This window comes from Eschrichtius robustus, chromosome 13 (genome assembly GCF_028021215.1).
Source record: "Eschrichtius robustus isolate mEscRob2 chromosome 13, mEscRob2.pri, whole genome shotgun sequence".
Taxonomy (NCBI): domain Eukaryota; kingdom Metazoa; phylum Chordata; class Mammalia; order Artiodactyla; family Eschrichtiidae; genus Eschrichtius; species Eschrichtius robustus.
Genome location: NC_090836.1, coordinates 96,906,246 through 97,126,326, shown reverse-complemented (window position 1 = coordinate 97,126,326; position 220,081 = coordinate 96,906,246). Strand labels below are relative to the sequence as shown.

Sequence of the window (220,081 nt, the reverse complement as noted above, 5' to 3'; positions counted from 1 at the left end):
TAGGCCGTGGCATTTCCAGGGGAGGGATGAGACGGGGTGGCGGGGGGGGGGAACGCCTGGGGAAGGCACCCTCGGGGGAGGGGGCAGGAGCACGTGCAGAACAGCGGGGGCCTGAGGACGCTGGTGAGATGGATGTTGGGGGCAGTGGAGGATTTGGGCTTGGAGCTCCCCAGAGGGCGGAGGGAGGAGGAGCGGCTAAAGGTGAGGGGCTTCTGGGCTTGAGGGCGAGGAAGCTTCCAGCTGCTGAGCGTCCCCCCCTGGCAGGCACTGGGCTCCCTCCCTTCTGCCCGCGGTGTCCTGCATCCTCCACAGACCTCCGAGGTGGCAATCACTGTCCCCATTTACCAATGAAGAAACTGAGGCTGGGCGGGCGGGGTATCTTGCCCAGGTCCAGTTAGGAAGTGACTTCAGCCGGGACCTAGACCCCGGCCTGCCGCCCTCAGCGGCCCTGCTCGTCAGGGCACGAGCTGTGTTCACAGGCCTGCTGTTCACCTCCCGCCCAGTGGAGAGCGGGGGTCCCCACGGCCAGTCCGCGCCTCCGTCCGTCGGGCTCCCCGCGGCTTCCTTGCGCCGGCAGCAGGCCTCCACCTCCCCTCTGCTCGGCCTGCCGCAGCCCCGGACGTTCACTTGATGGTGGCAGCGACCACAGCCCTGCAGCCGCCGCCAGCCCCGGCCCCTCCGGTGCCGTCTGTGTGTGGGCAGCGGTGACTCGCCCACCGGCACCTCAGTCCCCTCTGCCGGGCCCAGCCAGAGTCGGCGTAGGGGAGACCGCAGCCTTCTCTGGACACGTCTGGAGGCCGAGTCACAGGGCCCGGCCCTCCGCCTGGGAGAGCAGTGCGTGCCGGCCAGGGGGAATGAAACGCTGGTCCCCCCACCGGGGCCCCACAGACGCCAGAACCGCAGGCCTCACCAGCGGGGGGTCGTGGGAGGGGAGCAGGGGCACCAAGGCAGTCAGTGGGAGAAGACGAAGAGCAAGGACTTGGTAACGGGGCCCGTGGCAACCAAGGCGGCACGCATGCTGCCAAGGGGACAGGCTGCCTTTGAAGCTCGCGGTGGGCCTGTGGAGGAATCTTCTGGTGAATATTTAATGTTGTCTTGGAAGTGGTGCAGAGAAGCTCCAGGATCCCGCTTAGCCTACTTCCTGCTCCTCTGGCGAACAGAGCCTACGGGCAGGGAGGGGGTGTCCCCTTGGCTTGTGGGGTCCCAGGCCAGCGTCTCCCCCTCCCCGCAGCAGGACTGACAGAGCTGTGAAGCAAGGCTTAGCTCCTCGAGAACAGGGAGCAGGAACGTCGGATGGTGTCCTTCAGGCCCCTCCCCCAGGTCTGCGAGGGGAATTGTTCAATTTTAGCCATAAGCCACCACCCTGTTCTATTTTCCTTTTGTTCTCCTCATCTCATATTTAAAGCAACCACCTCCCACTGCCAGCTGCTGTCTTCAATCCTTAGAAAGATGGGGCGGGGGGGTGGGGTAGAAAGAGAGCAAGCTTAGGAGGCAGAAGACCTGAATTAGTATTCATAATATTGCCAAACTATTGGGTGCCCCGAGTGTGCCAGGCCCTGCACTAAGCATTTTCCAAACTCTATCTCATTTAAGTCGTACATCCCCCCTGTGAGGAGGTACTCTCAGTATCCCCCTTTTACAGAGGAGGCATCCCAGAGAGGTCAAGCTCCGGGTCACACAGCCAGGATTCACCGTAGGCCTACAGGACACCAGAGCCCAGCTCTTAAACCTCTCCGGGAGTCTGCCCGCCAGCTGGGACAGCCACTCTGCTTCTCAGATCTCAGCTTTCTCACCTGCAAAATAGGGTTCCCAGCTTCTGCCCTGCCTCCTTCCCAGGGTTACTGTAGGGCACCAAGGAGATGGTGGCCATGGAGGTGGAATTGCTTTAAGGTTAGAAGTGCCAACTGGGGATTGGGGTCAGGGCCAGTCTGGGGAGCCATCTGCTGCCCGTGGGCCCCCACTTCCACTGGGAGACTTGGGAGTCTGCAAGGTTGGGCTCAGCAGGGCAGGTAGGCAATTGCCTCCAAGGCCCTGTCGGCACCGGTGCCCTGCAGGGTCAGAGCGTGAGAGGCAGGGTGACCACACACACACACATCCAGTGGCCAAGGATCCCAAACAGCCGGGACCAGACCTTCTGCCCTGAGCCGGAAAAGACAGTCCCAATAGCAGGCTGTGTCTGTCCTTCCAGCCTCAAAATGGCCCATTGAAGTGAGCCGGGTAAATTCCGTGAGGATCCCCTGCCCTAACAGTAGGGAAATGGCTTCATAGAGAACTTGGGATGTGCCAGAAGCGGAGGCTGGCCTGGGGCAGAGGTTTCCCCTCCACATACCAATAGCCTCAGAGACGTGGTAAGAGTGGTGCCAGCTCCTCTAGGACTCTCCCCCCTGTGGTCCCTGGACACTCCATCTAGAGGGTCACTTTGTGTCCCCACTGTGCCTCATCTTCTGTCCTGGTATCTACACTTGCTACATTTTATTGACTTGATGGTGGAGACTATGGCTTATCTCTCTATCACAGGGCCTGATATGTATCAAAGATGCATTGTGACTAGTGAGCAAGTGAATAAAGATGGTTGGAGGGAGGGAGGGAGGGAGGGTTGGATGGATGGATGGATGGATGGATGGATGGATGGATGGATGGATAGATGGGTGCTAAATGAGAGGAAAAGTCTTCCCCGGGAAGCTCAGAGCAACAGGGCACACGAGGCAGGCACATCAGTGACAGCTGGGTCAGGGGCGTCCCTTGATTCCTGATGCTCTCGGCCAAATTTCCTGGCCCCTCACAGGAGGCCTCAGGTTTATTTGGGACTGAGAAAGTCACTCCCCTTTGATCTGGTTCTTAAGAAAAGATGAAGACTCAGAAGCAGCATGAGTGGGTTCCCAAGGCTGGAAGATCTTGCTAAGCAGCAGCAAGAAGAGCATCCGGGCTGTGATCAGACCTGAGTTCCAACACCAGCTCCACCACTTGCTGGCCGTGTAGCCTTGAGTGAGTCCCTTTTCCTGAGCCCCATTCTCTTCCACGTGTAGAATGGGGTGAAGTCCTTGTCCTCCTATCCCAGAGGTCACTGGGAGGATTAAGCTTATGGAGCAGCCATTGAAAGCGGGTCAGGGGTGAGCTCCTGCTATTAAAGCCTCTGCCAGAGCGTCGTCATTGGCAGGTGAGCCTTCAACTCGGACCCCGCACCCCGAGTTGGCCTGTGACGACCGCCTTTTGCCTGCTGTCCTGGTACTCTTCCCAGCCATCACTCAGCAATGATTTAATGAGCTCCGGAGGTGCCAGGCCCTGTGCAGAGGAAATAGGCACCCACTGCGGTCCCTTGCCGTGGGGGACACAGTCTAGGGCGGACGAGCTCTAAAGAGGCTTCCTGGAGAACGCTGTGCAGCCCGAGCGGAGATAAGCTGCTGGGTGTTCAGCAGACGCGTGTTCCAGGCAGAGTCCCCTGCGGAAGCCCCCGATCGCCCTGGCAGGCTCAGAAGCTCTCCCTTGAACACTGTCTAGTCTGGAGCTCTTTCGGGAGCCTGGAGCAGAGGAGCTTCGCATTATATAACCCCCTACAGGGCTTTGTACACAGCTGGTGCTCAATAAATGTTAAGTGAGTGCCCTTATCATTTGCAAAACCTTTCAGCACATTCTTTGTGCTGCTTCTGCTGGGGTCAGGGACACGGGACAGTGGGACAAGCTTGCCGACCTGGAGGAGCTTGCAGTTATGCAGACGTGGAGCTAGCAGGACAGCTCCATGTGCAAAGTGCCATCGTGGGGCATGGGTGCACCCAGGAGGGGCGCCGAGACCAGAGGAGGGACAGTGAACTGAAATGGACCTGAGTTCAATGCGAGGGGAAGGAATTGAGGCAGAACTTGGGATGTGTACACAAGCCCTGAAGACAGAGAGCGTGACATTTTCAGAAAACAAGGCCATTTGGTGGGGCGGGGGCGGGGGAGATGAGCAGGTTGGGGGGACAGTTGAGAGATGCCTCTGGAGAGTCAGGCAGGGGCCAGGCCTCCGTGGGCCTTACTCGCTGCGGTAAGGATGGAAGTGGGGGCAATGAAAGAGGTGACAGAATCCGTGTGGCAGGGTCCAGCTGTCACACAGAGGGCAGGCTGGGGGTTCAGGGGGAGGCCTGCACCGGGATGGAGAGGGTGCTGAATCAGGGGAAGCAACAGTGTGCAGGGACCCACTGAGTGTTGGGAACGCAGGGTTGGATGGAGGGCCTCGAGGAGGCGTGGGGAGGGGTCGCTCAGTCCTTCCTTGGGCTGGGTGGCCCTTGCATTTCTCCCGCCCCCAGCTTAGAGCCGCTGTGGACCTGGGAGGGGCAGTGCCACCCTGGAGATGGACCAGCATCTTTGGAGGTGTGTCCAGGGCCAGGAGTGGGGCAGGGCAAGCATTCTGTTATTGAGGAGCCCGGAGCCCAGCCCTGCCTTCCCCTTGGCCCCTTGACCTGCGGCCCCTTCTCTTATCAGTGCTCGTAACCCCACCCCACCCTAGCTGGCTAGGGCTCCCTCCCTTGCCCCGCCTCCACTGCATCCCCAGGGCCTTGCGTACTCCCTGGACTCCATCTCTGGGCACCCCTCCGGGAGATGGCCCTCCCCCCTTGGCTGGCTCCAACAGATGCCACCTCACTCTGTCCTCGCAGTATCCGTGCCCCCTTTGAGGCTGCCTGTGTGACCCAGCTCCCTGGGCTTCCAGCTGTTTGCATAGCGGCCATGGTACCACCTCCAGATCCTGGGACTCAGCTCGGTGGCCCTGCTGCTACACTTGGCTTCCCCCTCCTCTTGGGCCCCTTTAGGTGGCCTTGTCACAGCCAGGGCATCCCACGCCTGACCCGCCCCCCAGTTCGGGAGCCCCTGGAGGCACTTAGCCTGAAGCCATGGGGGCTTCAGGAGCCGCAGGACTTCAAGGGTGGCAAGGGCTCTGTGGAGAGAGGGGCTGCCCAGCAGAGCCTGGGGCCGCAGTCCTGCAGGAGGGCCAGGGTGAACGGGGTGAGCTCTCTGCCCACCCCGTCTACACAGCCATGTCACGCTGGGGGAGAAGGACAAGCTCTTCCACGTCACCCAAGGAGAAGTTCGCTGACCAACAGCGAGAGTGCCGAATGGACATTCACGGACTCGAGGGTGGGGCTCAGCTGGTCTCTCCCTCGCCTCCGGGCCCCTCTGTCCCAGACTCCCTCTGTCCTCTCTCCCTGCATCCCTCTCGCTAGATGCTGTGCATGCCACTGGGCCAGTCCCTACATTCAGCAGTGGCTCTACCCCCCCGGGCCTTGGCCGAGAACCCTGCTAACACGGTGAGCTCTGAGCTCCCACAGGATGTGGTGCCAGGGAGAGGCCTTGCTGCCCAGACCGGCCAAGAGGGCCTCTCAGAGGAAATAACATTTGAGCTGGGCCTGGAAGGGGTTTCTGCAGGCCCCAGGGAGGTGAGGAGGGGTCAGGGCGTTGCAGCTAAAGTTGCTGTGGGTGGAAGTGGACAGAGCTGAAACCGAGGCTGGGTGAGGCATACACCTGTCAAACAACCGGCAGCAGGGAGCCAAGGAGGGCTTCTTGACGGATCATGATGCCAGAGAGCCAGGAAAAAAGGTCTCCTGGCCTCTTCTCCCAGCTCGGAGGGCTGACAGGAGACAGCCAGTGGGCCAGTCACCTGCCCTGCTAGTCAGGATGAGCTGGGCTGTGAGTTATGCTGTAGGCCCAGGAAACCACGGCCTCCTAACCCAGCTCCCTACCCACATCTCACTCACCCATTGGTGACAGAAGGACCACGCTGCTCCCTGGTTTAACCCCCACCCAGTAGATTCCCCACTGCCCCAGGATAAAACCCAGCTCCTCACCCAGCCCGCAAGGCCCAGCATGGCCTGGCCTCACCGCTTCTCAGCAGGGCCCAGCTGCCTAGGCATCCAGCGCCAGCCCTGCCCCTTGGGTGTGGGGTTCCAGGGTCAGCGAGGGCCAAGCCAAGTTGACAGAGCCTCCCAGCCAGACCCCCTGGGGCACCTACCTCACCTGGTGATGCTCCCACATCAAGGGGGAGGAGCTGTACCCCCAGCATGACCAGCTGGGCCCATCCTGATGGAAGAGGGGCTACCAAGAGGGTCGTGGCCTTGGGTACAGCCAAGTGCACCCCGTGGCCCCACCCCATGCTCCCCATCCACCAGCCCTGCCCTCCCCGACCCCATCTCCACCTTGCAGTCCAGAAGTCTAGGGAAACCCAGACAAAGCAGCCCCAGCAGCAGGCCCTCTTCAGATCCAGGGGATGAGGGCCTGGGAGGGGACCTCTAGGCTCTGCCGTGGACTAGCTGTGGCTCCCTAGGACCAGCCACCCCCCTCTGGGCTCATTTCCTCCTCTGTGCCGCTTTTGCAGTGCCCTTCGGCCAACGCTTCCATGGTACAATTCTCCAACGCTGCTCGGGCCGCATCCTGCTTCCTCCAAGGTGAGTTCCTTCCTCCACCACTAGGGGTCCTCTGGGAGGCGGGTCTCACTGCTGCTGGCGGTGCGGGGCGACCTCTCGTGGACACATGTGGGCATAACATGGCTCGTCCCTGACTGCCCCGGCCGGGACCGCAGGAGGGCGCTGGGAGGGCCGGCCCGGCTCTGCCCACACCCTGCTCTCCTCCCAGGCCCAGGGGGCCACAGGCCACCTCCTCGGGTTCATTGGGCCCAAGTGGGGAAATGGCGTGGTGGCTTTGAATCAGTCGGACCTGACTTCCTTCTGCTCTTCACTGGCAAACATTTACTGAGCACCTGCTGTGTGCCTTGCCTGTGTGGGTACTGAGACAGCCACCTAAGAGCAGGCAGGTCCCCACTCTTACTGAAGTTGTGGTCCAGCCAGGCCCCAGTACCTCCACTTCACACTCTGAGCCCCACGTCCCTCCTGTAACTTTGCCTGCTCGACAGCCCCACCTCGCGGGGCTGCCATGACAACAGAGGCACCAGTGCTCGGGCCCTGGCCCAGGGCAGACACCCAGGACCCGGTGACTCCCTCGGTAGGTCACCAACCCCTCCTCCCCCACCCCCTCCCACCTCCACACTCGGCAGCCCCTTTTCCCAGAGGGTTGTTCCAAGGGCTTCCAGCGGGACCCCCCCAAATCCCAATGCCTGAGCACCTCCGCCCACGCTGGGCCGCCTCCTCTGGGAGATCATTTCGGTGCTACCCCCGTCCACCCAAGGAAGGGGTCAAGTTAATGGAATTTGACTGGGAAGCTCTTTATAAAATAAAGACCCTTTCATAGACTGAGGGAGCGCTCTAAACTTTGCCTTTCAGGCCCCTTTGGATTTTCTGCTCAGTGGGTTTGCTTAAAGCGGGGCAGTTCTGAGCCCCTCCCCCCTCCAATGGCCAACCCAGGCCAGAGCATCTGGGCTCAAGTACTGTCATCCCAGGCCCTAGAGAAAAACACAGGCTGGGCCAGTCCCTCTCAGCCCCCAGGGAGTCCTCCCAGAAAGCAAGAAGGCAGACCCTTGGTACTTCATTCTGTGGCTGGGAGTGTCACGTCCAAAGCAGGGCCCCCAACCCCAAGCCTACAGTCACCCTGGAGAGGGACTCTTGCCATGCTCCACACTCCTCCCCAAAAAAGAAAAGAAAAAAAAAAAACTAACCCAGGGACATTCCTCCACAGCCACTCACACATCTGTGACTTACCTGGTGAGGCAGGGTGAGTACACTGAAGCACAGAGAGGTTTAGTATCCTGCCCAGGGTCACACAGCCATGGGAACTTCGCAGAGAAGGGATTCCAGAGCAGACTACAAGTGCGGTGTTCTGCAGAGACCCCAGGCCCATTTTCCTGGACCATCTGGCTCACCTGCAGAAAGGCCTGCCTGTGGACCAGTTTGGGAAGGAAGCCAGGGAGCCGGCAGGTAAGTGCGAGGCTCCCTGCTGGTTCTCATTTCAGCCTCACCACGGTCTCTCAAGGTAGATGACACTATTCCACTTTTGACAGATGAGGAAACCAAGACCCAGGGAGGCAAAGCCACATCCACGGTCACACAGCTCTCCCACAGGTGCCGGATTCTGTCCCTGACGCTGCGGGCAGGTTGCTGAGATGCCCCCTCCACCAGGACAGCAGGTGTCTGGCCTCGAGTGTGGCTTCCGACCGCTGGGCTCTGGGGTGGAGGGCCAGGTAGGGAGTGGGCAGGGGGCCTTTCCATCTAATGTCAGGCTGACCCAGGACCAGGAGACCCCTGCCAGCTTCTACTTCTCTGACTTCGAGCAACACAATTCAGAAATGGCGGCTTTTCTCCTGGCTGGTGCGCCTCCCCCGGCCAGGTTCCTGGCAGCTCTGGGCCTGCGCCTCGGGAGCACAGACAGATCGGCAGACCTCCTCAAGCTCAACCCGGCCCTGGGGTTCCCTGCCCCCACCCCGAGTCTCCAGGGACAGATTCTTCCCCTGATGCTTGGCCCAGAGCCTGGGGACCACCTGGGGGTTGGCATCCATTGTGTGTCAGACCCACTGGCCTCATCATTCACCGGATGCTTTCCTTGGACAAGCCCCTTAATTTCTCCAAGCCCGGCTTCCGGTAAAGGTGATGATCACCTTACATCTCACTTTTCAGAGATATTAGTGAACTAATAGGTGGTAGGAAAGTTGCCTAGCCCCTGATTAACAGGCACTAAATAAAAGCGGGTTTCTTTCCCTTCCCTTTCTTCTGGGGCAGAATCCTGGATTTCTGGAGGTCCCCGTGGCCGTGGGCCGAAGGGTGAATATTATCAAGGAGATTTGAGACGTCACTACTAGCAAGAGAGCTCTGCAAAACCTTCTTCACGTCCCCAGGTGAGTGGGCCCACCTCTCCAGAGTCCCCGGCCTGGGGAGACAGGTGAATCGAGAGCCCTCCTCATGCTGAGCCATCCCCTGAGGCCTCCCCCTGCCCACTCTGTCCCTCACACCAGCCACACCCCAGTGCTTCTCCCTGGGCACCCCGCGGCCAGGGTAGACGCCGATGTGGTCCTCTGGACTCCGCCTACTGTCTGTGAGCTTCTCCTTGCCAGCCTCAGAGATGGAGCCTCAGACACTGGCCTGTCTCTGGCAGGGGACAGGGGGACAGTGCTAATGACAAAGGCAGCAGAGGTTACAGGGTACTGTGAAGGGACACATAGCCCACCCTGGGGTCCAGAGGGACTTCCTGGAGGAGACGCCATTGTCACTAGGGTTTGAAAGATTTAAGAGCGTCGGGGTGTGTGTGTGTGTGTGTGTGTGTCAGCGTGCGTGTGCGTTAGATGAGAGTTAGCCAAGAGAGCAAAGGTGAGACAGGCTGCCAGGTAGAGGTCACAGCACCAACAGAAGCATGGAGCCTGGGAACAGCATGACGGGTGAGGGAAGCATAGGCAAGTCGCTGAGGCTGTTATTGGAATTTGAGGAGAGAAAGGAACAGACGGGGGACTGAGGTTCGGAGAAGTGGAGTGACTGACCGAGCAACACGGCTAGTGAATCAGCCTGGCTGCCGGGCCTGCGCTCTCTCTACTCTCCCAGGCCGGCTACAGAGCGGGCATGGTTGTCAGGATCTGGGCACAGGTGTTGCTGGGATCTGGGCTAAGTGGCAGAAAGCACATCAACCAGAGGTGGGTGCAGAGTCAGAGCCCAAGGGAGTCACCTCTTCCTGGCAGAAGGTGGGGCAGGGGTCCTTCTTTTCCCCACCCCCCCGACCTCATGCCCAGCATCGGGGCCGGGGCCTTGCATGGGCTAAGCCTGGGGAGCCTGGGGAAACTGCTGAGGGCCGGGAGCCAGACAGGCCTGCCCAGGACCTGGCCCACTTGGCACCGCCCACGGCCTTCGTCCTCCCTCAGCAGAAAACCATGTATGCGCCTCCTACCATGCAACGGAGCCCGCGCTGTGCGGCAGCCCCACGTGTCGCAGGGCTCTGGGGTCCCCTTTCTGCCCAAAGCCAGCCTGCCCAAATGCCACAGCTGGTGCAGCCCCTCCAGATGCTCCCACAGCAAGAGCAAGGAGGCCAAGAGAGTCAGGGCAGACCTCTCATCTAGAACAGCTCTGGTCAAGCCACGGGCCTCCTTCTCATTGCCCACAATTGTCCCCCCGCTTCTCCTCTAAGGTCTAGGGCAGTCACTGGTCAAAGGGAAAGAGGAACATGCTTCGGAGTCAGAAGGCCCTGGCTTTGTTAGTAACTGGCTGTATGACCTTAAACAAATCACATCTCTGAGCCTTAGTTTTGTCATCTGTAAAATGGAGACAACAATGCCTACCAGGGATGTTATTCATTCATTCAACAGGTATTTATTGAGCTCTTACTATGTGCCTGGCCCTATGTTAGGCACTGAGGGTATGGCAGTGAACAAAACAGGTCAAATCCCTGCCCTCAGAGAGCTTACTTTCAAGAGGAGAAGTACCGACAATAAATAACAACCACAAATAAGTACAATGTAGGGTGTGTTTGGTGGTGATCTATGGAGAAAAGGAAGCAGGGAAGGTGGAATGGAGGGAGGGGTAGGTGGGACTGTTCTTAACAGGGCGGTTTGAGAAGAACATGGCCTCATCGGGAAGATGGAGAATGAGCCACGTGGCCGTCGCAGGGACGGGCCCCAGGCAGGCGAGCAGCAGAGCAAAGGTTGAGGTAGGGCTGAAGATCACGTGTCTGCAGCGCCTGGTGTGGTCCAGGCGCTGCCTCTTCTCCCCACCAGAGGTCAGGCCCCTCGAGGGCAGGCATCGTGGTCCTGCTCACTGGGAACCCCTGGGCCTGGCGTGTGTTAGATGAGTTAATCAGTGGCCACATCCTTTATTAGAGAAAACCGAGCCCCAGAGAGGAATAGTGCCTGAGCCGAGCTCCTTCCCCAAGTTAAGGGCACAAGTGGGATTGGGGCCCCATCTGCCGACAACCCCCGGGCCCTTTTCACGGCACCCTGAGCCTGTCGGCCATTGCCCTCCTCCCTGGGCCCAGCCTGACCTGGCCATCTCCCCATCACTGGGGTGGCCGTGGGCTGCCCGGCGCTGCTGAGCCAAGCTGCGCCCCCCTTTTCCGGCCTCCCTCTCAGGTGGGAGGTGAACCTGGGCTGCTGTGCCAGGTCCAAGGGACTCCCACCTGCTCCCGTCATCAGCGTGACCGTCCTGGGCTTCCTCCTGGGTGAGAAGCGGGCGCTGGGAAGCCGGCCAGGCCAGTTGTCCTTTTTGTTTGCTTGTTTTGTTTCTGGCAGCAGAATTCTTTTTACAAACAACTTTGTCCAGGGAACCCCAGTGTGGGGAACAGAGAGTACAGACCAGCTCTAGCTGAGGGGATGGGGGAAGCCCGGCCTCCAGGAGGCCCCTGAGCCCCCTCAGATCTGAGGGAACACTGGGCGAGCTGCTCTCTCGGCCACATGGCCATCCTCTCTGTGGGCCGGTGGGGCTCAGAGGGCCGAGCTCTCTGCAGCTGGTCAGCCTGGCTGGTAACCAGGCCCACTGCTGCCAGGCCCGTCCTCCAGTGCTGGCTGCGACCTAGCTCCTGACTCCCTTCTCGGTGGGTGGGCGCTGCAGGCTGCAGCCTCCCCACACCTGAGACCCCACCGGCCTCCCTGTGGTCCCCTATGGCTCCCCTCACCCGGCTTTAGGGGGCCTTCCCGACCTGAGCATTTCTAGAGCGACAGTAGCTATAAGTCTTTGATGGGCAACCCCCTCGCTATTACCCCAGTGTCCCCGCAGGCCCTTCCTACCTTTACCTGGGAACGCCCCCAGGGGAGAGCCCTCGCTAGATCCTGTCTCTCCTCCCTGCCTTATCCCCACCCCAGGGAACCTGCACCGTTACTGTTATGAGAGGTGCCAAAAGTGCGGCAGTGACAACTTCCTGCTACACCTGGACAACAGTTGGAGGTTAGGCCAGGACCAGCAGGGGCCGCTTGGGAGTGTGTGTGTGTGTGTGTGTGTGTGTGTGTGTGTGTGTCTTGGTACGTCTCTGTGTATCTCAGTGTGTCTCTGATGTATGTGTGTCTGTATGTGTCTGTTGTGTTGTCTCTATGTTTTTTTTTTTAAATAATGTACTTCTTTTTTTTTTTTAATATTTATTTACTTGGCTGCTCCGAGTCTTAGTTGCAGCATGCGGACTCTTCATTGCAGCATGCGGGATCCAGTTCCCTGACCAGGGATCGATCCTGGGCCCCCTGCATTGGGAGCGCAGAGTCTTACCCGCTGGACCGCCAGGAAAGTCCCTCTCTATGTGTTTCTATGTGTTCGTGTGTGTGTGTGTGTGTGTGTGTGTGTGTGTGTCTCGGTGTGTGTTTGGAGGTGACCACAAATTTCCCTCTGTCTCTCCAAGTGCTAAGGGAGCAGGGGAGGGCCACCCCGGGGGTGTTTTGCCCGCTGTCGCTCTGAAGACATCCATGAACCACCACAGGTGAGGTTCAGACACAGACACTGAGGTTCAGGTCTGGGGAGACCCAGAGGATACACAGCGCCACCCCTTCTTTATCCTAAAATGTGCAGCACAGATTCATTAATTCAGTCATAATATTTCAAATGAGTTTTTTAAAAAATTCATTTGAAATAAAGGTCATTTCATGTAACCCTCACAATAACCCCAGGGAGCATTATGGTCCCCAGAGAGGCAGCTTCGAGGGCTCCACGGCCGCTGCTACACGAGCACTAACAGCTGCTCCCTGGCTTATTGCGAAGTTGCATCAGTGGCCTCGCCCATCCCACCCCGACCCTGTTTGAGGCCATGGCTGAGTGGGCTACAGGGACAGTCCCCTTCTAGTCCCTCCAGGGCAGGGGGCCCCTGGGCCTGAGGCCAGGGTAGCTCCATTCAGAGAGCCTTGTGGCGCTTGGTGATGTGGCCTCCCTCCTGATGGTCAAGACAGCAGTGACCACCCCAGGATGGGCCCCGGAACCCCAAGGACTAAGGAGGGGGAGCATTTCTAACAGCCAAAGCCCGGGTTGTTTTTCTGTCCTTCTCGAGTTCTTTCCCTGCTGCCCAGCCCGGTGTCTTTGCCAGCTGCTCCAGACCATGGTAGGAGAGGGCGTCCCCAGCCCCTGTCCAGCCACGAGTATTGTTACCAAGACATGAATCAAGTCAGGTGTCCTGCCAACTGTCACCAGCCCGACCCTCGGTCTCACCGCACTTCACAGACAAGAGGGCCCCCCAAAAAGCTACGTGCAAAAATCAGTCTTTCATTTATAACGCACACAAGAGGTTTGTCAGTGACAAAGAATTCGAGAAGAGAAGGGATCCTCCTTCACCTCCCCTGGTCAAGTCAAGAAGCTTTTGAGAAAGGAATAACCACCTCCTAACTACTTAGGGATCCTCGTATCAGCCAGCAGAGGCGCGGGCACACTTGTGCCCACAGCACAGGGTCACAAATGCCACGGCAGAGGGCAGGGGGAGCTCGGAGGAGGGGGCCTGTGTCCTGGTCTTGCAGGGGCAGATTGGCCCGCCAGGTGAGGGGCTGAGGTCAGCTCACGAAGCAGGAGCAGGAGGAGCAAAGGCACGGGGGCGCGAACATCCCTGGAGTTTTTGGTTTTTTAAGTAAATAGCTCTTATGTATTTTTTTTAGATTAATTAATTAATTAATTTTTGGCTGCGTTGGGTCTTCATTGCTGCGCACGGGCTTTCTCTGGTTGCAGCGAGCAGGGGCTACTCTTTGTCATGGTGCACGGGCTTCTCATTGCGGTGGCTTCTCTTGTTGCAGAGCATGGGCTCTAGGCGCGCGGGCTTCTGTAGTTGTGGCACGCGGGCTTAGTTGCTCCGCGGCATGTGGGATCTTCCCGGACCAGGGATCGAACCCGTGTCCCCTGCATTGGCAGGGGGATTCTTAACCTCTGCGCCACCAGGGAAGTCCCCTTCACGGAGTATCTGAGGAAGGGTCAGTGTGCTGGGGCGCCCCAGAACACCCCAGGTTCCATGATTCTCTAGGAGGACTCACAGGGCCTGGCCGAGTCGTGGTCATGGCTATTTTCGCAAAAGGATACGGAGCTTGATTAGCAAAGGGAAAGGGCATGAGGGCCACATCTGGAGGAAACCAGGCTCAGGCCTCCGAGGGTCCCTCCCAGTGGAATCGCACGCGCTTAACGTCTTCAGCAACCAGTTGTGACAACACGTGTGAAGTGTTGTCAACCAGGGAAGCTCGTTAGAGACCCAACGCGCAAAAGTTTTTACCGGGGGCTTGTCATGGAGGCATCCTCTGCCTGGCATGTACCCAAATCCAGACTCCCAGAAGGAAAGCAGGGGTTCAGCGTAAACCACACTGTCTGTACAAACAGTTTAGGCCCAGTGGCCACGCTTATCAGGGAGTGGTGGGAACCTTCCTGAAATCCAAGTTTCCAGATGCCAGCCAAGGTCCAGCCTTGCAAGCAGAACTTTGTCTCAGGCCTGATGTGTTCATTCTTCTCTGCATCATTAGAATGAAGGGGAGGAGGGAGGCTGTGGGCCGGGGGCCGGGGGACAAGTGGAGGCCATGTCAAGGAGGGCCTTCTAGGGCTGGACTTGATGGTGGGGGTGATGGAGCCACGGACAGGGGATAAGCTGGAGACAGGTGACAAGGTCCAGCCTCTGCTTAAGGAAGATCCTTCTGGAAACTTTATGGTGTCTGGAGGGGAGGGGGGACAGCTAGGGGAAGCTGCAGAAATCACCCAGAGTCCAGTTCTGGAACTGGGGTTCACTGGAGAGGACAACAGCATGAGAGGCCTCAGGGGGGCAGAGGGACTGTTGGGCGGGAAGGGGGAGGTGGCACGGCACTGAGGGGTCCCGGGGGGCGGAGTGGCAGAAGGTGGTGCAGGATCCAAGGAGCCTGTGCTGGGAACGGGGCTGGTGGTGAGGGGTGAGGGTGGGGTGGGGCGTGAGACGGGGGCAGGGACCCAGCTCTGGAGGATCTGCGGTGGGCGCTGGGCGCTAGGGAGAGGCCGGAAGAGAAAGGCAGAGAAATTGCCTGAATTACGAATAGCCTCAGCCTCCTCGGCCCCTAGAGCAAAGCTGCTGAGAATTAAACACAGGAGGATGGAGTAACTGAGAGGTAGGGGGTAGTACAGGGAGATGCAGGCGAAAACAGGAGCATTTGAAGCACTTCAGACAATAAGCAGAACAGATATCAGCTCAGCTCCCACCCCTCCCAACACTCCCCACCCCTCCCAACACCCACAACACCTCCCAACACCCCCCACACCTCCCAACACCCTCCACCCCTCCCAACACCCCCCACACCTCCCAACACCCCCCACACCTCCCAACACCCACCACACCTCCCAACACCCCCCACACCTCCCAACACCCACAACACCTCCCAACACCCCCCACACCTCCCAACACCCTCCACCCCTCCCAACACCCACCACACCTCCCAACACCCCCCACACCTCCCAACACCCCCCCCACCTCCCAACACCCACAACACCTCCCAACATCCCCCACCCCTCCCAACACCCCCCACACCTCCCAACACCCCCCACCCCTCCCAACACCCCCCACACCACCCAACACCCACAACACCTCCCAACACCCCCCACACCTCCCAACACCTCCCACACCTCCCAACAACCCCCACCCCTCGCAACACCCCCAACACCTCCCAACACCCCCCACACCTCCCAACACCCCCCACACCTCCCAACACACTCCACCCCTCCCAACACCCCCCACACCTCCCAACACCCACAACACCTCCCAACATCCCCCACCCCTCCCAACACCCCCCACACCTCCCAACGCCCCCCACACCACCCAACACCCACAACACCTCCCAACACCCCCCACACCTCCCAACACCTCCCACACCTCCCAACAACCCCCACCCCTCGCAACACCCCCCACCCCTCCCAACACCCCCACACCTCCCAATACCCACAACACCTCCCAACACCCCCCACACCTCCCAACACCCCCAACACCTCCCAACACCCCCCACACCTCCCAACACCCCCCACACCTCCCAATACCCACAACACCTCCCAACACCCCCAACACCGCCCAACACCCCCCACCCCTCCCAACACCCCCCACACCTCCCAACACCCACAACACCTCCCAACACCCGCCACACCTCCCAACACCCACCACACCTCCCAACACCCCCCACACCTCCCAACAACCCCCACACCTCCCAATACCCACAACACCTCCCAACACCCCCCACACCTCCCAACACCCCCCACACCTCCCAATACCCACAACACCTCCCAACACCCCCAACACCTCACAACTGAGCTGTCCATGTGCCGCAGGCACTGTGCTGGGCATGGAGTCACGAAACTCACTCCCAGGCACGTCCTGGGGGCTGGAAAGTTTCGTGGAGGGTGATTGGAGCAAAGACGGGGGCAGCTACAGCCAGTTGGGAGGGCTGAGCCCGGGGTGGGCTCTGGAAGGGACCCCAGAGGCAGTTCATTCAGCCCCTGGGTGGGCAGGCTGAGGCTTGCCCCAGGTCACATCACTCCCAAGTAGCAGCCCCAGTCTACCATCCATGTTTTCCACACCCTCAGCTGTGTGCACGTGTGCATGTGCACACACACACACACACCCCAGCAGCTAAAGGCAAGTCCCGTCTTGGACCAGTGGGGTGAAGGGGCAGCCTCTGGCCATCCCCCCCTGGACCCGCCCTCCCCTCCCAGCCTTCGGCATCAAGGAGTCAACATTCCTGAGTCCACAGCTCTGGACCACCAGGCCCGACAGCCCGAGCAATGGCCTGGTGGAGTCTCTGAGCACCTGGAGGCCCTGGGCCGGTGGCTGCAGGCCATGCCGGTTATGATGCCCAGGGGCACAGACTGGGGGCCCTGGGAGGTGTTAGTGGAGGCCAGCCCATAGGCCTGAGCCAGGCAGGGGACCACATTTAATCTCTGCAGCCCTGCCTCACTCCACCTGTGTGCCACCAAAGCCAGCCACCCAGATTCCCCTACACCTGGAGGGCTTTGGCTCTCGGGAGGTAGAGACCTCCAGGAAACGGGCGGTGGGGGCCATGCTGGGCACAGAGGGTGGACTGAATGAACTGGGGTCCCCAGACTGAAATGCCCTCAGCCATGACCCAGGGCCCGCCAGCCCTGCACCCTCTCTGGGGACCACACTGAGTGCCTCATGATGGGACATGCCTCCCCGGGCAGGCTGCAGTGCTGATGGCTGGGTGCTGAGTGCCCCTCTGAGGTCTGTCCTGCCTGGGTGAGGCATGCCGGCCACACCAACAATAACACTGTGGCAAAGACTGGCCGCCTCGTGAGGACTCATGCAGCCCCTTCTCCCCAGGCCTTGGAGAACAGGGAAGGGCGGCAATGGCCCCCACGCCCCACCCCACCCCGTCGTGCAGGTGGGAAAGCTAAGACTGGGCCGGGGAGGAGGGAGCTGGGCGAATGATGGAGGTTTAATTGGGATTGGGGAGGGGCTGGGGTTGTGCTGGGGCGTCTCAGGTTAGCCTGGGGGACAAGAGTGAAGGATCCAGTGACAGGGCTGGGATGGGGCAGAGGCTGTCCCCATGCAGTGGGCCTAATCTATCTGGCGACGTCCCCAAGAGCTGAGTGCTCTCCCAGCTGTCCCCTCTGTCCCCAGGCTACTCCTCCCACCCTTCAGGTCACCATCTTTGGCAGCCTCTGTGACTCCCTGGATCTGGGTGAGGAGTCACAGCCAGACCTTACACGCAGCAGGCACGATGTCAGGGCCCACCACGCTTACAGGGCCCATGGAGATGTTTTAATTATTTTTATCAATCAGAAGGGGGGAAGGTGGATATAATACAGCCTGGATTATGTTCTTCTTTATAGCAGCACAATCACAAAATATAATTTTTAATCCTTTTTTGTAAGAAGGGGCCCATAGAAGTCATGCTGAGGCCCTGGTCACGGGGCATCCTTAGCGGCCTGTGTGCCTCCCGGGGCCTTGCTGTGTGGTGATGATCTGCTCACTTGACGGCCTCCAGCAGGGCCACGTCTTACTGTCAGAGCAGGCACACGGTAGGCAATGGGTGAATAAATACATGCTTGTAAATTAAAAAGTGGTTTACATTGACTGAGCACTTGCCCTGTGCCAGGCACTGTGCTCAGCTCCTGAGAAACAGACATGCCCATTTTACAGATAAGGACATGGAGGCTGAGAAAGGCTAAATGACTGGCACGAGTTGTTCACCAGGAAAGCCCAGGTGTCAAGCCCGCACCACTGGCCAGCAACGTCCCCACAAGAGCAGCTGGTGGATGTGTCATTTCCAGGAGGGACAACCTCACATAGACATCAGGCAAGTCCCCCGATGTCAGCCTCTGAGTTCTGACGCATGGGCCAGTGCCCTTGAAGGCCCCAGTGCCGCCCTGACCTTCCTCCAGGCCACAGCCCGTGCGGGCTGTTCCTCCATGCGGCCAGGCGCTGTGCTGGGGGCGAGATGAGTGATAATTGTAGCCCACACTCACTGTGTACCAGGCACCAGCCTGTCTAACCCTCATGGTACCCCTGGGGGCTGTAGGTGACTATTATTCCCGTTCCAGAACACCGCCTGAGAAGTGGGCGGAGAGAGGGATGCGGGAGCCATTCCTTCCACCTTGGGAACTTGGAGGCAGGGAAGCAAGCCTTCATGAGACAAGAGACCTTTGAGCGCATCCATGAACGATTAGGAATTCATCAGGTAGAGAAACAGGGCAAGGGCATTCCAGGCCAGGGCACAGCCTGAGCAAAGGTGTGGGAGTGGGAGGGGCCCCGGGGTGCCGTTGAGGAGGGATCTGCTCGGACTGCAAGTGAGGCCGCAGGGAGTATCGGACTGCTGGCTTTCCGAGGCTGTAGGAGGGAGTGGGATGTTTGAAGACTGGGGAGTTGCAGTCAGGCGGGCACTTGGTGCACGTTTATCGAGCATTTATGAGGAGCCAGGCATTGTAATAGGCATGGGGGAACAGAGATGACGAAGGCACAGTCACCCACGAGAACCTGCCTGGGAGAGTCCATCTCGGCTGGGATCCACACCTGTCCCTGGCGCCTCGGCTGGCCCAGGCGTCTTTCCCTCCTCGACTGGACTTCTTCTTCCATAAAACAGGCTTAACTGCACTTGCCACCCGGTGACGGAGCTCTTTGAGCTCCCTGGATAAAAGATTCTGTAAATACAGAGCCCTGTCGCCAGACTGGGCGGGGTGCAGTAGGGAGCCCGCATCAGATTCCCAGGAGGCAGAGAAACAGCCCCTGGGGGGCCGAGGGAGCACCAAGATCCTCTGAGGTTACCGCCTCTCGGTGGCTGTCAAACGTGTTCCTGCAGCCAGGAAGTCTGACATTAAAGTCCCCCCCACCCCCGCCCCCACCAAGGCTACTCTGCCTGTGATGGTTAAATGACAGACGCCAACAGGCTGGCGGGTGAGGACGGCAGGGAGGAAGAGATGGAGGGGCCTTGGCTGCAGGGAGGTGCCTGGAGGCGTTACCCTCACCCGTGTGCGCATCTGACACAAGCGTATTGAGCACCTACTAGGATCAGTCCTGGTGCAAGTGTCGGGAGTCCTGGGGGGGGGCAGACAGGGACACGGCTCATTCCGCCACTCCGTGGGGGTGGGGGGGAACGGGGAAGCCCGGTCTCTGGAAGCACGGAGAAGCTACCTGACTTGACTGAGTCTGGGACAAAGCCGTCTGCCTTCGTCTCTCAAAGACCGCGGCGGCAAAAGCCCTTCGTGCTGAGGCAGCGCCGCTCCTCACCTGACCTCACAGCCGAGGAAACAGAGGCCAGGGAGCCTCGCTGGCTTGTCCCAGGTCACACAGCCAGTTGTGTAACAGACAGCACAGTTATTATTTGCATTTTACGAACAAGAGGTGAAGTGGCTCACAGAGCAGGACACAGAGCAAGCAAGCGGTGCACCCAGCCTAGACCCAGGGCTGCAGATCGCGGGTCCCCCTTGCTTTTCGGCTGATGCGGGACTTGCTGCTCCTCTGGGCTGGAGCGGAAGAGGGTTCCAGGGTCCCAGAGCCCTGAGGTTGGCCTCTGGCAGGCAGGGGCCGGGGCGGGAGCCAGTCTGGGCTCCTCTCACTGAGCTGTTCCTCGGCATCTCCAGCACAGAGCCAACCTCTCCATTAAGCAGAGCAGGAAAAAAAAAAAAAAAAAGCAGAGCAGGTTCAGCGCCCAGGACGCAGGATGCTTCGGGGGTCCACGGAAATGTTTTCATTTCATTTCTTTTAAAACCGGAAGAAAAATTAAGCATAATAATAATGAATACTTACTCACGAATCAAGCCTAGATTAGTCATCTTTCTACCCACGTGGTCGTAAAATATAATTTAAAAAAAATTTTTTTTATGAAGGAAGGGGCCACCGAGACAAAAGTGCCTGGCAACGGAGAAAGCCATCATGTGGCCCCACGGCAGTGGCTGCACCGTCAGCCACCCAGAGCCTGTTCCAGCTGGGGCAAAGCTGGCCACCTCTGCCCTGCCACTGTTTATGAAACGATGATGGAAGAAAGGAGGAGCAGGAACAGAGCAGTGAAAAGAGAGGTGGGGCGCTGGGAGAAGACTGACAAATGAATGGTGGCCGGACAGAGAGGAGTCTGAAAGGGCAGAGCGTGGCTGAGGGAGAAGATGGCAGAAAGGCCGGGGTCAGCGGAGATGGGGAGACAGAGCTGTGTGTGATCGCACAAGTCTGACGGGTCCCGTCAGTGAGGACGGTCAGGACAGAGGGAGGGGCCTCACACAGTCCTGGGAGCCTTGAACAAGACCAGGAATTTCCCAGGGGCCCTAATTACGTTCCCGTGGCTGCCGTAACAAATTACCACAAATTTGGTGACTTAAAACAACAGAGATTTATTCTCTCATAGTTGAGAAGACCAGACGTCCAAAACCAAAATCACTGGACGAAAGTCAAGGTGTCGGCAGGGCCTTGCTCCCTCTGGAGACTCTAGGAGACACTCCGTCCCTGGCTTCTCCCAGCTTCTGGTGGCCGCCAGCATTCCTTGTCTCGTGGCCGCACACTCCAATTTCTGCCTCTGTGGCCACATTGCCCCCTCCTCTTCTCCTCTGCCTCTCTCTTAAAAGGACACTGGTGATTACATTTAGAGCCCACTCTGATAATCCAGGATAATCTCCCCATCTCAAAATCCTTCCTTTAATCGCATCTGCAAAGACTTTCCACGTACGGTAACATTCACAGGTTCCAAGAATTAGGACCTAATATCTTTGGGGCCCATTATTTACCTACTACAGGCCCACAGAGGCAACACAGTTTAGTAGAGGGCTGCCTCTAGCCAGCCTGTGGCCATGGCCCTTGCCTGAGACCAGTGGAAGGCACATGGCCTCTTGCTTTACAAACCAGCACATCCTGGGAAGGGGGTCCTTCTGCCAGGATCCTTGGAAAGGAGTGAAGCAGGCTCTGCAACAGAGGTGGCGGGATATGGAGACTCCACTGGAATTGGCTAGGACAGAACTGAGGCATTAAGCACCTTGGGGTGGAGAAGTTGTCAACAGAAGGCCCCTCCCCTACCTGGAGGCTGACTCTAAATCTGATTTCAATTCTCACTTCACTCATCCCACGTTCAGCAGATACTCAGACATGAGCCAGCCCTTGTCTTCAGGGAGCTCGAAGCCTAACCCCAGAAGCAAGCACTGTTGTCTTCAATAGACTGTAACTGCAGGTGAGGCCCCTCTTTTCCGGGTGGGGCAGTGGAGACCCAGGGATCGGGGGATCATCTTTGTATGGAGTTGACTTAGCACAAGGGCTTCACATTTCCTCAATCCCCTACCCCCAGCGTCTTCCTGTCCTGATTTCGCCATTTCTAGTCTCTTCCTCTTGGCACTTTAAAAGTGAAATAACAACAGTTTCATCTTCCCTTAGAAGAGCTTGCCAGGAAGTGACTCCTCCCAAGCTGGGCACTTTCTGCATCTGTAGAGTTGGCCAGTGGGGAGCCAGGGCACAGGACCCTTGAAGTCAGGCAGCATGTTATTCATTCAGTATCTACCAAGTACTCTTTCCACACTCAGATTTGAGTAAGGCAGGGGAATAGGTAACCAGCCCTGCCTTCTCAGCACCAACTGGGGCAAGCGTCCTCCTTAAAATGAAGAAAAGCTTCTGCCATGAAATTTGGGGGCCTCTGAGGGCAGATTGAGACGTGGCAGAGCTTCCTGCCAAGTCTGGAATCCCAAAATCAATCCCAAAATGGAAAAAAAAAAAGGGGGGGGGCTTGGATATGGAGAGAAGCTTCTAATCTCAGTTTTGCCTCTTTCAAGCTGTGTGACTAAGCAAATCACTTAAAAACTCTATGAACCTGTTTCCTGATCTGTAAAAAAAAAAAAGTATAGAAATGCCTAAGAGAACAATTACGCAAGAGATTCCAACAATCGTTTGGGGGAGGTCCTCTAAGGGCTAACTACACGCTACCCCTCCAGGTGGGTCTTAGGTCAGGGGTCGTCAATCTCCCCTGCTCCCCACTTCCTCGTGCCATCTTCAATACCTTTAAGGTCCTGGCACCCCGGCCCTGTCGAGTCAGCTTGCCGAGAGCTGGGACCCAGAAGGCCGCGGGTGGGGTGAGGCGCACGAGGCAGTACCAGGACAGGGCTCAGGTGTTTTGAGCAACCAGACCGGGAGTCAAGTGCCAAGTCAGGCCAGGTCGAGCCCCCGCTTGCCGGCTCCACCCGAGTCCTCCAGCGCCCAGGGGTTGCACACTCACCCGCGCCTCCCACGCGCGGATTCTTGTCTGGACTTGCCCCGCCCGCTTGGCCCACGCGGCGGGCGGGGCGAGCCGGGGCCTTTGTGTTCAAACCGCCCAATGGGCAGTGGCAGTGGGCGGTGACGCGGGCGGGGTCTGACCAATGGGCTGCGGTCTGTCAGCGTTGACTGACAGGCGCACACATACACACTCGGCCACGCGCGCGCCGTCCGGCCCCACTTGGCGCAGCGCGGTTCTGCGCGGGCCGCATTGTCTGCCAGTCTGCCGTCGGTAGTTCCCCGCGCATCCCGGGTGCCCGCGCCGACCGCACCGCCCCGGATTCCGACGCGGTAAGGGGGTGCGCCCGGGCTGCGCAGCTGGCCTCGAACGTCCCCGGCCCCGCACGGAGCAGCGGCGGCAGCAGGTAACAGCCGGCCTTGGGCCTCTGGCGGGCGGACGCGCGGGGCGAGGGTGGTGGGCCGGCCTCGCTCCCCTCCCCGCAGGTCCCGGGGCCGGCCTGACCCCGGGGTCATCGTCGGGCTGCACCGGCCAGAGCCGAGCTGCCCAGGCCTGGCCCTTCCACTCCGGGCCAAGCTCGGCCAGGCTCCAGCCCCGCCCGGCGCACGCCCCTGGACCGGTCGAGAAGGGCCAGCGCTGTGCCAAGGCCGCCGTGACTCATCTCCGCCGCCCGGCCCCCGCCCCCGGGACTGGCCGCTCCACTGGTCAGTCCGGAGGGCGGATGTCTCCGGGCGGGACTTCCCCGGGCCGAACCTCCCCGGTAGGCGGAGAGCGGAGACCCGGCTGTCCCAAAGCGGCCCAGGCCAGTGCCCGCGTTTTCGTGCCAGTCAGGCAGTTTCCAGGGACAGGTAGTTCTCTGCTTCTGCCGCCGCCTGTCATAACTCTGGGAATAGGAGGGAGGCCCATTTTGTTCAGTTCTAAAAAAAAAAAAAAAAAAAAAAAAAAAGAAACCAAATAGGAGGCGGGAGTGTGACTTAGAGCAGAGAGGCAGGGAAGGCGCATGGTTGGTAAAAACAAAAACAAAAACTCCCGCAGGTTTAGCCAGTAGGGAATGAAGGGAGCAAAGAGTTAGCACCTGGAGCGTTTTGCAGGTCCCACGAGAGAATGTAGTATGAAAACGTACCGCGGAGGATGCCCAAGATCTAGGTTAAGTCTGACGACTGGATGGATACTGCCATATAAGTTTGTGATGGGGGTGGGGAAGGGTGCAGCTGAGAAAGGATGTGGTTCAGCTCAGAAACGGGAAGGGATGTTTTATTTGAGGGTGTCTTAACCGGAGGGGGGGGGAGGCGGGGGGTGTTTATTCTGATATGCAAAAGATTGGAGCTCTGAGAGGCTCACCTCTTGTTTTGTTTTGGAGGACGGGGCCTTGACCTTTTTCATCTTGTGAAACCCAGATTCAATGATAAACTGTTTTGTGATAGCAGAACCCTATGAGAAAGACTAAAAGGCACCCCTGGGAGGGTGCTGACTGCTGATGATTTTCAGCAGCCCCCCCCCCCTCCCCCCCACCAAACACACACACACACACACACGCACACACACACCTCCGTCTAAATATTTATTTATATTCTTGCCAGCAGTAGCTTGAGTTCTGTATAAACACATTGCTTTGTTCCTGCCCCCGGGCGAAAGCTTCATCAGCTCCTGCAGGGCAGGGTTAAGAGGAGGAGCCTGTGTGAACATCTGTAGCTTTCAGGTGGGGAGGGCAGTAGTGGGGGTGGAATTACCTTATAAGGCATGGAATATAGAAAAGGATCCAGGCCAACTTCCTGCTGTGGCTACTACCAATCGGTCCTTTTACCACCATCGGCTAAAACCAGGGAAAGATGCCAGGGGGACACCCTACCTGTGAAGACACCAGTAAGACCCAAGACATGAGGCTGCTTGTTTTTCAGAAGAGGACTTTGTCGAATTCTTCAACTGTACTAACCAGACCTCCTGTTTTCTGTAGTCTGAGCTGGGATGTGTTAGAGCCTATGTCCACCACACAGCCCAGAGAACTAGTAATTTAAGTATCAACCAGGAATATTGGAAGTGATAAGTCACAAGTACTAGGACCGAAGTATAACAGTGACTTTGTAATACAGGCCGGCAAAGGCACCACGTTCAGAGTGCTCACACTGGTCATCTGAGGTTTTGAATTTGGGTTTCTAGAACTGAAAGGTTTATGAATCCTCCTTGTGTTGTAGAATGCCGCCTTTTGCCACGTCTTTTCTCCTTGGCCTCCTCTGAGTCCTCCCTATCAATTCCAGAGCCTTGGTTTTCCGCCGCACGTAGTGACTGGTCTGGCTGGTAGGGACTGAGGGTAATCCCACACTGCCGCTCCACCTGCCTGTTTTGCTAGTTTGTTAACAAATGTTAACAGCTCTGTCTGCAGCCTGTTCTGAACATACTGGAGACTGTAAAAGACTCTAGTTGGGGACACAACAACATATTCCTGAAACAACTTGAAAACTTCCTGGTAGAGTGGAAGGACCCAGGCCTTGCAGCCTGTCAGAGCTGAGCTCAAACTCTGCCACTGTCACTTACAGGCTGGGTGGCTGTGGGCAGGTTACTCATCATTTCAGTGTCCCAGGTTCCCCCCTGTACAATGGGGGTAACGATGCCTTCCTGGATTATAATGGGTGTGTAAGGAGCCGGGTACCTAGGAGGCATTTAACAAAGTATTTTATTGTATCAAGATGCACTGATGTTGTAGCCCAATAATTGCTAATGGGATACGGCATCCGGGCACCATCAGGATGTAGGCAGGGTTACCGTGGAAAAGTTTTCTGGAGTCACAGTTTGATTGCGGCTCTGAATCAGTGAATACAGCTATGAAGAAAGGAAAGCACGTCCCATCTAAGGGAAACAAGCTAGAACAAGAATAGGCCCAGCTCTAGGGACAGGGCAGCACGGTAAGATGGCTGGGCTGGAGAGCGGGTGCAGGGCAGCAGTGATGAAAGGCATTCATTTAGCACCTGTGGCCTACCTATCAGGTGCCACAGGCTCTGTCTCATGTCAAAGGTTGCAGAAGGCCCAATTCTAGCTCTCACGGACCTCAGCATCCAGTAAACTGAGAATTAGGAAATCCTGTGGAAGGTGCCATGAAAGAGGCTGCCCAAGGCAGAGGGCAGCAGGGTGGGCGGGGCCGGGATAATTAATAAATGCCCCATGTCACCCACATCTCAGGCTGTTTCAGTTGAATCCCGGCGGGGGGCAGGGGGGGATTGGCTGGGAGGCAGTGACTTGTTTCTCCTCCCCTGGAGAGGGGCTGAGAACAGCCCCACGCTTCACATGGCGTCCTTTCTCTCCCAAGACTCTTCAGGGGAAGGGTCCCCTGCCCACCTCATCATGTCTCGAAGAAGCCAGCGCCTAACACGCTACTCCCAGGGTGACGATGACGGCAGCAGCAGCAGCGGAGGGAGCTCGGTGATGGGGAGTCAGAGCGCCCTGTTTAAAGACAGCCCTCTCAGGTAGGGGATCGCCACTCCCAGCCCCACCCCCCTCCGTGGGATCGCACTGACCTGCAGAGCAGATGTCTTGGGCAGTTCACTGCGCAGCCTCTTCGTCTTGTGACTTTTGTGGGCAGAGGTCAGATACCCATGTCTGGTCAAAGGGGACATTCGCACCTCTGGGGGTGCCAGGGCCCAGCGCTGTTTCTTCTCTCCATACCGTAAGCTGGGCTGCCGCCCTCATGTTCAGAGAACAGGAAGTGGGGAGAGGCAGCTTCAAGAATAAGCCAGGCCGGAAACCCCAAAACCGAGAGCTGGGCTCACAGGAACCCATTGTGCTGTGGATGGCTCTGCCAGTCTGACCATCCTCCCCAGACCCACACCCACACCCACATGTGCCACTGTCTGTAGGGCCTCCTCAGGGCCAGCGAAGCAGCTGAGGAGACGAACAAGTCCGAGGGGCACCAGGACGTGAGCTAAGGCAGGCGCCTGCCTCATCCTGCCCCCTTGCAGATGTGAGGCCCAGATGACAGCCCCTGAGGCTTTGACTAGCTCTAGAAGGCCAGGTTGGGTTTGTCTGGGTTTTCAGTGGGTTGTAGAAATTACTAATCCATGAGGAAGCATGAAAAAACACTTTGGCTTTGAAGTTAGAGACCTGGATTTGAATCCTGACTCCATCACTTACTGATGATCTCGCCTAACCGCTTGTGAGATTTAGAGATAATGGGAGCACAGAAAGTACCTGCTTCGCGCGGTAGACAGTCAGCAGTTGGGAGTTGTTAGTTGCCTAGCAACAAGGCCATATGTGTGTGTGTGCGCGTGTGTGTGTGCGTGCGCGCGTGTGTGTGCGCGCACGGCCCCCCCCCCCCCCCCACCTTAGGAGGGCAGAGCGCTGCTTAGAGCGCCGCTTTCGCTTTCCTGGCTGGGCTCACCTGCCAGCTCCCGCCTCTCTCCTCCTGCTGACCTCCCACAGGACCCTGAAGAGGAAATCCAGCAACATGAAGCGCATCTCCCCAGCGCCGCAGCTGGGCCCCTCCTCCGACAGGCACACCTCCTACTACAGCGAGTCTGTGGTCAGGGAGTCCTACTTTGGCAGCCCCCGGGCCGCCTCCATCGCTGCCTCTCTCACCAGGAACTCCATCCTCGACGACCAGCCGCATGGTGACCCCTTCTGGAGTGAGTGTCCACAGCCTTTCTCCTGGGCCTCTGCTGCCTCTGGAGATTTATGGTCCAAAATCCCCCCCGGGGGTTTCCTAACTGCTGCTGGGCCAGAAGAGGGGCTCCCCACCTTCGGAAACCCTTGGGAGAGCAGCCGAGTGTCTGAACTTCCAGGCCCTTTTAGACGATGGAGTAGCCATGTAGCTGCTCCAGGCCTAGGAGACGGAGGGGCCGGTCCTAGTTCACCCTCCCTTGACCCAGGGGAGCTCGGGAGGGGCTGAGAGTAGATTCGATCTGCCCATCAGAGCTGCTCCTCAGGGTGTCCCCGCGAGTCCCCCTGGAACGCCCTCCTCGGCGCATCTCTGCCCCAGGAGAACCCCGCGTTCTTCCCTCCTCAGGTGAGGACCTGCGGGTGAGGAGGAGGAGAGGCACAGGTGGCACTGAGAGCAGCAAAGTCAACGGGCTCCCGGAGAACAAGCTCTCCGAGGACTTCCTCGGGTCGTCCTCGGGCTACTCTTCCGAGGATGACTACGTAGGTAGGCGACGTCCTCCCTCCCCAGCCTCGGGGAGGTGCTCCTCTGGGTTCCCGGGCTGCTGGGGAGGTGACGGGAAGTAGGGGGAGGCGCCCTGACAGCTCGAGAGAGCATGGTGTCCAGCTGAGTGTGGCTGCTGTGCCACCACGGTACCCTGAACCCAGGCCTGGGTGGCCCTCGTTAACGCTGGGATGCGATCGCCCGGCCCCACGAGGCCCTGAGCAGCCTGTGGCCAAGTCCCTCATTTGACTCATTTCCAGCAAGTGTTTAACATGGAGATTCACACGCAGGAGGTGCTTGATCCCTTAGTCTAGTTCTGAGGCATTTGAGGGATTGCCGGTGAGGAGAAGGAAGCAGACAAGGAGTCCAAGGGAAATAAAATGTCAGAAATCTAGCACTTTGCTTCGTCAGCGTTTACTGGCCTGCTAGCTGCCAGCCTCTGTCACTTGGGGATGTGAAGGAGAATGACACACGGTCTCAGCTCACAGTCTAGAGGAGCAGACAACTGACAGTCTCCATGTCCCAAGGCTCTTAAGAGTGAGGACAGCGGCGGTCCAGTGGTTAGGACTCCGGGGGCACGGGTTCGATCCCTGGTCGAGGAACTAAGGTCCCGCAGGCCCTGCGGTGCACGGCACCTCCACACGAGAAAAAAAGAGTGAGGACAACTGGGCGTCTCCTCTCCTCCCCTGCAGGCTACTCGGAGACAGACCAGCAGGGTTCAGGGGCGCGGCTACGGAACGCCGTCTCTCGGGCGGGCTCTCTTTTCTGGATGGTGGTCACTTCTCCAGGTGGGTGCCGGCTGCTCTGTACATGATTGTTTCCATTCTCTCTGGCAGTCACTTTCACCCATCTCTCTGCGGTTGGGTATCCAGCCCGTTAGAAAGAGACTGTAGGGCCACCGGGGATAGCTCGTTCCGGAATAGTTACTGGGCGCCAGGAGCCACGGGAGCACCCTTGCTTGAAAGCTGGACGGAGGCGGTTGGCAGCGCAGGCGGGTGGGATCACAGGACCTGGGTAGCGTGGGACAGGACGGAGGTGCACTGGCAATCAGGGTTGGGGTCGGGGCAGGGAGGACCGCTGGTGGAGACACACAGGCCAGTGGTTCAGGGTGGCACTTAGGCTTGACGGGCCCTCTTCCAGGCCGGCTCTTCGGACTCCTCTACTGGTGGATTGGCACCACCTGGTACCGCCTGACGACAGCTGCCTCCCTCCTCGACGTCTTCGTTTTAACCAGGTGAGCAAGACTGACAAGGAATCAGAAGGCCCCAGGCAGAAGGGGCCAGTAAAGCATCTAAACCTGTAACGTGATGGTTTCTCTGAAGGTTTTTGTTTCCCAGTTTACTTGCAGCTTTTATTAGTGAGTGTGGAGTGGACACCCAGAGCCCCTTTTTCTGCCTGACAGTGGACAGGACTTAGAGTCACGTGCAGGGAGTGTTCTGGAACGCAGGTTCTTGTTTCTTCTTGGGCATTTCCTTCCAAACACCAGCCTAGCCACTTCTGAGTCTCAGACAAGCCCAGCCTTACTCCTGCTGGCCACGCCTTAGGCTCTAGCCAGCAAGTGGTGTTTCCCAGAACATTCAGCATCCCTCTTGGCCCCCTTGTGATCTGGACCCCCAGTGTTTTCCAAAAGAAAATACTGTCTGACTAAGGAATTACTTTTTTTTTCTTCTGTATTTGCTTGCCTAGAAGACATCTGTCTGTGAAAGTTGTAGGTTATTCAGAGACCCCAGTATTTACTTATTTATTTATTTATTTTATAAATTTATTTTTATTTATTATTTTTGGCTGTGTTGGGTCTTCGTTGCTGCGCGTGGGTTTTCTCTAGTTGAGGCGAGCGGGGGCTGCTCTTCCTTGCGGCGTGCGGGTTTCTCATTGCCGTGGCTTCTTTTGTTGCGGAGCACGGGCTCTAGAGCACAGGCTCAGTAGTTGTGGCGCACGGGCTTAGTTGCTCCGCGGCATGTGGGATCTTCCCGGACCAGAGCTCGAACCCGTGTGCCCTGCACTGGCAGGCGGATTCTTAACCACTGCGCCACCAGGGAAGCCCCCCACCCCAGTATTTATTTTTAATAACATCAATACAATTCAGAGTCAGAATGGTCCCCGTCACTCCAAGCTTTGCAGGTAAAGCATCCAGTCTGGCCCTGGCAAGATGAGAGGCTTGAGGGTGTCCTCTCTAACTCTAGCTCAGCACTCAGGAAAAATCTCTAGGGACTCCCTGGGGGCATATAGAGGCCCTGGAGCCCTCCTGACACCTCCGCCTGCCCTCTCTCCCCTCCTGTGGTCCAGGCGCTTCTCATCACTGAAGACGTTCCTGTGGTTCCTCTTGCTGCTGCTGTTTCTAACCGGCCTGACGTATGGTGAGCTCACCCACTGTCACAGGGAGGGGTGGAACGAGAGCTTGTGGAGATGGGGCTGGCGAGCCAGAGGGGCGGGCAGAGTGTGGGCCGAGGCTGGTGCTGAGCAGAAACGAGAAAACTAGAGGGACAGTGATCAACTACAAAACAGGGAAGGAGGCAGGACGAGGGGGGCGGATGGAGCCTGCGCAGCACCCTGTCTGGCTCTCCTGGGTCCTCAGGTGACCCGTGGCTGAAAGGGGAAGTGCTCGGATCCACTGATCTTGTCCTTGGTTTAGGTTGCTACGCGGGACTGCCTAGCATGTCTAGAGCATCCTTGCAGCCCCAGGGGCTGGAACATGCCCTCAGTACAGGAGTACTGGGGTAAAAAGCGGGGACTCTGACACTGTTGTTAGCAGTCATTTTCCCTCCATTCCAAATCAGGAGGTTGTCTGGGTGAGTGAATTATCGTTACATCAAGTTCAGTCTTCAGCTGTCTTTAGGATCAAAACAATGAAGTCGTAAAGAGAAGTAAGAGCACCTTTTTGCACCAAGATACTGAAATACGTGTCATCTGTAAGATGCTCCACGTTGTCCCCGTCTCCATCGCTGAACTTTCACATTTTTTACATAGTTGTAATCATTATGTTTATATATTTTGTGTTCAACTTTTGATTTGACAGTTTCACAACTTCCTATGAGTTGCCCCTGTGGCCCCCAGGCTCAGTTTTACCAATTTATAATTAAAGACCATGCTTTATCATTATTATATTTTTAGAGGTGGTTTTATAGGTTTAGCATCTAGTCAAGTTGTACTTCTTTAATTTCTACGAAGGTAGAACATCTTTCCAAGTGTTGATTCCCTTGTTTCCTGTTACAAGAACAGCTTGTTCCTATCCAGTGGCAACTGGGCATTGCCCTTAAAATAATAATGACCTTTTATAATCTTACAGTATTTTGTTCAGGAAGCACATTCCCTCGTGTTATCTCAGTTTGTTTCACCATCCCCATGTGGGGTTGGTGGAGCTGAGGTTCTCATGGCGTCATGAGATGCATACGGAAAGTCTGAAAGGCGGAGGGGTGGAGTGACCAGCTCCAGGAGGGCAGTAAGTGAAGGCCTGTCCGGAGGGTCTGACTTAAAGTCTGGTGGTCACGTGCTTCCCGTTGCACCTGCTCGAGGCCAACAATTGAGTGGCAAGTGTGGCATCTTACCAGGGTGGAGACCCCACAGCCAATATGGCTTTTTCAGGCGCTGTCACCCCACGCATACATGTACACGCACGCACATGGCACGTGCATAGCTCAGGAGTAAACACAAACAGGTAGCCCCTAAAGCAAGATGCGCATGTCTCTGTGTGGCGGCAGCCTTGTGCTCTGTTCTGGGGCAGCAGGCAGCCTCTCTTAGCAGGTGGATTCTCTTTCAGTGATTCTCAACCATGGCAGCCCATTAGAGTCACCCGGGGAGCTTTTATTTATTTATTTATTTATTTATTTACTGGGGTCATGCTGCACGGTTTGTGGGATTTTACTTCCCCAACCAGGGACTGAACCCACACCTTCGGCATTGAGAGCTCGGAGTCCTAACCACTGGACCGCCAGGGAATTCCCACCTGGGGAGCTTTTCAAACTCCTTATGGAGGGATCCCCCAGGCCCACGAACTCACTCTGGAGGGCGGGGCCAGACACTGACTGCTTCAAAAGCTCCATGGGTGAGTCTGATGTACGGTCTGGACTGAGGACCCCCGTCAGGGCCTCTGGGTTCTACCATTGGATCACCCCCAACTTATGATAGCCGTTTCCTCCAAGCTTTGCCACCTATGGAAAGATGAGGATTCCTGAGGGGATGTGAGGATGCGTACACGCTGGGATTGTTGGGGGGAGGCTGCCGCCTCAGAGAGTGGCGGGAACCGCCACCCCTCGTACCGCCTTTGGCCGGGGCAAGGCTCCCGCGAGTGAGACGGGCTGCGGGTGAGCGCTGCTCACGAGGCTGCCGTCCGCGCTGTGGCCCCGGCCCAGGTAACTGCCCTCTCCTCTGTGTGCAGGCGCATGGTATTGCTACCCCTTCGGGCTGCAGACGTTGCACCCCGCCGTGGCTTCCTGGTGGGCCTCGAAGGGCAGCGGCGGGCAGCGTGCGGTGTGGGGTTCCAGAGACTCGTCCCCACATTTCCAGGTGAGCATCTGAGGGTCGCAGGCACCCGCCTCGGCCTGAATTTGCCATTGAAGTCCCTGCCCTTCTTCCTCACACACACAGCTGAAGAGGTGCTGCCAGGATACCTTTCTCTGCTGTTTGTGGTGCAGGTGTTGGGGGGATGTTTTGCCTGTGCTTAAATATGACTCAAAACTGCCCAAAAGTTAGTTGCCATCCTAAGAAGCACGGAACACAGAAGGAAAAGGAATAACACAAATTGTCTTGCCTACTTTGTTCCTTTTCAGTACAATTTCACGAATCTTTACTGAGTACCTTCTGTGAGTCAGGTAATATCCTGTTCTGTTACCTATTACCATAGATAAACCATCCCCAAAATCAGTGCCTTAAAAGTACCAGCACTGGGGAATTCCCTGGTGGTCCAGTGGTTAGGACTCGGCACTCTCACTGCCATGGCCAGGGTCAACCCCTGGTCGGGGAACTAAGGTCCTGCAAGCTGTGCGGTGTAGCAAAAAAAAAAAACGTACAGCATTGGATTAGCTCATGAGCCTGCAGGTCCTCTGGGTGGCTTTTCTGGTCTGAGCAAGGACAGCTGATCTTGGCTGGGCCCCCTCGCGTGTCTGCAGGTGGGTCAGCAGGGGCGGGCTGGTCTAGGCCTGGGCTGGGCAGGTTGTACCTTTGCTGTCCAGCAGGTAGCCTCGGCTTGTTCTCATAGCGGCCGGGCAGGGTTCCAGGAGAGTGGAATCATGCCAGACCTTGAGGACTAGATTCAGAACTAGCATACTGTCACTTCTGCCACATTCTGTTGGCTGAAGCAAATCTCAGAGCCAGGCCAGATTCAAGGAGGGGGAGATAGACCCCACCTCTCCATGGAAGCACCTGTGAAGCCACATTGCAGAGGGCGCGCAGATGCTGGGAGGAGGGCAGGACAGTGGCCATTTTTGCAACCTGCCAGAGGCTAAAGATGGATCCGGCCCAGGCCCTGCCCTCAAGAGGCCTGCAGTCCAGTGGGGGGCGATGAGCGCACAAACAACCGGAGTGTGTATGTGCAGGTCCTGGGGTCTACGATGAAAATGTAAAACTCTTTGTCCTCTAATTATAGTTACTTGAACTTTGCTTGCATCCTGCTGAATTTAATTTGCTATCACATTTTTAACCATTTATTTTGGTAGATATTACTTTCCTGACCCTGATTTTATTATTTCACAAAATAATGATGTCTTCTGGCATCTTTAACTTTTTTTTTAATCACTAGTATCAATTTCAGGACCACCTTTTCTGTAAAACGGGGGAAGTAAAGAATGACATATCTTTGTATTTACTTTCATCTGCATAAAGACACTAATAAAAATAGTTGCCTGGTTTGGGAAGGGTTGGTGGTGAGGGCTCTGGGTGGATGGGGCAGAGGTTAGGAGCATGAGTTTTTGCTGTTTGTTTGCTTGCTTTTTGAGTCATGCAAATACTGCCTAGTTTAAAAATGGAATTTTTGAAAGTCAGAAGCGTAACCTCTGTACTCAGTAGGCTCGTGCCTTTTAATTGACAATCGACAGACTGTGTTTTATAAATTCATTTGGGTGTGTCTGGGATTCTCTTCTGTTCCTCTTTAGGAAGCACTGTTGTCATAAGTCCCTAACCTCTGTGGCTTTTCCCTCCCCATCCTGCCAGGCTGAGCAGCGCATTCTGTCCCGGGTACACTCTCTGGAGCGGCGCCTGGAAGCTCTTGCTGCCGAATTTTCCTCCAGCTGGCAGAAGGAGGCCATGCGGCTGGAACGCTTGGAGCTGCGGCAGGGGGCTGGAGGGCAGGGGGGCAGCGGCAGCCTGAGCCACGAGGACACCCTGGCGCTCCTGGAGGGGCTGGTGAGCCGCCGCGAGGCTGCCCTGAAGGAGGACTTCCGCAGGGACACCACTGCTCAGATCCAGGTCGGGGAGGGGAGCTGAGGGGCCCGTGTGGGTGACCCCCTGGGTGTGTGGGGTGGAGGGGGCGAGGCCCTGCATCCTGACATGAGGGAGACAGCAGTGAGTCATTCAGGGTCAGACGGCTCTACCACTTGGCAATTACCTTCTCTAAGACTTAGTGTCCTCCTCTTTAAAACGGAGACTCTCCTGTCTGCCCCGCCCCTGCTTGTGAGAACATGAGATTGTAGTGCGCCTGGCACGATGCCCATGTAGGTGTGGCACACCATGCAGGTGTGCAGTAAAGACCAAGAGGAGTCTTGCGTGTTTCCAAGAAGCACTGTAGCAGAAAGGCCAGGAGCTGAAGTTTGCAATCAAACAGGCCTGGCTCGAATTCCGGTTACACCACTTACTGGTTGTAAGCGGCCTCTGAGCACGACTCAGTAAAATCCTTAGCCTCTCTCCTATGCCTGATAGGAAGAACTGGTCACCCTGAGAGCAGAGCATCAGCAGGACTCGGAAGACCTCTTCAAGAAGATTGTCCAGGCCTCACAGGTTGATGGGCTTGGGGGCACTTGGAGCCTACGGTGGGGCGCTGATAGAATTCATCATCTGTTCTTGGGCTCAGAGAGACACCTTGGCCCCTAAGGGTCTGCTTAGATGCAGAATGGGGAGAAGGGTGTGTAGTCTCCTGACTTCTGCTTGAACTGAATCCACCTGGGCTGGAACACTCTGCAGAGACGCCCTGGGATCAGGCCTGAGGACAGGAAGGGCTACTTTCAAGTGGCCTGTTGTGCTGGGTATACATGCTGAATGAACGAGTGAATGGGTGAACGCCTAAGCACGATAGATATGGGGCGAGACTCCCATAAGGACCTCAACCAGGAGGCCAGTTTGACATCTGCTAGATCAGTCAGGAGGCCCTGGGGTGGGGATGTGGTTAAGCAAAGACCCCAAAGGGAACAGATCCTGCTCTGGGAGACTGACTGCTGTGAGCCTGACATTTCTTGTATTGGTCCCTTCTTTCTGCTTATAGGAGTCCGAGGCTCGACTCCAGGAGCTGAAGTCTGAGTGGCAAAGGTAACGCGCACTGCCATCTGTCCTAGGCCTGCTCAGCCCCAGCCTCCCCATTCCCAGCCCCAGCTAGGACTGGGGAGCAGAGCCCCGGAGCAGAATTCTGATTCTGTCCCAAGCGGAGAGGGAGATGGCTGAAACCTAGCTCAGGATCACCTGCTCAGAGCCTGTCCTTGAGGTGCAGTGGAGGTCCGGCAGGGGTTGCAGGCCTTGCAAGAGAATTGGGATTCATGGGTTCATTTATAGACTTACCATCTTTTCTGTACAACCTCATGCCGGCTGCCTTCCCATGCCCCAGATATCTGTACTTGTGGAGGATGTGAGAGCTGAGGCAGAGTGAATTATGGATCTGGGCTTAGAAGGGAAACAGGATACTGTAATATTAGCTCCTTGGGATATGCAAGCCAAGTCATAGGCACCGGAGCTATGTTCTACAGCCAGAAGCTCCAAGAGTGAGCCTTGCACTCACCAGTGAGTGGTGGGCACACACTTATATCAGGTGCCAGCTAGGGGATCCTCTTGTTCTCCTCAGTATAGCCTTACCCCTCACCAGAGATCCAAGGCTTACTCTTCTCTCTCTGGGAGTAGGATGACCCAGGAGTCCTTTCGGGAGAGTTCCATGAAGGAGCTGGGGCGGCTGGGGGTCCAGCTGGAAGGCCTGCGGCAGGAACTGGCAGCCCTGACCCTGAAGCAGAGCTCGGTGGAGGACCAAGTGGGCCTGCTGCCCCAGCAGCTCCAGGCTGTGCGGGACGACGTGAGTTGGAACCATCCACGTCCCTTGCTGAATACCCCCCCTCTGAGACGGTCCTAGCAGTCTGCAAGGCAAAGAGCCTCTTGCCCCCTGCTCTGGACTCGGCACAGATGCTGGTTTTGACAGAAGTTCTTCCCGTTTTCTCGTTGATAACATGAAGGGTTGTTCATAACTCTTTCCTCCTTGTGGCCTGAGCAGGCACGTGCTGGCCCTCCCCTCGCAGGCCTGTCCTCGCTCCCTGTCCCCTCTACCCAAGCCAGGTGCCACCCCACCCTGGCCAGGGCTCTGCTGTGGCAGCTTCCGCTGTGAGCCTCCCAGAGTGAGACCTTTTTTTGGTCCCTAGGTGGAGTCTCAGTTCCCCGCCTGGGTCAGTCAGTTCCTTCTTCGAGGTGGGGGAACCCGCACTGGGCTCCTCCAGCGAGAGGAGATGCAAGCTCAGCTGCAGGAGCTGGAGAGCAAGATCCTTGCACACGTGGCCGAGATGCAGGGAAAGTCAGCGAGGGAGGCCGTGGCCAGCCTGGGGCTGACGCTGCAGGAGGAGGGCGTGATTGGGGTGACAGAGGAGGTGAGGACTGCATGCCCCTGGACACCCCCACCCCCCGCAATGGCTAATCCACCCAACACACACGCACTGCTTTCCTCCCTGGGAGCCACAGAGCTGCAAAGTCCCACATTGCCAGCGCCCTGGCCTGTTCTATGACCTAAGTGACATCCAGGAGGCTCCGATGTTTGCTTTGGGGCCGGTGTGGAAGCGGGGAGGTGTATGCCTGAGCAAGCGGCACGTGTGTCTGGACAGTAGCATGGTGCAGGCACGGGAGGGATGAGTCCAGGGGTTCCTGGCCCCTAACAGTGGGGCCACGGAGGTGGACGAGTCTGCTTCCCATCACAGCTGCTCGGGGCGCCTGTGTTTTAGCAGGTGCACCGTATCATAAAGCAGGCTCTGAAGCGCTACAGCGAGGACCGCATCGGGATGGTGGACTATGCTCTGGAGTCGGGCGGTGCGTACACCTCTCCTCCCTTTGCTGGGCCCCGTTCCCTACCCTCGCGGGCCCCCTGGCATCTGCTAGGGTAGCTGTGGTGTTAGGCAAGCAGGGCTTGAGGTCAGCAGAACTCACCCAACCCAGAACTCACAACAAAGGCGAGTGACTGCGTGGGAGAAGCCGGGATGTGCTGAGCACCGTCCTTGGCCGGGAAGAGGCGGGCGATGCTTACAGCTGCTCTGGGGTCTGGGTTAGGTGTGAAGACTGGTCCTCAGAGAGGGGACGGGCAATAATAGTCCCTGCTGGGGTTCCCTTGGCTGGCGAGCTAAGCTGGTTGTGTGGGTCTCCCTCCCCTGCTGGAGTCCGGCCCCAGGCGCCCACCCTGCCTTTCTTTCCTGCCTCAGGGGCCAGCGTTATCAGTACCCGATGTTCCGAGACCTACGAGACCAAGACGGCCCTCCTCAGCCTCTTCGGCATCCCCCTGTGGTACCAATCCCAGTCTCCCCGCGTCATTCTCCAGGTGGGGGCCCTGAGCACAGCGAGTCGCCTGCGTAGCTGGGTGACTGTCCCCTCCCGGGTCACTGAGAGCTGCGCTCAGGGCGGGCTGTCTTCGTCACCTGCCATGCGCTGACCCGACGTTCTTCCCCTCCAGCCAGACGTGCACCCAGGCAACTGCTGGGCCTTCCAGGGGCCCCAGGGCTTTGCTGTGGTTCGCCTTTCTGCCCGCATCCGCCCCACTGCTGTTACCTTAGAGCATGTGCCCAAATCCTTGTCACCCAACAGCACCATCTCCAGTGCCCCCAAGGACTTTGCCATCTTTGTGAGTATCCCACCTGGGGGCTAGAGGGGCTGTAAGAGGGCCCTGTGGGTCTCTATTGAGGATAGAGTTGGGATCGTTCTTTGGTTGAGGGGAAGGGAATAGATATGGAAGAGACGGCGCCAAGGTAGGAAACGGCACTTTGGTCTCAGTTACCTCAGGCTGCGGAGGAAGAAACGGCGGCCTAAGGAGTTAAGTGACTTGTCACAGATCACACAGCGGCCCTGTGTCCAGAGCTCAGGCCCCCTGCAGTCCCTGAGGAGGCTGGTGCCTGCCCCACCGGGTGGGAGGGGACCAGTGGGGAAACGGGAGGGAAGGCCTTCCTCCCTGGGGGCCCGTGTGTAAGAGCAGGATCTTCCTTCCATCCTTTGCTCTTTTTTCAGGGTTTCGATGAAGACCTGCAGCAGGAGGGGACGCTCCTTGGCCAGTTCACCTACGACCAGGATGGGGACCCCATTCAGACGTTTTATTTTCAGGTATGGGATTCTGTTCTGCTGGCAGAGGAGGCATATATATGTACTTACCCATCCATTCAGCAGATGTTTTCTGAGTACTTGCCCTGTGCCAGGCACTGGGGGTTCCAAGTGAGAAGTCACAGCCCAGCCCACCCACAGCTCTAGGTAGGGAACAGAGACCACTGTCCACGTGGCGTGGGAGAGGCGCCAAGTGCACGTCAGCGCAGGGGAGGGGCCCTCCCGGATGGGGAGTGCTGGGGAAGCTGCCTGCAGAGGGCAGGTATCTGAGTGAATGTGGCCCAGCTGGGCCTCACACAGCGCAGCGTGGCTGGGCCACTGCTGGGGGCCTCCTGCCTCAACTTGAGTGGGCATCGGTCTCCTAGGCCCTTGGTAGAAATAGATCCCCAGTCTCCAGCCCAGGTGAGTCTCTGGTAGGTGGCCTGAGAGCCACACCAGGGGAGTCCTAGTGTGAGGAAGTGGGTGAGGTGGAGAAGGGACAGAGGAGGGGAAGAGAGGCAGGCGTGGCTACCAGGCCAGAGAATTTCAGCCCTCAGCTGAAAATGAGCATACAACACAGAGGACTGATGGGAACTTGAGAAAGAAATTTTGCTTAATTCACAGTGAAGGAATTCTTTTTCAACAGCGACATACATCAAACTCTCCATAAAGGTAGTTCTGTTCATGGTCAAAAAGAGCTCCTGTGAGTTTTTCCCAGTTTGAGATGAATCATGCTGGGGCTCGGTTACAAGGCTATTTTTACGTGGCCATGGGCTGGGCCTGGCGCAGCCTTACATGCGTTGGCAGCCCCTGTGGGACCTCTGAAGCCTGTGGGGCTCCTTGGCCCACCAGCTGGCCACTCTGTGTTCCAGGGTCTGAAGACAGGAGCTTTGAAGTCCGGTGCTCTACAGAGGGCCCGGGGAGGGGGCGTCTGGCCCTAGGTGTGGCCGTCTCCCCTCCGGTCTGAGGACTCTCACCCCTGCCTTCTCTCCCCAGGGCCCTAAAATGGCCACGTACCAGGTGGTGGAGCTGCGGATCTTGACTAACTGGGGCCACCCCGAGTACACCTGCATCTACCGCTTCAGGGTGCATGGGGAACCCGCCCCCTAGGCCTTCTCTGTGCTGCCGCCGCCGCCAGCGGGGAGGCCAGCTCCTCTCAGCACGTGCCCCCTGCTCTGGGGGTAGCTGCGCAGCACCCCCCCCTCTTCCCCAGCACGCTTGAAGCGCACTGACTTCCAGGAGCAAGAAAGAAGAGCCCCTGGCCCAGTGGAGACGAGAAGGAACACGCAGGCTCTTCCTGAGCGGCGGGTGGCTCGAGCGGTCAGCAGGCTCCGGCGTCTCTTTTCCTTCTTTGTTGTTCTCTGCGTGCCAGGCACCGGGCGTCTTTTTCTCCCTCCTGTGAGGGTGTATATATGTAGCATGTTGTGGGAAATCAAGGCAGGGAGAGACGGGATGAGTGCTCATGTTCCGGCAAAGGTGGACGAGACCTGCCTGCCCCTTGCCCATGTGCGGGGGCTGGCACCCAGGGCGCTGCATAAATGAAGCAGGTGCCAAAGCCGTGGGTGAAAGAAACAGGCTAGGGCCTGGGGCAGCTGAGCTGTGCCCCCTCCCTAGGCAAGAGAAGTGAGGTCCTCTGGGAGGAGGGTGCAGGCTGCGACTGGTCCCCAGGCAGGAAGCTCCTGGGAGAAGGCAGCTGGGCTCCTCCAGAAAGCTAGTGCCGTCAGCCTAGGCCCACAGCATTCCTGAAGGGCTTCTATACACTGTATTTGTCCTGGGTCAGGGTGGGCCATGGGGCTTCTTGTACTCTGGAGGGTCTGGCTCCTGGGAGCCTGAGGGTTACTGCTTCTGTGGCCCTGTAGGAGTCCCCTCTGCTGGGGACAGTAGTTGCTTTCTCTCCCCTGATGCTGGGAGTGGGGCCCACTCTGCTCCCCACTCCTGCTAGGGCCTACCTGTGCCCCAGCACAAGCTTGCTGCATTCCCCCAGGGTGCCCAGACCTGTCCTTCGAGGCCATAAACATCTGGGGTCAACTAGAAGTGTTCAGGGGACTCCCTGGGCTCTTGTGGTGGCCCAGCGATACAATGACAGTGACACTCAGGGTGCCACGGTGGGAGGAGGTCTGTCCGCACTGTTGGCCCTACCCCACCCCTATCAGGCCGCTGATGTAAGAGGCCCCCTAACCCTAAGCCACTCCCGGGGGCTCTCTCAGCTCTTGCTCAATTCTGTTTCTATTCTGACTCATTTTCTATGGGGGACAGTCAGGGGTGGGGGGCTGGGTTGGGGGGGGGGGGCCGAGGTGGGAGCTTTTGGACCCAGCAGGCCCTGCTCTATTATGTATGTATTTTTCAAGGTCTGTTTTTTAACTGAAAAGCTAAGGGCTTGATTCCTAGCCCCGTTCTGTGGGGCCTCGGGTGAGTTCAGGTCCTTGTAACCTGGCTGCCAAGAAGGGCTTGGGGCACTGGTTCCAACTCTGTGGTTCGTTCCGGCCCGTGGGGAGGTGGCAGGAAAGGCTGCTGTGCAGGTGGGCGCCCTGAATGGAGAACGGAGCTGGAACGAAGGCGAGGCCCCGGCCATCCTGTGATCGGTCCTCTGGCACTGGCCCTGCCTCCAGACAACCAGGTTTTGTTTTGCGCTCTCCTGTCACAAATGCTGCACTATTGGTTCTTAATTTTGTATCTCCAGATTCTAATTTATGCCTATGCAAAAAATAAATTATGCCCAGGATTAGTGGAGTGTGTGGTTTTTATCTGGCCATTGCACTGGACCCTGCTCTTGGGAAAAAGAGAATGAATTCTTAGCCAAAACAGTGCCCCAAAGGCTTCCTCCTAAGCTTTAGAAACTCAGGCTTCTTGGCTAAAACTCAGCTGTGATGGGAGATGGGACCTGAGGCAGGCCCTGTGCCTGTGACTCTGGGCTCAAGGGCTGGCGGGAGAAAGTGAGTGGCTTTATTAGCCATCACTGATGTCCCACTGTGAAGCAGGAGGCTTGTCCTGCGTCTCTCAGTGCCACTGGAGCAGAGGGTAGAAATTACCCACTTTACTACTGAGCTTGTCCGCAGTCAGTGCCGCAGTCCCCCTCCGTGGGAATTAAACCCTTGTCCCTTGTACCTGTGTTGGGATGGCACGAGGTGGGTCCCCTGAAGAGCCAGAATCTTGCCAGTTCCAGGGAGCAGGTCCTGGCCCTTCCCTGCAAATATCTCCCCAGATTCAGTGCCTCCAACGAGCAGCTCCAAGGGCCAGGGGTGGTTGCCCAGCTGGACTCAACACACGCCTCTCCTCCTGACCACGGCACCTGGCCCAGGGATGCGCCCCATCACAGCTGAGAAAATAAAGGCAGGAACAGGTCAGTAGGCAGGAGTTGGGGGATAAGCCGCTACAGGAGACGGTGCTGGGTGGAATGCAAAGCCAGGCCCAAGGCTTTGGGCCAGTTACTCAAGCCCTCAGCTCGCTCTCTGCACGAGGAAAAAGCTAGTCCTATGGCTCGCCCCTCAGCAACTGCTCGCTTCATCACCTCCTATTTCATTCACACTTGCACTGCATTTAGCACCATTTTTCAACAAAGGTGACATCCCTGAGCGGCATTAGTAAACGCATCCCTGGAACCTACCACATACCGTCAGGGCTCAGGGCCTCTGTTCGTGCCCTCTGGGGCCTGTCTGCACACGTCCAAATCTTAAGAGGCCCTCATGGCACAGCCCTCACACCGTCTTTTCTATGGTCCGTCCCGTGACCTCAATCAAACCTGCGCTTCCCCTGCACCATGGCACGTTCCTGTGACCTTATTCTGTGCTGGGGAGGCCAATAAGCCAGAACAGTGGGCCTGGCTGAATTAAAGATGCCACACACGTTAGCTGCGTTACAAAAGGGTCAGGATTTGCCATTTGAGGTGACTGGATTAACAACTTTATTCTTCATCAACAACAAAAGGGCTGGTGTTTTGTTCCAAATAGATAGTTGGTAGGGCTGAGGCCCATATGGGACCTTTGTAGTCCCAGCTAACGACAATAAAATGCTGTAGTCAGCCCCCTGGCTAGCAGGTGTGGGCCTGGTGACCACAGAGATCAGACTGACCTGAGTGTTTGAAGGCAGAGGCCAGGGTGAAGGCCACAGCTTCAAAATGTAAAGGAAGTGGTTATGCTCACAGCGGCAGGAGAGTTCCAACAAAATGTGGTTCCGCCTGTTCCAAGGTCCCCCATGGCCAAGTCCTGTGGAAACACCAATTCCACAGCACCCACCATGGGGACGGAGAGCACAGGGTGCTGCTCAACGCTGGAACTCCTATTACAAAGGCACCACTGGGCAACGGCCCCCGTAAGCAGAACCAGAGTCAAAACGCAAGAGGGAAACAGCCAGCAGACAATGGAACTAGGCCAGGCTGAAGGACACGCTGGAGTGGGTGACCGGAGTGACTGGGGGCTGGGGGCACTGCTCCCCTGAGCTCCAGTGTCCTTAACCAGAAAAACGTAACTACCACCACCTCCCTCATAGGTGGTAGCTGCGAACATCAAAGAACATGAAGCGAGGGAAATGCCTGGCACAGTCCCAGCTACACAGCAGAGACGTGTCCATGCCCCCTTTCTCCTTTTGAGCCCGGTGCCCAGCTTGCGGCCTCTGCTATGGACGTGGGAGCCGGCGTGGGTGGTAAGCAGTGTGATGACCATTATTCACCGGGTACCGCCCACGTGCTGGGCACACCAGGGCCTCACACACATTCTCTCGCTGAATCCTCGCAACAACCCGACGTAGGCATTTACCTCTTGCTGTAGATGAGGAAACTGAGGTTCAGAGGATGGCAACTTGTCCTGCGTCACAGCTGGCGGAGGAGTCTGGGTTTTGAAGCCATGCCTGCCTGACAGGAGAAGCTGGGCCCCTCCCGGCCCGGCCCGCAGCCGGGGGCTCTAGGGCAGGCAGAGCAACGGAGCTCCCCGTGGCCGCACCTCCACCTGGAGGGGCTGGGCAGGGAACAGGACACCGTCAACTTGGAACAAACTTTTATTTTGTGTGCTGGTCTGGTCGGTCCATGGCCACAGGTCAGTGGTAACTAGAAACAGGAGGGGAGGAGCGGGGAGCAGCGGCGAAGGGTCGGGGATGGAAGGGAGGCGAGGCTGAGGAGGGACCCAGCCAGATGGGCGTCCCAGGCTAGAGAAAGAACATATCTCTGCCCATCAGTCCACCCTAAAGCGAGGGCTTCAGTCCACAGCTCTGAGCAGGCTGGTTCAGGGCCCGTGCTGCCATCTCTGGCCTGGGCAACACCACCCCCACCCCTGGCAATGATTCTTCCAAAGGGCTTAATGCTCTGAGCTGGATCTGGAAGAATCTTTTTTACTACCTCCTACCTGCTCTCCCCGTACCCCAGTTGGAGCTTCCAAATCTGGGGCTCAGGCCCTTCACTGCTGGGCTCCTGTAGCAGCCATGCTGGGGTGACGTGGTGGGGAAGGAGGGGTTCCAGTCCCGGCCTGGTTCAGAGGAACACCTGGCACCCCCGCCAACAGGAGGTGCTGTTGACCGTGACCCTGAGCAGGCGGACCCCAGGCCCAATCATCAGGGCCCTGAGGCCCAACAAGAATCAGAGTCCAAGTCCAAGCAGGAGGCGGCCCCAGGGTGAGGTGAGAGCCCCAGCTCGGCAGGCTCCGCAGAAGAAGAGTCACCCCAGCCAGCCAGGCAAACAAAGGATTGTCTCCAAGGGGAAAGAAGAGCCACAGCTGTCTTCAGGTCAGTGGCAAGGGTCAGAGAGGAAAGGAGGGTCCTACGACTCAGTCACCAACACCCTCCACACGTCTACAGTTACAGCCTAAGAGCTTTTGGCATTACCTGTTTGGGGTTTGAGGGAAACAAGAGGGAGAAAGAGAAAAGGGGAACCACCGCTCTCCACTCTGCTAAGATCCCCAGGTCGCAGAAGGACGGCCCCCTGCTCTGGCAGCAGCAGATACTTGCCCTGGACGCCCCTCAGCCCGGAGGCGGCTCCGTGGCGGGGCTCCAGGCGCACTGGAGAGCGAGCACAGGGAAGGAGGGCGCGCTTCAGCTCCTGACAGCCCTGAAAGGTTCTCACCGAGACACACGAACGGACAGACAGACAGGCAGCCAGCCAGCTCCTGGAGGCTGGTGGCCAGCCACGGAGGAGAAAGGAGGAAGACTGCCAGGCCCTGAGCGGCCGTACTCCTGCACCTCACACGCCCACACACACCCCCACACGCACACTAGATAGATAGATAGACAGATAATAAAAAGAATAAAAACTAAGGGCCCAGATGTACAAAAAAGGTGTGAGTGAGGAAGAAGGCGGGGAAGAGGGTCGGAGATGGTCAGTCCTCCAGAAGTCTGGCCACCTTCCTCAGCTTATAAATTACAACCCCCCTGGAAAACGGGGGCGGGGGGAATGACGAGGTTCCGGGTGCGGCCTGGGGGAGGGCGAGCGGTGGTCAGAGTTGCTCTGGCCCATCTGGTGGAGCGGTGGCCAGAGAACGAGGATCCCTTGGGTGGTGGAGGTGGGCTGGGGGAGATTCAGCAGCCGCTGGCGGGAGGCATGCAGGCCCCCTGGGACTTCACCTTGTGACGCTGGCCCCCCCGTCGCCGGCCCCCGCTGCTGGGCTTGGGCTGAAAGAGAGAAGAAGGAGCTTGAGAAGCAGTGGCCCAGCGGGAGCAGGGCAGGACAGGACAGCAGAGGGGCAGCGGGAAGCGGGGGCAGGAGAGGAGCGAGCAGCCATCTGCTACGTCCTCCGCCGACGGAGCCGGCGCCCACCCTGCCTTCCTCGCAGGTGGTGGGTCACAGGTGATCACGGTGTGAGAGGAGCCGTTCAGAGAAGCACAGAGAGAGCAGGAACTAACATGTGCCACTGCTGACAGGTGGGAGGAAAAAAGAAATGAAGGAGTCAGAGGAAAGACTCGATGGGGAGGGAGAGCAGAAAGGACAGGCCCAGGCAGAAGCTTCCTCCTCCAAAGAGGAGTCGGACGAAGAGACGCCGGAAAGGGGCGACGTGAGGGCCACCAGGAGAGGACTCCAGGGGACAGTGCTGGCAGGAGGTGCCGAGTGAGAGCCACACTGACAGGGCCCAAGACCACCTACCCCTCAGGAAGTGTCACGTCGGCGAAGGGGCCAGGAGGACCCTCTAAGGCAGCGTCTTTCAGACGTTTGGGCTGCAGTACGCACATACATCACTTGCAGTCTCACACACACACGCTCACTCTTACTATGACAGGGAAACGCTGACATTTTTCTATTCTCTTTCATTACAACTAAATGCTGGTCAGGACCCATTAAGTTCATTTCATGTACGCCACATCTCAGTTTGAAAAACACTGCCTTGAGAGACAAAAAGCTCACACTTAGATAGCACTTAGGGACCTGGAGTTGTGGGAAACACCCATGTAGGAACTCAAAGACGTGGCAGACTGGTGAAGGCTGCCGGCGCTCTCCTATGAGTCACCTCCACGGCCACGCCGCCGCCCCCACCCCGCCCGCGGCCGTCAGGGGCCCAGGACCAGCCTGGGAAGCGCACTCACCTGTGGCTGGAGACCGCCGGATGCAGCTGGCTGCACAGCCGCTAGAGAGCAAGCTTCATCTCCAGTTGGGGGTGCCCCTACTGCCGGCCCTCCAGAGGGACCCCCCTCTTCTCGTTTGGGCAGGGGACCCTTTTTCGTCGATTGCATTTTAATCTGCTGGGGCTTGGAGTTCATTGGGGAATTGTTGGTGGTCTGGAGGAGCTGCAGGAGCCAAGGGGGTGGGGGATGAGACAGAGCTGCAGGCAGAGACCTGGGCTCAGCCGCCCCAGCCCCACCCCTGAGGTCTCAGGGACCTCTCACTCCGTGGCCTGGCTGGGCCTGGGCGAGGTGGGTGGCAGGAGGGCGATGACAGGGCAGTGGGGTGGAGAGATGTCCTCTCCACTCAGCGTACCAGGGCTGCCCCAGCCAGGGCTGATGTCTCACCTGCCTCAGACCAGCCCAGAAGGGTTCCAGCCTGTTCCCTGCCCCAGCTGCTCTTCCCACAGACAATCTGTGAACCTCAGCCATCTCCTACTCAGCCCAGCTCCCAGGCTGGGGTCCAGCCTGCCCAGAGCATCAACTCTATCTCCTGCTGCCCCTGTAACAAGAGCCTGGGGTAAGTTTTAATTTTGGGCCTCTCAGAGAGATCAAGTGAGTGTCTCAGGAGCTGGAAACATTTGGAGTGTGGCCATCAAAAATCTTAAGAGCTACCACCCAGGAAGGACTGACTCAGAGCCTTCCCTTATGGCCCAAGTTCAATCTCAAACAAAGCAGCGAATAGGCCCAGCTGCATCCCCAAGGGCATTACAGCACGTGCGGGCAGCTTCTGCCAAACCCTCAGCCAGTCCTAAGCAAGGGGGCCTTCAAGGATGATCCTCCCCACTCCCCAACACACTCTGCAGTCTTAGGGTGACGTGGATGGGCCTAAGGAAGGCCATTCTGGAGGAAAAGCAAGCCTGAGGCTGATTCCAAGATCTCAGACAGGATGTATGGAGCAGGGGTCAAACCACTCCATCAAGTGCCGCTACTCAAGGCCATGGATGAAGTCTGCAGAGGGCATAAGGTGGGCTCCAGGACACAAAGAGCTCAAGCCCATGCCCCACTGCTAGCCAGCACTCACTCCAACTGGACCCACTGCTCTAAGGGCACGGCCCCAGCCAGACCATCGGAGCCTGTGCCCAGCATCAAAGAGGCCAACACTGGCTAGGCCCAGACACTCTCCCACCACGGACTGCCATGCCTCAACTCCACCTTCTCTCCTCCATGGTCACTACCAAAGCTCAGAAAGACAGGAGGTCTAGGGAAACCTCTCAGGAGAGCAGAGAAGATGGCACTAAGGCTATACCTCGGCGCTGTTCCAGTTCTCCCAAGGTAGGGCCTGGTGCCTCTGCCCCTGGCAGTCAGTAAGATTTCACAGGGCTCCTTGAGGAGAGCGTGCTGTGCTCACAGTCTAGACTGGAGCAGCCCCTGGTACTTCTTGCAGGCAGGCAAGGTGGTCTGCCCGGCCGTACCTTAGTGATGGTGCCTACAGCCTTGGTGCGGCCCTCCCGGAACACCAGCCGCTGGTCTATGTGCAGGTACTCGGGGGTCTTGATGAAGCGGAAGTGCACGGTGGCCTTGTCCCCGGTGCGCAGGCAGTCCTTGTCCATGCTCAGGATGGTTGCTGTCTGCCTGATGCTCCCACAGTGCACTGCCAAGGGGGCCAGCAAGTCAGGAGAGGCCTGAGCCACGCAGGGGCCTCAGGGCAGGGGGGGCAGTGGGTGAGAGCACGACACAAGCTCGAGCTGCGGCAGGCTGAAGACCTCAAAGGGCAGAGTGAGGCTAAGCGACTGGAGGCCCGTTCTTGGACTGAGCCTGCCTCACGTTCTCCCACTTTTCCCTCCAGTTAGACCCCGCTTGTCCCCGGACCCACTTGTCCCTAGTTCCTGAACACAGGGCACTCTGTTTGCAGGCGTGCCTTCTCTGGACTGTGGGCTTCTTGATGGCAGGGCCCTTGCCCATCTTGTCTTTGTCCCCAGCACCTTGGCAACACCGCCTGGCACACTGCAGCACTTGGTAGATGTCTGCTGAAGGACTGAGTGTGAGGTCCTTGAGGGCAGGTCTGGGTCTCCAGAGCCCAGCACCGAGCTGGTGCTTGGTTAGTGTTTGCAAGAATGAATAAACCACAAGCCGCAGCTCGTGGGTGGAACGGAGGGGACGGCATCACTGAACAGGGCAGCGACCTGACTCTTGGCTGCAGCCGAAACTTTGGGGTTTGGGTTGCTGGAGCACACTGTAGGGGGAGCTAGAGCAGGGGGCTTCAGGCTGGCAGTGCCTTTAGACACCTACCCATGGCCTGGTACCGCGGGCTGATTGTGGTGGGGTGGTGAAGGACGAGGATCTCGGCCTCGAACTCCCAGGATGCTTGGGGATTCAAGCGTGGAGAAACCATCACCATGCCCTTCCGGATGGACGAGCGCTTGATCTGAATGAGAGAGAATCCCAGACCTCAGGGACAACAATGCCTTCTGGCCTCACCCCCTGGTCACAGAGGACCAGGACTCCTTCTGGGAACTGCTACCACCCCAACTTGGCCTTGACCTCTCACTGCACTGGACCACAGGCCTTCTTTAGTGCTACATGGGAAGCCTCAACACTGCTATTGGGGGGTCAGGAAAGACTTCATACAGAAAGTGGCATTTTAGCCAGGACTTGCAAGACGGGTCAGAATTAAGTGGGTGGCGAGAGGGCAAAGGCAGGCAAGCACTCAAGTAGGAGAAATAGGGCGAGCATGATCTGGCTGTTGGGAAGTATATAGAAAACCCGGCTTTGCTGGTTAATTTGGCTGGTGCAAATGACCCAGGAGCTAGCACTGACCCCGATCCCCAGGGGACTGAAAGCTGAATGGCAAGAGGATCTGGCATGGACTCAACAGCCCCGTGTAGAAGGACCCCAGCAAGAAGGAAGAGCAGGAAGGCTCCCAGCTGACCTCACCGAGCTCAGGGTACCAGGTGGAGGAACAGAGCTCAGGAGGCCGGCAGGCCTAGGTTCAAGTCCCGGTGTTCTCCCCGAATGCTGGGCAAGTCACTCAGGCTCTCCTGAGCCTCAGTTTCCTCACCTGTAAAAGTGAGGTCAGTAACCCCTGCCTTGCAGAGTGGCTGTGAGGACTGGAGATGACCCAGAGCCTAGCATAACACGGAGCCCGAGGGGAGTTCTTGGTTTTATCAACACTCACCTTCTTCAGTGCGAAGGAGGCCGTCTGGCCCCCCCGCACCTCCTTGACAGGCATGCGCTTGCGATGGATCGATTTGACAGCAATGGACAGGAAGTTACCCAAAGGATCTGGGCCCAGCAGCAGCGTGTCATTCAGCTTGATCAGGCCCCTCAGCGTTGTCCCCGACACCACTGTTCCCACACCCTGCAGACAAGACCCCGGCCCAGTAAGTCCACTGGCACTACAGACTCGCCCCGGCTCCCCCGCGGGAAGCGCCACTCAGCCTCCCACCTTGCTCAGTCCACCAGAACCCACTCACCGGGACAGAGTAGGTGTCGTCAATCTGAAACTCAGCGGGCTCCTCCTCCCGGTAACTGGTGCGAGGCGACAGCAGGTTGAGGAACATCTTCAGCAGATCTAGGTTCTCGCCTGTAACGTTGGAGATCTGGAATATCGGGCACATCCTAAGGTGGGGGGGGGGTGGTGGAGAGAGAGGAAGAAAGGTGCTCAGGTGGCGAACTCCCGCCTGATAGGGGATGAGCAGCAGGAGGGCTCCTGGAACGGCTGCTGCTGCTAAGGGTCGCACCACCCCTTCACTGGCCTCCCAGGCCCTCTGCCCAGCCCACCTACTTTTGTCCAGACCTGCTCTGAGGCCTCCTCCTCCTATTTAGTTTTGTCTCTGAAACCTGTCCCCTCCTCTCTGTCTCGGTACCACTACCCTATTTCGAGCGATCACGACTGCCTCTTCTTCCTAAAGCACACACATCCTTAAAACCTTAACCAACTTTCCACTGCAGAAAAGACAGCCAGAATCCCCCCTCCCAACATCTCTGCCAGTTTATTTCTCTCAAATTCCTATATTCCAGCCAGACCACAGAACACTCCCTCCCTTCTCCTAAGACCTCAGTACTTTTTTGTTCCCATGTACTTGTTCACTCTGATCCTCCCGCCTGAATTCCTTCCCTCTTATCCAACTACCAAGTCCTCTCATCCTTCAGAGCCCATTTCCAGCGCCGCCTCTTCCAGGGAATCCTTCCCAGATGGGCACTCTTCATTCCCTCTGAGTTTTCAAAGAACTTTTTTTTTTTTTGTAAATTTTATTGAAGTATAGTTGATTTACAATGTTGTGTTAATTTCTGCTATACAGCAAAGTGACTCAGTTATACACATATATATATTCTTTTTCATATTCTTTTCCATTATGGTTTGTCACAGGATTTTTTTTTTTTTTTTTTTTTTTGGCTGCATTGGGTCTTCATTGCTGTGCGTGGCCTTTCTCTAGTTGCGGAGAGCGGGGGCTACTCTTCGTTGCGGTGCGTGGGCTTCTCATTGCGGTGGCTTCTCGTTGCAGAGCATGCTCTAGAGCGCAGGCTCAGTAGTTGTGGCACATGGGCTCAGTAGTTGTGGCTCACGAGCTCTACAGCACAGCCTCAGTAGTTGTGGCACACGGGCTTAGCTGCTCCGCAGCATGTGGGATCTTCCCGGAGCAGGGCTCGAACCCGTGTCCCCTGCATTGGCAGGCGGATTCTTTTTTTTTTTTTTTTTTAAACGAACTTTTTGGCCAACCCAATATCTAGCGAGGAGCCTCAAGTCATCAGCTTTCGTTTTTTTTTTTTAAACTTTTGGGTTTATTTATTTATTTATTTATGGCTGTGTTCGGTCTTCGTTTCTGTGCGAGGGCTTTCTCTAGTTGTGGCAAGTGCGGGTCACTCTTCAACACGGTGCGCGGGCCTCTCACTGTCGTGGCCTCTCTTGTTGCGAAGCACAGGCTCCAGACGTGCAGGCTCAGTAAACTGTGGCTCACGGGCCTCGTTGCTCCGCGGCATGTGGGATCTTCCCAGACCAAGGCTCGAACGGGTGTCCCCTGCATTGGCAGGCAGATTCTCAACCACTGCGCCACCAGGGAAGCCCGGCAGGTGTATTCTTAACCACTGTGCCACCAGGGAAGCCCTGTCACAAGATATTGAATATAGTGCCCTATGCTATACAATAGGACCTTGCTGTTTATCCATCCTATATATAGTAATTTGTCTCTGCTAATCCCAAACTCCCACTCCTTCCCTCCCCTACTCCCCCTCAGCAACCACAGTCTGTTCTCTATGTCTGTTGAGTCTGTTTATGCTTCATAGATATGTTGATTTGTACTGTATTTTAAATTTCACATATAAGTGATATCATATGGTATTTGTCTTTCTTTCCGACTTACTTCACTTAGTATGATAATCTCTAGGTCCATCCATGTTCTTGCAAATGGCATTATTTCGTTCTTTTTTATGGCTGAGTAATATTCCATTGTATATATATACCATATCTTATTTATCCATTCATCTGTTGATGGACATTTAGGTTGTCTCCATGTCTTGGCTACTGTAAATAGTGCTATGAATATAGGGGTGCATGTATCTTTTAGAATTATAGTTTTGTCTGGGTATATGCCCGGGAGTGGGATTACTGGATCATATGGCAACTCTATTTTTAGTTTGTTTGTTTTTTTAAATTAATTTTTTGGCTGCACCGGGTCTTCGTTGCTGTGCACAGGCTTTCTCTAGTTGCGGTGAGCAGGGGCTACTCATTGTTGCGGTGCACGGGCTTCTCATTGAGGTGGCTTCTCTTTGTTGTGGAGCATGGGCTCTAGGTGTGCAGCCTTCCGTAGTTGTGGCACGTGGGCTCAGTAGTTGTGGCACACGGGCTCAGTAGTTGTGGCTCACAGGCTCTAGAGCGCAGGTTCAGTAGTTGTGGTGCACGGGCTTAGCTGCTCCGCAGCATGTGGGATCTTCCAGGACCAGGGCTCGAACCCGTGTCCCCTGCACTGGCAGGCAGATTCTTAACCACTGCACCACCAGAGAAGTCCCTATTTTCAGTTTTTTGAGGAACTGTTTTCCATAGTGGCTGCACCAATTTACATTCCCACAAACAGTGTAAGAGGGTTCCTTTTTCTCCACACCCTCTCCAGCATTTATTCGTAGACTTTTTAATGATGGCCATTCTGACTGGTGTGAGGTGGCACCTCATGTACTTTGGATTTGCATTTCTCTAATAACTAACGATGTTGAGCAACACTGCATATTGGCTATCTGTATGTCTTGGGAGAACTTTTTGTGTCTCTGTTACACGTGACTACATCTGATTTTCTGTCTGTTATCTGAATGGCCTCTATATCTCCTATTCACGATTAATCAAACTCCTCAAGATTAGGAATTATATATTTCCCACAGCTCCTAGAATAGGGACTGCACAGAATAGGCACTCAACAAAATGAATGAATTGAAATGGGGTCGACTGAAACGTACCCCCTCTGCTGGCCAACTGCTGGTACTGAAGACAGCGTCAGGGCAGAGACACAGGCCACAATGTCAGGCTGCTCCGGGTCCTGTACTTAAGCAGCCCCAAGACTCTGGGAGAAGGAGCAGTGTTAACAAAATTTACTATTATCAAGAGATTATCTCTGACCAAGGAGTTGACCACCTTGAGAACAAGGACTATGCGCAAGTCAACTCTGACTCCTCAATGCCTAGATGAAAAGCCCAGCACGGAACAAACATCCAATAAATATTTATGGAATCAGGGAATTCCCTGGCGGTCCAGTGGTTAGGACTCGGCGCTTTCACTGCTGAGGGCCCAGGTTCGATCCCCGGTCAGGGAACTAGCATCCTACAAGCTGCGCGGCACGGCCAAAAAGAAAAAATTTATGGAATCAAAGGACACGCTAATGAGTAAATGCCAAAACTGATCTGTGATTAGAGAGCTTTTGAGAAACAACCGTGTAAAAAAATTAATAATAGGACTTCCCTGGTGGCGCAGCGGTTAAGAATCCGCCTGCCAACGCAGGGGACACGGGTTTGAGCCCTGGTCTGGGAAGATCCCACATGCCGCGGAGCAACTAAGCCCGTGCGCCACAACTACTGAGCCTGCGCTCTACAGCCCATGTGCCACAACTACTGAAGCTCGTGCGCCTAGAGCCTCTGCTCCACAAGAGAAGCCACCGCAATGAGAAGCCTGCGCACCACAACGAAGAGTAGCCCCCGCTCGCCACAACTAGAGAAAGCCCGCGTGCAGCAACGAAGACCCAACACAGCCAAAAATTAAAAAAAAAAAAAAAAAATTAATAATAACCATTCTAAAAATGGCTGTGTACCTATCACACAGCAGCCAGGCACAGTGCTAAGTGCTTTACGTACATCATTCCCAACACTTACAAGAGCCCTATGAAGAAGGTAATATTATTCCCATTTCACAGATAAGGACACTGAAATCTCAGCTGGGATTCCAACCTCAGGGAGACCAGCACCTCAGAATCTGGGTCACCTGATACAGCCCCCGAGCAACACTGCTGAGAGCAGAATCTTCTATTTCAACCAATCTCTGTGCCTCTGCAGAACTGAATGCTCCCAGGACTTCCCTGGTGGTCCAGTGGCTAAGACTTCATGCACCCAACACAGGAGGGCCGGGTTCGATCCCTGGTCAGGGAACTAGATCCCACATGCTGCAACTGAAGAGTTCGCATGCCACCACTAAAAGATCCCGCATGCCACAATGAAGATCCCACGTGCCACAACTAAGACCCGGCGCAGCCAAATAAATAAATAAATATTTAAAAATACATAAATAAATAAAAGGAGGAAGTGAATGCTCCGTACCCATTACCTCTCAGAGCTGAAGTTGGAGGCTGTAACGATCACATCATCCTTGCTCTGCACCAACACAGGGATCTTGCGGCAGCCGGGCGACTTCAGCAGGCGCTGTAACAGCTTCAGGGTTTCTTAAAGGGTAAAATGGAACAAAATTAGGGGAACATAGCCTTCTCTTTGGCCAGGCTTCTGGGGCAAGACAGGTCCACTCATTACTGATGCAAGCAGGAGACAAACAGATGGACAGTGTTAAATGCTATAATGCCTGGAGAAGCAAAAGGAGCATCAAAACTTTGGGTGGGTAAGTGCTTGCTAGAGCAGAAGGAGAGTACAGATGGGGACTGTCCGCTAAGGTTATAAGTCTGAAACCTGTCAGGTTTCTCCAGAGTCTCTAGAAGACCCGCCTCCTATAAGCAAGTGATTTGGGAGTCCACCAGAAGGACAATGTTGTTCCTAGAATGCCCTGCTTCCTGGAAAAAAAGTTCATCTGACAAAAGGATCTCTAGGACATTTAGACACCTGTAGAAGCCCTTATGAGGCCCTCCAAAAGGATACGTCTTCACTTCTCTTCCACCATCTTTAGCAACGGGGGAGAAATGCATGAAAGCCTAGTCTTGCAACACTGTTTTGAAACCTTTGGTGGTAAAAGGTAATCAGACTCTCTGCCCAAATGTCTCCATGTATGTCCAGCTTAGATGGTTAAAACCCAACCCCTTCTGCCTGGAACCATCTGAAAAGAGATGCCAAATTAGGGATTTCAAGGACCCTGAATTTGTAACCAGAAGGAACAATGAGCAGGAGATAACTCTAAGCTGTGCTCAGACCAAGAGGCAAACAGGGAGAAAGCAAAAGATTCTGGGTTGATGGACATTCAGGCCAAGGTCTAAGCACAATACAAAGAAACAGAAAATTCCGGGTAGCAGATCCCCAAGGAGCCACAGTGCGTGACTGCCCCAAACGGAGAGACTGCTACTGGCTGTTGGCTTCACTTACCTTGCAGGATGTTGGCAGGACACATGTCAATCTTGGTGACCACCACAAAGACAGGCACATTGAGTGCCAATGCCAAGCCCAGGTGCTCCTTTGTCATCCCCACGATGCCAGCATTGCTGCCCACCTGCCCCGACACAGAAAGAACCGTCAGGACACGGGAGACAGAGATTGCTGCCGGGTGGGCACAGGGGCTCAAAGAAGGCTGAGGTAAGAGAGAACTCCCATCTCTGAGGCCACCATCAGGACAGGACACAGGCGGCACAAGTCTTAGGCCAGAAACAAAATGGCTGTAGATGAAAGCTGGGCTGGGCACAGATTGCTTTAACCTCCAACTTAACAGTGTGGGCTATCAAAATCTGAGGAGACTTCGAAACAATAAAAAAGACAAACTCAGTCTGGGAAAACAAAGTCATCGAAGTGGATTCAGTTTAACATCCCTGGCCCCCAGTTACCCAATCTATAAAATGGGGGATAATAATATTCACTTTAGAGGGTCACTTAGGTTTAAATGACCAAACATATGTCAAAGGTCCAGCACACAACTAGCACGAATTAGGTATTCAAGCAATGGCAGGGACTTCCCTGGTGGCGCAGTGGTTGGGAATCTGCCTGACAATGCAGGGGACACGGGTTCGAGCCCTGGTCCAGAAAGATCCCACATGCCGCGGAGCGGCTAGGCCCCGGTGCCACAACTACTGAGCCTGTGCTCTGGAGCCCGCGAGCCACAACTACTGAGGCCTGCGCACCTAGAGCTCGTGCTCCGCAACAAGAGAGGCCACCGCAATGAGAAGCCCATGCACCGTGACAAAGAGTACTGCCCATGTGCAGCAGTAAAGACCCAGTGCAGCCAAATAAATAAATATAAATAAATTTATTAAAAAAAAAAAAAAGCAATGGCAGCTGTTACTACTGTTACCATTTCCTTCCTGTAACAATAAATGTTTTAAAATATTATCATAAAGGCTGGTTAAATAAATTAGAGCACATGCACAAGTGTGCGATACAAAAGAAAGAGAAAACTCTTAACTGATGTGGGGTAATCTCTAAGATATGTTTTAATGGGAAAAAGCAAGGTGGTATACAGCATGCTACCACAGGGAGTGGTGATTGGATCACCGTTTGAAAAAAGCAGCTGGAAGACATTTGGGGGAACATCTGAGATAACATAAATACTTTTAGACTAGATATTGTACGATATTAGGGAACTCTTGTTCGTCTTCTTGGTTGCAATAACAGTAGGAGACTGTGTGCTAAAGTATTTTAGGAGCTGTGTGCTGAAGTATTTGGGGGTGAAGAGTCACAATGTCTATAATACAATCTACCTTCAAATGATACAGCCAAAAAACCAACCAACCACAAAAACAAAAACAAACAAAAAGAAAACAAAAACCATACACACACACACAGAAAAACTCCACATACGCATCTATCACATGTACAGATAAATATGGCAAAATGTTAATGATTGTTGACTCTGAGTGGTGGGTTTATGGTATTCGTTGTACTATTCTTTCAACTTTTCTGAATGTCTGAAATTGGAGGGAGAGAATATACACATATATGCTGGTGTGATTACAAAATATCTCTAGAGGATACATAAGAAACTGGAAGTACTGGTTGCCTGTGGAGGAAACAACACAGGCGGAAGAGAGGCTTTAAGTCCTTTGGTACCTTTTAATTTTTGTACCATATGAATGTATTACTTACTAAAACAAAATAAAATTAAAATTAAAATCGCCATGACATATTTATACAGGGCTTTATACATTCCACAGGGACTTCCCTGGTGGTCCGGTGGTAAAGTCCCCTTCCAAGGTAGGGGACGCAGGTTCGATCCCTGGTTGGGAAACTAAGATCCCACATGCCGCGGGGTAACTAAGCCCGTGTGCCACAACTACTGAGCCCGTGCGCCTCAACCAGACAGCCCACGTGCTGCAAACTACAGAGCCCACGCACTCTGGAACCCACGTGCCACAACTAGAGAGAGAAAACGTGCACGCTACAACTAGAGAGAAGCCTGCATGCTGCAACGAAGTGCCAGCGCGCCGCAACGAAAGATCCCGCGTGCTGCAACTAAGACCCACCACAGCCAAAAATAATAAATAAATAAAATAAATATACATTCCAGTGTTTTCAAGCGATGCTCTCATCTGATCATTACGATTCCCAGGTGAGCTACCACCCCACCAGCACAGATGTCCCACGCATGTTCCCTTTGCCTACACCGAGACACCTCCACCATTTCCCTCCTAATTCTTCCCATTCCCTCCAACCACCTTTCCTAACCAACCCAGACCTGCTTTTGTTCTTCCCAAGCGGGATAAGAGAATGCTCTCTCTCTCTCTGTTGTCTCTATATTTTCAAGGTTTTTTTGTTTTTGTCTTTCTGGAAATTGACTGCCATGGAACAATAATGAAATATTTCATTGTTTTCCACAGAAATTTTTAGTATTTAGCTCATGGCCCAGAAGTCAGATAATACATAACATTTCATCTGGGGTGAAGATATGTCCATTAATTGACCTTGATCACTGTAGCTCAGTTAGAAAAACGCTCATGTTAAACTGATTTCTATACCCTTCTTAATCTCAACCCAACAACAGCCCCAAATACACCCTATGGCGCTTCCTTCGAAACCCCTTTTTGTAGAGCGGCTTTCCTTAGCCAGTCAAGGTCGGTAAGGGCCCCTTGCAACGTTCAAAGATATGGGAGATAAAACCACACTGAGATCGCAAGAACCTTGGGCAGAGAGCTGACAAGAGTGTTCACTGCCTCTCTTTACTCTCCGGTCTGGGGAGATTTTGCCTGAAAACCTGTGTTTGTGGGGCAACTTGATCAAGTTTGCTCTGAACAGATGTTGGCATTTACTACACTTATTAATACAGGCAGCTGGAGGAACTGGGAAGTGGGGAAGGGTTTTGAGAAGGATTTTTGCCAAAGGAAAACTCGCTCGCTTGCACTCTCTGTGAAAGCTGTGAAGTTGTGACCAAGGCTGTGGGCCTCACAGACCCCTACTCTCTGGCCAGGCAGATCAAAGGGGCCCAAATGCGAGCTTCGAAGCATGATCCAGCCGAGAAGCCTCTGCTCCCTTCCCTTTTCAGTTCACCTACATGATGAGCTGCTGAAAAATCTATTGCCACTAGACTGTAAGCTCTGTGGGGGCTCAGGACAGCCTGTTCACTGCTCTGTCTTCAGGCCTGGCACAGTAATAGGCATGCAGAAGCTTCTCAGCAAATAGCTGTGGGACTGGTTGACACTGGTTCCAGGCTTCAGAAGAGGCCACCTCTCAGGCCCCTCAATGGCTGTCTGCGCTCTCCTCCATTTCCTTCCCAGGCCGCCCCATCTCTGAGGGTGCTGCCTGGTGTCATCTCAAAGTAGCCCAACTCCAGGAGGAAATACTTCTGAAGGTAATAAGAAATGCCCCAGGAGAAACCCTCCCCACCCCTCTCCGAAAAATAAGAGAGGTCTGCAAATGGCACCTTGGTTTCTGCTTAGAGGATCTCCTCCTGGCCTAACCCAGGAGAAAGATCAAGGTACACTCCTTGAGAAGGCTGGGCACCCCTGCAAAACTTGTCGTTCTTATCCAATTTCAAAGCCCTAAACCAAAAGGCCCCGGTCTCAGAACAATTTCAAACACTTGCATATCACCACACCCCAGGAGCCCAGCTGAAGCCCCCCGTCCTCAGCAGCGCCTCACTTACCATGAGCATGCAGAAGTCAGGCAAATGGCCGGTCATGCCAAAGACAGTGGTCTTCAGGTACTTCTCATGGCCAGCCAAGTCGATGAAAGTAATCACCTTAGTGGATTTCTCACAGATCTTTGTCCACTCCAGGCTGCCACCATGGCTGTCTGGCTTGTTTACCACATTGCCTTCACTGTCAAAGCCCAGAATGTCATTGCCCACACTGCTGGTGCGACCAGATTCAATCTCATGTTTGTGGCGGAAGAGTTTCTGGCGGGCGAAGCCTCGGCCATTGTCCAGCTCCCCGTGGGTCAGGACCCCCAGAAGCGTGCTTTTGCCGGCATCCACGTTGCCCACTACCGCTACCCTGTGTGAACACAAACGCACACATTTGTGTGAGAGTTGGTGAGCGAGTGAAGCGAACCTCAGCAGCCGGATCCATAAGGACAGGCTCACGCCCAAGCCTCTCCAGCTCTCTGCTCCTTCTATTCATGGATGAGCACATTAGGAATGCTCCTGGAGCTGTATCCAGGGAGTAGAAAGTTATTCCAGAGGAACTGAGTTCCCACCACAATGACTTTCTCCCTTAACTTCCACTAGCTTTCCCAAAGCTGCCAGACAGAAGCCCTAAAGCCAAGAGAGGTACAAAATGCTCTCCTCCATTACCCTGGTTTCAAGCCTCCCGGCCTGATGGGAAAGCAAATGCAGCCCACAAAATGGCCACAGAACATATGGTTGGCCTCTCTCCCACTCTTTCCAAAGGGAAATATTTAGGGATGAGGAAGTGCAGAAACAGAGAATGGAGCTATGGTGTCTCTGGACACTCTTTCCATGCCTCAGGAAGCGAAAGGGTGTAGCCGACACGCCAGGTGTCAAAGGCTCAATCACCATTCTCTGTGAAGCCCTAGACCCCAAGGTCATGCTTCAGGGGACCTGGAACTGAAGGTTCTGAAGCCTCCTCACCTGACTTCCAGGAAGTCATTGTCTCCTACTCGTTTCCGGACCAGGTAATCGCGCACACGGCCCCCAGCTTCTTGGCGTTCCCGGAGGAGGATGACATCAGCCTCTATTTGTTCTGCCATGCTCTTCACTGTGGCGTAGGAGGCCTCCATGTCAGCTTCACTCAGCCCGTACTCAGTCCCATCTGGTGACAAGAGCCCTGACGTCAGCCTGCCATCAAGTCTGCCAGTCGGCCACCCCTAGCCAAGGTCCCACCCTGGGCACTGAAGAACATGGCTCTCTCTACCAGATACTTCAAAAACTTGGGCACAAGTAAAGTTAATAAATAACAGGCTTCCCCATTAAGCAGGGCATTCATTAATTCATTCAACAGTAATCACTGAGACTCTCCTAGGTTTTATGCCAAGTCTCATGCTGGGTACTGGGAATACAGGTGCCCTTAGCAAGCTCACAGCCCAGCGGGAGAGACAGGAAATTAATTAACTGCAATACAGCTTGAGTGCTTTACTACAGAACTGTACAAAGAAAATGTAAAGCATGAGCAACTAGCATTGCCTGGGGAAGCTGAGGACAGCTTTGCAGGGTGCTGACTCCAAGCTGCGTCTCCAAACATGAAAAATGGGCCTGCGGAGAAAGGAGGAAAGACATCCTAGGCAGCAGAGCAAAGCATGGAGCACGGCAGATCACGGCACGTCCAGGGACCAGTAAGCAGCTCGGCACGTTGGGGAGCAGGATGTCAAGTGGCGGGAGACCACATGAGAGGCAGAAACAGTTAGGCAGACGAACATCACACAGCAGCAAAACACATATGTACCAGGGTGGGAAGCCTTGGGGTTACACAGGGGAGTAACAAGATCAGATCGCTGTGGGACAGAAAGATCTCTTGAGCAGCAGTGTAAAGTGAGCGCTGGCAAGCGAGAGACCAGAAACAGGGAGCCCAGTTAGGAAGTAATTCTAATAATCCAGGCAAGAGATAATGACAGGAGTCAAAGGAAAATGGAGAGAGAATTTAAGAATGAGTTTAGGGACAGATTTTAACAGAGGTGGCTCAGGTGAAATGTCCAGCAAGTAGCTGGAAAAAATGAGTCTGAGCTTTGGATGAGGAAGGATGGACCAATCAACCACTAATTTACTGAATGCCTACTGTATGACAGTCCCGGTCAGGTACTGTCCACGTGGTGTCACATTTCATTCCCGCAGTAGCTCCTCAGCTTCTCCTCCAGCTGTCTCCTGGGAGCGCTCCTCTCCTTCCCTGGGCTCACGTGCCCAACCTCTTTTCTGCCTCCAAAGACCCTGCAGCACCGTCTCTCACCCCGTTCCACTTCTTCCCCATACAAACAAGCTCAAGGCTTTCCTAAACTAAAGGAGACCCAACCCCTCTTCCCTTGCCCCAGCTTATCTACTGAGCTACCATCTCCTCCAAGCATCTCCAGAGTAATGGACACTTGTTGACTTTATTTCCTCACCACCTTCTCACTGATCTGATGACTCTGGAAAAAACTGGTTTTCAAGTCATCAGTGGCGTTCTGCCCACTCATCCAATGCCCTTTCCTTGACCCCTTCACAGTCAACACTGCTGGCAACTGTCCCTTTGTTTACTGAAGCACTTCATTCCCACCCTGCTTGTCTATAACCCAAACTCTACTGATTCACCTCCCGGCCCTCTGGGTCTTCCTTCTGTCTCCTCTGCTGGCTATTCCTGCTGCTGTCCCCAAATGCCAGTCTTTTTCAGTAGTCAGTCAGTGGCCTTCTTCTCTATCCTTGAAACATTCCCCTTGGCCTTCTCATTCAACTGTCACTTTGAAAACTATGAAAACATTCATATCTAGTCACTCTTCCCAGAGCTCCATCCACACCCTTTTTAAACAACAGCACAAAAACTAACACCATTAATAAAGCATTTTAGTCCTCCCTGCAACCCCATGAGTTAGGCATTACTGTTCCCATTTAACAGTGGGGAAACAGAACCCAGAGGTCTCTGAGCTGGGAGGGAGCAGAGGGGCCGTGTGAGCTTGGGTCTTCTGATCCCAAACCTAGAGGCTTTTCCTCGGCAAGGGCTCCTCTTAGTGCCAGACCAGTTCCTCCTCTTGCCTTACCTATTTCTGATGACACCACTATCCTTCCAGTCACCCCAGCTTAACACTCATCACTCCAGTCCTGCCCCTTTCCTTGTCCCTGCTCTCCTCTTTTTGCCAATCCAATGCCACCAGCCTGATTCAGGCCGTTATTCTACCTGAATGGCCACAAGAGATCCCTAGCTGGTCTTAGCAAATCCAGTCTCTGTTTCCTCCAACCCATCCTGCATAGACATACAAGCTCACGGGCCTAAACAATGCATAGCTCTGACGTTGTCACTTCCGAGTCAAAGCCTTGGAAGGGCTCCCCAGGCCCAGCAGCGCTCAGTTCCAATTCCTTAGAGGCTTCCATCCCCCTCCCCCATCCTCGCCTTCTAAGCTTTGTTCCAGTGCAGGTGGCCCCGTCACCATCCCTCCATGCCTCTGCACTTCTCTAGCTCTGTACCTTTGCTCACGTATTTCCTGCCCTAGAAAGCCAATCAGCACATCTCCACTTGTCCAAATCCTACCCATCCTGCTCCCTTATGAAGTTTACCATGGAACAGTGCTCTGGATGCGTGTCTTCCCCTGCTGTACACAAGCATCTCGAGGACAAGGACCATATCTCAAACATTCCTGGACGCTCCATGAGGGGTGTCTTTCCTACACCAACTCCTCAAACGTTTGTAAAATGCAAAACAAATGAACAAAGAGGATGCAGTTGAGCCAAGGAGTTTCTTTTTCTTTTTTTGGCTGCGCCGCATGGCATGCAGGATCTTAATTCCCCAACCAGGGATCGGACCCATGCCCCCTGCAGTGGAAGCACGGAGTCTTAACCACTGGACCGCCAGGGAAGTCCTGCAAGGAGTTTCTAAGTGCATGGCCAGCTGAGCTCTGGAAATATTCTGGGTGAGAGAAGGACTCGGAAGCATCCCTAAGAGAAGGCCAGCTAGCCCTGCCATTCTTGCCAGACCCCCAAATTCTATCCAAACTTTCCTGCTTCTGGTACAATGAGAAGCAAAGCTTTCAGATCCTACCCCACACCAGCAGGCAATCACCAGTGTCACCTCATCCATCCAGGACTTCCAGAAATGCACCCGGTCACATTACCCTTCTCCAGCACGCTGTGTACTCCTCACTCTGTAGGAGTGGAAACAAAGGCCAAGGAGAAAAGCCGCAGAGGTCCAATTACTAAAGGCCACATATTCAGCCATGCAGGAACCTAATCAGATCTCGGTCCTGCCACTGACTTACCTTTCCTATATGTACTCTCCTGCTCAACATGCTGCAAAGGCTCCCCAGACTTTCAGGATAAAAGTCTAAACGCTCTGGTATGGCATTCAAAGACCCTCAGATCTGGGCCCTGAGTACCTGTCCAGTCTCCCCTCCTGACACTCCCACCCTCACATTCTACATTTCCTACTTTACTGAATCACTCCTGGTCCACCAAATACTCCACACTCACCAATGCCTCCATGCCTCTGTGCCTGTGGCTTTCTCTGCTCACTCACTATTGCCTCCACTCACCTAGAAAACTCCTACTCATCCTTTAGAATTCACTGAAGGGGCACCTCCTCCTTTGGAAAGACTTTTAAGTCTTTTCTGACCCTCCCACAAAGATGTAACACTCCTCCCATGCTCCCTGAACTTTTAATGCAGTACCTGGGTCTTAGAAAGTCATGATTTAATATTTGAGGAATGAACAAGGTTCTTTTTGAAAGAAATCTCATGGTAAATCAACTATAACCTGGAACCCTTAGAAAATTACTACTGCAACTATTAATACTAGCTAACATTTATATAATGCTTACTATATGCCAAGTGTTAATCTTTACCATGCCACCATGGACTAGATTCTATTATTATCCCCATTTTAAGACAAGGAAAAGGACTTCCCTGGTGGCGCAGTGGTTGGGAATCCGCCTGCCAGCGCAGGGGATACGGGTTCAAGCCCTGGTCCGGGAAGATCCCACATGCCACGGAGCAAGTAAGCCCGTGTGCCAAAACTACTGAGCCTGCGCTCTAGAGCCTGTGAGACACAACTACTCAGCCCGCGCACCTAGAGCCTGTGCTCCGCGACAGGAGTAGCCACCGCAATGAGAAGCCCTTGCACCACAAAGAAGAGTAGCCTTCGCACCACAAAGAAGAGTAGCCCCCACTCGCCGCAACTAGAGAAAGCCCGTGTGCAGCAGCGAAGACCAACGCAGCCAAAAATAAATAAATAAAATTAAAAAAAAAAAAAAAAAAAAGACAAGGAAAAGAACCAGTAGGCAAACTTAGACCCACCAGGTTCCAGACCCTGAGCTAACTACTAGGTCACACTGCCTCCTTTTAAAATATCAACCTTAACTTAAGAATGTATGCTTAGGGACTTCCCTGGTGGTCCAGTGGTTAAGACTCTGTGCTTCCAACGCAAGGGGTACGGGTTCAATCTCTGGTCGGGGAGCTAAGATTCTACATGCTGCGCGGCGTGGCCAAAAAAAGAAAAAAAAAAAAAGAAAAAAAGAATGTATACTTAAAGAGCACATTCCTCCACCCTGCTTCGAATTTTTTTAAAGTCTAATTTATCCCTACAAAACTTGCCTCAGGTTGTGGGGGCAGTGGTGGTACCATCTGCCCGATTTCATAGACGAAGGAAGCGTCAAACAGAGGGCAAGCACCAAGCACACACAGAAAGTCAGGGATGAAGCTGACCCTGGGGGCCTCGCATCTCTCTTAGTCTTCTGCTTGATCTGCAACTTGTTTAACTAATTACAATCTCTTTCTGCCCCTAAAGAATTCCAGCAGGAAGCAGTCACTATGAATCTAATAGCATCCAATTGGTAGATGCAAAGATAATGCTTGGGTCTGTAAAATACGTGCTAATGAATGTCTGACATCTTCTTATGCTGTGCCACGGGAGGGTTAATGAACTGTGAGCCACCAAGGTACGGTAAAGTTCACTAAGAGTCCACGTTAAAGAATAAGCAAAGAGTGGGGGCTTTAAGAATCTAGGTCTTCAAAGAACAGTCCCAACACTTGTCAGAACTGATCTAGATGTGGTTTCTTCAGTTCTATAAGCTTGAGGTGACCTTTGAGTGGTTCATCCTATTACAGCAGGCCAGATGTGCACCTGACACAAAAGCTTTCAAAAGGCTACCAATGATCCCCTTAGTCACCAAATGGAATGGCTTTTTCTGAACCTGACTCTCCCTGCTGTCTCTGTAACACTTGACAATGCTGGCCAACTCCCTCTCTTTCTTGACAGAACCTCTTGGTTTGCCTATCTCTCTGACCATGCCTTCTTTAAGGTGGTAACACCTAAAACTGAGGAGGTGGCAGTAAATACAGAAAGGAAAGGATAGATATGAGAAACATTTCAAAGGAAAGCAGAGCAGTATTTGGAGATCAAACCCTTCTTCCTTGTGTCATTCTTGCAGCATTTCCAAATATTGTTTTCTACTGAGGTTAACTATGTATATGCCATCTCTCCTTCTTGGGACAGAGACCAGATTTTAAGTATCTAAAAGTGCTTTGCAACAGTATCAAGACCTTCTAAGATACTTCATAGATATCTGTCAAATAGTTTAAGACTGATTTTGAGATTTCCTCCATCTTAGACTCAAAGTACAAAAGAATTATTACGTGCCTTTACAAAACCTACATTCAGCAAAGAGAACTAGTCCCTTAATGATGCATCGAGGCCTACTTAGGCTTCTTGTAAAGATGACAGAGACAAGATCTGGTACAGGCTAAATTCATAATTATTAAACAAGTCCAGCTGCCATTTCAGCAAAGATAATGTCTTAATGAAGATGAGAGTAAGCGGGCTTTGTATTGAGGATATAACTAGGAATGACCAAGGGGAAAAAAGCCCAGGATATAATCTGGGATTCTGCCATGGGGGCTGCCTTCCTCTAAAACAATGGGCCCCATTACAATGGAATAAGGGGCTTGGAGGACAATAACAAGTCCCTTCCAGAATGGCAACAAGCCTACATGTCCGATGGGATCTCACAGGGAGAAAAGAGGACCTCTGTTATCACAGCTATCCCCACCGAATGGTCAGTATGGTCCAGGGCAAGGCAGCCTTGCTGAAGAGAGGAATTCTGGATGTCCTTTCCTTGCTGACATCAAGAAGTATCACAGGGTTCTCTGCTAAGCAGGCAATAAGTAGCAATGGGATCTGTAAATCGGGCTTGGAGGGGAAGACCTAGAGCTGCCTAAGAAAGGCTTAATTCTAGAACTAACTGTGACTTACTCTATTACCTCGGACAAGAAGTTTCCTTGCTTTGTGCTTCATCTCCTCTTATGCAAATGTAGAGTACTGGCGGTAGAAAAGCAGCATCTGTAAAACCGCTTGGAAAGTGAATTTTTAAAATAGTAAAGTGAAAGGAAAACTATGCTCACCTGATCCCTGCCCAATGACATATATGGTCTCTCCGCATCCCTCGTCCATCCTCTCCCACATTTGCCGAAGTAGGCTGTCATACTGCTCTGATGTAGGGCTCACTAGAACCAGCTAGAAGAGAAACCAACAGCCTTAGGACCACACTTACTAGAAGAACACCACAGCCAAAGCAGATCAAGAGCCTGACCAAAGACCCTGACTGAACCCCACAGCACCCTGACCTAAAATAGCTGTGCAGCCCTCTCATGCCCTCTCTGCCTCTCCTTAAATAGCCTTTGAGCCCAAGGCCTTATGAGAGTTGAGTTATGTGAAGTACTGAAATGAGTATGTCTGAACCACAACCCACAGAAAAGAGGGTGTGAGCAGCCTGCCTCCTGCTGCTTAACGGGAGAGGCAGGACCCACAATGACCGAGAATCTGGCATTGTAGGTAGAAATTAATGAGTAGTGCTTTACACCTACATGCCAAAGTCTTCTACCTGCAGCTTGCAACTCACAGGACAGCGATCTCATATACTGCCATGCCCTCCATCCAAGGCCAATGGTTCCCATAATAACATAAGAAGTCTGTTCCAACTTGCCTTGGCTATCTCGATTATTTAGGAATCGGCAGTAAAAACTGCTGCAAGACTCATCTTTATCAACAAAACACATTACCCCTAAGATGGGTATTAGCACCGTCATTTTGCGAATTTCTGCCAATAACGCTAAAATATCAACCACTTATCTGAGGAGGCCATTTACCAACAGGCATGTCAGATCCCATTCTCTAACCACTCATGTGTGACCTTGGACAAAGAACTTAACCTCTGAGTCTCAGTTTTTTAATCTACAAAATGGAGATACTACTACCTACATCCTAAGGCCACTGTAAAGACCAAATAAGATAACATGTAAAGCATCCAGTCCACAGCTCAATAAGTGGTAATTACAATTTTTTTCACCCAATCATCCTAGAAAAATCTTCCTGGATGAAACTAGCCACCACAGTTCACTAACTGTTTCTCCTTTTGGAAGCTCTCAGAGCCTTATGTCCATCCCCACATTTAACCGTAGCAAGTATATAAACTTATAGCTTCTAATCTTTTCCTCAGGAATCAATCTGTTCAACCCATCTATTCTCTCCCTTCACATCAGTTTTTCTTTTCAGTATTATCAGTATTAATCTACATATAGCTTCTCAACTTTAAAATACTGAGAAGGACTTCCCCAGCTACGTGATGAAGCAACACTTCCCTATCCTGGAACATTAAATAAGTTGGTCAGGAAATAAAGGTGCTACTCTCTGCAACTCTGCCCTGCAATTTCCCACTGTTTCCAGGTTTCTTCAGCACCTTGGCCATGAATTGACATCTAGCTCATCTGCTTGAGTCAAGTGTATCTCTTACAATTTCCTGAGTTGACTCATCAGAGCTTATACTTTGAACCTGGGTGCTGGGTCCTGTGCATCGTGTCCCATTACCTCACACATTTCCCCTGACCATCCTCTCTCTGAACTTGGCCAGCCTCGTTATGGCATTAGAGGCACCAGACAGGACCACTGTGACAAGGTGCAGTACCAGCTTCTAAGTGCTCAGCAGAGACTAGAGGGAGAGATCAGTTAGCTGCAAGGTAAAGTTCTCTCCTGTTTGGATCAAGTTTCATGCAATTTTGCCACCACAGACTAGAAAGTCACAAATGTTTTCAAAAGTCGTTAAGCTTCTCTACTGTAAGTATTCAACAACAGGTAGGAGGTGGTATCGGTGTTCTATCTTGCATCAGCTGCTATTTAATCTGCACAGGGAATTATCACTTTATTCAGTTCACTTCAAACATTTACTGAATAGTATGTAACCGGCCGTATAGTAGGTTTCTTACATACAGTTCTCATTTTTACAATGCATCTGTACTAAAAAGATGATGGTGCTGGAGAACTGAGAGGTTAAGAAACTTTCCCAAGGTCACAGAGCCTTTTTAACTGGCAGGGCAGGAAAGGGAACCCAGCCCTGTCTGACTCCCAAGTTGGCATTCTTTCTTTTAGCAATGTTAGGCACCTTCGAAACACCAGTCCCAAATTATACCTAATTTTTTATTCCTCCCACCCCCAACGCCAAGCAGAAGATGAGCCCTTAAATCCTGCCCACCTTCTCAAGAGCTCAGAAGACACGATTTAAATCGTCCTTCGTTATTCCAGTCAAACAACATAAGGTTCCACTCCCAGAATGGCGAAATGATGGGTCACTGCCCATCTTTCACTTCTGTTTTGGGTGGGTTTGTAAAGTAGACATTCTTCAGACGTCCTTCTCCCGGACTGAGCGACTACTTAATGTTTCCTCTCCCGACACCAGGAAGAGCCGCAGCTGCCTCCCTGCTCCCCCTTCGGACTACATGATCCTCCCGCGCGCCCTGCCCAAGCCACCTCCGACCCTAGGCTGCCGTGGACAGTCCACGGGGAGAGCCACTCTCGATCTCGGGGGAGGCGGCACCGCGTGAGGACGACCACTGCACGAGTAGCTGCCGGCATCCGGCGCCCTCGTTCCACGTGGCGGAGCCGAGGGGTTGTGATCTCGGCGGGAGCCGGACGGCGGGAGGCCGGGTGGGCGCCGCCGCGGAAGGACAGCGGTGCGGCGGGCCGCCGGAGCCGCCCCTCGCCGGGGAGCCCGCCGCGCGTCCCGCACTTACAGGTGGGTGGGCTCGGCCCCTCCCGCCCCCGCCGTCGCCCCGGAGACTGCTCGGCCCCACCGCCCGGTCCCCCTCGGCGCCCGGTCCCCTCGGCGCCGGCGCCGGCGCCCGGGCCTACCTTGCTGGTGAGGTCCAGCTCCGGTTCGCCGTTGAGCGCCTCGCCGTCCTCGCTGCAGTCCGAGTCGAAGCCGCCGTGGAGCCGGGCGGCAGCCGCCGCAGCCCTGGCCGCCCCCGGAGAGCTGGGCTCGGGGGCGAACATAGAGGCAGGGACCGGCGAGTCCATCGGGAAGCGACTCCGCTCAGCCGCCATCTTTAATAACTTAGGCTAATTCGTAGCCGGCCTCCCCTCCCTCCTCATCTCATTTGCCTAATCTATGCGCAACCCCGCCCCAAACCTCATCAGAATAATTTATGCGAAATTTCTCCAGCCGCGTAGAGGATGACACGTATCTCTAGCTAAGAAACAATCGACCAGGCCTCTCAGCCACCAATCGCTGCAGCTCTTCAAGCACCTAATGAATAATTAATGAGATCCAAAGCCCAACAACAAATGTCTGAGACGTCACGCGCCTTGATCGTAACTTGGGAGGGACAGCACCATCTCCACGCTACCTGCCAGGAGCCTTCCCGCCAATGGGAGCAGAGCAGGGCACGACTGACACAGCAGCCATACAATGAGAGAAATACACACAACGCTTACCTTCACCGCCCATCACTCTCCTCGTTTTCAGAGGCAGTGCTCAGCTTCCCAATCCTGCTGCTAGGCAGTTGGGGGCGGAGAGCCTTCCGATGATAGACAGGTGAAAGGCCCAATCCAGTCTTCGGATAAGTCCCGCGCCTCGGGCCACCGCCCACGGAGATAGTAAACTGCGCAAGGCGCCTCCCACTCAACTCAGTGACTCCGGGAAGTCACCGAAGGCTGATTTTCGACCTGCTGGCAGCCTCCAAGCAATTTTAACACTAGGATCGATGCCTGGAATACTACGGCAGCCAGAGCGCGGCAATTAACTGAACGCTGACCTTAGGGAGAATTCTCCATTCATTGCCTCTGCGGAGAGTGCAATTACACGACCAAAACGAGGCAACCAGCTCAATAGAAGCCAAAAGTACCTCAACACATTTGTGAACTGTAAGGCCGAGATCTAGAGTCTGTTAAGGTAGTTTCCTATGGATGATTCTTTCTGTGTCATCAGCTGTGTAAAACCCAACCCAAAACACTATCAACAGAAGTTTTACTGTCTTGAATTCCTCTTCCAAAAGACTGAAGAGCTTTATGAAATTAGGGATTAGTCAAACTCTAATAATGCTGGCCATGGCCACTCGTCCCAGGCAGCAAGCAAGAAAGAGCAGCCGGGGGCTTCCCCGGTGGCGCAGTGGTTGAGAGTCTGCCTGCCAATGCAGGGGACACGGGTTCGAGCCCTGGTCTGGGAAGATCCCACATGCCGCGGAGCAACTAGGCCCTTGAGCCACAATTGCTGAGCCTGCGCGTCTGGAGCCTGTGCTCCGCAACAAGAGAGGCCGCGATAGTGAGAGGCCCGCGCACCGCGATGAAGAGTGGCCCCCACTTGCCGCAACTAGAGAAAGCCCTCGCACAGAGACGAAGACCCAACACAGCCATGAATAAATAAATAAATAAACCCAAAGTTTAAAAAAAAAAAAAGAGCAGCCATTTGAGAAGATAACATACCCAGATTTAGGGGTTTGGAACACAAGATTTTGTGAGCAAGAGGCAGGGGTCCAAAGAGGCTTCAGTTTCAGGGATCTACTTGAGAGTTAAGAGGCAACTTCTTGTTCCTGTCTGCAACTACGATCAAATCTTTTTTTTTTTTTTTTTTAAATATTTGGCTGCACCAGGTCTTAGTTGCGTGGCACGCGGGATCTTAGTTGCGGCATGCGGGATCTAGTTCCCCGACCAGGGATTGAACCCAGGCCCCCTGCATTGGGAGCGTGGAGTCTTAACCACTGGGCCACTAGGGAAGTCCCCAATCAAATTTTATCTGTACAAACACAGCTGGGAATCTGGGATGAGAAGTCATCCAACTCCAAAGGTCTTGATAATAGTTCTTCAATTTTTTTTTTCTGGCGAAATTGCTCACCACTATCCTACATATGCCTCTATGAGGTAGATAAAAAAAATATTGAAATCTCAATTTAGCAGAAGAGCCAAATATTATGGCATTATACTCTAGAATAATATTGATATCTAGAATCTTACCAACAGGCTCTTCCAGAAAAAGTTCAAGTTCAGAATGTGCTGACACCTGATGGTAAGCTAAAAAACATGCCCTTCTCATTACAGGGCTTTACCCAGAAAAAAAAATATTCTCAGAGAAGGTGCTTCTTGAATAGAGAAATCTGAAGTCACATTTTAGAGAGGGAATTCCTTACCATCTTTACATCCTCTTTCGGAAGACAGGTTAGAACCTAGGTTCAAATCCTAGGTCCACTATTTACTAGCTATGTGACCTCAAGCAAGTTAATTAACCTCTCTGTGCTTCAGTTGTCATCTCAAAAAAAAAAAGTACCTACCTAACAGGTTAGCAGTAAATGAGTTAATGTAAGTAAAGCACTTAGAAGAACAATGTTTGCAAGCCTCAATTACGAATCATACACAAATATAACTGTAATCCTTAGGTGGCTTACAAATTATAAAAATTTAAGATAATTCAAAAGTTGTCTGGACGAGGGCAGAGGACTCCCAACCACATGGTAGGCACACAAGCAAATGTGTTAAGTGATAATTCTGTGTTTAGTGTAATGGTGTTGTTAAAAAGAAACAAGCCCAAAATGGAGTCACTTGTGTTGAGCCCCACCAAGATTTAACACCTAACCTAACTGCAGTTTCAACCTCTATCAGGAGTAGAATCTTAAACCAATCACTCTGGAATTTCCTGAACAACACTAGTGAGGTAATCTGCCTGATAAGACCCCTTGCTTCCTATAAGAGAATGTGACCTTCCCTAATACAATCCACTCTTTCTTCTGCCTATTAAAAACTTTCCATTTTGCACAACTCCTAGGAGCGCCTTTCTATTTACTAGGTGGGATGCTGCCCGATTCATGAATTGTTCAGTAGAGCCAAGCAGATTTTCAGATTTACTCAGTTGATGTTTAAGTGTTGAGCTGTGTTGAAGCAGGATTAAAGAAATGACTGAATGCAGTGTGATCTTTTCTTTTATTGTTTTTCCAACTTCCTGAACAAAAATCCAAAAGGATAGCAACACTAAAGTGGATGATGAATATTTGCTGAATCCTTCCACATGTCTTTGGGTAAAAAAAAAAAAAAAAAAGGAAAAACAATCCATGTGGGACTGAGTTCATCTTCCTGACACACACAATGCACTTACGCCTTGAGAAAACTCAGAGGAAAGCTCTATGGCCGCCACTGTGAGACCAGACGGGAACCCGAAGGCAAAAGGGCAGTGGTCTATGAGCAGCAAGCCGAAATACGACACCAAGGAACTGAAATAGGACTATTCCACTTGAAACGTGACTCCCGGGCGAGGCACTTAACCTCACAGCTCCTGGAAAGTGAGGGCGGTCGGGCCCACTAAACAAGAGAATTTGCGCCCGACCGCGTCAGTAAGGTTCTTTGAAATCACCTGGCGAACGGCATGCTAGACAAACATAACACGGCCAGCGCAGGTGAAACTAGTCCGGGTTCGCGAAGCACTCTGCCCAAAAAGCCTGATCAGAAGGACGGGAGGGCTGGGGAGAATCGCTAAGTGTAGCCGCAGGATGGGTCGCCGCCCCGGAACTGAGCCGACGCCCGGGGGAGGAGAGGGGCGGGACAGGCATCGGGGCGGGACTCCCGCCGGCCGCCCGGCCTGCCCAGCCCCGGAGGGAGAGAGCAGAGAGAGGGTCCGGGCACCAGTCGAGGAGCCGGGCACTAGCTCTACCTGCGGCGAAACGCCGCTGCAGCCGCCGCCGGGCTACCCACCCTACACCGCCAGGGGGCCCAACGCAGCCTGCACCCGTGAAACAGACGCACGGCGGCCGCGGCCCCAAAGCCGGCGCCGCTGACGTCAGGCCGACGTCAGAGGGGACGCCGCGGCGGGGCGGGAGTTGGGACGGCGAAGGAGGGCGTTATCGGAGCACGCGCCGGGCTGGGGCCGCTGACGTCGGGCTCAGGTGCGCGCGCTCGCTCGCCCGCCCGAGCGCGGCCCAGGTGGCGGCCCGCAGCTCCAGGTGGCGGCCTGCAGCGGTGAGGGGGCGACCGGCGGCGCGTCCGCAAGCTGTCCCGGCGGCGCGGGGGACCGGGCGGGGGCAGGGTTAGGGGAACGGCGGGAGGGCTTGCACTCACGTGACGGGTGGGGAGGTTGGGGTGGGGGCGGCGAGCTGGGTGGGCCCGGGCCCCCGAGGGCGAGACGAATTGTCCGGCCCCACCCCTCGCGGGCCTGCCCGTCGCAGTGCAGGACCTTCCTTGGGGCTGGGGCCGGACCCGCCGCGCAGCTTCCCTGGGCAGCCTGGTCCTCTGCGGCGGCCCGCCCGACCGCCGGAGCTGACAGGAGTTGTCTCCCCCGTAGGGCCGCGGCGAGAGGGTGAGAGTCCGCGCTTTCCGCGGGAGCTGCGCCGGCTTCGGCCCCGCGGGGTCCCACCGTACCCGAGAGGATGGAGAGACTCCCCCGACGCCCCAGCAGGGCCCGCGATCCCACGCTGGCCGGCCCTCGCTAGCTGCTCGAAATTTGCGTTTTATCCACCACCTAGGCCTTGTCTCCTGAGTCAGTGGCGTTGTGGTTCCAAAGAAATGGAAGAAAAGGAGCGATGTGACCGACTGCGTTCGGTCCTCCTGCCTTGAGGCCTGGTTGGCATTTGCAGAAAGGAAAATACAGCAAGAAAATCGTGTTTTTTTGGAAGGGGTAGAAGAGGAGGGTGGGAGAAGGAAAACAAGGTCTTAGATTTTATATGATTTTTTAAAACTTCTGCACTTCGACAGTGGTGGCAAAATACACTAAATCCAAAAGTTATCTTTCTTTTGAGAAGAGGGGGATTATTTTTCCTTTTGATTACAACCTTTTCTCCCCGTGACAAAGCATAAATCATGGACACCAGAAAATAAGGTAGACCTCAGGAATCCTGAAAAGACTGAGAAGCTTACATTCCTCCTCAGGAGGGAAGAGTGGGGTGGTTTTAGCCCTCTCTGGAACCTAAAACGAAAAACATGAGTTGCGTGCCATGGAAAGGAGACAAGGCCAAATCCGAATCATTGGAGCTGCCCCAGGCTGCACCCCTACAAATCTACCATGAGAAACAGCGCAGGGAGCTTTGTGCTCTGCACGCCCTCAATAACGTCTTCCAGGACAGCAATGCCTTCACCCGGGAAACGCTGCAAGAGATTTTCCAGAGGTAGGGGCCTCCTTCTTGGTGTCTCTATACTTTTGTGGTCTTTTTGAATTTCTGTGCGTGGGGCAACGTCTCTGCTGCATAAACCTTCAAACCAACAGGGATTGTTAGCTGAATGCTGTTAGCAGGTATAAGGGACACAGGAATGGGAAAGAGAATAATCAGGACCACTTACTGAGCACTTACAGTGGCCTGGGCACCGTGCTAAGAGCCTCAGTGGTGTTATCTCAAGTGATCCCCTCTACAGTCCACTGGAATCTGTTGTCATTTCCATTTTATGGATAAAGACAGGGCTCAGAGAAGTTCAGTAATTTGCCCAAGGTACCATAACAAGAGATGAAGCCAGGCTTGAATCCAGGTTTGTTGTTGCTGTGCTGTTGACCACTATGCAGTTAATGCCTCTCAAGTCCTGCCCCCAAGGAGTTTAGAGTCTAGAAGGGGGACAAGATATGTACACACTCAGTCACCTGTCATCAGAGTTGGAGTGTAGTGGGTTCCATAAGAAGGGTATATACACAGTGCTCAGCTTTTCTGCGAGGCCATGTGCTGGCCTTGGTGCTCTTCATATGGTGTTTTGTGTAGCTCTCCTAACAGTAGATTTACTGTCTCTATTTTACTGATAAAGAAACAGAAAGAAAGGTCAGGTAATTTGTCCAAATAGCTTCTAGGTAGCAAAGCTGTGATTTGAAGCTGACTCTAGGTCCCCTCCCCTTTCTACTTCATTCTAGAGGGCCTTTCTTATCCACTTTCCAAATGCTACCGGACAGGTTGATAGAAGTTCAGCTTTCTTCTGTCAGCTTTGATGTTCTAAAATTCTTCTCTCAAAGGGTATGAGAAATGGTTCTGCAGTGGCTGGTTCAGCACGTGTGCTGTCCATAGCAACTTTGACAGTGAGCCTGTCTCACTACTCCAGCTTATAAAGAGTTATCCTGCTCAATTCTCAGTGCAGAGAAAGCCCAAGAATTCTTCAAGCAATGTATATTGGCAGTTCCAGAAGACCCTTCTCTGACTCCATTCAGAGATGAAATGATTGCCCCAGAGGGCCTGAATTACAGCTGGGAACAACCTATTTGGGGTGATTTATGAAGCATAGGTATGGACCACTTACCCTGAAAGAACCATAGGCCCTCTCTTAAAAGAGTGTTAATCCCAGTGTGCTGACAAAATTGTAATGAGAGTAATTATTTTCCAGTGCCAGTAATAACCATAGTAACGCCTTAGCAGGGCAGATGTGTCCTTTGCATCATGGCCATCATCTGGCAAGTAGAATTAACTCTTCTCAGGAAATAGGGCCCTAGGAGGTGAGATAATTTGTCTCAGATTGCTAGGTCATGTAACTGAAAGTAGAAAGGAGGCCAGTCCACTAGACTGCTTCCTTTTGGCCAGCCATTAATATATCTTCTACTCCGAATTGGATATTTGCAGATTATTTCCTAATCGAAGTCTAGGGAGAAGAAAAAGACTGACAGTGAATCCTTGAATGTGCTTGGTACTTGGTACTCTGTAACAGTCCTGCAACAACCTTATCAGTAGTGATCCTAGGAAACTAGGGTTCCATTTAAGCAATTTGCCCAGTTTCACTCACTAGTAAATGTCAATTCCAAGATTCGGTGTGTCCATTCAGAAGTTTTACACTTCTCTAAATTTGGCCTGGATCTGACATGATGATGATCACTAACACAGATGAACACTCAGCTCTGTGCAAAGCACTGTTCTGAGTGCTTTCCTTGTGTTAATTCACTCCTGACACCAATCTTAAGGGTAGATCCTGGGACTTCCTTGGCGGTCCAGTGGTTAAGACTCTGCACTTCCACTGCAGGGGTCACCGGTTGGATCCCTGGTCAGGGGGATAACATCCCACATGCTGTGCGGCCAAAAAAAAAAAAAAAAAGGTAGATCCTGTTATCTTTCATCTTTCCAGATGAGGGAACAGAGTTCACAGAGCTGTTAGTTGTAGGATTTGGTCCCAAGCTTTGTGAATGGAGGGCCTGCTTTCCTATCTGCTCTGCTACTTCCTGAGTATTGGGAAGGTGTCTAGAGCAATTGCATCATCAGTAGCTGTTCACCCTGCTGGAAAGTTGGGCCTGGGTTTGAAGATGTGGGCTATGAGCTGTTTGTGGATAATAGCAGGACTCTTTCAGCTGTGTTTTCCCTGAATGAAAGAATGCTAAATATTTGCTAAACACTCACATGGAACCAAAGTTCTATTCTTGGCTTTTGAAGCTTTAGCAAGTTGTACTACATTCCCCCAGGTACCTATCAGCACAATGTAAAGATCCACCTCAGAGTAACAGCAGACCAGTACATATGAGAATATATGTACCCTGCCACTCCAGAGGTGGAAGTCCGTATGGAGTATTTAATATGGGAAGATTCTGTGTGGATAAATAGAAACAAAGAAGTGTGAAAGGGATGAGAGGAAAAAACAAAGGGAGGAGAGGTGAGGGAGAGGAGATAGAATTTTTTAAACAAACATTTACTAGCTGCCTTCAGTATGCCAGGCACCACTACACACTGTAAAGAAAACAAGCTGAACAAGACTCAGCTGCTGAGAAGTACATCTTAGAACTGTCCACTGACCTGGCCTTGAGAAAAGACTTAAGTGAATTTAGAACCATGGAATTCAGAGCAGTCTAAAGGGAAAAAGATAATCTATTTGGATTTTAACAGAAAAGAAGAGTAATGTTGGCAGTAATGTTAACTAGATAATTTTTAATTCCCACATCTTAAGTTCTATGCTTTTTTGAAGATGTGGCTGATGAATGGTAGAAATGGGACAAAATTTTTGATTAATGTCATTTGTTGAGAGGAGGTTCATCCTAGAAGTTGAATTTTAGCCAGACAGAAGAAATACACAAGCAGGGTGGAGTTTCAATGCAGTTGTGGGTATGAGATGACTCATGGTTGGAATAGAAATGAATAGGAATGTAGACAGGACTAAGCTAATGACTCGGCAGCAACACAGGAACAGGGAAGAGAGGAGTCAGGTGTGACAGGCTCAGTCCAGGATTTGAAGATAGTGGTCACGATTGCAGTGATAGCAAAGAGATCATTGGTTTGAAAAGGATGAACAACTGAAATTGGAGAAAAGGTCAGACTATAAGAGACTACAGATACTGGTGAACATCCTCTACCACAGAGAAGCCCTCCTGCCTCCCCATTAAAAAGTCCCTGAGCACACATTTAAAGGAAGGAGCCACATTTAAAGATATGGTGGTTGTAAATTGAGAAAAGGTGTTGTTGAGTGTTAACCTCTAGAGATTTAAATTTTCTCATCCAGGGGCCAGGCAGAGTCCTCCTCGTCGTCGTCATCGCCAACACCTACAGAGTACTTTTGTGCCTGGCGCTGTGATCTGTGCTTTATGTATTTAATCTGTGCTTTATGTATTTAATAATTTAAAAACACATTAGGAAGTTCTGAGCCATATTTTCTAAGGTCACACCTCAGAACTTATAAAAAGGAAAAAATTAAGGGAAAAAAGGAATCTTGATGAAATGTTTCCACATCTCCTTTTCATTCAAACCTGAAACATCACCTTAGCCAGACACAGTGGTAACTACAAGAGAGGACCAGAGACTTAACTGAGGGCACAGACATCAGTGGAGAGACCTGGACGAGAACCCATCTTCTCAGTTGTAGATCACTTCAAATCTTGTGGCTCTAACCTCTGCCTATGGTGACAAAAATGAGAGGCTAGCGTATAGTCCAGAATTTCCGTGGAAATAATTAAGACAGTCCTGAATAGGAGTTTGCCGAGGAGTCCCAAGAAGACATTCCATTGGGACAGAGTAGAATTCCCATGGAATTCAGTGGGATCAGTGTGTTGAAATATCCAGGAGACTGTTCACTGTAGCTTTAGGTTTAGAGGTGGAATCCTACCTCTGCCACTCAGTAGCTGTATATGACTGTACAAGTCACCATAACCTCTTTGTACCTCAGCTTCCTTACTTACACTATGGAGTTAATTTCTATCTCAAGTTTGTTGGAAGGATTAAGCGATAAATCTCATAAAAATAGCTAACACAGTGGGCACTTGATTATTGTCAAAGTAAAAACAAGCACTGGTATAATGGGCACACTGGATGGATCCCACTTATTCAAATGGCCGCTCTTCTAGGAGTGAGATGGAAACCATTCTTAGCATTTCCTATATTGATTGGTTTGACAAACACATGGTTATGCAGTTGCCAGTGCCCAGCTGTGAGAGATAGAGAGGAGATGAGTCATCCCCTTGGCTTTGGGAATTTACTATTTTGTTGGACATGTATAAAATAAATGAATTCTTCAATGGTCCTATAAGATAGGAATCATTCCCATTTTTACAGAGAAGCTCACAGGCATGGAGATTAAATCTCAGAATTGATATTGATGCTGCTTGGATGTGAACTCAGATGTGTGTGGTCCTCCTGATCTCCCTCCTTTTTCTACCGCACTGGAGCCAGGAAGGATTCCATGGAAGAGGTAGGATGTCAGGTTGAGCTTGAAGAAGCTTTAGGATTTAGCTTGAAACAGGAACTAGGATAAAAGAAGAGAGGCCACGTGGTCATGGTGCCTGAAGTACGCTAAGCCCAATGAAAGGGAAACAGCAGGTCAAGTGGGGCTGGGAGGGTTGGAGTTGGCCAACCAGGCAACTGGCTCCACTGACAGTTCTTATGTAAGTGAGTGAAATGATACCTTGGTGAAGGTGGCAGGAACATAAAGGCTGAATAGGTGGAAGGAGCATTTGGAAGCAAGGAGGTCAATTTAGGAACCTGTTTCAAAAAATCCAGGTGTGGGACTTCTCTGGCGGTCCAGTGGTTAAGACTCCACACTTCCAATACAGGGGACGAGGGTTCGATGCCTGGTCGGGGAACTAAGATCCCACATGTCACATGGTGCAGCCAAAAGATTTAAAAAATTTTTTAAAAATCCAGGTGTGAGGTGAGGGGCCTCCAGTTAGGGGAGAGATAGTAGGAATAGACAGGCAAGGATTTGAATCTGAGATTGAATATGTAGGACAAGGAGAAGAGACACTTGGAACACTAGTCCTAGAAGGTGCACCGCAGAAAAAAATGTGTGGTCAAACCAGTTTGGGAACTGAAACCTTTTGTACACCCTCTCCCCAAGACTCAAGGTAAATATTAGCATATTAGGGGCTTCAAGAAAACCTGTAGGAGACCTGTTTACTTGATTCATTCAGCTATTGTATTAAATGCCTCTGTGATCCTCTGAGGAGCGCACTGGGGGGAAACGCAGCACTAAGGTTTGAGCCTGGTAGGGAGTTAGATGGTGAAAGAGGTGGAAGACTCAGCAGTCTGTTTGCTGGAACCTTCATGCCTCTACTGGCTGGAGACTTCTCTGAAGGTATTGAGAAGCTACTGAAAAGTTGGTGAAGGGAGAGGAACTTGATATATCTTCAGATAGACTTTCATATGCTTTCTCATTTAATCCAAGTGCCCAAGAACCCACTGAGAGCCTTTGTCGTATTAAGCTACATTTTAGGCCCAGGCCAAGGGACTCAGCTGGCCTTTCCTCTTATCAGCCCAGTGCCACCAGCCACTCTGATTCATGAGTCCTTGCCGTAAGACAGCAAGCAGAACTTTGGATTCAAACAAACCCGAGTTTGAATCCTAGTTCTGTCCTTTATAAGGGAAGTGATCACGGGCTAGTCATTTTAAATCACCAAACTTCAGTTTCTAAACCCATAAAATGGTAATAATTCATAGCTTCTTATAGGTTTATTGTGAGGATTAAATGAGATACATATATGAAAGCATCTGTCATCAGGCATGGCAGAGAAGTTTTCACTAAACGGTATTTATTTTCACAGGTAGAACAAAGTTTGGTTGCAGAGTGGAGTTTAGTGTCCTCAGATCCCCTTCTTTGCTAACTCTGGAGGCTAGCATATAAGCCCTTATTATTTTAAGGGTCCGCTAATATTTACAGGGCAAGAGAGAGGGAAAACAAAATAAACATGGAAAACGTTTCAACAAACGTCCCTTGAGCACCTATCACGTGCCAGGTATTCTTTGAGGTCTGGTGATGGGTAGAGAAGGCCCCTGCTGTCATTCTAGTGTGGAAAAACACACAAGTCAGAAAACACGCCCAGTAGTAACACGAGCTGTAATTAAATTAAAGCAGGTGGATGTAAGAGGAAATGACTGGGAGAAACGTAAGGTTGGGGGGTCAGAAAAGGTCTCTAGGGCAATAACACTTGAGACCCAACAAATGAGGAGCAGACCAAGTGGAGATCTAGGGGAAGAGGATTCCAGACAGCGGAAACAGTGAGTGCAAAGGCCCTCAAGTGAGAAAGAGCTTTGTGTGTTCAGATAGCAGAGAGAAGGTGTTTGTGCTAAGAGGTAGGGATGAGGTCAGCAGAATCCTAAGGGCCTTGCAGGCCAGAGGAAGTAGTTTAGATCATATTTAAGTGCTTTGGGAGCCTTGGAGGGTTTAAGTAGTGGCAAGAGTATGTTTTATGTTGGAAAAATATCAGTATGGTTGCTGTGTATAGAGTATAAGATTTCTTAAGTTTTTAGAGTTGACCTAAAGATCTGATTCTCTTCTGGAGATGGCATTCAGCAACCTCCTAGACATCCGCTCTCCACTTTTATTCCTGAGGAACTCACGACATTTCCCTTCCTCCCCTTCACACAGAGGTGAAAGGCATGCTGCCCCTTCCTTCAAGATGGCCTTTCCTCAGGTCCTGGCCTGCGCAGCCTATGAAAGCAAATTAATAGGATTGGGAATGCCTTCAGAACTGACCTTGTCATGAGATGGAGGAGTGGCTAAAGAGGCCTGGGCAAAGATGGCTTAAAGCCAGTGAGCAAACCAGACTGCAGTTGAGTTTTGTTTATCTGGTACAAAAATTTTTTCCAATTTGTGTTTGTTTTTTTTTTTTAATTCAGGTATTTTACACACGTGTATATTCAGAATACCTTTAGGTAGTTCATGAATTTCAGTTTAATACGGGCCTTACTACTTTTTATTGCCTTATGTGGCCCCAGTTCATACATTTATCTTACCTGTCTGAGCCCCTGTAGGCCTTTGAGTATTTAATGATTGATGATTACCAAGTATGCAAGCCTTAAATAGAAAGCATTTAAAGTGTAAGAAATAAGAGTAAGAAATGCTACCCATGCAATCAAAATATCAAATACTATTTTTAATGTTAAAAAAAAGGCTGTATCAAGGCAGGAAGATCAGCAAGGAAGAAGACAGCAGAAATGGGAAGACCGGGGATTTCATAGATGAGACTCCTTCATGGAACATTCTCTGTATCCATTGAATTCACTGGAGACACACTTTCTAAATGGCAGGCAGATAGGCCCCACCGCTACTGAATTATTGTTTTTCATAAACGGAAAGGTAATCCCTAGGGCAGCAGGAGCCCAGACTTCAAAATACTTTGGTAAAAACTCGTTACATTTATTTGAATGGGAGGAAACAAGCTTCCAGGGGCAGTGGTGTAAAGTGCTCTTTTGTCCCTGCCAGTGCAGGGCCAGGAGGGGTTAGGTTGACCAGCAAGTCTCAGCTTTCCTCCTTTCACATTTGCAGGTTGTCTCCAAACACCATGGTGACCCCCCACAAGAAGAGCATGCTGGGAAATGGGAACTACGATGTGAACGTCATTATGGCAGCACTTCAAACCAAAGGCTATGAAGCTGTTTGGTGGGACAAGCGCAGGTAACTGAACCAGGCTTGACTTGATGAGAACTGGCACTCAGCTGGGGAGGTGGCCAGTGGTGGCGTTACAGCTGGGGAATCCTGGGGAGTTGGCTGCTGCAGAGCCTGACACCGTTTCTGTTCTGCAGGGATGTCGGCGCCATTGCTCTCACTAACGTTATGGGCTTCATCATGAATCTGCCCTCCAGCCTGTGTTGGGGTCCACTGAAGTTGCCACTCAAAAGGCAGCATTGGATCTGTGTTCGAGAGGTGGGAGGTGCCTACTACAACCTCGACTCCAAACTGAAGATGCCCGAATGGATTGGAGGCGAGGGCGAGCTCAGGTACCTGTGTGGCTGACGTAGTGGCAAGTTGAGCTTATCTTTGGACAAAGGAAATGAAATTCCTAGCTCCTTGGATCCTCTCCTTATTGTTACTTAGAATCATAGGGTTTCAGACTTCAAAGACCTGAATCTTTGATGGCCCAGGAAGACATTAAATCCTGTTGGTAGAGAAGTCCCATTACCTGGGATGCTGGCTTTCTAGTCTGGCGGGACTGGCATTGTAACGTTCTCCAACTTGACAGTATAGCTGCCAGTTCAGTGAAGGGAAGGGCCAGAGGGGGGTAAATTTCCCTGGAACCAAAGAGGAAACTCTTTATTCTTCTTCTTCTTTTTTTTTTTTTTTTTTTTTTTTTACAATTAGAAGTCCTTTAGAGTACTTTGGGCTCTGTTCCTCACAGAACTGGCTACTGTTGGCAGTAACACATGAGGATGAGCAAAAATTCAGATTGGAAATTTAACTGGACAGATTGAGGGGTAACCAAATGTGGACTCCTCCAAGAACAGATCACTACTAGAGTGTTTAGGGCAGCCAAGGGTATAAATAACAAGGGTCCTGTCTGGCGAACACGTGGCCCCAAGACTGGAGTTTGCAATTTTACTAGTATTTTCATTTTCTCTTTCATCTACCCTTTTTTCCTGTAGGAAATTTCTAAAACATCATTTGCGAGGAAAGAACTGTGAACTCCTGCTGGTGGTACCAGAAGAGGTGGAGGCCCATCAGAGTTGGAGGGCTGATGTGTAACACAGTTCTGCCCAGCCTTCCCTCACCTCAACCCCCGAAATCCTCTGTGATGTGCTGTGGCCTCTATAGTGGGTCTGCCCTTGCCATGTCCCCAAACGTCTCATCGGGTTTTTCCCCTCAGATTTGACAGTGCAATAGGACAGACGTGTGGACTGTTACAGAACCAACCAGCGTTACTTGTTCTGGGAAAGGAAAGTAGGCGCTCTGTGTGCTTAGGGCAAGCTATGGAAGACTTTTGTTTTATTTAAGAGAGGAGAAAGAAAGGTGGGTCTTAGCTTATTTCCCCGTTTCTCTGAGGACTTGCCAGAGGCTCTGCTGGAGTTCACTGCTGCTCTGACTCACCTGGAGATGCTGCCTCCACTTCCCCTTTCCTGGCAATCAGTGGGTCTGAAGACACAGTACAGGCAAAGCCCATGTGACAGGTTTGAAGGACTTAGAGCAAAAAGGCCTCTCAGGAAACCATCTCCAAAACTGCAGCAGCAGTACAGCATGCTGTCTCCAACCCTTAATGCCGCCCTTACCCCGTTTTTAAGAGTGGTTTATGGCCATCCTTGGAGTTTTATAATGAAAAGTTCTCTAATATTCCATGCCGGGTGGTTGAATCCTGCGATATTCTAGTGTGACAGGGTGAGCTAGATACCTAAGAGGATGTGGCCAGAACCAGGCTGGGGCAGGCATGGGCAGCCTGTCCGCCTCACTCCAGCATCGTCCCTCCCACTTCACTGCATGGCATTGGTTTAGGAGGCTTTGGGGCACAAGATAGGTAAAAGGGCAGTTTTCCCAGCTGACCCACTCTGGCAAAAATCAGGAAAAAAATAAGACTGCCTTTGACATCAAATTCTAGTTTGAGACAGAGTTGGGCAAGGAAAGTATTGGGAAGATAAGCCTTCAGAGACTTGGAGCAGCTAGAATGGGTAGAGAAGTCCTAGGCTTGGAGTCACTACAGTGACAAGAAGCAGAGCCCTCACGTTGGGTGGATATGTGCGTTACGCTTTGTCATCTCTCTGTAGCTTCCTTTACAGATCAACTGAGAATGGACCCGCCCCCTACCTCTTTAAATAGTTGTAGGCCACTTTTCTCCCCGTAACTTGGGAAAACAAAAGGAGAAGCAAGGGTCATACTACACCGCCTGTCACCACAGTGGCTGTGGTTGTCTCAGGGCAGGCGGGCAGGCAAGGATGGCCTGTCCAGCCCTCACAGGTCGGTGGTTTCGGCAGGTCTGAGGTCTGCCCCACTGGCCAGACCTCTCCAATAGCAGAGCCAGCCTGGGGCTTGCATGTCCAGCCTGAGCAAGCTTAACGGGACGAAGCTGAGGCTTTCTCCCCACTGTGACTGGAGTGCATGTTTACACCAGCACTTTTTCTGCACATGTATCTTCAATCCAACAAGGCCATTTTTTATGCTGAGTAACAGAGGCCACCAAGCGGCTACTGCATTACACCCTCTCAGCAAGTGGCCGCATTCTCTTCTGCACCATTTTCTACACCAGACCTGCTTGGCACCACAGGGAGCTCTTCGCCCCTGCACAATGACATTCCAACCACCACCAGCCAGAAGTTACAGCCAACCTTGCTGATTGTCACAAGCAGGACCTTGGGTCCACTGGCACTGTCAGTGACGTAAGCCATTTCCTGGGAGGAGGAGGAAACTCCTCGCCACCAATCTGCTTGGGCCTGTGCAAATGGCACTTCAAAGGAGTCCCCATGCACTTGGAGTCCATGAGCCAGTGGGATATATGCAAAGACGCTTAAACATTTCAGGGCTGGTTTCTCTGTTCATATCCAATTCTGGTGCTTAGGAACAGGGACCTATGCTGATGCCCAAGGGCAAAAAGCCCCACTTCCTTTAAGAAAGGGGGCAGGCCTGACCCAGATGCCCAGTAAGGGGCAACCCTAGGCTTTTTGTTTTTCTTGCTTTTATTCCTTTTTGTTGGCCTTGTGCTGGGTTTGTTTACAAAAGATGTATTTTGTTTAACCAAATATTAAAAATGGAAAACTCCATACATAAATTTCATCTGTCTGAATTCTGTAATTATGTACATTAAAAAAAGTGAAGTTTAGTATGATGCTGCTTTGGAAGGAATTCACTACCACCATAAGTCATCTTTTAGAGACATACTGTGCTTTTGGCCAGGCCTCTCACTTCAAAAATCCAGACAAAATACTCACCAAGTAGGACTTGATTCAAAAAGAGCCCGAGACACTTTTCGATTTAATTTGTAAAAACTAGACTCCACAGTATGAAGAACCCTAACCCTAATCTTAAGTACAAGTTTTCTTTACTGACAAGTGACTATTCTTCCCTGGTTAACAGGTGGAAGATTATGTATTTATACAGAGGACCTGGGAGGCCCCAGCACCAAGTACATAGCAGGATTCTGAGCCAGACTGCCTAGATTTGAATTCAGATCAGGGATTTTCTATTCAGCCTGGAACAGATCACTTAACCTTTCTGGGACTGTTTTCCTCTTCTGTAAAATGAGAATACTACCACCTCCTAAATTGTATAGTATAGTTCCAGCAACCCACATAAAAGACTTAGTACTGTTACTAGCACAATGCCTATAAAAATGTGTGTGAAATGGAAAAATTACAAAGTTCAAAGATAGGGCTACAGTTGGATTCACTGTCAACAGCTCATCAGCAATTACAGTTGATCCTCAAACAGCACAGGTTTGAACTCTGGGGGTCCTTACACGTGAACTTTGTTCAAGAAATACTACAGTGCCACATGAACTGTGATTGGTTGGACAGCAGACACGTCGAGGGCCAATGAAAAGAGAGATGCATAGGCTTTTGACTGCAAGGAGGGTTAGTTCCCCTAACCCCGTGTTGTTGAAGGGTCAACTGTATTTTCAAAAAGAACAAACCCAAGATGTTCTATTTGCAACCTTCCTATCCCCAGACTAGATAGCAATACTATGTCATTCCTTACAAGTCCTTTATAATTATTGTGGTTTTTCTTTTTTTTCCCTTTGGCCGAGCTTCACAGCATGTGGGATCTTAGTTCCCCAAACAGGGATCGAACCCGTGTTGCCTGCAGCGGAAGCACAGAGTCCTAACTACTGGACCACCAGGGAATTCCCCCTTTATAACTGTATAATGTCATTGTAGACTGTGCAAGTACGTGGACCCAATCCTTTGCTGGTGGATCTGAAACTGATTGCTTGAACTCAGAGAGGTTCTTGGTCAGAAAGACGAATTTTTTTTTACCTTTGGGAATTTAACTAATTTGGGCCTAAGGGGTCAGTCAGTATTAAACGGTGGTGCTGGCTGAGGTGAGAGAAAATGTGAGGGGCAGTTTTCTTTGCCCTTCTAAAATGGTCTAAATAATTTCAAGGTATGTATGACAAGCACTTGGAAGGCATTTTTGGTTGGAATCATTTTTTAATATTTAAATAGAAAAAGTGAGCACTGACTTTTTTTTCTCTTTTAGACACACACACGTCTAACAGCCAAACTATGCAGAGGCAATGAGCTCCTGCTCTGTCCTCCACAGTCCCCATCTTGTGGTTGAAGCTGTTGCCAGCCCTCCCTCCATCCTTTCCAACATACACAGAAATTCACAGCACAGCTGTAATGCATTTTCTCTCGTGTGCACGTCCCTCTCCAACATCCCCATTCTTGAAAAGCAAACAGTCGTTAATGGTCAGGGGCACATCCTTCCCGATGGCATCAGTTCCTACCCCACACTGGGATAGTGAGGAGATCTTCCGTCAGAAGTAATTGAATGAAAGGGGTGGGATGGCCGGAGCTGGAGTAACCGTCTGTACTGCTGCACTCTGGTATCAGAGTGGGGACGGAAGAAATAAGTCAGGAGAGCATGGAGGGCACAGCTGCAGGCGAGGAGTCTCTCCATGAGACGATGTGGGGAGAATTCCACCCACCAGGTTTAGATCGATCGATGTGCCAAAGTTAAAAAAAAAAAAAAAAATGAAATAAAATCAAAAAAAATTCCAATAATCAGCAGTTCAAACACCAGTGAATTTTCAAACTTCTCCCACCAAGACAGGCCAAACATAGCAGTTAACAATCTAGATCTTTCCGGGAAGTGAAGGTAGAGCCCCGGGCATTCCTCCTGACAGCCCCGTATTAGGCCCTAGAAGTATCTGGGAAAGAAAAGGAAGGGTGTAAGGCACGGTACAGACCTAGGGCTCTCATCTTCACCACACCTGTCCAGGCAGACAAGGTCTGCGAGAACAACGCTGAGGGCGCAGTCAGGCACCGAAAAGAGTGCGGGTCGTATCCCAGTCCCCACCAGCGCGTTACCCGCCCTACCTATAGGTGCTGGAGGAATAAACGCCCTGCGTCTCCACTACTGGCCAAAAGCCCAGGGTCCGGGCTCACCTGCCGCTGCTGCAGCTGCTGCTGCTGCTCCATCTGCAGCTTCTCGGTCTCAAAAACGACCGGAAGCACCAGGATCATGAAGGAAGTGGTTCCAACCCACAAGGCTGCCCTGGAAAACCTGCGGCGGGAGCGGGAGCATGATGGCAAGACAAAAACACGCAGCTGCACCGGGAACGCACCAGTCACCAAATCGCTCACCCTGCACGCTCCAATGTTTTTGGTAAGCGTGTTCTGCCCAACTCCTGCTCTGTACTCCCACCGGAAACAGGAGGAGCAGTTCCAGGGACGGTGCATCTAGTGAGAGCACTCTGAACATTCTCCTGAGTTCTCACGGTGCTACTTATACACATCACTTACATCGCATAATCTGAGATGATCCTCACAACGACCCTGCCCAATAAGAATCCTCACTTTACAGACGAGGAAATAAAGACCAAGAAAGGTTGAAGTAGCGTCAGTCCAAGGTCACTCAGTGATCTAGCTGGCGGGCTGCCCTCCAACCCAGGTCTGCTGCTCCCAAAGCCCGTGTTCATTCAGGGCACCTCAGTCACCCCAGGCACACGCCAATGTCTTTGCCCTCGTCCCTTACCTGTACATTTTTTGAGCCACGAAGAGGGAGAGATCAAAAGTGGCTCCAGCCGCGGACCGGACTCTCTCCGGGAACATCTCCGTCAGACCCCACAGTCTCTCCGACAGAGTCTCATCTAACTGTGGTGGAGGAGGCGCGGATATGGGCCAAAGCAGCGGTAACCACCCCCCGACGCCGGGACATGCCGGTCCCCTGGAGCTAGGGCACCCCGGCCCCAGCGGGGCCTCACCCCGCCTCCCGGAGACACCTCTGCTCGGACCTCTCCAGGCTCCGCGACGCGCCTTCGTCCCGCTCCTGCAGTACGCGGAGCCCTCACCCCCGCTCCCCGCCCGCACCCTCCCAGCCCGCCCCGCGGCGCCCAGTACCTCCTCGTCGTCTTCCTCCTCCAGCTCCTCCTCAGGCTTCTCGGCATCGCCTTTCGGAAGCAATTCGTCCGGGGACAGCGGCACCCCAGGGCCGGCGGCGGCGGCGGCGGCGGCGGCGGCAGCCATGGCTGTGGGGGTGGGGGTGGTGGTGGGGGACACCGGAAGCGGAAGAGGAGAGGCGAGTGCAGCGCCGACGGCGGACAGAGCCGCCCTTCCGGGAGCCGGAGGCTGGAGGGCTGGGGAAGAGCGCCGCCCTCTGGTAGGCGGGCTTCACCGGCCTTCAGCAAAGGGCAGCTGGGAGGTTGGATAACGTGAGACACGTGGGAAACTTATTAAAGCCCTGAATCGGGGTGCGTCAGCGGTAATTCTGTTCTGTGGGCTTAGGGTGAGCCCGAAAATCTGCATTTTAACAAGCCTCCCAGAGATCACACGTAGACAAACACGAATCCAGTTTCATTTCCCTGAGGGCTGTGTTTGGTAGGAGTAAATTAGAGATTTGGAGATTTATTGGTCTTCTGGGAAAACGTCAAGTAAACAGTCCCAATGTACTAAAACAAAGGCGAGTGTGTACCAGGCACTGTTTGTGCGTGCGAAGGGCGGGGGTGGGAGGGGGCCCTCATTTAATCTTTACATCAACCCACTGAGGTGCTACTATCCCCATTTTTTTTTTTTTTTTTTTTTGGCCGGGCCATGCCGCATGCAAGAACTTAGTTCCCCAACCAGGGATGGAACCAGCGCCCCCTGCATTGGAAGCCGAAAGTCTTAACCACTGGACTACCAGGGAAGTCCCTATTGTCCCCATTTTAGAAATGAGGAGATTGAGGCACAGTACAGGGTTGCTGCAAGTATTTCTGGAGGATGGATTTCAAGACGTGGGTTTGCTGGCCAAAAAGTATGAACATTTAAAAATTTGGTAGGTATTAGCTAATTGCCCTCGGAATTATTATATCACATACTTTCACAATAGTAAATGGAAGTGTCCTTTTCTCCACACCCTCCCCAGCATTAGGTATTATCCATATTTTCATATGATGGATGAAAATGCTTCTTTTTATAATGTGTCCCACAAGTTATTAATACAAGGGTAATTAGATATACCTCTTTAGACAACTGACCATGGAACCGAAGAATCTCAGGATTGGACAGTCCCGATCCTTATCTGATACTTGAGAGACTTGTCCTGTGCTTACATATTCCGGGGAGGGCAGGCGGGGGGTTGCACTTTCTCCAGGTAGAGTCCTCAGTCCTCTTTATCTTTGGATAGGGCAGCTCTAACTACAAAAAGTCTTCATGTCACAAAAGGGTGCCTACTGTCTGATTCCATTAGATAAAAAAAGACAGGCAAAACCAATCTATGGTGAGAAAGGTAGTGATTCCCTTTGAGGAGGAAGAGGAGGTAATATTTGGGAAGGCAGGAGAGTTTCTGGGGTGCTAGTAAAGTTCTATTTCTTGACGTGTGTGGTGTTTACATGGGTATGCCCATTTTGGATAATTCATCGGGCTGTACATTTATGAATTATACTTTTTGCATGTATTTAAATTTTTTTTAAAAGTAGGCTTGAAACCAAGCAGGACCCTGTGGGTCCCTCCCGGGTACAAATCCTTTCCCTGTCCCTGTTTCTTGTTTGTAGGAAACAGGCTTCTTTCAGCTTCCCTGACCTTCCCTGAGTTCCAAAGGGCAGGTTCAAACAGTTGCTAATCAGGGAAGGGAGGGAATGCAGAAACAAAGGAGGAGCAGTCAAGAAACAGTGCAGCGATCCTGGTTCCTCCTCAAGAGATATACATAACCTTTGGGTTCTGCTGCAGGAACTAAGGTCCCCACGCAGGTGGAGGATGGTAAACTCAGGCTGAGAGCAAGATTCCTGCAGCACCGCCCTGTTACCTCACCACCAACCAATCAGAAGAAAGTCTGCACACAGTGGAAGACAAGGAAGACTCTGACCCTCTCCCCAAATGATTCTCCCAGAATCTTTGGAGTTGGTTTTTGGACATGAGTCCGCCTTCTCCCCAGGTTGCTGACCTCCTGAATAAAGCAACCTTTCTTTTCCAACCAACACTTGTCTGAGTATTGGCTTTCGAGCAGTGAGCAGCTGAACCTGAGTTCAGTAACAGGCTAGCTCTACATAAATGCAAGGGCAATCAAATGCCAATGGCTTTTGATTCTCTTATGGGCTCTTTTAAGAAATGCTGGAAGACCAACACTCTTGAAGGGTAGAGAAGGCAGTCTTATGTGGAAACTACAGACATCATTGACTCTGATGAAATAAAATTCATATTTTATGGCAAGACAAGAAAAACTTAAACATAAAATCTTTCTTTGCCTGTTTGGGCCTCCTCCCTCCCCTTTAGTGTGTATTGTGCACCTGCATTAACCAGACCTCTTTAGGAGATAACCTTCCTTCTTGTGAAAGGCCATGATGACCCATGACCCACTACTCCCTGTGTACACATAGATCTGGATTGTGTAAACTGTCAATAATACGTCATTTAACATATAGCACTCTGTCTCAAAAACTTATATAACTGTGCTTTGACCTCTAACAGATGGAAAAATTCTCAGAGCTTTCTGAGAGGCTTTCTCCAGGTTATAATCCTCAATTTGGCTCAAATAAAAGCCCCCATTTCTTAGATCGACTGATTAATCTTTTTTTTTTTTCCATCGACAACTCCAAGTGGAAAGTCACAATGCTAATATGAAGAAGTTTTTGGAAAACTTTGACCAATTAATTTTGTTTATATTCACAAACAGTACATGATTTTTTAAAAAATCTATGTTTAAGGCTGAAAGAGCTCTTTCAATATTTATGAAATTGTCAAAGGATTAGAAAAAATATTGGGAATCATGCCATGCAGAGCATTCAAACCTTAGGAATAGATGTGATGATCTAGAAAAGGCAAAGTGAGAAAGACAGAGCCCTGTGGAATCAGACAGGTCAGGGGGTACTTAGTCAAAATCATAGACAGAGAGTAGAATGGTGGTCGCCAGGGGCTGGCAGGGAGGAGATGGGGAGTTAGTTTTTGATGGGTATACAACAGCTTCAGTTTTACAAGATGAACAGTTATGGAGATGGGTGGTGGTGATGGCTGTACAACAGAATGAATGTACTAATATTACTTAACTGTATGCTTTAAAATAGTTAAGATGGTAAATTTTATGTTATGCGTTTTGCCACATAAAACAATTTAATTAAAAGCAAAAAAAAATCAGAGTAATAACAACAAGAAAAACAGAACAACTATCCCCCAAAAAAGGTCAGGGGTGGGGAGGGGCACCTTCTTCCCCCAATCCAAGAGATTCGAGGAGGAGCTGCTGGAGATGAAGGAGGGAAACCTTCACTGAAGGTTTCAAGGGGAAATGCTCAGTGGCAGCAAAGAAGACATATGGTAAGACTGATGCCAGCCCAGGGGCCTCAATCGAGGCACAACTGAGGGTGCCATCAAGTAAATGGTAATGTCCCATGCTGGGCACAAAGCTGACTCTGCCAGCTGGATGGTGACGAGGTGTTCTGGAAACCCACCCCCTAGCTCCTCTCATTCCCTATCCCTCAAGTCCATGGTCTCCACCTTTCCTGTTCCTGTCTTGTCAGAACGTGAAACTGGTAGTATAGTAGTTCCTAATTCAGTTCGCTTCCGTGTGGGGCGTAGATCCCTTTGAGAATTTTACAAAAGCTATAAGTACTCCCCCCCAATAAAACATACACATTAGCCCATATCTGTACAATTGTGCATATGGATCCCCTTGTTAAGCCTCAAACTGTAAGATTTCCTCTGATTTTTTTGCACTCCCTCCCTCACACCCGCAGAACTTTCCATCTCAGCTCTTCAGTAACAGTTCTTCCCTAATCTGACACTCAGCTCAGAAATTTACAAAACCGTTGTAGTGATTACAAATGATAATGTCAAGTAGACAGCACTATTTACTTGGGTGCCCCCAGAAGTAGTAGATTAGGTCAATAAAGGCTTTGAGGAGGAAGTATTTTAGCCAGAACCTAATAGATGTATCGGACAAAGAGGTAAATCTTTAAAGCATGTAGCATTTGTTTTTTCTTTTTTTTTGGCCACACTGCCCAGCTTTCAGGATCTTAGCTCCCTGACCAGGGATTGAACCTGGGTCCTCAGCAGTGAAAGCGCAGAGTCCTAACCACTGGACCGCCAGGGAATTCCTGAAAGTACGTAGCATTTCAATGGGGGGAAAAAAACCAACAAGGGTTAGGGTGGTGACATATAGCTGATTCTTTTTCCCATTTCTTACAGATTTTCATTAATAGGATTATCCTTGACTCAGCTCACACACCACATCCATCAGCAAACTTACAATTTGATGGTGGGCTCCACCTTCAATTCCTGCCTAGAATTTGACCACTTCACCTCCTCTACTGCCACTTCCCTGGTCCCAGCCTTGCGCTCTTCAGTCTGTTCTGACCACACAGAAGCCAGAGGGATCTTTTTTTTTTTTTTAAAGTCAATCATAGCATTCCTCTGCTGAAACTCATCAATGGCTTGCTTCCCTCATCACCCCAAATACAAGTCCTTCTTCACTGCAGAGCCATCCCACATGGCTGCAGCCCCCTCAGGTGCCAGTGGTGGTGCGGAGGGGACCAGGACCCACGTCACTATGACAACCAAACGTGCCCCTCCTGACTCCAAAGGTTTCAGTCCTAGCTCCTTCCCTCCCAGCTGTATCACCTTGCTGGGCTTGTTTCTTCATCTAAAAGCAGGGGATGACGATAAGAAACTTGAAAAATTCTCATGAGAATTAGAAATATAGCCCTTCTTTGGTTTATGTCCCAATAAACCCATCATAAGTTGAGAACATAAGTCGAAAATGCATGTAATACCCCTAACCTACCAGACATCTTAGCTTAGCCAACTTACATGTGCTCAGAACACTTACATTAGCCTACAGGTGGGCAAAATCATCTAACACAAAGCCTATTTTACAAAAAGTGTTGAATATCTCATGTAATTTTTCGGATACTGTACTGAAATGAAAAACAGAGTGGTTGTCTGGGTCCAGACTGGTTTTAAGCGTGTTGATTGTTCATCCTCGTGACTGCGTGCTGATGGGGAGCTGCAGCTCACTGCCACTGCCTCGTATCATGAGCATCGTATTGCATTTCGCTAGCCCGGAAAACTATCAAAATTCAAAATTCAAAGTACAGTTTATACTAAATGCGTATCACTTTTGTACCACCGTAAAGTCGAAAAATTGTAAGTTGAACCATCATAAGTCAGGGGGACTGTCTACAGATGTCTGGTATCCAGGGTGCAGGGTAACTGGTTGCTAATGGTACCGGTCTAGGAATAGGCAAACTCTCAATTGCGCCTATTATCTGCACCTGAAGATTTACACCCTCATATAACATCCTTTTCCAATGTCTTCCGAATTAGTCTCGCCTGTTATCGGGAAGGAAGGTTATGGGCTGGGGCTACAGCTCGTGCTTCTCTATCCATCCGCCACGGAGCTGGCCCTGAGGATGGCCTACGCACAGCAGCCTCCATTTGAGGCAGCCCCCCCACCCAGCTCCCCTCTTTCACTGGGGGCTGGGAATCAGCAGGCTCCCACACTTCCGCTGTCTGATCCTAGACCAGTTTCTGAACCTCCTGGGGTTTGGTTCCTTATCTGCCAGTAGGCATGCTGACTGACAGGCCCTGCTCCAGAGGGCTGAGCTGAGGAGGAAATGAGAGTGTGAGCACCATCCCGAGCCCCATCCAGGTGGGTGACAGGTGTTCTGACCTTAGTAGCCATCCCTGGTCTAGAGCCTGGGGCTCTGTGTCCCCACCCTCAGTGCCTCCCCCCTTGACTTTGGAAGCTCGACTCCCTCTTACTGCCTTTGGCTGGCTCCCTCCCCCAGCCAGAGAAGCCCAGCTCACTGCAAGACACGGATTCCCACTCCGGGAGAGCAGCCCCCCATCCCAACCACTCGGTCCCTGCCCGGTCCAGGCTAGTTCCAACACCCCCAAAGAGGAAGGCAGGGGAATCTGAGCAGAGAGACCGCTCTGTTCCAGATCAGCCTCCGCCAACGCCCAGGAAGCTGGAATGCTTCTCCTGCAGCGGTGACCTTCCCCCACAACCTAAAAGTTCTGTCTTTGGATGGAGTATCGGAAGCTTAGAACCCAGCCTCCATTATTTACTTCTTCAAGAACTGAGGTTTCTTTTTTCAGTCACTTCGGCCAGAGAGAGATTACAGAACATCATTTAATTTAAAAAAGTACGGTGAACAGAAAAGTAGCACAAAAATACAGTGTTGCCGTGGGAGGTCGGTGCTTGCTGCTGAGAAGCTGAAGCCAGAGGAGGCTGTGGATTTGGGGAACGCGTGTTCTTTGAAGGAGGGAGAGAGTGGCCTGAAGGGCAGAGAACCGGGAGAGCTCCTTATCTGAGACCCCTAACAACAAGGCTCTGTACACCTGATGCCGCACCGCACACAACAGTGTGAGGGGATGATACGACGAACTCCGTCCGATGAGGGTGAGCCTGGGCTGCGGGCATTTGTGTGTTCAGTGACTGGAGAACACCCAAAGGCCTCCGTCACCCCAGACCTCCCTGAGGAGGCCTCCTTATGCTGTGAAGCACAGGACTGGCCTGGAATCCACTACGCTGTCACCTTCCTACTGTCGACCTAAGGGGGCCAGTGTCTTTGGCCCCATTATATGCTACTCTCCCAGGACCTAATCCACTAGTTTGGTTAAAAATTCCCTCAGCCACATCCTCCTCTTCTGATGAACGGGTTTCCCCCTGTGCTCCTAACGGGTGTCTTTGGGGTCTTCATTTTCTCCGCCGGCTGACACTCTTCAGTTCATCCAGCTCCTTCTCCATTAAGTGGGATTCGGCGGTGGTCTCAGAGAGCTGGAAGTAGAGCAGCAAACCGTTATAAAGGAGGACGTTTCTGGGCTACGTTTCAGGTTGGCAAGGCCAGCCCTGCGCGCTGGGAGAAGCCCCACGGCATTTCCCTTAACGCTGCCGGCAGCCTCCACGACGGGAACCCCTTGGTAACTGGGCAGAAAGTAACCTCCTGATGACTCAGGGCCTCAAGCACTTGAAGAACATTCACCGTCCATTCTATCAACATTTTTGATCACCTAGGATTGCGTGGCACTCACTGCGCGAAGGACACCAGGTTTCAGGGGATGAAAAAGGCAAATATTGGTGATTTTAAGGTTAAAGGACTAAGGTCTAAGTTGCTTTTGAGTCGTGGCTCACATAAAAATGTTTAAAAAAGCATGCCACTTCCCGCATCAGAATCCTTCAGTGGCCTTTAGAGGAGAGGGTGGAAGACACTCCAGGCAGGGATGGAGAGATACAAACTCCAGAGGTCCGCTTACTGTGAAACAGAAGAGCTGCACTTCCTGAGCAAGACACTATTCCAAGAGCTTTGCTTATATTATTAACTCACTAATGAGGCAGATCCTACTATCGTGCCCATTTTATTGCTGAAGATACTAGGTTTCTTACAGATACAGAGCAGTTAAGTAACTTGCCTGAAGTCACATAGCCAGTGGTGGAGCTGGGCCAGGGACCTGGGCAGTTTAGCTCTAGACACATGCTCTTAACCACTGCAGTGTGTGCTCTCCTGCCTCTCAACCAACCGTCACACACACCCCTAGGCTCAACAGGTTGTTGGGTTTTTAAAAGCCACAGGAAACCGATGCCAACGCAGAGAGTGCCCCTCGGCAGGTCTGCGCGGGGCACTGACTAATGGCTGCGTGGTGCAGGACCTTGTCCAGCCAGGAGCAGGCTGTCCTTCTTCCTGAATGCCTTCATCCCAGCCTCCATTCCCACCTTTATCTTTCCACATTCAGCTCAAATATCCCTTCCCCTGCAACATCCTCCTGACTGGACAGAAGGAATCTCTCTCTCCCATGTGTGGATGCCAGGCCCCGGAAAGACTCTGATCACTGCCCTTACCATGAGGCACTGTCACTATGTTTACTGTCTATCTCCCCACTAGACTGGGAGCCCTGGAGGGTGGGGACTGCGTCTGATTTGGTTTTGCATCTTTGGATTCACAGCAATGTACCTGAGCAAACTGGCACTCGAGAGGTGTGGGCTGGCTGAAAGGACTCGCAGTGGACCTGCCCAAGGAGAGCCAAGGCTTCCCTCCCCACCACCCTCCTCACCATGTCCAGCAGGATGTCCACCTTCAGCCGCAAGAGATTGTTCTCCTCCTCCAGCTGCTGGTTCCGCCTCCGGAGGCGCTGGGCCTCCCTCCGGTCCACACCTCCACTAATCCCTGTCTCTGGTGGAAGGACACAAGCAGCAGTCACAAGGGCGGTTTCCTTCCACCATCTTGCTGGGCAAAATTGTAGGGAATGCAGCCCACCTGCTATCCACTGGCCGTTTTCAAACTTCAGGCTCTGCCCGGCCAGGTTCATGGTGGGCGTTCCATAGTCAAGGCCCAGCTCCACCTCCCGGGTCGACCGATCCAACTGTGGGGGAGACGCGCATGCTGGCTTCAGGAGGCCGGAGCACAGGGGCTGTAGGCCCAGCACCTCTCCTGCTAACGGTACGATCCCAACAACTCATTTCTTCTCTATAATCCTTACCCAGCACATTTAGTAATTTTTTTTAAGTCAGAAAATTAAATAAGGTGTCCCCAAAACTTTTAAACTATAAGAGAGAAGAAACGTACAGCTTTATACCATAGATATTTTCTGGAAAAGCTATATATGCTGAAATTTGCAAACTGAATTATTTCGTATCTACACGGCACTTACCAGTTTAAGAAATCCTACTGTAAATTTTTAATAAAGTGAAAAGTTCTTTTTAAATGTAATAAGCCCGAGCTATCATTTGTTTCTTATGGAGCTACGTATGTCCTGGAAAAGGCATAAAATGCTAAGGCCCAATGAGTAGTAGTAGCTGTTCTTTAATGTGTTTTTCAGTGTTTCTACAGCTCACTGAGCGCCCACTCTGCACCAGGACTGGTACTGGATATACAGAAATGAATGCAACCCCTCTGCCCTCAAGGAGCTCAGAAACTGTCTTTGGAGCTGTGATATATCCTTTTTTTTTTTTTTTTTTAAATTTTATTTATTTATTTATTTATTTATGGCTGTGTTGGGTCTTCGTTTCTGTGCGAGGGCTTTCTCTGGTTGCGGCAAGCGGGGGCCACTCTTCATCGCGGTGCGCGGGCCTCTCACCATCGCGGCCTCTCTTGTTGCGGAGCACAGGCTCCAGATGCGCAAGCTCAGCAATTGTGGCTCACGGGCCCAGTCGCTCCACGGCATGTGGGATCTTCCCAGACCAGGGCTCGAACCCGTGTCCCCTGCATTGGCAGGCAGATTCTCAACCACTGCGCCACCAGGGAAGCCCCGATATATCCTTTTGAATGCTCTTAATGATAGCAAAACATCATCCTTTGAGAATAAATTTGATTCTTAGACAGGACTAAAACTGATTCCTGGACAAGTCTTGGGAGTAAAGTGAAGTCAAATTGGAAAACATCATTTGGTCCCCAAATCATAATGAGGACGACTATCTTTTAAGGTTCTTCAACAAGCTCTGACAATAATTCCCAAAAAGGAGTTAAAAAATGTTTTCAGCAATAGCAATAATATGAATTAAAAGGATGCCCTCCCACGAGGATACCTCTGGAGGACCACACTTTCCATAAGAAACCAGGCTTGACGTTCCAGTCACGCTGCACACCAGGTTGAGCCCCGTGCTGACACTCACATTATGCAGGTTGGAGAGAGACGCAGACTTCCGAGGGGGCGTCTTCTTCGGACTGAATGTACTCCCAAAGAGAGGCATCTTTGGCCTGATGAAGGAAAGGTCAATGCTCCCTTCTCCTAGGGTCAGAAAAAGTCAGGGATACAAAGAGTTGGGTCAGTGACCTTGCGCCCCTGTCCTGGAATCATGAAAACACACATCTTATCATGCGGCCATTAACAATCCTGGGTAACAATCCTCAGCTTCCATGTGCTGAGTGCTCACTGTATGCTAGGCATAGTGCCAAAACCTTGGCAGTATCTCAGGCCTCACAACCACTCTCTGTTTAGTACCTCTTCCTATACCTATTTGACAGATGATGTTTAGAAAGACTAAGGTCCTAAGTGTGAGCGAGTATTAGAACGCAGGTCTGTGTGTCTCTGCAGTTCACGTTAACCACAGGCAAGTGCCTAACTGGCCTGTCTTAAGTTTTGTCACAAATTGGCATCATCAGATTTACACTCTGGGGCAAGGCATGTGATCCTACTTATTCATGAACACTGGTAAGACTCACAGCTAGGGTAACAGCTTCTACATATACTCCATTTTCAAGAAATGAAGGCTTTTCTGGGACTTGCCTTTTTGCTTTTTTATTGGTTTCTTTTTAAGTTTTCTTCGTTTTCCTTAAAATTTTATTTATTTATTTTTGGCTGCATTGGGTCTTCGTTGCTGCGCGCGGGCTTTCTCTAGTTGCAGGGAGCGGGGGCTACTCTTTGTTGTGGTGCACGGGCTTCTCATTGCAGTGGCTTCTCTTGTTGCGGAGCGCGGGATCTAGGCGCATGGGTTTCAGTAGCTGTGGCACGAGGGCTCAGCAGCTGTGGCTCACAGGCTCTAGAAAGCAGGCTAAGTAGTTGTGGCACACGGGCTTAGTTGCTCTGCGGCATGTAGGATCTTCCCGGACCAGGGCTCGAACCTGTGTCCCCTGCATTAGCAGGTGGATTCTTAACCACTGCACCACCAGGGAAGTCCTATTGGTTCCTTTTTGATTAAAGAAGTTCTTAATTTTAATGGGATCTAACTTACCAAAAAATTTTTTTAATGATTAGTGTTTTTGTGTCCTATTTAAGAAATTTTTGCCTACTGTAAGGTCATGATATTTTCATATATTAACTTTTGGAAAGTTTCTCTTTCGGCTTTCACATTTAGGACTATGACTCATCTGCAATTAACTTTTGTATGTGGTGTGGGGCAGGGTCACAGTTCATTTCTTCCCATGTATTACACAATTTTAATGTGTAATACACAAACAGCTTAAAAGGATTCCCTCTAAGAAACTGTAGACTGATGATAACAATAATGAAAGCACAGGTGAGCAAAAAGAAAGTACCACAGCTCTCCCTTTTCCTACTCCCATGTATAAAAATCTTCCTTCACCACATTATGAGATAGAAATAGTAATGAGTTTATCATATCTGATAGGAAGTTGGCCAAAAAAACAGGGAATTTCTCAAGACTATCTGCAACAAGGTTTTATGTCAACTATCATTTAAAGATAACTCATGGTAGGAATTCATCACAATTAGCAAGACATATATTAAATGAGAAAATGAAGAAGAAATTCTGTGCCGTTTTCAGTGATGCAGAAATTAACATCACTAAAATTAATGATAAAAGTTTAGAAGCTTCTTTGGAAGCTTTACAATACATATATACACTGTACAAAAATATATGCATATATGACTTATAAATAAATAAATAAGACATTTAGAGGTATGTGCTCATAAGAGTTTTACTGGTATGTGTTTCTGATTAAAAACAGTGGTAGAGGGCTTCCCTGGTGGCGCAGTGGTTGAGAATCTGCCTGCCAATGCAGAGGACACAGGTTCGAGCCCTGGTCTGGGAAGATCCCACATGCCGCGGAGCGACTAGGCCCGTGAGCCACAACTACTGAGCCTGCGCGTCTGGAGCCTGTGCTCCACAACAAGAGAGGCTGCGATAGTGAGAGGCCCACGCACAACGATGAAGCTTGGCCCCCGCTTGCCGCAACTAGAGAAGGCCCTCGCGCAGAAACGAAGACCCAACACAGCCAAAAATAAATAAATAAATAAATTAAAAAACAAACAAACAAACAGTGGTACAGAGCCCTTAACCAAGATGGCAGAGTAGAAGGGCGTGCTCTCACTCCCTCTTGCGAGAACACCAGAATCACAACTAGCTGCGGGACAATCATCGACAGGAAAACACTGGAATTCACCAAAAAAGATACTCCACATCCAAAGACAAGGGAGAAGCCACAGTGAGACAGTAGGAGGGGCGCAATCACAGTAAAATCAAATCCCATAACTGCTGGGTGGGTGACTCACAGACTGGAGAACACTTATACCACAGAAGTCCACCCACTGGAGTGAAGGTTCTGAGCCCCACGTCAGGCTTCCCAACCTGGGGGTCCGGCAACGGGAGGAGGAATTCCTAGAGAATCAGACTTTGAAGGCTAGTGGGATTTGATTGCAGGACTTCGACAGGACTGGGGGAAACAGAGACTCCACTCTTGGAGGGCACACACAAAGTAGTGTGCGCATCGGGACCCAGGGGAAGGAGCAGTGACCCCAGGGGAGACTGAACCAGACCTACCTGCTAGTGTTGGAGGGTCTCTTGCAGATGTGGGGGGTGGCTGTGTGTCACTGTGGGGACAAGGACACTGGCAGCAGAAGTTCTGGGAAGTACTCCTTGGCCTGAGCCCTCCCAGAGTCTGCCATTAGCCCCACCAAAGAGCCCAGGTAGGCTCCAGTGTTGGGTTGCCTCGGGCCAAACAACCAACAGGCAGGGAACCCAGCCCCACCCATCAGCAGTCAAGCAGATTAAAGTTTTGCTGAGCTCTGCCCACCAGAGCAACAGTCAGCGCTACCCACCACCAGTCCCTCCCATCACGAAACTTGCACAAGCCTCTTAGATAGACCCATCCACCAGAGGGCAGATAGCAGAAGCAAGAAGAACTACAATCCTGCAGCCTGTGGAACAAAAACCATATTCACAGATAGACAGACAAGATGGAAAGGCAGAGGGCTATGTACCAGATGAAGGAACAAGATAAAACCCCAGAAAAACAACTAAATGAAGTGGAGATAGGCAACCTTCCAGAAAAAGAATTCAGAATAATGATAGTGAAGATGATCCAGGACCTCGGAAAAAGAATGGAGGCAAAGATCGAGAAGATGCAAGAAATGTTTAACAAAGACCTAGAAGAGTTAAAGAACAAAGAAACAGAGATGACCAATACAATAACTGAAATCAAAACTACACTAGAAGGAATCAATAGCAGAATAACTGAGGCAGAAGAACGGATAAGTGACCTGGAAGACAGAATGGTGGAATTCACTGCTGCGGAAGAGAATAAAGAAAAAAGAATGAAAAGAAATGAAGACAGCCTAAGAGACCTCTGGGACAACATTAAACGCAACAACATTCGCATTATAGGGGTCCCAGAAGGAGAAGAGAGAGAGAAAGGACCAGAGAAAATATTTGAAGAGATTATAGTCAAAAACTTCCCTAACATGGGAAAGGAAATAGCCACCCAAGTCCAGGAAGCGCAGAGAGTCCCATACAGGATAAACCCAAGGAGAAACACGCCGAGACACATAGTAATCAAATTGGCAAAAATTAAAGACAAAGAAAAACTTATTGAAAGCAGCAAGGGAGAAATGACAAATAACATACAAGGGAACTCCCATAAGGTTAATAGCTGACTTCTCAGCAGAAACTCTACAAGCCAGAAGGGAGTGGCATGATATACTTAAAGTGATGAAAGGGAAGAACCTACAACCAAGATCACTCTACCTGGCAAGGATCTCATTCAGATTTGATGGAGAAATCAAAAGCTTTACAGACAAGCAAAAGCTACGAGAATTCAGCACCACCAAACCAGCTCTACAACAAATGCTAAAGGAACTTCTCTAAGTGGGAAACACAAGAGAAGAAAAGGACCTACAAAAACAAACCCAAAACAATTAAGAAAATGGTCATAGGAAGATACATATAGATAATTATCTTAAACATGAATGGATTAAATGCTCCAACCAGAAGACACAGGCTTGCTGAATGGATACAAAAACAAGACCCATATATATGCTGTCTACAAGAGACCCACTTCAGACCTAGGGACACATACAGACTGAAAGTGAGGGGATGGAAAAAGATATTCCATGCAAATGGAAATCAGAAGAGAGCTGAAGTAGCAATACTCATATCCGATAAAATAGACTTTAAAATTAAGAATGTTACAAGAGACAAGGAAGGACACTACATAATGATCAAGGGATCAATCCAAGAAGAACATAAAACAATTATAAATATATATGCACCCAACACAGGAGCACCTCAATACATAAGGCAACTGCTAACAGCTATAAAAGAGGAAGTTGACAGTAACACAATAATAGTGGGGCACTTTAACACCTCACTTACCCCAATGGACAGATCATCCAAGATGAAAATAAACAAGGAAACAGAGGCTTTAAATGACACAATAGACCAGGTAGATTTAATTGATATTTAAAGGACATTCCATCCAAAAACAGCAGATTACACTTTCTTCTCAATTGCGCACGGAACATTCTCTAGGATATATCACATCTTGGGTCACAAATCAAGCCTCAGTAAATTTAAGAAAAGTGAAATCATAACAAGCATCTTTTCTGACCACAACGGTATGAGATTAGAAATGAATTACAGGAAAAAAAACGTAAAGAACACAAACACATGGAGGCTAAACAATACGTTACTAAATAACCAAGAGATCACTGAAGAAGTCAAAGAGGAAATCAGAAAATACCTAGAGACAAATGACAATGAAAACACGACGACCCAAAACCTATGGGATGCAGCAAAAACAGTTCTAAGAGGGAAGTTTATAGCTATACAAGCCTACCTCAAGAAACAAGAAAAATCTCAAATAAACAATCTAACCTTACACCTAAAGGAACTAGAGAAAGAAGAGCAAACAAAGCCCAAAGTTAGCAGAAGGAAAGAAATCATAAAGATCAGAGCAGAGATAAATGAAATAGGAACAAAGAAAACAATAGCAAAGATCAATAAAACTAAAAGCTGGTTCTTTGAGAAGATAAATAAAATTGATAAACAATTAGCCAGACTCATCAAGAAAAAGAGGGAGAGGACTCAAATCAATAAACTTAGAAATGAAAAAGGAGAAGTTACAACAGACACCGCAGAAATACAAAGCATCCTAAGAGACTACTACAAGCAACTCTATGTCAATAAAATGAACCACCTGGAAGAAATGGACAAATGCTTAGAAAGGTATAACCTTCCAAGACTGAACCAGGAAGAAATAGAAAATATGAACAGACCAATCACAAGTAATGAAATTGAAACTGTGATTAAAAATCTTCCAACAAACAAAAGTCCAGGACCAGATGGCTTCACGGGTGAATTCTATTAAACATTTAGAGAAGAGCTAACACCCATCCTTCTCAAACTCTTCCAAAAAACTGCAGAGGAAGGAACACTCCCAAACTCATTCTATGAGGTCACCATCACCCTGATACCAAAACCAGACAAAGGTACTTCAAAAAAAGAAAATTACAGACCAATATCACTGATGAATATAGATGCAAAAATCCTCAGCAAAATACTAGTAAACAGAATCCAACAACACATTAAAAGGATCATACACCACGATCAAGTGGGATTTATCCCAGGGATGGAAGGATTCTTCAATACACGCAAATCAACCAATGTGATACAACATATTAACAAAATGAAGAATAAAAACCATATGATCACCTCAATAGATGCAGAAAAAGCTTTTGACAAAATTCAACACCCATTTATGATAAAAACTCTCCAGAAAGTGGGCATGGAGGGAACCTACCTCAACATAATAAAGGCCATATACAACAAACCCACAGCAAACATCATCTCAATGGTGAAAAACTGAAAGCATTTCCTCTAAGATCAGGAACAAGACAAGGATGTCCACTCTCACCAGTATTATTCAACATAGTTTTGGAAGTCCTAGCTACGGCAATCAGAGAAGAAAAAGAAATAAAAGGAATACAAATTGGAAACGGAGAAGTAAAACTGTCACTGTTTGCAGAGGACATGATACTATACATACAGAATCCCAAAAATGCCACCAGAAAACTACTAGAGCTAATCAATGAATTTGGTAAAGTTGCAGTTTACAAAATTAATGCACAGAAATCTCTTGCATTCCTATATACACTAGTGATGAAAAATCTGAAAGAGAAATTAAGGAAACACTCCCATTTACCATTGCAACAAAAAGAATAAAATACCTAGGAATAAACCTACCTAGGGAGACAAAAGACCTGTATGCAGAAAACTATAAGACACTGATGAAAGAAATTAAAGATGATACCAACAGATGGAGAGATATACCATGTTCTTGGATTGGAAGAATCAAGACTGTGAAAATAACTATACCACCCAAAGCAATCTACAGATTCAATGCAATCCCTATCAAATTACCAATGGCATTTTTTACGGAGCTAGAACAAAAAAATCTTAAAATTTGTATGGAGACACAAAAGACCCCGAATAGCCAAAGCAGTCTTGAGGGAAAAAAACGGAGCTGTAGGACTTCAGACTATACTACAAAGCTACAATAATCAAGACAATATGGTACTGGCACAAAAACAGAAACATAGATCAATGGAACAAGATAGAAAGCCCAGAGATAAACCCACGCTCCTATGGTTAACTAATCTATGACAAAGGAGGCAAGGATATACAATGGAGAAAAGACCGTCTCTTCAATAAGTGGTGCTGGGAAAACTGGACAGCTACATGTAAAAGAATGAAATTAGAACACTCCCTAACACCATACACAAAAATAAACTCAAAATGGATTCGAGACCTAAATGTAAGACCGGACACTATAAAAGTCTCAGAGGAAAATATAGGAAGAACACTCTGACATAAATCACAGAAAGATCTTTTTTGATCCACCTCCTAGAGTAATGGAAATAAAAACAAAAATAAACAAATGGGACCTAATGAAACTTTAAAGCTTTTGCACAGCAAAGGAAACCATAAACAAGACGAAAAGACACCCCTCAGAATGGGAGAAAATATTTGCAAACGAGTCAACGGAAAAAGGATTAATCTCCAAAATATATAAGCAGCTCATGCAGCTCAGTATTAAAAAAAACAAACCACCCCATCCAAAAATGGGCAGAAGACCTAAATAGACATTTCTCCAAAGAAGTCATACAGATGGCCAAAAGCACATGAAAAGCTGCTCAACATCACTAATTATTAGAGAAATGCAAATCAAAACTACAATGAGGTACCACCTCACACCAGTTAGAACGGGCATCATCAGAAAATCTACAAACAACAAATGCTGGAGAGGGTGTGGAGAAAAGGGAAGCCTCTTGCACTGTTGGTGGGAATGTAAATTGCTACAGCCACTATGGAGAACAGTATCAAGGTTCCTTAAAAAACTAAAAATAAAATTACCATATGATCCAGCAATCCCACTACTGGGCATATACCCAGAGAAAACCATAATTCAAAAAGACACATGCACCCCAATGTTCACTGCAGCACTATTTACAATAGCCAGGTCATGGAAGCAACCTAAATGCCCATCGACAGACGAATGGATAAAGAAGAGGTGGTACATATATACAATGGAATATTACTCAGCCATAAAAAGGAATGAAATTGGGCCATTTGTTGAGACGTGGATGGATCCAGAGACTGTCATACAGAGTGAAGTAAGTCAGACAGAGAAAAACAAATATCGTATATTAACGCATATATGTGGAACCTAGAAAAATGGTACAGATGAACCAGTTTGCAAGGCAGAAATTGAGACACATGTAGAGAACAAACGTAGGGACACCAAGGGGGGAAAGCGGCGGGGGGGGTGGGGGTGGTGGTGTGATGAATTGGGCGACTGGGATTGACATGTATACACTGATGTGTATAAAACTGATGACTAATAAGAACCTGCTGTATAAAAAAATAAATTAAATAAAATTCCAAAAAAACCCCACAAACAAACAGCGGTAGACCCACAACCTGGAAGATGGCATTTGGGCTGGGGCACAACACTTTAGCACTTGGACAAACCAGAATGATTCCAGCTTGGTGGTGGACGGGACAGCACTGAGGACTAAGATGATGAGGGAATTTGAAGCTGTGCTACCATGTCACCCAAAACACAGTGGAAGCCCCTGGCATTGTTTCTGCTGGAAAAAAGAAAAAGGGTGGAAGAGGGAAGACAATTAATCTTATGTCTACAGAGGGCGGAACAGGAATGGAATGGGAATATCCAGGAAGAAAGATTTTTTTTTAAAAATTTATTTATTTATTTATTTTTAGCTGTGTTGGGTCTTCATTGCTGTGCGTGGGCTTTCTCTAGTTGCGGTGAGCAGGGGCTACTCTTTGTTGCAGTGTGCAGGGTTCTCATTGTCACGGCTTCTCTTGTTGCGGAGCACGGGCTCTAGGCACGCAGGCTTCAGTAGTTGTGGCATGTGGGTTCCGTAGTTGTGGCTTGTGGGCTCTAGACCTAGACCTCAGGCTCAGTAGTTGTGGCACACAGGCTTAGTTGCTCCGCAGCATGTGGGATCTAGATCTCAGGCTCAGTAGTTGTGGTGCACGGGCTTAGTTGCTCTGCGGCATGTGGGATCTAGACCTCAGGCTCAGTAGTTGTGGCGCACGGGATTAGCTGCTCCGCGGCATGTGGGATCTTCCCGGGCCAGGGCTCGAACCTGTGTCCTTTGCATTGGCAGGCAGATTCTTAACCACTGCGCCACCAGGGAAGCCCCAGGAAGAAAGATTTTTAACTCAAAAAAGAAAAGGTCACAACAAAAACTAACTAATATCACTTCCTGCGTATCCACTAGGGTTTGGACACAATGCTGGGCACACTTCATAAATTTCTTTTATTCCTTGTAGTAACCCCATAAGGTAATTTTCCTGTCCATATCAGAGATGAGAAAACTAGGGCTCGGAGAAGTTATCCAATTTTCCCAAGGTCCACAGCCATGGTCAGCTGGCTAAAGATGTGTATCAAATTATCCTCGTATTAATAACTTGTGGGGGGGACTTCCCTGGTGGCACATTGGTTAAGAATCCTCCTGCCAGTGTAGGGCACATGGGTTCGATCCCTGGTCTGGGAAGATCCCACATGCTGCGGAGCAACTAAGCCCGTGCACCACCACTACTGAGCCTGCACTCTAGAGCCCACAAGCCACAACTACTGAGCCTGCATGCTGCAACTACTGAAGCCCGTGTGCCTAGAGCCCGTGCTCTGCAACAAGAGAAGCCACCGCAATGAGAAGCCTGCGCACCGCAACAAAGAGCAGCCCCCGCTTGCCGCAACTAGAGAAAGCCCGCGTGCAGCAATAAAGACCCAACACAGCCAAAAATAAATAAATAAATTAATTAATAAATAAAATTTAAAAATTAAAAAATTTTTTTTAAATTTTAAAAAGTAAAAAAAATTTTTTTTAATTAAATAATTTAAAATTAAAAAATCAAAAGATAAATTAAAAATTAAAAAAAAACTTATGGGAGGGAAGAGAAATGGGAACATATTGTATATGTATAACTGATTCACTTTGTTATAAAGCAGAAGCTAACACACCATTGTAAGGCAATTATACTTCAATAAAGATGTTTAAAAAAAAAAAAACTTATGGGGTACATCATAAAAGGAAGCATTTTCATCCATCACACTGGCAAAATTTAAGAGCTCAATAATATCCAATGCTGGTGAGGGTATGGAGAAAAAGATACTTTCATTTACTCTTCGTGGAAACATAAGATGCTATCATTTTTTCAATTAGGCAAAACCTAGCAAAGTTTTTCATGTGCATACTTTTTGGGCAGCAAATCTGCTTCTAAAAACTCTCCTCCAGAAAGAATTGGACATGTTCACACAAATGTTCTCTATTGTTGATAACAGCACAAAATAAGAAACAATCCAAAATGCCTACCAATGGTTGCTGTAGCCAAATACATCGTGGCACATTCTTATAAGGGAGTACTAGACGGCAAGTAAAGACAGACAGACAGGCAGCTGTACATGGACCACTCTAACATTAACAAAGCAAGCGAGGGACTTCCTTGGTGGCGCAGTGGTTAAGAACCTGCCTGCCAATGCAGGGGACATGGGTTCGAGCCCTGTTCCAGGAAGATCCCACGTGCCGCGGAGCAACTAAGCCCGTGCACCACAACTGCTGAGGCTGCGCTCCAGAGCCCGAGAGCCACAACTACTGAGCCCACATGCCTAGAGCCCGTGCTCCACAACGAGAAGCCACCGCAATGAGAAGTCTGCGCACCGCAACGAAGAGTTAGCCTCCGCTCGCTGCAACCAGAGAAAGCCCGCCCACAGCAACGAAGACCAAACGCAGCCAAAAATAAATAAATTAATTAATTTTTTAAACAAAGCAAGCAACAGAACAATGTGTATACTATAATCTCACATGACAAGACAAAAAGAAAATAAAAAGCGAGAATATAGGTCGCTAAATAAAAAAGATTTGGAGGGATAAACTGCACACAGTGGTTAAATCTGGGAAAGGAAGTAGGATGGCTGACTCAACTGAATTTGCCATTTTTAAAAACTTTTAATTTTAATTCTAATTTTTTTTGGCCGAGTCGCGCAACTTGCAGGATCTTAACTCCCCAACTAGGGATGGAACCTGGGCCCCTGGCAGTGAGAGCACCGAGTCCTAATCACTGGACCACCAGGGAATTCCCTGAATTTGCCATTTTAAAGGTTAAAAAAAAAAACCAAACAGCCTAATAGTGGCAATTTCATGTTACAATATAAAGTTAGATTAAAGAAATATATTTCTGTATTTAATAAATTACTACAATGATAATATATCCATATATTACTTATGAAAAAACAAACCAAACAAATGAACAAAAAAACAGATGAAAAGCAGTCCCTGCCCCTCCAAGATCTGGAGACATTTGAAGAAGGAAAAATAAGCCAAGTTGTTCTTGCAAAGCCCACAATGGTGCTAAGAGCACTAAGCCTGAGCATATCACCTGGACACAACAGACCAAGTTCTAGGCCTGGCTCTGCCCCTCAGTTGCCCACTAAACCCTGGCCAAGTAACTTTATTCCTCCAGGTTTTAACAAGGGCACTTCACGCATGACCTCACTCATTCTCACAACACTTAAGCCAAGCACCGTCACCAATATATTACAGATGAGGAAAAGGAAGGGTCTGGACTAGCTTTTAAGTCAGATCCACTCATCTACAAACAACTCTGGCTGAGATCCTGGGATCCTAGAATATTAGTGTGGACCAAGAGGTCCCAGCTGTACCCTTGGCCCAAGGAAGCCTTCTTTCCAGTGAAACTCGCTGGAGAGAAAGGGCTCAGCACAAAGGAGAGCTTCTAGGTTCCAACCATTGCTCTGCTTCTCAACCCCAGTGGGACCCTGCAACTTACCTTCCCTGGGCCCCAAGGATAACAGTAGTACCCACTCACAGACTGTTTTGTGCTTCAGTGTTTTTAAAAAACTGTGGCATTTGATGCTCACAACAACTCTGGCAGAAGTAGATCAAGTAGTTTGTTCCCGTCTACAGATCAGAAAACTGAGGCTTAGAGAAGTTAAGTAACTTGCTCCCAATCACGCCGTGGGAAGGCGGTGGAATTGGGCTTCAAATAAGGTCTACTCCTCTGCGCTGATGATAATAATCACTTCAACACCGTGCAACGCTTTACAGTTTGCAATGGGCCATAAAATACATTATCTTATTTTAATCTAACAAGAAGGTGAGGAAGCAGTCTCTCGCTTTCATCGGACTCTCAAAGAGTTCAGAGCCAACCAAGTATAAGCCACGCAGGTACACGCCCACCCAGGGCTGTTAACTAACGGTAGCAAACAAACGTTCATTCGCACGCTCTCGTTAATCACCTTCACAGCTGACTTACGAGAGGAATTACCACCCCAATTCACAAACGAGGAAACACACTTGGATAAAGGAGGTGACGGGCCTGCGGTAAACCCGGCCCCCGCCCCCTGCTCCGCGCCCTCCGGCCGCCCCAGCTGCGGGGAGGCCCTGGGTACCCTGGGGAACGCCCGGGTGTCCCAACCCTCCTCGGGCCCTCAGGCGACGTCGGGCTTGGAGACGTACCTGACGTGCCCCGGAAGCTGAGGTTCCAAGCGAACCCCCCGACCTCCCGCTAGGCACCCAGCAGATACCGCGTCCCCCACCGCGACCTCGACCACAGGCGCCTCCTCTCCGCCGGCCGCGCGCACGCGCACACGCAGCCCCGCCGGGCTCTACCACCGAGGGAGGTGGGGGTGCCCGGCACGGCACGGTCCCCAACGCGAGCCTACGCGAAGCACCAGAAACTCTTGAGGACTACCCCCGATATATTTAATAGACTCCACAAAGGCAGTGTCTTCTGGAGTCACTTCCACGCCCCGTGCTATAGGCTAGGACGAGGAACCACACTCACCCTCCCCACAAACCCCTGGGTCTGGTCTCCCCCGCCTAACGGGGCCGTCGCCGTGGTAACGGCGTCTCGTGGACTAGGTGGAGGCTCGCCACGCCTCCGTTGTCGTGGGAAAGGTGCGAGTGGTGGCTGCGGCCCGCGTTGCCTGGAGAACGTCAGGACTTACAAACGCAAAATGGGCCTCTCCCCGACGTCCCTCCTTCTCTTCCTCCTCCCAGACCACAAAACAAAGCGCACCCCTTCCTGGTGGTTGTGGGCACAACGGGTGTCGGGTGTCCCATCCAGAACTTTACAGGGTCCCCTGAGGGAGCCGTGGCGGAATCGGCCCCGAGTTCGTCGGATTCCGCCTATGTCTTCAGGTAAGATGAACAGACAGACAGTGACCCTGCCTGCCAGCCTCCCCACGCCGGGCCTCTCATCGGCTTTGACGGGCAGGGGAACCTGAGGTCAGGGGCCGCTTCAAGGTCGCACAGTGAGCAAGGGGCAGAGAACCGCTCGAGAATCAACTCTAGATCTCCTAAAATCCTGTGTGTATTACTGGTTCCATTTGACAAATGAAGACACTCCGGGTCATTCAAGGGATATTTACTGGCTGCTTAGTGAGTGCACCAGGTCATCCATCCAGTGAGGGGCAGGACCCATAGGTCTCTGGCTCCAAGTGCAGTTTTCTTCCAACTACACGTTACTTCATTGAAAAGGGGAGAGTTCCGTGTCCTAGAACCAAACCACATGGTCTAACCCAGCACAGTCCAATGGAAACATAATGTGGGCCACATATATAATTTAGAATTTTCTAGTAGCCATATTTTTTTAAAATTAAAAAAAAATCAGGTGATGTTAATATGAATAATGTTTTAACTCATATGTCCCAAATATGATCATTTCAACATACAATCAATATTTTAAAGTTTATTCTGCTTCAGTTTTTAAATTTTAATTAACTAAAATTAAGATTTTAGTGTTTCGGTCACACTAACCAAATTCCAAGGGCTCAGTTGTTACATGTGGCTAGTGGCTACTGTGATGCACCGGTCTAGTCTTTTCCTGTCTTTCTACTGTGTGTCCCTCTGCTTGGGTGGTATTTCCCCTCCCCACTTATCTAATTAACTCCTGCTCTTCCTTCAAGTCTTGACTCCCTTGACTAGGTCGTTATCCACTATTATGTCGTCTCTCACAGCACTGTGTCCCTCCCTTTGAAGCAGTGGTCAGTTATAATTCATGGTTATGTATATAATTAATTATCACTTGTCACCCCTAGTAGACATAAGCTCCATTAAGGCAGGGATAAAGTCTGGTTTAGCTCACCATCCTGTTCCCAAGTAGGGACACATCGCTGGCTGTGTTGGGCAGTCAGTAAGTAGTCATTTAATGACTGAAGTTTAAACGGAACAAAAGTCTGTCTGACTCCAAAGTCAGCATTGTTTTAACTTGTTTAACGTGTTTAAGTTAAAATGTGTTAACTTTAAACAAGGGACTTTCAAATCTCAGCTGCCAGAATATGTGCTCCATGAGGGCAGAACGTTTTTTATTCTTCCACTCACCTGCCCCTAATATACAGCACAGTGCTGGGCACGGGGTGGATATTCAATAAAGTTAGTTTGCTCCCCCACCCATTTATTCTCCCCAAATAGTGACAGTAAAAACTTATCATGCTTCAGAGAATACTTATCCTAAAATGATATGATGAAAATTTCAGAAGGGAACAGAGAATTTTAAATGTGTCTTTTAACAAGCATAATATTCAATTCTCCCATTAGGCATGGGTAATAATGTTAAGCTAAAGCAAGAGGCTTCTTAACAGGGCCCCCCTAAGCTTGGCTTTTCAGAGAACATGGAGTTTTCCAGTCATGCTGGCGGGGGTGGGTGGGTGGAAGAAAAGTGAGAAGCCCTAAAATGCACCTGCCTCCTCTTTACCCTCACCCCCTTGCCTGTATGGCTAAAGACTAGGGGCAGGAGGCAGGAAATAATAGTACTGACCTGAGCCTGGGCCAACCTTTCCTACAATCCAACTGACAGCCCAAAATGGATAGCTTAGGACAGCCCAAAATGGATAGCCTCTTTGGACCAGAAAGAAGTGTGGTGAGCGAGCTAAAAATGGAATCAAATATTGAGTGAACCTAATTCCTAGAGAGTAATTTGCCTAATGGAGAAAGACGTAGAAGCAAATAATTCTGGTTCTGTATTGTAAGTGCTGTAATGGAGAGTTGAAAGCAGACTCCTGGACTTCACAGAAAAGGGGTGGTACTAATGGCCTGGAGTAATTCAGGAAGGTTTTCCAAAAAGACATATCACCTGGACTGATTGAATGGAGGGAACTGCATGTACAAAGGCATAGAGGCACAAAGCGCACAGCATGGCAGGGACCAGGAAGAAGTTCGGTGGGGCAGGCATGTAGGATGGATGGCTGGGGAGAAGAGAGCAGAGCAGAAGGCATGAACCAAAGGAGAAGAAAGGAGACTGTGGTGAAAGGGCACCTCGATTAAGTTTTCCATCAAACTATACCTTTTCTCTCTCTTTCCATTATGCCTGAGCTTCTTGAGGGCAGGTCTGAGTCTTTTACTTCATTATAACCAGGCCTATACCACCAGGCTCTGGACAGGGAGGACCCACAGATGGTAGTGATGAACTCCTCCTGGCCAATAAGCAAGGACCCAGGAGAGCACCATGGCCAGAATATTCCAAATCCAGGAGGAAAAGTAGTGTGGGGCCAGTTTCCTGAAAGGGAGCAGAAAGCCTCAGCTAGATTAGGAGCCTCATGCTGAGGAGATGGACCCAGTATCATAGAAGCCCAACATCTGAGAGCCGAAAAGGGGCTTAGGGCCCTAATCCAAATCTCTGACTTTACAGGTGAGGCTCAGAGAGCCAAAGAGATTTGACTGCATTTCTAATTTGGAAACTGGCTTGCTGGATGGTCTGGAGCCCCGTCTTTTCAGCAGTCTAGTCTTCTTATTTTTACTTATTTACTTACTTGGCCGTGCCGTGTGGCTTACGGGATCTTAGTTCCCCAACCAGGGATGGAACCCGGGCCCCTGCCAGTGAGAGCGCCAAGTCCTAACCACCGGACCACCAGGAATTCCCTACTCACCTTATTTTTAAAACCAGAATAATTCTCATCAGGGGGTGGTGGGGATCAGCAGGTAGAAAGCAAAAGTATATATGCTTTGAAGTTCTCTGTTAAGAATGTGGTACATATATACAACGTACACATGTGGGCTTCTCGTGTGGTACATATATACAATGGAACATTACCCAGCCATAAAAAAGAACGAAATAACGCCATCTGCAGCAACATGGGAGGACCTAGAGATTGTCATATTGAGTGAAGTAAGTCAGACAAGGGAAAAACAAATACCATATGATATCACTTATATGTGGAATCTAAAAATATGGTACAAATGAACTATTTACAAAACAGAAGTAGAGTCACAGATGTAGAAAACAAACTTATGGTTACCAAGGGGGAAAGGGGCAGGGGAGGGATAAATTGGGAGATTGGGAGTGACATATACATAGTACTATATGTAAAATAGATAACTAATCAGGACCTACTATATAGCACGGGGAACTCTACTCAATACTCTGTAATGACCTATATGGGAAAAGAATCTAAAAAGAATGGATATATGTATATGTATATGTATAACGGATTCAGTTTGCTGTACAGCAGAAACTAACACAACATTGTGTTAAAAAAAAATCACCTATACTCCAATAAAAATTAAAACAAAACAAAACAAAACAATGGGCTTCTCAGACAAAAGCCTTTCTGCTGTACAGCAGAAACTAACACAACATTGTGTAAAAAAAAAAAAATCGGCTATACTCCAATAAAAATTAAAAACAAAACAAAACAATGGGCTTCTCAGACAAAAGCCTTTATTCCCCATTAACATGCAGCATGTGCCTCGCTATCAGCCCTGCTTACGAGATGAGCATGGTTGTGCTTTCTCAGATGGTTGTATGCTATTTGTGATTCCCAGGAGGCTGGTGGAACAGGAAACAAGATTGTAGTGAGGAATGAGAGGCTCTTAAAAGTGGAAACTTACTGTTTGTCAGCTTACAAGAAACTGGACAATGGCTGATTTCAGGAAGATGGATGTCATCAATTTCACTGCCTTGCCAATGGTGCCAGTAGATGAGCACCCGGCTGTCTCATTCACCGCACGGAAAGCAGTGAAGGATGCCATGAGGAAGAATCTGGAGGACAGTCCAGCCTGTATCCTTCTGTGGTGCCGTCCGCAATGGAGACCAAACACACCCGTGCAGAGGTGTAACCTGGGCTCGAGTCTATAACACACACCACTTACTAGCTCGTTTCTTACATGTTTGTTAATTTTTTTCAATGACTTAAGCCCTGCCTGTCCTTTAAAAGAACAGGAGGCTGTGAAGGATTGTTTGTCTTGAGTTTGTTTTACTAAGATAATCAGAAAGAGCCCTAAAGGAAGACATACTGGAAATATTCGTTGAAAGAATGGGGAAGAAGAGAAAAAAATGTTCTTTTTTCCCCCATTGTCTCTTTCTTTCCCTTCTGCCTTCCAAAGAATTAAGCTTATAGATAGAAGCTAAGTTGTAGTCCAACCCTCTGCCCTCAGACTAGTTAGCTGAGTACCCAACTTTTAAAAAATTTTTTTCTTTTTTATTTTGTGGCCACACTGCACCGCAGCTTGCAGGATCTTAGTTCCCTGATCAGGGATTGAACCCAGGCCCTTGGCAGTGAAAGTGCCGAGTCCTAACCACTGGGCCAGCAAGGAATTCCCTTTTTTCTTTATTTTCTTTTCCTTTCTTTTCTTTTCTTTTTTCTTTTTTTTTACTCCCTTTGACCTTTCCTCTTCTCACCTGCCACTGCCAGCACCTCTACCTGGGCCCAGACTTTGCCCCCTTCTGACATCATCCAGGCTCTACCAGCATCTTTCCTCTCTGACTCTGCCTTTATTGATCTCACTTCTGACCCTGAACCTTGTATCTCAGGGACCCACAGAATCCCGTCTCTGGGGGACCATAGAACTCATCCAGCAAATAAAGACCCTCTCAGGTTATAAATAACCCTGTCTTTCCATCTTATATAAAGCTCATTTACCTTCAAGTCATGCTCCTGCCAACCAAACTGCATCAGCTTACTTTCCATGCCTCTCAGAAACCCTTCTCAAGATGAGCACAAATGATCCCATCAGGATCTATTTCAGGGTCTCACTTTCCTGGGCCTTTTTCTAATGTACGCTCTTTCTTCTTAATCCTACACTTATCTCAACCTAAGTCATCCATTTCACTTCCTATGATTTGTCGTGTCCCTCCTTGGCATCTTCATTCGTCAAGTATCCTCTGATTTGTAAGAACACTTGAGGGTAATGGAAGTAACAGTGAACCTTGCTATATGTGAAGGCAGTGAGGAGTGGTAGGATTATGGGGCTTTTACAAAGGATGTATCCTAGACCAATTGAGGCTAAGACAGAAAGAAATGCAAACGTAGAGAGGGTAGTAAGAGAGTCCATTGAACTGAGCAGCAATTTCAACAGTGATAAACAAGGTCAAGATGCCCTTGGACCCAGGCATCCTTCACCTGAAGGAAAGAGCTCTCTGTGTGACTGTGTGCATCACAGCGTTATCTGTAGTTGTAAAAAAATTATAAAAAACTTAAATATTCAATAGCCAAGGGATAGTTAAGTCTATTAAGATGCATTCTCTAAATGGATTTGTATTCTGCCATTTAAAGTATTATGAAGATTATTTAGCTTTATGGAAAATAATCGTAATAATGAGTAGGAGAGAAGTCAGAGTAGTAAAATAGGCATCCAATGATATTATAATTATGTAAAAAATGTGTGTATGTAATAATGCTGGAAGGAAGTCTCCCCAGAACCTAACAAGTTGTTAGGGTGGTAGCGTAATGGGTGATTCTTTTTATATTTTCCAAGGTATCTAGAATATGGTTAATTTTTGTTTATAATTTATAAAGCAACTCATTTAACACAAAATAAAAGAAGTGTGAATGTTCGCAGAGAAAATAATTAAGTGAAAAGACAGCACAGAGGGCCCTGAACCAAGATGGCGGAGTAGAAGGACGTACTCTCACTCCCTCTTGCGAGAACACCAGAATCACAACTAGCTGCTGGACAATCATTGACAGGAAAACACTGGAACTCACCAAAAAAGATACCCCACATCCAAAGACAAAGGAGAAGCCACAATGAGATGGTAGGAGGAGCACAATCACAGTAAAATCAACTCCCGTAACTGCTGGGTGGGTGACTCACAGACTGGAGAACACTTATACCACAGAAGTCCACCCACTGGAGTGAAGGTTCTGAGCCCCACGTCAGGCTTCCCAACCTGGGGGTCCGGCAACGGGAGGAGGAATTCCTAGAGAATCAGACTTTGAAGGCTAGTGGGATTTGATTGCACGATTTCGACAGGACTGGGGGAAACAGAGACTCCACACTTGGAGGGCACACACAAAGTAGTGTGCGCATCGGGACCCAGGGGAAGGAGCAGTGACCCCAGGGGAGACTGAACCAGACCTACCTGCTAGTGTTGGAGGGTCTCCTGCAGAGGCAGGGGGTGGCTATGGCTCACCGTGGGGACAAGGACACCGGCAGCAGAAGTTCTGGGAAGTACTCCTTGGCCTGAGCCCTCCCAGAGTCCACCATTAGCCCCACCAAAGAGCCCAGGTAGGCTCCAGTGTTGGGTTGCCTCGGGCCAAACAACCAACAGGGAGGGAACCCAGCCCCACCCATCAGCAGTCAAGCAGATTAAAGTTTTGCTGAGCTCTGCCCACCAGAGCAACAGTCAGCTCTACCCACCACCAGTCCCTCCCATCACGAAACTTGCACAAGCCTCTTAGCCTCATCCACCAGATGAGGGCAGACAGCAGAAGCAAGAAGAACTACAATCCTGCAGCCTGTGGAACAAAAACCATACTCACAGATAGATAGACAAGATGAAAAGGCAGAGGGCTATGTACCAGATGAAGGAACAGGATAAAACCCCAGAAAAACAACTAAATGAAGTGGAGATAGGCAACCTTCCAGAAAAAGAACTCAGAATAATGATAGTGAAGATGATCCAGGACCTTGGAAAAAGAATGGAGGCAAAGATCGAGAAGATGCAAGAAATGTTTAACAAAGACCTAGAAGAATTAAAGAACAAAGAAACAGAGATGACCAATACAATAACTGAAATCAAAACTACACTAGAAGGAATCAATAGCAGAATAACTGAGGCAGAAGAACGGATAAGTGACCTGGAGGACAGAATGGTGGAATTCACTGCTGCGGAAGAGAATAAAGAAAAAAGAATGAAAAGAAATGAAGACAGCCTAAGAGACCTCTGGGACAACATTAAACGCAACAACATTCGCATTATAGGGGTCCCAGAAGGAGAAGAGAGAGAGAAAGGACCAGAGAAAATATTTGAAGAGATTATAGTCAAAAACTTCCCTAACATGGGAAAGGAAATAGCCACCCAAGTCCAGGAAGCGCAGAGAGTCCCATACAGGATAAACCCAAGGAGAAACACGCCGAGACACATAGTAATCAAATTGGCAAAAATTAAAGACAAAGAAAAACTTATTGAAAGCAGCAAGGGAGAAATGACAAATAACATACACGGGAACTCCCATAAGGTTAATGCTGATTTCTCAGCAGAAACTCTACAAACCAGAAAGGAGTGGCATGATATACTTAAAGTGATGAAAGGGAAGAACCTACAACCAAGATCACTCTACCCGGCAAGGATCTCATTCAGATTTGATGGAGAAATCAAAAGCTTTACAGACAAGCAAAAGCTAAGAGAATTCAGCACCACCAAACCAGCTGTACAACAAATGCTAAAGGAACTTCTCTAAGTGGGAAACACAAGAGAAGAAAAGGACCTACAAAAACAAACCCAAAACAATTAAGAAAATGGTCATAGGAAGATACATATCGATAATTATCTTAAACGTGAATGGATTAAATGCTCCAACCAGAAGACACGGGCTTGCTGAGTGGATACAAAAACAAGACCCATATACATGCTGTCTACAAGAGACCCACTTCAGACCTAGGGACACATACAGACTGAAAGTGAGGGGATGGAAAAAGATATTCCATGCAAATGGAAATCAGAAGAGAGCTGGAGTAGCAATACTCATATCCGATAAAATAGACTTTAAAATTAAGAATGTTACAAGAGACAAGGAAGGACACTACATAATGATCAAGGGATCAATCCAAGAAGAAGATAAAACAATTATAAATATATATGCACCCAACCTAGGAGCACCTCAACACATAAGACAACTGCTAACAGCTATAAAAGAGGAAATTGACAGTAACACAATAATAGTGGGGGACTTTAACACCTCACTTACCCCAACGGACAGATCATCCAAAATGAAAATAAATAAGGAAACAGAAGCTTTAAATGACACAATAGACCAGACAGATTTAATTGATATTTATAGGACATTCCATCTAAAAACAGCAGATTACACTTTCTTCTCAAGTGCACATGGAACATTCTCCAGGATAGATCACATCTTGGGTCCCAAATCAAGCCTCAGTAAATTTAAGAAAATTGAAATCATATCAAGCATCTTTTCAGACCACAACGCTACGAGATTAGAAATGAATTACAGGGAAAGAAACGTAAAAAACACAAACACATGGAGGCTAAACAATACGTTACTAAATAACCAAGAGATCACTGAAGAAATCAAAGAGGAAATCAAAAATACCTAGACACAAATGACCATGAAAACACAATGATCCACAACCTATGGGATGCAGCAAAAGCAGTTCTAAGAGGGAAGTTTATAGCTATACAAGCCTACCTCAAGAAACAAGAAAAATCTCAAATAAACAATCTAACCTTACACCTAAAGGAACTAGAGAAAGAAGAGCAAACAAAGCCCAAAGTTAGCAGAAGAAAAGAAATCATAAAGATCAGAGCAGAGATAAATGAAATAGAAACAAAGAAAACAATAGCAAAGATCAATAAAACTAAAAGCTGGTTCTTTGAGAAGGTAAACAAAATTGATAAACCATTAGCCAGACTCATCAAGAAAAAGAGGGAGAGGACTCAAATCAATAAACTTAGAAATGAAAAAGGAGAAGTTACAACAGACACTGCAGAAAAACAAAGCATCCGAAGAGACTGCTACAAGCAACTTTATGCCCATAAAATGGACCACCTGGAAGAAATGGACAAATTCTTAGAAAGGTATAACCTTCCAAGACTGAACCAGGAAGAAATAGAAAATATGAACAGACCAATCACAAGTAATGAAATTGAAACTGTGATTAAAAATCTTCCAACAAAAAAAAGTCCAGGACCAGATGGCTTCACGGGTGAATTCTATCAAACATTTAGAGAAGAGCTAACACCCATCCTTCTCAAACTCTTCCAAAAAATTGCAGAGGAAGGAACACTCCCAAACTCATCCTATGAGGCCACCATCACCCTGATACCAAAATCAGACAAAGATACTACAAAAAAAGAAAATTACAGACCAATATCACTGATGAATATAGATGCAAAAATCCTCAGCAAAATACTAGTAAACAGAATCCAACAACACATTAAAAGGATCATACACCATGATCAAGTGGGATTTATCCCAGGGATGGAAGGATTCTTTAATATTCGCAAATCAATCAATGTGATACACCATATTAACAAACTGAAGAATAAAAACCATATGATCATCTCAACAGATGCAGAAAAAGCTTTTGACAAAATTCAATACCCATTTATGATAAAAACTCTCCAGAAAGTGGGCATAGAGGGAACCTACCTCAACATAATAAAGGCCATATATGACAAACCCACAGCAAACATCATTCTCAATGGTGAAAAGCTGAAAGCATTTCCTCTAAGGTCAGGAACAAGACAAGGATGTCCACTCTCACCACTTTTATTCAACATAGTTTTGGAAGTCCTAGCCACGGCAATCAGAGAAGAAAAAGAAATAAAAGGAATACAAATTGGAAACGGAGAAGTAAAACTGTCACTGTTTGCAGAGGACATGATACTATACATAGAGAATCCTAACGATGCTACCAGAAAACTACTAGAGCTAATCAATGAATTTGGTAAAGTAGCAAGATACAGAATTAATGCACAGAAATCTCTTGCATTCCTATACACTAATGATGAAAAATCTGAAAGTGAAATTAAGAAAACACTCCCATTTACCATTGCAACAAAAAGAATAAAATACCTAGGAGTAAACCTACCTAAGGAGACAAAAGACCTGTATGCAGAAAATTATAAGACACTGATGAAAGAAATTAAAGATGATACAAATAGATGGAGAGATATACCATGTTCTTGGATTGGAAGAATCAACATTGTGAAAGTGACTCTACTACCCAAAGCAATCTACAGATCCAATGCAATCCCTATCAAACTACCACTGGCATTTTTCACAGAACTAGAACAAAAAATTTCACTATTTGTATGGAAACACAAAAGACCCCGTATAGCCAAAGCAATCTTGAGAACGAAAAATGGAGCTGGAGGAATCAGGCTCCCTGACTTCAGACTATACTACAAAGCTACAGTAATCAAGACAGTATGGTACTGGCACAAAAACAGAAATATAGATCAATGGAACAGGATAGAAAGCCCAGAGATAAACCCACGCACATATGGTCACCTTATCTTTGATAAAGGAGGCAAGCATATACAGTGGAGAAAAGACAGCCTCTTCAATAAGTGGTGCTGGGAAAACTGGACAGGTACATGTAAAAGTATGAAATTGGAACACTCCCTAACACCATACACAAAAATAAACTCAAAATGGATTAAAGACCTAAATGTAAAGCCAGACACTATCAAACTCTTAGAGGAAAACATAGGCAGAACACTCTATGACATAAATCATAGCAAGATCCTTTTTTGACCCAGCTCCTAGAGAAATGGAAATGAAAACAAAAATAAACAAATGGGACCTAATGAAACTTAAAAGCTTTTGCACAGCAAAGGAAACCATAAACAAGATGAAAAGACAACCCTCAGAATGGGAGAAAATATTTGCAAATGAAGCAACTGACAAAGGATTAATCTCCAAAATTTACAAGCAACTCATGCAGCTCAATATCAAAAAAAACAAACAACGCAATCCAAAAATGGGCAGAAGACTTAAATAGACATTTCTCCAAAGAAGATGTACAGATTGCCAACAAACACATGAAATAATGCTCAACATCATTAATCATTAGAGAAATGCAAATCAAAACTACACTGAGACATCATCTCACACCAGTCAGAATGGCCATCATCAAAAAATCTAGAAACAATAAATGCTGGAGAGGGTGTGGAGAAAAGGGAACACTCTTGCACTCCTGGTGGGAATATAAATTGATACAGCCACTATGGAGAACAGTATGGAGGGTCCTTAAAAAACTAAAAATAGAACTACCATACGACCCAGCAATCCCACTACTGGGCATATACCCTGAGAAAACCATAATTCAAAAAGAGTCATGTACCAAAATGTTCATTGCAGCTCTGTTTACAATAGCCAGGACATGGAAGCAACCTAAGTGTCCATCATCAGATGAATGGATAAAGAAGATGTGGCACATATATACAATGGAATATTACTCAGCCATAAAAAGAAACGAAATGGAGTTATTTGTAGTGAGGTGGATGGAGTTAGAGTCTGTCATACAGAGTGAAGTAAGTCAGAAAGAGAAAAACAAATATAGTATGCTAACACATATATGGAATCTAAGGAAAAAAAAAAAAAAAGGTCATGAAGAACCTAGGGCTAAGACGGGAATAAAGACACAGACCTACTAGAGAATGGACTTGAGGATATGGGGAGGGGGAAGGGTAAGCTGTGACAAAGTGAGAGAGTGGCATGGACATATATACACTACCAAACGTAAAATAGATAGCTAGTGGGAAACAACCGCATAGCACAGGGAGATTAGCTTGGTGCTTTGTGACCACCTAGAGGGGTGGGATAAGGAGGGTGGGAGGGAGGGAGATGCAAGAGGGAAGAGATATGGGAACGTATGTATATGTATAACTGATTCACTTTGTTATAAAGTAGAAACTAACACACCATTGTAAAGCAATTATACTCCAATAAAGATGTTTAAAAAAAAAGGAATACAAATTGGAAATGAAGAAGTAAAACTGTCACTGTTTGCAGAGGACATGATACTATACATACAGAATCCTAAAAATGCCACCAGAAAACTACTAGAGCTAATCAATGAATTTGGTAAAGTTGCAGTTTACAAAATTAATGCACAGAAATCTCTTGCATTCCTATATACACTAGTGATGAAAAATCTGAAAGAGAAATTAAGGAAACACTCCCATTTACCATTGCAACAAAAAGAATAAAATACCTAGGGAGACAAAAGACCTGTATGCAGAAAACTATAAGACACTGATGAAAGAAATTAAAGATGATACCAATAGATGGAGAGATATACCATGTTCTTGGATTGGAAGAATCAATATTGTGAAAATGACTATACTACCCAAAGCAATCTACAGATTCAATGCAATCCCTATTAAATTACCAATGGCGTTTTTACAGAACTAGAACAAAAAATGTTAAAATTTGTGTGGAAACACAAAAGACCCTGAATAGCCAAAGCAGTCTTGAGGGGAAAAAATGGAGCTGGAGGAATCAGACTCCCTAACTTCAGACTATACTACAAAGCTATAGCAATCAGGAGAATATTGTACTGGCACAAAAACAGAAACATAGATCAATGGAACAAGATAGAAATCCCAGAGATAAACCCACGCACCTATGGTCAACTAATCTATGACAAAGGAGGCAGGGATAGACAATGGAGAAGAGACTGTCTCTTCAATAAGTGGTGCTGGGAAAACTGGACAGCTACATGTAAAAGAATGAAATTAGAACACTCCCTAACACCATACACAAAAATAAACTCAAAATGGATTCGAGACCTAAATGTAAGACTGGACACTATAAAAGTCTTAGAGGAAAATATAGGAAAAACACTCTTTGACATAAATCACAGCAAGATCTTTTTTGATCCACCTCCTAGAGTAATGGAAATAAAAACAAAAATAAACAAATGGGACCTAATGAAACTTCAAAGCTTTTGCACAGCAAAGGAAACCATAAACAAGACGAAAAGACACCCCTCAGAATGGGAGAAAATATTTGCAAACGAGTCAACAGAAAAAGGATTAATCTCCAAAATATATAAGCAGCTCATGCAGCTCAGTATTAAAAAAAACAAACCACCCCATCCAAAAAGGGCAGAAGACCTAAATAGACATTTCTCCAAAGAAGTCATACAGATGGCCAAGAAGCACATGAAAAGCTGCTCAACATCACTAATTATTAGAGAAATGCAAATCAAAACTACAATGAGGTACCACCTCACACCAGTTAGAATGGGCATCATCAGAAAATCTACAAACAACAAATGCTGGAGAGGGTGTGGAGAAAAGGGAACCCTCTTGCACTGTTGGTGGGAATGTAAATTGCTACAGCCACTATGGAGAACAGTATCAAGGTTCCTTAAAAAACTAAAAATAGAATTACCATATGATCCAGCAATCCCACTACTGGGCATATACCCAGAGAAAACCATAATTCAAAAAGACACATGCACCCCAATGTTCACTGCAGCACTATTTACAATAGCCAGGTCATGGAAGCAACCTAAATGCCCATCGACAGACGAATGGATAAAGAAGAGGTGGTACATATATACAATGGAATATTACTCAGCCATAAAAAGGAACGAAATTGGGCCATCTGTTGAGACGTGGATGGATCCAGAGACTGTCATACAGAGTGAAGTAAGTCAGAGAGAGAAAAACAAATATCGTATATTAACGCATATATGTGGAACCTAGAAAAATGGTACTGATGAACCAGTTTGCAGGGCAGAAATTGAGACACATGTAGAGAACAAACGTATGGACACCAAGGGGGGAAAGCGGCAGGGGGCGGTGGGGGTGGTGGGTGGTGTGATGAATTGGGCGATTGGGATTGACATGTATACACTGATGTGTATAAAACTGATGACTAATAACCTGCTGTATAAAAAAAATAAAAGTCAAAAATTAAATAAATAAATAAATAAGTGAACTATGGGGGAAAAAAAAAAAGACAGCACAGAAAGGCAGTGAGCTGCTGTTCTTTCCAGGCTCTCTCCATCCTGTTCTATTTGTGTGTAGTCATCACCCAGGAAGTTTCCTTAACAGACTCACCTCCCAGCCTGGCGCACTGGCTCCATACAGCAGGTGAACCAAGGGATTGCTGACACAGATCTGAGTCCCAACCCGTTGGTGCACAGCCTGGTAAGTTATGAGTGCTGAGGCAAGGCTCCCAGGAAGGAAGGGCCCTAGAGGCCCCTCTACTTATTTGAAAGCACATTTGCACAGTAGAAGTCTCAAAGATATATTTTTTAAATTAATAAACTTTATTCTTAGAGAAGTTCTAGGTTCATAGCAAAATTGAGCTGAAAGTACAGAATTCCCACATACCCCTCCCTGTCCCCACACATGCACAACCTCCCCATCACCAGAGTGGAACATTTATTATAATTGATGAACCTAAATTGACACATCACATTCACCCAAAGCCCATGTTTACATTAGGTTTCTCTCTTTGTGCTGTGCATTCTATGAGTTTGGACAAATGTATAATGGTATTTATCCACCCTTATAGTATTATATGGAATAGTTTCACTGCCCTAAAAATCCTCTGTGCTGCTGTTCATCCCTCTCTCCCCCCCGGTCCTTGGCAACCACTGATCTTTTGCTATCTCCTTAGTTTTACCTTTTCCAGAATGTCATGGAGTTGGAATCATAAAGTATGTAACCTTTTCAGATTGGTTTCTTTTACTTAGTAATATGTCCTTAAGGTTTCTCCATGTCTTTTCATGGCTTGATAGCTCATTACTTTTTTGCACTGAATAGTATTCTGTTGTTTGGATGTCCACAGTTTATTTATCTGTTAACCTACTGAGGGGCATGTTGGTTGCTTCTGAGTTTTGGCAATTTTGAATAAAGCTGCTGTAAACATTCGTATGCAGGGTTTTGTGTAGACATATATTTTCAGTTCATTTGGGTAAATACCAAGGAACATGAATCCTGGACCATATGGTAAGAGTATGTTTAGTATAGTAAGAAACTGCCAAATTGTCTCCCAAAGTGGCTGTGCCCTTTTGCATTCCCACCAGCAGTGAATGAGAGTTCCTCTTGCTCCACATCCTCATCAGCATTAGGTGTGGTCAGTGTTTGGGATTTTGGCCATCCTAACCAGTATACTGTGATACCTCATTGTTTTAATTTGCAGTTCTCTCATAACGTGATATTAAACATCTTTTTATATGCTTACTTGCCATCTGTATATCTTGTTTGGTGAGGTGTCTGTTGAGGTGTTTGCCCCATTTTTTAATTGAGTTGTTTGTTTTCTTATTGTTGGGTTTTAAGATTTCTTTGTATATTTTGGATAACAGTCCTTTATCAAATGTATCTTTTGCAAATATTCTCTCCAGTCTGTGGCTGGTCTTCTTTTTCTCTTGGCATTGTCCTTTGCAGAGCAGAAGTTTTAAATTTTAATGAAGTCCAGCTTATCAGTTGTTTCTTTCATGGATCATGCCTCTGATGTTGTATCTAAAAAGTCATTGCGAAACCCAAGGTCATCTAGGTTTTCTCATCTAGGTATCTTCTAGGAGTTTTATATTTAGGTCTGTTATCCATTTTGACTTAATTTTTGTGAAAGTTGTAAGGTCTGTGTCTAGGTTCGTTATTTTGCATTTGGATGTACAGTTGTTTGAGCACCATTTGTTGAAAAGTCTATCTTTGCTCCATTGTATTGCCTTTGCCTCTTTGTCAAAGATCAATTGACTTTGTTTATGTGGGTCTATTTCTGGACTCTCTATTCTGTTCCATTGATCTATTTGTCTGTTCTTTTGGCCAATGCCACGCTGTCTTGATTACTGTAGTTTTATAGTAAGTAAGTCTTGAAGTCAAGTAGTGTCAGTTCTCCTTCAGTACTGGGTTTGCTATTCTGGGTCTTTTACTTCTCCATATAAAGTTTAGAGTTAGTTTGTCAATATCGACAAAAATAAGTTGCTGGGATTTTGATTGGGATTGCATCGATCAAGTTGGGAAGAACTGACGTCTTGACAATATTGAGTCTTTCCATCTGTGAACATGGAATATCTCCATTTATTTAGTTGTTTAATTTCTTTCATCAGTTTTGTAGTTTTTCTTATTTTTATCTTGTACATATTTTATTAGATTTATACCTAAGTATTTCATTTTTTTGTTAATGTAAATGGTATTGTGTTTTTAATTTCAAATTCCACTTGTTCATTGTTGGTTATAGGAAAGGGCACATATCCAGTTGATTGATGATGCTGTTGAGTTCAGCTATTTTCTTACTAGCTTTCTGTCTGCAGGATCTGTCCCTTTCTAACAGAGGAGTACTAAAGTCTCTAACTATTATAGTAGATTCATCAGTGGATTCATTGTCCATGCAATTCTTTTTTCGCCTCATATATTTTGATGCTCTGTTGTTAGGCACATACACATTAAGATTGTTAAGTCTTCTTGGTGTATTGACCCCTTTATCATTATATAATGCCCCTCTTTATCCCTGATAACTTTCCTGGATCTGAAGTCTGCTCTAAGTGAAATATACTTTTTTTTTTATTGGTGTTGGTATGGTATATCTTTCTTCATCCCTTTACTTCTAATCTATATATTTATTTATATTTAAAATGGGTTTCTTATAGACAAAGTATTTTGGATCTTGTTTTTGGATTTACTCTGACAATCTCTGTCTTTTAATTGGCATATTTAGACCTTTCATGTTTAAAGTGATTATTGATATAGTTGGATTAATATCTACTATATTTGTTCTGTTTTCTATTTGTTGGCCTGTTCTTTGTTCCTATTTTTTAAATATTTATTTATTTTTAATTTATTTTTATTTTTTGGCTGTGTCAGATCTTAGTTGCAGCACGCGGGCTCTTTGTTGTGGCACGTGGGCTTCTCTCTAGTTGTGGTGCATGGGCTCAGTGGTTGCGGTGCGTGGGCTTAGTTGCCCTGTGACGTGTGGGATCCTAGTTCCCTGACCAGGGATCGAACCCACGTCCCCTGCACTGGAAGGCGGATTCTTAATCACTGGACCACCAGGGAAGTCCCCTTTTTTCCTATTTTTGTCTTCCAAACTTTTTCTGCCTTCTGTGGTTTTAATTGAGCATTTTATGTGGTTTTATTCTCTCTCCTTTCTTAGCATATCAATCATACTTCTTTTTGTACTTTTTGTACTTTTTTTAGTGGTTGCCCTGGAGTTTAAAATATACATTTACAACTAATCTAAGTCCACTTTCAAATATTACTATACCACTTCACGGGTAATGCAAATACTTTATAATAATAAAATATTCCTAATTCCATCCTCCTGTCTTTTGTATCATTGCCATCATTCATTTCATTTCACTTGTGTATGTGTGTATATGTATATACACACTCATTGCTACTATTATTTTGAACAAACTGCTATCTGTTAGATCAATTAAGAATAAAAAAACAAAATTTTTTATTTTACTTTCACTGATTCATTCTTTGATGTGCTTCCTTTCTTTATGTAGATCCAAGTTTCTGACCTGTATCATTTTCCTTCCCTCTAAAGAACTTCTTTTAGCATTTCTTTCATGGCAGATGTACTGGCAACAAATTCCCTCAGTTTTCGTTTGTCTGAGAAAGCCTTCATTTCTCCTTCACTTTTGAGGGATAATTTTGCGGAGTACAGGATTCCAGGTTGGCAGGGTTTTTTTCCTTAACACTTTAAATATTTCACTTCATTTTCCTCTTGCTTGCACCGTTTCTGAGAAGTCGGATGTAATTCTTATCTTTGCTCTTTTATAGGTAAGGTATTTTCCCCCCCTCTGGCTTCTTTCAAGATTTTTGTTTCTTTTTTTTTTTTTGTCTCTGTTTAAATATTTATTTAGGCTGCGCCAGGCCTTAGTTGCAGCACGTGGGATCTTCGTTGCCGCATGTGGGATCTTTAATTGTGGTATGCGGGATCTTTTAGTTTCAGCATGAGGACTTCTTAGTTGCAGCATGTATGCGGGATCTAGTTCCCTGACTAGGGATTGAACCTGGGCCCCCTGCATTGGGAGCACAGAGTCTTACCCACTGGACAACCAGGAAGGTCGCTAAAGATTTTTATCTTTGACTTTCTAAAGTTTGAATATGAAATGCCTAGGTGTAGTTTTATGGGTTTCGTTTTCGTTTTAGTTTTTTGCATATATCCTACCTGGTGTTATCTGAGTTTCCTGGATCTGTGTTTTGGTGTCTGACATTAATTGGGGAAATTTTCTAGTCATTTTTTGCTTCAAATATTCCTTCTGTTCTTTTCTCTCTTTCTTCTCCTTCTGGTATTCCTATTATGCATATGTTACACTTTTTAATAGTTGTCCCATAGTTCTTGGATATTCTGTTCTGTTTTGGGGTTCTTTTTTTCAGTCTTTTTTTTTCTCTTTGCTTTTCTGTTTTGGAAGTTTCTATTGTCATTTCATCAAACTCAGAGGTTCTTTCCTCAGCCGTGTCTAGTCAACTAATGAGGCCGTCAAAGGCATCCTTCCTTTTTGTTACAGTGTTTTTGATCTCTAGCATTTTTTTTTAAAGATTTTTTTGATGTGGACCATTTTTAAAGTCTTTATTGAATTTGCTACAATATTGCTTCTGTTTTATGTTTTTGTTTTTTTGGCCGCGAGGCATGAGGTTAGCTCCCCAACCAGGGATCGAACCTGCACCCCCTGCATTGAAAGGCGAAGTCTTAACCACTGGACCGCCAGGGAAATCCCCTCTAGCATTTGTTTTGGACCCTTTCTTAGAATGTTCATCTCTCTGTTTACATTATCCTTCTGTTCTTGTATGTTTTCTGCTTTTTCTGTGAAAGCCCTTAGAATAGTAATCATAATTAAAAAAAATTCCTGGTCTGGTAAGTCCAACATTTCTGCCATGTCTGACTCTGGTTGTGATGCTTGTTTACGCTCTTCAAACTGTGCCTTTTGCCTTTTAGTATGCCTTGTAATTTTTTGTTGAAAGGTAGATATGATGTACTGGGTAAAAGGAACTGCAGTAAATAGGCCTTCAGTGATGAGGTGGTGGGTGTGAGGGTTGGGGGGGAGTGTTCTGTAGTCCTATGGTTGGGTCTCAGTCTTTTGATGAACATTTGGTACCTCTGGACTGTGGACTTCACCATTGCTTCTCAGTTTTTTCCGCCCGCTTGGGTGGGACAAGATAGCTAAATGGTGCTAGAATTGGGTATTTCCCCTCCCCCAGGTGGGTTAGGCTCTGGTAAATTATTGTCTCCTGAGGGAAGACAAAATGCTATATGGGATATTTAAGAATGGTTACGTTTCCTCTGCACTTCCACGTGGGGTCATCAGCTGGAGCAGAACAGCAGTGGCTCTCTTTATCAGAGCGTGAGGTCTCCAGGTCGCCACAGTCCCCACCACTCCCTGCCACTCCTGATATGGCGACAAAGTGTTGGTTGCCACATGGTCTTACGCTCGGCCAGCTTCACTCATTTATGTTACTGACTATGTCTCCAAACACAATGAGAGAGACTCAGACTAGATGAGGACCCAAGTCATTTGTTGGCAGTGCAGTTCTGTAGATTGGGAGGACCTTCTCTGTGGGTTCTCACTTGGCCTGATCTTCAGTCCACCATGCTCCCTGGCCCTCCTTCTCTCCCATCCCTTCTCTCTGCTTCTTCGGTCTGTCTTAACCCTGCTCCTTTACTTCCTGCCAGTTCACTCCACCTAAACTTCCGCACCCCTTCCTACCTGGCGTCTTGCTCTCCACCAAGTTCCTCTGGCCCAGGGTCCTGAACCTGGTGATTTGCCTCCACAGTTTTTAGCTTTACCCTCACCTCGGCTTTTCCAGTACTGATTTTTGGGCCAGTTTAGCTCTTGAGTCAACAATTTTTTTCTTTTATTAAAAAAAATTTAAATAGCAAGGTAATGCATGCTTATTCTAAAGTATTCAAGTATCTACAAATATGTAAGTAAACAGTGAAAGTCACTTTCCCTCCCAGCCCTAGATCCCTCCCTAGAAGTAACCATTGCTAGTTATGTGGTGTGTATCCTTCCAGAACTTTTAAAAAATACATTAGAAATATACAGTATAGACATTTAGGGTTATTGTTTTCTTTTTTAATGTAATCAGGATCATACCATAAATATTGTTTTGGAAGCTGCTTTTGTTTTTTTCTTATTTATTCATTCATTTATTTATTTATTTTTAGCATAAATACCTCTTGGAGATTTTTCAAAGTCAGTGCTGTTGACTGATCCCATTCTTTTCGTAACTGCATAGTATTCGAAAAGTTGGATATGGCATAATTAATTTAACTCTTCCCTATCGATGAGTATTTCAGTGGTATTTTCATCATAGTGAACATGTGAATATTTTTGTATATGTATCTTGGGACTCATTTGCAAACATTTCTGCAAGCTAGAGCCCTAGAAGTGAAATTTAAAATCTTGGTAAATACAGTCAAGTTACTTTTCACAGAAGTAAAGGCATTCTTCACTGAAGTGGAAAGGACACCATGAGCTTCTGTTTCCCCTACCCCACTGTTGAACACATTCTAGAATTGAGTTGTAAATAAAAGCAAAATAGACACACACACTATTTGGAATGATTCCATGTAAAAAACCTTATATCTCTGTATGTGTGCATGAGGGTATAGCACCAGAGGCACAAAATAAGACTGTCAGAGTTTAAATTCCTGCTGCTTTACTGTTTTCTCACACTGTGACATTAGGTAAATTATTTAACCTTTATGAGTCTCAGTTTCCTGTAAAATAGTGATACCATTAATAACATATCTACCTCATAGATGTATTATCTCTGAAAGAACTGGACGAGTTAAGACTCCTGAAAACCCTTAGATCAGTGCCTGGCCCACAAGAAGGACATTATATATGTATAAATGTGCAGGGGAGAAGTCTGGAAGGATGTATATCAGATGGAGTCAGTTCTGGAAAGGGAGTGGGATGGAAGGGGGTAAACTGTTTTTACTCTGACTACTTCTGTAACGTTTGGGTATTTTACAACAAGAATGTATTTATATGTCAGTTCTGTGGGTTTTTTAAAGATAACTTTAGAACCAGGAAAATGAATGAGATTATCCTCCCAGTAGCAGGATCTGGTGGCTTTTCAAGGCTGCCCAGCATCGGCACAGCTCCTTGGTGTTCTTCATTGCCACTCGGAACCAGGACAGGGCTGGCAGGAGCAATTGTGGATCCTCACGTGACCTGGAGGAAGCATCCTTCCTGCTCCTCTGTGCAGGCAGCTGGTCAGATCTGGCAGATGCTGACTGCCTGTTGCCACCAGAGCCCACCCCTGGGCTACCCTGCCCAACCTCTGCTGGCTGCGGTGTGCCCTGCCCTTTATCCATCAGGCCTTGACTTCATGGCTGCTTCTCCCACGTCAGCACCAGGCTCCACGCTGCCCTACCAGATGGCGCCTAGCACGTACCTGGTGCATAAGGAGTGTTTAATAGCTGTACTAGCAAATGAGTGAGCCGTCTCCTTCCGAGACCCAGACACTCCCCCGCCGACGTCCCCCACAGCCATGTCCTATTTCTATTCCTTCTCCCATGCCCTAAATGTGGGTTCCCCCCCAGACTTTGGCTGTGAACTTGCCTAGCTCTTCTTTCCAGTCTCCTTCCTTTGCGAGCTTGTTCACCCACCGTCACAGCTTCACCATTCACTCCAGCAGTAGGCGTGTTCCTTCCTCTCCCGATAGGCCACTGCCTCTGGAAAGGCCTTCCCTGCACCCTCACCCCAAGACCAGTGTAGGTGCCCCTTCGGGGCGCCCTCCTGGCATCCTGTCTCTCCCCACAGCAGCACCGATCACCTCATAATCACCGGCTTCTCCCTGCTAGTCTCTGAGCCCTCGGAGGGCAGAGACGGGCTTCACTGCTCACGGCTGCATCTTCTCTTGGACACTGGCCCGGCACCTGGCTTTTAGTAGGTGCTCAGGGAAGATTCGTGGAATGAATGATATGTTTGCAAATTCTAGCTTCTCACCTGTATTTCAGTCTCATATTCCTGGCTACCTAGAGCAGTGATACCTAAACCTAGCTGATCATCAGACTCCCCTGGGAGCTTTTTAAAAACTAAAAGTGAAAAGAGCCAGGCACAGGCCTGTGTGCCGTGTATGCTCTCATCTGAATAAGTACAGAATATCTATAGAAAGCTGTGCAAGAAACTAAGGGTCTTGGGTGAGCAGTAGGGAGGAGACTTTTTACCGTATTTGATTTTGTACCATGTAAAATATTTATTGTTTTTTAAATTTAAATAGAGAGCAACTCGGGGGCCACAATAAATAAACAATTCAGAACCTGATAAGGAATGATGTTTATTCCTTGGATTGGATGTTTATTCCAGATTCTAATGAATCTGTATATCTGAATACTTCCGCAGCAAGGCTGGTCATCAGCCAGGTTTGGGAGCTGCCTTCCCAGGGAACAGCCCCACCTGTAGGTCCTTCTGTCGTCTCAAATGCAAACTCAGGTCTCATCATTCTTGCCTTAAAACTTGCTTTTCCTCCGGCGTTCAACTATCTTTTCTGTTCTTTCTCCGTGCAAATCTTGTCCATCCTTCCGGGCCCTGACAATATCAGCTACAGTGACATCCTGGCAGGTATCAAAGACATGGCTGTATTGACACACACCCGTCCGATTCATTCATCCATCATGCCTTCTCTGGTGTACTTAATTGGAGTGATAGTGTTGATGCATAGGCTTAGCAGTGTGACCCCTTCCCTGACACGCACACACACCTGCGCACATTCCAGTACCTTTAGCTCATCGTGCAGGCCGGGGCTGCCAGCTCAGGAGAAAGGCGGGGGAAGGCTGGAGGGGCATTTCACGGTTTATCAAGCTAAGGAGAGATGCCGCATCCCTCGTATTCCCAACACTTGTGCCCCGCCACTTCTGGCCAGTCCTCTGTGACTGCTCCAGCCCATGCCGATCTTACTCCTTTGAATCCTAAACATAGCAGTGTAGGACTTAATTGTTACACGTATGTTGATTTGGTTCTCTGAATAGACTGTAAATTCCTTGAGGGTGGTGAAGACATAATCATACTTTAACTTTGTTACCCAAGCTCAACGCTGGGCTGGTTGACAATCAGTACAACTTGCTGGGTCACTGACCTTCATTTTCCTTTCCTCCCTTATTGGCAGGGCTGGGGGGAAGAGGAGTCAGAGATTAAGAGAAATCTCTTGAGAGGCCAGGGGTGTGATGATTAATAATAATAATGGTTACCCTTTATTGAGCAGCTCCTATCTGAAAGCCTCTGTGCTAGTGTTTTAAAGCGTATTAAATTCTTTATATCCCATCCTTATAAGAGCACTGGGAGGCAGGTATTATTATCCCCCTTTACAGAGGTCAAACAATAGCTTGTAACCCGTGGAGCCATGATCGGAACTCTGTTCCCAATCCTGTACTCTTCAGAAGCGTAGCCAGGAGGAGGGGCAGGTGAGAGAGCGTGGGGGTGGGGGACATATCGGTGGTGACACTCAGGGAGATGAGGTCAGTGACACAGACGGCCACCAAGGCCCTACCACCTAGTGGGAGACAGCAAGGCCCTGCCATGATCCTTGCTCCAGGCCTTTTGCACAGCCTACTCCCTGACCCCTGCCCTCCTCTAAGATTTGCACTAACCCCTAAAACCCCATTTCTTTTTTGGTTTTTGAAGGCAATTGAGAAGTATGAGATGGAGAAGAAGGCTTTAAAAGGAGAGAGAAGTCGCGGCGGCTTGGGAGACAGAGGCAAAACTTTCTCATAGCCTTGATGGTGTTTTTGGGGGGTTTGGTTTTTTAGTATCTAAAATGTAATTGAGTCGGAGTCTGGAGTTTCAGATGAGGATATTTTTAGCCTGTTCTGAAAGAGCCTTTAATCTGACTTCTTGGCATTGGGCAAGGAAGGAGGGAGGGGCAACATCAAACGACCTGTATGGGACACACTGCACCAGGTGCTTTCATACGTATCCCCCTGTGAAAGGTTCCTAATGCCCCCTACCTGTGAGGTGGGTGCCGTAGAAAGTGTTTTATAGATGAGAGAATAGGCTTGGGGGTAAGGGAACAACTTGCCGAAAGCCACACAGCTTGTCCGCGGCAGGTCCTGGATTCTCCCCAGCCTGACTTCAAAGCCCACGTTTTATCTACTCCTCCTGGCTGCTTCTCTGGCTCAAGCAGTCTAATCAAATGAGGGGAATCTTAGGAAGTCAGCAACCCAGGTGGGATCTAGGGAGACTAATAGTGTGCGTGTCATCTGACTGCTCAGGTTGAATGAAAAATCACAGGTATGATTACCACACAGCAGTGGACAGACCCCGTGGTTACTCACATCCTATTTCTCTTCTTCCATACTTCTGCAGAAAAGAGCGAAAGAAAATCTCAGTGTATTTGCAAAGGCTCAGAATCCAGGAATGTCAAATCTTTCATTATCAAAAGGGTAAGGGATCTATTGCTCAGTCTGTTTCTGCTGGGCATGGACTAGATTTTATTCCCAGGGAGGGGAAACTTGGCAACCTGGATGGTGATTACGCAGGAAAATGGCAGAGTTCCCTTTTTAGAGAATCTTAAAGTATTTTAATAATGCTGGAATTTCTCATAACGCCTCAAAAAGGTAGAATGAGGAGTGTTCTAGAGGTCATTTGTCTGTTTATTTTTAGAACTCAGAAGATGTTTGCCCTTAGAAACAATGAGTTCAGATTCAGTTCACACAGCCACTGTGCTGCGCAGCTCCACGGGGCGCATTCCCACAGCAGTGCTGGTTTTGTCGATCACTGCAGCTAGCCCAGGACGCTGACAGGAGCAGTCAGAGGGCGTGTCCAGCATCAGGCAGCTTTTCGGTGGCGGAGCCCTGCTTCCCTCTCAGATCCTCGGACCTGCGGCCAGGCTCTCTCTGCTGCCTCTGCAACCACAGCCTGGCCCCGCCGTACAGCCGCCCCGGTTAAGATCCTCCTAAGCTGGCTCTTTAAACTACCCAGCTCGTGTGTATTCAAACCTTGAAATGCTGGAGAACACGTTATCCTTTTTTCACTTTTTAGCCACACAGCATAAAGCCCGATGGTTGACGGTCTGCACTGAAACTGTCATACTACCCATGATGGTGGCTGAGCGCATTTAAATGTCCTGTCCCAGGCAGGACAGCTAGTAAATGGGGGAGCTGACATCTGACTCAGAGTCAAAGCAGTTAATCACTGAGTTCTTCCATTGTCAAGGCCATAGCCCAGTTAGAGAGGAACTCAGTCCCTTAGAATGTTTCTAGTAGGTGCCTTTGGGTGGTGGTAATTGGTTTCCTCTTTCTACTTTTCTGTATTTTTACATTTTTTATAGTCACATTTTATTTTTATTCTAAAAATCCATTTAATGTACATGTTAAGAACAATAGGGATAGTTGTATCCTTTGATCTAATAGTGCCATTTTGAGAAATTCATACTAAATAAATAACCCCAAAGGGGTGAACCGTATGCTCCCAGTTACTAATAAATAATATTAATTTGAAGTGATCGGTGAGTAGTTAAGTTAAAGCAATCTTGTTAACAAGATACATTATTTTAAATGATAAATTTGAAGACAGTGTAACAGTGTGAAAAATCTAAAGTTAAGTGGATAAAGCAGGACATAAAAGTGTGTGTGTACATATATGTATTCTAAAATGATTGAAGTAACATACATATTTGTATACATGTGCTCAAAGCCAGAAAGGGAAAGTGGAAATAATGTATATAGGTGTTTGGTAAGGGGTGCTGGGATCATGAACGCACTCTATAACGCACTCTGTCTATAAGGTTGTTATATTGTCTCCATGATAAAAAGGAGCAGATACTGTATTGTTTTAAACTGTCAAAATGATGGACCCCATTTTCATATTCTGCTTTTTTCTTCAGAAAACAGCAGACAAAAATATGCTGGCAGAGCTGTACCAGTATCCACAGTTTGACGACTCTAAGCCAAACAACCTTCCAAATGGGGTGGACTTCTATGACATGGTGGGCAATGTGATCCAGGCTGAGAGAAGCCCCCTTAGTGGCAAGGTAAGGAAAGAGAGCAGCAGCCCCTCTGTGATATCCAGCCAGCCTCACCCCAACCTGCGCGGCAGACACAGCGGTCCCAGTTTTACACACCAGGAAACCAAGAGTGGTGGCAATTAAGTTGGTGAGGGCCACACAGTTTGCAAGTGACTGAGCTGAGATTAGATGTCAGGCCCACGTTTCCTCCAAAACCTACATCCTTTCTCCCAGACCTCTGGTCTCGCAACTGTTCTGATCACGTATCCTATTAGCACAACATTTTGAGTTCACACCCTCATGATATATGTTTCTTTATAAATGATATATGTGTTCTGTTGTCAGTCACAATGTTGTATATTGGTCAATTTAATTTCTTTTTTTTCTTAATTAGACATTAGTTAGAATATTTGCTTCCCATACCCTGTGGTACCCCTTGGGGTGAGTCACCCACTTGGAGAGCAGTTCACACTGGGTTCCTTAGGAAGGAAGGAAGGGAGAATTCGAAGGCCCAGAAGAACCTGTGTGCGTGTGAGACAACGCTGGCCACTCAGGAGCTGGGGGATAGTTGTGAGGAGGGGTGGAGAGGGGAGGAGGCCCAGTAAATGGTCTCGGCAGCGTTACAGCTGTGCCTCATCGCCCTTCACGATGGCACAACTCCAAGGTCCCCAAAGCAGCTATGACATTGTATCCTCAGCTCCTAACTAGTCACCCCCACCCCCATTCTTGGGACCCAGCTTTTCAGTCTCTTCTATCTGTACTTCTCACTGCTGCTTCACACCACACCCGCATCCCTCCCTCTTTCTCCCTCTCCCTGCTCCCCCCCATCTCCTCCTCCCTCTCTCCCTCTCCCTTCTCTGCCTTCTTCTCCCCCTCTTCATGATTTTTCCCTGCTGCCCTCTCTCTGGCTGTGTCTCTACCTCTGTTCCATCTTGCATTCAGACTTCCTAAGAGCAGTGATCTGTTTAAGCCAGTCACTGCCCAGTATGACAGTGGTGTTTGCTGGATTTCCAGTGCCGGGCTCTGGCATAGACTGCAGTCAGTAAGCGGCCTTTCCGCAGGTGCTGGTCCCCAGGGCAGGCAGAGGTCACCCTGGGGTCAGGTGCCTGATGCTCTGCTTTCTTTATCAGAGAGGTGGAGGGGCAGCAGGCACTCAGAGCATCACGTTCTCTCCAGGACAGTGTAAAAAGATGTCCACCACGTGGTTCTTATGATAGCAGGGAACTGGAGGGCAGTATGTCTTTGGTGGTTAAGTAGCTCTCTGGGCTCCAGTTTCTTCTCCTATAAAATAGGGATAACAATAGTCTCTACCTTGAAGTATTATTGTAAAATTAAATAAGATAATATACATAAGCACACTTAGCACAGTGCTTAGTGAGTCATAATTGCTCAAAAAATGATAGTTTTTATTATCAATGTTATTAGAAAAGTTTAATGATCAATAATAGAAGAACAGTACAGTCATTTTTGGTTTATACATGATGGACTACTTAGCCACTACAATGAATATTTATGAAGAGTGTATTTTAACATGCTATGCTATGTTGTTAAATGAAAAACATCAGTATATAAAACTCTGCAATACAATGTTACGTAAGCACACACAGGAAAATCTGGGGTGAAACTATACCTAGCTATCACTAGCATTCTCTGAGTAATAAGATTGTAGTTTTTTAAAAAATTTTTATTGAAATATAGTTTATTTACAATGTTGTGTTAGTTTCAGGTGTACAAGATTATAGTTTTTTCTTCTTCCTTTTTCTATAATTTAAAAATGGAAGAAAGACCTTTGGAAATGGATGGTGTGTTTCACAGATCCACCATTCCTGTGATACCTCCCAGCCATCTTTGCTGCCCCTGATAGGCCCACTGGCCCAGCCACATGGGCTCTTGTTCCATTTGCTGTGTGGGTGGCCCCCAGGACAGCGAATACTATGCTACTTAATGTCCCATTTTTTAGGTCCCCTGGGGAAGGTTTTCCTTAGACCTTAATCCCAAGAAAAACTGTGCATCTACTGGAATGCTTTTAGTCTTATAACTGATGCTGGTTTCTGCTTTTCTTTGGCTCCCAGGAAACCCAAGGTAGATTTGTGCCCTGCCTTTAAAAGGACCCTCTTCCATCCTGCTCGGGGGCCATCCCAAACTTTTACTTGCCTCCTCCTGGGATTCCTTCTCTCAAATGTCTGTTTACCTGTGAACACCTTCAGGGCAGGGACTCTCCATCAACATCCCGAGCACCTAGGTGCTCGATAAATACCTGTGGAAGAGCTGAAATGAAATCTTTTTGAAAGGAAGCAGGAGTGTGAATAAATAAACAATAAAGTACTAGCACACTCTTAACAAGTGTTGCCTAAGTGCCTGGCACTGTTCTAAGTGAGTATGTGTGCTCCTTGTGTGAGTCACTCATTCATTTAACCCTCATAGCAGTCCTGGAGGTAGAGACTGTCGTCATCATCATCTCCATTTCCCAGATGAGGAAACTGAGCACAGACAGTTTCAATAACATTGCTCAGGGTCACGCAGCTAATAAGCTTAAGAGCTGGATTAGAATCCAGGCAGTGCGGTATCAGAGTCTGTGCTCTCCACCTCTCTGACGATACTGCCTCTCTAAGGAAACGTGAGGAATGGCGGAAAAGACAAAGCCAAGAGCAGGGCTCAGAGAGCTCCTTGCTAACTAGGGTGGCTTGTGTATCAGTGCACCATGCCCCCCGCTTCTGTAGGCTTGAAGGGAGTGCCAAGGAGTCTTTCCCTTTGCATCCAGGATGGGGGCAAGAGAGAGATCTCTGCTCCTCCTAATGGTAAGAGGAGAGGCAGCCTTACCATGTCTCTGGGGCCAGGACTGCCTGCTCTTGAGCCTCCCAGGCTGTGTAAGCTTAGGCAAGAATCCTAACCTTTCTATCCTCATTTTTCTCTTCTATAAATTGGGGATAACAGTTCCATCATCCAGCACCAACAGCAGAGATGATGAAAAATAAAGTGAGATAAAGAATGAACGGCATAGCTCAGTGCCTGATACATGGCAAGCATTCAACAAATGTTACATATTATTGTGGTAGCAGCTTTGGAGTCAGGGAAGGTTCAAGACACAGTTTAGGACAATGAAGCCTGAATTTTCTGCCTCTCTGAGTTCACTGATAATTCTGTTCTAATTTTAGAACTCCATATGCTTACTGCTAACTCAGCAGGATTTCATGGTCCAGTGATTTGCATCTGTATAATATCTATATGTTTGTTGTTACTGATTATTATTTTTTTTTTTTTTTGCACTTGGCCAAAAAGGGCGTATGCGTTTTTTTTTGTTTTTTTTTTCACACACACACACTGTATTTTATTTTTACAAGAGATAAATAGACTGACACCAAGCATTGTACATGGATGACCACAACAAAAGCAACGATGATTGCAATTACCAAACATGAAACACACTCATACTATGTCATAATATTGACATTCAGTCCAGTAATCCTCCACTGTAACAGCTCCTTTACTTTGCAGTGAAAATTGATTTGTATATTCTTTGCCTCTGAGTCCTTGTGGGATTTTTTTTTTTTTTAAATTCAGACAGAAAGTCACAAAAATTATACTCATCCTCATCAGTTCACTCAGTCCCATGTAATTAATTTTTTTTTTCATCTTGATCTTTTGTTAGCACTTTTATGAGTTCATCAGTTTTTCATTAGAGTTCTGAAAATGCTTATTCATTCAGTTCAGCAGTACAGTCAGTTACCAGAAACCTGTACTTGTCAGAGTCTTTTCCATGAATTTCTTGAAGATGGAACCCTTTTATAGGAACATATTTGCAAAATCATCAGAGTACACCCAGAACTGTCTGTAAATGACAAAAGACTTAAAAATGACTACGGTTAAAGATTTGATGAAAGTTCATAATAAAGAAAATTAATTATTTCTGAGATATACATTTTAAAGTAATAACTAGGATTATTACTTATAACATTATACCAGAACATATAAGATTTTTAGAAATTTCATGTAATGTCTGAAACATTTATATTAACATATTTCCATACATATTTCCATACAAATACAAATATAAGATTTTTAGAAGTTTCATGTAATGTCTGAAACATTTATATTAACATATTTCCATACAAATAACCCAATGAAAGTTTAGTATTAGTTGCTTTGTTTGTTTTTTTATACTGCAGGTTCTTATTAGGCATCAATTTTATACACATCGCTGTATACATGTCAATCCCAATCGCCCAATTCAGCACACCACCATCCCCACCTCACCGCAGTTTTCCCCCCTTGGTGTCCATATGTCCATTCTCTACATCTGTGTCTCAACTTCTGCCCTGCAAACTGGCTCATCTGTACCATTTTTCTAGGTTCCACATACATGCATTAATATACGATATTTGTTTTTCTCTTTCTGACTTACTTCACTCTGTATGACAGTCTCTAGATCCATCCACGTCTCAACAAATGACTCAATTTCGTTCCTTTTTATGGCTGAGTAATATTCCATTGTATATATGTACCACAACTTCTTTATCCATTCGTCTGCTGATGGGCATTTAGGTTGCTTCCATGACCTGGCTATTGTAAATAGTGCTGCAATGAACATTCGGGTGCATGTGTCTTTTTGAATTACGGTTTTCTCTGGGTATATGCCCAGTAGTGGGATTGCTGGGTCATATGGTAATTCTATTTTTAGTTTTTTAAGGAACCTCCATATTGTTCTCCATAGTGGCTGTATCAATTTACATTCCCACCAACAGTGCAAGAGGGTTCCCTTTTCTCCACACCCTCTCCAGCATTTGTTGTTTGTAGATTTTCTGATGATGCCCATTCTAACAGGAGTGAGGTGATACCTCATTGTAGTTTTGATTTGCATTTCTCTAATAATCAGTGATGTTGAGCATCTTTTCATGTGCTTCGTGGCCGTCTGTATGTCTTCTTTGGAGAAATGTCTATTTAGGTCTTCTGCCCATTTTTGGATTGGGGTGTTTGTTTCTTTGATATTGAGCTGAATGAGCTGTTTATATATTTTGGAGATTAATCCTTTGTCCATTGATTCATTTGCAAATATTTTCTCCCATTCTGAGGGTTGTCTTTTCGTCTTGTTTATGGTTTCCTTTGCTGTGCAAAAGCTTTGAAGTTTCATTAGGTCCCACTTGTTTATTTTTGTTTTTATTTCCATTACTCTAGGAGGTGGATCAAAAAAGATCTTGCTGTGATTTATGTCAAAGAGTGTTCTTCCTATGTTTTCCTCTAAGAGTTTTGTAGTGTCCAGTCTTATATTTAGGTCTCTAATCCATTTTGAGTTTATTTTTGTGTATGGTGTTAGGGAGTATTCTAATTTCATTCTTTTACATGTAGCTGTCCAGTTTTCCCAGCACCACTTATTGAAGAGACTGTCTTTTCTCCATTGTATATCTTTGCCTCCTTTGTCATAGATTAGTTGACCATAGGTGTGTGGGTTAATCTCTGGGCTTTCTATCTTGTTCCATTGATCTATGTTTCTGTTTCTGTGCCAGTACCATATTGTCTTGATTACTGTAGCTTTGTAGTATAGTCTGAAGTCAGGGAGTCTGATTCCTCCAGCTCCATTTTTTTCCCTCAAGACTGCTTTGGCTATTCGGGGTCTTTTGTGTCTCCATACAAATTTTAAGATGATTTGTTCTAGCTCCGTAAAAAATGCCATTGGTAATTTGATAGGGATTGCATTGAATCTGTAGATTGCTTTGGGTAGTATACTCATTTTCACAATGTTGATTCTTCCAATCCAAGAACATGGTATATCTCTCCATCTGTTGGTATCATCTTTAATTTCTTTCATCAGTGTCTTATAGTTTTCTGCATACAGGTCTTTTGTCTCCCTAGATAGGTTTATTCCTTGGTATTTTATTCTTTTTGTTGCAATGGTAAATGGGAGTGTTTCCATAATTTCTCTTTCAGATTTTTCATCATTAGTGTATAGGAATGCAAGAGATTTCTGTGCATTAATTTTGTATCCTGCAACTTTACCATATTCATTAATTAGCTCTAGCAGTTTTCTGGTGGCAGTTTTAGGATTCTCTATGTATAGTATCATGTCATCCGCAAACAGTGACAGTTTTACTTCTTCTTTTCCAATTTGTATTCCTTTTATTTCTTTTTCTTCTCTGATTGCCGTGGCTAGGACTTCCAGAACTATGTTGAATAATAGTGGTGAGAGTGGACATCCTTGTCTCGTTCCTGATCTTAGAGGAAATGCTTTCAGTTTTTCACCATTGGGAATGATGTTTGCTGTGGGTTTGTCATATATGGCCTTTATTATGTTGAGGTAGGTTCCCTCTATGCCCACTTTCTGGAGAGTTTTTATCATAAATGGGTGTAGAATTTTGTCAAAAGCTTTTTCTGCATCTATTGAGATGATCATATGGTTTTTATTCTTCAATTTGTTAATATGGTGTATCACATTGATTGATTTGCGTATATTGAAGAATCCTTGCATCCCTGGGATAAATCCCACTTGATCGTGGTGTATGATCCTTTTAATGTGTTGTTGGATTCTGTTTGCTAGTATTTTGTTGAGGATTTTTGCATCTATATTCATCAGTGATATTGGTCTGTAATTTTCTTTTTTTGTAGTGTCTTTGTCTGGTTTTGGTATCAGGGTGATGGTGGCCTCATAGAATGAGGTTGGGAGTGTTCCTTCCTCTGCAATTTTTTGGAAGAGTTTGAGAAGGATGGGTGTTAGCTCTTCTCTAAATGTTTGATAGAATTCACCTGTGAAGCCATCTGGTCCTGGACTTTTTTTTGTTGGAATATTTTTAATCACAGTTTCAATTTCATTACTTGTGATTGGTCTGTTCATATTTTCTATTTCTTCCTGGTTCAGTCTTGGAAGGTTATACCTTTCTAAGAATTTGTCCATTTCTTCCAGGTTGTCCATTTTGTTGGCATAAAGTTGCTTGTAGTAGTCTCTTAGGATGCTTTTGTATTTCTGCGGTGTCTGTTGTAACTTCTCCTTTTTCATTTCTGATTTTATTGATTTGAGTCCTCTCCCTCTTTTTCTTGATGAGTCTGGCTAATGGCTTATCAATTTTGTTTATCTTCTCAAAGAACCAACTTTTAGTTTTATTGATCTTTGCTATTGTTTTCTTTGTTTCTATTTCATTTATTTCTGCTCTGATCTTTATGATTTCTTTCCTTCTGCTAACTTTGGGTTTTGTTTGTTCTTCTTTCTCTAGTTTCTTTAGGTGTAAGGTTAGATTGTTTACTTGAGATTTTTCTTGTTTCTTTAGGTAGGCTTGTATAGCTATAAACTTCCCTCTTAAAACCGCTTTTGCTGCATCCCATAGGTTTTGGGTCGTCGTGTTTTCATTGTCATTTGTCTCTAGGTATTTTTTTATTTCCTCTTTGATTTCTTCAGTGATCTCTTGGTTATTTAGTAACGTATTGTTTAGCCTCCATGTGTTTGTCTTTTTTACGTTTTTTTCCCTGTAATTCATTTCTAATCTCATAGTGTTGTGGTCAGAAAAGATGCTTGATATGATTTCAATTTTCTTAAATTTACTGAGGCTTGATTTGTGACCCAAGATGTGATCTATCCTGGAGAATGTTCCGTGCGCACTTGAGAAGAACGTGTAATCTGCTGTTTTTGGATGGAATGTCCTATATATATCATTTAAATCTATCTGGTCTATTGTGTCATTTAAAGCTTCTGTTTCCTTATTTATTTTCATTTTGGATGATCTGTCCATTGGTGTAAGTGAGGTGTTAAAGTCCCCCACTATTATTGTGTTACTGTCGATTTCCTCTTTTATAGCTGTTAGCAGTTGCCTTATGTATTGAGGTGCTCCTATGTTGGGTGCATATATATTTATAATTGTTATATCTTCTTCTTGGATTGATCCCTGGATCATTATGTAGTGTCCTTCCTTGTCTCTTGTAACATTCTTTATTTTAAAGTCTATTTTATCTGATATGAGTATAGCTACTCCAGCTTTCTTTTGATTTCCATTTGCATGGAATATCTTTTTCCATCCCCTCACTTTCAGTCTGTATGTGTCCCTAGGTCTAAAGTGGGTCTCTTGTAGACAGCATATATATGGGTCTTGTTTTTGTATCCATTCAGCCAGTCTATGTCTTTTGGTTGGGGCATTTAATCCATTCACGTTTAAGGTAATTATCGATATGTATGTTCCTATGACCATTTTCTTAATTGTTTTGGGTTTGTTTTTGTAGGTCCTTTTCTTCTCTTGTGTTTCCCACTTAGAGAAGTTCCTTTAGCATTTGTTGTAGAGCTGGTTTGGTGGTGCTGAATTCTCTTAGCTTTTGCTTGTCTGTAAAGCTTTTGATTTCTCCATCAAATCTAAATGAGATCCTTGCCGGGTAGAGTAATCTTGGTTGTAGGTTCTTCCCTTTCATCACTTTAAGTATATCATGCCACTCCCTTCTGGCTTGCAGAGTTTCTGCTGAGAAATCAGCTGTTAACCTTATAGGAGTTCCCTTGTATGTTATTTGTCGTTTTTCCCTTGCTGCTTTCAATAATTTTTCTTTGTCTTTAATTTTTGCCACTTTGATTACTATGTGTCTTGGCGTGTTTCTCCTTGGGTTTATCCTGTATGGGACTCTCTGCGCTTCCTGGACTTGGGTGGCTATTTCCTTTCCCATGTTAGGGAAGTTTTCGACTATAATCTCTTCAAATATTTTCTCTGGTCCTTTCTCTCTCTCTTCTCCTTCTGGGACCCCTATAATGCGAATGTTGTTGCGTTTAATGTTGTCCCAGAGGTCTCTTAGGCTGTCTTCATTTCTTTTCATTCTTTTTTCTTTAGTCTGTTCCGCAGCAGTGAATTCCACCATTCTGTCTTCCAGGTCACTTATCCGTTCTTCTGCCTCAGTTATTCTGCTATTGATTCCTTCTAGTGTAGTTTTCATTTCAGTTATTGTATTGGTCATCTCTGTTTGTTTGTTCTTTAATTCTTCTAGGTCTTTGTTAATCATTTCTTGCATCTTCTCAATCTTTGCCTCCATTCTTATTCCGAGGTCCTGGATCATCTTCACTATCATTATTCTGAATTCTTTTTCTGGAAGGTTGCCTATCTCCACTTCATTTAGTTGTTTTTCTGGGGTTTTTTCTTGTTCCTTCATCTGGTACATAGCCCTCTGCCTTTTCATCTTCTCTATCTTTCTGTAACTGTGGTTTTCGGTCCACAGGCTGCAGGATTGTAGTTTTTCTTGCTTCTGTTGTCTGCCCTCTGGTGGTTGAGGCTATCTAAGAGGCTTGATGGGAGGTTCTGGTGGTGGGTAGAGCTGACTGTTGCTGTGGCGGTCAGAGCTCAGTAAAACCTTAATCCACTTGACTGTTGATGGGTGGGGCTGGGTTCCCTCCCTGTTGGTTGTTTTGCCTGAGGCAACCCAACACTGGAGCCTACCCGTGCTCTTTGGTGGGGTTAATGGCAGACTCTGGGAGGGCTCACGCCAAGAACTTCCCAGAACCTCTGCTGCCAGTGTCCTTACCCCCACGGTGAAACAGAGCCACCACTCGCCTCTGCAGGAGACCCCCCAACACCAGCAGGTAGGTCTGGTTCAGTCTCCCCCAGGGTCACTGCTCCTTCCCCTGGGTCCCGATGCACACATTACTTTGTGTGTGCCCTCCAAGAGTGGGGTCTCTGTTTCCCCCAGTCCTGTCAAAGTCCTGCAATCAATTCCCACTAGGCTTCAAAGTCTAATTCTCTAGGAATTCCTCCTCCCGTAGCCGGACCCCCAGGTTGGGAAGCCTGACGTGGGGCTCAGAACCTTCACTCCAGTGGGTGGACTTCTGTGGTATAAGTGTTCGCCAGTCTGTGAGCCACCCACCCAGCAGTTATGGGATTTGATTTTACTCTGATTGCGCCCCTCCTACCGTCTCACTGTGGCTTCTCCTCTGTCCTTGGACGTGGGGTATCCTCCTTGGTGAAGTCCAGGGTCTTCCTGTCAATGATTGTCCAGCAGCCAGTTGTGATTCTGGTGCTCTCGCAAGAGGGAGTGAGAGCACGTCCTTCTACTCCGCCATCTTGGTTCAGAAAAAAGTACTGATTATTATTGACTGAACACAGATGACAGCATAGAGCAACTGCCTAGAGTTATGGGTTCCGATCCTGGCTCTGCCACTTGCTGGCTGTGTTACTTTGAGCAAGAGACTTCAGCAATATATTTATTTATTTTGGCCGTGCCACGTGGCTTGCAGGATCTTAGTTCCCCCACCAGGGATCAAACCCGTGCCCTCAACAGTGAAAACGCAGAGTCCTAACCTCTGGACCTCCAGGGAATTCCTGTGACTTCATCAGTTTAGTCCTCAGTTTCCTCATTTGTGAAATGGAGATAATAACACATGCCTTGTATGATTATTGTAGGGGTTAAATGAGAACATGTAAAAACACCTGGCAAGGTAAATAGTTGGCACTCACTGAAAGGTTAGATGTTTTTTTTCTTTTAAGTTGACCCCAAAGTATGTTGACTCCAAAGATGACTGGCGGGGAGGTGGTGTGATTAATGACAGTAACAAGCCATGGAACATAGGCGGAAAAGCAGGTTTTGAGTGGAGATGATTATGAATCTGGCTGTGGCTCCAGGTAAATTTCAAAGAATAAATAGGTAAATAAATAAACAATAGCAATAATCATGTGAATTTTGTTTCTTTTCAAGTCTTTCTGTTCAGATAGAGAATTAGAGCAGTTTCTCTCTTCTCCTTCTGTAAGAGCCATATGGCTGGACAGCTTCTGGTGGATCTTTCATGAAAGGTACCAGGTAAATGCAAATCCGATGGCTTCTCTCCCTCACTTAAGTTATTTTTCTGTGGGACAAACCCCAGCCTCTTTAACATGGGCTGTAAACCCTTCTGATTCCACGGACCGCCCCGGCAGCCTCATCTGTCACACCCTATCCCTTCCCCACCCATGCCTCGTCCATACACTCTGGGCTGTAAACATTGCACCATGTCCTGCAGCTCCCCAGAGCATTAAGAACTGGTCCGTGTCACATGGCTGGTCAATGGCAGGGCAGAGAGTAAAGTCAGGACCTCCTGGCCCAGAGTTTGGGTGCTTTCCTCAACATTCTGCCTCTCTGTATGTGTTTTATAGATCCTATAAAACAAATCAGTGTATTATTTCATAAGTAATATGAGATTAAATACCTTGAGAATAAGATTCCTAAAAATGAGAGAAATACTTAGTTAAGATTCCCAGTCCTTGGCCGCTTCAACAAGGGGCTCTAGTAATTCCTTCTCTGTTTTTATTCCTGGTAGCCAAAGAAGGAAGTCCAGAGCAAGCTGTTCGACCGGATAGCCCAGCACTATGCCTTTCTTTTGTCTGGTGAATCCAGGTCCCACTACGAAGAGGCTCTCTTAAAAGTGAGCATCAATCACTTTTGAGGAAAAAAATCACATTAGATAGCTATTCACTTCTGGTGCCAAGTTAATGCCCTTAACGTGCTTTCCATAAGGGAGTAATTAGTAAGTTGTGATATCTTCATATACTGACTTGTAATGCAGCAGTTACCAAAAATAAGGTAGATCTATATATACTGATAGGGAAGGTGTAATGATGTATTTCAAGTGAAAAGCAAAACTCCATGTTAAAAAAATTATATGTATATGTATGTGTGCCTATGAGTAGAAAAAAATGTCTGGAAAAATATTTACCAAACTCATAACAATGCTTATTATCTCCAGGGAATACGGTTATAAGAAGCTTCCTTTTATATTTTATTTATTTCTATAGTATTTAAATAAGCATGAGATTTTAAAATTATGACTATACATGTGTACTTTTTATATATGTATGTACATATATACTAAAAGGGTTGCTGGAAGAAAATATAAGTGAATATTTACATGATTTGGGGGTGGGGAAGGACTTTCTAAATAAGACCCCAAGGGAATAACCATAAAGATGAAGACTGATTTAACTATATAAATTATTTAAATTGCTACAGTCAAAGTTAAAAGGCAAATGAGAAACTATGCAAAAATACTGGTAACATATATGCCACACAACATAAAGAAGTCCTACAAATCAATAAGAAAAATGGACCAATGGACAAAGTACATAAAGCAGAAATTCACCAGGGAAGAAATAAAAATGGGAGAAAAAGTTCACCTTTGACAATAATCGAGGGAATTCCCTGGTGGTCCAGTGGTTAGGACTCTGCGCTTCCACTGCAGGGGGCGCAGGTTCTATCCCTGGTCGGGGAGCTAAGATCCCGCATGCTGTGTGGTGCGGCCCAAAAAAATAATAATAATAATTGAAAATACAAATTAAAACAATCCTTTGATACATCTTTTTACCTGCAAGATTGCATAGATTAAAAAGTGTAACTCCCAGTGTTATGAAGGACATAGGGAAATGGCACTCAGACAGCCTGAGTGGGAAGTGAATTGGTACAGATGGGCTGAAAGACACTTATACTAAAGTGTCTGCTTAACAAGTCGCTTAGGCTTTCTGTGTCTCAGTTTCATCACCCATAAAATGGGGATAATAATGCCTCTCTCGTTGAGTTGTCCTAAGTATTAAATGAGATGATGTTTGTAAGGCATCTGACGTATCACCCAGCACACGATAAGCCCCCAATATATAATAGCTGCTATTGTTACTCTTATTATACCATCTTCTGGAAGTCATATTTGAATATATAGTAAAAGCTGCTTTCATTTATGCATTCAGCAAATTTTTTTATGCATTCAACAAATTTTTGATTGCTTAATATGTGCCAGACACTGAGCTAGCTTAATAAATCAATATAATTATTCTGCTTAATTTATAACACAAAGTCCTAGAAACAAGACAATATCCACAGATGCGGAACGTTTAAGTAAATTTTGATATGGTCACTCAGCACAATATTATGAAGGTCACTACTGGAAAAAAAAATCCCAAAGAGTTTATAGTAACCCAGGGAAGTATTTATGTTATGATATTAAATTAATAAAGCCAAATATAAATGTATAATTTGACCTTAACCATAGTTTAAAAGCAACAACAGTACCACTTATGCACAGAAAAGGAAAAAAAAAAAACCAGGAAGTAGGACTTAATATTATCTCTGGGAGACAGCAAGATGGGTATGTCAAATGTACTTTGTCATCTTGTGCGCTAATCTTTGGCCAGGTTGTAGAAGGGGCTGTGGCACAGACCACATGCAGAGGAGCTGGGGGAGGGGGGTTTGCTGGCCAGCATAGCATGATGTTTGAGGAGTGGTCCCAGGTAGGGTAAGGGGTCCACTGAGATGTGGGGCAGCTGCAGATAGAAATTGCTTCCCTCGTGAACAGGAAGGCAGCACAGTGTCAGGTAGAGAGTTTTATCACAGGTCCTTTCTGAAGTCAGGGGCTCTTTTCTGGGTGTGGAAATGTCCAGAATATTGCCTGAGCTCTGCTTGCCCCCCAGAGGTTGCCATCACTTCTGAGTAAAGCCCTGTACACCAGCTTCTGCTGCTGCTTCCCTCAGTCCTGGTTCAACACTCACGAATTCAAGTCTGACATCTGTAACACCATGAGCCTGTGGATTTCAGGTGAGAGGTGGCTACTTTCTCCTGGGGAAAGCAATTCCAGAAACACGTCTTCCACCCGAGCCCAGGTAGGTTCCTGTTTGCCATCACACCTCTTCATCGAGGCAGTTGCTCTTTTCTCTCCTTGACAATCAAGAAAGTAAAGTGTGTGGTTAGAGCCCGAGGAGTACTGATGATCCTCAAACAGTTCTGAGACATTCCTAGTCCCCTTTCGTCCCCAGCTGCATCGGCAGGGAGCAGGTTTCGGCACAGCCCTGTTAGTTAACAATGTGCTGTAGGCCGATGGACCCAGGAACCCAAAAGCAGTGTGCTGGCTAGATAATCCCACCTTCCACCCCCACTGTGACCCCACTTGACCCAACTGCCGTCCCCCTCTCCCTGCAGCACACACAGTGCCAGCTTGATGTTTGCCTGTCAATTACTTTTCAGTCTCCTTCCTCACGTCCCCCATCTCAACCCAGACATCCTCTAAGGTCGTTGAAAGCTGAGAGGTTCCCTGTGTACTAGATACTGTGCTAAGTAAGCACCTTTCACATTTCCTACTGTGTTGAGGGTCTCCGAGATCACTTCCACATTAGGAGATTTGGTAGAACTCACAGGTCTCAGCATACAGTTGTATTTATGGCTAAGATTTATTATTGCGATGTAGTAAGGGTACACAGCCAGATCATAAGGGGAAAGACAGGCAGTGTTTGGAGGAATTCACGTGCAGCCCTCCTCCTCCCGTGAGGAGTTATACAGAGCCCCTCATCCCACTGCAGTGAACACGTACCAACATGTGTGTGATGTTTCTGCCCAGAAGCCCATTAGAGAAACAGCGCCCAAGGGTTTTACTGCAGGCTGGTCATGGAGGCACCTCTGTCTATCAAGCACCAAAGTTCCAGGGAAGCAGGTGTTTAGCATCAGCTACATTGTTATATAAACAGTCTAGGCGCAGTGAGTCACTCTCGTCAGCTAGGGAATAAAATTTCCCCCAGCTTTATTGAGATATAATTGACATAGGACACTATGGAAGTTTAAGGTGTACAGTATGATAATTTGATACACATATATGTTGCGAAGTTTTTACCACAAGCAGGTGAGTTAACACATCCTTCACCTCACATAATCCCCATCATGTTGTTGTTGTTTTATGGTGAACATTTAAGATTTACTCTCAGGACTTCCCTGGTGGCACAGTGGTTAAGAATCCGCCTGCTAGTGCAGGGCACATGGGTTCGAGCCCTGGTCTGGGAAGATCCCACATGCCGCAGAGCAGCTAAGCCCGTGCGCCACAACTACTGAGCCCGCGTGCCACAACTACTGAAGCCCACGCACCTAGAACCCGTGCTCTGCAACAAGAGAAGCCCCCGCTCGCCGCAACTAGAGAAAGCCCGCGCGCAGCAACAAAGACTCAACACAGCCAAAAATAACTAAAATAGATACACGAATAAATAAATAAATAAATAAAAAGATTTACTCTCAGAGCAACTTTGAAGTGTACAATACAGTGTTATTAACTGTAGTCACCATGCTGTCCATTACATCCCTGGAACTTGTTCCTTCTGTAACTGCAAGTTTGTACCCTTTGCCCCACATCTCCTGATTTTCCCCACCCCCAGCCCCTGGCAACCACTGTTCTACTCTCTGCTTGTATGAGTTTGGCTGTTTTAGATTACACACACATAAGTGAGATCATACGGTATTTGTCTTTCTCTGTGAGACTTATTTCACTTAGCAAAATGTCCTCAGGGCCCATCCATATTGTCACAAACGGCAGGATTTCCTTCCTTTTTATTGCTGAATAATGCTCTATTGTGTATATATGCCATAGTTTCTTTACCCATTCATTTGTGAGTGGACAGTTAGGTTGTTTCCAGGTCTTGGCTATTGTGAATAATGCTGCAATGAACATGAGAGTGCAGATATCCCTTTGAGATAGTGATTTCATTTCCTTTGGCTGTATATCCAGAAGTGAGATTCCTGGATCATATGGTACTTCTATTTTTAATTTTTTGAGGAACTTCTATACTGCTTCCATAGTGGCTGTTCCAACTTACATTCCTATCAACAGTACACAAGAGTTTCCTTTTTTCTCACAACCTCGCCAGCATTTGTCGTCTCCTGTCTTTTTGACAATAGCCATTTTAATAGATGAGAGGTGATAATCTTATTGTGGTTTTGATTTGCATTTCCCTGATGATTAGTGATGTTAAGCACCTTTTCACGTACTTGTTAGTCATTTGTATGTCTTCACTGGAAAAATGTCTATTCAGATCCTTTCTCTTTTTCTAATTGGATTGTTTGGTTTTTTTTGCTACTGAGTTGTATAAGTTCCTTACAGACTTTGAATATTATCCCCTTATTAGACATACGGTTTGCAAATATTTTCTCCCATTCTGTAGGTTGTCTTTTCATTTTGTTGCTTCTTTTGCTGTGCAGAAGCTTTTTAGTTAAATGTAGTCCCACTTGTTTATTTTTGCTTTTGTTTCTTGTCCTTTTGGTATCATACCCTCCAAAATCACTGCCAAGACCAATGTCAGGGAGCTTTTTGCCTGGGTTTTATTCTAGGAGTTTTATGATTTCAGGTCCATTTCAGTCCTTAATCCATTTTGAGTTGTGAATGGTGTAAGGGGGTCCAGTTTCATTCTTTTGCATATGAGTATCCAGTTTTCCCAACACCATTTATTGAAGAGACTATCCTTTGCCCATTGAGTATTCTTGGTTCCTTTGTTAAATATTCGTTGATCATATATGCATGGGTTTATTTCTTGGCTCTCAATTCTGTCTCATTGATCTGTTTTTCTGCTAGTACTATATTGTTTTGATTTTCATAGCTTTGAAATATGTTTATTTATTTATTTTTGTAATTTTTTTTTTTTTGGCTGTATTGGGTCTTCGTTGCTGCGTGCAGGCTTCCTCTAGGTGCAGCGAGTGGGGGCTACTCTTCATTGCGGTCCACGGGCTTCTCATTGCCATGGTTTCTCTTGTTGTAGAGCATGGGCTCTAGGTGCACGGGCTTCAGTAGTTGTGGCATGGGGGCTCAGTAGTTGTGGCGCACAGGCTTAGTTGCTCCACGGCATGTGGGATCTTCCCGGACCAGAGCTCAAACCCATGTCCCCTGCATTGGCAGGCGGATTCTTAACCACTGCGCCACCAGGGAAACCCACCCTTGTTCTTGATCTTAGAGGAAAATCTTTCAACCTTTCACATTTGAGTATGGTGTTAGCTGTGGGTTTTATTATGTTGAGGTATGCTCCTTCTGTACCCACTTGTTGAGAATTTGTATCATGAAAAGATGTTGAATTTTGTCAAATATTTCTCTGCATTTATTGAGATGATCATATGATTTTTATCTTTCATTTCATCAATGTGGTGTATCACATTTATTGATTTTTGTATGTCAAAGCATCCTTGTATCCTAGGGATAAATCCCACTTGATCATGGCGTATGATCCCTTTAATGTGCTGTTGAATTCTGTTTGCTACTATTTTATTGAGAATTTCTATACCTAGGTCCATCAGGGATACTGGCCTGTAATTTTCTTTTCTTCTAGTATTTTTAATCTGGCTTTGGCATTAGGATAATGCTGCCCTCCTTAAAAGAGTTTGGGAGTATTCCCTCCTCTTCAGTTTTTTGGAAGAGTTTGAGAAGTATTGGAGTTAAAAGTTTTGTAGAATTCATCTGTGAAGCCATCTGGACTCAGGTTTTTCTTTGTTGGGAGTTTTTTGTTTGTTTGTTTGTTTTTAACATCTTTATTGGAATATAATTGCTTTACAATGGTGTGTTAGTTTCTGCTTTATAACAAAGTGAATCTGCTATACATATACATATATCCCCATATCTCCTCCCTCTTGCATCTCCCTCCCACCATCCCTATCCCACCCCTCTAATTGGTCACAGAGCACCAAGCTGATCTCCCTGTGCTATGCGGCTGCTTCCCACTAGCTATCTATTTTACATTGGTAGTATATATAAGTCCATGCCATTCCCTTCCCCCTCCCCACATCCTCAAGTCCATTCTCTACATCTGCGTCTTTATTCCTGTCCTGCCCCTAGGTTCTTCAGAGCCATTTTTTTTTCTTTTTTCTTTTTTCCATATATATGTGTTAGCATACGGTATTTGTTTTTCTCTTTCTGGCTTACTTCACTCAGTATAACAGTCTCTAGGTCCATCCACCTCACTACAAATAACTCCATTTCGTTTCTTTTTATGGCTGAGTAATATTCCATTGTATATATGTGCCACATCTTCTTTATTCATTCATCTGCTGATGGGCATTTAGGTTGTTTCCATGTCCTGGCTATTGTAAATAGAGCTGCAGTGAACATTGTGATACATGACTCTTTTTGAATTATGGTTTTCTCAGGATATATGCCCAGTACTGGGATTGCTGGGTCGTATGGTAGTTTTATTTTTAGTTTTTTAAGGAACCTCCATATTGTTCTCCATAGTGGCTGTTTCAGTTTACGTTCCTACCAACAGTGCAAGAGGGTTCCCTTTTCTCCACACCGTCTCCAGCATTTATTGTTTGTAGATTTTTTGATGATGGCCATTCTGACTGGTGTGAGGTGATACCTCATTGTAGTTTTGATTTGCATTTCTCTAATGATTAGTGATGTTGAGCATCCTTTCATGTGTTTGTTGGCAATCTGTATATCTTCTTTGGAGAAATGTCTATTTAGGTCTTCTGCCCATTTTTGGATTGGGTTGTTTGTTTTTTTTGATATTGAGCTGCATGAGCTGCTTCTATATTTTGGAGATTAATTCTTTGTCTGTTGATTCGTTAGCAAATATTTTCTCCCATTCTGAGGGTTGTCTTTTCATCTTGTTTATGGTTTCCTTTGCTGTGCAAAAGCTTTTAAGTTTCATTAGGTCCCATTTGTTTATTTTTGCTTTTATTTCCCTTCCTCTAGGAGGTGGGTCAAAAAGGATCTTGCTGTGATTTATGTCATAGAGTGTTCTGCCTATGTTTTCCTCTAAGAGTTTGATAGTGTCTGGCCTTACATTTAGGTCTTTAATGCATTTTGAGTTTATTTTTGTGTATGGTGTTAGGGAGTGTTCTAATTTCATTCTTTTACATGTAGCTGTCTAGTTTTCCCAGCACCACTTATTGAAGAGGCTGTCTTTTCTCCATTGTATATTCTTGCCCCCTTTGTCAAAGATAAGGTGACCATATGTGCGTGGGTTTATCTCTGGGCTTTCTATCCTGTTCCATTGATCTATATTTCTGTTTTTGTGCCAGTACCATACTGTCTTGATTACTGTAGCTTTGTAGTATAGTCTGAAGTCAGGGAGCCTGATTCCTCCAGCTCTTTTTCTTTCTCAAGATTGCTTTGGCTATTCCGGGTCTTTTGTGTTTCCACACAAATTGTGAAATTTTTTGTTCTAGCTCTGTGAAAAATGCCATTGGTAGTTTGATAGGGACTGCATTGAATCTGTAGATTGCTTTGGGTAGTATAGTCATTTTCACAATGTTGATTCTTCCAATCCAAGAACATGGTATATCTCTCCATCTATTTGTATCATCTTTAATTTCTTTCATCAGTGTCTTATAGTTTTCTGCATACAGGTCTTTTGTCTCCTTAGGTAGGTTTATTCCTAGGTATTTTGTTGTTGTTGTTGCAGTGGTAAATGGGAGTGTTTCCTTAATTTCTCTTTCAGATTTTTCATCATTAGTGTATAGGAATGCAAGAGATTTCTTGCATTAATTTTGCATCTTGCTACTTTATCAAATTCATTGATTAGCTGTAGTAGTTTTCTGGTAGCATCTTTAGGATTCTCTACGTATAGTGTCATGTCATGTGCAAACAGTGACAGTTTTACTTCTTCTTTTCCGATTTGGATTCCTTCTATTTCTTTTTCTTCTCTGATTGCTGTGGCTAAAACTTCCAAAACTATGTTGAATAATAGTGGTGAGAATGGGCAACCTTGTCTTATTCCTGATCTTAGTGGAAATGGTTTCAGTTTTTCAGCATTGAGAACGATGTTTGCTGTGGGTTTGTCATATATGGCCTTTATTATGTTAAGTTCCCTCTATGCCTACTTTCTGGAGGTTTTTTTTTTATCATAAATGGGTGTTGAATTTTGTCAAAAGCTTCTTCTGCATCTATTGAGATGATCATATGGTTTTTCTCCTTCAGTTTGTGAATATGGTTTATCACACTGATTGATTTGTGTATATTGAAGAATCCTTGCATTCCTGGGATAAACCCCAATTGATCATAGTGTATGATCCTTTTAATGTGCTGTTGGATTCTGTTTGCTAGTATTTTGTTGAGGATTTTTGCATCTACGTTCATCAGTGATATTGGCCTGTAGTTTTCTTTTCTTGTGACATCTTTGTCTGGTTTTGGTATCAGGGTGATGGTGGCCTCGTAGAATGAGTTTGGGAGTGTTCCTCCCTCTGCTATATTTTGGAAGAGTTTGAGAAGGATGGGTGTTAGCTCCTCTCTAAATGTTTGATAGAATTCGCCTGTGAATCCGTCTGGTCCTGGGCTTTTGTTTGTTGGAAGATTTTTAATCACAGTTTCAATTTCAGTGCTGTGATTGGCCTGTTTATATTTTCTATTTCTTCCTGGTTTAGTCTCGGAGGTTGTGCTTTTCTAAGAGTTTGTCCATTTCTTCCAGGTTGTCCATTTTATTGGCATAGAGTTGCTTGTAGTAATCTCTCATGATCCTTTGTATTTCTGCAGTGTCAGTTGTTACCTCCTTTTTCATTTCTAATTCTATTGATTTGAGTCTTCTCCCTTTTTCTCTTGATGAGTCTGGCTAATGGTTTATCAATTTTGTTTATCTTCTCAAAGAACCAGCTTTTAGTTTTATTGATCTTTGCTATTGTTTCCTCCATTTCTTTTTCATTTATTTCTGCTCTGATCTTTATGATTTCTTTCCTTCTGCTAACTCTGGGGTTTTTTTGTTCTTCTTTCTCTAATTGCTTTAGGTGTAAGGTTAGGTTGTTTATTTGAGATGTTTCTTGTTTCTTGAGGTAGGATCGTATTGCCATAAACTTCCCTCTTAGAACTGCTTTTGCTGCATCCCATAGGTTTTGGGTCATCGTGTTTTCATTGTCATTTGTTTCTAGGTATTTTTTTTTTTTAAAGCTTTTTTTTTTTTTTTAATTTTTTTAATTTATTTTTGGCTGTGTTGGGTCTTCGTTTCTGTATGAGGGCTTTCTCTAGTTATGGCAAGTGGGGGCCACTCTTCATCGCGGTGCGCGGGCCTCTCACTATCGCGGCCTCTCTTGTTGCGGAGCATAGGCTCCAGACGCGCAGGCTCAGTAGTTGTGGCTCACGGGCCCAGTTGCTCCGCGGCATGTGGGATCTTCCCAGACCAGGGCTCGAACCCGCTTACCCCTGCACTGGCAGGCAGATTCTCAACCACTGCGCCACCAGGGAAGCCCCTCTAGGTATTTTTTGATTTCCTCTTTGATTTCTTCAGTGATCTCTTGGTTATTTAGTAGTGTATTGTTTGGCCTGCATGTGTTCGTATTTTTTACAGATTTTTTCCTGTAATGGATATCTTGTCTCATAGCGTTGTGGTCAGAAAAGATACTTGACATGATTTCAATTTTCTTAAATTTGCCAAGGCTTGATTTGTGACCCAAGATATGATCTATCCTGGAGAATGTTCCATGAGCACTTGAGAAGAAAGTGTTTTCTGTTGTTTTTGTATGGAATGTGCTATAAATATCAATTAAGTCCATCTTGTTTAATGTATCATTTAAAGCTTGTGTTTCCTTATTTATTTTCATTTTGGATGATCTGTCCATTGGTGAAAGTGGGGTGTTAAAGTCCCCTACTATTATTGTGTTACTGTCGATTTCCCCTTTTATGGCTGTTAGCATTTGCCTTATGTATTGAGGTGCTCCTATGTTGGGTGCATAAATACTTTTTTAAATTTACTTTTATTTATTTTTGGCTGCATTGGGTCTTCGTTGCTGTGCGCGGGCTTTCTCTAGTTGCAGCAAGCAGGGGCTACTCTTTGTTGTGGTGCGCGAGCTTCTCATTGTGGTGGCCTCTCTTGTTGCGGAGCATGGGCTCTAGGTGTGCGGGCTTCAGTAGTTGTGGCTCGTGGGCCCTAGAGTGCAGGCTCAGTAGCTGTGGCACACAGGCTTAGTTGCTCTGCAGCACGTGGGATCTTCCCAGGCCAGGGCTCGAACTTGTGTCCCCTGCATTGGCAGGTGGATTCTTAACCACTGTGCTACCAGGGAAGTCCCTGGGTGCATAAATATTTACAATTTTTATATCTTCTTCTTGGATTGATCCCTTGATCATTATGTAGTGTCCTTCTTTGTCTCTTGTAATAGTCTTTATTTTAAAGTCGATTTTGTCTGATATGAGAATTGCTACTCCAGCTTTCTTTTGATTTCCATTTGCATGGAATATCTTTTTCCATCCCCTCACTTTCAGTCTGTATCTGTCCCTAGGTCTGAAGTGGGTCTCTTGTAGACAGCATATGTACAGCTCTTGTTTTTGTATCCATTCAGCCAGTCTCTGTCTTTTGGTTGGAGCATTTAATCCATTTACATTTAAGGTAGTTATCAATATGTGTCTTCCTATTACCATTTTCTTAATTGTTCTGGGTTTGTTATTGTAGGTCTTTTCCTTCTCTTGTGTTTCATGTCTAGAGAAGTTCCTTTAGCATTTGTTGTAAAGCTGGCTTGGTGGTGCTGAATTCTCTTAGCTTTTGCTTGTCTGTAAACGTTTTAATTTCTCCATGCAATCTGAATGAGATCCTTGCTGGGTAGAGTAATCTTGGTTGTAGGTTTTTCCCTTTCATCACTTTAAATGTGTCCTGCCACTCCCTTCTGGCTTGCAGGGTTTCTGCTGAAAGATCACCTGTTAACCTTATGGGGATTCCCTTGTATGTTATTTGTTGCTTTTCCATTACTGCTTTTAATACTTTTTCTTTGTATTTAATTTTTGATAGTTTGATTAATATGTGTCTTGGCGTGTTTCTCCTTGGATTTATCCTGTATGGGACTTTCTGTGCTTCCTGGACTTGACTGACTGTTTCCTTTCCCATATTAGGGAAGTTTTCAACTATAATCTCTTCAAATATTTTCTCAGTCCCTTTTTTTTTCTCTTCTTTTTCTGGGACCCCTATAATTTGAATGTTGGTGCATTTATTGTTGTCCCAGAGGTCTCTGAGACTGTCCTCAATTCTTTTCATTCTTTTTTCTTTATTCTGCTCTGCAGTAGTTATTTCCACTATTTTATCTTCCAGGTGACTTATCTGTTCTTCTCCCTCAGTTATTCTGCTATTGATTCCTCCTAGAGAATTTTTAATTTCATTTATTGTGTTGTTCATCATTGTTTATTTACTCTTTAGTTCTTCTAGGTCCTTGTTAAACGTTTCTTGTATCTTCTCCATTCTATTTAGAAGATTTTGGATCATCTTTACTATCATTACTCTAAATTCTTTTTCAGGTAGACTGCCTATTTCCTTTTCATTTGTTTGGTCTGGTGGGTTTTTACCTTGCTCCTTCATCTGCTGCGTATTTCTCTGTCTTCTCATTTTGCTTAACTTACTGTGTTTGGGGTCTCCTTTTCTCAGGCTGCAGGTTCGTAGTTCCTGTTATTTTTGATGTCTGCCCCCAGTGGGTAAGGTTGGTTCCATGGGTTGTGTAGGCTTCCTGGTGGAGGGGACTGGTGCCTGTGTGCTGGTGGATGAGGCTGGATCTTGTCTTTCTGGTGGGCAGGACCGCGTCCGGTGGTGTGTTTTGGGGTGTCTGTGAACTTATTATGATTTTAGGCAGCCTCTCTGCTAATGGGTGGGGTTGTGTTCCTGTCTTACTAGTTGTTTGGCATAGGGTGTCCAGCACTGTAGCTTGCTGGTCATTGAGTGGAGCTGGGTCTTAGCATTGAGACAGGGAGAACTTTCGCCGTTTGATGTTACATGGGGCTGGGAGGTCTCTGGTGGACCGGTGTCCTGAACTCGGTTCTCCCACCTCAGAGGCTCAGGCTTGACCCTGGCCGGAGCACCAAGACCGTGTCAGCCACATGGCTCAGAAGAAAAGGGAGAAAAAAGAAAGAGAGAGAGAGAGGGAGAGAAAGAAAAATAAAGTTATTAAAACAAAAACTAAAAAACTATTATTAAAAATAAAAAAATTAAAAGTAATAAAATTTTTAAAAAAAGAAAGAAGAGAGCAACCAAACCAAAAAACAAATCCACCAATGATAACAAGAGCTAAAAACTATACTAAAAAAAAAAACAAAAACCGACAGACAGAACCCTAGGACAAATGGTAAAAGCAAAGCTATATAGAGAAAATCACACAAAGAAGCATACACATACACACTCACAAAAAGAGGAAAAGGAAAAAAAAATATATATATATATATATAAAAGGAAGAGAGCAACCAAATCAATAAACAAATCTACCAATAATAATAAGCTCTAAATACTAAACTAAGATAAACATAAAACCAGGAACAAATTAGACATAGAAAGCAAACCCCAAGTCTACAGTTGTTCCCGAAGTCTACCACCTCAGTTTTGGGATGATTCGTTGTCTATTCAGGTATTCCACAGATGCAGGTACATCAAGTTGACTGTGGAGATTTAATCCGCTGCTCCTGGGGCTGCTGGGAGAGATTTCCCTTTCTCTTCTTTGTTCGCACAGCTCCTGGAGTTCAGCTTTGGATTTGGCCCAGCTTCTGCATGTAGGTCGCCTGAGGGCATCTGTTCCCCACCCAGATAGGATGGGGTTAAAGGAGCAGCTGATTAGGGGGCTCTGGCTCACTCAGGCCGGGGGGAGGGAGGAGTACGGAATGCGGGGCGAGCCTGCAGGCGGCAGAGGCCGGTGTGTGTTATCCTGGGGAAGTTGTCCCTGGCTCACGGGACCCTGGCAGTGGCGGGCTGCACAGGCTCCTGGGAGGGCAGGTGTGGAGAGTGACCTGTGCTCGCACACAGGCTTCTTGGTGGCGGCAGCAGCAGCCTTAGCATCTCATGCCCATCGCTGGGGTCCGCGCTGATAGCTGCAGCTCGCGCCCGTCTCTGGAGCTCGTTTAGGCGGTGCTCTGAATCCCTTCTCCTCGCGCATCCTGAAACAATGGTCTCTTGCCTCTTAGGCAGTTGCAGACTTTTTCCCGGACTCTCTCCCGGCTAGCTGAGGCGCACTGGCCCCCTTCAGGCTGTGTTCACGCCGCCAACCCCAGTCCTCTCCCTGCGATCCAACCGAAGCCCGAGCCTCAGCTCCCAGTCCCCGCCCGCCCCGGCAGGTGAGCAGACAAGCCCCTCGGGCTGGTGAGTGCTGGTCGGCACCGATCCTCTGTGTGGGAATCTCTCCGCTTTGCCCTCCGCACCCCTGGCTGCGCTCTCCTCCGTGGCTCCGAAGCTTCCCCCCTCCGCCACCCGCAGTCTCCGCCCGCGAAGGGGCCTCCTAGTGTGTGGAAACCTTTCCTCCTTCACAGCTCCCTCCCACTGGCGCAGGTCCCATCCCTATTCTTTTGTCTCTGTTTTTTTCTTTTTTCTTTTGCCCTACCCAGGTACATGGGGAGTTTCTTGCCTTTTGGGAAGTCTTCTGCCAGCGTTCAGAAGGTGTTCTATAGTTGTTCCACATGTAGATGTATTTCTGATGTATTTGTGGGGAGGAAGGTGATCTCCACGTCTTACTCCTCTGCCATCTTGAACTATATTCCCTATTTCTTGATAATTCAGTCTTAGTAGGTTGTATGTTTCTAGGAATGTATCTATTTCTCCTAGGTAGTTAGGGAAAGTTTTATATCAGATGCCAACCAAGGGCCAGTCTTGCAAGCAGGCTTTTTTAAGGACAGTAGGCTTGAGACTGCTATGTTGACTATTTTCTGCACACCTATTCAGTCCTTTTAACATATGCAGCATCAAAGAAGTCCTAAAGGAAACAAATGGGGGAGCAGGTATTCAGACCCAGGCTGTCCCACGGCAAAGCTAGGTCTTTGACCACTATGCCATCTTGCCTCCCATTCTCTGACTCTTTTCTTTCTGTTCCTTCTTCCTATTCGCCTTTTTGTCCAAGACTGTGCCTCCTTCCCCTAATCCACCCCCAGTAATAAACCTCCTGTCTGCTTTCTTTGTCCAATGAAGACAGCAGCTTTGCATAAGGGCTCAAATTTTTCAAGTAATCTTTGGTCTTTTCCTTCCTAAATCAAATAACTGTGAGAGATAGTGGAATTTCTCTAATATCTGAGGATTCAGGCTCCAAGAAGTCAGGACTCTGAAACAAAATGGTTCCCTTAAAAGAAAAGTATTTGCCCCATAAGCATCGCCATCGAATATTTTGGGCAAAGCCATTTCTGGTACTTAGCAAAGTGTAATAGTATGGTTTTTTGTTTGTTTTTATAAATTTATTTATTTATTTATTTTTGGCTGTGTTGGGTCTTTGGTGCTGTGTGCAAGCTTCTCATTGAGGTGGCTTCTCTTGTTGCGGAGCACAGGCTCTAGGTGCGCAGGCTTCAGTAGTTGTGGCACGTGGGCTCAGTAGTTGTGGCTTGCGGGCTCTAGAGCACAGGCTCAGTAGTTGTGGCACACAGGCTTAGTTGCTCTGCGGCATGTGGGATCTTCCCGGGCCAGGGCTTGAACCCGTGTCCCTTGCATTGGCAGGCAGATTCTTAACCACTGAGCCACCAGGGAAGCCCAGCGAAGTATAACAGTATGTTGAACAAACATTTACTAAGTGCCTATTTATTGTGTGCCAGGTCCAATACTAAACCCTGGAGGTGCAAAGATGAATCAGACCCAGCCCCTGCCTTCAAGGCAGAGCAGGTAGACAGGAAAACAAATAATTACTATGCCTTCACATCTGTGTAGCGTGTCACAGGTTCACACGTGTGTGATGTGATCTGATCCTCACACTCACGCTGTCAGGAGGGCAGGGTGGGCATCGCATCTCCATTTTCCAGGTGAAGAAACCAAAGTCTCATAGAGAGGAAGTGGCTCACTCAAGGCTACAAGGCCAGTACTGGGGGGAGAGAGGAGGGATAATGCTGGAAGCCCAGCCTCCCCGGGACCAGCAGGGGCATCTCAGAGGCCTCTGTCTTCCATTTTCTGCCTCCCTTTCTCTTTTGCAGAAGTTTTCACGATCACTCTTGACTCCCTCTTAGGTATATATCCTTGCCCACACAGCTATAATAGCTGGGACTACTCGAAACTGGATCCAGAGAGATTCCGGAGAGAAGAATTAATGTTGCAGAGAAAAAGACTGCTGAAGGGTAAGGTGCCAGCTAGGGACTTCCGTCCCCTCTGTCCCCTGCCACACACCCAGCTACCATCTAGTCCGGGCTGGGAGGGGCCTTAATACTGAAATCCTTAGGCTTGGTTCTCTCTCACGTACCCCATACTACCCTCCAAAATGACTGAAATGTTAATGCTTAGCAACTGTAGAGTCAGCACACCAGAAGTGCTGGGATGTGTGGGAATTTTAAAATAGTAGATGTCAGTTATTAGGTGTCTACCATGTGCCAGGCACCAGGTATCCTTTATATATATATATATATATATATATATATATATATATATATATATATATATATATATTTATTTATTTTATTTTTTATTCTTTTATTTTTGGCTGCATTGGGTCTTTGTTGCTGCGTGCGGGCTTTCTCTAGTTGCGGTGAGCAGGGGCTACTCTTCGTTGCAGTGCGCGGGCTTCTCATTGTGGTGGCTTCTCTTGTCGTGGAGCATGGGCTCTAGGCACGCGGGCTTCAGTAGTTGTGGCACATGGGCTCAGTAGTTGTGGGTCACAGGCTCTAGAACGCAGGCTCAGTAGTTGTGGCGCACGGGCTTAGTTGCTCCGTGGCATGTGGGATCTTCCCGGACCAGGGCTCGAACCCATGTCCCCTGCATTGGCAGGCAGATTCTGAACCACTGCGCCACCAGGGAAGCCCCAGGATCCTTTTGATTTAATCCTCACAACGGCCTGCTGAAGTACACATTAAATCCACTTCACAGTTGAGGAAACCAGGGTTCAGAGAAGCAACTTGCCCGAGGCCAACTTTCTTTTCGCAATTAACAGACACGTAAAGAGCGCCACGTGCCAGGCGCTGTGCTAAATAAACACTGGGAACACGGCGTGGAGGCAAGCACAGCCTCTGCTGTGTGGTCTAGTGGGAAATCGAGGTCAGGCAGTTATCCTACAGTGGACTGGGCACTGGTGACAGGTATACAGGGTGTTGAGGCAGCAGGAGGCGGGGGACCCCGTCCAGCCCTGAGAAGGTCAGTAAGTGGCAGGAGAAGCGGAGGACCACTGTGTTCCAGGCAGAGGGGACGGCAAGTGAGAAGACCCACAGGCACTGAGGGGACAGAGAGGCAGTCCTCGTGGCAACAGTGAGGCAGTCCCCGTGGCAACAGTGAAAGGACTCTGATGGGCAACCAGCCTGTGGGTGGCTAAACCAGGATTCAGCTCAGGACTGTGAAGCCAGGGCGACGCCTCCTTGGGTTAGGATAAATTTACATCCTCCAGCTGGGGGCTGTCTGCCCCTTTTTTTTTTTTTTTTTAGAAATTCACGTTCTTATTGATGGATTGATTGATTGATTGATTGATTGCTGTGTTGGGTCTTCGTTTCTGTGCGAGGGCTTTCTCTAGTTGTGGCAAGCGGGGACCACTCTTCATCACGTTGCGTGGGCCTCTCACTGTCGCGGCCTCTCTTGTTGCGGAGCACAGGCTCCAGACACGCAGGCTCAGCAATTGTGGCTCACGGGCCCAGTCGCTCCGCGGCATGTGGGATCTTCCCAGACCAGGGCTCGAACCCGCGTCCCCTGCACCGCCAGGCAGATTCCCAACCACTGCGCCACCAGGGAAGCCCCCTGTCTGCCCCTTTTTATGGGGCACCCCAGGGATGCAGCAAAGCCTCGTCTTTAATGGTCAATAGGACCCAGGGGGCAGACAACATCTGGCTAATCAAACCCCCGTAGCAACATCTAGGACCCTGTGGAGGGGATAGGAGTGAGGAGAGTTTTTTTTTTTTTCTTAAATATGGTGAAAACAGTTCATACTGTCAAAGAGCATGTATCTGAGCACCTAGCAGTAATCTGAATAAAAATAATGCTAATGCACACGTCGTGCTCTGCACCAGCCAGTGTTTGACTTGTGTCATTCCCCACTTCAGCTTTATGAGAAATCCTGTCACCTCCATCTTACAGCAAGAATTGAGGTGCAGAGAGGTTCGTGTGCCCAGGGTTTTTCAGCACAGTTGGGGAGCCAGGATTTTGTCCAGATAGGCTAATCAGTCTCCTGCTTTGGTCAGTCTGGCTTCTCTGACTAGGTAAACCATTCCCCTCCCTCAGTCTAACGCCCTCGGGGAAAGCAAGGGTGCTCGGCAGGAAGGAGGGACCTCCCAAGAGGCAGTGCTGTCTCACCGTGGTGAGCTTCCTATCCCTGGGGGGCCCTGGCAGAGCTGCCGCATGCTGCCTAAAAGGTTCCGTGTTGGGTGGGAAGTTGGGTGACGTGTCCCCTCAAGACCCTCTCTCTGAAGGCTGGAAAACTGCAGTTAGGATTGTGGCTAGGTTAAACTAGGGTGGGGGAATTGTCCCCAAGGCCATGTTAACTTTCGGTAATTCCCTAGGACACACGCAGGACTCAGTGTGTAGTCGTACTCGCCACTGTGATCTATGGCAGCGAAAGGGCACAAAGCACAATCTGCAAAGGGAAAAGACACGTGGAGCAAAGTCCAGTAAAACCAGGCACAAGCTTGCAAGAGTCCTTTCCCGCAGAGTCACACAGGACCCGCTTTAATTCCCCCAGCGAGTTGTGACAACACGTGTGAAATGTTGCCTGTCAGAGGAGCTCGTTAGGGACCCCAATGCCCAGGGTTTTACTGGGGGCTGATCACATAGGCGCTCCCCTGTGTGATCACATACCCAGATTCCAAACTCCCAGAAGGAAAGTGGGTATTCAGCGTAAACCACATTGTTTGCACAGACAGTTTAGGCACAGTGAACCACTCTTATCAGTGGTGGGAGCCCTCCCGAAAGCTACATTCCCAGATGCCAGTCAAGGGCCAACCTTGCAATCAGGACTTTTCAAGGACAGTAGTCAGGAGTGCTGTGTTAACGCTTTTCTGCACAGTTGTGAAGATGGACGTGAAGCCGTAAGAAAGATGGAAGCTCATGGAAATTCAAGAGCTTTCAAGCACAGTAGGACAGGCCAGGAGGAGACTGGAGCTGGGGCGGGTTCCAGATTCTAAGCAGCTCTAAGCATCTAGCAGCCAGCATTTGTAGATGTTCCATTTAGAAGTAAGAGATCAAGAGGAGGATCAGGTCTGTGGAGAAAGGCTATACGTTCAATTTTAGATGATGAATTTGAAGGAAGGATGGAACATCAGGTGGAGACGTCTAAGACATTGCTGGTGATAACGGCTAAGGGAGAGATCAGGGCTGGGACTCCCGACTGAGGAGTTATTCAAATAGATGTGTTTGTAGAAATTACCTCTAAACGGGAATATCAAAGAAGGGAGAAGACAAGGAGGCTGAGGTCAGAGCCTTGGGGACCTCCTACACGCAGGAGGCGGCGGAAAGAGAAATCAGAGGCAGGAGGAGCCCAGAAAGAATAGGGCTGTGGCAGCCAAGGTGGGCTATACTGAGGGATGGTCAGTGGTGCCAGCTGCTACAGAGAGTACCACAGAACCAGGCCTAGGAGGAAGCCATGGAATCATACAGTTAGGTTGTTGGTGATCTTTATATATCGGCTTTATTGAAACCTAATTTACATAACATAAAATTAACCCTTTTGAAATGGGTAATTCAGTGATTTTTAGTGTATTCACATCACCACTAATTCCAATACATTCCCATCATCCCCCTCCAAAAAAAACCCTGTTAGTGAACTTTGAAACAGCTATTAACATCAGGTGGTAAAAGGCGGGGCCCAGATTTCAGGGAAAGTGATACAGAAGAGAAAACAGAGTAGAGAAAGGTGTGCTGGAGGAATTAACAGGGTTAGGGGTAGGAGAGCCACTCTTGTTCGCTCTTAGATGCCAGCTGAAAAGAGCGGAAATAGACTGGGTAGGGGAGGAGGGCAGGGTAGTTCAGCAGCCCCCTCTCCCGTGAGGCCTCCTCCCTGGGGTTGGTTTCCTGGCTCAGGAGGCAGGCTGCTGGGCCTTCACCTCTCTGCCCCACGTGGCTCCCGTGGTGTGGCAAAGACTCGCTGCTCTAAGTGTGGTCCAAGGACCAGCAGCATCGACGTCTCTCTAGATCGACTAAAGCAGAGCCTGCAGTTTGCCGGGGTCTCCCAGGGATCTGTAAGCACATTCCAGTTTGAGAAGTCCTGGTCCAGGGCACAAGGGAAGAGCATAACTGGCAGCCCCTAGGGAAGAGTATGGCTGCAGTTATCAGCTGGAAATTATAATAGCCACCACTTATTTTTCTAAGCATTTGCAGCTACTGACTCAAAAGGTTTGCTTTCCCAGCAGTCGTCATGGACACACAGGAATTTCAAAGAGAAAAAAAAAAATCTAACCTGGAAATTGTCTTCAAATTTAATGACATTTCAATGAATATTAAATTTAACATCTTAAGAGGTTGATAGATTGTTACTCTTTTAAGTGTTTAGTCCAACACTTATTCATTTCAATTGTGCAAAGTTCTGAGTTTTTGTTTTTCTTTTGAAGCCAGTGCGTTTTTTGTTTTCTCTTATGGGTTGAGTGCTTGCCCTGTGTACTCTCTGCATACATCATTTTCTTTAATTGGCTCATCAGCCCTTCACAGTAGTTAGTATTCACACCCTTTAACAGGATCAGAGATGTTAGGTAATTTGCCCGAGGTCACTCAGCAGGTGGAATGACCGAGAGGCTCTGCTTTGTCTGAGGCCAGTCCTCTTGCTGTTGCTGTTGCCTCCAGGGAGGGGGGCTGTCTCAAAGCTCCTGCTCTGCAGTGTCACCCCCAAGACAAGAAGGAACTGAAGAACTACTTTTCTTCTCTTCCCTAGAAAGAGATTTTTCTTTCCTCACTTCTAGGAGATACTCCGGCCGGAAGTCCCCCCAGAGCAGGAAGGTCTGCTGCCCTCAGGTGAGTGTGAGGCACAGCCCAGACCCCTTGGAGCCCCCTAAGCTTCAGTGACTTCCGGTTGGTTCCGCATCTCTGCACTCCCTGCCCCATCATCTCGGGGAGGGGCCCTGCTACTCCTCCAGATATACATGGATGAGTGGGGCACTAAAGGGCAGCCAGAAATGCAAGGACTGGGGGGAGAGAGGAAAGGAAGCAATCTTCAAGTGTAGGCCACAGCACAGGTGCTTCTGTATCTTCTCCTCCCCAATGACCCTCATCTCCAGCCTGAACCTGGCCCTCCTCCCGACACCTCCTTGTTCCTCTCTGCCCAGTTCCTCTTCCCTGCTGCGTAGCGCCCAGCACCACCACTCCTCTCCCTTCCACTCCCAACACCCCAGGCTGAGCTCCCTTCACTAATGCAGTAGGCTCCTGTCTCCCTCAGGCTCTCATACCCCCACAGTGTTTTCAAAACACAAATCTGATTACATCATCCTGTCACCACCTGGCCCTGCCCTACTCCCCCAGCCCTAAACACCGTCCTCAGCCCAAATGAAAAACGCCTTCCAAGCCTCGGAAAGCTTCCTCCTGCCTTGGGGTAGACGGCCCTGCGGGGCCCTGCCATGTCTGGCCAGCCCTGTTGCCACCCTCCCGGACTCTGGGGCTCCTGCCGCAGGGACCTTTTTCCTTGTAGCCACCACACCCCCTACCTATACCTGGCCTCTGGACCTGCCGTTCCTTTTGTCCCAGGAAAGATCCCTCCACCGCTGCCCTCACCATTGTCAGCATCTCCTCCCACTGGTAGCTCGAAATCATCCAACGCTACCAACCAAGGCCTATTTTTTTCTGATAAATGTCCAGGCAAACTAAGAATGAGGCCTTCCACTGCCTGTTGTCATAAATAACACCTTACTGGCACACAGTCACAGTTGCTGGTTGATTATCGCCTTTGACTCTGCGGCAGAGTTGAGTGGTTGCTATAGAGAATCAATGGCTTGCAAAGCCAGAAACATTTACTCTCTGGCTCTTTGCAGAAGTTTGTCGTCCCTGTTTTAGGGGACACATACTTATCCTTCCATCCCAGCTGAGGCCCTCGTCCTCAGGGTCGGCTGTCTTGACCCTGGTCTGGATTTGGATCCTTGTCGTCTGTGCTCACATCCCTCTCCTTCAGAGCACTTATGTAGTTATTCGGTCATGACTCTGATCACGGCGCTCTCCCCAGCTACTCTTTGAGCTCTGGACTGACGTCCAGTTTCTCGTGCTTCATTCTTAACAAGTAGCTTATGAGACTTGATCTGCTGTTAGAACAGCCTTCCCCCTTTGTTTGGTGCAAAGCTGGGAGTGTTTCCACCCTGGAACCTTCACCAAAAGGATGTTTGGGATGGGTGGAGGTGTGCCTTTCTTCTGTAAAGTGGGATTAAGGGATACTGCCAACACCTGCACATTCTCAGGACGATCACTCACAGAAAACAGTAACTAAGGAAACTTGAGGATCTGGAAATGGGTGTTCTTAGAACCGGCAGTCCCACTATTCCTTGGAAAGTCTTCGTGTCCCCACAGGGGTTGACGATCTCTGCCTAGGAGCCTGGTCTCACGGGTTCAGATTCTAGCTGTGCAGACTTAGACAAGTTACTTAACTCTCCTAAGACTTGGTTTCTGCAGGTGTGAAATGAGCACAGTAACAGCAGTGCTTTCTTCCTGGCACCACGAAGGTTGCAGCACACCGACTGTGCGGCTGGGCTCCCTGTAGATCCACAGCCACACGTCTCAGCTGGGCACTCAGCCCTGCCCGCCTGCGCTACCGCGCTTCCCCAGCCCGTCCAGGCTCCCACTCCTCCAAAGCCTTATTTCACTCTGTTCCCTTTGCAGAATTCTCCGGCTGCAGTCGTCCTTTCCCCCGCGCCCTCCACCCCAGCATCTCCCAGGGAATGTCTTAATTGCGAAATTAGAAGCAGTCAGCAGTAAGGCCCTCGCCTGCCGAAACAGCCTGCCCCCATCTGTACCTTCGCCGCCCGCCAACCCGGAGCCTGTGGAGGAAGGGCCCTGCCCCCCACTTGTGCTCGGACCTCGCCCCCTCGGCTTCCACTCCTGCACTTGGCACCCTCTTTCTTGCATCATCGTTTTCCCCCGCTCTGTTGGATCACTCCCATCGTTGAACAGTCCTGCTCTAGCATCTCTTGCCTTTGCAAAGAAAATCCCCTTTGTCTCTGCATCCCCGTTTCTTGCTGCCTTTCCCACAGAATTTCTTGAAAGACTCGTCTGCACCGGCATCTCCTTTCCTCAGCCACTCCAGTGGGTTCCTGCCCTCCGTGTGCCTCTGCACCTGCTCTGGCCAACCTCGCCTGGCCCCTAATCTGTACACTCTTCTGGTCTGTGTCATGTGGTGGGCTGCTCCCACCTTCATTTTTTTTGGGGGGGTGGGCTGCGTTGGGTCTTTGTTGCTGCGCGCGGGCTTTCTCTAGTTGCGGCTAGTGACGGCTACTCTTCGTTGCAGTGCGCGGGCTTCTCATTGCAGGGGCTTCTCTTGTGGAGCACGGGCTCTAGGCACACGGGCTTCAGTAGTTGTGGCACATGGGTTCAGTAGTTGTGGCACACGGGCTTAGTTGCTCCGCGGCATGTGGGATCTTCCCAGACCAGGGCTCGAACCCGTGTCCCCTGCATTGGCAGGCGGATTCCTAACCACTGCGCCACCAGGGAAGTCCCTCCCATCTTCTTGAAATGCCTTTTTCTCTTAGCTTCTACGTTGCCAGACTTTTTCAAGGGTCTTCCTTCCCGGCTGGCTCCCTGTCTCATCAGTCAGCTCTAGCCTGGCTCCTTCCCCTTCTGTCTATATATTCTTCCCAGCTGGTCTCATCTGGTCTGGTGGCTTTAAATACCACGCATATGCCAGTAACACCCAAATCTCCCTCCACACCCTGGCCTCGCTTGGGACTTAGGCAGGTCTATCCAACTGCCCTGTTGGCCTCCCTGGGAGGCTCTCAACTTAGCAAGGGGAGGGGAGAGCACTGATTCCCAGCCCCGGCGTCACTCCTCTCCTGGCTCGTGGCAGTAGCCTCTTCCTGGGCTCCTTTCCTTCACTCTTAGCCCCAGCCCAGTCGCCACACAGCGACCAGAGTGACCTTTGACAGACAGACACCAGACGAGGTTGTTCCCTGCTTAAACCTCAGCAGCTTCTCCCGTGGCCTTCAAGTGAACTCCAGACCCCTTAGCCTGACCTGAACCGCCCTGCAGAATCCAGCCACCATCTCTCTCTCTCCAGCCTCCTCACTTCCATTCCCTCACTGCACTTCCTTCTGCCTCTGGGGCGCTCCAGGCCTGTGCCCAGTTGCGTCACTAGCTGTCGCCTTTGCCTGGAACGTGCTTTCCTCGGGGCTCCTGAGGGAAGGGCTGGCTCCTTCTTGTCCTTCAGATTCCAGTTTTCTGTCATTGCCTTAGTGGCGTCCCTGGCCCCCCGGCCACTCTCTGTCATCACGTTGCCTATTATGATTCCTCGGACTGTGCTTATCACGCTCTGCTATTCTTCCTGCAGGACTTATATGTTGTTTAGTATCTGTCTCCCCCTATTTGAATGTGAACTCCATGAGAGCAAGACCTCTTTTCCTTTATCCCTGTTCTATCTCAAGCTCCTAGAATAGACCACGTACAAAGAAGACACTCAACAAATATCTCTTGACTTCACAAAGGAGGTCATCTATGTAAACTCTTCACCCTGTGCTTAGTGTATAATGGTGCTCTATAAATGTCAGCCTCCAAAAGTATAGACGAAACAGGCACTGTGGAGGGACAGCTGTCACTCCCAGACCGAGATCAAAATATTATTCAGTGTTTTTGCACTGCCTGTCACAACCGTGTCAAGCACATGTATTTTCTTGTACTGGAATACGTAAAATCTTCTGACAGTTATTTCAGAAACCCAGCTAAGAGAGTCAGTTTTCTTCCCCAGAAATAGAAATAATCAAAAGCTTTCCAGCCTTAAAAGCAGCTGAAGTTTTACTGGGCAAACCAGGATGGAGGGAGTCATCAAATTCCTCATGCGGGCAGATCCTCTCTCTTCTTTTTAGCAAACATGCTTTCCCATCTGCTCAAGGAAATAGTTGGCTGTGTTCAAAATGTGCTTTTCAATGGCAGCAATCTGTCTGGGAGTCCACACTTCAGGGGAATGAATGGCAGTCACTTTAAGTCTCTGACCTGTGGTTTGCCCTTCTCCCACTTCGTGTTGAGAATTTGCACAGTGGGAATGAAAAAGCATCTAACGGTATATCTGACTTCTGCCATGAGGCTCAGCTATAAATAAGGGCTCCTACCTATTAGAGACCGGGTCATTCGTTCATTTAGTAAAATGAGAGAATTGTCAAATAAGACCTTTGTAAAGAAGAATCATCATCAGAGTTCTTATTTGCAAACAACGGAGTCTACTCCAGCTACTTTAAACAGGAAGAATGTATTAAAGGGTATTAGTGGTGCACGGCTCTCCAGGATGGGCCAGTGCTTTGGTTTCAAATGCCATGCCACCAAGAACGATGCCCAAACCATACACCCCTGCAAAGGTACGCTAATGTGCGCCGACCGATGGTAGTGGGGACTGATGCTCAAAACTCCACTCTGCTTTCCTTGAAAAGCCAGTTGCCCCTGTCAACAGTCTCTCCAAAAGCTAGAGTCTCGTTGGTTCCCCACTTCCCCACATTGCTCATTTCCAACTTGAAGTCTCAGGCAGGTGCGTTGCCTCTGAGGGCTAGAGCCTAGGTAAAATGTCTGCACCCAGCCACAAAAGAAGCTGGGAGAGCAGCTTAAGTCTTTCACTTTGGGGCCTGGGTCTCATGAACGTGGAGAACATGTGACAAATGACACCCCCAGAAAGTGCCATTTGAGCTGAGAACCAAAGGATGAGAAGGAGTCAGCCATTAGAAGAGTGAATGAAAGAACCTTCCAGGAAAAGGGAACAGCATGTGCAAAGGCCCTGAGGCAAAAAAAATAAAAGGGAGTTGAGATATTCAGGGAACAGAGAGAAGGCCAGTGACGCTGTAGCCCAGTGTGTGTGTGTGTGTGTGTGTGTGTGTGGAAGAGGGGCAGGAGTCGAGGCTGGAGAAGTAGCAGGGGCTGGATCTTGCAGAGTTGGGCGGGTCATAGTAAGAAGTATGGATATAATTTCAGTGCTGTGGGAATCCATTGAAATAAGGGGATGACATGATCTGATTTCTATTTTTTAAAAGATCACAAAGTCTTCTGAATATGGAGAATATAATTGAGAGGGGGACAGAAGACCAGTTAGGAGGCTTTTGCAGTTGTCTAAGGAAGAGGCAGTGACAGCAGGAGGCAAGAAGCAGAGAGATCTGGAAGGTGTTTTGGAGATGGATATTTCAGCACTTGCTAATGGATTGGCTTTGGGAGTGGGGAGGAGCGGGGAAAATGGGAGGAGTCAAGCATGCGTCCCAGTGTGTGGCTTAAGCAGCTGAAGGTGTGCGGGGTTTGTGAGATGGAAAGTGAAGGGTCAGGGGTGGGGGAAAACTATCAAGTTCAGTTTTGAACTTGTTAACTTTAATATGCCTGTGAGAAGTGCAAATGGAGATGTCAAGTAGGTAGTTAAACATGCAAGGCTAGACCAGAGGAGAGGCCAGGGTTAGAGAAAAAACAATTTCTACCCAAGTTTCATGTATTTGTGACAAAATATGGGGACTACGAGTGAGTGACCACCATGGAGCCACAGGCAAAGGCAGAAAGACATACTAGGCTTGGTTCCAGAAGAGCTAAATTTTCCCCCTATATATAGTTATATAACTATAACAGATAGTTATATAGCTTTGAGCAAATCTGAACCTCTCTGTTCTTATTTGCAAAATGGGCATCATGACTGGTATTAATTCTTATAGATTCAATCTAGGTTTAGGAGATGTCCCATAAATTGTTGTCTAGCCATGTCCTGTCAGAATGTTTGCTCATTTTAACCAGAATTTTCCCAAGTTCCAGAGCATGGGTACATAAGGGTCATTTAACAATAATGATCCAAATTCCTGCAGCCCATTCCCATACCTGCTAATACCAGATCTGCAAAGCCCACTTCCCTCGCAGACATTCCAGGGCATCCCCAGATTGAATCTCACGTTGGCTCAAAAGCAGGCCTCCCTGCTGCTCTGTCCCATCACAGCTAAGCCCTCAGTGTGCAGAATCTGAGCGGCAGGGTGACACGGGGTGGAATGGTTCCATCTCCTCTGTGCCATGGTAGGAAGGGGGTCCCAGAGGAGTCTTAGTTTACCCCCCAGCCCAGCAATAGTCACCTTGCCTCATACATTCAGAGGGCAGTTGCTGGTCACAACACAAGAGAGTGGGTGGGAAAGGACTTTGGAGAGTCCACCGTGTGCAGATTTTCTTTGCATATATCCTCCTAGTCCTTACAGCATCCCTGCATGGTAGGTAATTATTATCTTTATTTGACAAAGGGAGAAATAGACTCAAACTGGTGAAAACTTGCCCCAGGCCACACGGCTGACTTCAGATGACGTCAGGATGCTGTCATTCTGAGCTCTTTCTGCATCATCATGCTGCCTCTCCAACAAATACGAGGGTCTAATAACTTCAACCAAGCCCATCTCCTTGTGTCTATTCTCTGCTCCATGACAGATCTCTCCGAGGCCTGTTAAGAAAGAGCATGATGCTTCACTGTGCTCCAGGAGTATCTTTTCTCTAACAAATCTGAGTAACCACTTCAGCACTATACAAATCAGTAGCTGTTGGACAACCAGCTGCATGGTGGATGGGAAGTCCTTTCAGCTTTCTTCTTCCCATTCAAATATCATATTTATATAAAAGCAAAGTGATGATTGTTGAGGCTGGTGGACTGCTTGTCTGCCACTTGGTGGGCCATCTGTTTAACATTGCCAAACTCCTACTCATCCTTAAAGACAGAACAAAAGTGTCTTCTCTCCTTGGAAGCCCTCCAGCTCTGCCCCAGACAGAATCAAGCATTCGCCACTCTGGCTTCCTAGAATACTCTGCTGGTACTGCTGACGATTAACTGTTCCCCAATATTTGTTGTTTCCTCCCTCTATAAAAAAAAGAGAACCTATAAAGATTACATTTCCTCACCTCCCTTACATCTATGTGTAGCCATGTGACTCAGATCCAGTTAATGAGGTTTAAGCAGATGTGCCTTGTGGCCGTTTCTGGGAGCCCTCCTTCAAAAAACAGCTCATGTGACTCCTTAGTCTCTTTGTCCTTTTTTCCATTCTGCTGCCTGGAATGTGAATGTGATGACTGGAGCTCTAGTTGCCATCTTGGACCCTAAGAACAAAGGTCCTATCTTAGGAGACTTGGAACTGAGCTGGAAGAAGTCGGAGTCCCTAAGGACTTATCACAGCAGAAATAACATATAGACCCTGAATTGCCTACCTTCAGACTATTATGTGGGAGAGAAATTTCTACCTAGTTTGAGCCACTATTAATTTTGAGTCTCTGTCACTCACATACAAACCTAATCCTAAATTATGTTACCTCTGTAATATGTGGTACTTTCCACACCTTAGCATAATTGTCTGTTTACTATTATCTCCCCTGCTAGACTGGGAGCTCCTCTAGGCAGAGATTAGGTTTCAGGTTCTGCCCAGTGCCAGACACATTAGAAGTTGCTCAATGAAATGTTTCCTGAAGGAAGTGTGGTGAGTGATTGCATAAACAACCGTGCAATGTCAGCGGAGCACATACCACGAGCAGCAACTCATGCACTTTGCATGCATTAGCTGACTTAATCCCCAGAAGAACCCCACGAGGAAACCATGCAATCGAGAGGTTCAGTGACTTGCCCGAGATCACCAGCTGTTGAGTGACAGGGCTGGGACTGGAGCCCCAGTCTGCCTCAGTCCCCAGCTCACGTATTTTCTACATCAGCCACTGCTTTCCCCCGTGCTCCCAGGATGGAGGGCTGAGTCGTTGAGCTGTGCCTGAAATGTCTCCCTCTACGTGTTCCTTTGTTGAGAACAAGGACAAATATCTAGGAAACTGCACGTATACTTTTTGTATTCCTCTCACTACCAGTTTTACTAAATTTGTTCTTCTGTGTTTTTGTTTTTGTTTTTTGTTTTTTCCTCTCTTGGCATCTTCTGATATGAATTCAACCAATGAGAGAACCTCTTTTGCCCAGAAGAATTCAATGGATGGCTCACAAATACAGAATACCTCAAAAGGTACATTAACCACCTAAAGGAGAAATGTAGGCTTTTGATTTAGTTATCATCTCCAAAACCGTAGTTTCTTGGGTTTTTTGGAACCTAATCTGCCACCCTCATTTGCACCTGTGGTTCTAGCCTTGGGCCTTGACATCAAGCAATATCTTACGAGGAGACACAATTGTCTTTTCAGTTCAGTTATCACTAGTTAAGTTCCACTTTTGTGATAATGAGTTCAGCACAGTGCTAATATCTGTGGGGAAGAGAGACTGTTGGCAATGGAAGAAAATAAATCTACGATATGATCACTGCTTCTCTCCCCCATCAGAAACCAGCATTTATTGAGTTAGAAACTGATTTGTACCTGGGTGCTAATTTACAAAGGTGACTGAGCGACCACACAGGTCAATGCCATTGAAAGAAAACTTTGTTACTCTCAGTTCTAGAAACGGGAGGCGCAGCTCACCGCACAGGACCCTGGGCGGGAGCTCCAGTGTTGGTTAGGAGGCAGAAATTGCTACTGAAAGGTCGGCCTCTCTGGACGCCGGTGCCAAATCCAATCCCGGGTACAGAGTTTTGGGTGAAGTAGAAAAGGATAGCTTTATTGCTTTGCCAGGCAAAGGGGGACACATTGGGCTTGTGCCTCATAAAAGCTATGTGTCCCAACGCCAGAGGATTTGATGAGGGGTTTTATAACAGTGGTTCAAAGCTGGGGTCCTGACAAGATTCGGGTGTGTGCAGGGCTCGCCCCCCCCCCCTTAATCTTGTCTCAGGTGGTCCTTGGCTGCTCCTCCCTTGATTAGCAACTGTCTGAATCCACCCTTTGGAACTCAGGGAAGGTCATGGAGGATGGAGTCTTGCCTATAAGAAATGGGGGACAAAAGGAGGCCTCCGTGCCTGGGAGCCCCACAGGGCCCCGCTTGGTTTCAAAAGGAGCAACGGGAAAGCACAGGCCACAGCTCTTACTGGGATTTCCTTGGGAAAGGCAAGACATGACAGGGTAAACAATTTAGGATTGGCTATATTGAATAATTCCGGTGGGCTTTGGAGTATAAGGGCTGTCCCTAGTTGTCCGGCACCTGGGCCTGGGCTGATTTAATAAGTCAGGGGAAATATTGGCTTGGTGTGAGAGTTAGATAAAGGAGGTAGCTCAGAGTATGGGCTGTGGATCATGGAGGAGATGTAAACAACTTTGGCCATTAGTTTGGCCCTGTAATTAACGGATGCCAAATAGACAAGTATAGAACCTAAGAAACCTGAGTTAGAACATAAACACTTAAGTATCATTCTAGACCCTTTCACACATGTCATCAGTATTTGCAAAAAGTTAAGCAATCCTTTTTCTTGATGGAGAAATGGAGAAGTACGTGAATTACATCTCAATAAAGCTGTTAAAAAAACCCAGAACTTGGGGGCCACTCATTGAGAGGTATAGAGGGGATTCCAAATAGAGGTAAATATTTGTGGGAGACTTTGCAAGTCCCCAAAATATCCATATATAGACCTATGAGTCAAAGAGGAAGTATCAAGAGAAATTAGAAAATATTTTGAACTGAGTGAAAAGGAGACCTTTTTACCTAATATGACCATTTAATGCTATAGAGTTCCCTCTGAATTCTAGGCATCCCACAAATGTTTTAGATATAGTATTTTTATCTTTATTCAGTTTGTGTTGTTTCTACTTTGTAACTATCATAAATAATGCTGCTGTGAACATTCATGTACAAGTTTTCGTGTAGACATATGTTTTCATTTCTCTTGGGTGTATGTATACCTAGGGTGGAATCGCTGGGTCATATGTTTAAAATTTTGAGGAACTGCCAAACAGCATTCCGAAGTGGTTATCGTGCATATTTTAAAGAATGTAAGAGGAGGAAAATACGGTATTATATTTACTCTGTATGACTAGATAGATTTATAATATATATTATATATTTACTATTTATATTCTGTATTAACTATATATATTGTACTTACTATGTATAACCAGATATTTACAGTTTCTGTTGCTTTTCCTTCATTCCTGAAGTTCCAAGTTTCCCTCTGGTATTATTTTCCTTCTTACACGCCCCCCCTCCCAAAAGAAAACCCTTCATTTAAAATAAGCCTGCTGGCAGTGAATTCACTTAGTTTTCTTTCTTCTGAGAATGTCTTTAGTTCACCTTCATTCTTTTTTTTTTTTTAATGGCCTACTCACAAGACTGCCTTTATTTTTTTTTAACATCTTTATTGGAGTATAATTGCTTTACAATGGTGTGTTAGTTTCTGCTTTATAACAAAGTGGATCAGCTATACATATACATATATCCCCATATCTCCTCCCTCTTGTGTCTCCCTCCCACCCTCCCTATCCCACCCCTCTAGGTGGTCACAAAGCACCGAGCTGATCTCCCTGTGCTATGCGTCTGCTTCCCACTAGCTATCTATTTTACATTTTCACCTTCATTCTTGAAGGATATTTTTTTCTGGTTATAGAATTGTGGGTCGACAGTTCTTTTCTTTCCACACTTTCAAATGTTGTTCCACAGCTTCTGGCCCCAAGGGTCTGATGAGAAATCCACAGTCATTTAAATTCTTGTTCCCCTTTTGTGTCAAGCATTTCTCTTAGACTGCCCTCAAGTTGTCTTGCCTTTCAACTGGTTGATTATGATGTGTAGGGGCATGGGTTTCTTTGACTTAGACTTGATTGGGGTTTGCAGAGCTTCTTGAAACTGTAAGTTTATGTCTTTTGCCAAATTTGGGAGGTTTTTCAATTGTTTTTTGGTACCACACTCTCCTTTCTTTTTAGGACTTTGATGACACAATTTTAGACCTGTTGATATTGTCCCATAGGTCCCTGAGGCTCTGTTCATTTTTTCCAGTCTTTTGTCTCTACGCTGTTCAGACTGTGTATATAATAAAAATACAGATTTGATTTTTGTCCCCAGTTCCTGGCACAGAGCTCCTAAAACCCTTGGGATTTCCTGAGTGATGGGAATGTCTTTTGTTATTCATTATTAGTCTTCCATCCACACCTGAGTATATCCTAATATAGTGACCCAGGTTGGGGCCTTAGATAGCTTCAGGATAGGACCCAGAAAGACCAAAACATGAGGGACTTCCCTGGTGGTCCAGTGGTTAAAAATCCACCTTCCAATGCAGCGGACACTGGTTCGATCCCTGGTCAGGGAACTAAGATCCCACATGCCGCGGGGCAACTAAGCCCGCGCACCACAACAAATGAGCATGTAGGCCACAACTATAGAGCCTGCGTGCTCTGGAGCCCGCACGCCACAACTAGAGAGGCGCCCACGCCCTGCAATGAGGAGCCCACGCACCACAGCAGAGGATCCTGCGTGCTGCAACGAAGACCCAAGGCAGCCAAAAATAAAAGTAACTATTAAAAAAAAAAAAAAAAAGACCAAACGTGATTAGAGGGTGGAAACTTTCAGCCTCAGCCCTCCCAGCCTCCAGGGAGGAGAGAGAGACTGGAGACTGAGTTATAGAAACTCCTGAACAATGTGATTTGGTGAACTTCCAGGTCGCTGAACACATTGATGTGCTGGGAAGGTGACGTGCCTGAAGAGAGCATGGAAGGTCCGTGCTCCAGCCCGCACACCGTGCCCTATGTCTCTCTTCCATTTAGTTGTTCCTGAGTCATGTCTTTTATAGTAAACCTGTAATAGTAAACATAGCACTTTCCTGAGTTCCGTGAGCCATTCTACTGAATTATTGAACCCAAGCGGGTCATGGGAACCCCCAAACTTGTAGTTAGCTAGATAGAAGCATGGGCGGCATTTGACACTGGTGCTTGAAGTGGGGACAGTCTTGTTGGATTGAGTCTTTTAACTAGTGGGATCTGACACTAATTCCAGGTAGATTTGGATTGAATTAAATTGTTAGACACCCAGTTTATTTCAGAGAATTGGAGAACTGGTGTGGAAAACCACACATATGATATTAGAAAACACACAAATTGCATACTTTTTATTGATCTGTCTTCAAGTTCATTGTCTCCTTCCTCCATCACCTCCATTCTGGTATTGATCCCATCCAGTGAATTTTTTATTTCAATTATTGTATTTTTCAGTTGTTTCATTCCACTGTCATCTTCTAGCTTCCGTTGTTACTGTTGAGGACTCTGCAGTCATTCTAATTGTTATCTGTTTATAGATAATCTGTAGTTTCTCTCTTCCTGTCTTTAAGATATCCTCTATTAACCTTCTACAGAAGAACCATAACTTGGTGCAAGAGTTGGATATTTTTTTCTCTTTTAATCACAACACCTTTCCTGATTCTGCTTAGCATTTTTAAAGCCTTTAGGCTCCTTCTTCCTTATTCTGGGACCATACTGTATTGTACAGAGAATTCTATCATGGCACATGAGTTAGTGTTACACTTATTATTTACCTGTCTTTTTTTCTTACTAAGCTGTGAGTTCCTTGAAGATAGTCTACTTCCAGCACCTAGCATGGGCCCAGCACATAGTAACGGCTCAGCAAAATGTTGGATGGATGGATAGAAGGATGGGCAGATAGATTAGTAAATGGACAAATGTATGGCCACAAGTGTACATCTGGCTAAAATGCAAGTGAAATTCTATGAATTTACCTGAGTGACTTCCTCTAGCATCTCCCAATGATCTGAATATACCCAGGCATTTTCACATTAATAGAAAGCTGAGGTCTACGATATGCTCTTTCTCATCATAGCTGAGAAGCCCTATTGATCATTTTTTGTGCATATTGCATTGACAGAGCATAATTATCAGACTCTGGTCTTGAGGAAAGCAACACAACAAGTCAAAAGGATATCAGCAGCAAGAGAACTTGAGAATATGCTTCCTAAGCCGGTGAGCACGTGATTGCAAACTTAATAGCAGAGATGATTTAAAGGGGGCTAGGAGATCTGGCTAGAAAAGCTAGCTCTGTGAAGATGTCAGGGTAAGAATTGGGGTATTTATGATTGTAGACTTGGGTGAAACAGTAAGGAAATCTCCTAAGGGTAATTACTGACTGAGGTAGGCACAAGTTGAGTGAGAATTTTGCCTGGATTTCTCCAGGATTTAAATTACTTGCTTGAAACTCAAGAGCCTGGGTGTAATGGAAAGAGAGCAGAGTCTCAGTTTTCTACTCTATAAAATGGGGACAATAATTCCTAGGTCCTGGTGTTCTTATGAGGTTTACCTGAGGTCGTGATGATAATTAACATGTAATGAACACTTACTCACTACATGTCAGGTGCTATACTAAACCTGTGCATACAGTGTATTTTACTTTACTGTTACAGTCGTTTGAGATAATTACTCCTGCTATTCTTCAGTTTATTAGTGAGGAAAGTGATGCTCAGAGCAGGTAACTAATTTGTCCAAATTCACAAAGCAAATAAGTGATAAAGCCAAGACTTGCATGCAGATCTGCCTGACTCTGAGCCTGAGCTCTTAACCTCTGAGCTTTGCCACCAGCACAGCCCCCAGAACACAAGAGGCGAAGGATTACGGTGTGTTCTCTCCTCTTCTCCTCCCCTCCCGCAAATCTTCCCTACAAACCTCAGTGCATGGTAGTTTATATCAATGGCACGTTCAGTCTTACGTAGTGGGAAGAGGCCCTTAGGACCCTGAACAGGGCAAGAGGCTTTGGGGCTTCCCCAAGCCACCAACTAGCAAGGGAGTCAGGCCATAGCATTTGGATCAAGTATAGCAAGTATTGTAGAAGATTTCTTTCTTTCTTTTTCTTTTCTTTTTTTTGGCCGCGCCGTGCAGCTTGCAGAATCTTAGTTCCCCGACCAGAGATTGAACCCGAGTCCTAGCCACTGGACCACCAGGGAATTCCCTGTAGAAGATTTCTTGAATGTTCTTCATTTCTCCATAATTATTCCACTGCCTATTTCCCCTCAGCATTTAGCAGTGAAACTTTTGAGAAGTAGCAGGGCCTGGTGGAAAAGACAGACAGACATGGGTTCAAATCTTGGTGCTGCAGCAATCTCCTCAGCTGTGTTACTTGAGCGAGTTGTTTAACTCTTCTGACCTTCTTCTGTAAAATGGGGGAAATAAAGCCCAGCAATGTTACGGTCCTTACTGCTGACGGGGCTCGTGGGGTTGCTCTAGAGATAGAGACAAGGAGATGAGTAGTCATGTCCTACTCTGGGATCTGTCCTGGTGGGGTGGTGAAGCCCAGCAGTTAGAGTGGATAGTGGCAGAGTTTAACAGGAGTGGAAAGCAGCTGAATGGCCTGTGAATGGCCTGGCAGACACATGGAAGGGAGATGCCTCAGTGAGCTATTCACCGGGGGTGGGGTGGGGGGGACCTTCTGGATGTTCCTGACAGAAGAGCCAACATGTGACTCTACCACTTTAAGAAGCACAGCACTGATACACTCTGCTGCCCATTCTTTTTTTTTTTTTTAAATACCATAGTTTTTAGCGAAAAGATCTTTGCCTGTGGTAAAACCAAACAGTATTAAAGGATATGTAACAAAAAGTTAATCTCTCTTCCACGCCAGACCCTATGCACCCTCCCCAGAGGCAAACCAAGTTTTTCCTTATATCCTTCTAGAAATGTCTGATGCATGTCAAGGAATATAAACCATTTTTTTAAAACAAAAATTGGTATAATATATACACTATTTTGCACTTTGCTTTTTTGACCTAGCATATAATAGCTAACAATTATTGAATGCTTATATAGCAAACATTGTTCTAAACACATCATACATATTAATTCATTTAATCCTCACACAACCCTAAGAGAAGTAGGTTTTATTTATTATCTCCATTTTATGGATCAGAAAACTAAGGCTCAGAAATATTCAGTATCTTGCCCAAAGTCAAATAGCTAGTAAGTGGTAGAGCTAAGATTTTTTTAAAAGCTATAATTCACATACCATAAAAATCAGCATTTTAATGTAAAATTCAGTGGTTTTTAGTATAGTCACAAGGTTCTATAATAATCACCACTGTCTACTTCCAGAACATTTTTATCACCCAAAAAAGAAACCCCATACTCATTAGCAGTCACTCCCCAGCCCCCTCTCCCCGTTGCCTCTGGAAACCACTAATATAGTTTTAGTTTGTATGAATTTGCCTATTCTGGACATTTCATATAAATGGGAATCATATAATATGTGGCCTTTTGTGACTGATTTCCTTCACTTAGCATAGTGTTTTCAAGATTTATCCATGTTGTAGCATGTGTCAGTATTTCACCTTTTTTATGGCTGAATAATATTCCATTATATGACTATACCAAATTTTGTTTATCCATTTACTAGTTAATGGACATTTGGACTGTTTCCACCTTTTGGCTATTATGAATGACATGGCTTCTATGAACATTTATGTACAAATTCTTGTGTGTACATATGTTTTCTGTTCTCTTGGATATATACTACCTAGGAGTAGCGTTGTTGGGTCATATGGTAAGCCTACGTCTAACTTTTTGAGGAACTGCCAAACGTTTCCACAGAGCCTGTACCATTTTACATTCCTGCCAGCAACATACGAGGGTTGCAATTTCTCCACATCCTTGCCAACACTTATTTTCCATTCTTTTTGGTATAGTTATCCTAGTTGGTATGAAGTAGTATCTCATTGTGGTTTTGACTTCCGTTTCCCTAATGACTAATGATACTGAGCATCTTTTCATGTGCTTATTGGCCAGTTGTATATCTTCTTTAGAGAAATGTCTGTTCAAGTCCTTTGCCCATTTTTAGATTAAGTTTTTGTCTTTTTGTTGTTGAGTTGTAAGAGTAGAGCCAGGATTTTAACCCAAGCAGTGTGACTCCAGACCCCATGTTCTAAATCAGACTCTGTACTGATTTCAACATGTCTTAGAGGGTATTCCGAATGAAAGCACATACAGATCTATCACAATCTTATTTCATGGTTGCACCTGTATTCTATAATTCATTAACCATTTTCCTATTCGTGGACATGTACGTGCTCCCAATCTTTGCTATTATAAACACTGCTGTCTTGAACATCTCAGTATTTGTGTGTTTCTTGGCTCATATGTACAAGTATACATGTAGGAAGAATTCCTAGAAGTAGAATTGCTAAATCAATTGTATACCTTGAATTGCTCTCCAAAGAAGTTGTACCAATTTATATTCTCACCAGCAGCATGTGAGAATGTACCTTTGCCAATGTTGTACATTATCAAATTATTTGTTGCCATTCTGATGAGGGGGAAATACTATGTTATAATTGTTTCAATATTAATTATTTAATTATGAGTGAAGTTAAATCTATTTTCCTATAGTTATAATCCTTTGGAATTTCTATTTCCGTGAAATGCCTCTTCATGTCCTTTGGTTTTGGTTTTGTTTTTTTCTATTCTTGGTAGAAATATTTCTGTTTCTAAGGTTCTTAGTCTTCTGCTCATTTTTGATTTGTAGAAGCTCAATTCTTAGTCATATATTTGGCAAAAAATGTTTCCTATTTAATCTTTTTACTTTAATTATGGTATTTTATTCTAGAAAATTTAAATTTTTATACAGACATGTTTATTGGTCATCTCTTTTACGGCTTCTGGATTTCATTTCCTACTAAGAAAGATCTTTACCACTCCAAGATTTTATGAAACATTCTCTCCCATTTTTTTCCCCAATGTTTTTATATTATCACCTATTCTTAATAAAAAACTTTACTCGCATAACCCAGATGTCACCAGGGGTTACTCTACTCCTTTGAATTTAATTAAAGATTGGTTCAAGCATTTGCTATATGATTTGTTTGGAGCCTCATACCCTCCCCCAAATACCTGAACTCTGGGGACTTATGTTTTCTGTGGCACCGAGCTCCTCTTTTGTCCTGCATGTGCTGTGCACGTACCACCTCTTCCCTTGATTTTCACAAAAACTGCTCACACAAGGCCTGTGTGGGTGTGTTGTGTATATAGAAAACTTTACAAAGTTTAAAGAGATAGGAAGAAGGGGAACCATATCACAGTAATGCAAAGACCTTTAATGTGAGTTGCCTTCTTAAAACCCTTTAGTCATCCCACAATTTGCAAGACCATCCTCTGTAGTCGTGTGCACTTTCCTCTCTCTTCTTTCCCCAGACTCCTGCTCATCTCTAATGTAGAGCAATGTAGCTCTCACTCTGCCTTTGGCTCTAATCTTTGTTTTCCTGAGAAAGGACAGTCCCCTCCCTCTGGTGTATTCTGGTACCAGCGAAGTCAATTTTTTTTTTTTAAATTTTATTTATTTAATTGATTTATTTTTATTTTTGGCTGCATTGGATCTTCGTTGCTGTGCGCGGGCTTTCTCTAATGGCGAGCGGGGGCTACTCTTGGTTGCGGTGCGCAGGCTTCTCATTGCGGTGGCTTCTCTCGTTGCGGAGCACAGGCTCTAGGCTCACGGGCTTCAGTAGTTGTGGCACGTGGGCTCAGTAGTTGTGGCGCACGGGCTTAGTTGCTCCATGGCATGTGGGATCTTCCCGGACCAGGGCTCGAACCCGTGTGCCCTGCATTGGCAGCGGATTCTTAACCACTGCACCACCAGGGAAGCCCCGAAGTCAATTTTTTTACATCCCTCTACGCTAGGAATAGAAGGAGACCTCAGTAACTTGATAAAGCCATTAGCAACAAAGAACCTACAGAACAGTGGAACGGTGGAGGTGTTCGGCTTAACACCAGGATCAAGCAAAGGACACCCATCATTCCACCTCCCTTTGAAGTTGTTTTGAATCAGGGCATCCAACTTCAGGGCTCCCTTACCTCCCTAGGCCTCAAAGGATTTTCCTTACTTTCTTACAAGCTCCTTCATTCATTTAAAAGGATTTTTAAATATTTGTCTAGCATTTTTTAGGTGTTTTGTCATGAGTTTAGGGTATTCTATTAAAATTTTAATGGCATACACTGAAGACCTGGCAATTTCACTTCTAAGAATCTATCCTGTAGAAATGTTCATACAAGGCCATCCCTTACAGCATTAATCTGTACCAGCAAAAACTGAAGAAAATTAACATTTCAGTAGATAAATAGGTAAAATGTGACATGTTCATAATATAGATACTCTGTTGCTGTTAAAAACAAGACAGATTTATACCTTATCACATGAAAGAATGAAAGTCAACAATGTCTAAAATTAATAAATCAAGAGAATACTATAGGCAATGTATTTAGACACTGATGAGTGAAAAATTAAAGTAATAAAACATGGTGTATAGTATGATTCTATTTTTATTTTTGAAATACATTTTTGGTATAAAGTCATTATGTGCTTATAAAAAGGTTCGGAAGGATACACGGGAAAACACTAATAGAATTTACTCCTAGAAAATGCAAGTGAGGATGGAGACTCTTTTACTATATACATTTATACATTGTATGAATTTTTCACAAAGAACATAAATTTATTTTGTAAAAAAAGTTTTTACTCTCAGAGATAGCAGAAAAGGATATGTAAATGTCAAAACAAAGAACTTTTTAAAAAGATATACAGTTGGCCCAGAATAAGGAAGAGGATGGTCCCACTTCAGATGGTCCCATCTAACATGTGTTCAGGGAGAGGGACCAGGCTGGAAAGAAAGAGGGTCCAGGAGTTACTGAAGGCACTGAAGATGTTTAGGTTGGAGAAGCAAGACTTAGAGAAGATGTGAGGGCTCTCCTCAAAAATTTTTTTTTTTTTTGGACACGCTCTGCGGCTTGCAGGATCTTAGTTCCCCGACCAGGGATTGAACCTGGGCCCGGCAGTGAAAGCGCTGAGTCCTAACCACTGGACCGCCAGGGAATTCCCTCCTCAAATATTTTAAGGACTGTTAATGTAACACACAGTCTGGAGGGAGATGGGGTGGAATTACAGAGAGTCAGATTTTTATCTAGAGGAAGAAAGAACTTCATAGGAGTCCAAGCTGCTGTCATTTTAAACCAGCTCTACCCTCTGGCTTGGCTGCAGACTGTCTGCTGGTTCTTGTTCCACTCTGGCTCTCAAACCATGTCATTCCTCTTGCCAGGTCTCTGATGCCAACCCCTTTACTCTAGCTCCTGCTCTGCTTTCTACCTGCCTCTTGGAGCTGAGGTTCCAGAATGACTCTCCTCTTGCCTAGTGGCTTGTCTTTGCCCAGTGCTATGGCTCTGAGCCAGCCCTTTCCCTGGGAGGAGAAACCAGATGCTTACTGACAATGGAACTGGATGTTTCAGAAGGGAGTGTATTCCTTGTTTCCAGAGTTAGGGAAGCAAAAATGGACAAGTACCTACTGAGAATATTATTAAAATGATGTGTATCAGTTGGGATTCTTTGCTTACAAGTAACAAAATCTGCCAACTTGAGCAAACACTGCAAGAACATTGAGTAGCTGAGCAGTGTGAAAATCAGTCCAGGGACCAGGAGGAGAATCAAGGCAGTTGCAACCCTTGAACCAGCTTTTCAAGGTGACATCTCTGGTATGGGTGAATCCCCACACGTTTTCAGTCTATATTTCACCCCACTCAGGACTCAAAATCCCAGAAGCCGGAGTTTTGATTGACCAAGCTTATTCCATGTGCTCTGGCTCTAACTGGGTAGATGAGAGGAAAGCTCTGGCTGGCAGAGCCTACAAAGGCTTCTAAGGCTCCCTCCTGTGGCTCTCATGGGCAGCAAGACATTTGATTTAAAGTCCTTCAAGCCCAGATGCAGTAGAGGGCAGGTAAACTCCCCCAAACACACAAGAATTGGGGGTTGTTAGCAAAAGGAGAATGGGTACTGGGCAACCGAAAGAACAGCACTTGAATAAATGTGGAACTAGATTAGTGGTTCTAGATCTTTGGACTTTTCTAGACTTGGAAAAACTTTTTTTTTTTTCACTAAATAAGTTCATTAAAACAAAGTGACTGCTGTCTGGTATCGTCATCATTTCATAAAAGAAAGGTCATTAATGTAAAAAAGTAGAAAGACAATCTCAGAATAAAAGAGAGTCCCTAAGTGAATAAATTTCCTTTAGGTCATGGAATTCCCTGTCGGTGCAGTGGTTAGGACTCCGTGCTTCCACTGTAGGGGCACAGGTTCGATTCCTGGTCAGGGAACTAAGATCCTACAAGCTGCGTGGCGGCAGCCAAAAAAAAAAAAATTACTTTAGGTCAGATTTATTACAATGTATTTTTCCTTGTTTCCCTCATTTTGCTGGAGACCATTGAACACAGACTGGCCCCCATTTGGAGATGGGCTTTTAGGAATCATTGGACTAAATGATCTATAGGTGCTCTACTAACCCCAAGTTTCTGTGATTCCGGTGGGATCTTGCTATAGAATAGTGGTTCTCAACTGGGGACAGTTTTGCCCCCTAGGAGACATTTGGCCATGTCTGGAGACATTTCTGGTTGTCGCAGCTGGGGGTGAGGGGCAGAGTACTACTAGCATCTCTTGGGTAGAGACCAGGGAGGCCACTCAATGTCCTACAATGCACAGGACAGTCTCCCACAACAAATCTGGCCCCAAATGTCAAAGTGCCAAGGTTGAGAGACCCTGCTATCAATAGAGGAAATCTCATTAAGCAATTAAAATGAATAGGACAGAGAAGAGTGTGGTTAGGTGCTGCTGCAGCCTTCACTCATGAGATAGAATTTTTGTCTGGTTAAATTATAACCGCTTCTTCCAAATAAAACATATTTTTTAAAAAATACAAAAGAAGCACATAATCACCACTGACATTTTGGAAAAAGGCAGAGGAATATAAGGAAGGGAAACAGATTACTCTCAGCCCCTGCCTGTTCTCTTTCCTGATCTCTGTTTCCTCCTGGTTGTCTATTAGCATCTCAAATACAGCACATCCAAAACAGACCTCTTGATTTTCCTGCCCCGTCAACCTCTTCCTCCCCACATCTTCCCAGCTGGGAAACTGGCACCTAACCCTTTAGAGTCACCCTTGACTCCTCTCTTTCTCATACCTACGTCGACTCCATCAGCAAATCCTGCCAATTCTGCTTTCATAGTATGTTGCAGATTCCATCACTTCTCAGCCCTCCCCGTTCCCAGCCCCAGCACTGCCTCAACCACTGCAGAGGCCTCCCAAGTGCTCTTCTAGTGTCCACGCTTACCCACTGCAGTCATTTCTCCACACATCAGTTAAAGTGATCTTTTTTTTTTTTTCATTTGTATTTTTTGGCCCTGCCATGTGGCATATAGGATCTTAGTTCCCCAACAGGGATTGAACCCACACTCCCTCCCCTGAAATCACAGAGTCTTAACCACTGGACCGCCAGGGAAGTCCCAGTTAAAGGGATCTTTAGAAAAAATTAATCAGATGTACCCCAGCTCAAAACCTTCCAGTGGCTTCCATCACACTTAGAAAATCCTAACTTCTTCCTGTGGCCCAGAGACCCCGCTCCTTCTTCAGCCTCATCATTTGTTCTCATTTGAACCGTGCAGGCCTGGTTCCTGTCCCTCAGCCACACCAGGCTCCTGTCTGCCTTGGGGTCCCCTGCACTTGCTGTCCCCTTTGCCTGGAGCATCGCACAGATCTTCCTTCCATCATTCAGGACCTGCCAGGATCGCTCCTCCTCGGGGCAGTCCTCCCTGACCTCCCCATGGAAAAGATCCCCCTCCTCCCCAGTCTCCCATCCCGCCACCCACACCCCCTGCCCTACTTGATTCTTACCTAAAGCCCTTATTATTCCATAGTATCATGTTATTCTTTTACTTGTTGATTTGTTTATTGTCTTTCTCTCAACTATGATACAAGCTCCGTGAGGGCTGGAATTTGTCTTATTCTCGGCTGAAAGGCCAGTGTCTAGATCAGTGTGTATATGTAGTAGTCACCCAATAAATATTTGCTGAATGAATTGTTCACATTTTGGCAACTATGCTTCTAGTCTCTTATCTATCATTTTTTTTTTTGGTTGATTGATTTCATATAATTATATTCATTTTATATAAAATATATAATATTATCTACCTAATTTTGTATCTTGATTTTTTAAATTACCGTTATATCTGAAACAATATCTTAGTACCAACTCTTCATAAACAATTTAATAGTGGCGTACTCTTCCTTTGGGTAGAGATATCAACATCTCCTTGAACATTTAGGTTGTTGTAACCTTTTGCTGTAGTAATTGTCACTGCAGTAAACATTACAGTGCCTAAATCTTTTTTTCTTGTGGGTAATTTCCTTAGGATAGCATCCTAAAACTGGAGTTACTAGATAAAGGATATGAGTACCTTTACATTTCTTAATATGTGCCATAAAAATGATAATATCCTTTATTTTTTTTCCTATCTCTTTCCTACTCAGTCTTACCCTGCCTGCAAAAGCCCTGAGATGACTTCAAACCTCTTCAACATTTATGGGAAGAGCCCTCTGATTGTATACTTCCTCCTGAACTACGCCTCTCTGCAGCAGCCTGGCAAAGACGTGTTGATGGTCAGGAGGGAAAAAACCAAGAGCATCCCATATCCTTTCCACCATGGGCTGGGCACACATTACTCCAGGCCCCTGCTTCCTCTTCCCAGAAGCAGGGGTGAAGAGACAGGCATCCAGCCCTTAACACAGCACCTGACACATAGTAGGGGCCCGTCAAGGGTGACCATTGTTACAAGCCTACGGGTCAGAATCTTGCTCATTTTAATTCCAAATCTGCCTCATGCACTGGCTGTGTGGGACCCTGGGCAAGTCGAATTTCCCTGTGTGCACTAATCTCTTCCTTTCTACCAGAAAGAATGGGCTACTTAGGGACTCTAACATATTTTGCAACTCAGCAATGCCTCCTAGATGCTCATTGACCCCACAGTATATATTGATCAGGAATTTTGGTGTCTAGGTGTGTGTTTCTTCCAGCACCCTCCTCACACACACCCCTCCCCAGACCCATCAGCAAATTCTTGACCCTGATGACATTTATCCTAAAAATATGGTAAAAAGCTCAGATCTTAAGAAAACAGGTGTGATATGTGTTGGTGTCTTGAGTCTTAACAGTTTACCATAGAGGGTCAGAACATGGAATCAAATAGACCTGGATTCAGGAACCAACTCAACTGCTTACCAGCTGAGTGATCTTAGACAAGTTCCAGCTTCTCTCTGAGCCTCATTTTTTTCATCTATAAAATGGAGATAACAGTACCCACCTCATAGAGTTGTGATGCAGAGAACAAGCACAACAGCAGTAAAGGCTTATTTAGCACAGTGCCCGGCAGGTAACAACTGATTGAATGTTACCTATCAGCATATAGCTCCCCATAAGGAGGAGCTTTCATAATGAAGTAGGTAGGACTTAACTCCTGCCCTATAGCACTTCATATCCACAAGCGTATTTATATATCTGTAGGCAGAGATTAACAACGCACAATTCATAGTACTTTATTGTTTATAAAATGCTTTCCCTTATATCACCTCACTGTTCTGTAAAGACAGTGTAGTGTAGTAGAAGGAGCCTGGGTTTGGGATACACAGCCCTGGATTTGAGTCCCAGCTCAGCAACCCACTGGCTTTAAGATCTCATGTGCACAGCTTAACCTTTAAGCTCAATATCTTTATCAACTCATTCCTAAAGTGACGATAGTTATACCAAATCAATAGTGTTGTGACCAGGATTAAATGGCATACAGCTGGTACTAAAAAAAATAGTAACTCTCATTATTATCATTAACATCATCTAAGGTAGGTACTATTATCCCTATTTTATAGATAAGGAAATGGAGACATAGAGGATGACATAGATTGTCTGATATCCCACAGCTCGTGATGAGTGTGGCTGAGATTCTGACCAGTTCAGAAGGGGTGGAGGGGTGGCGAAGGTAGAGAGAACTTTTCAACATACAAACCTGAGACGGGGAATGAGGACTGGGCCTGAAAGGAAAGGAAAGTTGGAATCCCTTCCTATTCACCACTGTGATAAGAGAGTAAGAATTTTAGATGATAGTCTAAAATAAGCACTTCCTAGCCCTTCCATCAGCAGGAGGGGAGAAAGACTTTATTAAAAGATGGGGAATGGCCTAGCCATGGAGAGGATAGCTTCTTTCTTTCCCAGGCAGGCCATGGAGTGGTTTCCTGCTCAGATTTCCAGAAACAGGTCGGTTTCCCCACCCTGCTGTCACACCCACCTCCTCCGCATGTACTGGACACACCCCACTAATAATAATGCTGAGTCAATACCAACTGACAGTGTGGGATTTTCCTCGACATGAAAGCCACTGAGTCCGCCCTGACATACGTTGAGGTCATCAGCCTGACCCTGAGCAACATGAAGAAGCGGAGGGACGACCTCCACCAGCTGAACCGGCTTCACTGGAGTGAATGGAATCATTTCAGTGCATACCTGAAGGAGCTGCACAACAACTTCCGCAGGTATTTAAGGGGCCTTCAGGGCAAGAGGCGTGGTTTCAGCATTTGTCTATCACAACACGTCACACTAATTTGTAACTGGGGTCCAGTCCTGTAATGACCTGTGAAGCGCATTCAGCTTTCTTGTGGTCAGAATGTAAACTCCATGATAACAGAGACCGGATATTTTTTTAAAGTTATTTTTTCCTAACTACAAAAACATTTATGCTCAATGAAAACAAACAAAGAACCTGGAAAAGCACCTACAGGTACACATGGCCAACATTTTTCTATAAATTCTTCCAATCTTTTTTCCTGGACACATGTATCTGGATCTCTAAACAAAAGTAGTAATCGCACTGTCAGACTCTTTTTAGACTTTCCCCCCCATTAGCAGCATATTATGAACATTTTCCTGTGCCTTCTCCCTCTTCAATATTTCTGTTCTATTTAGAAATTTTTCAGACCTTTCAGGAAAGTTTAAAGGACAGTGCCATGGACACCATTATGCCCTCACTGCGTTTACCAATTATTCACACTTTGCCACATTTTCCTTCTCGCTCTAAGAATTAGGTCAAATAAAAATTTCCCCAATTGTGCCCAAAGTACCATTTTTGGTTTTACTTGCTGCTCCAGGATCCAGTCAAGGATCAGGTATTGTATTTTGACGTTCTGTCTTTGGTGTCTTTTAGTCTATGATAGTGCCCTGGCCCCCAGCTTTGTTATTATTATTATTATTATAATTATTTTTTATGACATGGACTTTCTTGAAAAGCTCAAGCCACGTTCTAGATTTTTCTGATTATTTCTTCAGGGTATCATTTAACTTGTTCCAATTGATCTCATATTTCCTATAAGATGGACATTGGATCTATACTAGAGGATTGATTCGATTCAGGTTTAGTCTTTTTGCCAAGAATACTTCACAGAGACCTTGTAAATTCATGTTATACCTCATTAGGAGAAACTTAATGTCGGGTTGCCCCACTGCTTGTTTAAGGTGGTCTTTGCCAGAGCTCTCCGTTGTAAGCCTACATTTTTGCCTTTCTAAGTAGTCAGTAATGAACGGTGTGATTCTTTGAGACTGTGAATATGCTTTCCCAACAACCTTCATCCAGTGGTTTCAGCGTCCATCCACAGTCTTTGCCTGAATCAGTTGTTACGTTTGGGGTTGCAAAATAGTGATTTTCTATGTCTACTATTCCTCCTGCTTTTATTAGCTGGCTCTTTTTTTTTTTTTGGTAAAAAGGAGCTCACCTTCTTTTTTCACTCTTTGTCTCTCATGTCTTCTCTGCCTGCCCCCATAACTCTTTCATGTGGCCACCGTGAAAGAGAAGCTTGAGAAGTATCTGAGAAAGGAGAAGGAGATTTTCATGACTGGATTAGACCAGAACTGGTCACTTTGTTATCCAAAACAAAACTGGATTCAGTTTGCAGGGGAGAAAGGGGGGAATTGCTGTTGGCTAGACAGCCATCTGTATCTGCCATAGTATGAGAGAAAGAAAAATATGAACTCATAGATAAATACTTTGTTATGCAAAGTGATACAATCAAGTTATTTCTAAAATATGCTGGGACACAGACAAACAACACATACACACACACCTGTTAAGCACCAGCACAGAAATGCAGTTCAGCCTAAACTTTCATCAAAAGATGATTGGTTAAATAAACTATCAAACGTCCATACTCTGCAGCCAAAAAAATGGTGATGTTGATCTATTTCTATTTTACAAGGAAAGATGGTCACAACATATTAACGGCCCCCAAATCACGTTATAAAATGGTGTGTATAAATAGGCACAGTTGTTTATCCTTATTTTACAGATGTGGAAGCTGAGGTCAAAGGACAGAACCTTAGAGGGCAACTGCATATGTGGGAGAGGATAGAGTATGGGGTAGAGGGAGAAGGAGTGACCAGAAGGAAGGAGGAGAGCTTATATATAAAGGCAGACCAACAGAGAATGAAGCTGAGAGAAGAAGGGGAAGTAGTGATCAGCAGTGTGAGTGCCAGACACAGAAACTTGGGGCTGAGACAGGTTTGGTGCTTTGGTAGAGAGAGCAGTCAGACACTAGAACATGGGACATTAAGGGGAAGGTATGAGTCCCCATGTGGGGGTGGGAGGGGGGAATAACTAGGAGGCAGAGGAACAAAATTCTGAATCAAAAGGCAAGATTGGATGGTAACAGGGCTATTTAAAAATAAGGTGGAAGACTCAAGCCTATATGAAGAGGGAGAGATTGGAGGTGCAGGTGAGGGAGGAGAAGGCCACGGTGGGTTAAGGGAGAGGGCACAGGAATTGCTGTTTAGGGCTCTTTGCTTCTGCCTCTGTTACTGTAGTTCATTATGCTGTTTGTTCTGTAGTTCATTGTCCCAGCAAATATTTTCAGCACCTTCTATGCACCAGGCATTTTATTTTGTGTACAAAACATTGTTTTGTAATGTCTGTCTCTTCCAATAGTTGTAACAATTCTTGAGGGTGGGACCCATGAATGGCAGAGGCTACAGCCGGAATATAGGCTTTTTCACTTACTAGCTCTATGATATTTGATCTGTCACATAGGTCATTTAGCTTCAGTTTCTTTGTTGATTTAATGAAGATAGTATTTCCTACTTTGTAGGATCGTATTGATCAAATAAAATAAGGCATGTAAAGCCTTTTCATAACCAAGCCCACAGTAAATGATTGTATAAGTTAGAATTAGGTTTGGCTTCAAGTGACAGAAGAGCACAAAATAGGGGCTAAAGCAAGATACAAATCTATTTCTCTCATTTAAAAGGAGTCCAGTAAATATGGCAGTTCACAGTGTCAGGGATCCAAGCTCCTTTTATCTTATTGCTCCATAATCCTCAGCCTCACGTTCCAATATGGCTGCTCAAGCTCCAGCCATCAGGACCACATTCCAGCCAGTAGGAAGGAAGATGGACTTCCTCCTGGAAGTCACAAATACACCTTCCATTTTCATTCCACTGGCCAGAACTTAGCCCCATAGCCACACCCAGCTGTGGCATTAACAAGGCAAAAATAGTTTAGGGTTAACATTAAATTCATATAGAATATTCAAGATTAAGCCTACAGAGGGAATTCCCTGGTGGTCCAGTGGTTAGGACTCAGCTTTCACTGCCAAGGGCCCGGGTTCAACTCCTGGTTGGGGAGCTAAGATCCCTCAAGCCACGTGGCGTGGCCAAAAAAAAAAAAAAACAGATTAAGCCTACAGAATATTTATTTCAGAAATATATAAGGAAATCCTTTTTTAATAATGACATCCTTATCAGGTGAATTATAGTAAAGATTTTTTAAGTCAGGAGAAACTTTGTAATTATGTGTTAGCAATTACATTGCCAAACACATCCACTTTTTGTTAGATAAGGTATTAACAAGAAACTCAGCATGGCTTCTATTAATGAAGTGATTCTCAAAGTTTTGTCTCTGGAAAAAAATGGTGGCCTTAAAATACATCCGTGTTGTTAGACATCAGGGCAGGGCTACCCTTGGGAAAGTAGGGTATGACTGAGCAGGGGTATGAGGGGGCGTCTAGGGGGCTGGCAATGTTCTGTTTCTTGATCTGGGAGCTGGTTACATGGGTGTGCTCAGTACATGAAATCTCCTTGAGGTGCACATTTAGAGTTTGTGCACGCTTTGGTATGTATGTCATACTTCAAGAAACTTTTAAAAAATGGTGACCATCTACATCCACCAATGTAATACAGAGCTCAGAGGACCTTGTCAAGCACTCCAGGGATGCAATCGGCAAATCCAGAATGGGAAATTCTGTAGGACAAATAACCTGGTTTCTTCAGTACATAAAAAGCAAGGAAAATAAAAGAGGGAGGAGGTGCTGTTATTGTTTAGAAGATACTGGAGAGATATATTAATCAAAACATTGTTTGGATCCTGACTTAAATCAACCGCTTGAGATAATTATCTCAATTATGAAATAACTGGGGAAATTTGAACACTGACTTGGTTTTAGAAGATATTAAGAAATTCCTTTTATTGGTATATTCCCTTTTTTAAAGACATTATAATAGTTTTATAGTTATGTTTTAAGAATCATGTCTTAAAGAGATACATAATGAAGTGTTTATGGATGAAATGACGTGGTATCTGGGATTTGCCTTAAAATAACCCATTTGGGGTGGGAGGCAAAGGAAGTAACAGATCAATCAAGACTGACTTCAGATTGATAACTAATGAAGCAAGATAATGGGTAAATGATGTTAATTATACAATTTTCTTTACTTTTATATATGTTTAAATTTTTGAACACTATCTTTTTTTTTTTTAATGGTGGCCATAACAAGATCAAAAGGTGACAAATGCCCATGTGGAATAGTATTGATACTTGTAGGTGGGCTAGGACTCTTTTGGGACATCAATTACCGCTTGTTCCCCTAATGTAGCGTATCAGCTGGGAGCACTGCCATTGACATTGGATAGACCAAAGCTGTAGGAACAGCTCTGTTTCACCCTCAGTATGATTTAGGTCCATCATTTAGCACATGTGAGGCTTGGATACCTCATCTACAAAACAGGGACACTACTCACAGAGTAGTTGTGTAGGTTAAAGGAGACGTCTAGCTTAGTGCCTGGCTCACAGGAAGTACTCAGCAAATGACGGCTATTAGAGGTAATATGTGTGACCCCCACACCATGAAGAGTGCAGGGGCCAAAACAGCACTGGGTCTTGGAGTTGGAAAGTTTGCCACTGGGGAGGCCTAGAGCGGTCTCCCTTAGAAAAGGCGATCCGGCAGCTGTTTCGCTGGGGTCTCTGATCTAGGTGGCGGAAGAGCCTAGATGGCACATGCAGATGAAGCTGTACAATGAAGGAGCGGGGTCAGTTGCTGCTGCAGAACTTAGTTTCCTTGTGAGTTCAGAGCCCTGATCCTTAAACTTGCATGGGGGCAAAGCACCCGCAATTCAAAATGCCCTTTGCAGAGTTTTATGAAATGTTTCAACATATGATTCTCTCATACAAGCTAAAGATGCTTCTACTAGTGGAAAATAGGAGCCTAAGACATGTATAGGCTTCAACAAATCAAGAAATGACAATATAGAAAATATTATCAAGGAATTATGACCAAGTTTTCCTGTTAGAAAATGTCATCACAGCAAGGACAAATGCAGTTCGCTGCTTGTTCTTTGTCTCTCCACTGCAAGCAGAAGCAGGCTCCAAAAGGTTAAGAAAAAGTTGTGGCAGAAGATGCCAAAAATGAGAATTCTGTGTCAACACAATTTTTTCCTTTGACTTGGGGAAAGACCCTCATTGTTGGAATAACCACTGGTTTAGGCCAAGTTCAACACTAGTTTCTTAACACCAGTCTTTCTACATCTATTCTGCAGCAGCAGAGAAGTATATGACAGCATCTTAATTCACTTGAATGTATATTTATTGCTATTTTGGCTGCCTTGACTGTCCATAACCTGCTTCTTCATCGAGTGGAGGTCCACTCACACTTCACAGATCAGCTGGTACATCTTGCAGTTCAGCATTTCCGTTGTGTACCCCAAACGTACCTGAACATGCTCCACTGAAAACCTTCTCCTATAATAACAGCAGCAGCGGCAAGCAACATTAATTGGGCACTTCCTAGGTACCAGGCACTGTGCTAATCGCTTGACCTATGGTAACTCAATTAATCCTCACCACTACCGTAGGTTCTATTATATTACCATGGTGAGATGAGTACACTGGCAAGGAGAGGTTAAGTAACTTGCCCAAGAACACACAGCAAATGGCAGAGCCCCAAATTGAATTCAGCCTGCCCTCAAGCTCATGCTTCAGCTTTCTCTCAGACCGTTGGTTTTCCTCACCTGTCTTCCTAATTTGAGTATGATCCACTGAGTCAGGGCCCACATCTTATTCCTCTGTGTCCCCCGGGGCTATATGACTCCCAGCACATAGCAGGGGCTCAGTGACTGAGTTGCTGCTGTGCAGCCAGCTTTCTGCTTTAGTCAGTTGCTCTTGACAGATGTAATGAATGAATTGGTAAATATCTGCCTCTCTTTTCATGTGAAAATGGAGTGAAACGATAACGCTAACTCTTTAGTCTTTTTCCATGTGTGTTTGTGATTTTCCCCACAGGGAGGTGAAGAATATTGATCAAAGAGCAAAAGACAAAAAACAGGCGAACCACATGTTCATCCAGCCTTCAACCTTCATTGAGGACTCCCCTGAAAAGAAATCTAGAAGAAGCCATCAGGGGGAGATTGCGTTTCTTTTGAGGTTTGTTTGAACGAATACCGTGGGAAAAGTAGAAATGTGAACACTTTAGGAATTATTAATATGTGGAAAAGTATACATAAAAGTCCACTCACTTTTATGTGTTAGTAACTCAACTCTCACTTTATTTTTATTATTATTAATGGTAGTAGTAAGAGCTACCAATGACTTTGTACTTCCTCTATGCCAAGCATTCGTACTTTACGAAGTGTATTATGAGTCAGAGCTCATAGGTTGCAAGTGCCAGGAAACCAGCTCAAACCAGCTGGAGTGGAAGGAAAATCTCGTGGCTTCAGTAACTGGGAAGGCCACATTCAGGCTGGCTGCAGGCACGATGGACCTAAGGGCTCAATGATATTTTCAGATTCTCTCCCTTTCTTTCTTGACCCTCTTTGCCTCTGTGTGCTGGCTGGCTTTTCAAGCTGCCCCTGCCCTCAAAGAAAGAAAGAGGGCCAAGAACAGCCCCAACCCTATGTCCTTATAAGTGCATGACCTAAAAGGAAGAGAGACACCCTCTCCCAGCCTCCATAAGCCAAGCCTCAATAAAAGTCTCTGATGGTGACAGAGGTGACAAAGCCTCTGTACACTGGTGCCGAATTGAATCTCTGAGACAGAATTTTGGGTAAAGTAGAAAATAATAGATTTATTGCTTTGTCAGGCAAAGGAGGACACAGAGGGCTCCTGCCCTCGAAACTGTGTGTCCCAACCAGGGAGGATTTGATGAGGAGTTTTATAGCAATAGTTCAAGGGCAGGGTTGCTGACAAGAAAGATTAGGGTGTGTGCAGGGCCTGCACTCCCTTAATCTCAGCTCGGATCTCCTAATCTTGATGAGCTTCTCTGGTCCCTTTAATCTTGCCTCAGGTGGTTTCTTGGCTGCTCTTCTGCCCTTTGGAACTCAGGGAAGGTCATGGAGGCTAGAGTCTTGCCTACAAGAAACAGGGGACAAAAAGGCTTTTGTGCCCAGGAGCCCCACAGGGTCCTTCTCAGTTTCAGTGGCTCTGCTTGGTTCATGGATCCACACATCCTTTCTGAACCGACACTGTGTTCAGGAAGAAGCAGTGCTATTACTAGCCAGACCTGACCGTCCCTGCGGCCTGAGAGGACAAGGCAAAGTCAGTGACATGGGGTAGAATGGGTGAGATGCCATCAGACAAAAACAACATGCCCAGTTTATTTGTGTCTCAACAAAACCCTATTAGATAGCATAACACCCATTTTACTGAATAGAGAACTGAGGCACAGAGAAGCCAAGTAAACATTGACTGAAGACCTCCTATGCCAGGCACTAAGGATGCAAAGAAATAAATAAAAGTTCTTGCCCTCAAGGGCTCATAGTATAGAAGAAGGAAAAAGATATGTAAATAGATAACATGCAACAAATTGCATAGGTCCTAAGAGAGGACTTCAACAGAGAACAGAGTAGGGAGCAGTCAGTTCTTTATATTTGCTAGGCAAGGGGGGAGGGGAAGAATGGGCTGGAACTCTAGGCAGGGAGATGTTCAAGCCAATTTGCAGAGCTAAAAGTTACCAGACTGCAATTGGGTCTGGCTGATTAGAGAGTGAGGGAGAGTTGAGACAATGAGGGGCATCAGAGGGTCTCACATGCCACCTTCTGGATTCCACCGTCCTGTAGTGCATAGGCATCCAAGAGTCTACAGAAATTATAATTTTCAATTCTGGAATTTACATCCATTATTCTAAATAACATGCTTACATATGCATTTCTTGATTTCCTTTTAGACGTTATCTGTTGATAAGGTTTTCCAGATTGTTAAAAGCTATTAAAAACCAAGCAGCATCATTTTCCATATTCTCAAATGTATCATATATATTCTATGTATATCGTATTAATATATTCTGTTAGGTAACGTGATCATAACCAGGACAGATGCAGTTAGCTGCTTGTCCTTTTCCTCTCCATTGCAAGCAGATGTAGACTCCTAAGGTTAAGAAAAAGTTGTGGCAGAAGATCCTGAAAGTGAGAATATATTCTGATAATTTCTTCTTCATTTTTTTAATCTTGGAGTTCTCCTTCTCAGGCCCTCATCCTCCTCCAGTCTGGACTGGTGTGCTCAAGGTCTGCTCTCAGTTATCATTTTGGGGCTTTTTTTCACCATTATCCTAGGGCTTCCCTTGGTCAACTTCACTTTGTTGGAGTCTCCCAGGTCACATGTCTTTCTCTTTCTTGTTTACTTACTCATTTTGCTGGAGCACATCTTCTAGTAACTCTCAAGGGAAAGGTACATAGAAAGTTTTTTTAGTCTTTACATGTCCAAAATGACTTTGCTCTTGATTAATACTTGACAAATGTTTTGCTGGGGATAAAATTCTAAGTTCAAAGTCAATATTCCACAGAATTTTGAAAACATTTTTTTTTCTACCTTCTAGTTTTGCTGTTGAAAAATTTGATGCCGTTCTGATTACTATGGTCTTGTATGTCACCTCCACTCTCCCCACCCCCAACCCCTGTGGAAGTTTTTAGGGTATTGTCTTTCTCCCTATTATTCTGATGTTTCACAATCATGTGCCTTGGTATGACTCTTTTTCTTAATATGTTTCATTGGGATTGGGAAGCCTTCTCAAACTGGAGAGTAGTGTCCTTCAATTCTGAAAATTTTTCTTTTATTATTTCTTTGGTAATTTTCTTCCCTTTATTTTCTTAGCTCTGTTTTTCTGGAGCTGTTATACTCAGTTGTTATACCTCCTGGACTGATTCTCTAATTTTCTTATTTTTATTCTCCTCTTGGCATCTGTATGAATTTCTGTCCTACTTTCGAGAAGAGTCTCTACATTTTATCTTCCAATGACTTCTTTTAATTTTTAAAATTCTACTGTAGTATTAATTTCCTAGAGTGAGGTCTTTCTTATATTTTGGTTGTTCCTTTCTCATAGCATCCTATTCTTTTTCATGCGTGCAATATTTTCATCTATTGCTGAGAACATTAATCTTTATTTTTAAAGTTTCTGACCCCCATATTATTTCTGTGGGTTCCTTTTCTTGGGTACCTTTTTACATTTTTTGATTGTTTTCTTGTTTTGAACTCTCATGTTTGAGGTTTTCCTTAAATTATTGATAATCCTGGGCTGTCTTTTTCTTTTTTTAAAAAATATTTATTAATTTATTTATTTGGCTGTGCTGGGTCTTAGTTGCGGCACGCAGCAATCTTTTTTTTTTAGTTGTGGCATGCGGGATCTTTAATTGTGGCATGAGAACTCTTAGTTTTAGGTTCACTCTTAGTTGCAGCATGTGGGATCTAGTTCCCTGACCAGGGATGGAACCTTGGCCCCCTGCACTGGGAGCGCAGAGTCTTAGCCATTGGACTACCAGGGAAGTCCCCTGGGCTGTCTCAGCTGACAGTGGAAGTTGGTATCAGTGGTCATGGCTTCTCAGTTGGTTGGCTCTCTTTTTTTTCATGATCAGGAAGCAAGCCAGCTTTCTCATTTGAGAGACTCTCAAATATCAGCATCTGTGCTCTTTTCTCAGAAGCCATTCAGTTTCTTAGGAGAAGAATCCTCCAGTCATTTGCCTGTGGGACATATGCCTGGCTAATGGCATTCTGGAAACAGAGGAAAGGAAAGGGGGGTAAAGATCCTGCATTTAGTAGAGCCAACTTCCGCTTAACTATTTTTGTTTTCTACTAATCTACTATGCCCAAGACTGTAGCCTCTTTATTTTAAGTTCCCCAGAAAGCAAAACAAAAGCACAAGAAAAACTTCCAATTTTCATTTTGACTCTCAGAACAATTCTTTGATGTAATATATAAATTAGGATTTTATTTAGTCATATATAACAGAAAAATTAAAAATAACAATGGCCCAAAGGTTGATTCTCACATATAAAAGAAGTCTGAAGGTAGACGATATAGCCTGATACAGTGTTTCAGGGAGCCAGGCTCCACCATCCTAGCCCTTGGTATCCTTCCTCTGGGACTTTCATGGTCCACCAAGATGGCTGCTGGAGTTCCAGGCAACCTGTCTGTTTTCCAGACCAGAAACTATAAGAAGGAAGGGAAGAAGAGGGCTAACGTCATTCTCAATCTCTGTCTCTCTGTCCCTCTCTCTCTCTTTCTTTAAATATATTTTTAGAGGAGTTTTAGGTTCACAGGAAAATTAAGAGTAAGGTACAGATGTTTCCCATGCACTCTTGCCCCACCACACGCAGAACCACCCCCATTATGGACTTTCCCCACCAGAGTGGTATATTTGTTACAACTGATGAACACACAGTGACACATTATAATCATTCAAAGTCCATAGTTTACATTGGAGTTCACCCTTGGTGTTATACATCCTATGAGTTAAGACAAATGTATGACATGTGTCTACCATTATAGTATCACACAGAGTATTTTCACTGCCCTAAAAATCCTCTGTGCTACTCTTCTTCATCCCTCCGTCCATCAAACCCCTGACAACCACTTATCTGTTTATTGTCTCCATAGTTTTGCCTTTTCCAGAATATCATATAGATGGAATCATACAGAACATAGCCTTTTCAGATTGGCTTCTTTCACTTGGTAATATGCATTTTAGGTTCCTCCATGTCTTTTCATAGCTTGGTAGCCCATTTCTTTTTAGGACTAAATAATATTACATTATCTGGAGGTACCATAGTTTATCTGTTCACCTACTGAAGGATGTCTTGGTTGCTTCCAAATTTTGGCAAGTATGAATAAAGTTGCTATAAATATCCGTGTGCAGGGTTTTGTGTGGATGTAAGTTTTCAACTCTTTGGGTAGATACTAATGAGTGTGATTGTTGGATCCTTTGGTAAGAGTGTGTTTAGTTTTGTAAGAAACTATCAAACCGTCTTCTAAAGTGGATGTACCATTTTGCATTCCCACCAGCAATGAATGAGAGTTCCTCTTGCTCCACATTTAGCGTTGTCAGTGTTCTGGATCTTGGCCATAATAGGTGTGTAGTGGTATCTCATTGTTGTTTTAATTTGTGTTTCCATGATGACGTGATGTGGAGCATGTTTTCATATGCTTATTTGCAATCTGTATATCTTCCTTGGTGAGGTATCTGTTAAGATCTTTTGGGGGCTTCTCATTGTGGTGGCTTCTCTTGTTGCGGAGCATGGGCTATAGGCGCTCGGGCTTCAGTAGTTGCGGCACGTGGGCTCAGTAGTTGTGGCACATGGGCTCAGTAGTTGTGGCTCTTGGGCTCCAGAGCGCAGCCTGAGCAGTTGTGGCGCACAGGCTTAGTTGCTCCGCGGCATGTGGGATCTTCCCAGACCAGGGATTGAACCCGTGTCCCCTGCATTGGCAGGCGGATTCTTAACCACTGCACTACCAGGGAAGTCCCTTTGGCCCGTTTTTAAATCAAGTTGTTTGCTTTCTTACTGTTGAGTTTTAAGACTTATTTGTATATTTTGGAAAACAATCTTTTATCAAGTGTGTCTTTTACAAATATTTCCTTCCAGTTCATGGCTTGTCTTCTCATTCTTTTCACATTATCTTTTGCAGACCAGAAGTTTTTAATTTTAATAAGGTCCAGTTTATCAATTCTTTCTTTCATGCATCAAGCCTTTGGTGTTATATCTAAAAAGTCATCACCAACCCCAAGGTCATTTAGATTTTCTCCTACGTTACCTTCTAGGAGTTTTATAGTTTTTCTTTTTTTTTTTTTTTTTGAGTTTTGCTCAAAATGTGTATGCTCCATTTTTGAGTTAATTGTTATGAAAGATGTAAGGTCTCTGTCTAGATTCTTTTTTTTTTTTTTGCACATGGATGTCCAGTTGTTTCAGCACCTTTTGTTGAAAAGACTGTCTTTGCTCCATTGTATTGCCTTTGCCCCTTTGTCAAAGATCAGTTGATTATACTTATATGGGTCTCTTTTTGGGCTCTCTGTTCTGTTCCATTGATCTCTTTGTCTATCCTTTCACTGATATCACACTGTTTTGATTACTGTAGCTTTATAGTAATTCTTAAAGTCAGATAGTGTCAGTTCACCAGTGTTGTTTTTCCCCTCCAATATTGTGTTGTCTATGCTAGGTCTTTTACCTATCCATATAAACTTCACAAATCAGTTTGTTGATATCCACAAAATAACTTGATGGGATTTTGATTAGGACTGCATTGAATCTACAGATCGAGTTGGGAAGAACTGACATCTTAACAATATTGTCTTTCTATCCATGAACATGGAATATCTCTCCACTTATTTAGTTCTCATTGATTTCTTTCATCAGAGCTTTAGTAATTTCCCTCATACAGATCTTATACATATTTTGTTAGATTTATACCTAAGTGTTTCATTTTTGGGGTATTAATGTAAATGGTATTGTATTTTTAATTTCAAATTCCACTTGCTCATTGCTGATATATATCAATAGGAAAGAAATTGACTTTTTAATTTTTATTTTATTTTTATTTTTTGGGGTGCCACACCACACAGCTTTGGGATCTTAGTTGCCCGACCAGGGATTGAACCCAGGCCTTCGACAGTGAAAGCACGGACCGCCAGGGAATTCCCACGATTGACTTTTTTATATTAACTTTGTATCCTGCAAGTATGCCATAATCACTTTTTAGTTCCAGGAAGTTTTTCGTCAATTCTTTTGGATTTTCTACATAGGTGATCATGTTGTCTGTGAACAAAGACAGTTTTATTTCTTCCTTCTCAATCTGTATACGTTTTACTGTATTGTATTGTATTATTGCATTAGCTAGAACTTCCAGTACAGTGTTGAAAATCAGTGGTGAGAGGGGCATCCTTGCCTTATTCCTGATCTTAGTGGGAAAGCTTCAAGTTTCTCACCATTAAGTATGATGTTAGCTGCATATTTTTGTAGATATTCTTTATCAAGTTGCGATAGTTCCCCCTATTCCTAGTTTGCTGGGTTTTTATCATGAATGGGTATTGGATTTTTAAAGTGCTTTTTCTGCATCTATTGATATGATCATGTGATTTTTCTTCTTTAGCCTGTTGATGTGTCAGATTATATTAATTGATTTTTAAATGCTGAACTGGCCTTGCATACCTGGGACAAATTTCACTTGGTCACAGTGTATAATTATTTTTATACATTGTTGGATTGACTGGCTTATATTTTGTTGAGTATGTTTGCATCTATGTTATGAGAGATATTGGTCTATAGTTTTCTTTTCTTGTAACATCTTTGTCTGGTTTTGGTATTAGGGTAATTCTTGACTAGTAGAATGAGTTAAGAAGTATTCCCTCTGCTTCTATCCTCTGAAAGAGATTGTAGATAATTGGTATAATTTCTTCCTTAAATGTTTGGTAGAATTCACCAGTGACTCCATCTGAGCCTGGTACTTTCTGTTTCTGAAGGTTATTAATTTTTTATTCAATTTATTTAATATATATATAGCTCTATTCATATGGTCTATATCTTCTTGTGTGAGTATTGGCAATATTGTGTCTTTCAAGGAAATGGTCCAGGAATTCCCTGGTAGTCCAGTGATTAGGACTCAGTGCTTTCAGTGCCGGGGCCCGTGTTCGATCGCTGGACGGGGAACTAAGATCCTGCAAGCCGCACAGTGAGGCTGCAAAAAAAAAGGAACTGGTCCATTTCATGGACCAGTTGTTTATAGTACTGCTTTATTATCTTTTTAATGTTCATGATTCTGATATTAGTAATTTGTGTCCTCTCTCTTGTTTTCTTAGTTAGCCAGGCTAGAGGCTTATCAATTTTATTGATATTTTCAAAGAACCAGATTTTGGTTTTGTTGATTTTCTCTACTGATTTCCTGTTTTCAGTTTTATTGACTTCTGCTCTAATTTTTATTATTTCTTTTCTTTTGCTTACTTTGAATTTAATTTGTTCTTTTTCTGGTTCCTAAGGTGGAAACTTTAGATGATTGATTTCAGATCTTTCTTCTTTTCTAATATATGCATATAATGCTATAAATTTCCCTCTAAGCACTGCTTTCAGCATACTCGGCAACCACATTCTCTTTTAAGGAGCATTTCCAGAAGTCCCACAAGTCTTGATAAGTTGTATTCTCATTTTCATTTAGTTCAAAATATTTTTAAATTTCTCTTGAAATTTCTTCTTTGACCCACGTGTTATTTAGTAGTATGTTGTTTAATCTCCAAGTATTTGGGAATTTTTCCAGCTCTATCTCTGTTACTGATTTCTAGTTTGATTCCATTTTGGTCTGAGAGCAGGCATAATGTGATTTCTTTTAAATTTGTTAAGGTATACTTTTTGGCCCAGAATTTGGTCTGTCTTGGGGAATGTTACATGTGAGCTTGTGGAGAATGTGTATTCTGCTGTTTTGGGGTGATGTAGTCTACAAATGTCAATTACATCCATTTGATTGTTGGTGTTGTTGAGTTCAACTATGTCATTGCTGACTTTCTGCCTGCTGGATCTGTCCATTTCTGATTAGAGTGGGTGTTGAAGTCTCTCAATATGACAGTGGAGTCATCTATTTGTCCTTGCTATTCAATTAGTTTTTGCCTTATGTAGTTTGATGCTCTTTTGTTAGGATCATACACGTTAAGAATTGTTATGTCTTTCTGGAGAACTGACCCCTTTATCATTATATAATGCCCTTCTTTATCCCTGATAACTTTTCTTGCTTTGGAGTCTGCTCTGTCTGAAATTAGTATAGCTACTCTTGCTTTCTTTTGATCAGTGTTAGCACGGTATATTTTTCTCCATTCATTTACTTTTAATCTATAACCACATTCTCTTTTAAGGAGCACTTCCAGAAGTCCCAAACAACATTTCCACTTATGTCTCATTGCTAGAATGTGACTACATGGCTTCAGCAATTTCTTTCTTTTTAATAAAATATTGTTTAAAAAACATTTAAAATGTTCTTTTATTAAAATAATTATTATTATTTATAATTCTAATATAATTATAAATATTATAATTAATATTTATAATATTAATGAGGTACAATTTCCCATAAGATTTGCCCACTTTAAGGGTACAAAATTCAATGATTTTTAGTAAATTTACAGAGATTTGCAACAATTACTACAATCTAGCTTTAGAACTTTTTTATCACCCCAGAAAGTTCCCTCATGCCCATGTGTAGTCAATTCCTATTACCCTCTCCCTTTTTAATAACCTCCCTGGAAATACCATATAACATTACCAGTTTATTTCAAAGGCCAGATATTGGTCACATGGTGATGTTAGTTTCAAAGGAGCCTGGGAAATGTGTGTCGGGTTTTTTTTTTTTAATCTGGCTCCATTGCTAAAGTAAAAGGGGAGAGTGGATGATGGGTTGTTAACTAACCATCTGTATCACAGATAGATGGTGTTATACTCTCCATTTCAGAGATGAAGAAACCAAAGCTTAATGAGTTAAGAAATTTAGCCAAGGAAAACTTTCAGTCTTAAACCTTCTAGTCGAAATTTGCCTTCAAACCAGAAAAAGACCACATTTTTTTTATACTAGGAGTTTAGCTTGAGGCCCACCTGTTTGAACCATGGAATACTATAAGTTCAATGGTCACTCATTAGCGGTCTTTCTGATATCCATATTAGATTCTCAGAAATACAAAAAGCCAACTATTTTAATTCACCAATATCATTGTCATTCCCTCAGACTTGACTATCCTTCAACTACTTCTTTTTTTTAATTGAAGTATAGTTGATTTACAATGTTGTGTTAATTTTTGTTGTACAGCAAAGTGATTCAGTTATACATAAATATACATTCTTTTTTATATTGTTTTCCATTATGGTTTATCTTAGGATATTGAATATAATTCCCTGTGCTATACAGTAGGACCTTGTTGTTTACCCATTTTATATAATAGTTTGCATTTGCTAACCCCAAACTCCCAGTCCATCCCTCCCCTTCCCTTTTGACTACTTCTTAATCTAGCTAACCCCTCACTAACCCTTAAAACCCAGTTCAGGCATCACCTCCAGGAAGTCTTCCCTGACTTGCCTTCTCAGGGTATTGTCCTGTGCTTTCCTGATCACATGCCACAGAACGTAGCCTACTCTAGTTATAGATTTGCTTGTCCATCTCCCTAGATTGAGGCTTGTCCTTAAGGTCAGGAATACTGCCCTAGATGACCTTTTTTTTCCCAGGGCCTAGTGCAGGGCCTGGCACCCAACAGGTCCTCAGTCAATACTTAGAAGATGAATGAGGGAGTCGTTGCAGTGTATTCAGCACTCTGCTTCAGTTATTTGCTATTGCCAATGTTACTGACTGATTTGTAAACTTTTTCTTTCAATACCTATCAAGATTCTACTGAAACCTTTGAAGAAATCGCACTGAATTTTTGAGCCGATTTTTGTTGATGTCTTTTTTGTTTCCCCCACAGGAAGGAAAAGGAGGAGAGGGAAAGAGAATGGAAACAGAAGTTGAACTACTCTTCCTTCTCACCATCAAGCCCTGATGAATTCTCTTCCCTGGAGCTAGGAAGCCCCTACAAAATCTCTGATATTTCTGCTACCAGGTAGAACAACAACAGGAGAAAAAGAAAATTGTGGCCAAATACTGAGAAATAGGAATAACTATTCCCAGGATAGGGGAAAGATTCCACTATAGTTTTTCCTAGGCTGAGTGAAAAGCAGGAGTGGGGAGATTTTTGCTTAGGTCACTACTTTTAGTCGTGCTAACAATATTAAATTATAATATAATAATCATGGCTACCATTAGCTAACTGTTCACTCTGTACCAAGCACTAAGGTAAACACGATACAAACATGACCTCATTTTAACCTTCATAACAGTCATATGAGGTAGAGATTATCCAGTGCATTTTATACAGCAACAAGCCCAGATTTGGAGAGGTTTCAAAAGTTCCCTGCAGCGGACCCTGGGTAAATAACAGTAGATAAGACACAGTCCCTATTCTCAAGGGGCTCACAGTCTGATAGAGAGAAGGCAGATATATCAACAAATAAATACCATAAGTTCCAGAAGTGCTATTAGACAAAGGAGACAAAGAATGCAATGGCCTGGGAGCCATGCAGACACATTTTATAGAAGTGGCGTCCCTTGACCTGAGTCTAGAAAAGATAAGGTGCTTGTAAGGCAGGAGGAGGCGGACGAGGCAAGGGGTTGGCATTCTCAGTAGATGGAGCAGTAGAGGCAAAGGCTCAGAGGCAGGAAGTAATGTGGCAGGAGGTCAAGAAAGTGTGTGAGGGGCTCCAGGAGAGGTGAGCCTGGAGAAGATTCCTGGACAAATCATGAAGGGATTTTATTTTCTAAGTCGTGGGGAGCCACGAAAGATATTAAACAGGGAACCACGTGGCCATATTTGGATTTTTAAAGTCCTGATGGCAGATGGTGGTCTCCATGAAGGGAGTATGTATGTACTTCGCGGGATTTGCAAAGTCTCCGGCAAACATTTACCTCTACGTGAAACCCTGACTATACCACTTGATCAGTAGTCCTCAAGCTTTCTTGATCCTGTATCTTTCTTAGTAAAACATTTATGAGAACTCAGCCCCTAATAATATATTAATTATTCAGTAATAATATATATAGTTCTATGCTAATATAATATGTATACTATAATATAAAACATACAGAAAATAGAAATTAAAAAGAATGAGATAAAAATATATAAATAGAAGTTCCAATATCTTCTCCTATAATAGATCCATTGTGGATCCATCTATGGGTGGGGATGACTACTCTGGATGAACCCCAGGTAAAAATTAACCAGGTAAGGGAGTTACCTTTTAGTTTCCCCCACAGGAGAAGATGAAGCAGTAGAAGGAGCTTTGACTCTAAAAAGATCTGGGGTTTTGAATCTTTGCCCTGCCCCCTCTGTGACTTTCAGTTAAGTTACCTAAATTCTCCAGGCCTGTTTCCTTGGCCATAAAAAATGTGGAAGTTTGTTAATGTGTAAATGAGCTAACCCATATAAAGAGTCTGGCATAGAACTTGTCAATAATTAATAGGCAATATATTATTGTTTTCATAAGCTTCTTACATTCCTTAATCAAGGAAGCCTTCGAGCCTGCTTGAGAGCACTGGTCTGGCCCAGCCCAGAAAGACTCCCTGGTTTTCTGAGCGCTGGACCAGCTGGGTTCTCATCTCTTAGGGCAGTCCTTACCCTGTGCTCACCCATCATGGGGGACTGAAATGTCGAAGCTCCAGAAAATATACAAGTTCTTATTCATAGGGAAGAGCCTCCAAAGTCTAAAAGTTTCACATTCAGATGGGGCACAGCTTGTGTCCAAAAATGTCCCCCTAGACACCTCTTTCAGAGATCATTAAATACTGGTGACCCCAGACTTTTAGGAGCCTGAGGAAGAGCAGACCTGCTCCTCCTGTTACAAACACTGGAAGGGAAATTGAAGGGAAGCTTTCCCTGGCCCTGTGATAGGCATATTCCATCGGTTATCTTATTGAAGTCTCAGAACAGTCCTGTGAGGTAAATTTTATTTTTCTTGGTTTTTTTTAAAATATTTATTTATATTTGGCTGCGTGGGGTCTTAGTTGCAGCACGCGGGATCTTTCATTGTGGTGCGTGGGCTCTGTAGTTGTGGCGCACGGGGTCAGTAGTTGCGGCATGTGGGCTTAGTTGCCCCGTGGTATGTGGGATCCTAGTTCCCCGACCAGGGGTGGAACCCGCGTTCCCTGCGTTGGAAGGCAGATTCTTAACCAAAAATAGGAAAGTCCCCCTATTTTTCTTGTTTTTCAAAGGAGGCAACTAAGACTCACTTGAGTTAAGGCCCAGGCTCCCCATGGGTCTCTTTCAAAAATCCATATCTCATCAGGCTACTCCTTTGCTTAAAACCTGCAGTTTCTTCTCAACCCCTAAGGATCCTAGGGATAAAATCCAAACTCTTAGACTCGAGGCCTTCATGAGGTGGCCCTGGCCACCTCCCCTCTCTCCTCTGTCTTCACCCACCACTCCCAACCACCTTTCAAGCCACACTGAGCCCCTGCAGCTGCATTAAGAGGCCAAGTTCTTCCAACCTCCAGGCCATGCTTGGCACAAGCTTCTTCCTCTGCAGGAAAATTTCCCCTCCTACCCCTGGCCTCCTTCCCCAGCCAGCTCCTCCTGCTTCTTCAAAGTCAGTGCAAATAATGACTCCTCCAGGAAGCTTTCCCTGACACACACACAGAAGATCAGAGTTCAGCACTTCTCCTCAAAGCTCTCAGACCTTCCACACCATGAAAACTTGCTGAGCCCAAAGCAGTGCAAGGAACTACATTGGAACATTCTGGACTGGGAGGTTTGGGGCAGACCCATTTTTGAGAAAGCATCCAGCAGTTGTTTCACATAGTTTCTGCGCTAGAATAGAGGATGAAGCCAGCTTCAAGTGAACATGCACTGAAGGGTAAAGGATCAGATGCTGACTTACTCGGCATTTTCCTGAGTTCAGAGCCCTGATTCTCCCATCTGTCAGGGACAGGACAACTAGAAGTCATAGTGCTCTTTGCAGAAACCTATAAAAATATTACCAAATTATTTTGGTAATAAAGGACTATTGACTAAGATAAAATATGAATCTTTAGATAGCTGCCAAGTTATCTTAAAATAACATAACACATAATATGTTAAGAAATCACAACTAACTTTTCTCTTAATTATAACTTTTACTTACTCATTTGTTTTTATCACCTTGAGCACACAACACAGTTGTGTTTGCCAGGTCCTTATTCTCTTCTAAGCATGATACGTGTATTATTTAATCCTCACAGCACTTCTGTGAGATATGGGATGTTGTTATCCTCATTTTACAACTGAGGCAACTGAGGCTTAGAGAGGTTAGTGACTCTTGCTCAGGTGCTCACATTTGGTAAGCAGTGGATCCCGGATTTGAAACCAGTAGTCAGACTCCAGGGCCTGGGCTACAGCCTAACAAGGCTTAAGAGGTAAACTTGGGACTTCCCTGGTGGTCCAGTGCGTAAGACTCCGCGCCCCCAGTGCAGGGGGCTGGGGTTTGATCCCTGGTCGGGGCACTAGATCCCACATGCATGCCGCAACTAAGGGTTTGCATGCTGCAACTAATAAGTTTGCATGCCTCAAGTAATAAGTTCGCATGCCACAACTAAGACCCAGCGCAGCCAAAATAAATAAATAAATATTTAAAAAGAGGTAAACTTAATATGAAGAAAGTTTTATCAATTCATTTTTTTCCTTTGATTAGAGAAACAGCCACTGATATTGGAGTATAGCAGCACGGTTTGCACCCCATTGGCTTAGGCTATGGAATCTCCAGGTTAGGAGGGGCTTTTAATACTATTGTTTTTGACATCCATTTTAGAATTTAGAATGGAAGAGGAAACAACCAATTCAGTTCATTTTAACAAGTGTTCACTGCTCTTTCCTCTTCCTTGAACATACTTTGGCCACTTTTTCATCTGGCTAGATCCTATCTGACCCTTAAAGCCCACTCAGATGTTGTCACTTCCAGGAAATCTCCCCAGACTGCCCTAGTGACTGCCTATTTTGTACTCCACCGAATATGTCCTACTGTAGTCATGGAGTTGTCTGTCTCTCTCTCTGTACTGTAAGTCTCCCAAGGGCCTTTTATCATTAAGCATTGAGTCTCCTGCACCTGTTCCTGTGACTGGCACATAGTAGGGATTCAGCAAATTCTTTTTTTTTGGCCGTCTCATGCAGCTTACGGGATCTTAGTTCCCCGACCAGGGATCGAACCTGGGCCCCTGGCAGTGAGAGTGCGGAGTCCTATGCATCGGACCACCGGGGAATTCCCGGGATTCAGCAAATTCTTGATGAGGGAATTAATGATTAGCTAATGTGTGTTTAGCATTCTGCTCCAGTTAATTGCTTATAGAAAAAAATAACTTATTACATTTTAGAACTTTGTCTGTCTATGTTCAAAGTTAGGAATAAAGCCTCTTAAAAATCACACTTTTTTAATTTTTGTTTTTATTTTAATTAAAGTAATACATATTCATCCTTTAAGAATCAAATAGAGAGGCAACTCTGGGGCCAGACCACCTGGGTTTTAATCCTAGCTCCACGACCTACTAGCTGTGTAAGCTTGAGCAATCATTTAACTTCTCTGCATCTCAGTTTTTTTATCTGTAGAATGGGGATGATAATATTATGTATAGCATAAGGTTGTTATGAGGATTAAATTGGTTAACATTTGTAAAGAAAGCACTTAGAACAGTGCGTGATGCAAAGTAATATATAAGGCACATTAAATTAACTGATTGAATTAACCAATGCAAAGCAGAATATAAGGCTTATTAAATTAACTAATTAATAGTTCTACAAAGCTTGTTACAAAAAATTGCACTCCTCCGGACCCGCTTTCCCATTCCCCAGCAACACTTTCCACTTTCTTTTTTTTTTTTTATAAGATATCTTTTTTTTTTTTTTTTTTTTTTTTATTTATTTATTTACGGCTGTGTTGGGTCTTCGTTTCTGTGCGAGGGCTTTCTCTAGTTGTGGCAAGTGGGGGCCACTCTTCATCGCGGTGCGCGGACCTCTCACTATCGCGGCCTCTCTTGTTGCGGAGCACAGGCTCCAGACGCGCAGGCTCAGCAACTGTGGCTCACGGGCCCAGCCGCTCCGCGGCCTGTGGGATCTTCCCAGACCAGGGCTCGAACCCGTGTCCCCTGCATTGGCAGGCAGACTCTCAACCACTGCGCCACCAGGGAAGCCAACTTTCCACTTTCTTAACTGATTGTTTTGGTATTTGTTTTCCTCCATATGTCTAAATACCATGGTGCTCTGGCTCCTTGATTTTTTAGTGCTAGGCATTATCTATTGAATTCACACTAGGAAAAGTGAGGACTGGGCTCTCTCTCACTTGCACACACTTCCGCTCTCCCATCCTCCCAATGTGTCTCTGTTGTGATTTTGGTTGGATCATTAATCAGCATTATTATACTATCAACACCACTGCCATGAGCTACAGAGTATACTTTGGTTATTTTTATTTCTTGCAAAACTTTTTGCTATCCCTGGAACTAAGTCTCTTTTTCAATCTGCCTGTTTTCTTTCTTTCTTTTTTTTTTTATGTACTCACCTCAGTTTATCTCCAAATTTTCCCTTGGTTGTATAAGTCTCCCAGTACATTCAGACACTTTACATAATCTATCAATTCCACCTTCATTTCCCAGCCTTCTGATCTGCTTCACTCTAAGTGGTTGATTTCCAGGCTGTTTATATAATCCTGGGGATTCCTTTCTTCATTCTCTTGCTCACAATGGTTTTTTAATCTGTTTCTGTTTGTATCTTTATGGTTCATCCACAGAAAGGTCATCAAGAAGTCAAAACCAATGCAGAAAAAGTAGTCTTCCTTATCCTCTCACCTTCCAGCTCACCTGCATGAATCCTTATCCAAGAATCAGAAGAACTTTTTGGATGAAGCCTGCACACGTTGTTGGATTTAATCTAAAATAGAAACAACAAAACAAACAAATAAAAAATTATACTGCAATACATTTAGTCATTCGCAGTCCATGGGACAAAGAATATTAAAGTCCTCTCCTACCCTGGGCCAAAGTCAGGATTTAAACTGACATAAAGTCACCTCATTCATTCATGCATTTGCTTACTAATTCTTTCATTCACTTGTTTATTAATAACAACACTATGGAGTATATATTAGTATGTATTATATGTATTATATAACAGTAATCATAGGAGACATCATTTATTGAGTACTTACTATGTGCTAAGTGCTCTAAATCCTTTTCAAACATTATCTCAGATTAACCCTTCTGCCCCCTTCTCTGCCCAAGGTGGGTGTTGTTACCTCCATTTCTCCTAGGAGGACACTGGGGCTTGGAGAGGTTGAGGAGGCATTCACTAGGTATCTATCCTATACCATGCTTGCACATACCAGGTCCTGTTGATACAGAGATGAAAAAAGACCTAGTCCCTGACCTTAAGGAGCACACAGTCTGGAAGAGGGGGAGGATGTGTAAACCAATAAATGCATTAATGCTGTGCTAGAGGTTTGTGTGGAATCCAAGAAAAACCAAGTCCAGAGAGACTTCACTGAGGCTTAGAGGTACAGGGGCCAGTGTGTAGAAGGACCTGCAGTTTGGCTGAGGGGCTTGGCCTTTATCATTTGGGCCTTTGGGCACAAGGGAGTAATGTGGTCTGTGTTAGAACAGTCTGCCCAACCCAGCCAAGAGGGAAAAAATCAAGCAAATCGCCGTTTGCCTGAACCAGGAAGCAATTAAGTATATTCTTGGGACCTATGATGTCCCCCACAGATAAACATCTTCACTTGAACCTGAGTGTAATTCTAGGGGATCCTCTTGGAGAACATTACCCAGGTAAAGGGATAAAAGAAGGGTAAAAGGGAAGAGCTCAAGCTTTGGCCCCAGAAAATTCAGGGCTTTGAATCCCTGCTCTGCTTCATAGTAGATATATGACCTTAGGCCTAGTAGCTTTTGTGACTTAACTTTTCTGAACTTGTTTTCTTGAACGCAGAAAGGGAATGCCTGCCTAGGAAGGTAGTGCTGTTGTGATAGTTAAATGAGATAACTTATGCAAAGTTCCTGGCTTAGCATATTTCACTTGGTAATTGCTACCAGCTATTGTTATTGTTGTCATTGTTGTTACCATTGCTGTTAAAAGGTATACTCTTCTCCTGAAACCAGGACATGTTAGCATGTAAACCAGGACATGTCTTTCAGGATACTCCTTTGTACAGCTTGGGTCCAAGACCATCCCTGCTCAGACCCCTTCCAGAAATTACTGAGGACTCATAACCATAGGCCTCTCAGGAAGTTCAAGATGAAAAGATCTGTCTCTGCTCTTTGTAAGTATTACAAGGGAAAATCATGGTGAAGAATTCTTTGCCCTTTATAAGTGGGGGGTGGAGAGAGGGTAGAGTGTCAAAGGGAACTAACATTTAAGAAGCATTAACTGTAATGTGGGATAAAGCAAATGAGTAATTGTGTAATACCCCAATTCTGTCATTCCTACTGTGGCTGAGAACCAGTATTCTCAGCATGGAAGTAAGGAAATTCAGATGTTAAACTAGAAGAAATGAAGTTAAAATGCTATAGTCCTGATTTTGAATTGATTCTGAATTGAGGATATATTTTATCTTTAAAAACAAACAACTAGTTGCTAAAGAGGGGAGGGGAGGAGAGGGTGGAAGGGAATACAAACAGGCCCAAGAAAACTTTTGGGCATGGTGGTTATGTTCACTATCTTCATTGTGGTGAAGGGTTCACAGGTTCACACACCATATACAGGCTTTAAATATTTAAATATGTTCAGTTTCTTGTATGTCATTTATACCTCCTTAAAGCTTTAAAACAACAAGAGACAGACAAACAACAAAAGAAACCGACTAACTCTGTCCATTGAAATGCCCTAGAAATAAAGACTGACCAAGTAGCAATGACCTGGACTGTGGTTTTGAAATACAGTTTGCACAAAAAGGGATACAGGGATCCTTGAAGAAGTGTCTGGTTCCAGATCTAGGGCAGGAAAATCATGAAATGAACATGGAACATCTTGTCATACTAGACAGCAAGGAGGCTACCAAAGATGAGAGTCCTGTCAGAAAGACTCAGTAGCCAAATTAGAGAGAATCTCATTGGCTTAAGATGGGACAATTTAAGCATAATAATAATAATAGCCATGGACTGAAGCACGTCAAACATGTTATCACCCATACGTTCATATCATTACTTTAAAAAAATTAACTGGTCACCATTGAAGGATACTAGGGAACCAATTCATTATTTTGAAAACTAGCAAATAAAACAAATCAGCGTTTATCATGCCATTCCCATATGAACTGTATTAGCAGGTAAGCAAACAAGAGATGAGGGGAAATTTCTCTTTTAGAAATATTCCACCTAATTAAAATATCACTATTTTGCAAACCCTAATGAATTAGTGGATCTAGGTGGCTGCTTACATCCGCAAAAGATAAAAAGCCATTAAAGGCCTCTTGATGGTAGACCACAATACCACCTATGAAATAGTCTTTACCAAATAATCAAATCTGGGTCTGATCTAGACTCTAGCTGCAACTATCATAATAGGAAATACAAAGGACAGAGAAGCATGTTAACACCAAGGGGATGCAATCAGCAAAATCTAGGCTATGGAAAACTCCAGAGCAAATGACTCCATTTTTTTTTTTAAACAAATAAGTTGCAAGGGAAAAAGAGATGGAAATCTATAGATTAAGAGAGACCTAAAAAGCATCAATAAATTGCAACATGCAGACATTTTTTGGACCCCAGTTGATCCAAGCTTTAAAAAATATATGGCATTTATGAGACAATTGGTTTTTTGAATGCTGCCTGGATATTTGATATTAAAAATTATTATTTGGGGGGTGTGATAATGGTGTTACGGTTATGTTTTTAAAAAGAGTCCTTATCTTTTAGAGATACATACTGAAACATTTACAGAAGAAATTATATGACATGTAGAATTTGCTTCAAAATAATATGAAAGGGAGGAAGTGGATGGAGGTATAAGTGAAACAAGACTGGCCATGTGTTGAAAATTGTTGAAGTTGGGTGATGGGGATATTATAACATTTTACTTGAAAACATTAAAGGCATTACTGGGGACTAGGTACTTTTAAGCATATTTTTACAGATTATTTTGTCTTCTCTTATAGCCCTGTAAATGAAGTACAATTTTCTCTATTTTCAAACTGAGGCCTTTCTTGTTTGAAGCTACCATTGGCCCTGTCTTGGACTTTTACAGTGTTCTCCTAGATATTCTCCTTGCCCTCTCTCTTGCCCCCTCCAATCCATTTTCCACACAGCAGCCCAAATACTTCAAGTATCTTAACCCATTAATTCTCACAACAACTCAGTACCAATACTATTCTTGGTTTTCACATGAGGAAACTGAAGCACAAAGAGGTTTAAATAAATTTTCCCCCAGACCACATAGCTTGTAAATGGCTGAACTGTATTATAAGTCTGGCATTGTTGCCATGCCTATGTGTACTTATATCATACTTCTATAAATGGAAAATAAAATCACATGTGAACATACAAGATCTGTCATATACTGGTTTAGCATATTAATAGGCTGAGAGTCTGAACACTGGAGCCAGACTGTGAACCTTAGGCAAGTTACTTAACCTTGTGGTGCCCCAGTTCCATCATCTGTAAACAGAGATAATAATAGTTCCTACCTCATGGTATCTTTGTGTGAAGTAGATGTGTTCATCTGTGGAAAGAAGTTAAGTGATGTGTTAGCTATCAACAAACGTTACCTTTGGCATCTGAGAATTCCTTTCTCCCTAGTACCTTTCACTCCAGCAGAACCACTTGCAGCTCCCTAAATAAGCCTCTGTGTTCCCTCTGCCTTTCCCACCCTGCCCAGCTGGCAAATCCTCACTTATCCTTTCAGCCCCAAATTAAGGGTCACCACCTCTGTGAGGATCCCCCAGGGAGAGGTCTGCTTGGTTCCCAACTGTGTGTATAATCCCTCTTATCTCACCATGTGTGTTATTATCTGTTTCTGTATCTGTCTTCCCTAGTAGACTCATCCCTCCTTGAGAGTAGAGACCTGTCTTTATCTCCATATCCAGCAGAGAGCTGGGTCCAACAGTGTTTAATAAATGTTGGTTAAATAAACGGTCGTGAGCATGCCTGTGTCGGTAGCTGTGTGCCAAAGTTGGAAGTTTTTCAAATTTGGAAATAAATCTAAATAAATGAGAAAAGCCTCAAATGACCGATATGTATGTATGTATGTATATGTATATACGCTACTGCAATTGCCTATAAACTTATCTATAGCCCACACTAAGGTTTGTATCTTGTTTGTTGTTGAATCCCTGGCAACAAACACCTAGTACAGTGTCTGACAAATAGTAGGGTCATTAAACATTAAAAAAACTAAATGTGCTTAAGGGGAGGTATACCCAATGAAATTCTCTTTTTGTAATGACCCTTCATTCTTTAGTTCTGTACTAAAGCATTTCTCAAATTTGAGCTCTTGAAACCAAGAATATACATCCATAGGCACCAGTTTGAAGCTACCCAACTGTACACGGTGGAGTTATATGCCTCTATTTGATTATAAGGTGGTTGTCCACAGAGGGGCAGTAAAGTGTAATGGTTTAAACTTCAGGTCACCTGTAATTCCACTGCCTGTTTTTTATTTCTTAGAATATCATAAAATGACACACATTTTAAAAATTTTGTAGAGACCTTGTGGACTCGCTGAAGGATTTGAGAAATTGGGAAAGCTAATTGACACAATTACTAATTGGTTACTAATTGACACAAAAGCTTTGGTTTGCCATGCTCTGTATCTAGGATAGGAAAGTAGCATTTTGCCAGGCAGGATTTTTCTCTAATACAGTCATCCTTATAAGTCTTTTACGGCTTCTGAGTTTTGTGTCATACTTAAAAAGACTTTTCTTACTCTGAGAGGGTAAAAAATTTTCTCATGTTTTCTTCTAGTACTTTTATTATTTTATTGTTCAGATTTAATTTCTTGATCCATCTGGAATTTATTTTGGTATAAGGTGTGAAGTATGGTTACAATTTTATTTTTCTTCTAGATGACTACCTAGTTTGTTCCAACACCATTCACTGAATTCATTTCCCCACTGATCTGAAATGCCACCTTCATCATATTCAGAATTTTTGTAAGGTATTAAAGACTAGTGTTTTTTTTGTTTTTTTGTTTTTGGTTCTGATTTGAGTGGAAAGATCTTCAAGTGTACTTTTGAACTACCCCAGGGTTTTGGATTATTTTTAAAAAAAATTTTAAAGTTGCATATAACCATCAATATCCTATCCAAATGAAATTTTTATACTTACTTCACGAATTTGTCATTACCAAGCTCGCTTCAGTTTCTTTAAGTGTACTGCACACAACCTTCAAATATTATGAACATTTCTCTCTCCCAGCTGTCACTACACCAAACTACATATGTTATATTTCCCTAAATCATCTTGCTGTGCTCTTTGCAGCTCTTCTGTACAGTTGATGTCTCCATCTAACAAGTTGCTCAGAAGTTACTATAATTGTTTTAGGTGAGGCCCAAAGTGAAAGCCTCTCATCACTATCCAGTTCATGTCAAAAATGGGCATTAATTTCCATTTAACATGGACAGGCTATGTTTCTGGAAAATAACAGATTTTGAAGAATTATGGCAGTTATTTGTTGGCTCTTTAAACAATCCACCTGGGGGGAAGGGGAATGTCCTACAAACTGCCAGCTGCTATTGTGGGAATTTTTTGCTATTTATTCCAGCAAAAAAAGATTCAGACACTGAAGAAAAAGGGTCGCCCTGTACTAGGTCTTGAACCCAAAGAACTGTTTGCACAGATATTCACCCAAGATACATCGCAGCCTCCACCTCAACAGATGCTCTTTCAAGTGTTTCATGACTCTCCTCAACAGTCAGTCTCCATTTAAGGGGAGGAGGATGACGCCGCCAGAGATGGCTCTGCTGGCATGAAGGCTGGCCTAAAATTTCTATTTAAAAGCTGGATCAAAATATGTTTGGCTTCTGTTGTCTATTTAAAATTTCAAGTTAAGACGAAGAAAAATTACGCTCCATCGTGAAT

General features: G+C 46.7%; 6 protein-coding genes across 12 annotated transcripts; 3 read left to right on the top strand and 3 right to left on the bottom strand.

Moving 5' to 3' along the window:
- The first annotated feature begins 22,640 nt into the window (after positions 1 to 22,640).
- Positions 22,641 to 40,312, top strand: SUN2 (Sad1 and UNC84 domain containing 2). 2 transcript variants are annotated; one of them, XM_068560397.1, is made up of 18 exons: positions 22,641 to 22,877; positions 25,773 to 25,929; positions 26,882 to 27,084; positions 27,465 to 27,602; positions 28,292 to 28,387; positions 28,740 to 28,833; positions 29,886 to 29,956; positions 31,975 to 32,102; positions 33,744 to 33,998; positions 34,449 to 34,526; positions 35,008 to 35,051; positions 35,634 to 35,799; positions 36,140 to 36,361; positions 36,710 to 36,794; positions 37,181 to 37,296; positions 37,429 to 37,596; positions 37,977 to 38,069; positions 39,042 to 40,312. In XM_068560397.1, exons 2-18 carry the CDS (start codon positions 25,808 to 25,810, stop codon positions 39,153 to 39,155), a joined length of 2,193 nt encoding a protein of 730 aa, XP_068416498.1. In that variant the 5' UTR covers positions 22,641 to 22,877; positions 25,773 to 25,807; the 3' UTR covers positions 39,156 to 40,312. The 2 variants fall into 2 exon arrangements, with proteins under 2 accessions (XP_068416498.1, XP_068416497.1); XM_068560396.1 differs by lacking the exon at positions 22,641 to 22,877 and adding an exon at positions 23,227 to 23,319.
- On the bottom strand, positions 39,039 to 68,396 carry GTPBP1 (GTP binding protein 1). Of its 3 annotated transcripts, none has more exons than XM_068560400.1 (13): positions 68,200 to 68,396; positions 65,421 to 65,532; positions 58,981 to 59,161; positions 58,036 to 58,384; positions 54,336 to 54,459; positions 53,359 to 53,473; positions 49,034 to 49,178; positions 48,736 to 48,918; positions 47,850 to 47,985; positions 47,033 to 47,211; positions 45,543 to 45,743; positions 42,114 to 44,636; positions 39,039 to 41,361 (listed from the first exon to the last, which is right to left on the bottom strand). In XM_068560400.1, exons 1-12 carry the CDS (start codon positions 68,389 to 68,391, stop codon positions 44,544 to 44,546), a joined length of 2,010 nt encoding a protein of 669 aa, XP_068416501.1. In that variant the 5' UTR covers positions 68,392 to 68,396; the 3' UTR covers positions 39,039 to 41,361; positions 42,114 to 44,543. The 3 variants fall into 3 exon arrangements, with proteins under 3 accessions (XP_068416501.1, XP_068416499.1, XP_068416502.1); XM_068560398.1 differs by having other exon boundaries at positions 42,797 to 44,636; XM_068560401.1 differs by lacking the exons at positions 39,039 to 41,361; positions 68,200 to 68,396 and adding an exon at positions 65,280 to 65,337 and having other exon boundaries at positions 43,019 to 44,636; positions 65,421 to 65,508.
- A 3,492-nt stretch (positions 68,397 to 71,888) lies between these two features.
- Positions 71,889 to 84,165, top strand: JOSD1 (Josephin domain containing 1). 3 transcript variants are annotated; one of them, XM_068561058.1, is made up of 5 exons: positions 71,889 to 72,212; positions 72,608 to 73,427; positions 80,959 to 81,087; positions 81,216 to 81,410; positions 82,053 to 84,165. In XM_068561058.1, the coding sequence occupies exons 2-5, from the start codon at positions 73,243 to 73,245 to the stop codon at positions 82,150 to 82,152; spliced, it is 609 nt and encodes a 202-aa protein (XP_068417159.1). In that variant the 5' UTR covers positions 71,889 to 72,212; positions 72,608 to 73,242; the 3' UTR covers positions 82,153 to 84,165. The 3 variants fall into 3 exon arrangements, with proteins under 3 accessions (XP_068417159.1, XP_068417161.1, XP_068417158.1); XM_068561060.1 differs by having other exon boundaries at positions 71,889 to 72,269; XM_068561057.1 differs by having other exon boundaries at positions 71,889 to 72,285.
- A 1,353-nt stretch (positions 84,166 to 85,518) lies between these two features.
- On the bottom strand, positions 85,519 to 87,600 carry TOMM22 (translocase of outer mitochondrial membrane 22). 2 transcript variants are annotated; one of them, XM_068561626.1, is made up of 4 exons: positions 87,453 to 87,600; positions 87,088 to 87,206; positions 86,430 to 86,616; positions 85,519 to 86,260 (listed from the first exon to the last, which is right to left on the bottom strand). In XM_068561626.1, the coding sequence occupies exons 1-3, from the start codon at positions 87,576 to 87,578 to the stop codon at positions 86,430 to 86,432; spliced, it is 432 nt and encodes a 143-aa protein (XP_068417727.1). In that variant the 5' UTR covers positions 87,579 to 87,600; the 3' UTR covers positions 85,519 to 86,260. The 2 variants fall into 2 exon arrangements, with proteins under 2 accessions (XP_068417727.1, XP_068417726.1); XM_068561625.1 differs by having other exon boundaries at positions 86,499 to 86,616.
- A 6,033-nt stretch (positions 87,601 to 93,633) lies between these two features.
- Positions 93,634 to 109,378, bottom strand: CBY1 (chibby 1, beta catenin antagonist). Its single transcript, XM_068560680.1, has 5 exons — positions 109,254 to 109,378; positions 97,129 to 97,244; positions 95,774 to 95,879; positions 95,571 to 95,689; positions 93,634 to 94,299 (listed from the first exon to the last, which is right to left on the bottom strand). Exons 2-5 carry the CDS (start codon positions 97,204 to 97,206, stop codon positions 94,219 to 94,221), a joined length of 384 nt encoding a protein of 127 aa, XP_068416781.1. The 5' UTR covers positions 97,207 to 97,244; positions 109,254 to 109,378; the 3' UTR covers positions 93,634 to 94,218.
- A 4,274-nt stretch (positions 109,379 to 113,652) lies between these two features.
- On the top strand, positions 113,653 to 208,068 carry FAM227A (family with sequence similarity 227 member A). Its single transcript, XM_068561979.1, is given in 18 exon segments — positions 113,653 to 113,794; positions 123,788 to 123,870; positions 133,311 to 133,383; positions 133,992 to 134,068; positions 135,511 to 135,657; positions 146,269 to 146,370; positions 146,867 to 146,971; positions 149,004 to 149,127; positions 162,191 to 162,298; positions 167,042 to 167,093; positions 167,820 to 167,870; positions 175,095 to 175,243; positions 179,962 to 180,056; positions 189,413 to 189,570; positions 191,309 to 191,461; positions 197,525 to 197,654; positions 197,657 to 197,727; positions 207,930 to 208,068. Coding segments are annotated over 18 exon segments (1,959 nt in total).
- Positions 208,069 to 220,081: the final 12,013 nt, after the last annotated feature.

What these genes read in the sequence shown, in the direction of transcription:
- JOSD1 (XM_068561058.1), top strand. Translation starts at nt 73,243, where the DNA reads ATGAGTTGCGTGCCATGGAAAGGAGACAAGGCCAAATCCGAATCATTG. An exon ending in CTGCAAGAGATTTTCCAGAG is followed by an intron (nt 73,428 to 80,958) that starts GTAGGGGCCTCC and finishes TCACATTTGCAG; the next exon opens with GTTGTCTCCAAACACCATGG. An exon ending in GGAGGCGAGGGCGAGCTCAG is followed by an intron (nt 81,411 to 82,052) that starts GTACCTGTGTGG and finishes TTTTTCCTGTAG; the next exon opens with GAAATTTCTAAAACATCATT.
- CBY1 (XM_068560680.1), bottom strand. Translation starts at nt 97,206, where the DNA reads ATGCCTCTCTTTGGGAGTACATTCAGTCCGAAGAAGACGCCCCCTCGG. An exon ending in AAACGGCCAGTGGATAGCAG is followed by an intron (nt 95,690 to 95,773) that starts GTGGGCTGCATT and finishes TCCTTCCACCAG; the next exon opens with AGACAGGGATTAGTGGAGGT. An exon ending in TGGACATCCTGCTGGACATG is followed by an intron (nt 94,300 to 95,570) that starts GTGAGGAGGGTG and finishes CTCTACTTCCAG; the next exon opens with CTCTCTGAGACCACCGCCGA.
- SUN2 (XM_068560397.1), top strand. Translation starts at nt 25,808, where the DNA reads ATGTCTCGAAGAAGCCAGCGCCTAACACGCTACTCCCAGGGTGACGAT. An exon ending in TCTAACCGGCCTGACGTATG is followed by an intron (nt 29,957 to 31,974) that starts GTGAGCTCACCC and finishes CTCTGTGTGCAG; the next exon opens with GCGCATGGTATTGCTACCCC. An exon ending in TCCAGGCTGTGCGGGACGAC is followed by an intron (nt 35,800 to 36,139) that starts GTGAGTTGGAAC and finishes TTTGGTCCCTAG; the next exon opens with GTGGAGTCTCAGTTCCCCGC.
- TOMM22 (XM_068561625.1), bottom strand. Translation starts at nt 87,578, where the DNA reads ATGGCTGCCGCCGCCGCCGCCGCCGCCGCCGCCGGCCCTGGGGTGCCG. An exon ending in AGGAGGAAGACGACGAGGAG is followed by an intron (nt 87,207 to 87,452) that starts GTACTGGGCGCC and finishes CCTCCACCACAG; the next exon opens with TTAGATGAGACTCTGTCGGA. An exon ending in AGCAGCTGCAGCAGCGGCAG is followed by an intron (nt 86,261 to 86,498) that starts GTGAGCCCGGAC and finishes TTTCTTTCCCAG; the next exon opens with ATACTTCTAGGGCCTAATAC.
- GTPBP1 (XM_068560400.1), bottom strand. Translation starts at nt 68,391, where the DNA reads ATGGCGGCTGAGCGGAGTCGCTTCCCGATGGACTCGCCGGTCCCTGCC. An exon ending in TCCAACTTCAGCTCTGAGAG is followed by an intron (nt 49,179 to 53,358) that starts GTAATGGGTACG and finishes CCCCCACCTTAG; the next exon opens with GATGTGCCCGATATTCCAGA. An exon ending in CCGGCGGTCTCCAGCCACAG is followed by an intron (nt 44,637 to 45,542) that starts GTGAGTGCGCTT and finishes TCTCTCTTTCAG; the next exon opens with CCCAAGCCCAGCAGCGGGGG.